General features: G+C 34.0%; 4 protein-coding genes across 15 annotated transcripts; 2 read left to right on the top strand and 2 right to left on the bottom strand.

Moving 5' to 3' along the window:
* The first annotated feature begins 32,576 nt into the window (after nt 1-32,576).
* On the top strand, nt 32,577-86,864 carry LOC124360530 (beta-1,4-glucuronyltransferase 1). Of its 5 annotated transcripts, XM_046814237.1 has the most exons (9): nt 32,577-32,649; nt 41,754-41,777; nt 66,957-67,076; nt 67,243-67,283; nt 68,659-68,798; nt 69,690-70,462; nt 76,471-76,713; nt 78,279-78,517; nt 80,152-86,864. In XM_046814237.1, the coding sequence occupies exons 3-8, from the start codon at nt 67,029-67,031 to the stop codon at nt 78,474-78,476; spliced, it is 1,443 nt and encodes a 480-aa protein (XP_046670193.1). In that variant the 5' UTR covers nt 32,577-32,649; nt 41,754-41,777; nt 66,957-67,028; the 3' UTR covers nt 78,477-78,517; nt 80,152-86,864. The 5 variants fall into 5 exon arrangements, 4 of the variants coding, with proteins under 4 accessions (XP_046670193.1, XP_046670195.1, XP_046670194.1 ...); XM_046814239.1 differs by lacking the exon at nt 41,754-41,777 and having other exon boundaries at nt 32,591-32,649; XM_046814238.1 differs by lacking the exons at nt 32,577-32,649; nt 41,754-41,777 and adding an exon at nt 63,554-63,704.
* A 13,500-nt stretch (nt 86,865-100,364) lies between these two features.
* Nucleotides 100,365-129,031, top strand: LOC124360529 (mucin-5AC-like). Of its 4 annotated transcripts, none has more exons than XM_046814233.1 (12): nt 100,365-101,103; nt 103,435-103,623; nt 106,166-106,286; nt 107,708-107,811; nt 109,505-109,656; nt 112,042-112,196; nt 117,910-118,174; nt 119,070-120,913; nt 120,947-121,670; nt 123,185-123,280; nt 123,677-123,780; nt 128,338-129,031. In XM_046814233.1, exons 1-10 carry the CDS (start codon nt 100,448-100,450, stop codon nt 123,268-123,270), a joined length of 4,296 nt encoding a protein of 1,431 aa, XP_046670189.1. In that variant the 5' UTR covers nt 100,365-100,447; the 3' UTR covers nt 123,271-123,280; nt 123,677-123,780; nt 128,338-129,031. The 4 variants fall into 4 exon arrangements, with proteins under 4 accessions (XP_046670189.1, XP_046670190.1, XP_046670188.1 ...); XM_046814234.1 differs by having other exon boundaries at nt 119,070-120,939; nt 120,973-121,670; XM_046814232.1 differs by having other exon boundaries at nt 112,042-112,184; nt 119,070-121,670.
* A 9,880-nt stretch (nt 129,032-138,911) lies between these two features.
* LOC124360527 (solute carrier family 2, facilitated glucose transporter member 1-like) lies at nt 138,912-169,625 on the bottom strand. 4 transcript variants are annotated; one of them, XM_046814228.1, is made up of 11 exons: nt 169,605-169,625; nt 166,847-166,945; nt 166,381-166,531; nt 163,364-163,595; nt 161,516-161,649; nt 160,065-160,278; nt 159,456-159,643; nt 151,443-151,655; nt 145,889-146,098; nt 141,183-141,383; nt 138,912-139,116 (listed from the first exon to the last, which is right to left on the bottom strand). In XM_046814228.1, exons 3-10 carry the CDS (start codon nt 166,426-166,428, stop codon nt 141,186-141,188), a joined length of 1,437 nt encoding a protein of 478 aa, XP_046670184.1. In that variant the 5' UTR covers nt 166,429-166,531; nt 166,847-166,945; nt 169,605-169,625; the 3' UTR covers nt 138,912-139,116; nt 141,183-141,185. The 4 variants fall into 4 exon arrangements, with proteins under 4 accessions (XP_046670184.1, XP_046670183.1, XP_046670185.1 ...); XM_046814227.1 differs by lacking the exons at nt 166,381-166,531; nt 169,605-169,625 and adding an exon at nt 167,365-167,508; XM_046814229.1 differs by lacking the exons at nt 141,183-141,383; nt 166,381-166,531; nt 169,605-169,625 and adding an exon at nt 167,365-167,508.
* Nucleotides 169,626-174,900: 5,275 nt separating this feature from the next.
* LOC124360526 (solute carrier family 2, facilitated glucose transporter member 1-like) lies at nt 174,901-256,818 on the bottom strand. 2 transcript variants are annotated; one of them, XM_046814225.1, is made up of 10 exons: nt 256,663-256,818; nt 240,327-240,595; nt 198,194-198,292; nt 192,792-193,023; nt 189,788-189,921; nt 188,712-188,925; nt 186,108-186,295; nt 183,332-183,544; nt 181,616-181,819; nt 174,901-175,398 (listed from the first exon to the last, which is right to left on the bottom strand). In XM_046814225.1, exons 2-10 carry the CDS (start codon nt 240,537-240,539, stop codon nt 175,255-175,257), a joined length of 1,641 nt encoding a protein of 546 aa, XP_046670181.1. In that variant the 5' UTR covers nt 240,540-240,595; nt 256,663-256,818; the 3' UTR covers nt 174,901-175,254. The 2 variants fall into 2 exon arrangements, with proteins under 2 accessions (XP_046670181.1, XP_046670182.1); XM_046814226.1 differs by lacking the exons at nt 240,327-240,595; nt 256,663-256,818 and adding exons at nt 223,431-223,525; nt 224,866-224,931.
* Between the last annotated feature and the right edge of the window lie 14,466 nt (nt 256,819-271,284).

The raw sequence follows: 271,284 nt of genomic DNA, 5'->3' as shown, positions 1-271,284 counted from the left end.
CTGTATATTCGTAGCATTATAGATCAGTAGGACTAAATTATTTTCATCATATGTATTATATCGATATTTCTACGCAACCATAAAAGTGGTGTTTAAAATTGTAAACCGAACATACAGTCATATATGATCTTAAATTGAATTTGTCAGTTACATTTCTATAATCCAATTAGAAAACATTAATTTTGTATTTATTAACGATGCCACGTGCTAACTTAGGTATTTAAGTCATGTAGTTGTGATTTACTTTGTCATATTTCTATAATTATGTTTTTGTTGAACATTTGCTCACAAGTTTCTTTTTTAATCCACTTAGTTTCCTTCTAGTTCTTATCATATCTACTGGAACAACTCTTTATTACAGCTTTTGTAGCGTACTAATAATTAATTTATTTACTACCAATTAAGGACTATATTATAACATGTTGCTTTTGCCTTATTAATTTTAATGGCTTTCCAATAAAATAAAATTACCGTCCATTTAAGCCTATATGCAGAATATGATGAAATTATGACACTTTATTGGTTGTGCAGCATCTCACATTTTGTCAAGTGTCTTTGGAGTTATGAAGAAAGTTCAATATTAATATAATTATTCGACAAACATTAATGTAGTATACGTTCTATATAATTTATATGTTTTGCAGATATGTTCGGATATAAAACAACTCATTAATTCGTAATAGATATTAGAAATCAGAACCGTTCCGAACTGAGGTCGCTAACAGCCGCATGTTCGGGGTTTATCGGAACTGCTCAGCTAAATGTTCGGAATTTGTCGGTACTCGACGGCTCTGTGTCCCAACTCCTTCACTCCGCCAGTTGCGATCACCCTGTTTTGTTGCTGCGTGAGGAGCTCGTGAACGAGCTCGGAGACTCGGAGGTGTGTGATCTGATCACCCCATCCAGGTGGCTCACGAGGAGCTGGCGTTTTACTTAACCTCTTCATACTTCATAACAAACTAATACTTTGGTCGAGTGTTAAAGTTCTATTATTTTCGATTTAATCTTACCATATTAAAATATAAATGCGCGCATCATATTATGTACTAAGTTATTTGAGAGCTTAACACTAATTTTTTCAAACACAGCCTAGAATGTTCAAGCAGTTGTTTACTAAAAACCCTTATAAGTGTAAGTACAAATCAGTAGCAAAATAGATAGATATTCAAGAAATATTGTAACCAATGAATTCTGTAATAGTGTATATGTTACCGTAGAGTGAATTAATAACATACTAGTACTGCTACAGAGCACTCAGAAAATGTCTTAACTTACTGAGAATTGTAGATTAATGTGTATTATTCCTATTATAAAATGTCAATGAATCTGATTAGATTTTGGAAAGGTTTTAATCAACCCATGATTAATCAGAGCCACAACAATTTCACAGGCTATGTGCAAAAAATAAATCTATGGATGGCGATACCTGGCCTAAGATTGAGGGTTATATTGTAGAATGACAATGTATTGAATATGTATAGAAAGTTTTATAAAAATCGGCTTGTACTTTTTTGAGGAATCCATAGATATGTTTGTATAGTAAAAAAGCTCTGAAAATAGGCGCAGCCTAAGAATGTAGGTAGTAATATAATATATTTGACTGTGTATTGAATGTGTATACAAAGATTTATAAAAAAAACCGGCTCGTACATTTTTGAGGTACGGCCATCTATAAGTTTTTCCAGTAGTTCACATGTAAAATTGTTATACCTGGAAAAAAGGCGTGGCCTAAAAATTAGGGTTGTATTGTAGTATAGTAGACCGTGTACTGAATGTGTAAAGTTTTATCAAAGTCGGCTTGTACGTTTTTGAGGTACAGTCATTTGTAGATTTGTTTTTTTTTTCTGAATTTGGCCTGTGAAATTGAGTAGACCTTTCATGAAAACCGGTATTTGTAATTTTAGCATGCCAGTGAAGTTGATTCTATAGATTTTATTTTGTATTTGTTCTTTTTGTCTTCAAATAATAAAATTAATTTAGTTTTTTTTTAATTGAACTGGTTCAGGAACTAGGTCATGAGTGATTCATGAATCAGGTTAGGATTTGTGTCAGAGCAATAGTTCTTTCGGTACTTTGGGATTATACTGACCACACCAGTATGAAGAACACAAAAATATAAATTTATAGAAACAAACATGATAGAACGAAAAAACTTGTAATTACAAACTTACAAGCATTTCCAGGTATTGTGATCGGTATTGTTGTCGCTGTTATCTTATCTTTCTCGAGAATCCCGATTACGGCAGGCCGCGCAGCATCACTGATGGCCGGAGACACTCGCATTTTGGGTGGCGGAGTGTGATGAAGAATAAAAACAAGTTGTTAGTGTTTTTTTCAATAAAGAGTTTAGTTTTTGTTGAATTTTTGTGTTTGGAGAAATGTAGGGGTAAAACACGGAAGTACAACAAAGCGACGCACCAGCTGAATGGGCGGCGAGACTCTGCAATCACGTTGGTACTTTGGGATTATACCGACCACACCAGTATGAAGAACACAAAAATATAAATTTATAGAAATAGACATGATAGAAAGAAAAAACAACTCTTTAATTGCAAAATTACAAACTTACAAGCATTTCCAGGTATTGTGATCGGTATTTTTGTCGCTGTTATCTTATCTTTCTCTAGAATCCCGATTACGGCAGGTCGCGCGGCATCACATGATTTGCACTGTACATAATTGCCTTTCCATTACAATTCAATTTATATTTCTGATCAGCCCCTCTAGAATTTGATATTTTACTGATAGGTACTATCTCGAGGGATGTTTTTCTTTCCTTGACATCCGGATGGCCGGAGGCACTCGCATTTTGGGTGGCGGAATGTAATCAAGAATAAAAACAAGTTTTGAGTGTTTTTTCAATAAAGAGTTTAGTTTTAGTTTGGTAATGTTTGTTTTTGTTGAATTTTTGTGTTTGGAGAAATGTAGAGGTAAAACACGGAAGTACAACAAAGCGACGAACCAGCTGAACGGGCGGCGAGACTCTGCAATCATGTTATCTACTAGACCGCTCGACTTTGACCTCTGTCTGAGGATGGGGAGGGGTTTGCGATAAGACAATTCCTGTTTTATATTGACGAAATATTGTTCTACGCTAATCTAGTAATCAGTAGAAGCAAAATGTCAAATAACGATTCATGTCTGGGTGTGGTCGGTATAATCCCAAAGTACCATCACGTTATCTACTAGACCGCTCGACTTTGACCTCTGTCTGATGAAGGGGAGGGGCTTGCGATAAGACAATTCCTGTTTTATATTAACGAAATATTGTTTTCTACGCTAATCTAGTAATCAGTAGAAGCAAAATGTCAAACAACGATTCATGTCTGGGTGTGGTCGGTATAATCCCAAAGTACCGTTCTTTCTATGTATGGAATTTATTGGCAGTTTCACACTGCTACAGAGATTTCTTTCTTACCTCCAACTTCAATGGAATCTTTGATACCTAATATGTCAAGTTTCCAAAGCTTACCTATGGAAGTTGACCTGTCAACTGAAAACATACTTGATGCAAGCATTTTAGAATTTTTGTACTCATAGTCAGATTTTTTCGTTTTAACATTTTGGGGGGGGGGGGGGGGGGGGGGGTGGGGGGGGGGGGGGGTGGGGGGGGGGGGGGGTGGGGGGGGGGGGGGGTGGGGGGGGGGGGGGGTGGGGGGGGGGGATAACAATAGTCTTGCTGCCATTTCACACATAATACTACAAAAATGTCTATCCACAAGTCTTTTCTATTATTTGTTAAACCTATGTAAATTTTGGGAATAGAATTTGGAATTTACAATTAAATGTTTAAAAAAAGATGAAGTTGGAATATATTAAGTAACTTTGAAAGCTGTATTATCGATGTGTGTTTGACATTTATTTTTTCGATGCAGGTAAGTAGGGATGAAGTCCACCCCTAAAAAAATTTAATTTAAACTGGCGATGCAAAATGGAAAGAGTAAAGTTCAGAAGCCGTGTGGTGCAGTTTGCGGCCTGCATCACAAGGTGGTCCTGGACCGGTTCTGCTTGTAGACTGCCGCTGCTAGCTGCTAGCTGCTAGATGCTGCTACTGATGCTAATGTGCATCGACTACTATCATTAGTGTGCCCCCGGCCGCGGCCCTTCACCTCTCGCCGAATTATTCAAATCGCGCCAGTTCTGGATCACGTTCCTGCTATTCGCTCCAATTGCATTCTTTATTAATTGAAAGATAATGACTTTAAGGTACTTATGCAGATCGCAATCATCTGTAAGCCTAAATAGCAGTTGATTGCCAGGAAATGCCTTTCCGAAACAGTAGATTGCCGCCTTGTTACGTAACAGCTAGCTGTCAGTCCTGGCCATCCGCACCGACATCCAGCTGCTAGCCGCTTACGTCACGTTGCACCGAGAGGCTGCTTCATAGTCGGATTAGTGTTCCCCACTGCAGACCACTCTTAATAAATAATATAAGAACAATATTTTAACGTGTTATAATTATTACTTTTAAGTGTATATGATATAACGATTACTGCTTCCTTACGGTGTAATCTTAATCGAAACAAAATACAAAGTGTGTATAATGTATGCTGGTAGTTTTTCTTGCTGTTTATTGGTGTCTTGTACTGTGATGTCTAACGAATAGATAAACAGTCTCTTACATTCATCTACATTACCATTCGTTCACTTATTTATTCGCGCATTGACTTCGGTGCACTTAGAAAACAATAAGAACTCTTTATTTCCCAAAAGACCTCTCGTATATATTTACAAAGATGCAGATTTCCGTTCATATTTTTTAAATCATTATAAGAAAAGATACTCGTAAAAGTAGCTAGATATACTGATAACCTTAAAGTTGATTGTGATCCCACCCAGTAACCAGTCTAAACTGGACAGCTAGCCGCTCTTACTAAGTGACCTAACATCTTTTATTGCTTCCGGTGAGCTTTCTGCTGGCAGTAAGAGCGATGAGATATTAATTCAGTTACACATAAAGTGTGTTTCAGATTTCTTACGTTAACTTCGTATCATTGTGTACACTATTATGTGTTTGAGTTCTACATATTAGTCGCATATTTAAAGCTTTATGTGCACCACGTACTAACAAATGATTTGGTGATCACACATGATAAACATTATCTTACAGGTACACGTGCCTTGATAGAGGTGGTCAGCCCTTTTCGTGAGACAGTTAAATGATGCCACATGATAAACATTTGGAAAGACGTAACTCACAGTAAAGTGTGAAAAATCAACAAATGAACAAGTTGCCTTTCTGGTTTTGCAGGACTTTACGTAGTATAAGTAGTAAAAATAATACAACAAGAAATCACGAGAAATAGGCTACATGGGCGTCACAGCTCATTGACGACGTATCTGTGATTAGTGAAGGATTGAAGCTATGCGAATGATAGGCTATCTTTATATTGCCAGGTAAATTATTAGTATTATAAGTAATTGTACTAAATGCCACGTAACAGCTTCTGGCGAGCAAAATGGTCTTCCAATCTTCGAGCGTCTTACTCTATTTGTTGGTGCCTTTTCACAGTAGTCAAAACAGTTGGGATAGTAGTCTGACGACGAGAACAGTCTGACGCCGCCGAGTGGGCTGTAGATAAACAACCTCCTTCTTGTTTATTATGCAAAAGTCAACATCTTCATATTCTTTTCAGCTCGCTTGCAGCGATTATATGAGCTTCTCTTGTCCCTGTGATCGATATGTCACAATCAATCAATGTGTACAATCTCATGCCGATGAGGTGGGAGGGTTCTTGGTGCTTTTCCACATTATGAGCACATGTCACTGTTGATGTATGTTAAAGTACACGTTCCTCGTATTACATAATTACCACGGCCCATATGAAGTTCTAACAGAGACGATTGGGAGGTTTTTAAGCTTTTAAGATTGAAATTGGACGTATTTATATTTATGTTTGTAAGTATTACCAAACGAAGTTTGTACACATAACGGGTCCATTCTTGGCTAGAGCAGTGATCATCTCTACACGTTGTTCCACTGCAGATATTTGCTGCTAGTGGGGAAGTAGATGCAAAGAGTTTTAAACACGAATTTTACCTCAACAGTCGCACACATAGGCTTTTGAAAAAAATTATCCGCGAGAATGTTTCCAAACCACTCTCTGTCAAACTGTTCTTGTCCGTCTGCCACAGCGAAACGGATTATAGGTCTATGAAAATATGAACTCGCGCGACTATATCATCAAGTAATAGCATTCAGGGTTGTTAAAATTAAAGTTCCTGTATACTCTTCTGTATATTATATTACACTCTCTCAATCATTACATTGTTGTTATATATTATATATACACGAACATTGACAGTCAGTTAACGTGACTATCTCAGCTGTGGTAGTTGTATGCCTATTTGATGTGTAATTTGTCAAGACATTCTAGGTTTAAAAACTAAAACAAGGCTTTTAAATTTGTTCAGCATAGGTTTATAACGGCATGCTTGGAAAAGGTTCATTATCTAAAGCTTAAAAGAAATACTAATTAATCGACGTGATGAAGCAAGAAAAGCTCGAGACAGTACAATATTCAGTACTAGTATTTCTGGTGTTTTTGAGATTGAGGACAGGAATCAGTTTAGACAGGGTTGATATCTGGTCGTTATAGTTGCAAAAAGGAGTAGCATGTGACCTGCATTCATTGAGCTAGTTATATAAGGATATTGACAATGTCTGCTGACTTCATAGATCTCTGGGCACCTTACGATATTGTTTGCATGATTGCGCTGACTTTTACGTTGCCACCATCTATCATATACGGATCCTAAACAAAACACAAAATTGATCGTTTAATAAATATGTTCCTTGATTTGGACGCATTCATGGTGTATTTCTAGAAAAACGTATCTTGCTTCAGTTATTGTAGTATTTCTTCTGCTTGTATGTATCACTGCCTAGAATCACACTGTGTTCCGATATGGTTGCCATTAATATAATTGTGGCAGAATAGTTCTTAATCAGTCTGACCTTGCTTCTTTCGGAAACAATTTTATGATTATAAACTCAAAATAAATTCCTCAACATTTTAAGTTTTCATTGATGGTGCTCTACTTAGATACAGTGAGCACTTACAAGTATTGTATATGAAACAAATGCATCGTACTTTGATACTTGGTCAATATAAAAATAAAACTCACATTAATTTTATAATGTGCCATTTTTAATAGGGTTTAATAGTAAACAAGATATTCCGTTATATTTATGAAGCAGTTCATAACAGAGCTTTCACAACAGTAAATCCATTTCCTGAGTAACCTGGTCGCGCTGTAGTGTAGACTGTATAGGATATAGAGGGCAGTATCACTCAACTGCGACTGCTCTTGGCAAGCTGCCATTGTCAGCCAGACATTGCTTGCGTGTATATTATATTGTACATAGTTCTAATCACTCTGTCGCCTGCAGCCAGCACAGTGTAGACTGTATAGGATATAGCGGGCAGTATCACTCAACTGCGACTGCTCTTGGCAAGCTGCCATTGTCAGCCAGACATTGCTTGCTTGTATATTATATTGTACATAGTTCTAATCACTCTGTCGCCTGCAACCAGCACAGTGTAGACTGTATAGGATATAGCGGGCAGTATCACTCAACTGCGACTGCTCTTGGCAAGCTGCCATTGTCAGCCAGACATTGCTTGCGTGTATATTATATTGTACATAGTTCTAATCACTCTGTCGCCTGCAGCCAGCACAGTGTAGACTGTATAGGTATAGCGGGCAGTATCACTCAACTGCGACTGCTCTTGGCAAGCTGCCATTGTCAGCCAGACATTGCTTGCGTGTATATTATATTGTATATAGTTTCTAATCACTCTGTCGCCTGCAGCCAGCACAGTGTAGACTGTATAGTATATAGCGGGCAGTATCACTCAACTGCGACTGCTCTTGGCAAGCTGCCATTGTCAGCCAGACATTGCTTGCGTGTATATTATATTGTACATAGTTCTAATCACTCTGTCGCCTGCAGCCAGCACAGTGTAGACTGTATAGGATATAGCGGGCAGTATCACTCAACTGCGACTGCTCTTGGCAAGCTGCCATTGTCAGCCAGACATTGCTTGCGTGTATATTATATTGTACATAGTTCTAATCACTCTGTCGCCTGCAGCCAGCACAGTGTAGAGTGTATAGGATATAGCGGGCAGTATCACTCAACTGCGACTGCTCTTGGCAAGCTGCCATTGTCAGCCAGACATTGCTTGCGTGTATATTATATTGTATATAGTTCTAATCACTCTGTCGCCTGCAGCCAGCACAGTGTAGAGTATAGTATATAGCGGGCAGTATCACTCAACTGCGACTGCTCTTGGCAAGCTGCCATTGTCAGCCAGACATTGCTTGCGTGTATATTATATTGTACATAGTTCTAATCACTCTGTCGCCTGCAGCCAGCACAGTGTAGAGTGTATAGCGGGCAGGATATCGCCCAACTACCGCTGCTCTTGGCAAGCTGCCATTGTCAGCCAGACATTGCTTGCGTGTATGAGTCTCGTATTGTTCTAATCACTCTGTCGCCTGCAGCCAGCACAGTGTAGAGTGTATAAGCGGGGGATATCGCCCAACTACCGCTGCTCTTGGCAAGCTGCCAGTCACAACCAGACATTGCTTGCATGAGTCTCGTATTGTTCTAATCACTCTGTCGCCTGCAGCCAGCACAGTGTAGAGTGTATAGCGGGGGATATCGCCCAACTACCGCTGCTCTTGGCAAGCTGCCAGTCACAGCCAGGCTTTGCATGAGTCTCGTATTGTTCTAATCACTCTGTCGCCTGCAGCCAGCACAGTGTAGAGTGTATAGCGGGGGATATCGCCCAACTACCGCTGCTCTTGGCAAGCTGCCAGTCACAACCAGGCTTTGCATGAGTCTCGTATTGTTCTAATCACTCTGTCGCCTGCAGCCAGCACAGTGTAGAGTGTATAGCGGGGGATATCGCCCAACTACCGCTGCTCTTGGCAAGCTGCCAGTCACAGCCAGGCTTTGCATGAGTCTCGTATTGTTCTAATCACTCTGTCGCCTGCAGCCAGCACAGTGTAGAGTGTATAGCGGGGGATATCGCCCAACTACCGCTGCTCTTGGCAAGCTGCCAGTCACAGCCAGGCTTTGCATGAGTCTCGTATTGTTTCTAATCACTCTGTCGCCTGCAGCCAGCACAGTGTAGAGTGTATAGCGGGGGATATCGCCCAACTACCGCTGCTCTTGGCAAGCTGCCAGTCACAGCCAGGCTTTGCATGAGTCTCGTATTGTTCTAATCACTATGTCGCCTGCAGCCAGCACTCGATCAGATACAGCTTTATTGGAGCTCACTTTAAACTATGCAGAGATGGATGTAAAAACTGCAATAAAAAGTTGTTGCCTGCCATAGTAGACAACAGTGTCAAATTAAACGAACAGTCATGTTTGAGTGAATAATTGTACTGTCATTCGTATACAAATCAGTGGAAGTGGCCTTTAGAATTGTCATTACGTTTTGTAACAGTGGTACATATTGCCTCGCTGTAAATTTACAGATAAATAATAAACCATTTGATAGTTTTACGTTATATGATTTGCAGATTATGTCTCAGTATAACAGTGGTAATCCCCAATCATACCAGTGTACGAGTGGAATATTGGATTATGTGAGTTTTGACGTAGCTCGTGGCTGTGTGTGTTTGGATGTAACGTAATGGTATAAACACCTGGGTGACGGTAACTAAGGTTGTTTGTAAGGCACATATGAATAGTTAGTTAAGTTATAATTTATTCAAAACCAAAGAATGAGTTATCTATAATTTTGATGTTAATTATTTTAAATATATTAACATAAACTTAAAAAAATACATTTATAAAGTATAAAAAGGAAAATATTTAAAGCCCTGTCAGTACTTTTCGGTAAAAAAATCGATGTACACAATAATACCTTTTTATATTGCTTTATGGTAAAAAGTTTAACTCTTGAAACGATGTTACAACCTACAGTTTTTGTGAATTATTTGTATCGAAAGTCTTTTTCTTATAACACTGGGATAGTGTTAAAATACCCACTACAAATAGGAACTCGTTTCTAGTTCAAATATTTTTCACACCAGGCTCTTAGATTTTAGTATCACCATGTTAAGGAACAGTGAAATGTTTATCTTTTACTATTAATTATTTATACTCTAAAGGTTAAATGTAGATTTGTTATAAGGAAAACAGGCTCTCCCCCGGAATCAGGTTTGAAGGATATTCTTCAAGCATCTCCAAAAGAAACCGAAGGATCATTTACAGTAGAAATCTTTTTGGGTTCTTTTGAATAAGCGGAGTTTTAATTTTATAACTTAAAACGCTTAGTATACTATATGTATGTAATAAAGCTGTTTAGTAAATATTCTCGCACACTTAAATGTTGTGTTACATAACCAAGATAGCGCACTGAATAATCGTGGTCAGACAGAACCGTTACTAGTGTTCCGGAACGTCCTTCGCGGCCTTGTCAGTCTTGAGGTCAAGGTCGAGGAACGGTCTGTAATGTTGTACGAACGTAAACAAATAACGTGAAGTGTTACCAAACATAGAAGTGTGAGGGAAAGGTAATGCGGGTTGAGGAGTAATTGGAGGAGACTGAGTAGAATGATCGGAGCGAAAGTGTTTTGTTGTTGCTTAACAAATGAGGCCATTACGAGCGCAGCGCGGGCCGCCCGTTGTTGTGACCGCCATCGTTATTGTTGCTGAGAGCTGCAGGATTTACCTAACCTACATGAGCTTGGATAATGAAATCTGATCATTTCAACTGACCTTATTGAGCTATCGTTCACAGCCAGGTGATCTTCGTTGTGTAATAACGAGGCTGAGTGGTTTGAAGGCCTTCCTACGAGGAAACGCTTGGTTGATGGAGCTCAACGAGTTTCTAGAAACTTGTAACATTACATGAGTTAGCCCACTCTACCACAATCTCTGCCTTCGCTGTGTATCGTCCACACTAAAGCGTCGGCATTGGTATCCATCACTGATTGCACTGTCACGTTTGGATTTTTGAGGCCATTTATATTATTATTATATTATTCACATAAATGTTGCCTCACAATCCGGTGGTTCGGAATGAATTTTCTTGAAATCCTCTTTACAAACCAGATAATGTAACGTGAATTTTTAGTTTTTATTCACAATAGTGGCATTTCTTATCTCATATGATAGAAAACTCATTTGGAAACAAGCTATTCTTTAAAATAAAGTGTGTTACAGACGTATTCAACAAATAGCAAATGGTTAAGTAGTACGAGGTAGAAGGTAATCTACCGTAATACTGTGTTAGTACGACCGACTGTAAAGGTTGAGTACCGTACTGTTAGTACGAGGTAGAAGGTAATCTACCGAAATACTGTGTTAGTACGACCGACTGTAAAGGTTGAATACCGTACTGTTAGTACGAGATGGAAGGTAATCTACCGTAATACTGTGTTATTACGACCGACTGTAAAGGTTTAGTACCGTACTGTTAGTACGAGGTAGAATGTAATCTACCGTAATGCTGTGTTAGTATGACCGACTGTAAAGTTTGAGTACCGTACTGTTAGTACGAGGTGGAAGGTAATCTACCGTAATACTGTGTCATTACGACCGACTGTAAAGGTTGAGTACCGTACTGTTAGTACGAGGTAGAAGGTAATCTACCGTAATACTGTGTTAGTACGACCGACTGTAAAGGTTGAGTACCGTACTGTTAGTACGAGGTAGAAGGTAATCTACCGAAATACTGTGTTAGTACGACCGACTGTAAAGGTTGAATACCGTACTGTTAGTACGAGGTGGAAGGTAATCTACCGTAATACTGTGTTATTACGACCGACTGTAAAGGTTGAGTACCGTACTGTTAGTACGAGGTAGAATGTAATCTACCGTAATGCTGTGTTAGTACGACCGACTGTAAAGTTTGAGTACCGTACTGTTAGTACGAGGTGGAAGGTAATCTAACGTGATACTGTGTTAGTACGACCGACTGTAAAGGTTGAGTACCGTACTGTTAGTACGAGGTGGAAGGTAATCTACCGTAATACTGTGTTAGTACTTCCGACTGTAAAGGTTGAGTACCGTACTGTTAGTACGAGGTGGAAGGTAATCTAACGTGGTACTGTGTTAGTACTTCCTACTGTAAAGGTTGAGTACCGTACTGTTAGTACGAGGTGGAAGGTAATCTACCGTAATACTGTGTTAGTACGAGGTGAAATGTAGAATGTTGTACTGAGAGTCCGAGGTTGAAGTGAAACTATTGTTATTTTAGTACTACTGTGTTAGTATGACAGTAAAAATAGAGTGTCCTAGAGTTAGTATAAAGTAGGAGGTAGAGTGCCAGACCTGGTATTTAGTCCGGTTTGAACCGAATCCAGCTAGGTATAAATAACACCACTCTGCGGCCAGCGATTCAGTTCAATAGTGTTCTTTTTGTGCTGTTAACAAATGTTTTTTTTCGTTTTTGACCTCAATACGCAACTAGCGAGATCATTCAACATGAAGTAGTTCTACAGTGCAAGTACTCCCAGGGATTGACTATCCAGTGTCTAGATATCCAGGAACGCCTAGTTACCTGATGTCTTCAAAAGAGGATCCTTATCGTGCCTCCTGGTTGTACGCTTTCAAACTTTGGAGGTTTTAGAGCTTCAAGTCCCCCCCCCTTGATGTAAAGTACATTGAGAGACCGAGAACCCCAGTGACCAGAAAATAAATCTAAAGCTTACAAAGGATGGGCTTCTCTGGGATAGTCCTGGAAATTGGAACTTCCGGAAACGTGATTACAGAGACTGAAAAGAACGAGGATGTCGGTGTGAAAGACAACCCCCCATGGGAGGTACACAGTGTGATAACAGTGTAGGTTGTATCCTGTTTGTTTCTGTGTAGAGGCAGATTGAGAATATTTACTTCACATCCAAATTGTCGTAAAATCGAGCCCAAACGCTCGGTGCCAGTCGGGGGCCACTGCGCCGGGGACCCAATAGTGTTTTTTTTATATACAGCTCTTATTACGTTTGGTGATTAGAAAAGATCCAAACCTAAGAGTCGGTTCTAGATGATACAGAATAGCCAGGAAGGTTGAGTGATTGACATTATCAGAAAGCAATTGGACTGAATCTCACAAGTATATTTTATTTAAACATCCTTAATCACTACGAGTAATCAATTGAAGAAATCGTCAATTGGGAGACCGTTACGGAAATGGAGACTTAACCACGTATTACTTTGCATTTGTAAATATTAGCGTAAACTAAACAAAATCTTCCATTTACTTTAAATACGCTGGAGATTCTCTTATTTGAAGTACGCTAGCTCGTTAAAAATTACATAAATTAAGTTTGTATTGTATGGTACGAAGTAAAATATCAATAAATATGCATTTACAGTAATGGACTGAGCGTTAGGGAAGTCTATCACTCGAGGGGCTGGAAAAAATTTCATTTTTCATACACAACTCAACCACATACAACTTTATTATGTTTTGATGACTGTGTAGAGTGGGGTAAAAAGAAAAGTGTGTAGACTTTCATTATTTAAACGGTTATATGAAAATTAACTTAAGTGACAAAAATATGAATGTATCATTGTGGAAAGATATATCGAAAAAGATTGTATCTGTAGAATTTAAATTTTATGCAACTTCATTTCTACAGAGACAAGAATGAGTTCTGGAGAAAAAAATTAGCAATAGACTTAAATGTTTTACGCGACGCGCTGGTTAGGAATAGAGAAGGCTATTTTGTTCGAACACTGCCTTTCAGATTTGAATTACATTGTGGATTCTATAAACTTGCCACATTTAATGATGAATACAGTAACATAGTTGATTGCTAGTGCTGTATGCCATGTATAATGTGAAGTTTATGAATTATTGATTAAACAACCTGTGTAACACCCATCGGAAATGTTTCAATATTTCGATAAAATATAAATAATCTGACACAGCGGTCCTGGAGACGTAGCGACATCTTCTGTAAACTGGTGAGGGCTGAGGGTTACAGTACTGTGAAGGCCGAGCAGCAGTTGTAGGCAGGCTGGCGAGCTGGTAGTGGCGGTCGTTATGTCCACGATTACAGGCTTGCACGAAATGACGGATTGCCATAACAGGAACCGTCCGTCAGTATGGATTACTGCAATGCAGCACTCTTCCTCGCCGCATTCCCCCCCCCTCGTCTTGTCATTTATTTATTTATTGAGGCTGTTAAATAAATGAACGAATAGAACTCTGCATTTTAGAGTTAAGGTTGGAACTCTGTATGTTAAAATTGAGAAATGTGTAATCAGCACAAGGCTGAACGTTAAGAACGTGAATATTTTACAGTGTGTATATGAATTATAGCTCAAGTTTAAGCGCATTACACGTTTATAGTGAATAATAACATAAGGAAATAACATTGTATCAATTAAATACATTTTAGGAAAATTACATGTTTTTATTATTAAAGTATTATTTAAGGTAGTTAAACACTGTTGCAGGCCATTGCTGCACTGGTGGCGGGGGCGTGAGCAGTGTAGCCTTAGGCCGGACTCGCCAGTCTTGTCGCAATATTAATCACTGATTTATCACTGATCATAAACTCAGTTGACAGTTGCAATCAGTGTGTTAGTATATTTTAGTCTCCTAATTAGTTCAACAACCGTAACGTTCCGCCCACGTCCTCAACGCGAGGATTCAACCGAGAAACACTTCTATAAATAAAAACCACAGCATTCATTTCATATAAATACTGTAATTAAAATAGTATTTACCCATTTTCTTTGGGCTCGATTAGCCCCCATAATACCACTTTAAGTGCTTTTACATTACCTCATGGAAAGTAAATGTGTTTTATATTTGTCATAATTAGGTAGTTTAAATGGGTGTTACCAACTATTAAATAAAACCTATTCTTATCTACAACCGAGTACACTTTCAAAGTATGTAGTTTTTTTTTATTTCGTATCACTGGTATCTTGTATTTTTCTTACTAGAATATAATTTGTCGTTGTTATTGATGTTATGGATTTCAAGCTAATCGTTACAACAATGAAAGAGCGTTTCGCTGAGTCAAACATTTTTATTTCCGGCCAGAGTTGTATACTGGGAAGAGTAGCAAGACAATAGTGATGTCCCCAGGGACTTCCTCGCGGCCCGAGTCCAGGCTCTTATTACAGAACGAGTGCCTCTTTTACTTACAAATACCGTTTTCTCCAATAATACAGCAACGCCTTTCTCTCCGTAGAAGGAACGTCTGTGTCTTGTCATTACTTCTACGGATTCGCCGTTAGCGGCATCACAGAATGCCATTTGCATTGACAACATTAAGGCGTATTAATTGGTATTAATTGCCTTACAAGACTCTCGCAGGGATAATGGAGGTACCGCCGCCGCGGAAATGTTTTAAAGGCATTTTTAAAATATTCTCAACGTACAACAATATTATAAACTGTGCGGGATTTCTTTCATATAGAATGTTTGCTCTGATGAGAGCATTACAAGACCACTCTGTGTATAGGTCAAGTTAAGTTTCCTCAATAAATCAGTGTCGGGCCACGCCCAGGATATCGGGCGGAGAGGATTGCCTCTACAGTCTGCAGGGACACCCGCCTACCGCTCCGCGCCGCCACTGGGCAGGACGCTCGCCCGTAGGCTAACTGGAACCGACACAATTGGGCACTTGGAATTCCTTCACCGTTGTTTGTTTTTTTTTTACTAATAAACAAAGATCACCCTGCTTCTCGGAATACTTTGATCGGCGCCCGAATGTGTAGACCGTATGTATCATTGAACTATATGAACCATTTTCTATCACTGAGATAAGTTTTATTTGCATTTATTTTACATGCTTGTTAGTGCGAGAACACTAATAAATGGACTCTTCCAAGGGAGGTAACGAGGCATTCAGAACAGAACATGTTACAAGATGACAATGACCTCAAGACATGTTTTAAAATACACACACATACATACAATGTTATCAAGAATAGTGTTGACTTGTGAGAGGTTGTGAAATATACGATCGTTTTAAAAACATATTTCATAGGTCAAAGTTTGCATGTTCAAATTTATCTGATCCAGCAATTTATAAAGTCTTGCGTGATGCAGGGATCGATAACTCTACTAGTATGCCTTTCCAGGTAACATACGCTATGGTTGTGACTGTGAACCAAGTTGAATTTTAATGCAAACGAATTTGAGAACATTATATTTTTATGAGCATTAATTCCTGTGCATTGTGGAATTATTTATATGCCTTTCTTCTTATCTTATAGTTAACTCTGTTGAGTAATTTTATGGTTATTCATGACATGAGTAATCAGTGTAGAGTGAGACACCCTTGACGTATCCAAACCCAAGTTCTTCTTTACTGTGATGGGCACATCTGGAGCATGGGAGGTAGCACCCGAGGAGATGCTCCAAGCGCGCTGTTTACAAACATGTAGCCAGATGGAATGTACCTATCGAGTCGGATTGTGGCTCAAATGTAAAACTTGTATCAGAAGCAAGGATTGATTGAAATTTAAGTAAACTTTATAGCCTTAAGAGTCCCAAATTAAATGTGGGGTAGCCGGTGTAGCATCTCTTGGGCATTGATGTCAAACTCTTTGTCATGACTACTAGAATGGATGCTTCATCAGCCTTACAGTTAAAGACACAAAGTCTTCCTCTTTTGAAGACTCGCAATGTCGATATTCAAAGGGCTAAGAAAACTCAAGTTTTACCTAGCAGATGAGAACAGTAAAAAATGGACCCGTAAATTAAGAATGTAAAGTACTTGAACGGTTGGCGGAAGCAGGAGAGTATACTCGTAAGAGTAAGGCAGCCACCCACCGTGCAGCCCGCGAGGGTTCCAGTCTACTTGTGGACTTTCTCCCGGACAGCGGCGTGGCACGTGCATGATACCTGTTATCAGTGGCTAGTGGTAGTGTAGCCTGTCGCTGCGACCTTCACGGTCCACCTGCATGCTGCGGTGAGTGACCGGTGTCCCAGGATGTTGTGTGGACTCTCGGGACCACCGTGTCACCAAACTCTGGAGCGTGACGTCACACAACACAATATTACATGCTAGTGGTAGTGTAGCCTATCGCCGCGACCTTCACGGTCCACCTGCATGCTGCGTTGAGTGACCGGTGTCCCAGGATGTTGTGTCAGCAACAACTACTCCTCTCGGGACCACCGTGTCACCAAACTCTGGAGCGTGACGTCACGCAACACATTACAACTAAGTGTCTGCTGAGTATGCGCTGTCACTAAGTTGTAGTCTGTAAGTGTTTAAAATGGTGGTTAATCCGTCCCATGTGGTTGTGCAGAATCTAGATTCATCCACTGCGTCGGTTGTAGTTGGCCACTAATAAAAACACTCCCCCAACAGTAAACGGAAGTGAAATAAGGTTCCTAGACCTTTCACGCCCTCTTCTGTAATCTTACCGTAGAACGATTACACTGTAAAAGTACAGCGTAGCAATCTATGGTGAATTCATTGCATCGTGCAAGAATATTTTTAATGATGAAATCTTATCGAACACACAAATCTCTCCTCTTTCTTACAGGTACGAAACGGAGAGAGTAGAACATTGATGTGTTTTGGTAAAACTATCTTATATCGGGTGATTCGTAATTGAACACATTATTACGTGTATCAAAATTTGTGTTACAATTTGTCATATCCAATAACTTAGCCATTCAGTAGTTACTTGCTTCACTTATTATTTATATCGTGACAAAAACACCGAACTGTATCAGTAACTTTGCGAATAGTCTAATTTTTAGTAGTGAAATTATGTCAAATGCATATAAAACTTAAACATTATTTTTATATTACAAGTGCGACCTTGATCTTGATGACTCAAACCAGGCTCAAGTTGGACTCGGAAAGATGACTTTGTTATTTTATTGTTTTCTCTGTTCGTCTGTAATGAGCCAGTCAATACTGAAATCGCCAATGATGCAAATTACACTATTGATTGTGAAGAGTGGTTCTAGTGAATAAAAGCGTAATCTAGGGTAACTATTGGTCCGGTATACACCTGGGATGTAGACATGTCTTTTTTAATTACTTAGGCTTTAATAAAAGCCAGCTCACAAGCAAACCCTCCGCAACAATGTGACTTTGTTTCCGATCTCGTTCCTCAGATAAATTCGCTTGAACAGTGGGACGCATCCTTTTGATGTAATTCCCTGTTGTACTTTGTAATTAGAACATAGTTGATTAAACGGGCGTTGTTCAATACATTAGCATTAAGACAATATTACGTCTTAACTATAGCGGGCTTAGAAGGTGTAGAAGGTAATTTAATGTATCAACTTTATTTCGAAGTTTTTAATATTTTAATGATAAAACTATAATGGTTAATAGTTTTTGTTTATTTTCTGTGGTTTTGTCTATTAACGTTGTATATGACAAGCCTTATTTCGTCCTGCGGGTTTTTGGGTCAGCGTGGTTTAGAAAGAATCTCGACGTGGATGTCTCCTTGATTTGATGTCTAGTTTAAAGAAGGACAGGGCGTATAGGACAGTGAGAATCAGAAATGGGAAAGGTATTTTCAGTATAAGTAACTATCGGTTGTTTATTGTTGTTTGTGATATGTTCAATGTGAAAACCTATTGATTAAAGTTTAATAAGTTTTATATCCTCTCGTTTATCCAATCTGATTTCATCTGTTCTAATGGTGACATATTTAAAAGGTTAACCTTCACCTTCGGACCTTAGTAGACGTGATGCTGGATGGCTTTCTTATACAATTAAAATTGTTACTTCTTGTGTTGTGTAATTTAAGGTCCGACCACCATGGCTATTAAGGTCCGACTTTTGAAACATGTCACCATAAAACCACATGAAATTGGATTGGTTTGACGGTAGGATATACAACCTATTTTATTTTAGTAAAATCCCTCTTGTATTTCTTTCTTTGTTCGTAATATTTCAATAATTAGAGTTAATCCCAACTGTGCTGTTACAGTTATTTCGTTTAAAGAAGTTTAGACTACACGAGTCAAGGTGACGTCAGGGTATGTTTATTACTAGTTTTTGAGGTGTGGGATATCGTGGATATTTGACCTGATTTAATTTTCTGAGATTGTCCTTGTTTATTAGCAGAAGGCCGGACAGACGTCATTCCAAGGCGCTGTGTCATCTGAGAATATTTCAGTTTTTGTGACGAGTTTTGACTGGCTCCCCCACTATACTAAAGATGGTCAGTTCTCAGTCGAAGGATCTGCGGTACTTGACGGCCACGCAGTGAAACATTAAACAAGTTAGATTTACCGGACAACTTTGTTCTCCGTAGGGGTTTATGACGATGAGAATGATTTGTGTATCTCCTATTAGCGTATTCTTGTTTTATCTTCGTTTTTTGTTATATTCCTCGCGTGGTCTCTCATGGACTGCTCAGTGTGGTCCAGTTTTTAATGGGGGTTAAATATAATGAACATTTGTTTAATACATGTCTGTGTTTTATTAAATTCCTGTATAAAACTGCTTCACTTCATTTTTGAATTTTGAAACGATATTTTCCTGCTTTTTATTTCATGTAAGTAGATCGTAAGTATTTCTGATTTAGGTCATGTTCCTCGAATATTTTAGATTTATTTTCATATATATTTCGAAATTATATTTGAAATGCTTGTTGCAATTTGGAACAGCTAATCAGTGATGATGGTCAACTGACGTCAACTGGAATCAATAGCAATTTAATTATCCGAACGTAACCTATAGTAACACGAGGACTGCGTAAGTGTGGACAGTCGTTGCTCAAGAGGTTACTTTTTACTTTACCGTTGCTACAATCTTGAGAGCATTACGATTTATTAAATAACAATCCTACGCAATACGTAAAAGATTGTGACCGTGGATGTATTAGGAGCAGTCGTGTCACATTAGGACTGTCTGTCTGCCCGGTCTAATACATTTCTGATGTACGGGACTGTCGAGCGGCAGCTGGACCTCTCCTCACCTCACCTCCTCCTCGGCTCCTCTAACTTTTTCTTTATGTCCGTTTAAAAACATAGTATTGCTCCTCGAGCCAGGTCCTAATTATGGCGTGTGTGTAACGTTTAAGGGGTGTGTTCTCGAGGCGGACTATTGTAGCTGGCGGCGGCACCGGACATAAAGTGTTTATGGAACTCTTTTCCAAGAATAACCTTCCGAGTAAACACTTCAGTAATACTCTAGCTGTCTTTACAGACAAGGTAGGAAGCAGATATCGAGCGTACACATGCCGCGCCGAGTCACTGTTCCTTCCTTTGTGTTCCTTTCAAAAAAAGGGTGTCGGAAGAATTTTAGGAATTACTTAAAAATTAATTTTCTGGTAAAATTTTACGCAACTACAAGAGTTCTTGATAGGAAAGCGGATCTATGTGGACACATCATTTCTCTTCGGTTTTTCAATAATTGCGAGTTTTAGGATTTAAAAATAAGTGTATATGATAATATCTCTTGCTATGCGCGTTGTAAAATGTTTTACAGTAAAAAGGCTGTATTTAGAGCAGCAATGGTCAGTCATAATAATAATAATAATAATTCTTTATTGCAGTAAAACAATTAACAAAATTGCATTTCAAGCGTCATTTCAACATTTTGATTTAAAAATCTATAAACTAAAACCTATCTTATCATAGGAACAGTTAATTCCACATACTCATGTGTGAACCTAACAATATATTGTATTTTGCATGTTTTGGATATCAGAAAAGGATAAATAGAATAATAATAATAAAATATTAATTTTCATCCCAGCGGCCCATCGTAAACTCATCAACGGAGTAAAATGCCTTTGACAACAAAAAGTGTCTTAATCGAGATTTGAATTGTTTGGGTATTAATTCGTTTGAGATCTCCAGGGAGCTTATTGATTAACTTGACACCCATTTGAGATGGCAAGTGTTCGAACATAGCCGTTCTATGCTGTTCTGTCCTGAAATTGTTCCTGCCTCTGGTCTCGTACTGATGGACGTCCCTGCCCTGAACCAGTTCACATTTGAATCGGCAGTACAGGGCAACGTCGAGAATATAGAGGCTGGGTAAGGTTAGAAATCCAAGCTCCCTGAAGGCAATTTTACACGACTCTCTGGGTTTTAATTTCGAAATTATTCGAACAGCTTTCTTTTGTGTTCTAAATACTCTGTCAAATTTGTATTTAGAACAGCTGCCCCATCTGTGGTAATCACAAGGAAGTACGCGATGGAAAGTCTGTGCGGTTAACTCTTTCTTGGCAGTATATAATAAGTGTGTGACAATACCCAGAGCAGTGACGGTCAGGATCATGTATGTAAATATATAAAATAAACGTTCTGAAATTATATGAACTACAAAACAAAAGGTTACAGTAAGAAACTAGAGCTACATAGAAAATGGTGAGACATATGATTGGAGAAATTGTCATTGTATATTGCATCCAAGTATTGAGTTAGTATCCAAATCTATGGAAAGTAGTCATTATATGATTTACACGTAGCTGCAATTTATTGTTGTTGTAACTTCCAATACGGATTTACAAGAGAAGGTTTAAATCAGCACACAAATGCTGACTGTGACCTTTTCAACAGAGGCAGGTCAGTGGAACCGCACACCTCCTATCAGACATTTGTACATTGTACATGGAGAGCCTTGTGAGTCATGCCTAGGTGACTCACTGTAGACCAGTTATTGACGCGGGCGGGGGTTACCCGTAGCCTACCACGTAATCATGAACTTGTAGTATATGCATCACGGCTTCTCATTTAGTAAAACCTAAATAAAACAATTACTGTTAACAAATGAATGATTTCAACTCATACCTTATGTATTAGAAAAAACTAACCAATGCTTATGGAAAAATATTAAAATATTAAAGGAGCTACAAGAAGCAATATTTGTTACTTGCTGATTTTATGCACTGCGTATGTCTATCGTGTAATGATGGAATATGCTGGATGACGAGCCTTAGTCAAACTTTCCTGCATATAACGACCTAATGCCAAAAACCACAAGATCATGAGCACATGAGTCATCTAATCACGGCTCGTGTCCACGTATTCATTTATTCACCGATGGTGTGCTACTAGTTGTCACGTTACCCGGCAATTACAACTGATTGTATGGCCACACCACGCTCACTGACCGATGGTACAATTGTCAGTCCAATGTCATGAGACAGTGGCAGTTCTGTCTGTCATCTAATCACGGCTCGTGTCCACGTATTCATTTATTCACCGATGGTGTGCTACTAGTTGTCACGTTACCCGGCAATTACAACTGATTGTATGGCCACACCACACTCACTGACCGATGGTACAATTGTCAGTCCAATGTCATGAGACAGTGACAGTTCTGTCTGTCATCTAATCACGGCTCGTGTCCACGTATTCATTTATTCACCGATGGTGTGCTACTAGTTGTCACGTTACCCGGCAATTACAACTGATTGTATGGCCACACCACACTCACTGACCGATGGTACAATTGTCAGTCCAATGTCATGAGACAGTGACAGTTCTGTCTGTCATCTAATCACGGCTCGTGTCCACGTATTCATTTATTCACCAATGGTGTGCTACTAGTAGACGTATATTATCAGCTGTTGTATTAATATTCAATGCACGATATAAATAGTGTAAGTGTTGCGTCCTCACGCTAGCGCTACACAAAGGACGCGCGGTGACGACACTGACAGCAGCTGTGAAACTGTAGTTTACGTGTACATGCTAAACGGTAACGCTGTCACGCAGCGGCCTCGTGCACAGCTTCGCTCGGCCCGTCCTTATGTAAACCTTAGCTTTCGTCCACTTTATAGGACAACCATCCTGACGTCATGGACAAGTCTTGACTTTCGTTTCTTTGTGGGCCAACCCCAGTCACAATCTGCGCACATAAGTACGTACACTCGCGCTTTAAACGATTGTGTCAGCTTGACAGCTGGGATCGGCAGTTAGCTGTGACAAATGAGGTAGGATGTTAAAGTCTCATCATGCTATAATTTCGATCAAGAGAGGTCTATGGTTCCACACCTCATGAGGTCTCGGTCTTGGGTGTATTGACAAGCTACCGAATCCACATTCCGATATTCCAGTAGTTAAATACCATATGTTAAAATGTCACCGACAGTGTGAGTGAAGAATGATGCTAATGTCTCATCAACCTGCAATGTCAATGAAGAGAGACAGGTCTATGGTTCTGTCCAGAGAAGACAGTAGGTAATGTAGAATCCCCGACTGCAATATATCCTAGCCTTACCTCAGATATCCAAATAGCTGAGTCGTGACACCACATTTCTAGTCTGCCAAAGTATTAATGCAATTTTTAAAAAATCAGTTTTTTGCGATACTAAAACAATAACCCTTTTTTCTATTTAATTAAGGTTAAGTAGTGTAATAACAAATTGCATCAACTCCATCATAGTCCCAGTGTCTAGTTCTAGACTGTAATTTCCGAATCTGATTGTTTTTTATGGCATTTAATAACACTTATTCGCCGTAACTAAGATTGTACAACACAATTGTGTGTCAGAACTCCTATTTTTAATTTGCGTTCAAAGTTACCAAAATATTTTTCCTTTTTATACTTAGATAACCCGTATTACAGATAACACGAGTACTTGGTAAGCCACTAATATTTTAGATGGGGACGCTGCTTTAGCACCCCCTGGGAATAAGCACCCCCTCGGGCTCTGACGTCATGGCAGGGGGGTGCTAATTCAGCGCACGGACACGGACCAGGCACGGAATTAGCACCCCCCGGCTACAAGGGGGTGCTAAATCAGCGCATGAAACATGGTCGAGGCCCTGAATTAACACCCCCCTGTTCCAAGGGGGTGCTTATTCAGCGCATGGACATGGCTCAGTCACTGAATTAGCACCCCCTAGCATTCAACCAGCAAAAAGGGTATTTATCTTTTTACATATTTCAATTCAATCATAAATATAATAGTTGTTATCTGGATTTTTGTGACGCTGCCTCTTATAAGCTACTATCTACGATTGTTTTGCAATTTCCGATGAACGATTAAATAATATAATAATCAAATATGGCTACTTTCTCTTAAAAATTACCATAGACTTAATATTACATAATAATGCTCCGACTAACAAGGCTAATAGACCTTAGAACTCCTCCCTCTCATACGCATTGTCATATTTGTGTAATAATTTTCACTCATGACTTTGCTTTCTTAATTTGTTCTATATATCACCTACTAAAATAATAAATTTAAATCATATCCTTCATTTGTTCTATTTCAGTTTATTCTTTCAGTTAATATGTTTGTAAAATTTAATTAACGCACTGCTAAATATATATTTAAAAAAACATAAATTCTCGTCGATTTCTGAGTCGATTTTTGGAATATTACGGAAGGTAAAATGTAATTATGGTTTTTATACACAATTAGTCTAGTATCTTTGCTGTGTCATTTTTATTGTACAGGTATTGAGTACTGGGCGTCCATACCAATGAAAGATCTAGTCTAACTCATAGTCTAGTTAAGGGTATTCACTGAGCATTAACAGTTCAAACTTAACCCAATCGTGAAAACTCAATGAAACATGTTTCTACATATAATTAAAACTATGTTATTTGTATATGAATCCATAATTAAAGTATTTATTTCATTTAATAGCTTCACGGAAATGGAAACTTCTTTTTTTAGTTTAATTAACTCAAATGTAAAAAACAATTACAACAAATAATTTTGTAAACAATTTAGGCTCGTATTTTAGACAAAATAGTTCACTGTCACACAGCATAGAATTTTTTCTCTGCGGCATTTTTGTTTCATATTTAATTTTAATTAAATTTCAAAATTAGGTTTATAGAATGAAACAGATGAAGTATGAAAATTACAGTTTTTGACTTGTCATTTATTACAGAAATAATTTTTCAGTACCTGCCCTTAAATAATTACTCGTAACCATCTGCAGTAAGAAACTAGATTATAATTTTTTATCTTATGCACTATTAGGCGTATAGTGAATCATCTGCACAATGGAACAGCTACATAGACTTAACACTACACAAATATCCGTAGAATGGTACTCACAAAAATATCTCAAGGTTACGCCATAAGTATTACTATTGCTTACGTGTAAAAATATCCTCTATAGAATCATGCCTAACTATTTTCCATGATTAAAGGAATATATTATAGAAACATCAAATATATTTCACATGAGGCTACAACTTGAAGATACATTATTAGTTTATGAACTTAACACTGTGATAAAAAAACTTATGGATGAGGCATTGGTAGCTAAGGATGAAGTATATTAATCCGTAAAGGTTTCTTCCTAACTAGTTAATGTAAAAAAATGTTTGGTCGACTTCTGTCCATCTTACTTCTAGCAGATATATCTCTCTGGTAAAGGATTATACCCTCGATTATATTACTTTTTCTAAACGGTATCGATAATAATTAGTGTAATATTACGAGAATGAATAATAGAATTCATATTGGGACTTTTCATTATTAAGTGATATCAACTATTACATGTAAAGTATTCCCACATATATGTTTTGTTGCTCCTTTATGAGTAACCCTATTTTCAAATGTGGATCATAAATCTTTTATTACCTACAGTACTTTAGGAAAGGAGGGATCGTTGATTTTTAATTACTTTAGAACATCAGTTCAAAAAATCATGGAATTGTCGCATTGACATTAAAATTGGAATATTTTCCAATGACCATAATTTATTTCATCAGTAGTATGCCATTTTTTTAAAGACATGAAGGAGATGTCTATGACGTACCAGTTATTCTAGAAAAAATTCCGTACGAAGGGGCGGGTATCAGCTAGTAAACATTTAAAAACTTGAAACTCGTTATTTTTGCCTTAACATCGTTGCTCGTTATATATTGGCCGTCTACCAAATATGAAATATACAGAGTGAAATCAACCTGCAAATATCGATTGTAGGACTGTATGTCCACACATATTAGAGTGGAAGCTGACGAAAACCCGTCCGTGCACTACCGACCCTACTTTTCAAACTGATGTGGCCGTATCGAGTGGTTGAGTAATAATATCGATGTTATTCTCAGTTGTTACTCCTATATTAATACATAACTTATTATGTATAGTGAATTTGTTTGATGAAATTTCCTAAAACATATAAGAAGAAATCAAACAACGTTTGAGTGTACAGGCCCAAGGTGTGGCATATTATACTCTCTAGGTAACGGATACTTTTACACGAGTAAAGAGAAAAGATAAACTAGAACACGGTAATGATGTATGGACAAAAACTGAAAATCATCGCCCTTTTGTATGCAGTTAAAGAATATTTAGAACTATTGTGTGTTACATTAGTCAGACGTGCACTTCTAACCCCATGTATCTGGAAGTGTCAAACTTAAGAATGAACATTCTTACAATATTGTAAAAAGAAGAGTGAAATCTCAGTGAAGTCTTTAATAAAGCGTCTATAAAAAGGTAAAATTTAAAATTACACTTCAGCTTAGCTGTACTTTTATTTTAAGGCTATTTATATCGGAAAGTGTAGAGAATTTTGTTACACTCTAATTTTCAATTCGTTGTAATTTTTATAACTGATTTGTAAACTAGGTAGTAAACAGATGTATAGAAGCATAAATATTACTTCATTAATAATAAAAAAAATACTACACAAATATACATAATATTTTATTTTGTATACAGTAAACTTTTATATTTTTTAATGTTTTATTTTCCGGGTAGAACAAAATCTTCAAACCTCGGTTAGAACATACTTAACAACTGCAACAAATAGCAAAATCTTTACTGGTACATTTAAGCATCTACGTTTAACACCGTAATCAATAGCATATCTACAAACTCCGTATAAAATTTACAAGCTCCAAAAGTAGGTCTGAGGTCTTCCATTTAAAAACAAAATATTAAAATAGACATATAATAACTACAAAGACATTTTTAATTTTTGGTCTAGGTAATCAACATGTATTAGAGTGTTTTTTTCTGACGTCTCAATCAAAAGAAACTTTGTTTAGAAATAATTAAGAATATTATGACCACAGTTCAGCAATGTAATGTTAAAATCACTTGATTAGAGCAGCTAAAATCAAAACAGCTGATTGTTGCAGCCCACATTCAGTCATATAATAAAGGCGGATATTGTTTGGTAATTGGTTTTAAAAAACAGTAATTGGTTTTAAAAAACAAAAACTATCTCCCTTATTTCACAACCAATTTTTAAAACTTGGTATCGTTAGATTTTTTATTAAATTGTGTAATAATTTAGATATTTTTTTTACCATATATCGCTTTTAAGATATTTACGCTTAAAGATCTTTTAGAAATCACTATTTTGAAAATAAAGCTTGTAAGAAATTTAAATTTTTGATTTTTCCTTAAGGTTATAAAGGTATATATACAAAAATTTTAACCTAAACAATCCATCAAATATAAATAGTAAAGTAAAAAAGACAAAAACAAAAACAAAATTGTGGCTATTAGAGTAATTATTGAGTTTTAGAAAGGTGAATATGATTGTTTTTGCATTTGGTCCATGAATAATGTCTGAAAATATTGGTAGAGATTGTGGAACACTCTCTATAATAATTTTATGTACAGAGTGTCCTGTAATTCTTAGGACAAGTCTATATACCGCAACTGCTCAGGTCATGGCAAACGCATTTCAGAATATGGAAATAGATCTTTGGTGCTTAGTTTCCTATCCGTTAGTCTGTATGTGTTTTTTTATATACAAATTCGCTTTAATATCTTAAAACGAATAAACAAATCCTACCTAATTTGGATCAAATATTTTGTGGTAATAAGGCCAGTTATAAACAATATTCATTAATACTTTCGAAATGGCGGCCATTAAATCTGATTAACTTTGAATGTCTTAAAATCCAGCAGGTATACAAGAATAAAATCTGATCGTGGATTGTATCACAAATCTAATTACTCAAATACTATTTCAAACTAATAATAAATAACTCATTAAGAGCATCTTTACTGTAAAAAAAACATGGTTCGTGAAAATAAATTAATATCAACTTTAGAGTATCTTATCCCTATTTCTTTTATTTTTGTGATATATTATGCAAAAACATTTGAAATTACATGTTTCAGGCCTATCTAAGGATAGAATACAATCATATATTTCATGTTTAATGAATTTATTTTAATATCTGTTGTTTTAGGACATATTTATTTACGAAAATTTAGTCAAGCGACAATCAGATGTATTTCCAATAAAACCGCTTATCTTTGATTTTTGTCATCTATAAAAGCATTATTGTCTGAATATTACTGTACGAATTTTCTTGTTTCTTTATTATTCTTAATATATAACAGATAACCTAGTCACTTTATTTAGTTTTTTCACATATATTGTGAATAAATTGAAGCTTTATGATAAATACAAACAGTTTATTATTGTTAATTAAGAGACATTTGTTATTGTCCTTCATTGTTCATAAAGGCGTTCATTGTTGATTACATTTTGCAATATCTCTAGTAGTTTTTAATTTATTAGAAAAAAAAGTTGCTTGGCAACAGATATTAATGTATTTCCTGTACTTTAAATGAAGGGACTAAGATGTGAGCACGATTGGCATAAGATATTCTGGAGCTGCCGTTTACTCGATTTTTGTATTGTGACCTACTCGTTGAGATTTTCCAAGATATTCCATTTTTAACAACAAAAAAAAACGCACACTAACCGACAGAGGGGAAATTAAACAATGTAGATCCATAATACTCAGTATATAAATGTATGTTTTGACAGCAATAACGCTTTTGAAAATACGGTAGTATATTTATTGCTACGTGTTTTAACATTGTTTTCAACTTTTTTTTTTAAAATTATAGTTGAACTAACTGATATGGATATAAACTGAATGATATTTTATTCTTATAGATATAAAATAATATTTAAATTGTTTGTCAAGTGTGTTTGAATTATACTATTCAGTTTAAATAGTATAATTCAGTTTATGATGCGTCCTTAAAAATAATTGGCTCTTAGCCGTCGCAAAATTACAATTTCACGGTTCTAATTTTCCCGCTTTTGATTGGTATTCGAAAAATTAAAATAAATAAATAATTGTTTTTAAAGTGGTTAATAGGTTGATATAATTCTCTGACCATGTATATTTATTACACATGCCGGATTTACGCAATATCAGTTCGTACCACGTTATACTCTGCGTTGTTCGTACCACGATTTCAAATTAATGTTACTTTAAAATAAACCTGTATTTGAATGCCTAGAACCTAGTATTTTACTTAAGTATATTTTGATGCATAGTATTTTTATAATTGGTAATGAACTGTTTGTTTTTTGAAATTTTAAGTAAACCACAGCAATGCAGTAAATATACTCATTGCAATATATATAATTATTTATATTATATATATATATATATAATATAAATAATTATATATATATATATATATATATTATTTTATTTTTATTGAAAAATAAATCGCAATATGGTTAAACGTTTATTACTATATTCCGTTGGAGTAATTATTCATCTCATCAATACGCTGATTTAGCAGCCCCCAGATTCAAGGGGGTGCTAAAATCAGCACATGAGCACGGTCAAGGCGCTGAATTAGGACCCCCCTATTCGAAGGGGGTGCTAAATCAAGCACATGAACACGGTCGAGGCGCTGAATTAGGACCCCCGTATTTCCAAGGGGGGTGTTTATTCAGGGCCTGGACACGGCCACTGTGCTGATTTAGCACCCCCTTTCGTGACGTCAAAATGACGTCAGTAGCGAGGGGGTGCTATGTCCAGGGGGTGCTAATTCAGGCGCACCATTTTAGATATTCCAGATATTCTCCAGACTGTCACCGCGGCTGCGACACAACATTTAACGTTGAAGGGTGCGTGACCTGTAATAATACTCACGCTTTGTCTACAGTGTTAATGTTTTATTCTTGTGTTTCATTACTAGATGGGCGAAGCGTTAAATAGTCGGTAAATTATATTTGTTGTTTACCGCTTTTGTTTTAGATCTATATAATTATATCTGTGACTCGCTTTCAACCCGCTGTAGATATGTGTTAAAATATAATAGTTTTTTTTTATATTAACAATCGTAAACAAAACATGTAATAACTAGAAACTAAGTAAAGAATTATACCAGAAGGTTTCGCGTCAGGCTATTTTATACATTCCAGTTGAAACTACACTAGGTACAGCAATAACCAATGTGTCACTTAAATATGGACAACCCTGTGGATGTCCAGGAGCGGCACATCACTATCTGTGAAAGTCGAGAGTGCAAGGAAAGATCGATACGTCTAGTCAACTGCGGGGGTGACTGTTTGACTGTTGAAGTTAGTGAGTCCCTAAGCACTATAGGCAGTCGCTAGGCTAGACAAAAGAGCGTGTCACCCCTGCCTGCTTTGACTATAAAGGCTGGTACAGAGCTGGCCTCCCCTCCATCCAAGGAAACATTACTGGTATTAGTGTTCAAACAATCCTTCCTCATGGGTATCGACAGGAGGTGATCCCCTTCTTCCAATCTTACCAACCCAGAATATCTTGTGACTCCGGAAACAGCGCAAAGGTCCTTTTAGAACTAAATTTCTAAGCTTCTTGTCCTAATAGAGAGAGAAGAAAGTAAAGAATTACAGATTTTAGCAACTTTTTAGATGGTGAGATGTCCTCAAATAACTCTTAGCTCAGGAGAGGAAATGATCTCTGATGGTGACTGAAGTAATCCTAACGGGTATTTTTACTCACACTACTTCATCTCGCTGCACCAGGTATAAAAGCTGTCTCTAACAGGGAAATTTGAAACACACTTCGGGTATTGAGTAAGTTGAACTTTTAGTTCCAAGTGTAGTATTTCATGACTCCTAGTTATCGATATGTCTCCAAAAATCCTTCGAAACCAGGATAAGAGATTCTCTCTAAAAGGTATGCAATTAATTTGTGAGACGGAGAGATCCCGGCTGGACGTAGATGTTATATTTCTCAGGCTTCCTTAAGATCAGGAATACTGGTCGTTGTGGAAATTTCCCATCTGCGCATATAGCCTACGAGTATACCGCCTCTCCACACCAGGCCTGGCGGCAGCACGTGACTGGAACCTTTACCCAGTAGGTTATATCTCACACACTTCGAGAATGTTGGATGTTAGAGTAGTTCAAGTTATAAAATATACTGTTTTGCTTAATTTAGATTTAGATTTTTTCTTACCTAATGATTTGAATTATTTTTTAATGCCAAGAGGAAAGTTTATTTTACAAGACGTTCTTTAATCCGTCGGCAAATCATTTGTTTTATTTGCAATCAAGTTTTGATAAGCTTGCCACGCTTCCGTATGTGATAACTCAGACAAGCGATTTGCTGAACTGTTATCAATGAAGCTTCGTAACTGGAAGTTTCTATCATTATTCTGAGTATTTAAACGTTACATTTCTAAATATTACTGAAGATTCGCACTTTATATTATTTTAATTGTACAAAATTGAAATGAATGTGTTCAATAAATAATGTTATCTTTACAATCACCGTGAAACTGTTATCGAATGGTTTGGGTGTATATACGATATGAGCATCACAAGAGGGGCCAAAGAGCGCGGCGCGGCCACACGGCCTGTACATAAAGGCGGGTATTAAATATTAACTCGGGCGGAGGAAATAGACCCGAAGCTGCCAGTGAATAGCTCGGCTAACTGGGTCAACAGACTGCCAGACTCGGGGTGGAATATCGCCAGGGATACTTGGTGAAAGTTCACATTGCCGGAAATTAATTAGGGGGCTGCCGGCCTGCCTCGCTTATAGCTTGGTGGCACTGTTGGTGATAATTTCAGATCTCGATATGGGTTTGTGTGCTGTTGCTCTCATAAGTATCGAAAATTTTATCCTGCCAGAAATTATAATACTAATTGAAAAATAGCAATAAGTATGCTTCTTCAGTGTCAGGTTATATTATTTTCTATCATATTACATTCACGCCGGTTGTATTTCATACACGCATAATGTATGAAAACTGGCCCCCCTTCTTGTATACCTTTTTTTGTACTAGTTTAAAGTTATAAACAGAATATAGATGTAATAAATGTACAAAATAGATGTATTTCTCTTTACCTTAATATGTTGATGTATACAGGCCCGTACTCAGACTGGTTTTCTCGGACAATTTTACCGGGGCATAGGCCGAGCCCCCATATGTCTAAGGGGTGATAGGAGATAGGGACGTGGTGGCGGAACATGACGGGGCCCGGTTGAATATATTTTCTGGGGCCCGCCAAAGCTGAGTACGGCCCTGGATGTAGGCATGTTTTCATGCCAGTCAGCTATGAAATCATAAGATCGTTTTGTTCAAGTTTTCAGATTTTGCAATTTTCAAATATAAAATGCTTTAGTTTAATTTAAACTATTTGATATCTCTATTTTCGAAATCACTGCATTAAATAATATAATAATGTTGTTCATTACTCATCCAAAATGAAGTTAAAAGATTCAGACCCTAAATAACGATCGTGTGGAATGACTTGTATACGCATGATTAGGTATTTCCCTGGTTGAACTCCCCGAACCCAGGGAAACAATTCTGGCTACTGCCTTGTGTGTATCAACGGGCCCTGCAGCGCGGCGCAGCAAAGGAATGGCGGATGGTCTGTGACCTTGGGCGGTCTCCAGGGATCTGACGTCACGGTTGTCCCCGCCACAGTGATAACAGTTTGTAGAGAGTGTCGTGCGAGAGATACAACCTACAGTTGCAACCTACAGAGCGCGCCAGTTGTGCGTCCGGACGCCATGTCCACTTCGGTAAGATTACGTCACGTCATGTTGCATTTACTTTCTGAATATTTACTATAATTTTTAATGTTATGATAGTTTAAATTTTGGGCTGAATTAGACGGGAAAGTCAAATCGGTCCGTCCTATGGATAAGCATTACAAGTATGATATTATCATTTTTGTTCCGTACATTACATTTTCTTGTTATTAACGTGTTTATGTTTAATTCGTTGTAATGCACAATGTTAATAAACACCGTCAGTCCCATGTTAAAATCATTTATGATAAAGTTAATAATAATAACACAATAAATACTGATTTAAAGAAAACCTCAATTAGGAGTGTTGTAAAACATTTTTGTATCTCAAGTGACTACTCTATAAATTAAATTTCCTCGTACATACTTTGTGATACATCTGTAAAATACTAATCTTGTCTTGAAATAGCAATAGTAATAATGATATAATTCTCTAAAAACCAACAATTTTCAAAATTCAAATTAAAAACTAAATTATTTTTAGAAAATTATTTAATAGATTGCAGTATACGTGTACTATATCTAACCCTCTAGCATTGCTAATCAAAGGAGGAAAACTTTATTTAAAAAACACGGTTTTTAATATATTAAACGTACTTTACATGCATATTATTATTATACATAAATACATCTACATTTATTCAGAAATAAATAATTCTGATAATGATGAAAAAGTTAAAAATAATTTATAGATATCAAAAAACATTCCTTCCTCCAATAATAAATACATAAAATCCTTTTTGTTTCCAAATTAAGGTAAGAATTTGAGTTTTAGATTGATATAAAAAATTATAAAGTATTTAGAAATATAATTGAAAATTTTATATTTGATAGAGTGGGAACTCGATCCCAAAACCATTGTGAGTGACCTTTGACTGCTTGTACTTTGTAAGATAAAGTTGACTATCGGGTTATCAGTTAACTGTAATAAAATGTCCAAGAGAATGAGAAGTTAATGTGGTGGATCATAAATCTGAATTAGAAGATATTGTTATGTTTTATATACTGTTTCTTCTTGAATATTTTTATTATGAAATGAACAGGAAATGTGAATTAGCTCAGTTCTCCATAACTGTTAGTGGAATAAAGTACTGGTGTGTAAGAGTGCTGAGTAAACCTTACTTTGTGAGTGTATATGCCTCTGAGTTTATGGAGTTCTGAATGGAAAACTTCTTTCTCTCTACTATTTTTTAAATTGAACTGAAAAGCTCGTCCTTTATCTATATATAGAGAGATATAGCCGTTCAACCATTTGTCTACCTGATTTTTGTTCTGAAAGTGTTGCAGTTCTCTTGGTAACGAATTTATTAGTTTCGGTATTCTAAATTCAGGTATTAATTTGCCATGGTTATTTTCATGGTGTTGTACCGAAATATTTCTGTATCTGTAATCTACATGTAATACAATTCTAAATTCATCTTTCAAAAAGTGTCTCATTAAATCAGTAAATTCGCATATAGATTTATATGGCATTATACCTAGCATTTCCATTTTCATATCATAAAACAAGGTTTTTTGTATCCTTATAATAATTTTTTTAAAGGGCTTATTATGTATTCAGGAGCTAAGTAGTACAAATCGATTCCAATTAGTACAAGTCGACTTATATTAATAAGTAACTTTGCACCATAGAAAAGTAAGTAAATAATTCTTTTTGTTGAAACTGGAAATCTGGACGTATTTTCTGATATATTAATATAATATATCTCAGTTTATTAGTGAGTGCGTCAATATGTATTCTAAACTTCATATTATAGTCCAAATTTAAACCAAAATGTTTCAGATTGTTATTAAAAAAAAATATTTTTTCGCATTGGCATTGTTTGTTACCTACTAAACATTCCATTTATGACAATATAAAACAGCTCACTACTAATATTAACATTGATTACAACTCTTGGGCTTCTAAATATTATAACTTTAGTTTTTCCAATAACTTTATACAACTATTTAAAAAACATTTAACAACTAAATTTAAATCTTCCTGTATACATGTATTGCACATCTACAAATCTGTATGAGTCATATAAAGAATATTATCATCTGCATATTGCAAGATAGGGTATTACATTTCATACTAGCTAGATCATTTCAATAGATGTTAAATAGTGTACATGATATTATGCTACCCTGTATAAGACCACTATTTTGATTACAACTACTATCACTAATATAATATCCTATGACTACTGATAGTAGTCTATCTTCAAAGTAATTGTAGAATAAATTTAACTTTTTAATTGTTATTCCAACATCCTTCAACTCCTGTATCATTGTTATATAATTAACAGGTCTGTTGCCATTTTCATAACAAACTTTATCGCATGCAGAGTTTTTTTTACGCTATATAATTTATTAGATTTTTCAATATAGACTATCTATTGTTGATTTCTTACTAATAAATCCGAATTGAGCTGGATTAATTGTGTTATGTTTAGCAAGATATTTTTGAAATTGCTCACAAATTTAGTGTTGTAATGTTTTCATTATTGCTGAAATAGAGCCCACTAGCCTATAACAAAAAACCTCCGTTTTATTTCCATTTTTATAAATGGGTCTTAGATAGGTAATTTTAATTTTTTTCTGGTATATTACCAGTCTACAATTCTATTAACTAAGTGAACCAGCATATTCTTTAGGTAAAATATTTTGTGGTTTAAATCCTTAGGCCTAATTCTGTTAGTACTTGTAGAAGAGTTACCATTCAATTTACTTACTGACCTATAAAAAAATGTCATTACATTTAATAAGTTTCATACTCATTTGTTTTCCTATTAACTAATTCCCGGTTTTATGTTTTTTTGTTAAATCGAAACGATTCCCCTACCATGTATTTACTAATATCTTCTGCTAATGTTTTGAAACTGTCTTTAAAACATACAATGGCTTATATTTCATTTCCTCTTTAATTTGAAAATTCGTTTTGATATTACCAATAATATTAAACTTATTTTCTTTTTAGAGAAATTGGTTGACTACATCTCAATTTTCTTTTGTCTTTCTATTATTATCAAAAAATGTTTTAAAGTTATATTTTTTATTTGTATCTCAAAACTTCAAAGTTAATCTGTTTCTTGCACTTTGAAATATTACTGTACTTTTAACCTTAAATTATATTTATCCCTTTTTAATTGCTTCCAAATGTGCGATTTATTTTCTGAAAGATTTGTTATTTCTCCATTGTACCAAAAGTTTGCTGATATCATCCCCTAAATGTTGATAGTTTTTCGATTGACTGTAAACATTTTTCGAAGGATTCAACAATAAATCTTTACTAAGCCTTGAAATTTTAGTAAAGTAGATTTCTGTTTAAAATTATTAGTAATATTGGGAATTAGTAACTATACAGCAGTGGGATCATACAGCAAAGCCCAATGCCAAAATACATGATCAGCATTGTTCTTATGGGACAATACTGAAGACGGCCGTTAGAAAATCAGGCTCTTATTCCAGTGAAAATTATTGCTAGACGTAATTAATAAAAAAAGTCATTCAATTTGACCACGTTTAGTTGTTAATTAAGCCTAATACTGCTTCCAACGACTTAAATTAAAAATGTGAAGGGTTTTATATGTGTAAATACTGAGCGCCGAAACGAATTACCAAACACAATCCCAATCGGTTCAACGATGGAAAGTTTAGATTCTGTGCCGCCTCACCGGAAACTGGTATAATATAACATGTATATGCCTACAATATAACTTGTTCGCAGTACATTGTATAGCATGTACACTGTACAGTACTGTAGTGACCGCTACCGCCACCGCCACCGCGGTCTGGGAACTGCAGTGTTATGTCGGGCTCACGACTGCCACATAGACGAGATGAAGTTGGCACTGATATCGGCTGGCTCTCTACACACTGCTGGAGCCTCGCCAGGCCGCCGTCACCTCACCGCTTCCTATTGATTATTTATCGCCTTCGTCGCCTCTTATAAGTAAAGTTTTAGTTATACCGAGTCGAAATATTATTGCACATCCTCTCAGGCCAGAGACGTATAATTACCAAAGTGCCCCGTGTAAGATTTGCAGAAAAGTATGTAAATAAACCGTTAGGTTACAGTAGAAACTAGTAATACTTGTTTATTTTGCTATAGAACTGCATTCTTATGCAGGGTGTCAATTAAGTCTGGAACCTCTTTTTTAATTTTTGAACCATAATAGAAAGAAATACCAAAGTTCACACGTGCTTACTGGTGATAGTAACGCACACATCTGCTCAATTACTGACCGGATAATCCCTTTGGGGGACGGTCCACAAGGAGTCAGACAAAATTCTTAAATAGCAGCATAGGTCAAGTTTGGTATCAAATTAAAGGTCTTACTTAGCAAAGTACAATGCCGCAAACCGGACTTCAAAAGGTGGATCCATTCAGTAGTTATAGCTATTTGAATTTTAAAACAATTGAACTATGTAAATTATTAAGTATTACAAGCAAACACCAATTTTTAAGTACCTGTGATCAAATTAAGTGTTCAAAATGTTCCCCTCCCATTATCTGACAATGTAGTAATCGAAGCCAGGAATCAATAATTATTACCAATAACACAACTACTGTTACAATGTGAAAGTGGCAGATTGAGTCATACACAGCATCCACAGAAACTTATCGTTTGGGCAGGTATTATAGGAAATCAAATTATGGGCCCATTATTTATCAATGGTAATTTAAATGGTGACTCGTATCTAGCAATGCTCCAAAATAAGATAATTCCTGCACTACAAGCTGCTCTTGGTCAACAATTTCAAAGAATTTATTTCCAACAAGATGGCGCGCCACCACACTTTGCTCTCCTTGTTAGAGAATACTTGGATACAATATTCCTTCACAGATGGATTGGGAGACGTGGTGCAGTAGAGTGGCCTGCTCTTTCCCCTGATTTATCTCCACTGGATTTTTTTTCTTTGGGGATACCTTAAAGATAAAGTTTATCGTACTAAGCCTCGAGATTTGGCGTAACTAAGAAATCTAATAGTCTAAGAAGCTCAAGATATTCCTTGTGACTACCTTCAAAATGCAGTGGATGGCTTTTACAACCGCCTAGGACATTGCCAGACGATGGTAGGGGAACATTTTGAACACTTACTTTGATCACAGGTACTTAAAAATTGTGGTTTACTTGTAATACTTAATAATTTACATAGTTCAATTGTTTTAAAATTCAAATAGCTATAACTACTGAATGAATCCACCTTTTGAAGTCCGGTTTGCGGCATTGTACTCTACTAAGTAAGACCTTTAATTTGATACCAAACTTGACCTATGCTGCTATTTAAGAATTTTTTCTGACTCCTTGTGGACCGTCCCCCAAAGGGATTATCTGGTCGGTAATTGGGCAGATATGTGCGTTACTATCACCAGTAAGTACGCGTGAACTTTGGTATTTTTTTATATTGTGGTTTAAAAATTAAAAAAGAGGTTCCAGACTTAATTGACACCCTGTATATTTAGCATGGATTAAACTGTAACCAGACGTTTATACGTGTTCAAACTTCATTTCAGCTCGCTATAATCGATTCCAGTGTGAAGCCTGAAGGTGATATTGTTCGGTATGCCTAACACTGTTTTACAGCAGTTAAAACCAAACACAAGACTGCCAGGAATGTAATTAGCAGCAGAAGGCTGTAATGACCTTGAGCTCACCCGTGGCTGTTGTCTCGGACAATAGTGCTGTACAGTCCGGTTCCGAGGCAGGAGAAAGACGAGCTACGGCCGATGAGTTGTGCAAGCGGGCACATGTTTTATGTAAGGCGAGTGTCAATGTCCAGCCAGCGACGCCGTGTGACCTCCACACCTCGCACTGTCTGGAATACCTCATCGGCTCCTGGAAGATAGGTGACGTCAACACCGAGAAATGTCCGGGTTGTGGGAACAGTGGGCGGTGGATCAGTGACGATCAGTGCAGATAGGATAGTCTGAGGTGGACCGGTCAACGTGTGTTGTGGAGTGTGTCAATGTTCAGCCAGCGACGCCGTGTCACCTCCACACCTCGCACTGTCTGGAATACCTCATCGGCTCCTGGAAGATAGGTGACGTCAACACCGAGAAATGTCCGGGTTGTGGGAACAGTGGGCGGTGGATCGGTGACGATCAGTGCAGATAGGATAGTCTGAGGTGGACCGGTCAACGTGTGTTGTGGAGTGTGTCAATGTTCAGCCAGCGACGCCGTGTCACCTCCACACCTCGCACTGTCTGGAATACCTCATCGGCTCTTGGAAGATAGGTGACGTCAACACCGAGAAATGTCCGGGTTGTGGGAACAGTGGGCGTTGGATCGGTGACGGTCAGTGCAGATAGGATAGTCTGAGGTGGACCGGTCAACGTGTGTTGTGGAGTGTGTCAAGGTTTGTAAAGTGGGCCGGTGGGTTGTGGCCGACCCAGCCCGGTCGTGGTACGCGACTTTTGTATCACCTTCGCCTTCCGGCTCCGAGCTCCGACAGGATTGGAAATTTCCATCGGCCGCCGCTTCAGTCGGGGCTTGCACTACTTGTGGGGTATCAGAGCCTCTCGTTCGTACCTACCAGAGCTGCCTTTGTCGGCGCAATTGTACTCTGAGGTATGAGTAGATACGATCTACTGCTTTACGAAAACAACAAGAGTTAAATCGAATTAATTCATTATTTCGCCATTATTTATCTTCCTCCAGTTAATATTGTTTTTTGGCTTTGATGCTAACCAGACGTCGTAATGTATAGTTTTTATGTGTAATACATGTGTAAATCCCTATAAATGGTACTATGGGTAAACGTTATTTTCAATACAATATTGTATTGCGAACATGCTACATGCTACTGCTAGGACTTGAAATAAACAAAAATTCTCGTTCTTCATATTTTGACTATAGTATTTGTACAAACAATGCAGGTTTCTCGAAAGGGAACTTTTTACATCCTAAATATGAAATTGGAAAACGTCTACTAGAATATAACACACACGTTCACACTACGTATCCGACGGCTCAAAATTACGGGGTATTGTAAAATTAATTAATATTTTCGTGTTATGGATTGATTTAAATCGTGTAAAATTTGCTAACAAATTATACACGATCAGGGAAAGAACGTCATAATGGAGTAAAATAAACTAGGCCTGACCTGTTGTAAACTATATTACAAAATAAATTATTCATAAGCGAATCATTATTCTTCTGAATTTTCTCGAAAGAACATAAAGTACTCATCCATGTGAGTAGTGTAGTCGCGGAGCCTATATACCCGTATCGTATAACTACGAAATTTCTACATAAACTGTGTATTAGTTTATTTTCATGTTATTACTCTACACTTTGCCGTTTTAATGTCTACTCATAACGTTTATTCAGATTTATCAGTTATAAACAAGTAAGATACGTTGTAAAGATAATTGGATTTAAAAATAAATTAGTAGTTAAAAATATCGATAGTGTTCTCCTCCCGACAGGGCTTCCTGCAGCGTAATATTTCATTTTTGTGCATTTAAACTTCAACCGCGTCTATGTTAACGGCTACTATACAGACAATAATTACTTACTTAGATGTGTGAGCCCGCCGCAGTTATAGAGTACAAGAACTCAATGTTGCTCGTCCTAACCTAACCTCAACTATACCCAGGTCAAATTGTCATTGCACACATAACAAAATGTGTTATCGCATAGCATATATCCTATCTAGTTTATTGAATTTATTTTGTTTATTTAATGATAATCAACTCTATGCCTCATTTGTTGCCCTAGGATTGCGTGAAGTTTATTTACGAGGATCTAGAATTTAATACTCCCCAAGGCTTATCGTGAAATTGTTAACAAAATATAATGCATTGGCAAAGTTGCCACGTAAAGCTATTGAGTTATTTTTTATATTCAAAATCTGTTATGTGCTTAGGTTTGGACAGAGGGACAGGCAATCCGTTTTAATAGTTTTAATCCGTTTTACAGAAATGTGTCTATTATATTCAAACACGTAGTGGGATTTCCGGGAGGGTTGTTAAAAATATGTTAGATATTTTCATTTAGTTGTTTTGCCAGAAGTTATTAGTTTGGCCAAGAGAGAATTTCCCAAAACAAATATTAAAGAGTTCAACAAGAAATTCCATCTAGCCCTTTGGCTGCTAAGAATTTTTTGACATGTTATCCCAAAAGTGCTCAGGTTTTTTTCAAATGTTATCCCAAAAGTGCTAAGCCTAAAATGGTGAATTTGTAGAGTTTTACTAAAAAAAATCATAAGTTCCTCAAATTTTAACCTATTTTATTGGTTTATGTTTTGTTTTGTAGTATAATATATGTAAGAAAATAAAAAATAATACATTTCGAAAAATACAAAACTATGTAAACAAATAAAAAAATAATGTTTTTTGTTTTTTTTTTAACTTTGACACAGAAAAACATAATTAAATTTAACTTTTATTTTTTTAAATACGTTTGTACCTAAAACCATATGTTGTTTTGAGTACATACTGAAATGTTCATGCAAAAATATAGATTTTTACTTATGTAATGGAAAAAACACAAAAAAACTTACCCTGTGCTATTTTTTCAGGGGTCTATATTTAGATCACAGCTGTTTTTGCCGTTAGTGTACTATAAAAAAACCAGCAAATACAAGTGTTGTTATTATTTTTAAGGAAAAGTAAACTTATTCAACTGTCATTTACCGCAATCCTCGTGTAAATAACGTAATATTTAGCGCTGGAAAAAAAAATTCGCAACAACGAAATATCGTTCCATAGTATTTTTCGGAACAAAGGCCAACTACGATATATCGTTGCATATCATTTTTCGGCACGATTACCAAAAACGACATATCGTTGCATAGCAGCCAAAGGGCTAGGACTTCGATTTTCTTCTCGCTCGTATTACATGTCTTCCGGTGCCGTGTGTAATAGAATCAAAGGAGAAATAGTTGATAAGTACTTAGTTAATACGTAAGTGAACTGATTTATACATCGCAGTCAGCTATTACCATTATTTTACATACTATGGAAAATATTAAGAACTGTTATTGAACGTGTTATGTAATACGTTTTTAATGTAAAATAAGCATTAAAATATATTAGATTTAATTAAAAAGGTGGTTTCTACAGTAGAGACAACACTAAACTATGTTTTATTTTGTTTCAGGTATATATGTTAAATTGCAGTTGCGTAAGTGCAGAATTCTTAAGTATATGTAAAATAAAATACTGTAAATCATTAAGAAGGCGCTTTCAAATTTCAGTCATTTATATTACTAAGAGTTAGAGTAGGGAATGTGTGTTATTGTTAATATTATGTTAACCGAATGCATGAGATAGTCTGCTACATAGCGTGCAGTTTACTACATACTGTACTGTACATTACAACAACTATAACTCTATTCTAGTCTGGGACTGACACACTACTCGCCACGCCCCACACCTGGCCATCATACCATGGTCTCTAGCCTGCAGACATAGCGTGCAGTTTACTACATACTGTACTGTACATTACAACAACTATAACTCTATTCTAGTCTGGGACTGACACACTACTCGCCACGCCCCACACCTGGCCATCATACCATGGTCTCTAGCCTGCAGACATAGCGTACAGTTTACTACATACTGTACTGTACATTACAACAACTATAACTCTATTCTAGTCTGGGACTGACACACTACTCGCCACGCCCCACACCTGGCCATCATACCATGGTCTCTAGCCTGCAGACATAGCGTGCAGTTTACTACATACTGTACTGTACATTACAACAACTATAACTCTATTCTAGTCTGGGACTGACACACTACTCGCCACGCCCCACATCTGGCCATCATACCATGGTCTCTAGCCTGCAGACATAGCGTACAGTTTACTACATACTGTACTGTACATTACAACAACTATAACTCTATTCTAGTCTGGGACTGACACACTACTCGCCACGCCCCACACCTGGCCATCATACCATGGTCTCTAGCCTGCAGACATAGCGTGCAGTTTACTACATACTGTACTGTACATTACAACAACTATAACTCTATTCTAGTCTGGGACTGACACACTACTCGCCACGCCCCACACCTGGCCATCATACCATGGTCTCTAGCCTGCAGACATAGCGTGCAGTTTACTACATACTGTACTGTACATTACAACAACTATAACTCTATTCTAGTCTGGGACTGACACACTACTCGCCACGCCCCACACCTGGCCATCATACCATGGTCTCTAGCCTGCAGACATAGCGTGCAGTTTACTACATACTGTACTGTACATTACAACAACTATAACTCTATTCTAGTCTGGGACTGACACACTACTCGCCACGCCCCACACCTGGCCATCATACCATGGTCTCTAGCCTGCAGACATAGCGTGCAGTTTACTACATACTGTACTGTACATTACAACAACTATAACTCTATTCTAGTCTGGGACTGACACACTACTCGCCACGCCCCACACCTGACCATCATACCATGGTCTCTAGCCTGCAGACATAGCGTGCAGTTTACTACATACTGTACTGTACATTACAACAACTATAACTCTATTCTAGTCTGGGACTGACACACTACTCGCCACGCCCCACACCTGGCCATCATACCATGGTCTCTAGCCTGCAGACATAGCGTGCAGTTTACTACATACTGTACTGTACATTACAACAACTATAACTCTATTCTAGTCTGGGACTGACACACTACTCGCCACGCCCCACACCTGGCCATCATACCATGGTCTCTAGCCTGCAGACATAGCGTGCAGTTTACTACATACTGTACTGTACATTACAACAACTATAACTCTATTCTAGTCTGGGACTGACACACTACTCGCCACGCCCCACACCTGGCCATCATACCATGGTCTCTAGCCTGCAGACATAGCGTGCAGTTTACTACATACTGTACTGTACATTACAACAACTATAACTCTATTCTAGTCTGGGACTGACACACTACTCGCCACGCCCCACACCTGGCCATCATACCATGGTCTCTAGCCTGCAGACATAGCGTGCAGTTTACTACATACTGTACTGTACATTACAACAACTATAACTCTATTCTAGTCTGGGACTGACACACTACTCGCCACGCCCCACATCTGACCATCATACCATGGTCTCTAGCCTGCAGACATAGCGTACAGTTTACTACATACTGTACTGTACATTACAACAACTATAACTCTATTCTAGTCTGGGACTGACACACTACTCGCCACGCCCCACACCTGGCCATCATACCATGGTCTCTAGCCTGCAGACATAGCGTGCAGTTTACTACATACTGTACTGTACATTACAACAACTATAACTCTATTCTAGTCTGGGACTGACACACTACTCGCCACGCCCCACACCTGGCCATCATACCATGGTCTCTAGCCTGCAGACATAGCGTACAGTTTACTACATACTGCACTGTACATTACGCTAACCACAAAGTTTGGTACAAAGTTACCAGGCTAAACTCCATATACGAATAATAGCCACGCCGAACACTTCATTGGATTGTTTATCTAAATGTGATAGATTTGTTGGATATTGTTTACGTGATTAGTTACTACTAAGAAAACAAGTAAATTCGTCGAATGATAATACTTGTTAGATAGCCAACAGCTTAATTAGACGTGACGTAGGAGTTGTCAATGTCGTGTGCATGTAAATATAGATGGTTTCTACCCGATCTCGTCGTCACTCAGTCGCACAAACATCTACTATACATTTCGACTATTCGGAGTAGTTGAACGATTGTTTAGCATACATCCACATGTAATCGTTATCAACAATATCTTGTTGTTCAATTACTAAAATCAAAAGTTATATAGCAATAGTCTAATCTCTCATAGCCATGCTGGTTTGAAGAAGTAGGATGGCAAACTGTTAGAAATTTAATGAAGGTGCACACAAAATGATTTTATTCACTACAATACTAAGAATACGGTTCATTCTAAATTATATTGAGTTTAGAGGCTCATATGTTTGGTTCTGCCTCGTAACTGTGGTCTTCTAGATGGAATATGCACCAAATGGAAATTTCACAGAGGCGGTGATATCATTTATAGGTTTGCGAAGATACACATGCAAACCTGCATGTTGAGGTACTTGATTGTAATCTGGAACTCTTCGACTGATATGAGAAGAATGTCGATGTTTTGCAAAAAAGTTTTTACATGTGTTTACATTCACAGATTTCTCGAGCGACTGCTTAATTATAGAAAATCGCTTGACGAGAGCGAGATACTCTCATTATCATAAGTGACTATCGGGGAAGAAGCCATCTAAAACTGTCCAGACTTTTCAAAATTTTGCTCGAGTTAGACCTCAAATCACTTTAGAACTTCTAGCGAAGTCCCTTTTACAGCATTTAATCATCTGCTTTAGGTACAATACATTCCATTGTAATTCGCAGTTAGATTGGCTTAAAAATGCTTAGATTACATGTTAAAATTTTGTCCTTTTTGAAGGTATATTCTACCTCATACAAACGACAATTCCTAAAATAAAAGCTTCAGGAACTGTCGTGTATTAGATATAGATTACCATAGATCTTACCCTTACAAATAACAGAGTGCTTGATCGAAGGTGGCTTAATTTGTGCTCTTAAACGTAATATTACAATAACAGAAAAATATCAGAAAAGCCAGTTGTGTCTAAGATACTAAAGTAAACATCACCAGAAATTTAAAAAAAAAAACGAAAACCAATTACAGGAACTAGCTTTGGGCTTTCAACCCTGCTAAGTAACGAGATATGACCTCGCTATTCGTCTACAGAAGAGAACCACAGAAAACACTCTTATCAGACGATTGTGCTGCTGACCACACCTAAAGGACATTTCCCAGGCTCTAGCTACGAGTAGGTTGAATGTGTGTTACCCTGATGTGGAATGTCTGAATTTGGAATGTTGAATCTGGATTCAACAGTTTGGACGCTAAGAAGAATTAGGTGGAATAAACAGAAGCAAGGCTATCCGAGAAACGACATACCGCAGTAGAAGGATGGTTGGAGGGAGGGCAACGCAGCCTAGCCTGAAGGACGTTTTGGTTTGGAAATATCCTTCGCTGCGCTGCTGTTGACTAATCCAACATTCATTATCCTGATTGCTTTTCACAGTTGATGATTCCTTTGAAACATCAATATTATATTTTATTATTCTATAACATGTTTTACGCCTACTAGGCAAATACTAACAGACCAAACTCTCTGTCAATAAATAATACTTTCACACCGATCATTACAGTATTTGGAACATCAACATTATATTGTATTCTTATACAACACATTTTTCTCCTACTACGCAAATTCCATCAAACCAAACTCTCTGTCAATAATACTTTCATACCGATCAATACAGTATTAGCATAATATATGTGGATGACAAGTTACAAGAATTCATCATTTTTCATAAAAAAATTAGGATGACTTCTTAAATAATATTAAAAATATATACAAACCTCTTCCTAGGGATACAATTTTGGTCACAAATAAAGTCACATATTTATACACAAAACCTAGAATACGATGAAGGAATTGAAGCTGTAATGCACTACCTTAAAGAAAGACAAATTTATACAAATCATAGCAGTTCAATTATTACAAAACTAATCCATTTTGTTCTTACAATGAATTGCTTCCGTTTTCAAGATAGCCTACATTTTTATGAACAACAAAAAGGCACAGCCAATGGGGATTCCTGTGGCTCTGGAAAATGCCAACCTTTGTATGGGAAAACTAGAATCTTTTTGGGATAAATAATTTAAAATATTTGTTATATTTAAATGAATTTAGCAAACTAAAATTTACATTTGTATCCTCTTCTATATCAGTAAAAGGAAGTATCTTGAGACATGGAAGTATTTATTGAAGACTAGTTGTTACCAGCGCCTTTGCATGCAATATTTAGCACTTACGAAATACTACTACTTACTTAATATGATAGAGTTATATACATTTTTTCAAACGTATGTAGGCATACATCATTATTTCAGTGTTAATGCTTAAGAGGATCAGAGTTTAGTCTGATTCTTATATCATGTTTTGCACGTGTAGCATAATTTCTGGTTGGAATTGATAATACTTCTGACGCCACAACTGAGTTTACCTTGTTGTCTCAATCAAGAAAATGCAAATTCGTGGATCTCGGATAAGTGTTTCGGTCTTAAAGCCTTTCTTTTTAGCCCTTGTCATATACGGAAGGTCTAAGATATTCCCGGTGCCGTTGTTGAGTTTGTCTTGTAGTCCCGATGAAGAAGATATATGTACATACGTGTTACTGACATACAAGTCTGCTTTGGTTAAAAGGTATATATTTCCGGTCCAGAATATTGGTACAGGAAGTACATTAGACCGGAAGTAGACGCTTTTCGCTGAATAAGAATTTTCAGACCTATGCATGTATATATTTTCTCGATTGGGCTGATACGTAAAGAAGTAGATTCATTTTTTAAAATTAAAGTTGGGTTCTTTCTCAGACCGAGTATGTATATGTTCTAATTGATAATTGATTCGATTCAGAAATGCTTCTTCACACGCATAAAAACTACTTTAGTCTTTCATTTCAGGGCCCCAAAATATTGTTCTCCCTACGTAAAGTCCAACTATTCAGAAATAGATCAGGAGATTGTAATATTTTCCAGTGATCATCACTTTTTTCAGGAGTTAATATGCTACCCTGCAGAGAAAAGAAATGTCTATGGACGTACCTGTAATTTAATAGGAAATCAGGTGTTAAGCCGCGGATAACTGCTATTTTCTTAATATTAATATATCGGCAGGAAAACACCTGAAAATTTAAATCTGTGTACGTGAGAAAATCTCATTAGACGTTTAGCATCAATTTACCATTTAAAAAGGAAGATTACACTATAGCATTTAGTATACTCTGAAAGCTATCCATTTAATTTAAAGTTTTAATTTCGGTTTGATAGTCATATAAATTAATTTTTTAATCACTTCCCTAGGTAATAAACACTATTAAGTAAATAATCTAAAATAGGATGTTTAAAACTCATACGTTTTTTTCTATTTAGGGAATGAGTAGATGTTTTGGCTAAAACAATAACTAAAACGTAGAACAAATAACTAATTTGTAGAAACCACTTACATACTATCTAAATATGTATCAAATTTTCAAAACTGTGGATTTGTAATGTGTTTAGTGTTTTAAAAATTACGTAAAACATTTAACACAACATTTACACAATTAAATAAATCGTTTAAACAAAAAGAAAAAACTACTTGCAAAGTAACGAAATTTCTACATTTTTTAAAGTGTTACGACCATATTAATATGTCATCATGTAGTTGTTATACCATCAGAGTTGTACAAATTAACCATCTAAACTACTACTACTAAAACCATCTAAACTAATGGTACATCTACAGTTTGATATTTTGTTATGAAACAACTTTAACGAAATATATATTTCTTCCAACTGCGGGAAAGGGACATTTGACATTAAAAATAAATTGCCTTCGTCATGCCCCAGATGAGTGCTCCATGCCACGTGGGTACCTTATACAGAGGAAACGTATGTGTAAAGTTAAAATTATGTCGTGTATGTCATTGTTATTCTTTTATTAAAAGATTGTCTTCGATTACGTGTGATTTGATATCATACAATAATTATAGAAATGTTATGTTGCGAGAATATTTAGCTCTCTTCTTCTAACGTTGAACTTTAAAACTTACAACTAAGTAGTAATACTGCGTGAAATGCACACAAAGCGAGTCAATTCAATAGTGAGTCGATTTAGAAAACCCTATATCTGGAACGAAACACAAAGTAATAATGCGACTAACACAAAGCGACTATTAGATCTAGTTTAGTACACTCTTTGAGTTTTTAATCATTTCCAACTGTTACAGCACCAGGTTAAAAAGATTTGTATACTTGCAAATTTACAAGTTGTCATAATTAGTTGTGGTTAGAAATTAAATTCTAGTTTATAACAGTTCCGAAATACTCATGATTTGAAAGTAGTGTGCCGCCAAAGAAGAGAAGGAAAATGAAGGGTCGGCTAACAGGGGCAGAGTGCGTGCCTCGTGCAAATATTTCAGTGATGGCAACTAGGGTCTCGGTAGGGTAAACTGAATGATAACGATAGCCGTTGTGGGGTGGTGGGGGAAGGGGTGGGTAGCGTGTAGTTGTCTCTGATTGGAACCCGGTGTTATCATTGCCAGCCATTGTACTATGTTAATTACTCTGTAACCACCCTGAGAGCGCCGTAACTCTGCACACCAGTCACTTTCATGCCGCCAACTTCCACCTCATTCTCCACACAGAGTATGTCTACAGTCTACCATGTAAATTACTCTGTAACCACTCTGATAGCGTCGTAACTCTGCACACCAGTCACTTTCATGCCGACAACTTCCACCTCGTTCCCCACACAGAGTATGTCTACAGTCTACTATGTTAATTACTCTGTAACCACTCTGAGACCGCCGTAACTCTGCACACCAGTCACTTTCATGCCGACAACTTCCACCTCATTCTCCACACATAGTATGTCTACAGTATACTATGTTAATTACTCTGTAACCACCCTGAGAGCGCCGTAACTCTGCACACCAGTCACTTTCATGCCAACAACTTCCACCTCATTCCCCACACAGAGTATGTCTACAGTCTACTATGTTAATTACTCTGTAACCACCCTGAGAGCGCCGTAACTCTGCACACCAGTCACTTTCATGCCAACAACTTCCACCTCATTCTCCACACAGAGTATGTCTACATCTACTATGTTAATTACTCTGTAACCACCCTGAGAGCGCCGTAACACTGCACACCAGTCACTTTCATGCCAACAACTTCCACCTCATTCCCCACACAGAGTATGTCTACAGTCTACTATGTTAATTACTCTGTAACCACTCTGAGAGCGCCGTAACTCTGCACACCAGTCACTTTCATGCCGACAACTTCCACCTCATTCTCCACACAGAGTATGTCTACAGTCTACTATGTTAATTACTCTGTAACCACCCTGAGAGCGCCGTAACTCTGCACACCAGTCACTTTCATGCCGACAACTTCCACCTCATTCTCCACACAGAGTATGTCTACAGTCTACTATGTTAATTACTCTGTAACCACCCTGAGGGCGCCGTAACTCTGCACACCAGTCACTTTCATGCCGACAACTTCCACCTCATTCTCCACACAGAGTATGTCTACAGTCTACTATGTTAATTACTCTGTAACCACCCTGAGAGCGCCGTAACTCTGCACACCAGTCACTTTCATGCCGACAACTTCCACCTCATTCTCCACACAGCCGTATGCCTGATGTGCACTGTTTTAATAATCTATTCCTAAGAGTGTTTTAATTCTGCACATCATGCTCCACACAACAGTATGCCTGCTGCCTAATACGTATGTTAATTACTCTCTAACCATCCTGAGAGTACTGTGACTCCACGCCGACAAACTCATTCTCCGCACAGCAGCGTGCCTGCTGGGGATTACCTGTTATCTCCTTAGGCAGTGATTATTTAAAAGTTATTTGTATTAATGTGACCTTGTGTATTGGATTCTTAACGAAAATTGTCGTCTAGTAATTTATGAAATCCAACAAATACGAATTTAGACTTGTGATTTTTGAGTATTTACCCTACATGAGGTTAGCGTACAATCTGCGATTGATATAAGTGTAGACAAACGATGTTGGCGCCAATACTTAATAGTATATTTTACTTTTTGTACACAGAGTAAGGTTCAGATTACCCAAATTACAGCTGAAAGATATGAAGGACAAGTGCAAGAATGCGAGGTTAGGCCTTGAGCTATGGTCACTACTTACTAGTAACTGTAAACACACGCACGCATACATTAGTACAGTCCAGTCAAGGTTGACGCCTGCCGCTCAACTGTGATTGGTAGAGGAACTTGGAAACATACACGCATTCGTTAACTATAGGAATTCATACCTGAATGTTGTGGGCGTAACTATTGTAAAGTAATCACTGAACTCATTCACCCTAACTTTGTTTTAACAGGCAACTCTTCATGATAAAGTTATCTAATTTTTATTGTAGCTAATTTAAAATATTCTGATGTAAACATCCCACCTGGGTCATGCGTTCTAAACGTTGTGTTCTTCGAGACATTTAAAAGTGATTTATAATTTAAATTCGATTCACATCAAATGTAAAGGAGACATAAACATTTTATTTGAAGCTTAGAATAGCAGATATTCAGTACAAACTGTTAATTTATTCCTAAACATTTAACTGAATATAGTACTGAATATTTGCTTGTCCAACAGTTTTTTTTAGTATAATGTAATACAAAATAAAATATTTTAACGTCTTATTAAATTTAACTTTACAAGTTATTATAACTTAAGTTACATATTACAGCCACCAAAAACATTGTTTCACATATTTTCATTTTATTGGACATTACAAATACAATCTTTCAATATATTGATATAGGAAAGTATATTGTAATGTTAAGTAATTTCCCCAGGCTGCGTTAGGGTTTATGTGTGACAACCAACTATATGGAAGTAAAATAATTATTAAAAAGGAACGGTTCAAAAGTACCTTGAAGACGTTAAAACTTCAATAGGTATTATAAGTGACATAAGTAATGGTTTGAGATTGAAGGATTACGAAGGTGTCAGTTTCATCATAGTCAATTAATTGACATAGTTCGTGAGTAGGAGAAGTGACGAGCGCTTTGTTAGCAACGATGGCGGTCTCGTTCAAACAGTTTCGGCAAACCGTGGCCCAACTTGCTACAAGATATGGCACGGTGTACTTGAGGTTGAGCTGTAATACTAATCGAGGCTGACTTAAGAGCGCATCGTTAGTTAACAGCGGTGGCGATCTCGGTGAAACAGTTTGGTGTATAGTGGCCCAACTTGCTACACGATGTGGTGCGGTGTACTTAAGGTCGACCTGTAATACTAATCGAGGCTGACTTAAGAGCGCATCGTTAGTTAACAGCGGTGGCGATCTCGGTGAAACAGTTTGGTGTATAGTGGCCCAACTTGCTACACGATGTGGTACGGTGTACTTAAGGTCGACCTGTAATACTAATCGAGGCTGACTTAAGAGCGCATCGTTAGTTAACAGCGGTGGCGATCTCGGTGAAACAGTTTGGTGTATAGTGGCCCAACTTGCTACACGATGTGGTGCGGTGTACTTAAGGTCGACCTGTAATACTAATCGAGGCTGACTTAAGGGGACATGGAACTCAATATTTTGTTTTTTTTTAGGTTTTTATTTTTTTGCAAATTATTATAGTTTGATTTGTTACAAAAAAAATGATACCACTCCCACATTTCTATGACAACTATAACCCTTATAGAAAAATTAAACAAAATATCTTGTCCCGTGCAATATTCAACCGATCCGTGATGACAAGAGGTGTAAGATATCTGACTTACTTAGGGGACGGTGACTCTAAGAGTCATGCAGCTGTCAATGAATCAAAGCCTTATGGAGATATAAATATAGAAAAGGCTGAGTGTATAGGACATGTTTCCAAAAGGATGGGGTCGCGACTTCGAAAGCTGTGTAAGACAACGGGAATATTGAGTGATGGTAAAGCACTTGGTGGAAAAGGTAGGCTTATTGGCCCTGAAATAGATACCATTCAGTCCTACTATGGTAATGCCATAAAAAAACAACAGGGATGACTTACTTGAAATGAAAAAGGCCATATGGGCAATTTTCTACCATAAAATGTCAACAGATGCTAACCCTAAGCATACTTTATGCCCCGAAGGAGAACTTTCATGGTGCGGTTTCAACCGAGCAAAAATAACTAAAGAGCCATATTCCCACAGCACTCTCTTCCTGAAGTAGTTTTAAATGCCATCAAACCTGTCTTCAATGACTTATCAAACAACACTCTTCTAAGTCGATGCACTTTAGGTCGTACCCAAAATCCAAACGAGTCATTGAATGGAGTTATATGGAAGCGCCTGCCAAAAACTGTATTTGTAGGTATGACAACCTTAAAAATAGGAGTATATGATGCAGTTATTAGTTTTAACAAAGGTGCTTTAGGGAAACTAGATGTTTTACAAGCTCTTAAACTAAAATACAGTGATAATTGCAATCTGCGCCTTCAGAAAATTGATAGAAAAAGAGTGTATGAAGCTGAAAAGAAAGTTCAGGATTCACAAAAGAGGAAAAGGAAACAAAAGAGGATGGCTAAAAGGAAGATTGAAAAGAAAGATAAGTTCAAGGACTATGAACCAGGAATGTTTTAATGCTGGTAAGTTACAAAAATTTTAAATCTAGTATAATCTCTTACTTTAAACTGCGTTAACCGAAAATTTCATTTTCGCACACTTATGCCCGGTTTTCTCAGAAACCGTTCAAGATAGAAGCTTCAAATTTTTGTCACATAATTATAATGCATATTTGTACAAATATACCTATTATTATCTTGGTATCTGTTTTTTATTGGAAATATATTAATTAAACATGTTAAAAAATAAATCTTTAAAATGGTACTTAAAAAAAAATTTTTTTTGAGAGGTTTAAAGAGAGATATTTATTTGAAAATAGGTCTGTTTGTAAACCAAAAGAGGTAGTACAAACTGTGAAAATTTCATAGGTCTATCTCCAATGGCCTCTGAAAAAAATGGGCATAAAAATAGCAAAATTAGCATTGTCGGTGTAGGGTGTACCATGTCCCCTTAAGAGCGCATCGTTAGTTAATAGCGGTGGCGATCTCGGTGAAACAGTTTGGTGTATAGTGGCCCAACTTGCTACACGATGTGGTGCGGTGTACTTAAGGTCGACCTGTAATACTAATCGAGGCTGACTTAAGAGCGCATCGTTAGTTAACAGCGGTGGCGATCTCGGTGAAACAGTTTGGTGTATAGTGGCCCAACTTGCTACACGATGTGGTACGGTGTACTTAAGGTCGACCTGTAATACTAATCGAGGCTGACTTAAGAGCGCATCGTTAGTTAACAGCGGTGGCGATCTCGGTGAAACAGTTTGGAGTATAGTGGCCCAATTTGCTACACGGTGTGGTGCGTTGTACGAGCGAGGTAGGCATGTGATACGAGGCTTGGCAAAGTGATGGCATTAACACTGCTATCTCTTGCGGTGAGACAGACGATTGATTCCAAGCAGAATAATTTGATATTAACGGAAAGGTAATTGGTGAGGCATTGGCAATTTTACTTGATTGATAATGTAAGTGAAGTCTGAATAGCCAGTGAATAGCTCCTGACCTCCACAATTGTCCATCGCCACTTCCGGCGTGCCTCCATTCAGCCAATCAGAACATCCTGCTTGCGGTTAACTCTTGTATCTCGCCGTGCTAAAGGTGGGGAGTAGAATTTCTCATTACAGTATTAACTTGCAACTCTGATTTAATATAATTGTGTGTAAGTCATCACAAAACTGTGCTATAATTTTCTGTTGTCTTCATTGTAAGTCAATTAATCGCTTCAAATTAAAGTCGGTGGTTATTTAGTGGCTTAACTGTACTAATAATAAACTTATAGCCACCGTTTGAGTTTTTATTCAATTTTGAATAACATGGTTGCGAGTGCTACCGTTATAAAATTACTTCAATCACAATCTTTGAACGAGTAAAAGTCTAGAGTAATAGCTGTTTGCTATTATATACAGTTCATTCAAAAAGCAAATATTTTAACTTTTAAAAATATGGTTACGCAAATAACACTTTACAACATGAATATATGCAAGATAATTGCTTACAAATCCAAACAGTGGTATGATTTTTGAAACTGCTCAGTGTTTTTATTAATGCAATGACATTCTGTTATGTCGATTTAAAATAATTCTCTGTGTCTATGTACATTTTTATCGCATGTAGCCTATATAGCTCACATACATATATCATATTTTGCAATTATATGAGTTAGTTCCTTCTTCCTAACGTGAGTAGAGATTGCACTGTACCCAAGCCCAGTTAGTAACCTCTACTCTGTCTTCCACTAGCCGCTACCACGCCTGGCCGCCGTGTGCCGATCTGATAAGAGAACCAGGCCATATCCTCTGCTCCGCCGCCCACACCCATGTTTCTGGGACTTGTCACTCGTTCTGGACAGACAAGGGCGAGTCAGTGAGACGTGGTACACCCTACTCGGCTAGCTCTTAAGAAACAATACTGATGTCAAACCCTCGTAGACCCTGTCGACTCTATGAACCACTTACTGAACCACTTAATTTACGACGGATGGGACACATTCCAGCCAAAACTACGATTTACAATCCTCCCTCACTGTCAGGGTACGCTGCGTAGGTGCTACCACATCGCCGAGTTGAAACAGTGCCACTCATTTTAATACCAAACGTGGATTATTAAAACTATCATAACTAATTCATGATCATCATACATTAAAATCATTTCTTAATTTTGTTTCAACTGAAGAGAATACCTTTTCTGAAACTGAAAACGTTTTGAAATTACACAGTCGTCATTCTGAGAACGTTTGCATACATTATTTAAAGGAAATTGGTTGCCTAAATATAATTATTTTATGTATAATACAATATAAATAAACCTTTTAACACTTTTTTGTAAACTTTTATTTTTGTTACTATGTACATTTCGAAAACACTTTTCAAGGCTACATCTCTAATTATTTTACTAACACTATTCAATTGTAGCATTGCAAAAACATTATACTGAGAAATTAGAAAGAAATCTTTATTTCATGACGTGAATGGCCCAGACATCGAACTGTCACAGATAAGCTAGGATATGTGTGTCACTGTGGACAGGACAAGGAGGGGCGTAGGCGTGTTAATGAGGATTTTGTACAGGCGGATTCTTCAAGGATTTACTGTCGAATCATAGACCTTCTGATAAGTTCAATAACTACTTAATAACGGACCTAATCTTGGTTCACACTGCATTTCACAGCTTAAAAGTAGTTAATTAAATTCAATGATTACATGGAATACATCTCATTGGTGAACAAATTAGATTAAATTAGAAATTACTAACTAACGAAATGATCTTATAAAATCAGTAATATGTAGTTAATGACAACAATATTATGAAAATAAAGTAAACTGAGATATACCTGAATTGGTATGAAGGGGTAGCATTGGGGCTTGCGTGTTCTGGCGCCATATAGGTGCCCAGTCACTCAAGAGCTGTAGTTCTGCACGCTACTGCCCCACGACGATGCGGACTTGCTCGCTTCTCTTGTAGGCCTTAATGAGCGGCAAGGTGGTTTTATATATACGTAGACACATGTCTGAAGTGGTATGAAGGGTAGCATTGGTGGTTGCGTGGTCTGACGTCATATAGGTGCCCAGTCACTCAAGAGCTGTAGTTCTGCACGCTACTGCCCCACGACGATGCGGACTTGCTCGCTTCTCTTGTAGGCCTTAATGAGCGGCAAGGCGGTTTTATATATACATAGACACATGTCTGAAGTGGTATGAAGGGGTAGCATTGGTGGTTGCATGTTCTGGCGCCATATAGGTGCCCAGTCACTCAAGAGCTGTAGTTCTGCACGCTACTACCCCACGACGATGCGGACTTGCTCGCTTCTCTTGTAGGCCTTAATGAGCGGCAAGGCGGTTTTATATATACATAGACACATGTCTGAAGTGGTATGAAGGGTAGCATTGGTGGTTGCATGTTCTGACGTCATATAGGTGCCCAGTCACTCAAGAGCTGTAGTTCTGCACGCTACTACCCCACGACGATGCGGACTTGCTCGCTTCTCTTGTAGGCCTTAATGAGCGGCAAGGCGGTTTTATATATACATAGACACATGTCTGAAGTGGTATGAAGGGTAGCATTGGTGGTTGCGTGTTCTGACGTCATATAGGTGCCCAGTCACTCAAGAGCTGTAGTTCTGCACGCTACTACCCCCACGACGATGCGGACTTGCTCGCTTCTCTTGTAGGCCTTAATGAGCGGCAAGGCGGTTTTATATATACATAGACACATGTCTGAAGTGGTATGAAGGGGTAGCATTGGTGGTTGCATGTTCTGGCGCCATATAGGTGCCCAGTCACTCAAGAGCTCAAGAGCTGTAGTTCTGCACGCTACTACCCCACGACGATGCGGACTTGCTCGCTTCTCTTGTAGGCCTTAATGAGCGGCAAGGCGGTTTTATATATACATAGACACATGTCTGAAGTGGTATGAAGGGTAGCATTGGTGGTTGCATGTTCTGACGTCATATAGGTGCCCAGTCACTCAAGAGCTGTAGTTCTGCACGCTACTACCCCACGACGATGCGGACTTGCTCGCTTCTCTTGTAGGCCTTAATGAGCGGCAAGGCGGTTTTATATATACATAGACACATGTCTGAAGTGGTATGAAGGGTAGCATTGGTGGTTGCGTGGTCTGACGTCATATAGGTGCCCAGTCACTCAAGAGCTGTAGTTCTGCACGCTACTGCCCCACGACAATGCGGACATTTTCACCTCTCTCTTTTGGGCATTGTTATATATAAAGCCGGTTTATGCAGTCTGTTTTGTAGGTAGTTTGTAAGTAAAATAATAATTCGCAATTTTATCAGGATGTCCTTTAGAAGTTGAAATGGCGTCCATTCGACAGCGCGTTGCCAATGGATGATAAATGCGTTCAAGTCAAAACGTACGTTTATAAATCTATTGACAGTGGATGAATAATGTATGAAACAAAATACGTTGGAACTTTTTGAAGCGAATGTACATGAGCAGGTTGAATAATATTGGCCTTGAATGTATATTGTTGCTCGGTCTCATTTGAATATGCTTATTCCTGCAAATTAATATAGTGTTCTTAAAAAAAATCTAGTATTTTGGTAATAAATTAATTCTATGGACAGATGTAATTTATTCATATAGGCTACTAATAACTGTGTACACAGCATGTGTAGCAAGATTAAATCCAAAATGACAAATACGCTACACAAAGCTGATTTAGGAGTAAGACAGAGTCATATAGATTTACAACTCCACGTTTGTCACGCAAAGATAACAGGGACTGCTGGCTCAGATATTGTGTTCTGTTGTTTGTACATTTGTCTACGAGGTTTTCTCTTTTTTAGTTATGTGAATTCAGCTCTACAAGATTGACAATCTCTATTGAATGACTAACTTTGGTTCAAACGGAGGCACGAGATTTAATATGAAATATTATTTGTCGTTTTATAGTTACATTGAATAGAGAACATATGTGTTTGAATGGTTAGTCATTCTAGTTGAAGACCCCAGACCCCATCATTGTACTTGACGGTTTAGTCATTCTAGTTTATGGACCAGTCCTTCTAGTGGTCCAGTCATGCTAGTTCTTGTGAGTAGTCTAGTCTGAAACATGCTTGTGCCTAGTGGGTTGTGCTTGCGTGGATTGCTTGTCACAACCCTGACAGAATGTGAGTGAGAGTAGCACAGTAATTTCACCAATTTTCTTTCGCATTGTCGTAAATGAGACAAAAAATAATAACACGCACAGCTGTTTGTTTACATTCTGAAAATTACATTATAATTATAGATATGTTATGCTTTCTCACCTTCTAGATGTGTTTACTGGAATTAAATATTACACAATTATTACTGTATTCCACAAACAATTTATGCAAGTTTTTTAATCTCAGGTAACTGAACATTTTAATATGCGTTTTGTGCAGTCTATGTGAGTTCAGAATTAATTGTGCATAGACTTAGAAATGTATACGTATTCTACAATAAAAATTATTCAACTGTTATATGATTCCTATATTGAAATCAATAACAATAACGAACCTCATAAACCAGACAATATCCGTGATTTTGATAATTATGTATAATTTATATGTACTGTATATATGAAAATCCCATACTTATTTAAGCAATGTGTGAATATTTCAGAATCTGCTCTAACCATTTTGTCCATATTCATCACCCGAAGGGATTTTGATGCCATAAAACAATCAGGGCGGCTGAAATGTTCTAGTACAGGATTGTCTCGTTTTAATTGCCAAGACAAGTACAGAGGTTAAGTAAGAGCAAACACTTGGTCGTATTAGAACATAGCAATTGTACTGAGTGTGCTACGATGTGTACCATGGTGACACGTGGATGTTTTCATTCTTAGATCGAAGGATTCTATACCACAATACAAATTTAAGGTCAATTTACATATTTCTTCTGCAGGTTTCCTCTTTGTAGTGGGTTTTATAAAATTTGATGTTACACCTTGGTGGTTCCCACCACTTTGGTACCAGTAATAGAAATACGCATGGCAACATTGCACCGTTATAAAATAAACCCTCTTATTAACAACGAATTTTAAAAGCAGATAGAAGAGAAGACATTGGGTAACAATGTTCATATTGCAATGTTTGTTTGTTTTGACTCAAGAAGTTTTTGGGATACTAATATAGGAGGATTGGCATGAGAGTCTCGATTATTTATCCCATATCCATCAGTAACGAAGTCTAGGGTCAGAGGACAAGGGGCTATGTCATATTAATAAGGCTGTATGTTCAATGGTCGGTTACAAATAATGAGCTCGTTCGCCATATATAATGTAGTGGCGCAACTTCTAGCTGTAAATTGTTTAAGTTCCACCGAAAACCTTAAAAGCAACAGAGTAAGTTAAAACCAGCGTGATTAGTAGGTCTTACAATAATAATATTTGTCATCAAAACTGTCATTACGTACTGAAAATATTATGTACTTTTTGGTTTGTACTTTATGTATTTCACAGTGAGCACAAAACAAACAAAATATTTAGAATCACATTATATTATTCAATTACCACAGATTAAACGTATACGATATATTTTTAGTGGTTGTAACGTTTGTTTAATGGCAATTGCGTAGCTTTCCAATAGTCGCCGCCATAGTGAAACCTGTATTGAATCTCACGCTAAATTGACGAGGCATTAAATATCTCAACCAGAGGTGATTGGACATAAAGCGTACAGTATTGGTGGTATGAAACTACAGATCTCGTACGTTGTAAAATCATAGTAGTGGAACATAGTAAAACAAATCGATTTAATTCGATTACTTACTATACAATTGAAAAAATACATTTCCACTTGGAAAATATTTTAGTTTGGGTAATTGGTCAAATACGTCGTACGGTTATGCCGAGTATAGGCCGGAGGAGGAGGGGGGCGACAAGTCTGCAGCAGTAGTCACCGAGCAAGTGAGGGCTTTCACCCGAGATGAAGCTTTATAGATTATTTATTCAGTAAATGAACGGAGCCAATGTTTTTGCTAATCGGGTCGGTTGGAAAGTCGCATTCCGTAATATGCCGACAGAAAGTGGTTTGACCGTGTTCTCTACATGCCTTCTCGGTGGTGCAGGGAGTGTCGGGTCAGAGCTTCCCCTACCCGGCCAGATAGCGAGGGTGCACCAGGATGAGGAAACTGTGAAAGACAATAATGGACAATAACATTACGTATTGATTTGTGGTAACCGGATATTCGGGAACCTACACCGTAGGCGACTTTTAGCACATCTTTGAAGCTGCGTTCATTCATAATATCGACCACTCGACGATTTGTTTTCTTCATGCAGTCTGGACAGTCTAAACATTTGCAGAAATTGTTCTGTACATAGCGCTGAATAAGCCATATTTTCTAAAGAATGTAAAAACTGTTTCAACACTAATTGAGGTAGATATAGTGGGGAGGGTTCATTCAATGTGATTGTTGAGTTTAGTCCAATTTCCTCAACTCACACCAATAGTGTTATCGTTTGAAAAATTAACTATAAACTCTTTATCTAACAATTTGTGAGGGCTGTTTTATCGATTTTGATTAATTTAAATTTGATCTATATGCAAGCAAATCGACGAAGAGAAAATATTGTGAGAAGTAGTGGCGCAGCTGTAGGTGTGACCGAGGTAGAGGTAGAGATAGCGGTCATCGACAGGTACCGACCGCAAATACAAGGTCGTCTCCTGGCCCGGCCCCCATCTTCTATCGCTGCCTACAACAGTACCCTTCCCTCAAGGGGAGTATACTGCAGAATATGTGGTGCTATAATCGTTTGCTAACATTGAATATATATGGTAAAGAATATGTATATTGTTTTTATGATTCCTCCTTGTCCTTAAAATATACTCTACATTTGCATTAGGTTAAATAGTAAATATGCGACAATTTTATTGCTCGATATTTATAAAAATTCATGTTTTAACCCCTGGATTGCAATAAACAAATGTGTTTTTAGATTGTTAATGTAAAGGTATGTAAAAACCTATTGAAATACTGATATTAGCGCTGCCTTGTACCAGTACATTGGTTTGGTGCCAACTTACAGGATGACTTATTAGTTTTGTTCGCACCAACTGACCAATTTTTCATTACATCGAACCAATCTCTAGATTGCAAGGCGCTTAATTTTATATAAAATTGATCAAAACTTACTTTCAAAAGTAGCAGGTCTCGAACATTTTGTTGAATAGTTTTGTTTTGTAAAATACTGCAACATTTTGTAACAACGTTTTTAAATGCCAGCTGTTCTTAGATAGGCTATGAAAATTAATTAGAGGATACACATGTATTGCTATGTACTTATTCCACGCATATAGCATTCCGAAGTGTGATTTATAGGTTTAATTACCGGTTGAAAACTGTGGCTTTTAAATTTCATTCGCATAAAAGGAGATTATGTACTTTTACAAGTGTAATTTTACAAGTTAAAATTATGTATTTCATATTTGTTTTTGAGATTAAACTAATAAAAAGATAAAGTTGCTTGAATAAAGTATAACTCTACAATTTGAAATTAAATATACAGTATTTTGTTGATGAAAATGAGAAAATAATTATTAAGTTTTCTGTTCATCGAGCGGTTAAAATGAAGTAACCAGAGTAGTGCAGCTATCCTAGCCAGAGTGTTCCCCCAGACTTACCTAGGTCTGGTTTTGGGAAGAAGGCTGACGTGGGATTGCGTGTTGGCAGAGTACATGTACCAATTTGGGGGAGGGGGTTTTTGCGTACTTTCGGGGCATCCGTCTAAGCGTACATATGTATTAATGTACGGTTTTAGTTTACCGTAACGAAAGAAAACACACACAAAAAAAAAAAAAACAATAAAACTGCAATTAACCATTACGATTTGTTTAGTCAAATATTCCCCATTGTTGTACACTCCGAACTCGGCGAGCCCTAAAATGAACACTCCCAACCCTAGCGCTCCTCTCCTGTTAGGTCTCTTGAAAGTCGGTTGATCTCCCAGTAGACAGTAAAGAGGTATAATGTCAAACGGTGACGTCTAGAAGAGATTTTGAATAGTGTCCTGTCACTGCCTTAGGGATGATGGATCCGTGATCGCTCGAAGTCTATCATTGTGGCGACAGTTGTTGGAGACTGGACAGGGCGTATCCTGATCCCTGAACACACTGTAAGAGCTAGGAGACCTTGGGCCTATTGTAGTCACTATCGTAAACAATCCAGATATATTGGCACGGTATAGATGTAAATCGTATTGATGTTGAATACAAGTGTTTTATCAAATTGTTAGGTAGTGAGGTGTCAAGTTAGTGTCCGCTTAAGGTTTCAAAAACAGCCTGCCGTGTGTCAGCTATTGAATAGTTGAATATTATTGAATACTTGTGTTTTTATCATTGAAATCTTTTTTCATGGCAGTTTGTACTTCTGGTCATAGTTCGGGTCATGTTAATTTTTTTAAATGAAGTTTCAAACCATTTATGTATAACTTTATTACTGTATCTTTCAACAATTCCCCAGTTAAACAGTATCAAATAAGTGCTTAAAAATACTTAGGGCAGAATTTACCTTTAAAATTTAACTTTTTTACTGCTTGTTTTAGTTTTTATTTATTTAGTTATGCTCAACATGGTAAATATAATAATTTGTATTGTTATAGATTAGGAAATGTTCGAGAATATACTGTAGTAGTAATTATCTTTTAATCAAGCGAGACGTTTTCTGACACTAAAAAGAACAGCTTTTTTCCTTCACGTATAAAAATAAATATTTAAATTAAGTTGTTGTTTTTTTTTTAACTTTTCCCCTCTCCGCTTCAGAAAGTGCAAAAAGACAGGTCTAAATAGTGGCATAGGCCATATTATACTGTTTTATTTCTTAGTGTTGCAAAAATAAAGAATTGCAAGACACAAAGTCAATTTTGACAAACTCATCTTGTTGGCAGACAAAAGTTTTTCAGCCGAACTGTGTCGTTTTTGCCAGTCACTAAGATAACTCTAGATTATTTACGGGTTGTTTTATTTAGATTATCATTCTGTAATTGGCTGTAATTAGTGCTTCCATTTATCTGTGTTGCCCGCTTCTACTAGATCCTCCGTTAGTATTATTATTTGTTTTTGCCGAAAACAAACGTTGTGACATTTCATAAATCATTCCTTAATAAATATGATACAAATCACTAAAAAATATAATAATATAAAAAACTGTTAGATAATTTCTTGTTTATGTTAAGATCTTAACGTAGTATTTGGTAGTCTGTCAGTCTATCTAATCTGTAGCAGCATATATAATAATAACAAAACATAATTTTACAACTTCTTGTAAGTAGTATAAACAACAATATAAAGTAATATAACATCTTTATTCTCCTACCCAATCTTCTAACCCATCCTATTGAGGTTATGTAAAGATAATTTTTAAAGTCTTAAACAATTTTTATTACTTTTTTAGTAACGGCATTGTGCTTTAAAGTAGACTCTGGCTGTTTCAAATAATACATTATCATTAATCAGCACTATTTCTGTAGACGTACTTATATTCTTTTATCTTATTGATTGTTGCAGCTTGGCATTCACAAACATTACAATTAATTAAAATATGGGATGTCCAACCGTTCTCGCGCCAAAATAAAACCTCTTTGTTAAATAAGAATTATATTTAGTCCAGCGCTAGTATTAAACGCACTAAATAATAAATTACGACGTTTTACATCGAAATTACGTACACCACGTGCTATAAAGCGAACGTTTCAACAGGGAAAGGCTCCCAGTGCGGTATTGCTCTGGTGAACGTATGTATGTCTTGTTGACGTTGTAGTGGCGTATTTTGTTGTGGTTAGGTTGGCAACAGTCAGCTGGTCCAGACGACCTTGAGCAGTGTTGCGGTAATTGGTCAAATGGCGCGGCGTGAGGGTGCAACGTAATCCAGTCTCTCATCTCTTTGCCACAATTCTGTTGTGGTTTAAGACGTAATTTTATTCGTACATCTTCGTTTAAACTTGTACTGATTACGATGTTACATCCTTTTGCTTTTGGCATTTAGTGCAAATTTTATCATTTGTAATAAATTTATGATTCTGGAAGTTTATGCAATAATTTATATTATATCAGATGTTGCAAAGAATATTTTTATATTCAATACACTCAGATTATTTCTGATGTCAGATTTATTTTTAAACGGATTTTTTAAACAAAAAAAGAATTTCGTTAAACAAAACATTAATAACTCTGGAATAAAAATAGTGTCACATGTCTTGAGTGGCATTATATCGGAAATTTAATTGCTTTATTTTTATTCGTGTGTGTTTGTAACCTCGTTTTTATATTTCTTTAGCAAGTAAAGAATTGAGTATGTGTCGATAGGAGAGAATATAAATTGCTAGATGTGATAGGAATGCTACGAAAGTTTAACAAGTTCAGACATGCTGCTAGTTTAAATGAACAATTTTCTTAATAGTTCTAAAGAGTAATAAATAGAGTAATGTTTTATTGAACTACATATATATATATATATATATATATATATATATATGTATATATATATATATATATATACATATATGCAATGCTAGTTTGTGACATTTCTTTTGTTTATTTTAAGGAGTGTTTGATAACTTTGAACGCATAAAATGGACGTTTTTAATACAATCATTAATTAGGTTAAAGTTAAATATTATTTACTTACAAAATACATAAAAAAAGGTTTAAAAAATTACATACTAGTTTCAAAAAATGAATAATTTACTATCACAAAATGGTGTTATTTTCTATCGATCTGTATATTGCCTGTATGATTAATAATACATCTTTTGATATTGGTTGCTTCATAATTTTGAATTTTACGGTCACAATCAGTTTTTTTAATTAAATTTCAATATTAATATAATTCATCACGTATTTAGGCACGAGTCACAATATCAATAATAATAGATTATTATTGGATTCGTTGAACGAACATTGATCATAGCCTAGTACAAGTTAATTGTTTAGGTACTTCATTTCTAATTGTTAATGTTTGGTGTAGACATCATTGTGTTAAATATTACATAAAAATCACGTATAAATAATGGATACTTGTTTTGCAAAATCGATTGGGGAAAGAACGTTACATTTCTTCATACCGTAAAACGTTGAGAACCAACCGTAAAGATTTACTTGAGCTCTCAGTGGAAACTTTGGCACTCAAGTTCCGTCAGGAAATCCCACGGCATCAAACGCACATTTGTGTGTAATACATCTTTTCAAATACAAACATGCCAATTCTCATCCATATTGCCAGGAGATTATTCAAAACAGACCCGTAATTTAGCAATCAACGAACTTTTGGTTACTAAACTACGCCTTTTAAACGCTACAATAGAGAACTTCTTAAAACAAATTCCAACTGAAGAAAATATTTATAATAAACATTAAGAGTAAAAGTCTTGCCATATTGGTCTACAAAAAATGCAGTAGATGTACTAGGAAGATTGCAAATAACATAAAGCTCCCTTCTCATTTGCTTTTGTATTACAGGATCTAGAGTGTAGAAAATCTAAAGACACTGTCATAAGAATAATGAAGAACATTATTGATAAATACATAGTTTAAACGTCAAGTACTATCAAATTGAAAATCAAAACGTATATCAGTATTAATTAACTACTGTAGAGCAATTTACGTTTTTATAGCTTGTAGCACAATTTCCTTAGATGTGCGATAGTAAAAATATTGGTCAGTTTTAGCTTAATATGGGGGTTTAATGGCGATGTAATAAAACAAGAATTGAAGATTAGGTGCCAGTCCTTGTATACGTTCCTGTTGTTATAGAGCATAGCTGAGACGCCTGGATTTTCGTCGCCGCAATACAGATACAGTGATGTAGACCGTTTTAGCAGGCGCTGGACACACATACAGTATATTCAATGATGAGTGAAGAGAAAGGTTTCAGTTCCTATTCTTATTACTTACTAACAGCAAATGAAAAGAAAAACTTTCTGTTCCTACTCTTACTGACCGATTGCTATTAGAACATTTTCACATATCTAGTGGTGAATGAAGAGAAATACATTTATGTTCCTACTCTTACTGACTGATTGCTATTAGAACATTTTCACATATCTAGTGGTGAATGAAGAGAAATACATTTATGTTCCTACTCTTACTGACTGATTGCTATTAGAACATTTTCACATATCTAGTGGTGAATGAAGAGAAATACAATTTATGTTCCTAGTCTTACTGACTGATTGCTATTAGAACATTTTCACATATCTAGTGGTGAATGAAGAGAAATACATTTATGTTCCTACTCTTACTTACTGATTGCTATTAGAACATTTTCACATATCTAGTGGTGAATGAAGAGAAATCAATTTATGTTCCTACTCTTACTGACTGATTGCTATTAGAACATTTTCACATATCTAGTGGTGAATGAAGAGAAATACAATTTATGTTCCTACTCTTACTGACTGATTGCTATTAGAACATTTTCACATATCTAGTGGTGAATGAAGAGAAATCAATTTATGTTCCTACTCTTACTGACTGATTGCTATTAGAACATTTTCACATATCTAGTGGTGAATGAAGAGAAATACATTTATGTTCCTACTCTTACTGACTGATTGCTATTAGAACATTTTCACATATCTAGTGGTGAATGCAGAGAAATACATTTATGTTCCTACTCTTACTGACTGATTGCTATTAGAACATTTTCACATATCTAGTGGTGAATGAAGAGAAATAAATTTATCTTCCTAGTCTAACTAACTGATTGCTGTTAGAATATCTTTGTAAATATATACATGGTGCTTTATAATATGTGTGTAGATGTTAGTTGCATATAATGAATGATGAATGAAAAGTTACTACTTCTACTTGCTGTTACTGTGATTTGTACATCATTATTATAAAGATATTGGACTGTAATTTACGGCAGACCTATCTTTACACGTGTTAGATGAATATCTAATTTCACTCAACTGGGTTTGCGGAATTTTTATTTAAATCACCTTTATTATAAAAAGTGGTGTGTGGCAAATATTCTGTGATGTTGTGGGTCCACAATCACTAGCACAGTAAAACCTGGCATACTTCAATCACCCAGACAGTGGCGGTAAAGCCTGGCATGTTAACTTGCCGCAACTGGATGTTGCGCACCAGCATTGTCCTCAACATTGTAATCCTGATGTCAGTTTATCAGCATTCATATGTGTACTGTAACAATGTTCCAGGAGGACTGTATGGTGAGGATGCTATGACGTTGTGGGTCCCCAATCACCAGCACAGTGGCGGTAAAGCCTGGCATGTTAACTCGCCGCAACTGGGTGTTGCGCACCAGCATTGTCCTCAACATTGTAATCATGATGTCCGTTTATCAGCATTCATATGATGTTCCAGGAGGACTGTATGGTGAGGATGCTATGACGTTGTGGGTCCCCAATCACCAGCACAGTGGCGGTAAAGCCTGGCATGTTAACTCGCCGCAACTGGGTGTTGCGCACCAGCATTGTCCTCAACATAATAGTCCTGCTATATGTCGGAACACATGTCGCTTCCAGGTATGTACATGCTTTAATAAATCACATATGAAGTCTCATAACATTCTGTCATGACAATTTTGTTTTAATTTGGAGGATCAGTTAATTATAACCATGATAAAAATAAATGTAGCTACTTTTAAATAATTAAACATTATTATATATGGTTTTTTTTGTTTATGATCATTAAACTATTTGTTTAACATTACTGCTATCATAGTTACTAATAATGTTTTTACTTTTTAAAATATTATGAGAAAGTGTTATTGTAAAAGTTTAATTCACTCTAAAATGGAGGCAGAAAAATGAATAGTTATAAATACATCTTGTACATTGCTGTGATTCGATATTTGCTCACAAATAACCAATTGGACATTTCGCCTGGTTCTGTCTTCTATGTTGTGCCCATTTTTGAATCATAGATGAATTTGGCAAACATTTGGTAACGTATTAAAGAAAATTATTCCACCAATAACTATACTGGTTGTTTTGTTATTTGGCTTTAACAATTTTCAACAGGCGCCATTTTGATAATATTAAATCAAATAACGCAATTATATTTGTTTTGTTTTCTTCTAATTTGTCATAACTTATGTGCAAAATTTGGTATCTGTATCATTTATTAGTTCTAGAGATAATAATCTTTTTATTACAAATACAAAAAGGTTGCTAGGGACTAAACAACACATTTCTCGACCCTATGTATATAGAACATTTTGGTTTATAATCATGAGTACTATCAGCCTCAGAAGCATATATGCATATATATATATATATATAATTTTGTGGTGTGTCATTTGTTTTAAGGTTTCAAGGTAATGGTAGTTTCAAATTTCAAAATTAATAATTCCAGAATATATATATATATATATATATATATATATATATATGTATATATATATATATATATATATATATATATATATATTATTTTGTGGTGTGTCATTTGTTTTAAGGTTTCAAGGTAATGGTAGTTTCAAATTTCACAATTAATAATTCCAGAATATATATATATATATATATATATCCAACATGTTTGTGTAATTTATTGTTTTTAAGAGAACTGAGTTTGAAAGTAAAAACTTCCCCATGTAATTCTGTTCTATGTTCTAATCAACCAGATAATAGAGTTTTTTTTAATGTGGATACTGAATAAAATATTACATTTTGTACCCGAATTTGTAAAAAAGAAACTCTTATATTTAGTTTTGGTTAGTCCAAAATTATTTGTTGTGTAAAAGTGTAAAGGCAAAAAGCATCATAAAAGATTTAAATATTTATTATAAAAATTGTAATGCTATTCGTTTTATAAGTGTGCAGAAAAATTGTGAATTAATGGAAATCACAACTTGTAAGAAAAATGTTTTAAGAACTAAATGTACATATTTGGTTTCAGAAATGGAGGGGTGGACATGTTGGAGGAAATGCAGGCTGGTGGACGCAGCTTGGCATCACTGGAGATAACCCAGGACTCTGCACTTCCTGCAGTGGTTGGCTCAGATAACCCAGAGACTCAGGCTGCCGCCCTCGTACAGGGTATATTACTTAGTTCTAGCAACCTTTGCATGATATTCTAAAACTTTATGTTATTTCACTGTTAAATGATTGTAATGTACATTTTCTTGCAAACGCAAAGAAAATATTATTTTGCTGATTGTGGAAAGATTGAACCAAATTACGAGTATTAATCAATGGCAGTGCCTATTTGAACAATACAAAACACATAATATATAATAAAAACGTAATGATAATTAATAAACATCAAACTGAAAGTAATAAATAGGTGTAAGCATAAATTAATATAATTGGATTGAAGATTAAATCACGATCAGGGTTCAGGTAATTTGTAATTTTGTTTAATAACTTATTACAAAATATACAATCAAGTTACTGCATATAAACACATACAATTATTACCTGAAATAAATTCATGGACACTGTAAAAAACATGTAATATTGGAACTAATTATATACTTTCAAAAATGAAATAAAAAGCCAATATTGGATAAGTCAAATGAGGATAATAAGAGTATAGTATTACAAGATTTGGGGTTTTTCTTGAAAAAATCAATATGCAAAAGTATATGCCAGAAAATTTTAATTTAATTTAAAACATTTTAATTTCTCATAAAAATGTTATTATATAGGCCAATAGTTATGTACAAAAATGTTTTAATATTTATATTCTTAATTACCTTTTGTTATTACATTATATTTACTATTGTATCAAAAACACTAAAATGTTCACATGTTTAAAGTCTTTGTGTCAGTCACCAGTAGAACAGGTTTGTTTTGTTAAAGAATAAAAATTCATATATAATTTTATAAAGTTCTTATCTTATACATAATAATAAATTATTTTGGTAAATATTTTGTGGAACTTAACAATTTCTTTCTTCTAAAATAAGCTACTTTTATGATGTATAGGCACAACATCAGCCCCAGGCATGCGGCACAGTACAACGGTGGCAACCTCCACGGAACATAAGGAGATGAGCAGCACTGAGGAGATGGAGTCCCTTAACACGCTAGAGGAGATCATCGGGTGTAAGGATCGGGAGGCGGTACCACGGACTGAGCAGCGTGGGGACTACTGGGTACTGTACAACTATGTACGGGCTGCGAGACACTTCCATTGCTGGGAGAGTATCACCTACACCACACATGCAGACTTCACCTTCCTCGACAACCTGGAGACTCTGCTGGATCGGTGGCAAGGTCCTATTTCGCTGGCCTTGCACGCACCTGGTACCGACTTCATGCCCACTCTCAACACCATCCGCTACTTGCGCGAGTGCACCTCGTCACCGATAGCCGACTACGTCACTTTCCATGTGTATTTTCCTAGTAAACATGTTCCAAAACAAGTTCCTCGTGTAGACAAAGTGTTTGATGAACATTTTAATTGTTCTAATCCCCCACCGTGGGTCACAATGCCAGCAAACACCATTTATAAAGCTCAGAAGAAGCTGCTCTATCCTGTGAATGTTGGTAGAAACATTGCGAGAGAGAGTGCGGTAACTCATTATATTCTTCCTAGTGACATTGAGTTGTATCCTAGTCCAGGAGTTATTCCTGATTTTCTAGATATGGTGAGGAGGCAAGATCCACCTCTACAACACAAACGCCCCAAAGTGTTTCCTCTTTCAATTTTTGAATTGGAATCAAATATGAATCTTCCTGTCAACAAGAGTGATCTGGTAAGTGATTATCCATTTTTTGTCTTATTCTGTCCCTAAAGACTTTTATGTAATTCCATGTAAAGTCAACGTATGTAAAAATAGTTTTGGTCCTTGACCCCTCAGTTTTTGATGATTTTTGTATATGTAAGTTGTACCTACCAAGACTAGTAAAAATGCAAAATATTACATTTTTCTGCCATTTTGAGTTACAGACTTTTGAAAACCCACAAAAGGCAGATTTTGGTAATGTCTCAGTATATTGTAATCACCATAGCTAAAAAACTAATAGAGCTAAAGAGCTCAAATTTGTAAAAAATTGAACTTCCATTTGAAATGCTTTTTAATTTGATATATCACTTGACTAGGTTTTTTTATATTTTAAATTCTTCCAAAAAAATACATCTCCTTTAATTTTGTTAGAAAATATATGTTATTTACATTATAACTGATTACATATATGCAAAATTTCAGAATGGGACGTAAATGGGTTCTTATTTTCTTTTTAATACATGTTTACTGGTGTACACTAGGTTGGTGTGAGGAGCCATTGCTATGTACATTAAGGTGTGTTATGCAACAGACAGTTAGGTGTGAAATTATCTCCCTTTGGTAGACAATGTTTTTATCCATTTGATTAAAACATCTAAATTACGTAGGAAAACATTTTTATGTATCTTGATAATACATTTTTAAATAAAGTGCTAACCTTTAATCCTTCAAAGCTTTTATTGTAATACAATTTTTCTCCTGTGGCGAACAATTAAATTAAATTTTTTGAACCCTTCTCATTAATTACAAGAGTGTTTCCTGGTACCCCTATTACATCTCTTGGTATAGTGGTGTAAAATTTACCAATTTTGGTGTAATAAAACAGTGCTGTATTGCAATATTTTGTGTAAAATGTTTATACATGTTATTTTCTGTCTCAATAGGCTATAATCAGCCTCTAAGAATTTTCATTTACTACTGTCACAAAACCAGAAGCGATATATTCTGAACCAGTTGGTGTTACTTGGTAAACTGACATTATACACTCAAGGGATTTATCCTGACTGAAATGAGATGTAAATTACTATCACTTGACTTCAATCCTAAAAATTCCTTTATGCAAACACAATTATAAACATTTTTGTATCCTTGTACTGAGAGGTGTTGCCATTAGAGAAGGAAATGATCTTTTTAACAGGAAAAGGCACAGCCTTCTTCAAGATTTGTAAAAGTTTTTTCTAGAAAGTATAAAGGCAACTGTGTTGTGTACCAGACAATCTGATATGGACCATATTGAAGATGTTTCAATTTTCCCTTCAATTTGTAATAAATAATGAAGGAGTGTAAGGTAGCTTGGCTGGTAGTCCAGAGAAAGGATTGTATCTCATATTGTATGGTTAAGGAATAATGTTTGACCAAATCACAATTAATTAATAGCCTACATGGCCTTCTGTTAAGTTTTTGATTTGATTTCACTATACTGATTAACTATAAATGTATGTAGTTGAAGCCTTTAATATGTTTCTAAAAATTACAATAACATTTCTGGTGCTTTTGTACTACTGTTTCCATCAAACTCCTATTTACAGTTTATTTTTGTTAGTACCTTCATCTATTATAACATTTTAAATTTGTTATACAGTTATAGTCTTGAAATTCACTAACACTTGGGTATTCTGTACACACATTGATGTAACAGTCCTGGGAAAGTGGATTCTACATTATCTTGACCAAACACGAGGAGTGATCGAAATTTAAAGATATTCATCATCTAAGACAAAATTTTGCATTTTTGCTCCAGTCATCATTAATTTTATGTTTTAGTGCAATGTGCAGAAACACAAATTTCATGTGTTCCACTTTATCCAGGAAGGATGTAGTCCTTGGGCCTAAGGTTACAAATCTTTGAAAAATTAATTTGACTTGTTTGGAATTTTTCTTCAAATAAAAGATATATTTCTTAGAAATTTACTAAAACTAATCACTTTGTACCTGTACCTTTATATCTTTATTTCTAATGGTGAAATGATCTGTTTTCCAGACATCATTCTAATAATGTCATTAGAATTGTAAATATCTTACACCAATTCAGCAACATTCTGGTTCAAAATTCTTAAAGGACAGACTTTCATTTTCTACTTTTCAGAATCCAACCTGTCTGTATTATTGAATACACTCTTTTCAAGAATTACAAAACGTAATATTGAAAAGATGTGGTCCAGCAATGCTACATTCATACATAAACTAGTTATATTGTCAAAATAAAAACTATTAATAAAACTTTTATCTAAAAATTAATTTAAAACTTATTTAGGATTTAACTAAAAATGTTTTCATATGTAAATTTAGAAGTATTAACCAAATTAGACATAAAACACTGACTGGCAAAGGGAGATAGTTTCACATCTAACTGATTGCAGAACACAGTACCTTACTTAATGTACATAGCTGCTCACACCAAACTGCTGTGTACTCCAGTAACAACAATTTTTGTTCTTTTTTTTTTCCTTCATGAGGGAAAAGGACAGTTTGTCCCCACACTTAGTCCTAAAAGGACCTTTGCGCCTCCCTTACTTTAATTTTGTGCCCTCAAAGTCCGAGGCTTTTGCAAAAACCAATCAGATTTGAGGGCTCCTGTTCTCTGATATCCTTAACAAAATATAAAAAAAATAACACATTTACGTCCATTCTAAAATTTGGCATATATGTAGTCAGGTATAGTGTGAATAACATATACTTTTATCGAAAAAATTGAAGGGAACGTATTTTCAAAAACCCCTATTGGGAGAATTCAAAACATTAAAAATATAAAAACATGGTCAAGTAATATATCAAATTAAAAAGCATTTCAAATAGAAAAGGATGCCACAAATTTGAGCTCTTTAGCTTTAGTAGCTATGGTGATTAGAAAATACTGAGATATGACCAAAAACTTCCTTTTTGTGGGTTTTTAAAAACCTACAACACAAAAACTTTAAGGTAGAAAAATGTAAAATTTTGCATTTTAACCCTTGAGTAGTATTCCCGCAACAGATTGGGGACCACCCTACGTGTGTAATCCAGATAACCGTGCGGGAAGCGCTATGACTCTACAGTTTTCACAACAATGTTTCATGATGAATAATCTCTTGCTTGAATACAAATGTGTTCTAGTGGAATAAATAAGAAACAGTTACAAGTAGTTATTTCGTTCCCTTTGCAGTTGTTCAGTTCTGTCAGATTGCAGTTGTTCTTTTATTTATTTCTTTCAGACCCAATTCAGGCTATATGACGGTATTCAATCAGTTGTTCCAAGTAATCAGCTGATTCTGTTTCTGTTTGAGTAGTCAATACAGGTTGTAACCTCACTTTTATGTTACCGGTTGCCCTGATTGTAAACGTTTTGTTATGTTTACCATGAGTAAATAATCATGGCTGTTTGTGTAATTAATTATGTAAAATGGAGAGAGAAAGACTTACAGACACATTTTTGGCTAAGATGCTCCCCTGAGACTTACTGCTTGGCATTTTCTCGCTACCATCCCTGCTACAGATAAGAAGGACAAGCCGAAGAGAGCATGCCACGTGTGCAGGTAGACAAGGGTCGGAGAGCAGCAGTGCCGGGACACCATGTGCAGGGATTGCGATGTTCCCCTTTGTGTGTCCGACTGTTTTCGCGCCTTTCATACCATCAAAGATTTCTGAGGAGACTTGTGTACTGTTACTAACTTGTACCTTAGTATGTTTATGAGAAAATGCTCAATATTTTATTTTATTCTCATATTTTGTAAATTTAATAATTTTTGTGCATAATTAGATTAATTACGGTATAAATACAAAAACAACTTCAAAAACGTGTATTTGAGTGTTTTTCATAACACTTCTACTGCGGTAAACCCAAAACATTAAAAAACAAAATTAAAAATTAAAAAAACTCACTTTTCAGTGCACTCTTACTGAGGAAAAACCCACAAGTCAATGTGTTAACTAGTCTTGGTATATACAACTTCCATACACAAATTTTCAAAATCTGATAGGTCAGGGTCCAGACTATTGGTTGATTAAACATGGAATGACCCTGTTATATTATACTTAGGTTTGTGGGTCAACTTGGGTTTTTGGGTTATATTATATTTGGAAGGGGTCCTTCCACTTGAATTTCCTGAATCCTGTTGTTCCCTTGTAATCGCATTTATTCTTAACAAAAATGCATTGATATAAATAAAATCTTTGTGTGAACTTATTTGGACTACTACATAAATGTTTTTCTTATAATTTTTGAGCAAGCATTATAATGAGCTCAAATTACTTGGAAACCCAAAAAATAAAATTACAAATTTATATTTTTTTTGTTTGGATGTAAACTAAAATTAACAAAAATACTTGTACTTTTTTATATATATAGATGTTCATCCTTTTGGGAGTTGAAGAAACTAAGAACTGGACTGGCATCTTAGAATCGACAAAAATTTATCATAACTCATTATCTATTTTAGAGTCTACAAACTAGTCATCTGCCAACAGCAAAGAACCAATCGATGGATTCCCGTGTACCAGGTTGAGGGTTTATTCACACCAAAGAATACTACCCTTTTCAATCCAGCTGTGGTATTAGTTTCAATTAGATTTAATAAACTAATAGTGTTTTGGAAATCAACACTATTGCAGTGTTTTCAAATAAAGTTTTAACACTTTCAGGAGTAATGATATACTGGAATATTACCAGCAGCACTACACTCTTGAGGAAGCTCACAATAGATAAAATTGCACTCAGGAGTGAACAATTTTTTATAACATTTAGACTAAAACAGTTTTATTGAGTAAAAAATCTAATTCTGCTAATATATAAATGTTATTATTGTGAGAAGGAAAATTAGCTATCCTTTTTGTTTTCCCATACTATAGTGTGGCTCTGTTACTATATACATCTAAAGAATGTTGAAATGTGTCTGTGCCAAAAACTTCTTGCGAATATTGTCAGGGATGTTAACGCTAAACAAGCATATATTTTATTGTTTGTCAGTTACAAGCAAGAACTGGGCTGGTTATTTTGCATGCCACCTAGTGCAAGTAGCCGACAATAGCGTATCTCAAATTTTAGCTCCTCATCACATTACTGAATCAGCTGTAATGGCGTACTTCCCTCTCTCCCTTTTGTATATAACAATCCCCCAATCTTCCTCCAATAACCATCCTCGAAAAACCTTGTTCTCCTTCAGTATGAATAAAACAACAGTTGGGTCAAATTACTTACAAAATATACTGGTACATTTGGACTTCTCTAGTCCAAATAAATTATGTATTGTTACGTCATTACTCCTTTCCTACTGAAACTCATAATCTTCAAAGTGTTAAATATAATTGAAACCTCCATTTTTATTACACATGGGCATGAATTAGTTCCTTATAGGTATATGGATTTTTAAATAGATACAAATTATGTCCCTGAAAAACATTTTACAAAACATATATTTAATTATTGGAATGAATCTTAATTTGTCATGCAGGATTCAAAATTTATGGTATAAAGCCTACGTATTATACATTTTCATTTACTTGGTGTTAAAGGGCTGAAATTAGCTATCCATTTCCAATTAATTAGCATATCCAATTTAGGAGCCCTTCTGGATAAAAACAGTTAATATTTAATATAGTTTAATTTTCGAAAGGAGATTCCTGCCGAACTGTAGACCTCCATTATGTCAAAATTAATAAGACTTCAAATTTTTGCAATGTTAATTTAATATTTAAAGGGAATTCCTCTATTGGTCTCATGAAATACTAGATTATATTCAGAACACATTGCAACTCCTGAACTACTAGCAAGGTAATACCCATTCAAGTAGGAGAATTGAAATACTAGTCAGTCTTTATTACAAAGAAATGTAAAACTATTTGATGCATTATAAACATTACTACAAGTCATATTTTTTTGTAATAATTGAAATATTAAATTAGTGCACAAATCATTACCTGAAAGAAATTTCTTGATTATATACAGTTATTTGTTTAAATGTTGTTAAGTAATGCATTTTGATTCTCTATTGCGCTTTGTCCAGGTCTCTATGTTAAGAAATGGCACAGCCATACCTTTCCACAAGAAAGTGTGTCCTGGCTGTCACAACGTGCCCAAGTCTAAGGAGTGGCAGAACGCCCCTCCCGGTGAAGGACTGAAAGTATTCCATATTGGAAAACGAACTGGATATTTTGTGCACTGGGAGCCGATATTCATAGGCACTCATGAGGATCCGTTGTACGATGAGAGGCTGAGTTGGGAGGGAAAGAGTGACAAGATGACTCAGGTAAGAATTTATTTCGTTGATGGATTATAAGGAGCTTACTTATATTTATTAAACTATAAATTTAGCATTATAAACTTATTACTAAAATGTTATATTAATATATTAGCCTAGCAAACATCCAACCTAATGTGGTGGTCAGCCAGGGTCTGTAATAAAAAAGCTTTTCAAGAAAATTAAGAGAGATGACTCACATCTATTTATAAGCATTTAATGTTTTGATATGTTTTTAGTATATTTTAGTTTAAATTGTTTTTATGTACATTAGTATTTGTTACAATAATAAAAATATATAACTATTGTTAAAGACGATAGAATTTTATTCTTTTTCTTGGTTCTAATATATATAAGGTGACAGAATTAAAGTCTAGATGCATCAAATTATTGGTATTATAATATTAATTTAATATGGTTTTAATGATCTAAATCAAATAATGTTACAACTGTACTTTTTATCTTAATTAAATATAGGTACAATGCAATACAAAGTAATAATTCTTGTGGCATAAAGAATTATGTTAAAATAGGGTTTCCAAAAGATGTTTTGTGTCAACACTTATTTTTAATTACTGCAAGAAAAATAGATTATAATATTTTCAGTGCTCACAGCTAATAGCCTACTAGAATGAGCAATGTTTTCTCATCTGTATATTGTTCCTCAAAATATAGATTTGGTTCCCTGCTAATGTTAATCAAGGTACAAGATAATCCTTTTTCTCCCAGTTCCTTTTACTGTAATTATATTGTACTATTACCAAATGCCAGTTAGTTGATAAATAGTTTTATTATTGTAAGTAGCAATCTAAACAAGATAGAGCCAGTAAGTTTGATAGAGTACCTAATTTATGGACATCCTGTATAAAATAGTGGTAAAACAATGGTAGTTTTATCTTACTTACATTACATTACTTTATCTTAAAATCAAACCCGTTTTCCCTTTTTTTGTGATAGAAGCTGCAGTATCTAAAGAAATCATGACTTTAACATTGCAAGTACTTTTCTAAAGCAAGGAGTACTGTAGTGTAATAGGCGTATTTACAAGTGTAGATAGTGTGTATAGTCTTCTTTTACTGTAAAAGTTTCTTGTATTTGCCCTGAGGCAGAAGCTTCTTGAATATACTGCTGTTATTTGGAATAAAAACTGGGAGTAGCAAAAATATTACAGAGATGTACAGAAATGATGCAGAGAACATTGTTCATTTAGGAGATCTGAAATTGTTTGAAGACTGGTGGAGTGGATTTACATCAGAAAGAATACTGAATATACCTTTTATTGATATATCAAGTATGTCCATTTCTTTCTCTCTATTTTGATTATAGTGAAGGAGATAATGCTTGCTACCATAAATTTTTAGTGTCTGTCTTACAAAAATTTGTTGAAAATGCTTAAACATAGAATATTATTGATATCTTAAAATACAGCTTTACATTTCCTCAGTAGTCCAAATAGACAAGATGAAATATTTCCTATAGCATACTCTAAGTTATTGATAAGTTAGAATTTCTCTAACATAAGTACGAGAACAAACTTGTTTGTTATAACTTCAAAGGAATTTTGTTTTTTACAGGGTTACATCCTATGTGTTTTGGACTACGAATTCCAAATTCTTGACAATGCTTTTTTGGTACATAAGCCAGGAATTAAGACACTAAAGAAAGATCCAGCAAGAGCACTTCTTGCTGGAAAAACTAACTCTCTGATTCGCAAGATCATCTTCCCGGAGCTGAGGGTGCTGTTTGGTGTAAGAAAGGGTTGTGCTGTCTGACATTCACACTTTCACTCTCACTTCCAAGGAATTACACCTAGGTAATTATTGGTTTTCTTCAGTTAATGGATTAAATTAGGCTACCATTTATTTTTAAACCAATCCAATACCTTGGATGTTCAAAATGTGTACTGTTTGCATTAACCCAAATAGATTTTGCATTGAATGAATCTGAGAATGATAAGTACTATTATATGACAGTAAATGGAGTGTTACCATAAAACGATTAATAGATACTTACAGCTAAATAAATAACTAAGTAAATTGACAGTTTATTTTCTTTTTAACTAATATGTAATGAAGTGTTTTGATTGAATTTGATAAATTAATTACAATAAAGTGAAAAAATGGAAAAGTTTAAAATCAGAGATTACAAATGTAAATATACGGAAACCAAATTTAATATTTAAATTATAGTTGATAAAATGATAAAATTGATGTTCTTCAGGTGTCGGACTGCCATCTTGAGCAGTAGAGTTACAATATTCATACATTTAGTGGTGGTTGATTGTGCCAGATATTTTGAAAAGTTTGAAAATTTGTGCAGTCAATAAATCATTGGAAGATAAATCTGATTATTAATGTGAATTAAAAATATTTCTTTACATTAAATTTTGTAATAAAAGTCATGATAAATTTTTTCTTGAATTTAGACATTATAAATATTCTGATATCATCAAGTTTTATAATTCTTTATCATGGAGTTGACATCTCTCTCTGTCCGTTGAATAGTTGCTTTTACTTGTTTTAATTAATTTATCATTTTGGAAAGCATCCCAAATCATTATTGATCAAAGAGAGCTTAAAGATATTCCTATTGTTGAGAATCTTTCATACTCTAATGATTGTCTGGAAGTAGTTGAAGAAATGTACGGTTTAAATCTCAAATATTATGACTGAAAATAGCGAGTTGTTGTTTTTGTTTATGAATGGTTACACAGGGTGTGATACAAAATCTAGTTTTTTCAATAGGAAAATCAACGGCATTCCTCAAACTAATAAAGCTTGAGATGTGCGCTGTTGCAGTTATAGTGTTTTGTTCAGGTTGTAAACAACAATCAGGTATTGAGGAAGCTGACAGAAAACCATGCTTATGTTCTATGATTGCAAATCACTGGGAATTATAAAACTCACCATGTCATCGAATTTTCTGCTGGGAAAGTAGTTTGTAGGGAAAGTTGTCACACCAGAACATCTGCTCCAACTGATCCTTCCAAAAAGTACCATAGCTTTCGAGCCTAGCTTAAAATAAGATTATTGAAAGACACAGAGGAAGAAAACAAAGCAGACGAAACTATGCCCACTAATAATAATTTCAATGGGCATGCTATCTGAAAATAATTCCTGGTACTCTATGACTTATCATGTAATGGGCTGTCCTGTTCATCAGCTTGTGAGAGGATTATAAAATAAATAGTAGCAAGAACAATAAACCTACTTAAAGAAGAGTAACAAATTTGAGGCTTTTATATGAATCCTAACATTCTTAGATTGGTCAAATAATAAATAATTAATGTACACTGTGTAGAATCTATAAAATAAATATTAAAAGTATCTAATTTTTACTTTATTTGAGTCACTAACTGTACTAATTGGTAATATTTAGTCAGCCATTTTAGTATTTCATTAAAGTAGTGCTGTTGTCATTAAATCTAATTAATTTTTTACCTAACAGGTGACAAGAAGTGAATACCGGTGTCAACAAAAGACACTTCATCTTGCTGCAAGATTGATTTAGTCAAAGAGTCTGGTTTTTCTCTGACCACAAGTCAGGAATGTGCTTTTCTTCACCAATTAGGACGGAGATAGTGTCTTAAGTAGCTGTAAACCATATCATTTGTAATTTTAATTATACTCACATTTATTATTTGTGTACAGTACATTACTTCTACAAGGTTGTGATTCACTCAATAATATATCAGATCAGTTTATTCCGCCAAGGTTACACTAATCTTTCTTGTAAAGTTAAATGCAAAAAAGGAGATGATATTCTATAATTTTATACAGTTTGTATAAAGTATTGTATTTTCATGTTTAATTTTACAGAGATAGAGTTAATATTGATTGATATAGAGATAAGTTTTGATACAATTTGTTCAGGATGTTTCTGGGAAAGCAAAATCAATTATTTATATTGATTTTATCTTTACAGTTGTATGTGATTAGTAACTAATATTGTATCCATTATTGGTTTACCTTTTAATAACCTTTTAAGTAAAATGCAAAACAAAAGAAAATATTGTGTTTCATCATATGACATTATTTATATTTTGTGAATAAATTTAGATTTAAAAAAAATTTAGCATATAAATCATACAAGCAGTCTAAAATTGAGGGTGGGAAACAAAAACTGACATATCATGTCCCAATATAATAAAGTAATAATAATTATGTCTAAGATCCATTGATGCTCTCTTAATTTGTTACAAGGGGTCAACCCTTTATTTAAGCTAATTACAACTATTCATTAATCTTCAATCATTATTTTTCCTGAGTGTGGTCCAATAGGATCTGACCTAACTCTCTGATTGGAAAAGTCAGATATTTTCTACCTACCGTTGCAAATGCAATTTAACACATTAGAATGTTATAAAAATCTATAAATATGTACACCAATAGGTCAGTAAATGTTCAAGACTGCAGTTTTAAAACTGTCTACAATATTATATGTGCTATATATGATCACATTAATGTTCAATGTTTATAAATATTTTGTGATAAACTGCAGTCATGATAGCAGCCAAGCAACTTTACTGAAAATAAACCTTTTTCATTAAGCTGTTATTTCTAGAAATACCATTCATAAGCAGATGTGGTTGATATTACTGGAAAGATATTGTAAAAACCTTTCACAATTTGTTGATTTAAAGAATTAATCACGCAAATATTTGCTACGATAATATATCTCAGAAAAATGTATAGGGACATTCTAAACATTCAGTAACATTTTCATTGCTAGATGTTTACGGATAATTTGACCAGATAATTGATTCGTAACAGATATCCATTTCTTTTCATATTCATGTAAAATAGCAGTAAAATAGCACTAGTTAATAAAATGTAGGCTACATTTGGGTTCAAGAATTTTGACACCAGCTGAGTTGTAGGCCTGATTCTATGCCATTCTTTCTGTCTGCTGTTCTATTTTGCATAATGTTGTTCTGGTCATATGATAAGTGCAACCGGTGTTTTGTAATTAATTGTGTTTATGTTGTGATAATAATGAATTAGTATTATTTTGTGTTGTAAAAGGCATTATTGGGTGTTGTGATAATTGAAATGTCTAATAACTGGAGATATTTCACCATGTGGCCAATCAAAATGGTTCAACTCGTTGAGGCCAGACATTTGAGCAATCTAAGGGAAGAGGTGTGACTACGATATTTTACACTAGCTAGATATCCATGCACCGTTCTCAGTCAGTTTAGACACAGCTGGACTAACCTGGTGGATCTGAGCTACATTATCAATCATTCATTATTTTTAAGCAAATGCTTCAACAATAGGTGGTTTAAACAAACATTAAATTATAGATCTCTACTATTTTACCCGCAAGGAAATCTTTTCTAAGAATCTTAAATAGTAACAATATTACACAGGGGAGGATCCACATTCAATCTATACATTATACATAATACAAAGTATTAGACCATTCCCGTCCAAAATATTGTCAAAAAATATTACTGATATTGAATAACAAAAGAATAAATAAAGAACAGCTATTCACACTTTAAATGTTACAACAAATTAAACATTTCAAAAATGTTAAATGAACCACTTAACTAATTGTTAAGAACTATGAGATTTATGATTTAATATTGATTGGTTGCTGATTCTATTACCATTCCATCTAATTAACAGTATATTTTAACATTTATAAGTAAGAAGATGAAGAAACCTATATTTAAAAAACACTGTCATAATAGAGTATGTATCTTAAGGTTAATAATAATTGAAATATTTACAATTTGAAAAATAATTCTATTTTCTGAGTCCAATTATGGATATTTTAATTTGAAAAATAATTACAATTAACTAAAAAATATATAATAACACAAGTTATTTCAAAATTTAGCTTATTCAGTTATGAATTTTGTTATCTAGCAACAAAATTAACAATACAAATCCTTAAATTTGTATTATTGCTATCATAAAACAGGTAATTATAGTAGTTATTTCTTAGAAAGCATAAACACAAAACTAAACAAGCTGTTTTAATCTTTCTCTTGATATTGCAGTAAAATCATTTGTAATTATAGTAGTTATACAAATTCGAGTTTCCATAATTTTGATATGTTTTATTAACTTTGAACTAAATTTATTTTAAAACTATTTTAAATAGTCATTATATTTATTGAGTATATACAAATTCTATTCATTAAGTATATACAATTTATTTGTTTGTGATACAGGTTATTCTTTTTTCACATATATTAATACTTTTTAGCATCATTTGACTCAAATACACATTTCAGATGTAATTGACTTATTTTCCTTTTGCTGCTCTAACTCAGTTACACAAATACATATAGAAATATGTTGTATTTGTATGGTATCTAAAATTCTGTTATAAATGAGAAATAACTGGAGCATTATTTATTCATGTGTATGTATCTAATATATATATATATATATATATATATATATATATATATATATATATATATATAAACTTTTCATTAGATAAGAATGAGTTTAAAATTAAATACTGAATGATATTGTTTTGAAATTGTAAGAAGATACTCTCCATCAGTGTCACTGAAAGTAGATCGTTATCACTAATCTATAAAGGAACCACGAATAAAGCTGATTGTAAAACATTTATTTGCCTTTTGCATGTTTCATATTGCTTTGTTTTCCTTCATGTGAATGTAAAATATAATTGTTGAAATCTGCCTCTTAATTATTCCTGAGTGTTTTGTTTATGACATTTGCGTCCGTAGTGAAAGGCTGTAGTGAGTAACATGTGCCTGCTTGCAAACCATTCCAGCCCATTTTAAACATCAATTTAAGAATCAATCAAAGTTGTGCCTTATTTTATGAATGATTTGCTAGTCTACAAGTACATCTCCTAATTATTCCTAGTGAGAGAAAGAAAAGTATTGTCTCAGAGAACTAGTGAGACCTTTTAACAGAATTATGTAGTTTAGAAATGAATATAGTCTCCTTTTGTGATAGGATGAATGAGTCTTTGGTCATACTGTGTTATGCATCACATTTGAGATAGTTTTATGATCGAAATAGCATATAAATATAGGATTACAAAATATTATTTACTAGAATTTTTGATGTAGTATTGTTTAAATTTTACAAGTTTCTGATTGTTTTAAATGTCATCTAATTCATTTACAATATATTAAACCGTTTAACAGTATGTTTCAGTAGTGATTGAATTCTGCTAGGAATTACTTTAGAATTGTTAACATCAGATATTTGAAAGGATAATAAGATTTTGGACATATGCCATAGTTATATGTTACAAAAAATTATAACAAAAAAGTGTTTTGTGTTGAAATCATAGGATTTCAGAGATTTGCCATTGTTATTTAACTTACGGTAATTGTAGTATAACAATGGCAAATGTCTGAAATCCTATGATGCTTTCAAATCATCAATTGTCAGTAACAAGCTTTAACCCTCTAAGTGCTAGCACATTTTTAGAGATATGGTTTTTTTAAAAATTACATTACATACAATAATGCTTTCAAATATCATGTATTATACTTACATTTTTCGGAAATACAGTAAAACATTTTTTTTTATTGAAGAGGTACAGTTTTTTTAATTTATTTTGTAACAATAATTTCAGAATATACAAATTGTTTCTAATTTGATTCTGAATAACTTAAATGTTGCAGCAAAGGTTTTTTAACAAATAAAATCTGACAATGACGCCCACCATAGTGTCTGATTCAGCTGACTTATATTTCTCATAAGTTACTTTGCATAATCTTCCAAATTAGTAGTCTACTTTCAGTTCAGTCAGTGCATAGAGGAATCTTACTTAACAAAGACCATAAATATTGAATAAACCATTTGTTTGTAACACAACAAAACCAAAAGATATCACAATGCGATGATAGCACTTTGAGGGTTAAACAAAGAATCAAATAGTTAATATCTAGTTTTCATGTTTCAAACAAAAACCATGTTGCAACAGCATTTTGTTACATTAATTCTTTGTTGACCACAATAATATCTGTCCCAGTAATCAACCATTATTGATTGATTTCTTTATTCAAAACTAATTTTGATTTATAATTATTTCAAATCTATAACATATGATGTAATATTACTCTTTATAACCACAACAATATATTTTTAAAACCTTGTTAATCTGTACTGATTAAAGTTAAAAGAAACTAGTGTTAGATTGTCCTTTTTTATATACTTATATTTGTAAATATAAGAAAAATTAGTCTTTAAGCTTACACATCCACAAAATTTTGAGGTGCTATGTGTAGGTGTTTTATATATTCAATTTTATAAGAAGGATTTTATTCAATAATTAAAAGTTCCATATGTAGTGAAATAATTAGATATTTAAACTTTATAGTATGATGTGAAACTATAGTAAGAACATTATTCTTTTGACATCCAGCATAGTAACTTTCAATGAGTAGAAAGAATGAGCAAACATATTTGCATTTTTAACTTAATTACAATGTCATTGCTTTTGCTTTGATGGATTATAAATATTTAGTGATAAAAGAATATTGCATGTAAGGTAGAGTGCTGACAAACAAGTGAAATTCTTAAAAGTAGGGATATATTTTTAAATATACATGTACATATTCTCTTATAAGTATTTACTTTAAGCTTGCATATGTGAAATTTCACTCGTAGTAGATTTTCTAAGATAAATTGTATAAATATTAGATCAATTGTACAATGTATATACTATTTTTAAAATGTAAAATATCATTATTTTAATTGACTTCTGATGGTGGTGGGACAGGGTTAAGTTTCAATTAGCAGATAAAAGATCTACAGACTTTAAAAACCAATTATAAATCGTGTTTCGACTGTGCAAATCTTTTTTGTTTCTTATATTGTTGTTATTGTAAAAAGTATAAAAAATATGTTCATAAAATTGCAATGTACTAAACTAAAATTATAATAAGATTCATAATTTTTGTGCTATGTGTCAAGACTATGAAGTACAATCTATTGATACACTAGAATCTTGTTCAACCAAATTTGTTGGGACTAAAGTAATTAATTTTGTGAAATGAAAATTCTGTTAATAAAGGTATTAAAAAAATATTTTAAAATGTAAATTAAATATTAACAACTTTTTTGTATTAAAATTGATTTGTTTAAACTGAAACTTTGGTTAGTGGAAACTAATGTATTAGTTCTGTATTAAATCAGATTCTGAGAGATCAGTCCATGTAGTTTGGAGTAATATATGAAAACTATAGTAATTGTAATAATTTATTATTTTAGAGGATGTGAAGCCAGGCTTGTCACATTAGTTAACTGTGAAATTTGCAATAATTAAAACTGAATTCTGTTAGATTTTTTTCAAAAATGCAGATTTTGTGTGATTTTTGCAATTTATAAAAACACTATATTACCCTACCATATGTTTAAATATTAAAGAACAACACGTTGGTAACACCATAACTGTGAATTAACTCTGAGTCAGCCAAGATGTTTTCTAGAAGGATTCGCCAAAGTCAATGTATTTAACTATCAGGTCTATTAAAATACACATAGGTAACATCTTAACTGTGAGTAACCTTAGAGTCAGTCTGATTGCTCTCTAGACACGTTTTCCAAAGTCGATATTTTAAACTACCAGACCTATGTTACATGTAGGTAACACCTAAACTGTGAGTAACCTTAGAGTCAGTGTGATTGCTCTCTAGACACGTTTTCCAAAGTCGATATTTTAAACTACCAGACCTATGTTACATGTAGGTAACACCTAATCTGAGGGGTGGAGTAAAGACTTGTTATTCAAGAGTACATGTTATACCAGGTTTTCAGGATTAGGAAACGCTTTTTCAATTAACCCTTTAAGAGATAGAATCATTGTCATATCTCTGTAATCCAGATTCCTTATTGGTATCTGCCACAGACCTAGCACTTGCATGGATAACTCGTTAAGTTTGGGTGTTAAAAGAAAAGTCTAGTCTTATTTCTCAAAACAATCTCTAAACCCCCAGGCAAAGGTTATTTTTGTCTGCTAACTGAAACTTGAGAAGTACTTATTAATTTAGAACCATATGTGCATATAAATTGTACAGATTGTAATTTTAAGCCAGACAGTTTCAAGTGCCACAGTGGGACATGTATGTTCCACAATATGTTTTCTTTGTCATATTTTCATGTAAATGTTAATAGTAAATACCTTTCATTAAATTATATAAATCTTTTTTATGATGCGTTTTATTTAATCCTGAGCTCATAAGGCTGAACATTAGAGTTACTATTTTAAAAGTGATTAGGACTGTCCCCATCAATGACCAGTCATCAATTTCAAAATCAAGTTACACCAGAGTGCATTAATTAATTCTCTGTTGACCAGTGCCAGAAATGTTAAGGTGTAGGAAGATAGTGGTTTGTAGACTTGCTATTCTGTTACACCATAATCAAAACAAAAACTCAAAACAGTAAAAACCTCATCTGTTGCACTGAGTTCTTCCGATCAGCGTCTCAAGCAAAAAAAAACATGACGTTGAATTAAAATACTAAGGGAGCACCACCCTCTCCAACAGTAATCCTCCGCAGTAAACTAAACTTATTGTTAGTTGATCAATCCTTTTACCCCAATATTTTGACATTTGCAGTTTGATATGCTGCACCTGGCAATCCATGGTTTGCCCAGATGTTGAGTGACACATAGTTTTATGCTGTACTCTGTGTATATTCAGCTAGAAAGTATAGATTAACCAGAAGTGTACCCTTCTGGGATAGAAATACAATATTTTCCATGAATAGAGAAATTGTGTCTGGAAAAATAAATAAAGTTGAAACTCATTATGAAAAAGTTATACATAGAAGCAAGTAGATACAAGAAAACTTTTAAAAGGTATCTAATTGAAGGGCCACAGAGAAGAATATTTGGTGTCCATTTTTCTGCTGCATTCAGGTTAACATGGGAATAGCTAGATTACCATACAGATAGTATATTTAACTACAATATCATTCAGGTAAGAAAGATCAGTCACTTAGTTATAACAGAGAAAAGATTGGGGTTAATGGGCAAGAACGTTCATCGACCTACAATATCATTCAGGTAAGAAAGATCATAGTCACTTAGTTATCACAGAGAAAAGATTGGGGTTAATGGGCAAGAACGTTCATCGACCATGCATGGACAAGGGAGATCAATGTCTAATTCACTCCCCTCCCCTCACATCTGATTTATGTTAACCATATAAGTAGTTTTCACCATTGGAGTGTGATAAAAATATGAGCGTTGTAAATGCAAAATCTTACATAAAAATGTCCATAAGCATATCCAGGGAGGGGGGGAGGGTTAGATGTTGTAATCCCTCCCCTTCCATTTATTGATTGTGTTAAAATGAAAGTATACTCAAAGTCGAACCAAGTATCATAGATCAGTTTTGTTTTCAACTCTTTTGATATTTTTACTAAAAAAGCTGATGTAATAAAACACAAGAATTGTGCTTTGTAATTTTTCGGAATAACACAGCAATATTTAGGGGATGACAAATATATAATACAGCCACTATCGCTTTCACACTACCCACACTTAGGGTGAGAGAGACAGGGAGTAATTGCCATGATAATAATAAAGAAATGATGAAGACAGCTAGAACATTTTTAATGGCTAAGCATTAAAATTTTACCCAGTAGAACATGTTTTGTTTACATGAATTCCAGGAATTAAATATAATAAATAATAATAAACAATATGATTTGGAAGGAAATGTTAAGCTCATATTAAAATAAACTCGGGAACTTCTGTAAACAATAAAATACCTTTCCAGCCATGTAACGTCCTGTAGATAAACCGCTAGCAAAGAAACCTGCGCAGAAGCAAATTTCTAAGCAGTACCGCGCAGAGGGGGCCCTCCTCCGGCGGAGGGTTGTGGTGGGGAGTGGGACCAGCACCTTCTTGATCTGTTAATTGTATTACTCCGTAGAATATTGGTTATAGTCTCAGCTCTCTAACCGAGAGATCACGGGTTCAAATCCCGGGGAGGTCCAATCATGTACTTTGTACGCACTTCGAAGCCAGCATAGCTGACGCTGAGGCTTAAATGAGATTTAAAAAAAGATCTGTTTATCAGCTGTATGGATCGTGTCTCGCTCGCACAGTTTTGTTTACACTGCAGCTACTTTGCGTGCTCTATAACTATATATTATTTTTTGTGAGGAGGCATACACAAGTGTCGCAGTCTAAGAGTAAACTATTAATTGAACACATTAATTTAGCCATAGACGTATCCAGGGAGCTTGCATTTTGTTGTGAGGTTAGCCGCGGCCCGCGTAGTGGCAGTGGCCAATAGAGATGTGTCGTTCGGTCTTGCTTGAACAGTTCAATTCGAACGAGTCAGTCAAGCGAACGAGTGATCCGGATCAGAGTGATTCAAAAGACCCGTTCACCTCGAACGTTTCGTTCTCTTTTTCCTGCCAACTTAAAAATATTAAAAATTATTAATATTTTTAAAACTTATTCTTAATTATTATTACTCTTATTTTTAATAATCGTTAAAACTTACAATATTATAACTCGGTTCATTTTACAATCCTTAACCATGAAAAATAGCTTAACATCATATGGAACTAACTAAAACTATAGAGTTTATGCGTTAAGTTACTCTAGGTCCCCAAAATTGTTCAGTCGTTCCTTGCGTTCACTGCTATAGGTAAACCGCTAACAAAAAAACCTTGGTTGATTTGAGTTCACGCAGGGTGGGGTAAATATCCCTCCGCCGCCCCTCCAAGCATCCCCACCACTGCTCGGCCCTCACTCTATTTCAATCTAATAAAATCAGCTGACTAATCCGGCTCAGTCGGTATCGTTCACTGCTGCGACCCGTTCAGTTGAACCGGTCAGTACAGAGTTACTAAGCCTTCCCGCTAGAGAGTGTTTTACCGGTCATCGTGTTGATTGAACAAAATGAACGACTGGATGTAATGACCAAGTGAATGAAAGGATCTGCTTGCAAATATGTGTTCGGATAGAGGAAGAAACAACATATTTTACAGTGAATGGATAGATATATAACAATAAATATATTGTTTCAGGAATCTAGTAAATGTAAATATATATTATTATTAGAACTGATTAACAAAAATTAACTGTATGTTACTATATGCATTACTAAATATTTTAAACGTTAATACTTAAGAACAATGGACTTGGTTGATTCATATGCCTTTAATTTATCACAAGATTATTTCACTACAAATGTTTCGATAAATTACTAAACATCAAACAGACACATTGCAATGTTTGAAAATAATTTATTTTTATAAATAACAACACATTTTAACCATTTAATCGATTAAGTTACCACCACTTTTCATAATACCCAGGCTGAGTCATTAAAATAATATTACGCACACTTTTACACAGAACGCCTCTTCTCAGATCGACCCTGAACATCGCACCTATATCGACCACATGATAACCTTTTAAATGCTAATAGGCAATCAATTTTTAACAGCACAAATGTTAATGTTTTTACATTACAACTACAGAATATTATTACAATTTCAATAGACAATCGAATAAATTTAAAACGAGGTCAATAAACGCTAAAACCATGGATTACTTCAGATTTAGTTCATGCTATAAGACAAAGAGATAAATTACGTAAATTATTGAAAAAGCAACCATTTAATGTGGAGCGTAAAACCCGCTATGTCAATTGCAGGAACATTGTAAGCAGAAATTTAAAGCGATTAAAAAATATTATTTTTGTGATAAATTCGACCAAGCTAATGAGGATTTAAATATGTTTTGGGGGTTTTAATTAAATTGAGTGATAGAGGGGTTGACAAAGTTTCTTCCTTAAATAAATATTTGCCAAATACCAAATTATTCAATGACAAAATTAAGCTTGAAGTAGCTAACGAATTTAATAAATTCTTTACTAATGTGGGTCAGAACTTGGCGAACTCTAATGGCTCAAATTTAACAATCTTTTTCGAAGACAGATCTTATAGGCTTCATTCGACCTTTAACTTACGCACTGTTACAAGAGGTTATATGTTACGTATCCAGTTTGATAGGAAATTTCGCTCTTGGGCACGATTCAATACCTGCAAGTATATTTTTAAAAAATCACATCATAATGTGAATGTATAAAAACACATTCATTTTTTGACAAATAAAATCCACAAGTACATTTTTGCCTTCAGACAATGACGAGAAGTACTCACAGATAAGGAAATTAAAGTGGTCTATTTTGCTTTCGTTCAATCCCAACTTTCATTTGGTATTATAGTCCATGGTGCTGCTTTCAAAACTATTCTTGAGCCAATAATTTTTTAACAAAAAAAAAAATACTAAAAATAATGTTCTTTAAGAGTACAACATATTCTTTAGAATTAATTTTCCTCGAGGAAGAACTAATGACTATGAGACATTTGTTAATCAAAACCATTCTTATTTACTTATACATTAATTTTCATACTCTTTTAGCGTTGACAACTTATACTCATAACACACGGTACTCGCAACAAGTCGTCATTACAGTTTCTATATTAAAAAAAAAACATTCAGCGTAACAAATTTGTATTATATTTCACAAGTTTTGTACCGTAACGTGTGTTTGAGTTACAACTTTGCTTCTGTGTTGCAATTACCTAATCTTAACTGGTTTAAAAACTCGTGAACAATGGGTTACTATCGTTAGATGGCGAAGAATTATATAGACTTATTGTCCCTTGTTATCGCTGAACTTCTAACCCTTCCTCGCTATTTATTGTTATTCGGTCTGTCTTTCACTATAATTACCATAACTAATACTTCATACGACAGTGCAGCAAAACTAGATTTATACTCGGTTACGTATCATTATCAATGTGACTCATCAATTGCCTGCGTGGTCACTGTTCTCATTGCCATCCAGCCGGATTAAAAATAAATTCTAAAACCATTAATAATATAAAAAATTACTAAACTACTATTTTTACTTATAAAATCATTTGTTTTATTATTAGTTTTGAGTTCCAATATTCACGACCAGAGCCTACGCACAGGTCCTAGGCCCATGTAGACTCATCCTGGTTATACTACTCTTCTTATTTCAAATTTTAATTGAATTAAATAAAATTAATGCAATGTTTATTATAATAAGAAATAATTAACTACGTATAAGTACCGTATTGTTACACTCTGAGACATGATTTCAGACATTGTAGGCTATATTTTTGCTTACGTTTGTTGCAAAACGTGTATATGTGTTTTATTGTACTATTTTTAAGAAAATAAACCATTTTCATTTCACCTGATTTGGAAAAAAGTATCAAATTTATTCAGTTGCCAGGCCAAATTGAACAAAACTTTCAAAGTGAACGGGTCTTTTGAAACACTCCGATCCGGATCACTCGTTCACCTGACTGACTCGTTCGAATTGAACGGTCCAAGTAAGTAACTGCAGTATAAACAATATGGCGCGAGCAAGACAAGATTTAAACAGCTGACAAGAAGATGCTCCGCCCACTCACCACTCCCCCCCCCACCGGAGGGGGACCCCTCCTGCGCTGTGCTGCTCAAATATTTGCTTCTGCGCAGGTTTCTTTATTAGCGGTTCACCTATAACCGATTAAGAATAAAACCGTAATTGTATAAATCAACGGGGAGAGTAGGGAGCTGGGTATTATGAAAAGTGGTGGGAAATTAATCGGTTGGATATAAAATATCTTGTTGTTTATAAAAATTAATTATTTTCAAAGGAGCAATGTGTCTGTTTAATTTTGTTTAAATTAAATCGTAATTTATTTTATACATTTGCAAGGGAATAACCTTACTTATGATAAATCAAAGGCATATCAATCAACCAAGTCCGTTGATTATAAATATTAACATTTAAAATATTTAGTAATGTATCTGGTAACTTACAATTACATTTTCTTAATCAGTTTTTATAGATATATGTATTTACATTTACCAGATTCCTGAAACAATACATTTATTGTTATATATCTATACACTCACTGTACGATATGCTGTTTCTTCCTCTATTCGAACACTTTTTATAAGCGGATCCTTTCGTTCACTCGGTCATTACATTCATTCGTTCATTTTGTTCAGTCAACACGATGACCGGTATAACACGCTCTAGCGGGAAAGCTCAGTAACTCTGTACTGACCGGTTCAACTGAACGAATCGCAGAAGTGAACAAGATCGACTGAGCCGGGTTATCTAGAAGATCCGATAGAGCGAATGCCGAGTAGTGGTGGGGATACTGGGAGAGGGCGGCATCACAGCTTCGGAGGGGTATTTACCCCACTCTGCGTGAACTCAAATCACCCAGGGTCTTTTTGTAAACGGTTTGCCTATAATTTTGTAGAGTTAAATAATTTAGGCCTAAAGTAAAGAATATAAATTTTATACATGCGGCAAGGTATTGCGAAACCTTAAGAAAACTAAGGCGGGCAATTAAAAACTAACGGAGAGGAATGCTCAGTACCGGAATTGTGTTGCACCTTGACAATGTTTGGCCCCATGCCGCTGGTAACACTCAAACATTGGTACGACAGTTTCGTTGGGAGCAGTTCGATCACCCGCCCTACAGCCCGGATTTGGCACCGTCTGACTACCACTTGTTCTTGCACATGAAACGCGAGCAAAGCGGTCAACGCTTTGAAACCAACGATGAAGTGGAAACTGCCGTGGAGTCGTGGCTACGTTCGTTGGCGGGAACCTTCTACGAAGAGGGTATAGACAAATTGATCACCCGCTACGACAAGTGTTTAAACATCGGTGGAAACTATTTAGAAAAAATAGTTTAAGCTTTCATGTGAAAATAAAATTGTGTTTTTAACGGTACTTACTTTCTGAACACGACTCGTATATGTATCCTGAAAGCCCATTGTAGAATGTATCAATTACAAGTAAAAGATGGAGGATGTCTCATGTAGTTCTTAAGATATAGAACTATTCTCCCGAGCCTCTGTTATTCTCATTGATATATCGTTTTCTTGAAATTCTTTCGTGTTATCAGGTGGTCTTCTAAAGGCTAAATTTTTACTTAGGCTATAGTCGTTTTTGTAGAGCATATAATAATAATGAGGTCCCAGGTGGCTTTCAAACTTATAATTTGTAATATTGTGTTTGTTTTAACATGTTCAGTGGAGTGCCCACATACCCACCTTGACTGGGAGTACGGGAAGTCTGTAGTGATTTGAAGTTGTTTAATCGACTTCAAACTTGAAAAATGTAATACTGAAAGTCTTAGTGTGTGTGACTACTTTTATCCTTCCTGTGGCCCTTCAATTTCTTTTAAGCCCATGAAAATACCTGCAACTTCGAAGGAAGAACAAGATAAAGTCGATACACTGTAGATAAAGGATTATGATCTGAAGTAAAAAAAACTCTCATGGAAGAGTTACTCATGACTAGTAGTTAATGTATAGTTTATTAACTAACAACAGTAATTTGAAATATGATCATTAATGAAAAGGCATAAATTAATATAGTGCTGTGTTGCAGATACGATGTAGCAGTTGTTATTGCAGACAAAACACTGTTGGTGATTGAGGAAATTTTTAAACAGAACATTAAACCCTTTCATTGCCAACGTCCAGTCTTCTGAAAATGTAGTTAAATAAAGAAGAAACTGGGCTTTTGTTTTGACATGCCCCTAGTGAATGACGGCATTTTCAGAAGAGGCTTCTGAGAAAATGTCTGGCAGCATAAGGGTTAATGATTATTTTATATATGCCTTAGATAAGAAACTGTTTCATATCATTCCCCATTCAATTATGTAAAATGTCAAAACAAATATAAATGTCTTTGTTCTTACACTTCTTATCTTACTTATTTGTCGTTTATTTTTACTTTTTTAATAACACTATTACTTTACTCATTCTTTCCTTAACAGAACAAGTAAATATATTAGAAATATATAATATTAACAAATCACCAAAAGTTCATAATACACAATAAATAAATGATTTAAGATGGATTACATCTTACCTCCCAAAGGGTTTTAACCAGAATTAAAAAAAATGTTCCTATTATCAGTGGTGTGACTAGGACTTTGATTTGAGAGGGTGATGAACGTGATTGAAGAGCACAACAAACTAGGGGTGTATAGAATAGATATAAACTTAAGATATATTAAATAGACCAATTCAACAAACAATTTGGATTTTTAGTATACATATTTTTTACACTTTTAGGGCTTTGGGGAAGAAGTTTATTCCCCTCATCCCCTCCTATAGTTATGCAACTGCCTAACGTCCTTAAGGTAAGTAAAAAGGGAAGGAAGAAACTCCCATATATGCACTATATCTGATCTCACTGCTCGAGGATGGAAGATACATGGCCTACAAATGGAGGTCATCCAGAAACATATAAAAATCTAAATGTTCCTCAGCATTCCTGGTGTAAGCACAATCTCTGCACTCCAGGGTCTTATGGCTCCAGGACAAACATAAATGATCTTGAAAATGGAGGTCTCATGGAACAACAATATACATAGTTAATTGTTCTACTTTCCCTTACTTAATTTGTGAAATTAAATTTTATAGGAAGTCCAATCTCTGTACTGCATCCTTTCACTTATTTAAGATTGATTATATATTGCCTCTAGTAGAAGAAAACGCCATCTATGCACTCCATCAGAGCTTATCTCATTACTTCAGAACAAACATGAACTAACCTCCAAAACGGATGTGATGTGCAACCTTATATACAACGAATTATTACATACCTTCCCTTGGATAGTTTGTTAAATTCAATAAACTGCTTTATCTTCAAAAAGGTGATCTCTTTGAACCAGAATTTAAATAGTGAAGAGTTTCCTAGCATGCTTAAGGTAAGTAGTGGTGTAAGTGGCAGACAGCAGAAGATAACACCAAATTTGTACTCCAGCAGTGGTGGATCCTGGGGAGGGGTTTACCTTTAAAATAAACAACAAATTATTCTTTAGCAACATTGAGTTAACCTGTGAAATTCTGTATAAGATCTCATTTCTGCACTACACTCTTTGTCACTACTGCAAGGCATATTCTACTCTCCCTTTAAAAGGAAGAGAACAATATGTCCTCCTTTTATTTTATGTCATCTGAGAAAATAAAATAAAAAGTGTAAGGTTTTCAAGCATGTCTAATCTAAGTTACGAAATTTGTAAGAATCTAACTCCCTGTTCTCTCGCCAAAGAACCCCTTTTGCCTTGAACCCCTCACATTGGAGGTAATGGGCATATCCTTGACGTTATCTTGTCTACATGGGCAATATGAACCATTATCACACTTGAGTTGACCTTTGTAGAAATATATATATATATATATATATATATATATATATATATATATATATATATATATATATATATATATATATATATATATATACAGGGTGATTCAAAACTAAACGGCAATCTCTCGGGAGCTTATTCTATAGCTAAAAACAAGTAAAAAAGTTCATATAACCATATGCCCGGAAACGCTTCGTTAGCGAGTTACGCCTAGCGAAAGATTTCACCCGGATTTCAGAACCCTTGGTGAAGTCAGGCCGTATAAAAATGGTAAACGTAGTTACAAAGATACAAATACGATTGTTTTTTATGTTTTTTTATATCTGACAAATTTATTAAAATTCGTCCCCAGAGCTGTAAATGCAATACTTTCAGAGATATCTTACGTAAAACACAAGAATTGGTGCAAAGAAATAACACATTTTTGTGTTTAAACGTAAGATTACTTCCATAAATGTTAAATAAAAGGTCATTTTTTTCTTAAAACAGATTTTGTAGAACATTTAATTCTGAAAAGATTCATGTGAATTACTTAGGAAAAAAATTAATAATAGGTATTGAAATTTAGCTTTATTTAAAAATAAAACAGACGCACAAAAATGCATATTCTTATCTGCATAAAAATATTAACTAATGTTTAGGTTGTGAGTAACAGCTGATTATTTATTCTATACTGAACATTAACATAAAATGTATTTACCTTTATAAAACTGTAATAGAATCACCTATAATAGTTGCTCAAAGTGTCCTCCGTTGTTAGCAATGCACGTTTTCGCACGACGAATCCACTCTTTTCTAGTGCGTTTCATAACGTTTGGAGCATTCTGATAGTTTCTGCCGCCTCTGTAATGCGATGACGTAACTCCTCTATGGTGTTAATCCGTTTTGAATAAACAATTGACTTCATCCAACCCCATAAGAAAAAGTCTGCTGGCGTGAGGTTAGGAGAACGTGGTGGGCCATTTTACTGGTCCATTTCGACCAATCATTGTCTACCGTATGTATCATTTAAATAGTTTTTCACATCATTAGAAAAATTTGGAGGTGCTCCGTCGTGCATAAACCATGCATTTATTCTGTTTTGAACAGGAATATGTTCCAAGAGGGTAGGCAGGTTTGTTCTTAAAAAATTTAAGTACGCTACTCCATTAAGTCGATTAGGGAGGAAAAATGGACCAATCAAATTATCACCAGAGAACACCAAGCCATACATTGACTGAAACTGTATGTTGAAAATGCCTCGTCGCAGTTTCATGTGGGTTGTCGTACGCCCAAGTATGGGTATTACGAAAATTTACAATTCCATTTCTAGTAAAACAGGATTCATCAGTAACGAGAATACGCCGAAGAAAATACTGATGTCGTAAACAATTTCTTCTTAACCAGCGGCAGAACATCTTCCGTTTATTAAGATCTTGCGGTAATAAGTCTTGAACACGTGTTATATGGAATGGGTTACAACTGTGCTTCATGAAGTGTCCGCCATATGCTTGACTGGCAAATATTTAACTGACGTGATAATCGTCTGGTGCTTGTGGTTGGTGATAATTCTACAGCATTTATTATTGCTTGTTCATTATTATAGTTCCTTGCGCTACGTTGACGACCAGTATCTATTCGCTTCGGTTTAAAGCTACCAGTTTCTCTAAGTCGTCTCTCCACAGCTTCAAATGTTTTGCGATCAGGTGTTCTTCCGATGTGGAAAAGTATCACGATATTCCTGAACTGCAGCTAAACCATTCTTGTTAACTTTGCCGTAAATCAGTATCATGTCCGTATACTATTCAAACGAATACATAACATTTACATTATCTGCCATTATTTACTAAGATAATTACATACACTTTTATAAAAATATTTAATAAAATATTTTAAAAAATAAATATTAATAAAATATTTTATACACTTGTATAAAATATTTCCAAATAATCACAGGATCTCACAAAATACAATCTTCACACGCCAACAATACAAAAACCTCCATAAAGGTTATTCAAATATTACTTCATGAACTTAATTGTTGATCAGATGATATTGCCAACCTTTGCAAAGAAAATATGACGATAAAAAAGTGTTAAATAAAATGATCAGCTGTTACTCACAACCTAAACATTAGTCAATATTTTATGCAGATAAGAATATGCATTTTTGTGCGTCTGTTTATTTTTAAATAAAGCTAAATTTCAATACCTATTATTAATTTTTTTTCCTAAGTAATTCACATGAATCTTTTCAGAATTAAATGTTCTACAAATCTGTTTAAGAAAAAAATGACCTTTATTTAACATTTATGGAAGTAATCTTACGTTAAACACAAAAATGTGTTATTTTCTTTGCACCAACTCTTGTGTTTTACGTAAGATATCTCTGAAAGTATTGCATTTACAGCTCTGGGACGAATTTTAATAAATTTGTCAGATATTAAAAACATAAAAAACAATCGTATTTGTATCTTTGTAACTACCTTTACCATTTTTATATACGGCCTGACTTCACCAAGGGTTCTGAAATCCGGGCGAAATCTTTCGCTAGGCGTAACTCGCTAACGAAGCGTTTCCGGGCATATGGTTATATGAACTTTTTTACTTGTTTTTAGCTATAGAATAAGCTCCCGAGAGATTGCCGTTTAGTTTTGAATCACCCTGTATATATATATATACATTTTATGATTATGCTGATTTGGGATTAAGGAATAAGAGAAAATGGATGAAAATGGCTCTGGCGAGACGTGGGTTGCGTACTAGGCGCTACTACACTCTAGAGATTAAACGTCAATTCTGTGAGTAGCTTCACCCTAACTTCCCGATGAAGCCACGGAAATTCAAGCAAGAACCTTCAGCAAGGAAAGTCATGGTCACAGATTTTGGGATCGGAAAGACATATTTTTGGTAGACTTTCTGCCGTAAGGAATGACAATAAATGCAGAGTGATACTGTGAGACGTTCTTGAAGATTATACCCAATATTAAACACCGCCGGCGAGGCCTTCTCTCTAGCGGCGTCATTCTGCTTCACGACAATGCTCGGCCTTATGTCGCGTTAAGAACACATATGCAGCTAGAACATTTTTGTTGGGAATTACTGGACCGCCCATTATTCAGCCCTGACTTAACACCAACAGACTTTTATCTTTTTCCAAAACTCAAGGAATTTCTTGGTAGGAAGTGTTTGGGAAATGATGACGTTTAAATAAACAGTTACTAACTTGTTTAACGGTCAAGTGGCAGAGTTCTTTGATAATATGATCCCAAAACTCGTGCCAAGATTTGAAAAATGTTCATTGTGACTATGCAAAAGAGTGCATAAATGTTCATAATTTAGTTTGTGATACAATTTAAATTTAAGCAATAAGTTTCTCTTGATCCGTTACAAAATAGTTCTTGCCAGTAATTATGGCAAACTTGTAAAAAAACAACCTAATTACAAAATAAAAATACAAAACTAAGAGTTTAGCTCAACAGATTAAAATGACTCGCCCTCCATGGCGCCTACAAATACAATAATACAATATAAAATACAGAAACTTGAACGCCATTACAGTACAATAGAGAAAGTGTAATTAATTGTGTATAGAAATTATCTTTCAAATATAAATGTACTCAAAATAAAATAGTTACAATTATCAAATGACTAGGCTTAGATATAATAATACAGAGAAAAGGTACCTTACAGCTTAAATGTGCCACAAGGAAGGATTTTACACAGAGAGCAACCACATGTTCAAATTCTTTAAAAATAAAGTTAAATTATTAAAACTTGTTATGTTATTTGGTAGTAAATTGAAAACTTAGGCCCCATGTATTGTTATGACTATTTAAATCTGTAATTATTCACTTTAGGTAATCTAAATACTCTATGAAAACAATCTCTAGTTTTATAAAATAGGTTATTTATACCAGTATGTCCACTCCTAATATAAAATAGATAGCTTCAAAACTTTATATACAAATAAATGTTGAATATATATATAATTCCAAAGTAACAAAATAACTCTCTATTATTCAGTCTATTTAGAAATAATCTAATTAAGTAATTTTGAGAAACTCTTAGTTTTTTAATATAAGTTTTATACACTTCACCCCAAAAGCTAACGCTATAATGTAATCTAGAATCAATTAGAGCAAAATAAGTGTTTTTAATAAATATTGATAATAAAAGTTCCTTAAAAGTATAAGGTTTTAATTGAAAATTTAAGTTTTTTTTGTGCAACATTGAAATATGAATACTCCAATTTAAATTTTAATCTAGAATGACTTCTATATATTTAAAATTGTCAAATTATTTATTTTATTATAGGAATGGCGCAGAGTATACTTTAAATGCAAACAGTGCCACTTAGTAGATTTTAGATTGTGAGAGAAGAAACTAAGGTACACTTATTACATATACGCAGTGAATAAATCTACCTCTTTGACAATTTGTGACGTCTCAATTTAAACTCTTTGATTGCCAAGTTAGTAAAGTTCGAAGAACTGGTGGAAGTTGAAGTGAAGCGAATGTGTTTTGTGTTTGTTGATAAAATATGTAGTTAACATGGACTAAATTTAAAAAAGAATGAATCATATTTACTTAGGATTATCAGTAGTTTTATTTTGTGTGTTTCTGGCATATTTTATTTTGTCAAAGCTACTTTTATTGACATTGTTTTGTGTTATTTTGGTGGGATTACATTTCAAGGATGACTTCAATCTTTTCCGTTATGTAGCAACTCATGTGGCCTCATTCTATTCGTGGATTTGTGAAACCTACACAAATATTTTAAATATGTATCACCAAAGTAACAATACAAATTTTCCGGTTAGAAAGTGTTTGGACAATAATGGAACAGTCAGGTCCAGTAAACTTGACAATCTTCATAGATTTAAAGGAAATGTTGCTCATAACCTCAACTCATCTCACCTCTGTGAAACTCAGTCTCCAGTGTTTAATAATCCTGCTTGGAATTCTAGACCCAGCACTCCACCAAAACCCAACTTTTTTCTTAATAGATTACAGTCAGCAAGACATGAAACGCCAACATTAAAAATAAGCAATATATATATTAGTGAGGATAAAGGGTATAATATCAGCTCTGTAAAACCTATATCTCCAATGAATGCTTCAAATAAGCACACAATTCCACGAGACTGTGAATCTCCTTTAAATACAGTAGTCAACAACTCTTATGTGGACACCTCTTCAGGACTCAACAGTCCAATCTTGGATGCAAAGTAAGTTCAAATCTAGGTTATAATAGCTTAAGTTTCAGTATAATAAGTGGGCAAGTGCTGTATCTCTAAAGGCAGCAAGAGCAGTGTTCAAGCACATGTTTTATTTGTGTCAGACACATTTATCCTTGAAAATAGTAAAAAGTAAGTAAATGTTTCGCTGTTTTTGTTGTTACATTTTATAAATACATATACTAGTTTGTTTTTTATTCACTATAACATTATTACTTTTAATGATGTAATATTTGAAATAAAACGTAATTGAAATTTGGTATAACTGGTTGTAGCAAGGATTCTTTACTCATGAATATTGATGGTTCGATATTATTGATTACTCAAGTGTTGGATGCTTATTATACCGCATCTGATTGTAGTGTTGGCCAATTACTTTACTGCAGCCGTTATAATAGCCTATAAACCAAGATGAACTAGACCTAGTATTGCAATGCCAATGTGTGGTTCTTGTAAAAGCTGAATTCTCTCTTAATGACATGCTACTGTAAGAGATATAGTAGTAGTTAAAGGGTTACATGCCTAGATGTCACTTCAATTGTCACTAGGCTAGTTTGAGGCTACTGGACTAATAACGAATCTCAGTATGAGAAAACGAATTAATGTATAATGTTAAATAATATATGATAACTCATGTGGCAAGTGTCTATAAGGAGTTGGCTTAATATGTAATAGCCTAGTTGTAGCTTATGTAGATACACTATTTACAACCGGGGGTAGTAGGCCTATTCTCACTTCATTACCTGGGCTGAGAAGGGTTAAACTAGATACTATATCAGTTGTTTAACCAGTTACAGCCTCTAAGTGGTGCCATGTTGACACATTAGTATGTAGCTATAATATTTAATCACTCTCTGAGTTTGATACTCTCAATTCATTATCTAGGCTGATGAGGATTAATTGTTCACAATCCATCATTGACAATATAAAGAAGTGATCATTGCTGTAGTCTAATAAGCACATTACCACAGTTGAATCATCGATATTTATAATTATTTAAACTACCGGAACTAAAATATTGAACCGAATTACACTATTTGTAGACCTATTTAAAATTTCAGTATAGTTCAGCTGGTTTTGTATCTAAAAAGTAATAATGTAATGATCAAGAAAACACTATCTAGGTATTTAAGTATATATTTATTACATGTGAATCACTCAAATACCACTTAAATGATTTTACTTTGAATAAATGGTAGGTTAGTATTATCCGGAGGCAACTCAGTTCCTGTCTATTAATTTGTATTAGGCTATATATCTGAAGTAAGTAAATACATGCATACGTACTATTCAAAGATCAGAAGGCAACTCGGTCCCTATCTACTATTCGTTATTAGGGTATGTAAGTAGGTAAATACATGCGTACGTATTATAAATAGAAAAAGTTAAAGTTAACATTTACAAGTGCCCACATGGTCTGAGCTTGAATTTAGGTACTATCTTGAGGGATATTTTTCTCTTTTCCCCCATAAGAGTGGAGTAAAAGCGCCACCGGAGCCCACACTGATGGCCTTGGGGCATTTTCTATTGGTACATTCATGACCTCAGATGATGTTGTGGAAAATACAGGAAATCTCGTGTGGTAATTAGATGACTCCATCACGCATATGAAAACAAACCTCATATTGAACTTTTGGTCCCCCCTTGCGCACAGTAGCTTGTAAAGCTGGTGATAAAAACAAACCTCATATTGAACCTTTGGTCCCCCCTTGCACGCAGTAGCTTGTTAAACCTGGTGATAAAATACGTTAGAATGTGGACTGAACATCAGACTACAAGACTACACTTTAATTCTCTGTATTCATAATTCTCGACTGCCTGTTATCAATCCAAAACTGATCCTCATAGCAACGGAACAGTATATTTTTCCACATACAGAGGATGGCAGTGCAATTATTGAGATTTGCGTACAAGCTCTGTACATATGTTATGAGTTGTATTTTAAATCTGAACATTTTTTACAGCAACTTATAGGATGACTTAAATAAAGATTTCAATTTTGTGTTCTTTCTGTTTTTTGTAAATTTTAAAATGTTATGTTTTTCTTTTACATACATATTTATTTGTAATAAACATGTGTTTTAATTGTTTTTACTGCCGAGGTTATAATAACTTAATTCTTATAAATATTATAAGAGTATAAATATATATTTAATTATAATTAGAATTTAAGTTAACATTAATTTTTTCAAAGCTAATTACATGCTAGGGGGAATATAGAAATTTATATTCAGTGCTCTAAGGGTTAATGTAAATTTCATGCTATAAGTAATGATATGAAATTGTTTTGTTATTGTTTAAATATTTTGTATTATCTTACAGGTTATATGCCAATGTCAACAGCCCCGGCTTCTGTAGCAGAGTTGCTGAGCGTTTATCAGAATCTATGACTCATCAGCCAAAGTATGATACAGTTGGAGCCTTCCCTGTTGTTAACTTTAAAAACCAATCGTCCAAGATAAAAATTAAAACTCCTGTTCGAGTACGTTTAGCTCCACCATCTAGTGACATGTAAGAATATTTTTATCTTCTTTTTCTTTTTTTTTTAAGAAGATTAAACAAGTTTTTCCATTTCTGAATATATGAAAAGTTTGTGTAAAGGAATTTGAAAATGTGAAAAATGGGGAGTGTGTATGTGAGAATTATGCATAAACAAATACCATCAGCTGGGACATACCTTTCACATTGAATTTTGATATTAAGATATAACTTTCTATGTAACAGTTGAAAATAGCCTAATTTAATCAAGCAAAATAGACCTGTCACCATAGGAAAAATAGTTGACTAGTTCTAGAGGTAATTGCGTGACATGTTGTTTGTCACAGCTTTTGTTTTATTCTTAATATCATAATCAGTCTATTTTGATTATCAATTAAAAAAGTGTACAAATCGCTATGTCTGGTAGTAGAACATTCCTTATTCTATTTTGGTCTTATTATGAAAATTCTGTTTGGTAGGGGTTTGTCATTTGTAACCACGCAATAATTACAAAATATTAAATTTTTGTTCTGAATAATTTTAATTGATTCAAAATTCTTCAGTAAATAAATGATTTAATAGTGGGACAGTAACTTTTTAGTTCTACATAATTTATTTAATTACTTAATAATGTTTGGAAAACAATTATAACCTACTTGTTACCTCTTTATTATTTTAATTTTCTATGTTTCTCTTATTAATATAGTTTTTTTTAAATTATTTCTAAGCTGCATTATATAATATCAATGAAAATGTTACAGTTAAATAATAACAGTTTATACAATTACCATTTTAGGGAGTGCAGCTGAAAGGCCAGGTCAAATTGCCTCACATGCTCATGCCGAGTCCAGATGAAAGAGGCTATCTGCTGATTTCCGTCTCTGTGTCATTCCTATGAATATGAATAAGGCTATATGTTGTCTTTCTTTTACCCTGAAGTGTTAATTTAAGTCTATTATACCCTGTTTGGTATAATCCTTCTTGTAAATTATATTCACAATATATGTATATATACAGGGTGTTTACAAAAGAATGTCACAAACTTCTGGGGTTCATAGTACCTACTCATTATTTAAAACAAAACATTTTATATAAACATAGATCGAGAAAAATCTTGCCTAGCCGCTAGCCAATATTTTGTATTAAACAAAAATTGTCTCTAAAACTAGTTAAGCTAGAGAAACCAAATGTGGCACATGGGTTTGAATAGATAAGAGAAAATAAAAAAAGGTTTATCTTTTGTTTAAAATGACAGATTTCTTAAAATAAATAGTGTTAGAATTGTAATAAAATTCAAATAGTTGGTGTCTAGTTAATTTTGTGTAATTTCACTTTAAAATTTTTCAACAGATGCCATTTTGTTAATCTAAAAGAAAATAACACTATTATTTTTTTAATTTTTCTCTTATCGATTCAAACTTTGGTTGCTTTAGCTTAATTAGTTGTGGTGGTCAGCAACTAAACAAGACATTTCTTGATCTATGTTTATATGAGTTTTTGTTTCAAATGATGACTAATATCAGCCACTGAATTGTATGACACCCTTTTGTGAACCCTGCATGTATATATATATATATATATATATATATATATATATATATATATATATATATGTATATATATTACAGATACATACATGCATATACCGGTTATTTGGATAAAAGTGCATATTTTTTCAGGGTTGATATAGGATGTGAATATAAACATTTTTGTCCAATACATATGGGGTCGCAAATGTTTTATTTCCAAGAAAATGAAGAACAATGCAGTTTGCTTCCTTGTAGGTGAAACTTTATTTCTTTTGTTACAATGTATCAAATAACTGCATAATGAGAAAAATAACTATTATTACAGCAAATGTTCAAACTTTCTCCTGTTTGTGTCGATGCAAAGCTGAGGTCTTTGTAACATCTAATTTCTGACATTTTGGAAGAGTCAGGATTTTTCCCACACTTCTGCTGATTAGTAATACTTTTTTAAATCAACATTTTTACATTGTTGTTTGTAAAATGTGGTTCTTTTATTTGTTAACAAGAAGAAAGACACATTTAGTTTCACTAGCTTTGCACTTTTTTGGTCGAATCTCAAAGGGAAAACCAAGTTCCTCCATACTAACAAGAATTTATTCATTCTTTCTATTGAAATAACCTCTAATAAGAATTTATATTTCTATTACTTTACAAACAGAATTAGTTATGGAATTGATATATGTTGCAGCTGTCGATATTATGGAACAGTTTGATCTGAAACCATGTTGCTCTTTATCAAGTAAATTATTACTTTCTAAATATTTAATGGTTAGATACATCTAATTGGTACCTTTTTTATGCAGAGGTTTTATTGAAAATTTTGATTTTATTTGAAATTTTTAATTTATTTGGGAATATGCCGGATATGAAAGTGAATTTACTAAGCACGCTAGTGGTTTTTGAAGTGAACTCCGGGAATACTTTGTAATGGTTATGGAAATGTTATCAAAGCCAGTTGAGAGTTTATTGGTAAATTTGGAAATTATTTTTATATCCGTTTTACTGATATTTGCAAACTAATATATACATTTGTTTCTACTTTTCAGACTTTTTTCTCCTACTAGTTCAAACTCAGTGACTAGGTCACCTACAATTGGTCCTGATGAGTCAATGAAATCTGTACTTCAAGTTCTCAAAGATATATCTCGTAAAAGAATACATTCTCATGTAAGTATTATTAATGGTGTTTCTGTTTATACAATAATCTAAAAGCTTTTATTGACAGTGTTGCAGTATCATTGTAACTAAGCAATTTTGTAAAAATCGTAAAAAGTAACTTGGATTATTACAGCCTCAAGAGCTTTTGCATAATTTTGTTTTAAAATTAATTGAAATATTAAAGATATGCTCACAAATATGTACCTTTTAGATTTACTTCAATAAATACATAAAATATGTTTTACAACTCCAAACATAAGAAACAAATAAATTTTAAAATAAAATAAAAATGTTAAAATATTTATACTTTTATGTAAGATTGAATCATTTCTTTCTTAACCCTAGAACTCTCAAGGAATTTAGTCTTGACTGGTACAGCTTGCACAGATTAAATAAAATTGAGTGAAAATCAGTTACTGTACTAAGGAAAACATAAGCGTTATATATAATTTTATTCTGAATAAAATACAGTATATTATAAAAGGAATAAAATGTGTTTACCTTTACATTCCAAAGTTGGAACTTTTATTTTATAAACATGGTTTTTGATTTTCTGCAGCCCTGATATTTAATGCGTTAGAAATTGTGACTCTGCCAGTTCAGAACAGAAAAAAATATGTTATAAATTACAAACGTACCTTTTCCAGGATTAAAGATACTTTGATTATCTTTAGCTAAAGACTAAGAATAATTTGAAGCAAATATAATGGCTAATAAAGTTATAAATTTAAAAGTAAAACATTGCTAAAAGGCTAATTTGAGCAGAAAAGTTTTGAGGCATTGAGTTTTATTCTTTTTAACAACCCAAAGGATTAAAATTCAACTGTTAAATAGTAAAAAATTATGACATTTCACCATCATTGCATGGCAAAGCTGACAGTCATTGTAACTGCTGCTGCTAATGCTTTGGGATAAATATTATCAAAGAGGGAAAATATACTTAATGTTGGCTTCAATGGCACCTTCATCATGCCAATGGTTTCTATTTAACAACTATTACAAATATCAGAGTGAGCACATGTTAATTAGACAGCAATCCATTGAGTGCTAAAATTTAATTGTCTCACTTTGTGGAAATGTGTTGTTCGTGATATAAAGGGTAATAGCTTACAACAGAGAAGAAAGTTTTAAATTAGCACGAGCACATTGTTGAAATGCTCTATCAAAGTTTATAGCCTAAAATTTCAAAGTTTTATAGGTAAAAATTTTCAAAACTATTTTTTAAAAACTGTTTTACGTTTTACTTTTTATTACTTAAAATGTTTTAAATTACACCTAACAAAAACTCAACTCATTCTCAGATCATCATCACACACATTTTTATGTTGCTATTTTTGATTATTTTGATGTTAAGAAACATAACTTTTCCAAATATGTCACACAGCCATAGTGAATAATATTTCTAATTTTATCTCGTTATTTGTCAATAGGTCGACGAGGACAGTGAAGATAATTCAAAACGTTTACGTGTAAGCGAGTCTCAGTTTGACAGTGAGAGTGTCATGCATACTTCATTGCTTCAACAGACAATACAGTAAGTTGGTGCTAAATATGTTGTTTAGTCTTTTAAGTTTCACAACAAATCATCTGTAATAAAATTTGTAATAATAGATCTGAACATGCTTCTGATAACCAAAATTTCCAGTAATAAAAAGTTATCTTAATTCAAATAACTTCTGGGAAATATATTTTGGTATACGCAAATTAAATTATTATTGTATTATTTTGTAATATTTACAGAACAAGATCAATATTTTACAGAACATTTACAATCAACTGAATACAAACTTATTTGTTAAAAAAAAAAAATCAGGGGCAAGAGTAAACATTACCAAACTTGTCACTGCAAGACTAGCACTGACCATTAAATGGGGAAACTGGTTTTGCTGCTGCCAGCAGGGTTGGCAAGTGCAGCACTGACATTCCAAGATAAGTTGTTGGCGGTATTGTGGAGGGCATGTAAGGGATAGAAGGATAATGACTTATCTCTGACGATACAGCTATGACTGGGTGCGTGGCTAGGATGGTATTGTGGAGGAGAGTTATTTTATTGCTCTTTTTTTGTGAAAATTGACCCGGCAGGGAAGCGGTTGAAGTGTTGTCTCCTTTGACAGCCCCCGAAATAGATATGTTGAGTGCTGTCAATATAATATTGGGTGTGCCGTTTGCCAAAATTATTTGTTCATTCTGTAGCTTTTCGATTCCAGGTATCTGGAACTGTTTTCACTACTTCTCATTTCCAATGATTCGGGTTTCTGATAATCGGGGATTTACTGTGTATCTGAATATTGTTAGTCTAATATAAAGTTACGTCAATGAAATAACCACTTTCAATTTTAGATATTTTTACATAATAGTATGATATTTAAGAACACAAAAGATTGACATTGTTATAATATGTGTTTTTGTAAAACAATTACATATTTCAAAATCAAATATAGTTAGTTGGGAGTTAACAAGTCATGGGGCAGGGCTCGTAATAAATATTGTAAAAAAAATTAAAAATTCACATTATTTATTGTAGTACTGCCTATTTCAAATGATAAACTTTGATCTGCTATTATCATGATTATAACAAAATGTGTGAGTCTGTTGGGTTGCTCAAACACTATATTAAGAAATAATATGATGAAACAAAAGGCTTGTTTTTAAAGGAACTGAAGTTCTAACCCTGTATTATTTATCGCATAACCAGACTAGGCGTATATGATGTATTAGTGTGTGAAAATGCATGTAACCTTGGAAGTCAAGATTCACACCCAGGTCGCTAGACTAAGGCATTAATCACTTAATTACCAAAGATGGCAAAAGAACATTAGAAATGATAACCAGCTGTAGATTAGGGTGTGGAAATATCTAAGCTTGTGCTCGGAATGTCACATGTAAAAAGAGAGCGTATAGGACTGGCTCAGATTCCTGCTTAGCTTTGGTTACATAGTTACCAGCCCTCACCAATCTGGAGATACAGATAGACACAAGTTGGGGCTTTCGGTGGCTTCTGATACAATCTGTCTTCTAATGATGATCTCTTCACATCAGGTATCAGTGCGTTACTTGGAAACTCTTAGAGGTTAATTTTGAGGCCACAGCCTAGACATTTGGTGCTTATTAATACTGTATATTAGAGACCACCATCCGAGATGTATCTGGAAAGTTACATATCTGAAACATGTATGTATAATTAACAAGACAAACAGCTTCTTTGATTGTTAATTTTTACTGTTTAGGGGTAAACGTGCCAGAGAAGAATCATCACCTACTGAAGATGATGTAAAGAAAAAGAGAAAACCATTGCAAAATAATGAAATTTTATCGTCATTGAGTTCCAGTATTTTAATTAAACCTCCACATCTGAAAACAAAAAAACGTAAAGCACAAGGTGAGTAGTTACTTAACAGTATCAGCTAATATTAATTGTAGTTGGGTTCGATTATAGTGAATATTTGAAATAGCCAAATAATTTTAAAATGACACAGCACCATTTGCTTACCAACCCATTAAAATTTATGTAACATTTCAAGAACTATATATATGGTTTACAATTGAACTATTTTATATACTAATTTAATAAATACCACTAAAACAAATAGTAAAGGACTAATAGTGTACATAGCTCCGAATGATCTCCAACAGTTGATACAACAGTGAACAAATGAAACTCCAGTTGTTTTATTAATTAAAAAGCTGAACCACTTATACTAACACATAATAAATACCACTAAAACAAATAGTAAAGGACTAATAGTGTACATAGCTCCGAATGATCTCCAACAGTTGATACAACAGTGAACAAATGAAACTCCAGTTGTTTTTATTAATTAAAAAGCTGATATACTAACACATAATAAATACCACTAAAACAAATATAAAGGACTAATAGTGTACATAGCTCCGAATGATCTCCAACAGTTGATACAACAGTGAACAAATGAAACTCCAGTTGTTTTATTAATTAAAAAGCTGAACCACTTATACTAACACATAATAAAAATCATATTGTGTACTTCTCATTTTCTTTCAACTCATCTTATTGTAAAGATAAATTGCTGTTACATCAGTGAAAGTGTTAACTACATGTATTATAGCTAGACAGTTATTGTACAATAGTATAATGCATTGACTGTGGCAGATACCTGACGGCGTAGAGGCTAAGACTTGCATACGATCTTACTCAGTATAGACCAGCAGTGGTTTTTAAATAATTAACTACATAATTGTTGTGCCAATAAGCAATATAAGATAATAACAAATCATAGTTAAGTTCGGTCATTTATAGCTTTTTTCCAATTTAAAAAGTTGGATAGGTGTATTATAAAGTGCACATTAATATTGTATTATAAATTCAAGAACAAATGTTGGTATATTTTTTGTTTTAGTGCATCCCTAATGAAAATAGTGCTTCAATTGTTTTAGATTAGAGCTTTAAACTTATTCTTATTTCTTAGTAACAGATTACAATAGGAATCAAATTCGGGGTTAAGATACCTTTTTGGTATTGGAATCAATCTTTTTATAGAATTGGCACATCTTTAGTAAAAAGGATTGATGTTCTCTTGAAGGTATTATCATTAACATTGAAATAACTAACTTATCGATTGTGAACCTTACATGAAATGCAATGTACTGATTTAACCTGTTGAGTCCCGGGTTATGGCAGCACAGGGGCATCTGCTGGCCCGGGTTTTTTTCTGGCACTTGGTTAATACTTTGCATTATAGTTATTTTTTGCATCTGCATAATCATATACTCATAAGTTTTATTTTTATGTTTATTTATTTCATATTATTGATATTTCTAAATTCAAATATACATATTTAAATTTATATATATATATATATATATATATATATATATATATATATATATATTTTGATTCCAAGTGTAAGTTTATTTTTTATAAATCAATAAGACTAGGATAAACAAACTAAATAAATAATATTAGAATTTTGAACTACCTCGTTTATTACCAAGTCAACACTATCCAAAGTAGGCTTATTTGGACGATTATTAGAATAAACAGTATCACCTGATGGTCCTGGTACTGGTTCATCGAGATAACCTAAATCGTGGTTGAAGTCTGCATCACGAACTAGTTCACTAAAAATAAAATCACCACTTCTTACACGACTGAAAATATCCACATCACTTTCGTCGTCACTATCAGATAGTTCACTAAACTCACTGCCCAATAATTCATTAATATCTTGATCAAACAACTCATGCTTACGCGAAGCCATAATTATTGTGTACAAACAACAGCAACCGGCTGAAACGCCTCGACGTTTAGAGTAAAAACAGGCTGCCAAGTATCGTAGCGCGAAACAAAATATACCTCACGAGAAAGCCAGTGTTCTCCCGAGTAACCCGGTATATTGAACGTCATTTAATTTAGCGAATTGAGTTGAAGAAAACGCAAAAATAAAACGCTCTGCGCGCGGCCGCAACAGTGCGGCAACGGGCCACGACTGCACACTTGCCTCAGTCGCAACTGTGCGGCTACGGGATCCAACAGGTTAAAAACCAGTTTATGTACAAATACAATGCAAATAAACTTTGAATAGATATACTTAGTGACCCAATTGCTAATAATACTTTTTATTTATTTAATGAAAAATCCCTAAAAAAAAACACTGTATTTGAAGGAAGCAGTTTTTTAATGAAAATAAAACCAAATTTGAATTAAATCTAATATTTTTACACTCTTATGTTTGGGGTTGAAACAAACATTTCTCACATACAATTAACAAAATGTTAAATTTTGCAGCTATAGATGACTCAGTGAGTTCTATACCTGTTCTTGGAAAGCTGTTAAAAGTTCAGACAGAGGTTACACCTCCATCTTCCACAGTAAGGCCGGCTTCTTATGGTCCTAGTACAAGTATCAACACCTCACCAAATACAAGCCAGGTAATTGTAAATGTAAGTTTTGCTTTCAAAACCTTAACCGATATTCTCTTGTAGAAATATGCTGCTGTCTTAATCCAGTGGTAGATATTCAATCCTCTGCATGCATGGTGTCAGCAATTAAAAAGTGTAAGAGTTTAGTTTCATATCCTTAAACTTATATATCAAACTAAAAACTCTATCCTTTAGTTTAAGTATATAAACTATTCCTCCATTAACCCTTTAAGGAGTGCGCGTAAACTCTACATAATGAGTAAGGTGATGTTTAGCCTCTTTTTTCGTATTATCGTAAATGCATTACTATTACTGATTGCCTTTAAGTATATTTGTCTGTAAAGTGTATCGACAACATACTTAGTAAGTCTAAACAAGATAAAATTGATGTCCAAACAATTTTTGAGGAACATGACATTAAACAATCTGAAATTCTCACTAACTACTCACTTAAAATCAATGAGCAAGAAAAATTAATTGCCAAACTTAAACATTCAGCAGAAAAAAGTCACACTAATGTTTATAAAAACCTCTGTAGATGTTGGAACCCAAACTATTCATATTAAACTCACCTCCAACAAATGTTACCCTCCTCCTAGATCTGGATCTCATTAAAGAGAAACAGGACCAGATGGTGCAAATCCATTACAGAATTAACTTAATAGAAATTTAAAAAACATAGCCATCACGATACCTCTAATGACAGAGGACCCAGGGTCCAAAACATCATTGACAGGAGACTCCAGCCTCTCGACAACTCCAAAGCCTACTGAATTAACTGGGGGAATCAGTCAAACCCCGACAAAAAAAAACTGTCTACAACAGCTCAGACTAGAATTTTCAACCTCTCGACAACTCCACAGGCAACAGAATCAACAGGGGGAATCAGCCAAACCCCAACAAAAAAAACTGTCTATAACAGCTTTGACAAGGAGCTCTAGCCTCTTGACAACTCCACAGGCAACAGAATTGATGGGGGAATCAGTCAAACCCCGACAAAAAAAACTGTCTATAATAGCAAGTGATGATGAATTTGATAAACATGACACTGGGAGAGACAGACAAACTCCGACCAACAAACTGGATGAAGTTGAGAACTGGGAAAGACAGACAATCTCTGAGTTTAAGTCTAAATCATCAACCTAAAAAATCCTATTACCATCAGACAATAAGGCTATAAAATCCCTGAAAGAGGCTCTGTGCTCAGCAAAACCCCACCAATGAATACTTTTAAAAGATTACAAAATGAAAGTCATGAGGAGTTTTTTATAAAGCACATAGACTTCTACAAGGACTTAATAACAAACTGGAGGGAATCTGCACCACACTTAAGCCTACCTTACTGCAGGGCGATCTGCCAATAGCTCTGAATTCAACGAAACAACCCCTTTAGTGGAAAAAAGTAGTTTTTTTAGACAAAACTCACCCCATATTGAAACGATTCCAAAACAAAATTTTAACAAAAGAAAAAACAATAGGCTTTCAAGTAGCAAAACTCTCACCATGCTACATCAGAACGTAGATCGAATTTCTAACAAAATTGACAAGATGAATGCCCCTTCTAGACACAACAAACCCTGACTTAGTCATCATAACAGAACATGGACTAAAAAGAGAGGTCCTGCACTAAACACAAGACTGATCGGCTACAAATTAGTAGCAGAATTCAGCAGGACAACTTTCTTAAAAGGAGGTGTTTGCCATCTATGCAAAAGAGTTGCTTCAGGAGAAAATTGAAGCAATAAATGTTCATGACCAGTGCATTGAGCTATTGTGTGAAGTGGCAGTCATTAAAAATCAAAATAGGAAAAAATTACCACCTTCATTATAGGTGTGTACAGAACAAACAGAAACTTGATTCAAGGCCTGGAAATCATAGCTCAGATCCTTCAAAAAATACAGTCCGAAAAGCATCGTGTCATCTTCAATGGGCGACATTAACATAGATTCACTAGATAAAAAGCATGACTACATCCTAATGCAAGACATCCTAAAAAGCCATGATATGGAGAGACTCGATTTACCACCCACAAGGATTACACCAACTTCAAGAACCTCCATTGACTGTGTTTGCACAAACCTCCCACAAGAGGAGCTTGATATTCATGTCATTAACACGGAATTTCCGATCACACAGGCCAACTATGCACACTAAAGCTGAACAGCACAAAACTCCAGGCACCTTTTACCATGGAGCGTAGGCACATAAACAACAGAAATCTTTATAAGCTCAAAACATGTCTCGGCCAACAAGACTGGAACAGAAGTCTACAGTTCTCTGGAGGTTAACGATGCCTATCAACAGATTTCTTCAGATACTGGACTGATGTAATGAACGAGGCTTGTCCGATGGTTAAATCAAGAACAATGCCAAAGCGAAGTAAATTAATGTTAAATGACCCTACAACAATTCACCTAAAAGGAATGCTGTGGTTAAGGCCCAAGACCAATACAATGCAACAGGTAGTGAAGAGCATAAGAGAAATGCAAATCAGCGATAAAAAAGGAATATGACTTTAGATTAAGACTACTTAGACAACAGGCCACAAAAAACGCTGTGGCTGAAAGCTGATAATAAGACAAAAGCTTTTATGGAGGGTAATCAACTCGGAAAGAAAACCTAAAGAAAAAAATAAACCTCCCGACTGAACTTGACATACAAGGTACACTCTCATCTGAACCCAATAAAGATGGCAGACTATATGAACAACTTTTTTGTCAACATAGCTGATTGACACAATCCATAATAATGGACAAACTACTGGCCAAGCAATGTTACTACCAGTTGAAAATCCAGATATTCCCTGTATTAGACCTCTACCAAACAACCAGACAGGAGGTGTCTCGAGTTATGGATAGTCTGAAACCAAAAACTTCATCAGGCTATGATGGAATCTCAGCAAAGCTTTTAAAAACTTGTAAAGAAGAGCTAATTGACCCCATAGTAGACATAGTAAACAAATCTTTTTTGTCTGGAAACTTTCCATCATCTGCTCTAAAAATGGCCAAAGTCTACCCATTGTTCAAACAGGGATCCCCAACCCAAGCCTCAAATTATCGACCGATTTCTCTAGTTCCAACATTCTCTAAAATTAATTGAAAAACTGACACTAACCAGACTCATAGACCATGTAACGACAAATGAACTCCTTACAACCCAGCAACATGGATTTCTGAAAGGCAAGTCAATAACCACCGCCCTAATCTGTCTGGTAGAAATTCCTTATTGATGAACTTGAAGATGGCAACACCACCACTGCTATTCTACTAGATTATAGCAAGGCTTTCGATTGCCTCAGCCACGAACACCTCATGGCTAAGCTTAGTGCGATAGGTGTAACAGGACTGCCTATAACTGGGTTTCACAGTTACCTGACAGGGCGGTGCCAAATGGTTGAACTTATGCATAATAGCAAGGGGATTATGCAACAAATCAAATCTGAACCAAAAAGCATCACACGGGGGAGTTCCTCAAGGGTCTGTACTGGGTCCAGTACTTTTCATTTTATTTACCAATGACTTTCCAAGATATCTAAAAGACTATTGCAGATCACTAATGTATGCAGATGACACTGTATTGCTTTTGGGCAACAATAATCCAAAACATCTTGAAGTGACCTCTTATATTGCTCTTAACATGGCAATTCAGTATTGCCATAGGAATCGACCTCGTTGTAAATGAGACAAAAACTAAGCAACTTATTTTAGGCAAGCACAGAGAGGCTGTAGGCAAGTTACCTGACCTTGAAGAAGTTACTGTTGCCAAATACTTGGGAGTAAACAATTGATGAAAGCCTCTCCTGGACCCCCCAAATCGATCTCCTGTGCAACAAGCTAAGTGTAAGCCTGTTTGTAATTCGCAGGATTAAGAACATCTGTGACGTGGATACAGCCAAGATCGCCTATTACAGCCTGTTCGAGACCCATTTACGCTATGGTATTGAAGTATGGGGAGCAACTACAAGGGGTAATCTAGAACGAGTGCTCTTGCTCCAAAAACGTGCTATAAGAATACTTGGAGATCTCCAGTCAAGAGAAACTTGCAGAAGCAAATACAAAGACCTAAAAAATCCTGACTGTAGTAAATCTGTATATCTTGGAAGTTGTAACATACTCACATCTAAAATCATTAAGCCCCATAAGAACCGCAGCTCAGATTCATGAGTACAGCACAAGACAGTCAGCCAATTACAGCCTTCCTACACACCATCGCACAATGACTGAGAAGAAACCCAGCTATGCAGGTGCCAGAATGTGGAAATGTCCTTCCTCCAGAGCTGAAGACTGCAAGCATTCAACAGTTTCGTCACTTGCTGAAGAACTGGCTTCTTGACCACCCATTTTACTCCATGACTGAGTTTTACGGATGGCGACAATCACAGGAATTTTGATCCTCTAGAAGAAACATTTTTCACCATTCTATTTACTATTGTTATTGATAGTATATGTTGTTTTTTATTAATTTATGACGCAAATTCTGTACTTAAAGTTCATGAATAAAGCATGCTGACTTCTGACTTCTGACTTCTGACTTCTACTTAACTTCCATGTTTGTGCTCGCATTCACTTGTAATTTGATTTTACCACCAGTATCTCAGTAGCCACCTGGTAGAAGCCACTGACTCAAGGTCGTGTCGCGCGCACATCGCTTTGCTGTCAGATTATGCTACCACATTATTCTAGCCATTCCTTATATACTGCATACTGTGGCCGTATTTATCTTGTGAGAGTGACATATTTGTTGAGCAACCACCCAGTTTGTTACCGTTGTCCAAATGGCAGACAATATTGATTGAGTCTGCCATAGTGAGGAAATAAGACATTTGATTTTGGAAAAGTACTGACATATTGACTTGTAGAATATGTAGTCTTTTTTTATTAAGCATCCAAATGTAAATAAACATTTTAAAGAGATTTTAAAGATTTTAATTTTTTACTCCTTTTGGTAATTTTTTGGATTTCATCCATTACTCATTTTAGCCTATCAAAAGAAGACGACATATGACGTCCATACTCCTTAAAGGGTTAAAAATATAGGTAAAACAATAATTCTCAATACTATTATAATAATTTGAAATAAACAATAAAAGTCAAACTTAAAAACCTTAAAGCTCATTAAAAATGAAGATTAATTTAATTAGTAATTAGGTGGTTAGTAGAGTTTTTATATTCAACCTTGATTTATAAACTAGATACATCTTTTTCTGATGGTCTATGTTTTTACACAAAAAATCAGATATGTGTCTAAAAATACTAACTTGCTAAAGGACTGTTAATGTATATATTTTGATTTTGAATAAACTAATATCGCTAACATAGTTAAAGTTTTACAGTGTTTAAATAATTTATTGCCCATTAAAGTAAATTGCTAGCCTTGAAGTAATTTTTAAGGCACAGTGGAAAGTATGATAATATTCAATGTTGTCATCATATAAAATTATTATATTCAGAATCACTATGCAACATGTTATAAACTTCACAAGGTCAAATGTGGACCGTATAATTAGCATGTGTCTTGGCAGTCAGATAATCAGCTTCAGTGTCTTAATTATATTGATTAATCTGTCTAATTTGTACTTTGGCAAGTTTTAAAACTACTTTTTAGTATAAATGTAAAATAACTTATGATGTATAACTTAAAGCTTGAAAGAGCTGAACCAAACAAGTATTTGTTAGTTACTGCTAATCATAAGTGCATGATTACATAATTTCTGAAACTAAAATGTGATGGCAGGAGTGTAAACCAAAGAGTGAGACTACAGCAAGCAGTGTGGTGAAGGAACATGAGGAGAAAGAGGAGGAGATCGTGGCAGATGCGGCAGATCCTGATGACGGGGTAGAGTCTCGTCTGCTAGGACGCATGTCTGGTCAAGTGTACCATTCTACAGTGCAATCACCTACAGTCAAGAGCAATGTCTTCATGTCCACCAATGACCTGAGCCTCTCTCCGCCAAAAGAGAACCGTTTAGCAGCAATGATTGCAGTATTAGGTGGACCAAGTATGTATTTCACTAAGCAATTCACTAAAATGTGAGCTAGTGCTCCTTAATCTAATCTTTTTGTCCCAATATTTCTGTTAACTTTGAAAATCATAATTTATTTAGTACAAATATTTTTTATGGTTGGTGTCGTTTTGTATCTTTTCTCTATGTCAGACCACGTTGGACAATCAGGAACGTGATTTGAGGTTTGAAAAGTACCGAATGGAAATGCGGTCTTTCATAGTGGCGTTGGTATCATCCCGCACTTTTGGCAAAAAAACTCCCTCATAGAGCGCTCATAGAGGTTAACTTTATTAACTTTGTTACTACTAGTAACATGTGTACCAACTAATGGAAAACTACTAATAATAATAACAATAAATAGGGACAGAGTGGCCTCCAGATAATACAAAATTATCTTTATCTCTTTTTTTTTGTATTGTTAATACTAATATTACTAAAAGTTTTCATGATTTTTCAAGACAACACATTTCAATAAACATTCAGACCAATTAGTACACATTTTATACACTGAGTAATGTATTTATGTAGTACTATTTTACTACAAAAAGCAAAATTAAGTAAGAAAAGAGGGAAATAAACTTGCATTCATTCAAATCATAATCCCTATTTCCCTTGTGTTATGAAATACAGGATGTATTTCCTCTCAACTGTCCCGAAACTAAAACCTATAAATACCACTGAGTTCAAGTATCATCAATTTTGAACTCTATACCGAACTTATCATTAAACTTAATAAGACTAGCAATAAATTTGTTATTAACTTTAGTTTAAAACTACTTGAAAAAGACATTAGGCTTGGGATTATTAGCACAAACAAATTATTTATATCAAGAATATTGTTAAGAAGTTGTTCTCTTGTTGATGAGTAATACTCTTATCTCTTTTATAGGTGAAAATATCCAGCTTGACTCTGCACCGATTGAAGATAGTAAACAACCAGAAAGGAAAATAAAAGGGAAAGCTCTTTTTACCTCACCTGAAACTCCAGAAATTTCAAAGCAGAACAAGAAAGTAACATTCTCAGACTCCTTAACAACAACTAAGATTTATGATCTTGACCAAACTCAGACTGAACATTCTTCAAATCGTACTTCAGTTGTAACCCATACATCTCCTTTATCTTCTTTGACAGTTGGTGTTACTAGCAGTCCTACACCAACAGATACTTCCGGAATAGCTTCTTCTGCATTATCAGAAGCCAAGGAACCCGTAATACAGCCAAAAAGCACAATAGATTTATTTACTTCTAGTACTTCACCCAAAACCTCCACAATGACTAGCAAACCTATATTATCTTCGCATACTACCAACTTAACATCACCTCTGAATACATCATTTAAGACTGTAGAATCTCAGAGTGTCAAAGATACTAAGGTCCAAAATATTAGTGTTAACAATTTAAAACCAGTTTTTAGTTTTGGATCAACTAATGCATCAGTTGAAAACAATAAACCTGACAAATCAACACCATCTTCTATTAGTGATTTAGGTGCAAAAACACCCTTTTCCTTCGGTAGCAGTTTAAATGGAACTCAAGTATCTTCTCCAAATTCAGTGTTTACTCCATTAGTTGCAAACACATCTCAGAATTTGAGCACAAAGTCAGAAACATCAGTTGCTGCAAATAAAGAAGGACAAAATAAACTTGCATTCAGTTTTGGAAATACAAACAGTGTAAGTTCTCCATTTGGAAAAAATGAAGGTGAAGGAAATCAAGTTTTAAATGGTTTGACAAGTACCAACACAAGTACAAGTAATGCTTCTCCATTTTCTCAAAATAACACAAATAAACAAATATTTCCATCAGTAAGCACAAATTCTAACAACAAATCAGAAGTTCCAACATTCAGTTTTGGTTCATCTTCTCCTTTTTCTACAAATCTAACAAGTCATACTCCTACAACAAAAACAGAACCACAAAATGTACATCCGGCGGTATCAAATACTGTTACCTCTTCAATACAACCTTCACTAAGCCTATCTGCTCAGCCTAATATCCCATTCAGCACTGCTTTGAGTAATTTATCACAATCGTCAAAACAGAGTCCATTTGGTTCAAATTCTCAACCATCATCACAAAATAATTTATCAATCTTTGGCAGTGGTACTTCACAGAATGGTGGTGAATTTAAAATTACATCATCAGTCGCATCAACCCAAGTACAAGCCCAGAGTTCCCTTTTTGGAAATGCCATAACACAGGCTGCTGGATTTGGAGTTACTGTAACATCAACAAGTAGTGGGGGTATAATATTACCAACAACAATACAGCAAAATGTAACTAACCAAAACAGTAGTTTGTTTGGAAATTTGACCTCAAATACAACCCCTAAGCCTAGCGCCTTTAATGCTGGAGCCACCATCACATCACAACAACCCAGTCAAATATTTGGTTTACCTGTAGCAACAGCATCTTCTCAAGCAAGTAGTAGCCCATTTGGTGTTTCTGTAAACAGTTCTGGTCCTCAACCTAAGATATTTGGAAATCCATCAACAACACAAACAACTGTGTTTGGAACTGCTACAACTAACACAGTATCTGTAAACAAAACTTCTTTCCTCAACACTCCATCAACTGCAGGACAATCTTCTGTATTCAGCATTTCTGATGGAAATCAGTTGTCTAAACCAGTGTTTGCAAGCTCTTCCACTGCATCTCCATCATTTGGTGGGTTAAACAATTCAAACCCTACTTTTGGAAATACAAACAATGCTAATACTCCAACATTTGGAAACCAAAACAATATGAATACACCAGCTTTTGGGAACCAAAACAATATGAATACACCAGCTTTTGGGAACCAAAACAATACTACTACTCCAACTTTTGGAAACCAAAATAATACTGCTACTCCAGCTTTTGGGAACCAAAATAATACTGCTACCCCAGCTTTTGGAAACCAAAATAATACTGCTACTCCAGCTTTTGGGAACCAAAATAATACTGCTACTCCAGCTTTTGGGAACCAAAACAATACAACTACTGCAGCATTTGGGAACCAAAATAATACTGTTACTCCAGCTTTTGGGAACCAAAACAATACTACAGTTTCTGGTTTTGGAAGTCAAACCAATACTTTGAACACTTCTCAGAGTGGTTTCGGAACAGGTGGAACTTTATCAACACCAGGAGCTTTCAGCTTGGGTAATACTAGTTCTTCAAATACCACTGAAGTGAAGGCATCAACGTTTAGTCAGTCTCCCTTTGTCTTTGGGAGTTCAGCAGTGGCAAAGGAGCCGACTAAGCCATTTGCTGCAGCAGCACCATTTTCATTCAGTTCAAACACTCAGCCAAACGCAACAATGGCAAGTTCGACTCAGTCTGCACAGCCAACATTTGGAGCTCTTGGTACTGGGTTTGGGTCAAGCCAACAAACCCCAGCATTTGGTTCCAGTATGGCACAGGCTCCAACTCCAACTTTTGCATTCTCACAAGCACCTGCTGCACCTGCACCAGCATTTCAGTTTAGTGCTACTGCACCTCAACCAGGTAACTTTTCAAGTATTTTGTTTCATTATCTAGATTATGACTTATAGTATTTGACTTACTGTTTATAACTTCTTGGTATTTTTTCTGCATTCCTGATATGATTTAAATTAACATCTTGATATGTTATATGGATGTGACAACATACAACTGCGTCATGGGGTTTGTGTCCATATATTTCATGTCATCAACACATGTGGTTCTATCTTGCAGCCAATGTATTTGATTTAATACAGTAATGCTATTTTGACTAGATAAGCATTGCAAAATATTGTAGGACAAAGGAAGAAGGATAATATGCTGTTATTGGTTTTTATTCTAGTTTTGTTCTGCTGAATATTTACAATATTTAACAGGGTTCTGATAGCAATTACAGTTATGGTGGCTTAAGTAAACAAAGTGGGACTATTTTACTGGAATGTGTTTGTTGGTTTTTTTCAGTAATGCAATTAATTGTTCTTTAGAAAATCGTTTTAGATCGTGGTATGTTATATCAGAGATTGAACAATGTTTCTTTGTTATCTGACAATAATAGATAATTTTAGGCATACAAATATATTTTTTATACTATAATAAAAATACTAATATAGACGTATTATGGGTTTTGTTGTGAGTGTTTTAATCAAAATTCATTTATTATTTTTATTTACTCAAATTCTGTGTTTTTGTACTAGCTTTGTCTAATATTGATATAAAAATTTTTTGAAAGCTGGAATAGCAGCAATTTTCAACAAATATGAACATTAGTAAACACACAAGTGAGGTTTGATATTATTTGATTGGATAGCATGGAAAATATTGAAAGTAAATGAATTGTGAAGAGAATTTGAGTTAAATATTTTCAAGTAATAAGAGTATTCTAAACTCTAGTCATATAGTACAAATTACTCAACCATCAATCCTAATCCTACTCTTTAGCTTATTCATGTAGTTGACAATATAAATTGAAAATGATAAATCCAAAAGCCACAGTCCAAAAGGCATCAATTCAAATACCATTGCCATTCTTATTATTTTTTTTTTTTAATAAGGAATGATTGACTGAATTTTATTATGGTTTGTCTTCAGTTTTCAGAGGCAAGACGTTCTCGCTTTAGCCACAACAGGGCAGCGATTAAGTTTTATACAATTTCCATTTTGATACTTTCAATATTTTTTCCCCTTCTCTCGATTTTTACTATTAGATGTAAAATAAAAATAGACAATATCAGACATAAAAATCATTCCCAGTACATATTGAAGTTTTTGTAATAAAAATTGTTGTAGTGAAAACATTTATTTACTTTTGTACAACAATCATAATCATAATTTTCTGAAAAAAAGATAAATATATTGTATTTTAAAATAGCATCATATTAGTAGAAAATCCTTGAGACTAAAAATTATCCAGTTAGTTACAGTCTATAAATGTTATTATTATGATATTATGTTTTATCATTAGAAACTACCATAACATTTTGCTATGTGTCATATTTCACTCTTAATGATATTATTCATCAATTAATATAATTTTTCAGCTGGTGGAATGTTCAGCATTGGCTCTGGAAGTTCTTCTTCTCGCAGTAAAACAACAGCTTTAAGAAGGCGCCAAAAACAGACGTAATCACAAATAGGTAAAATATGCTTTTATTGCTTATTCATCCATTAAAAAAAAGTATTCTATATAGGGTGAGTCAGCTAAGATATATATATATATATATATATATATATATATATAAAATAGATATATATAATCAGAGAAAAAAAATGCGATCCACCCAAATCACATGCAGGGAATCTATTTAAAATATTTTCTTAAATTTAAAGGAATGAGCTGTGCCAAAACTAAAGGCCCCAATATATATAAGGCTCATTCCTTTAAATTTAAGAATATATATATATATATATATATATATATATATATATATGTATGTATCATATATATTTAATCAACCAAATGAGAGTGTAATTGACCATTTAATACATGTGTTGTATGATCCCTATGATAGAAAATGTAATTTTTGTTTCAGGTTGAATTTTTGTAAAATAGTATCTTCATTATGTAATCAGCTTCTTAATTATTAGATGTGAAGTCTACATTCGTCAGGTTCCTTACTTCTGTCTTCTTTTTATGGTAAGTTTTTTTAAATTATATTTTTAACAGTTGGATGATTACCAGAAAAAGTCAAGAGTTTTGTAAAAACTACCACTACCAGATATAGTTGTAATAAATGAACTTGATTTTAATTTTGTTCATTTTTCTTAAATCTTCTTAAATAAATGAATATTAATCTAGTAAATTTAAAAACAAGTGAAATATGTTTGATTATTTCAGGGAAACCGAAACATGAGGTTTTTAAAAATAAATCCCACATACATTTTATCTAGTGGCCTAAGATAAGCTTTGAAACGAGAGTAGTTCATTACCATAATTGTTAACCCTTCAACGCACTATTTAATTTGAACTGAACACCCCCTAAGTGGTCCACTTAATTTCTTGTTTTTCACAGTTTTGTGACAACATTACCTATACATACATTAAATGATTTTCTGTTAAGCCTATACTTGTAAAAGTGATTGTATTGCTAAAATATAAGTATACCCATACAAACATGTACAAAATACCATTAAAATTTTTTTTAAGACATGTTTACTGGAAGTTATTTGCTGTACTTATATTAGAAATTTGCAACTGTGTGATATGTCTTGAAGCAGTCCTCTAGGCATAGGCCAGCCTCACATTGGGGACACCAGTAGATTGTGTCCCTTCTTCTGCCATGTTTGTAGCAAACCACACAACTCCTTTGAGGCTTTGCTTTTTTCCCAGTTGGTGGAATCTTTTCAATAAAATGTCTTTCAGTTAGGCGCATTGGTGGAGGCTCAGTGGATGGTCTGCCTTGAACTGTTCTTGGTACCTCTTGTTGAAATCTTTCCAAAATTTCTTTTACTAGGCCTAATCTAAATGTTAAGTGATCAATATTGTTGTGTTTTGACTTCCAAATGATGTATGAGTTCAGAATTGTAATGTTTAGCATACGCTTGAAGACTTTCATGTACCATTTAGTACCTGTAGATTTTTCATTTTCCTTTCCAGTAAATAGTTCTCTAGCATTTGATCTCTAAGGTCCACACCCCCCATATTCTTATTATATTCTACTACAATACCAAACATAACCAAACAAATAAACAGCTAAACACAAACAATAACATCGTCATGCCAGCAGACAAAGTCGTTTCACAGTCAATTGCGTAGTTAGAAACAGCTGACAGCAAGCGCCACCTTGATCGATGTTTTTCGTCTACTATAAACTAAATGTTGAACGGCTTTCGATACATAGGTATTGATACACCGATAGTTCATTTCATCTTCTTTCCAACGATGTATAACTCGAATGTATTACACCGAAAATAACCAAAATATATTCGTTATAAGATCGGACTGCGCGATGCGTACAGCGTACGTCGCGGGCCGAGTTCAGCGGTAAACATTAGATGTACGGTGTACGTCGCGGTACGTCGAAGGGTTAAACCTATTTTCCGGTAGTGTTGAGGAACCACGTGGTGATCCCAACACCAAACCTAATTATATTCCCCCCAAAGGCCCGGATCGGTCATTATGCTGGGACACTCCTCTAGCCAGCTTTGATTTAGAATTCCTGATTAATATTACCCCATAATTAAAACCCTCTAAAAATTAAAACATATATTGACCTTCGATACCTGAACCATGCTGCCCGTGTTTCCCGATCCCCACAACCCCACGATCCCCCGTCTAACCTGCCTAGCCCGCCATAATTTATTGGAACCTAAATTGTAACCAAAATATATATCGAGACTTAATTTAATCTACATCTAACTCACGGATACCGGTCCAGTCTCAAAAGTCCATCAGCGTACCCGTCCGCTCACTCCTTCGGTACTCAACCAAACCCGTTCACCGATAAACGGCCTGATTGTGCCCGTTCCAATCCTCGGTCAAAGGTCACCCGATTAGCTCCTATACACTGACCGACCCCCGATCACAGTGGCGGTTACATGCCACAGCTTATATATAATGGAATGAGCTCTTAAGCTGACTGATATCATATGTGACCAACATCAGTTGCTATATAGGATTTTTCAGTCTTCAGGGTAATAAACAATAGACAATTTATTGATTATTAATCATCAATAAGCCAAAAATACAATTTATTTCTAAAAACCTGATATGGTACAATTTGAACAGCAGAAAGTAACAAATTAAACATTTCAATGCCTAAAGTTGTTTGGTAATTATTCATGGTTTTACTTAATCTAGTTCTATCTACAATTAACTTATCTTTATTCCTTGTATCAACAGCGTGTTTGTAACATTCTCAGTGCCAAGCTGTGTAATGTGATGCTGGATAATGTCACTCTCGGGTTATACTAGGACTGACAACTTTGTAACATCCTCAGTTCCAAGAAATCAGAGGTGCTTTATTGATAATCTTTAAGATTACAAGTAGCGTCAATGAAAATAAGATGTACATAGTTATTAGTTAAGTCTTATTATAAAAAGTATTAGTGGTCTTGATTGAGTTGCCTCCAAGAGTAGAATTCCTCTATTGTATAGATGGTTCTCTGCAGTAGCCAGTTCTTCATTACTGTCTTCATTTTCTTGAGATTATCTTGATTATTCTTGATTTCTTCTGGCAGAGCATTAAAGAGTTTCTTCCCAGCGTAGGTAGGCTTTTTTTCCTCAAATAAGGCTGTTCTGTGAAGAGGCAGTGGGAAGTCTTGTATTCTCATGGAGGTCACCATTTTGAGGAAGGTCTCTTGTTAGGCAATACAATATTGTTTCTATTATGTAAAGGGATGTTACCGTAAGTATTTTCAATTCTTTAAACATAGCTCTACGACTTTCTCTAGGTCCTAGGATGCTCATTAAACGTATTGATTTTTTTTTATTTTAAGGACTTATGAAAGGTTGAGTTTTGTTGTGCTTACCCATGCTGCTATTCCATACCTAAGATGACTTTCAAATAGCGCATAGTATGCTATTTTAGTGTTTTAGTACGCAAGCTGTGTAATGTGATTCTGGATAATATCACTATCAGGTTATACTAGGACTAACTGCTTGCTTGTGGGTAATCATCAATTATATTCAACAGAACAGTTCATTCATTAAATTATATTAACCCGTTGGAGAACGTGCTGGAGCGTCCCTTGTTGCAACCGAGTGGGACTGAATAATCTTGCCTGAGCCGCATTCATGCTCTTTCTAGACGATCACGTATTTGTTTGTTTTTCCGCTAGATCGCAGTTTTGTGCCCTCATGCGTCACAAAACGGTATTAGAAATTATTCCGTTTCAGTTTGTTATGTTTGCACACTGGAACCACAACTAATAACTTGTTTTGTCATTGTTTACATTTTGCCATACACTCAATTTTTGTCACTTCAATGTTCTGCTTACATTCTATGGATTTTGTTCTAAATGTTTAGTGTTTAACTGTTTATATTTGTCGAATGAGTTTTTAGTCCTTCCACTGCCTCATGGAAAAAGACAATTTGCGTACTTCAGAAGTAGACAGATACTTGGACAATAATATTGAGATATCAAAGATACTCAAAGAGTGACACAATAGTGAATTATAAAAAGTAAATATATGGTCATTGTATGTGATGCAAATAGTTTATTTTAATTTAATTTCAATAATAACAATTGAATGTAACAGTGTCATCTCATCCCCTAGACAACTAATTCAGGAGCTTGTCATAAAATCATAAAAAAGTGAAAAAATGTAACTGAATTTTGATTGTTTTGTTAATATGCTTTTTAATTAAGTAATCCAATAAAAACTGGGGTTCCATGATAAAAAATATTGCGCTGTTTTGAATAAAAAAATTATTGAAACAGATAAACAAAAAAGTAATAAAATATTGACAGTTGCTTTTGATTTTTTTTCTTTCTTACTAAAAATACTTGTAAATATATACAAAAAAAAAAATAATAAATAAATAAAAAATTATTTGGAGAAAGCAACAAACACTATTGTAGAGCAACCAAATAGACTAAAATGTCCTGAAAAATTGACTGATTTATCTGTATCTAAACTTATTCTATTTCAGTATATGCAAGCATTTTTGCCAAAATCAATTTGAATATTCAGTCCTAGACAGACTAGGTCAATTGCTTCCTCAATGTGTTAAAGAGATTATGAATATATAGCATTCTAAAACATATGTTTCACTTGTGTACAGCTTTTTCTTTCATAACCTATAAATATAAGTTATGTTCAGTAGAACAATGTTCAGTCATGAACAGAGATTTGATGACATTAGTGGCTAAAACAGCTTTATTCAAGTAGTCCCATGTCTGGTGTGATGCATACCACAGATGTGACTAGAGAATATTTTAATAATGCCAATTGTTGGTATTAAAACATTAAAACTGTTAGTTGGTTTTAAATTTGAGATATTTAATAAACTAGTTATTTAAAAAATCATAATAGTGATTGTATAATTCTGTGTTTTAAAGGTTTATCCAAGAGAGTTCAAAATTTTAAAACTACAGTTCTAAAAGATAATATAAACAAACATTAGGATTGTAAGAATGTAGAGAAAATGTCCTTGTTTGGTGTTATAATTCTTATACTTAAGATAACATTTGGTCTATATATTAGTTGGTATAGTTAAAATAGATAATTTCTTATTATGCTCTTTTTCAGATTTTCAAGAATTAACAGCATTTTTCCGGAAAATTGCAGAAATATCTGTACATATCAGTTGACATTAAAAACAATACTTTTAAACAACAAGAACTTTTAAAATTTGATCTGAAGAGGTATTTATGCTTTTGTAAAATATTATTTATCTTATGCTTGACGAGTGTTGTAGACATTTTAGGTTATGTTTATGTAGCGAAATAATGAGTATTTTTGCTCAACGATTCCGAGCACATTGTATTCATATAGTTATATACACTAATGTTTATTTTCAGAAAACCAATTGAAAAGTTTTTGAAAGTACTATTCAAATTAAAATACATTTTATAAATGTGGATTAATGGGAATATTTCCCCTGTTACCAAACCTGTTTTGTATTTTATAAAAATTAAAATAAGAAATTGTATAGAAGGTGAAATTAAGATTCTTAAATTGAGTGTGAATACAACTAAACTACCTCGTGTATGAGTATTGTATTTTCTATGTATTTCAGCAAAAGTCTATGTAGTTTTTACGTATACTTCAATACACCATTTTTGTTGTACCTTCTCTAGTTGTTCAATAATTTTTTTTTCTTACATAAGATTTTTTTCACAATATTTAATTTATATTCAATCTTTTTCATTCTGGTCAGTTTGTTTACATGAAAATGTTAATATGAAACAACAGTATTTAATAAACATTGTTTGGAAATTTATTTTGTATTACATTGTTATTATGTATTAAGAATTTATACAATCACAAATTTCATATAAAGTTGACTTTAGAAATTAGCAATCAAAACAAAATATTGAATATTATAAATTTAAAAAATTTTACAACAAAATTAAAATAATAGTTCAGAATTTAAGACTTAAAAGTTTAAATTGGAATGTTTGGCTAATTTTTGTTGTTGCAAAAGTTATTTTGTGCTATTGTACTTTTATCGTGGGGAAGTGCGTTACTTGAGTCATACCGTAACAATTTAGAGATAGAGCTTGGGTAATACAACTAATTGTTCCTTGTAAATCATCAATTATGAGACACACCAAAATAACAATCTGTACAAATATAACTGAATATAATTCCATAATGTTAGTCTGTTAAATTTCTCATGAAAAAGCAGGGTGGCCACCTGATCGGAAATCTGGGAATAAACCAAACATTTAATGGACTGTGAATAAGCCAGGAATCTTCTTGTAGAACCGGGAAAATCTTAAAAGCAATTTTTCCATTTCTAAAAACTTATAAAAACAAGAAATAGTTTTACACCTCCTTAAATTAGGACCTGTTTAATCTCAAAAACTGTGAATGAAGATCGACATATGTTCGCAAGTTTCATCTAACGCTGTTAGTCTCCACTAGTGTGGAGTTTATCTTGGTTAGTTCTACCCCTGTCGCGGCAAGCCCCCGAACACCTAAATCCATTTGAAAATTAAAGTCGGCCGACCGACCGCAGCGGGCCTCGGCCACTATTCAAACAGTATATGTGGTAAAGTAGCAAAGCGGTAGTGGCCACGATACAAACGTTTTTGTGTTCAAGTTTTATTCAGTCACTGAAATGGGTCTTTGAACAAAATTGTCCAACTCTTATTCTTAAATGAAAATAGCATTTTGAAAAGACGTTAATTAGATAGATTGCACAGGCCTAAAATGTACAGTATTCTCCCTATAAATAGGCATGTTCAGTAAATATTAACATTTGTTTGATGGTTTGATCAGGAGATGCAACCCGGTTTTTTAGTACATGAAAATGTCAGTTTAATTTTTCTCAGATCTGAAAAACACCTTCTGGAAAAGAAAATAGTGGGTTTGCGAGGAAGTAAAACCGAGAATGGAGCATTTGGGTCCAACATAATGCACAGCAATAACAGAATGAGGTGAGGGCTGAATGGCAGAAGACTTTAATGTCTGGAATTTGTGGTGGATCAGTGGCACTGTGAGGTACCACCCTGCCGTTCGTGTCACGTACAGTGCAAACATTAAACTTTTAAGTCGCTGCTCTAACGCTCACTGCTCGTATTGCGACCAAGGCCTCGGTTGGTCAATAAACGATTGCTCCTCACGCACATGTTCTGATTGGTCGTCAGATTACATAGGTTAAAAGAAAAGTGGTGTTGTTTTGATATGACTTTCCTATCAAAACTTTGTCAAAACTTTACACTCGCAAAAAGTTGTGCAAGTTTTGTGTCTGACAGTAATAATTGCTAGTCTTAACAGGCGCAAGGGCTCTCGTGACCACTGCTACAGCCAGTTGATAGTAGAAAACTATAACAAAATGTTTGTCACTTGCATTTGTAGGAATTTACTAATTCTGTCAATGTATTCCCAATCCAACACTGTTAAAATTAACAATCATTAAATAAGATTGATTTCCCCACAAACTTTACCACATACTGGTGATTCTTATACAAGTGTACTAGATCGCAAAAACTCCAATTTCAGGAGATGGAATGAATACGCTCCCCCATTATATTTAATCCGTAGAATATTGCCTTTGACAGGCTGTCTTGACTTATAGTTGAAAAATTCATGCAAAAATGTATCGTTATGCATAGTGGAAATGTGCTATGTATTGTACTTTATCTACAGCACCATTGATTTTAGTAGCAAATCTGAAATCTTCGTGTCACTAAAGTAAATAAGCTATCATTAATATGTTAAATGTTTTCATATTATTGCGCTGGTTGTTTATTTTGTACATACTGATGAACATAATTTTAATTTGTAATGCTGTGATAGCTGATGTACTTTGTTAGTTTACAATATTACTGCAGTAAATCTTCTGTAAACAAAAAATGATTGTTTTGTTTTCATTTGTTGTTGTTAGTTTCTTGGATATTAGCTTTGATGATTAAGTGTTTAAGTTTATTTCCTTTTTTATCTTCATTCTTATTTATGGTTGGAAAAAAAAACAAACAAAACATAGGAGACAAAATAAAACAAGTATTTGTAAACTGTGTTCTATGAATGTTTTCAGTAATCAAACAAAAACGCTTGATTTGGTATAATAAAATTGTAAAATTTATTAATCTAGTATACATATTTCTATCAATTTATGTAATATATAACTCTCAGATGTGTGTTATGTGTACAGATGATCAATCATGCATCTGTTAGTTTTACGACTTATTGTCCTTTCCTTCTTAATTTATGTATGAAACTGATATTTCTAAAATGAAAATCTCACTGAGATAAGTGTGTATTTCTTTTCCATTATATTGAAAAAAGATTTATTAAAAAATTAATTGGATGTTCACAACCAGTCAACATTTTAATGTTTTACAAAGGGATTTTGAAAATCGGAATGAGGTAAATGTTATTTTCTGAAACTTTCTTTTATAATGGCTGTGAGGATTAGTATATAATTTGTGTTTTAGGTGTCCTAAACTTTCAGCCAAAATAGATTCAAATATGAAGTTTTGAGTGAGGTTAAAGAAAGTAGAATTATTGTTAAAATTATTCAATACAATCTAAGCATTGATTATTCAAAACAGCTGACCCAATGCAGTTGAGGTTATTCAGTCCTCTGTAGGTATTCTGGTATTCTGGCAGCAATTAAATCTGGGAAAAATATCTGAGTTTGGTTTTACCCTTTTAACTTTTTTCTATTATTGAGACAACTATGAAATTAAAATATGTATTAAAAGAAATATCTATACTATACAAGTAGTTTTAAATTTAAAAATTAAAGCTAAAAATTAAAAAAAATATTCAGTCAACATTTTTTGGTAGTTATGTATTATAATGACCACTTTTTGTATGTTTTTGGTAAAAGAAATCTTATGTAATCGTAAAGAAACATGTTGGACAAGAATAAATATTCTACCGTTATTGTAATGGTGTGATTGTTTATCTTAAATCAAAGGGGACAAGTGAGTCGAGCAATCCGTTGGCGGGTCAGTTGGCTTTGCTATTGGTAGAGAGGGTGGCTTTCAGGTAGTATAGGCTAGAGTATGTGGGTGATAGTCAGTCAGTTAGTTAGATTGGGTAAGTTCTTGTTCATTTTTCTCAGCCACTACATTTGCCCTCGGTAAGATGGGTTTAAAATACTGGCATGACAAATTAAGATATGGGTAGAGTAGGACAGATACGGAGGTTGGGTAAGTTTGTTATTTTAACTGGAAACATATAGAAGTAAATTCAATTGTTATAATGTATAAAGTAGCCATATTTAATGAACTAATACAAAAATAAAAATATTAATGACAGCTTTATGGGTTTTTACAAACAAAATTATGCATTTCCACGGTAATATGTTTTTAGACTACATTTAACTAAAAATTATCACTATCTGTAGTTAAAAAATCTTTAACTGTGTACAGGTGAATAGGTTTAACTAATTTTATTACAGTGATTCGTTAGCCTTGGAGAAATTTTAAAGTTGAAGTACAACAGTCTTCTACGCTTTTATCATGTCACTATTATTTAAATTACGTTAAAAATCATTATTCAACACCTTACCAACTTCCGAATCACATAAGTTTCAACATTTTATTATTACACACACATTAAACAAACTTTTAGAGAACAAAAACTAATGCTCCAAATAAATGATAAGTCAAACCAATAATAGAAAGGAGAATAATCAGGCAAGCACCCTTAACAAATGGTTTGGCTAGCTGTTTTGTCTAAATTCTTGGAAAGTTCATTGAATGATATCTGGTGGAAATTCAGCAAACTAATTAAATAATACAAGGTCAAATGTAAACCACGTAACTAACATTTGTCTTGTAAGTCGGATGTGGACTGGCATCGCGAGACCCATGTTTATGTCTGCCTCAATGCATTAATAATTGTTTATTTAACATTTTAATAAGAAAATATGTATCAGCTTGTTGTTATTCTAAAAGAAACTAATAATAGTTTTATGTTCCTGTTAAACTAGTTCATATTTTATACAGTGCTGGTACACCCTGAGCACTTGGAATACTTAACTAATAAACAATGGACTTATCCTAAAACGCTCATGATCAAACAACTTCCCTCTACTGAATCCATTACCATAATGAGCTGTGGTATTTTAAGCAGGGAGATGGGCACCAGTGTACCCTGTACGTGGGCACCTGAGCAGTGAATCTCTTAAACTTGTCTCTATTTAATACATTTTTTAAATATCACAAATTAGCTGTTGTATTCTTAACAACTTTCCACTTGCACAATCTCTGGAAACTGTGTAGTTAATTTGTATGTGATGTATATAAGCTGTCAGTTAAAGGCAAAATACATAATACAAAAGAATTAAATTAGAGTAACCTGTTAATGTTTTTGTAATAAAAATACTGTTTCTAATGTATTTTTCCAGTTAAGTTTTCCTGTAGATGATTAAACTGGGTTTATTCATATTTTTATGTCATTTGTTTTTGATTAAATTAATTTGTGTCAAAGTGTTACTTTTTATATAGTTTTCAATTAAGTTAACAAATTGGACTATGAATGTTATAAAATAATAGTTGTGGATTGTGTGTTTTATGTATAATTAAGTATGTCATATAATGAAATTACTTATCCCTTTTGCTGAACTACATGTGTACTTAATATGTGATATGGATATATTTTTATATATGCAATTGTTAGATACTCATCATGGTCAACACATAAACATAATAAAACCTTGTTTCATGTATAATTATGTGTATAAATATGTGTAATTTTACCGTTAATAGCTTTTATATCATATTTAGTTTACTTGAATGAAATAAAAATACTTAGAAATATGTTTTTTTAATTGATGTTTCATTTTCCCAAATATCCTGTAGATAGTAAATACCTGAAATGGTTCAGAAAGATTATACTCTTATTTTATTTACAAAGTTCTGCATGTATATTTGTGCAGAGGGTTACAACATCTGTAGTGATCTTTGGAGCTTCGTTCTTCAGGTTAGGGCAAACAAAAAATGTAATTTAAATATGGGTCAGAAATGCTTAGAATTCTGTCTGCTTTTATATACGATTTTGCGTATTTTTTGTCAGAAACTTACAAATATTAAAAAATGTTAATTTTGCACAATCATTATTTTTGTAGTCTTTAATCAAGAGATAATTTAATATTAGATTATCATGTACAGTTTCAAGATGGCGGACATTAAAAACTAATAAAACTGTGAAAATTTATAACAAATAGTATAAGTTATAACAACATTTTGAAATTATATCATAAAAATCGGTCAGTAAATAATGAAAACACCTTGTGTAAGTAATTTTACATGCTTTCATGTTGATATAAACCACATTATTGTGAACATAAGTTGAGTCATTAAATTTCTTTTTGAACTTTACAGTATTGTTTAGAGAGAAGATAACTGGTTGAGTGGTTACTCAGTATAATTACAGATTTATCTCCATTTGTTTATTATATCTGTATTTTTCACTAAAATATCCTAACCTATAAATGGCTTTAGTTTGTTTAGTCATTTTGAATTGGTGATTAATTATATTATTTAATACATAAAATTTTTTTAATAATGGTAACAACTTCATTATTAAACTTCAGCTTTAAGAGCCGGCTGTAATGGGCAGTGGTTGTCATCTTAATTTTACCTCTATAAGAACAATGTTTAAATCTCATTCACTTTTACAACCTTATTTTTAATCATACAATTATGGTTGCTTTTAATATGCATCTAAAGCTTTTTTTTTTTTTTTTTTTTTTTTTTTTTTTTTTTTTTTTTTTTTTTTTTTTTTTTTTTTTGAGATTCACCCTTTAAATATTTAAAAAAGCATATACTTAAGAAGGGAATGAAGTGTTTGGGTGTGTTTTAAAGAGACCTTCAAAATTAGATATCTTCCATAACGTTACAATAAAAAATAAGAACGTTAAATTGCCATGAGGTATAACATTGTTGTTATAGGGGAAAACTAAAAGCCGTTCATTACAGCCGGCTCTTAAAACAAGCTGGTCTTCAAATACACTAATCTATATTTTAATCAACACCATATATCTGATATGCCACCAAGGAGGTCTTTGGTTTGGTCATTTTATTTTTTAAATAGACAAATCTAAATTTACTTAAATTTGGATAGACTATTAGTTAAATATACATTTTCTTACATATTTTTAGCTGTTTTAGTGGATAAGGTGCCAAACTTTACCTTATTTTAGGTTGTTTATGATTCTTGAAGCTTTTTGATACAAAAAAACTAAAAGCTTGACTAAAACTATGTTGTTCAACCATCAGGGAAAGAACATGGTAGGAATATGATGACATTGTTTTTGGCTTTCATGTCTGGAATAATGGTTTTCTGCTACAAAATGATAAAATATATTATTTGACAAACAAACTCTGTTCTCATCAGGTATATTATTGCCACGTTTTTCATGTAACCTTAGTGAGTCTTCCAAAGGCCTCTTATACTTTATTTTATTTTGAAGGATCTGAATTCGACATGGTGTAATCTTAAAAATGTTGCATAATATTTTCTGGCAAATGCTGATAGATCCTTCTTCTCTTGGAAGGTAATTGTGAAAGCTACAGTGTCTTTTAGATATGTCTTCACTCACTTGTCTGCGACAAATTTCAACCAATGTTTTCACCAGGAATGACTTATGTGTGTTGTAGTGCCACTTATAAAATTACTGGAACTGCCGAAGAGATTCTCCATTGTTGATGTCATCACATTTGAATTGTCAGGAACATACTTTGCCTTGAAATAATACAACTTTTGTTAGCAGACCTAAGTTTGTAAGGAAATGTTATATGTTAGTAGTTTACTATTAATTTAGTTTGTTATGTGGTTGAAGTTAAAGAGCTTGAAGGAAATATAAAATTGCATTGCTTATTTTGGTTATGCAAATTAAATTACACATGAAATGACACGAAAGGTGACAACTTAGTAAAAATGATTATGTAATATCGATGTAAAGACTACTATATCGCTATGCTAATCTTATTGCAAGTAATCACAACAGGTGGCGGTTATAACGCTATTCTACTGACCTCTGCTGGTGGTAATTTTCCGGTACTGGCTTTTTCTCCTTTGAGATACATGAATTTCCACTATCCTTGGATGTTTTCCTGTCCTTATCACTCCAAGTAGTAATATTTACTTTTGTTTTCTTCCACTATTTATCCTTTTTTGGTCTCCGGAAGAGAGCTTCACGCTCGAACCTTTTGAGATCTTGGTGCTTACAACGTTATTCCTGCAGAGTAGTCCGACCATTTGCTTACCTGGTTTTCAGTGTTACCAACTGACATTAAAATCAAAATACAATACACTATGGTTAGAATTGTTATTTACAACGTTATTAGATTAAAACCTTTACTTCAGTAAGTATGGTCCTTACAACGTTATTTGGCGGACCCATTTAATTATAAATGGACAAACGATAATTACATTTTTTTCAATTAAATACAGTTTATCATTCATATTAATACCAGAGTTTAAAATTTATTTGAATTGGATATCAACCTCAAATCAGAAAAATGGTTAGGTTAGATAGAGGTGAGGTCCAAGTCAAGATCAATCAGCAGTGGAGATGAAACATTAAAAAAGAAATGAAGATGAACTTCTATAATTACTCACCTAGAAAACAGAAAGAATCAATTACACAACTAAAAGTACATATAAAGAAAAATAAGTAGAAACCAGAAGATGCAACAAAATAAAACATTAAGACAAATTGAGTACTATGAACAGACAACTCAAAAGATAAAGCAAATAAAAAATTATGGCTTGAAAGACAGGAGAAATTGCAAGCAAACAAATGAAAGAACTTAAAGGGAAAATAAATTATAATCAAGATCATCAGGCAATTGAAATAAGAACTAATAGATAAGTAAGATATGAAAATTTAACAAGGGATAAGATTAAGAATTTCAAAATATACAAAAGAAAAATTAAGGGATAGAAAGTAAATTCAATGAGGAGATGGAAAACAAGTTTATGTAAGTCTGAATAGAAGAGGAAATAATGATAATACATAATACATGATGATAACAATAATACATCATTATACAAATAAATACATTCTAACAATTAAATTGCTTGATTAAATAAAGTTCACTCTCAATATTTATGTGGTTTAATAAATGGCATTACAGTTTAAAAAATATTGCAACACTCAGTGCTTATATATTAAAGTAAAATAAATAATGCTCTAATATTGTTTCAAAGAATATAATTTTTTACCAAATCATCATAATTATTCTTATTTAGAGATATATTCTCTATTTTATCACGGTTTACAACTAGAGAATTAGATCATCTAGAGAATTCATTTGCATCATCTAGCAGCTTCCTTCATATTTATCAATAACTGGTTTATTTTTTTATTGCTACTTACTAGGGTGGTGTCGTCAGCATATAGTACAGAATAACATGGTATATTGTGTGCAAAGTCATTCACAGCCACTACAAACAGAAAAGGCCCTAACACTGAACCTTGCGGTACCCCTATTGCAACATTTTTAAGATCCAATTTGTGAAGAGCTTCAATTCCTTACCTTTTACACGGTAACCTTCTAGTTTTTTTAAGAGTAATTTATGTGGAATACAATCAAAAGCTTTAGATAAATCTATCAAGGTAGCTGAACAAATAATTTTATTTTCAGAGCCATTTAAAACATTAGAAATCACTGACTCCATAACTTGTACAATAAATTGTATTACGGCTAGGTATAAAACCAAACTGTTTTTTACAAATGTACCCCTTTTTTGACATATAAAAATATAATTGATTCTTAATGCAATATTCAAATACCTTGCTAAAAATTGGAACCAATGATATACGACGATAACTAGCAGGATTAGACTTGTCACCCTTCTTGTACGTAGGGGTGACTTTAACAACTTTAAACACACATGGAAAAATACCTTGCTGAAGCATAATATTGTATAAGTATACTAAGGGTTCCAATATAAATAATATGACTTCCTTTAAGATCTTATTGGAAAATCCATATATGTCTTCACAAGAAGAAGAACTCAACTCTTTTACACATATTAAGATAAGACATCGTATTCTGTAATGTTGCGCCATCTAAAATTACAAGATATGTTATTATGACTAGATATAAGGTACTGATTTAAAAAAATTTAAAGCTCTGGTCTCATCATTTATGACATTATTATTCAACAGATAAGCAGCATCAGTAAAATACTCATTAAGTTGTTTTGATTCAATATTATTTGTTTCACTTTCTTTACCATTTTGAAAAGTTTCAGCTTTATTAATGTTCCATGCTGCTTTACACTTGTTAGTAGACTTTTCAATGTAGTTATTATTTGCTGCTATTTTTGCCTGCTTCAGTTTGGGAACTCCTAACTTAGATAAACATTTTAGCTTTCACTGCTGTGCAAACATCCCATTTTCACCACATCTCATACAGCTGCAAGTCCCTTCTGCATTTGTCAATGCAACAACAAACGTCAGTCAGCTACAAAAAAAGAATATTTTATACAGTTATTCCAACCAGAAACATTAAATATAGATGGATAAAATTACAAAGAGTTCACAGCCTGTTCAGTGCTGATGTCTACCTGACAGCAGTTTCATCATGAGATTCTCTAGTTATGATGTGAATGTGGTGCGGCTATTACCAATGCTTCAATCTCGTCATAGCCTAGTGATAGGTTTACAAAACAATGAAATACTAAACTATTTTGCATAATATAGTTTATTTTATTGTGTAATTTTTAAAATGAAATTTAATAGATTGTCTTAGTTTCAATTAAATGGTCTTCAGTGTGGCCTGGTGAGAAGAACTATATCGTTTACAATAAATCCTTCAGCCATATTCAAAGTAGCTGAAAAAATGGCCCAACAATATTTTGGACCAATGTTTTAATTTTAATTAGAATAACCTGAAACAAAACCAATCAATTAACTTTAAACTAATGTAGTTTATACCTATTATATATATATATATATATATATATATATATATATATATATATATATATATATATATATATATATATATATATATATATATATAATAAGACACTAGAACAAGAAAAAAACAGACACACATACAGATATATCTCAAAACAACTGTTTTAGAGGTTTGGTAACCCTGGCAGGATAATTTTATCAATAAAAACTTCACAGTTGTCACAAAAATCATATGTAAGAAACATCGGTTCTAGGAACTGGTACAATATTAAAGAAATCGTAACTTCACAATTAGATACATAATGTATCTTAATTATTGTTTCACCAGTTTTTTATGCATGAAACTTGATAATATTTTTGAAATTTAATTTTATAAGTAAATATTAATTATTGAAAAACTCAAATGTATTACTATTACAAAACAGGACTTATTAATTGTCATTATCTTAAAATAAAATGACCAATATTTTTTATTCTTTAACTTTTACTTATAAATATTGTCCAATTAACAAGATTTTAAATTTTCAACTTTATAACATTTACATACATACTCAAAGTGCTCTATTATCTGATAAAGTTATTCTTAAAACATTAATACTATACACAATAGCAGCTATTTAAAGTTCAATATTGATTTTATTTCAACAACCGCCCTTATGAAGTGTTGTGGTTTTCTGCATTATGGTATAATAATAAAAACCATTAAAATGTTCCATATTGGACCTAGGCTGATATTTAAGATTTCCAAATTAATTTTGGATATCAAAATTAAATATTCTGTGTAAATAGAATTCTGATTCTCAAGTGTAACTTCAGAAAATTTCATACATTGTTAAAAGAGGTTCCATTTTAAATTTACTTGTTTTCAACGTTGATTTCAGAAACATTTAAATTAATCAAAGTATTCATAAAAATATTTAAAATGTAATTATTGAAAATTAGTATTACGTTTTACAATGAAAAACCAATTAAAACACATATACTTCAATTCAAAAATGACAGATTTGTACAGTTAGCAAGGATCCGCTTAATGAAAATTTGATCATACAGTTTTGCCTTAAACACATTCAAGAGTTAGCATCAACTCAACCTAGCATTGTAAAACAAGACAAACCGAGCACCAGCCGCATAGCAAAGAGACAGTAAAAACAAGTTATCAATTAATTGTATTGTTGCTCCTATCAGAACTGATCATAGACCAGCAATTGCTAACTTTGATCAATTTTAAAATCCAATTAATTTTTCTAAAATAAATAAATTAAAATGAGCCTAATGCTTTTATCATTATAGTAAATGATTAAAAAATATAAACCAATTTGTTTTAAACCGTAATAACATTGTGTAATGTTTTAAAGATTTTTATTTGCTCATTATCTAAATCAACAATGGATTTATAAACAAGTAATCCATTAGATTCAGTTGAAGTTATTGAAGAGACTGATTGTATTACGGAAATAATGAGACAATATGCTTTGGAACAGCATTTTTTGCTATGGCAATCCAATTAAAAGAATGATATCGTGCCTATAGAATCAACCTAATATGCAAAATACGTAATAAATTATTTCCATCTATGAATAATATTTTTACAATCATCATGTTGATATTTGGTTGGATCCAGTGATTGGAAATGCATATGTCAATCGATTTTATTAGCAAAATACTAGAAACTAGATAAATCAGGCATTTTGTCATTCCCAATGTCTTCAAATTTATTGAAGTGAACGTTGAGACCAATCTTAATATTCATTTTCAGATAAGTATGAGTTATTTTAGTATAGAAGTTACTGCCACAGCCCAATGAATATATCAGTGAATGTTTGAGACTTTAAAGATTTGCGCATTAATGGTTTTTTTTTATAGAACCGTTATAGCTTTACAATGTATTAAACAAACTCAATGTATCACTAGAACTAATTCCCAAACCCTTATGTGGTGCGTTGACAAATTATGCTTTGAGAACGGCTCAAAAGAGTTTTACTTAGTTGATTTTAAAAGAAATTATTTTAAGGATGAAAATATATGATGAGCTCACTCATTATTCAGAAGGCGCAGCTGGGTTGTCTGTTTCTGGTGGTTGATCAGGAGAGGGCGTATCGGGAGTTTGTTTGCTGAAGAGGGCAACAATTTCTGCAATAGGTCTCTGTTTGGTCTCAGGAACAACGATGCATATAAAAAGGACCGTGAGGAATTGGAAGATAACAAATATGACCATACAAAATTCTGCTACTATTATCTATGAAATCAGAAGGAAATATAATCATTCATTATGCAATGTTGTGTGTTTATATACAGTATTTATTTTATTTTGTTGAATTTGACATGCTGCAGTACATATCTAAATAAATTTAACTATACTAGCATCACAACAAAATGTAAATGACCATAACAATAATTATATAAGTTATCTATCACATATGCGTTTAAATAAGCAAACTAACATATGATCGGAAGACCAAACACCTGTCAAACGGCCAAATACAAAATAATTTAATCGGAAAAAGTAAGCGCTCTGTGGTGTAATGGTAGCACATTCACCCGGCAAGTGAGAGATCCGGGTTCGAATCCTGGCGGAGCAAGTACTTTTTGTGATTCAATGTTTATTGAAATTAAATAATGCTATTGCCATTTATACAATTTAACATATAAATATAACCCCACATAACATATTAATATAAGGTATATAAATATATACCTTATTATATATATATATATATATATATATATATATATATATATATATATATAATAAGGTATATATAAGGCATATATATTGCCAGTACAGAAATATGCTCTATAAGAGATTAAAAAAATAAAGCATTACTACTCAGTTAAGCAGTTTGAAGAGAATAATTTAGACAATTTAGTATGAATTGTTAAGTAGGCCTAGTCTAGACTAGTATAACATTTTATTTTGTTTAATTTTAGTAAAAATTTACTCTGTCTATTACACTGCAATCTGAGTTTAACAACATTAAAGATTCTGATTTGTATAATATTCTTTATTTACCAAAATGAAAGTTATAAATCAATTTGCATAGTTTATAGTATGTAATACATAGACAAGAGTCAATAGAATCATTGTCAGGATATTTTTATATGTATTATTGTATTAAGTATCTTTATACAAACAAAGCAATCAAGATATTACTGGAAAGAAAAAAAATTGCTGTGTCATGTTAGAAATTATACTAAAGATAAAAAAATAGCACAGGTTCAAATCCTGTAATCATAGGAAATGTTATCAGTAGTTCCACCCAAAATATACCAAAATTTTCATTGTTCTGTTTGATAAGATAATTGTTTGCCTGAGGACAAGTAGAATAAGATTAAAATTGAGAGGTATGTTGGCCTTCCATTCTCAATTTATAGTCTATAATACTTACCTATTCTAATCTATTATCTAATCACTATTCTGTGGTAAGTAGCCGTGGCATATTGTGCCTTGATGATCATTGTAGTCTGAAAATCATTATTTGAAGGGAGATGAAGCCTATATAATACATTATGGAGAGTTTTGTCAAAAGACAATGTTGTTAAAGCAATTGAAGAGCTAGTGGTGAAGGGAAGGATGGCTTGCACACTGCTCTCCCATATTTACTGTTTTACATGTCGCCAACACACAACATTATACGCACAAATTGATGACCTACGCAAGGTATTAACCAATTCAGAGTATTAAATTAAACACAAAAATACACATATAACATACATACATACACACACACACACACACATATATATATATACATATACACACATACATACATATGTACACATGTGTGTGTGTGTATGTGCACATATGTATACATACAGGGTTAATTTAAGTTAGTGTCAAACAATTTTTTGGGTGATACTACTCAGTATTATAGACCAAAATATGAAAATAAAAAATCCCTATCCCCATCTATCTTTTAACTACGACCAATTTCGCTATTTTGTTAAAAAATCATGTTTTGTTTCAATAAAACTCAATTTCCTCCATTATTTTTAATGTTTTTTTTTAAATTCTGAATCCATTTTTTAACTTGCCCATTTTGTGGGCTTTAAAATGACATAATGCAACGTTACTTTTATTTTTCATCTTCTACTGGTTATTAAAGAATCAGTATTGGAAAACAAGGTCTACTTAAAATATCACGGTGCCAAATAACCAGTCAAAATTGTGTTTATTCAATTTCAATAATAAATCAAACATCATAAAAACACATAAAGAACAGGTACAAAAAAAAATAATCATAAAAGTAAGTAATCTACAAATTGTTTTCAAATTGCCTGCCTCCGTTTCTAATGCAGGCTCTCGCACGCTTCCTCATGGCCTAACCGTCACGTTCAAAGATAACTTGTTACGCACTATTTGGGCAGCATAACTCAACCCGGTTTCTTAAGTCTTCCTCAGAGTTTACAGTGGTCGAGTAAACTTATTGTTTTCATAGTCCCCCAAACAAAGAAGTCCATAGGAGATAGGTCAGGAGATCTGGCCGGCCAAGCTACAGTTTCCAGCGCGACCTATCCATGTCGGGTAATTGTCCGTTAACCACTGACGCACACTTCATTGCTGAAATGAGGAGGAGAGCACCGTCCTGTTGGAAAACTATGTTGTCCCCTCTGATTGTGGTCCATATCAAGTCCATCCAAGTGTGGGCAAGGTATGCTGTAAAAAGTCCAAGTAAACACCACTATTTAAGGTTCTTTGAAAAATGTGGGGACCCACAAGTTGGTTTCCGATGACTCCTGCCCCATATGTTGAGATGAACACGTCTTTGAAAGGAACTTTCTCTTGAAGCCCTGGGATTTTGTTCGGCCCAATGGTGCATGTTATGCGTGTTAAAAACACCAGCCCCAGTGAAGGTAGACTCATCGGTGTACAAAATGTTTCTCAAAAAATGATATGTTCAATATCACTATTGAGCAGCCAGCGACAGAACTCTACTCTTGGACCAAAGTCATTTGGTTCTAATGCTTGAACCTTTGTAAAAGTGATAGGGGTGGAAGTTATTTTCGTGTAAGATTCCTAACACTTTACTCTGAGAAACACCAACTTCTCTGGCAAGTTGTCGGCTGCTGACCTCAGGATTTTCTTGAACTAAATCTAGAACTCGTTCATCTAAGCCAACATCTCGAAGAACAGGACCTACGTCATTACGCTGCCTGTGAACTGTTCCTCTCTCCAACAAACGCTGATGTAGCCTCGTAAAAACTTTATCACTAGGAACTCTACAATCTGGGTACCGAGCATGGTATTCTCTCTGAGCAGCCAAAGCATTCCCGCCACAAAAACCATATACAAAATGCATCTCTGCATACTCTCTCGATGTGAAATCCATGATAGCTACGACTCAAATAACTATTTTTAAGTGGATAGATGTAAAGTCAGCTGAAAGACAAAATAAAACCTGAAAAAAATGGGGTATTCCTTCATACTTGTGATTGTAGAGATAAGATAGTCAGGAGTAAAAACTGATAAGATATGACAATGCATTATGTCATTTTAAAGCCCACAAAATGGGCAAGTTTTTTGTGGTATTGGCCTCTCTTCAGAATTAACTTCATTTAATTCCTCGGGTCTAATATCTTTTTAATGTTTTTGCCGAAAACTTAAGAATTTGATTTATTAGCAATTTGTTTGTATCAAACTTGTTTTCAAGACAGTTTTTCTCTATTATTCCCATGTAAAATTTTTGTGTAGATTTCAAAAAATGGATTCAGAATTTAAAAAAAAAAACATTAAAAATAATGGAGGAAATTGAGTTTTATTGAAACAAAACATGATTTTTTAGCAAAATAGCGAAATTGGTCGTAGTTAAAAGATAGATGGGATAGGGATTTTTTATTTTTCATATTTTGGTCTATAATATTGAGTAGTATCACCCAAAAAATTTTTCGACACTAACTTAAATTCAACCCTGTATATATTGTTTGTTTTATTTGTTAGGCATTACTGTTTATTAAATTTAAAAATACAGTAATTCCATTATTATGTTGCCCATCATTATTATTTTTCTTTGAACCTCTCCATATCTCTACTCCTTTCTGCTTGTTTGCCATCCCTCGGTTGTGGTGGTCATGTATGGGGACATATTTTTATGACAATGTTTAGTTTTCATTTTAAACTAAATATTGTTATTGCCAAATTTACATTTGGCAAGTTTGTGTAAACCACTCACAACTGGTATCCTATTTATTGTGTAAAATACAAAAAGTCCAAAAATAACTGTTAATTTTTAAGTTGTTCCAAATTTTACAATTTAAATTATTCTTTTGATATAATCAGGACTGGATATAAAACTGCAATTTGACTTGACTTAAACTAATGTTTCACCAACAGGCACCCTGAGATTGTGAATAGTTACTATTAACATAACAATAAGATTTATAGCTCTTAAGTAGTGAGTTTCATATTTACCACTAGAACTGTTAATAAATGAACTCCATACTTAATTTATCTCCTCTTTCTAATATTTATATACCTAATATATATTTACAATCTGTAGATTGGCAAATGTATGGGCTATTTCATTTTTAAAGATCTTCAGCAGTAAAATTATAAGTGAAGTTATTTTTCGTATCTCATTATATAATTTGTAGAAATTATTATATATTATTGTGTATTGTTATGATCATGTATTTTTGAAGTTTTAAACAAGTATATATTCTACAGTTTGCAAATCTAATGGCTAAAAATAAATATATGTCAAAAAAAGCTAGTACAAATAATTATCATAATCTCAATGTACTTACCTTTAAAAACGGGAAGCCCATACCGACAAAGAAGTTTGCTGTCCAGTTAGTTGTGACTGCAATACTGCAGGCCATGGGGCGAGCTGATTGGTTGAATAGTTCATTGACAAGGAACCAAGGAATCGAGCCAGGACCAACAGCAAACATTATGACGAAGAAAAGTACAAAAGCGATGCAGAGATATGACACCCACACATAATTATATTGTTTCTGAAAATACAATATTTAAGATTTTGATTTGTATATAAAAAAACAATTGTTAATTAAATATTCTAACAAAGCATTATGTCATTTGAGTAAATGAGTGTAATCAATGCACTTATAGCTAGCACCAAGAACTTTTACATGGTTCAAATTTTACAGCAAACAATTGCTGACATATATATTATATGTACAATATTTTCATGAATTAACCCTTAATAGACATGTGACATACTAAGTTGCGCAATAGATACTATTTCAAATGCAGCAGACACGCTGCTTTAACCCCACCGCCTACCTTATCTACCCCCTACTATCCCTCAACACACTCTTGGAGGGTGAGCCAGTTTGCTCGGCCTTGTTCTTATGATTGTACTAGCTGTTAGTTTTTACTGTTCTTATGTTTTGTCTTTTGTATGCAGTGTATCCTACTCCAGTATTATTTCACAAATATTTTTAATACTTTTTTTGACTCCAAGTGATATTTTGTGTTATTCAAAGCAGTGAAATATGTTTGTCCTTTTAGTAGCTTATTAACAATGGACAACATAGAATGTAACGTGATGGACAACGTAGAATGTACATGTGATAGTGTGGAAAAAAAGGTTTAGGAAGAGAAAAGTTTTTATAAACTGAATAGAGCTTTTGTGCTTATTATGAAAAGGCTTCAAGAACTTAAATGAAGAAGAAGAACAGCAAAATGATGATAAAGTAAACCGGAATGTTCTAATAGGCAAAGACAAAATACTGTAAATGTTCATATCGATAATTAATTTATATGGAATAATTCAAAGACAAAATATTATTCAGGGAGAAAGAATGGATTAAGGCTTCTGACATCAAAAGGTTGGGCGTTGGCAACAAAAACACCATACAAGATTTATATACGAGGAAGCTATTTTGTCTTGACACACTAATCAACAAGATTAAGGTTGTTGAATGCACTAATGTTGGGGTTTAGAAAAATGAAAGAAGCTATTCTTGAGAAAAAGACCACCAACATATTGAAAATCCATGCTTGTATGGGCTTGTTGTTTCTTGTAGTTTTGTTTTGCTAAAGTCCAATCATACATGTTTGGAGGATTTATGGGAAAATGATGGACTTTAAAATAAAATAAAAATAATATTAAAAAATAAAGAATATTAAAGAATATTTTCTGTTCCACAATGTCAATCAAACATTTCAATTTTTATTACAAGTTGTACGGTTTGACGATATAAGAACCAGACACAAAGCTATTGATAAATTAGCTCCAATTTGGTCAGTATTAGAAGAATTTGTGGTAGGAAATCGGAAATATTTTATTGTCATTAAGCTTAAGCACAGCGATAGACAAAGTCAGCTTATTCATTTATGTATATACAGATAAATTAATACATAAAACACATACTATATCAGGAATAAATAAAACAAATACAAACAAAACACAAACAATTACGGTTTATAATGTAACAAATCAATGGGACACACAACGAAAATTAATTTTAAAAGCATAAACATGTAATATTGCTGCTTAAGAAATCTGAGACTGAGTAATAAACATTACTTTTGAACCAGTTCTCTAATACTCTCTTAAAATTGTTTAAAGGTACAATCCATGCATTTTGTGGTAATTTGTTAAACAGTTTAATTTTTATGAAAATATCGCTACCTCTAGTTTTTTCTAATCTTACTTGAGGAAGATCTAAAAAATACTTCCTCCTCGTATCATACCCATGTACTTGTTCCCTAATTGTAAAGCTGCGGAGGACTTCCTTTACACTTACTAAACAACAGTATATATAAAGATTTGGCAGTGTCATAATTTTATACTCTCTAAATAGAGGAAAACAAGTTTCTCTGTCTGATACACTTTTTATTGACCTAACCGCTTTTTTTTGCCATATGAATGCTCTTTGTGCACTAGTACTGTTTCCCCATAAAGTTACACCATATCTTAATTGTGATTGTAATCAATATGATAGGCCCAATCCAACTTACTGTCTAAACAAATACCTAATAACTTAGTAGCAGTCGAAGTACTCTCTTCAAATAATAGATTGTTTAAAGAAAAAAACTATTTTCTCCGTCTTATTACTATTTACAAGTGAGTTTGCTTCAAACCATTCTAATGCCATTTTTAATGTTTGATTTTCTTTGTCCATTAATTCATCTAAATATTTTGTGCTGTTAATCAGAGTAGTATCGTCAGCATATAACACTGACTTACATGTCACATTGAATGAGAAATCATTGACTGCCATTACAAATAAAAAAGGACCTAAGATCGAGCCTTGAGGCACACCTCTGGTAATATTCTTAAAGCTAGATTTATCATTTCATTGTACAACCATCTGTTTTCTGTCATTCAGATATGACCTTAGTAAATTAAGTTCATTATTTCTAATTCCATAACTGTGAAACTTATCCACTAAAATTTTTGTGATCTATACAATCAAAGGCTTTAGTTAAGTCAATTAACATAGCAGATGTTGTAGTACGCTCTTCAAAAATCATTAGAATATTATCAATTACAGTCTCTACTGCTTTGATTGTACTTCCCCCTGGAATAAACCCAAATTGTTCTTGACAGTATACATTATTTTGGACAAAGTAAATGTCATTGTTGATAAAATGTTGAAGGGATTTCGTGGAAGGAATGGGTTTAGCAGTACATACCTAAGAAACCTGCCCGTTATGGTATTAAATTATTTGCCTCGTATGACGCACGAACATTATACACCACCAATTTGGAAGTATACACAGAAAAATAGCCAGAATGTCCTTAAAGGGTAAACAACACCGCAAGAGATGTAACTCTTAGAATGATATAATCAATATCAGGAACAGGGCGGTACTTGCAATCGATAATTGGTTAGTTCGATTCCAGTAGCAAAAGAACTTTGGGCTACTCATTGAAGTACTGTTCTCATAACTTGGTACTCATAACGTTTAAAAAGGTTTTATTAATGCAAAAGGAAGAGAATTTTGTTCCAGTTTATTTGCCTAACAAAATGGTTGCATTGTGTTGTCATTTGGCCCAAAACATGGATGCCATTATTGCTATCCACATACAACAGTATTGATGAAATTGACTCTAATAATGGTAAAAAACAGAAATCATAACTCCTCATTTCTAACAACAAATTTAAGGGTAGAGTTGACATTGTGGACCAGATGAAATCTGCTTACAACGTTTCAAGACGAAACAATATATGGCCTCTGAACAATTTTCTTTACTAATGAGCATAAGTGGAATTAACAACTATATCGTTTTACGAAGTAATACGAGTATACTAGAAGAAATAGAAAACAGGAGAACTTTCCTTAAAAGTTTGCAATGGACACATGATAAGACGATCAAATAGTCCAATACTGGCCTTGTTATTAAGGGAAAGCATGAGAAAATTTACAGGTGAGTCAGCACAAGCACCTTGTAGTAGAGGATGGAGAACAGCCATCAGCTGGAAGATGTTACATGTTCGGCCAAGCTAAGAACAGGAGAAGTACAAGATGTCCTCAATATAATCTTTTTATTTGCAGAAAGCGCAAAGTTCCAATGTCAAGAAGGTGCTGAAGGAAGAGGTAGATATTATTATTCATCTGAAGATGACTTAAGATAATTTAGCAAATAAAATCCAATAAAACTTTGTTTACAGTAATTTTTAATATCTCACCTTTTAAAGTTTGAGTTTCTCTCTTGTAATAAAAATATATCGATAGGTCTACATTTTTGTTCTTTTTAATTAAAGTCAATTTTTTTATAGTTTTAAGATGAGTATAACATGTTTTTGTTGCCTACTTGGAATACCAATAAAATGTGTTGTTTTTATTTGTACATTTTTAGTTTTTTGTAATAAAAAAAAGTTTTTAATAATATTATGACTTATTTTTTCATAACTTGTAAGAAAATGAAAAAGGTAAGAAGTAAAAAAAAATTGGTATTGTACGTCTTTTAAATAATTTCAAAATTGTATCACGCCACATAACTATATTAAGATACTATATTTTAGAAAAAAAAATACAATCTTAAAGTTGTCATAACAAAAATATTAGAATATGCAGTACTTTGTATGTCACACACCATGTTGTGAAACTTTTTTCAACGTACCCTATTAAGGGTTAATCTTTGATATTTTATCTATGTACAGTATTGTCACCATATCCACCTAGACTGATATCTAACATTAGAGAAAATGAAAACAATACTCAAAAAGAATAAATTAAGGTTATATTATGTAGTGAATATACAACCAAAACTTAATCTACACCATATTTAAATGTCTTAGAAAATCTAGTTTTTGCCTTCCCATTTCTACTTTACTACATAGTGTGTAATTCGATCAGAGCTGTTTTAGTTCAGTAACCATGGTTTTTAGTGAAATCAGGTTGGAGTCCAGGGGATGGGCTGACCTTAGTTTGGGTGATCCCAATGGACTGGGAAGGTACAATACTCCAAGGGATTACAATACTCAAGACCAATTTGGATCTGAATCCAACCAATGGTTTGGCTCGGATAAATGCTTGTCAAGCGTCCTGCATGAGGTATCCCTTCTTCTACAGACCCTCAAGATATAGGCTGGTGCTATAATTGTGCACTCTGCGATGGCAGTTGTCTTCAGCATTTCGCAGAAGTGGTGCCAGTTTGGGCATGGCCAGTCTCGACTAGTCTGTCTAGAATCTTACCATACACACATTTGGAGGACTGGGAATCTCCAATTTCATGGTGTGAAGTGACTCATGCTTAAGGTAGAGGTAGTTTGTTGGAAACGGAGCCCTTGGGAATTGGGCACCTCCCAAGTGTAAGTAGCCTTACCTGGTCATTCAGGGCTCTGACCGGGCAAACCTGTTATAACCTTGGTACTTGTAGGACCTTTATGGACTTTGACAACAAAAACACAAAATAACACCCAACAGATCTTGATCTGGAACATTTACAACAGGCATTTGCATCTAGCAGTTTAGCTTTGGATGCCTCTGCCTGTTCATCACGCTCAACTGTCATTGACAAAGACTGAGCAATTGGTGGTATTGATGTAGAGGTTGAGTCCATGAACACAGAATCTGAGACATGTGAACTGGACTACAACATCAAGCTCCCTTCCAAATTGCACAAACAGTAGTTGAAAAAGCAAAAGAAGACTGATGGCACCTGAGTTCCGGATAACGAATGGAGGAGGCAGGAAGGGAAGAAATCAGCCAACAAAAGAAAAAGATTAAAGAAGCAGAGGGAGTCAGTACCGGGTAAAATTGTAGGAAAAGCCTCCATCGAAGAGATACCTGGCTGCGTCTCTAGACCTGACTGGGTCAGCTAGTAATTCATATAATTAATCATACTTATTTTGCACAGTTACATTAATATACTATACTTACAACACAAAATAGGCCAACAGTTAGAAGACTTGTATCAATAACCATTCCTCCAAAACCAATGAGGAGTAAAGTTTTACGCCCAGCTTTTTCAACAAGGACCAAAGATACAACTGTCATCATTACATTCACAACTCCCATTAGTAAAGTTGCCAGTTGAGCATCGGAATCGCTTAGATTGGCAGACTTGAAAATGTCTGTAGAGTAGAATATAACCTGTAGTTAAAATTTTTGTTAGTTTCATGATACAAAAAACAAATATTCTTCTCTGTAATAAGATCTAAAATTAAATAATGGAATACGACTATAGTTAGAAAATAGTAGTATTTTGTGCAACATGAAGACATATAATAATTTAATATATGTAAAATTATGATTCATACAGCCAAAACTTAGAAGTAATGTGTTTTCAGTATCATAAAATTGAAAGTAATATATGTTCTTAAGGTAAGCACTAATAAATTTAGTAGAATAAAATGCTTAAGTTGGGAATTAAAAGTATTAATAGTTTGATAGAGTACCACATTTTCAAAGAACAAGATCTTGTATTAAAACAGTATTAATTGTCTGGTTCTTTGGCAATGTGAGGTCCAAATTAAAGCCAACTCATATTGTCTAACTAGGAATAGCCATGTAACTACGTATAATAACGGTGTTAAATAAAAATACATTTACAGATATTGCTCTGATTTTGAATTTTTGTATCTTAAAAACAAGTAAAATCATGAGAAAACAAAACTTTCCCAAAAAACTGAAACTCAGTCCAATCAAGGAGAAGATAACAAATTTTAAGTAAAAAGACTGTTTATGTTTGAAACAGCAGAAGGTAAGTTTGCAGGCATTATTTTGTCGTTTAGACACATTTGCAAAAATGATTTCTTATTCACTTTAGAGACCTACAATTATAGGCCAATGGTTTCGTATTAATTATCAATGTCCTCAGAGATCAGAGAAATTCTGGATTATTATCTGTTTAGCTCCAGTAGTATCCACAAGGAGCTGACATTCTCAATTAGACATTTGCCCCAACCTTAAGAAGGGCTGGGACTGGGTCACTATCAATATTCCTTCTAGACCATTTAGTATTCCTTCACCTCTAATATGAAGAAGATCAAAAAACAACCAACTGACCTCTTGGAGACTAATCATCTGACTTGCAGACTAATCTGACTTAAGCCGAGACTTTAATATTGGCTACATATATGTGATAAGGCTTGTTTTAATGTTTAGATATATTTTTTGGCCAAGGTTAAGTCATAGTCATATTTCTTTATTAACATATTCTTCAAGAACAGTAATAGAGTCACAATGTTAACAAATTACATAATTGATATTAATAAATAATCAATACAAGGTGTCAGAGCCTCCAATCTTCCTTGTTTACTTCTGTGAATTCTTCGATGGTGTATATTGGGTGGTCCACCAGGAAGTTGTGAAGACATCTTTTCAAGGCAGCTCCCTTGAGGTTTTTCACAGCTTGTGGCAGGAGGTTCCTCAGCTTCCTACCAATGTAGGATGGTTTTTCCTCGAAAAGTGATGTCCGATGTAGAGGTAGTGTGTAATTTCCTGCATGGCGTGTGTTATGTGTATGAAGGGTTTTTCCTGTTTGTACATGCAGTTGGTCAACGTGCAAAATTACTTCTTGTATGTAGAGTGCAGTAATTGTCATAATTCCCAAGGTTTTAAATGCTTGTCGGCAGCTTTATTGGTGTTCGAGTTCCGCTAGGGTTCGGATAGCTTTTTTCTGCAGGAGTAGTACTCTGTTCAGGTTTCCTGCAGAGGATCCACCCCAAACAGCAAGTCCATACCTCACATGAGTTTCCACCAAAGCATAGTAAGCTGTTTTTGCTGCCTCCAAGTTGCCGATACATTTTATTCGGCGTACTACATATATACCAGTGCTGATTTTTTTGCAAACCTGGTTTACATGCTCAGTCCACGTAAGTTTGTGGTCAATAGTTACGCCAAGGAATTTGATATGGTCTTTTCTTGATACATCAAGTGGGTTAGGGATATGGTCCTTCCTCTTGCTGAAGTTGATGTGAACTGTCTTCGATGGATTCATGGCTAGATCATTCCTTCTGCAGTAATTGAGGGCTTTACTGAGAGAGCTTGTGGCACTTTCGTACACTCCTTCAGCAGAGTCATTCTTAATCAACAATGTTGTATCGTCTGCATACATCACACAAGTGGTATTGTGATCACGTATATAAGCTGGGAAGTCATTCACAAATAAGACGAAGAGAACTGGGCCCAAAACAGATCCTTGCGGTACTCCACGGGTAACAGTTAGTGGATTGGATTGATGTGAAGTAGTTACACCATAAATGGTAGTTTGCAGCTCGACTATTTGAGATCGGCCTGTGAGGTAACTTACAAACCATTTGTTAGCTGTGTCTCTGATTCCTAATGATGTTAATTTCTTTCAGATGATGTCGTGGCCCAGGCAATCAAACGCCTTGCTGTAGTCAAGAAAGAGTGCAGATACGTATTGTTCTTTGTCTATTTGGTCAATAACATGTTCAACAAGGCTGATGATGGCAGAGCTGGTTGATTTTCCTTTCAAAAATCCATGTTGCTTTTCGGTTATCAGATTTTCTTGTTTTAGGTGAGCCATGAGTCTGTGTAGAGCTATTTTTTCTATGATTTTTGAGAATGTTGAGATTAGAGAGATGGGACGGTAATTTTGGACTTCCAGTGTTGAACCTTTTTTATGTTTGGGGTATACTTTAGAGAGCTTAAGGGCTGTAGGGAACTCACCAAGGCTGAAGGACTTATTAATTATGCTGACTAAAGGCGGCATTAGCTCTTCAGAGCAGTGTTTCACAATTTTAGAAGAATATTCATCCACTCGACTTGAAGATTTTGATTTTAGGGCATTTATGATGTTCCGTACTTCATTGATGCATGTTGGGGTTAGATATAGAGATTTATCAACATAGTTAAGTGGAGTTTCGTAATTTTCATTATCATCTGCGTCCCCTGGGGAGCAGTTATTCTGTTTCAGTGTCAATTCTGCTACTTCTGTGAAGAAGGTGTTAAAGTGGTCTGCAGTTTGTGTGGGGTTGTCCACATGTTTCCCATTCACTGAGGGACATATGTTTGGCTGTAGTTGATGTTTTCCTCTTCTTTCATTGTTTATGACATTCCAAAGAGGTTTACTTTTGTTGTCAGCTGAGTTGATGAAGTCAGCATTAGCATTTTTTCTTATTTCTCTAAGTTTTCTATCATAATTTTTCTTTTTTACCACCATATCTTCTTTGTCTTGGGTTATTTCCTGTGGTCTCAAATTTGTGCAAGGCTTTTAGAAAGTCATTTTTAAGGTCTTTGGCCTCGTTGTCATAATACACATGTTTCCTTTTGTGTTTTTGACTACATTTTTTAGTAGGACAGGCAATGTCTAGCGTTGCTTGGAGAGTTCTATGAAAGATGTTGTATGCTTGCTCTGCATCTGGGGCCATATAGACAGCATTCCAGTTTTTATTCATTAGGAGAGATTTTATCTGGTCTGTATTAGAATAACAAAAGTTTCTCTTGAGAATGATCTGTGGAGGGATGTTTACTCTCCAGTCATATATTTTTATAATTTGAGCAGTATGGTCAGAAAGTCCAGTTTCAAGTATGGCTGTGCCAATGTTGTCCTCGATTATGTTTGTGCATATGAAGTCAATTGAGGTGGCAGTGCTATGTGTGATACGTGTTGCAGGAAGTGGCAGTCTTCGGATGTTATGGGTGTGTAGTTCATCTTCTAGGATAGTGTTGTCTAGGGTTGTTTTCATCCTGTCGATGTTTATGTCTCCAGCAAGCATGATTGATTTACTGTGTGCTTGAGTATATTCTAAGATGTTGGATAAGGCATTTACACCGGCTCGTACATTCTCTTTGGGAGATCGATATACCCCAAGAATGTGTATGTATTTACCCATGGATTCAATTACTGCCATGGCTGCTTCACAGTTAAATTCTTGGCAGAGGTGGGATATGTCAGTTGCTGTTGTGCAGTTTTTTAGGGTTTCTTTGGCATATATGGCAACACCACCAAGCTTATGATTTTCTCTGCAGTATTCTGCTATGAGAAAGTACCCTTCAATTTTTGTATTCTCTATTTCTATTTTTTTCAGGCCATGTTCAGTAAGCACTAGTATATTGGGGTCAATGTCATTAAGAAGGTGGTTAAGTCTGTCTAATTTTTTGTCTAGTCCACGGATGTTTTGGTGTAGTATTTTTAGGTTACTTAGGTTTGTTTTAGATTTGAGTTTATAATATACCTGATTTTGAATTTGATCTTTTTCTGTTGGGTTTGGTCTAAAAAATGGTGGTTGTTTTTTTGGCTTGTATTTTCAGTTACTGTCGTCAGATGGGGTGATAGAGACTTTTCGTTAGTAGTGGTAAGTTCTTGTGTTGCCTTATAGTGCTCAATATACTTGTCGAAAAAGTCCTGGTATGTTTCATTGGGTGCTTTAAGTTTAGCTGTACAAGGTGGTGACTTATTAGATTTCTGAGCTGGTTTTTTGTAATCTTTAGACTCCGGCATTGTACAAATATTTTCTCTGTGAAACATGGCTTCCACTTCGATCACTTCAAAGTCTCCTTTGTCCCTTGGTATGCATGTGGGAATTGGTCGCTGTTTATGCAATTAGGTGGTGATGGCCAAGCTGAGTATCCAGAGGATACCTGTATAATAATCAAAGAAACTTTCCAAAGTACTCGAGGTGCTGTCTTGGAATGCTATCATTATACAAAGGGAGTGTATATCTTTCCAGCATAAGAATAGTGGTCGATCTCTGGTTCCAGTAGTAACTTGTAAAATTACTATGAAGATAGAGGGAGATAATGTCTCTGATCACATATCCCAAAAAATAGAATATTTCCTTTGACAAAACTCCCAGGGAGGCTTGGTCAAAAGGAAGCAAACCTCTTCCACCAGCTGAGCTTCACTGGGTTACTGATGGCTCTAAGATAAAAAGTTTCACAGTTGAGGCCATGTATTACTTAAGCAGGTGGTTCCTATGTCCTTTGTTTCTGCAATGTTACAATCAGGTCATTCCCATCTGGAGTATACTTGTGAGAATTTTTCTAAGGTATTTGGAGAAGGAAACCTATAGTTTCACTGATAACCAGGCAGCTTTGAAGGTGGTAGAATCCTTTGTGTGTTCAGCTCAAATCTTGTCTAGACTTTTATCAGGTTGTTCCTTCTTTCAGCAGGATCAAAAACATTGCTTTTTTCTGGATTCCAGTATATGAGACTATCGTAAGAAATTAGAAGGTTTGACACTTTGACAAATTTGGGCTCAGTATCAAACATGATAAGATTTTAAGCTGGGAACAAACCTTCAATTTGAATTTTCCAGATCTAGTAATAAAATTTACTGTCATTTGGTAGCAGCCAAATTTTAAATCAACTGTGGAAAAGGTCTTGTGGTAGTAGCTGTTTTACAGGCCTCCAAATTCAGATTCTGATGAACTTGATAGAAGTGTTTGTGAGTATTTTGATATATTATATTACTAAAGTTGAAGATCTATGAATTCAATAGTGATTTCAATATAAATATTTCAAGTAACTCATTTCCTATCAGTAAATCTATTTATAATATAGCTTCCTTTGGGATAAGATACACACCCAGTGCTTATATGAAGGACTTTGTTTATAAACTACAAAAGGTAAGCCATAGACAACTTCTTCACATACTGTATATCGATGAGCGCCTTAGTATGTGTATGTATGTATGGTTAGTATGTGGTGCTGTCTCTGGCCACCATGCACAGGAGGATATAATAACATTATTATCATGTGTATGAATTTAAACTTTCTGAGGACAGTCTATCATGTTTTATTTATTCTGTACCTCTCCATGGATTACTGGAGGATCAGTGCGGTACAGAATCAACGGTACTTATAAAAGTGCTCCAATCAAAGACAGGATTTTAATCTGCCTTCACTTCAACCTAACTAAGACACTAAGTCCAATTTCCTTACTTTGTGGACTATCAACTGAAAACGACACCCACTACTTTGAACACTATTAATGGCATTGAAGCTACTGAGCACGGGGCTAAGAGTATTCAGTAATATGTTTTGTTAAGAGAAACCCCTTCGATGGCTTATAGATAAACTAATACTGTAAATATGGCTTAGATAAGGCTGATTCAAAAGCTTTTCTGCTCCAGGAACAAACTAAAAATATTTTGGAGTATATTTAACAACGAAAGAGCATAATAAAGTTAACAGTGAGATGTTTAAAGGACAATGTAGGAAATAGTATATTTGTCCTGCATAATATGTCCGGCTAATACATTTTCGTCCATTTCGTTCTTCCTAATCAAATCTAAATGGGAATACCTCTTTGTGGAAATTTCAAATCATATCTAATGCTCTTTAACAGTTCAAGTATGTTACATATTGGTAATATGTTGTATATTTTATATAGTACATATCTATATTGATATGAATGTGGCAGATAGTACCAGTATTGTGATGGCACAAAGCTCCATGTAAGATAGATTTAAGAAGATGGTTGGAAGAATACATTGTGTTGTGAACATGTGCCATATTATTTAAATCCTATTAAATTCCTAATTAATAAGTAATAATTAAAATATCACCTAAGTGATATTAAACATGGTGTCAGGTGTGAATAGTGTAAAAGTAGTGTCGTGAAGTAATAGTCGCGATAACCTTGTTTTTAAGTAATGTTAATAGATTGAAATTATAACCTAAAAATGGATTTTAAACAACCTCGAGGGTTAGTGATTGATGAAAACGTAGCAAACAATTGGGCTCTGTTTAAACAAAAGTTTGGAAATTTCCTCCTTGCATCAGGCAATGATGGAAAAGAAGACAAGGTTAAAGTAGCAATGCTTTTACATTGCATAGGGGATGAAGGTATGGAAATTTATAATACATTTAAACAAGACGAAGCAGATACTTTAAAAAAAGTGATCGAACTCTATGATGCATACTTCATTCCTAAGAAGAATGTTGTTCCTGATAGGCCAGTGCAAAACCAAACAACTAGATGTGGTCGGGCTATCAGAAAGCCTGCTCATTTGAATGACTTTGTTTAGAGATAACTTTTGTTTGAAAGTTTTTGGTAACATCAATTTTCATAATTATATCTTTAATCTGTTTGTGTTGTTTTATCATTTTTATTAAAAAAAAGGAGGATGTTACATATTGGTAATATGTTGTATATTTTATATAGTAAATATCTATATTGATATGAATGTGGCAGTGTACCAGTATTGTGATGGCACACAGCTCCATGTAAGATAGATTTAAGAAGATGGTTGGAAGAATACATTGTGTTGTGAACATGTGCCGTATTATTTAAATCCTAATTAATAAGTAATAATTAAAATATCACCTAAGTGATATTAAACAAAGTAAGTTAAAAATAGTCTGTGAAAGAGGCAACAATCTGTGTGTTTTTGACAAGCACTAAATGAGTTTCTTACATTATTGTCTATATTTAACACCATTTGTACTTGAAGAGGAATTGTCATCTTAGAGCACAGAATTCTTAATTATCTTGACACTATTGTCAAGATAATTAAGAATTACTGAGACATGAGTCTCAGTTGCATAGAGAACTCACCATTAGGCGGAGAACCTACATAATGTTTTCCAGATGGAACAAGATTACCATCACCAAAGTTGTCAAGTTTTAGGATCATGTGGGATCCATCCATCAAGTCCATAAATGGGAATGGCTGGATTAAAAGTAGTCAGTATTTTTGGTATGAGTATGTTTCTTATCACGCCTGTTATATTATCTCTTTCCAATTTATTTCTGCTTATGTTCTGCCAATGTAAAACATCTTTCTGCCTCCTATGTTCAAATATGATTGTGAGACCCAATCCCTTAAGTCTAAATTATTATCTGTGCCTGGTAGGATCTTATTAGCATTTTCTGGCTTGCATGAATTATTTTTAATGTTGCTTGATTAAATATTTTATATTTCACTGTATGAAAAATAATGAGCAAGCAAAATGGAAACCAAAACTAAGTCACTTACTGCATTGATACCAGAGAATTGCTGTCCTAACATGATGACCACTGCAATCATGAGAGGAATACGCAGTGAGCGGTTAACAAGCATTTCTTTCATAGTAACTTTTGGCATATGTTTAATTTGCTCTTTCTCAACTCTCATTTCCTCCATCTCATCTTGAACTTCAGTTGTGCCTCTAAACCATGTTAGTGCTGCAACATTCATTGCATTACAGTACATTGATGCAAACCATTGCTGTTTTTAGGTGTTGTATACTTTTTATTGGCAATAGTGCTACAATAAATCCCAATACTTTTTTGAAATATGTATTGTTTTTTAACTGTTTTCTCTGTATCATAAGTAGGTTTAGGTTAGTCCAATGTAGAACAAGATGTTATTATAAGAAAGGTGTACTGTTTAATAATAAAACATTTCATAAGTCTACTTTCTATTTTTTTTTCTTCACTTCAATAACATAATATGAAATGCATTTAAATCTCTACTATCAATCCTTTGTTGTTACAACTATAATACTATTCATAGTTTTGGTTGTATAAGAGGTTTATACAACATTGTAAGTGTTTTGGAATTGTATGGAAATATTGTGCAAATAAGAATCCATATGTCAGTTACCTTTCTGAGCCTTTTCATCTTTTGATTTTTGAGTCAGTAAATATTTGGGTGACTCTGGACAGAAAGGTAAACCCAGAACCATAAAAACTGCAGGAAGTACACAGACAATCAGAAGAATAGGCCATAAATCTGCAGTGCCCATCACAGAACTTAAACCCATGATCTGAGAGATGAGAATAGATATGGTGAGCACTAACTGATAAGTACTTCCAACCTGCAACAATGTTTTTATAAAAGTCATAACTAAGCATTAATTACAATGTGGATTAATATTTCCCATATCTTTAATTTCAGGTGCACCAACCTATGATTAATATTTAAGATTTTCTTCTGTCTCCATGTGAACTGTCCCACTGAGGAAGTAGGTGGTCACTGGATATTTGTTAAAATTAGATTTTTATGATCATGAAATCTGTACCACGTTTTATAGCTCTATCTTAAATCTTTTCAAAAATATTACTTGATTGATAAATGTACTCCTCAATCAAGAAGTAATATTCTTTTATCGATTTAGAATTTAGAGAACAGAGATTACTAGACACTACATTTTTGGCCTAGAACTTGATTTACATTAAAATTGGACTAAATGCAATGATACTATTTTAAGAAAATACTCAGCACGCTTTCAAATACTTATTTTGAGACATACTAGAGATTTTAAAACATGTTCAATCAAATGCTATGCTTATTTTTATAAAATTCTTCAGTATGGCATTGACTTCTGGGGGTTTTAAACAGACATAGATATAATTTTTAAATTCAGAAAAACTTTTCAAAATAATGACATTTTCATCTTAGAAGGCTTATTATTGTAAGCCTATCTGTATTTAATTAATATAAAAAATGTTGACTGTACCAAGCTTATTAATTTTCAAAACCCTGTTAACAGTGCATTCTGGTTATTATGTGAAATATTTGACAATAAAAATGTATTTAACTGTTCCAAGACTTTTTGGACGCCTTGTATTTTAAACACGTTGTTTTTATATAGTTTTGTAATCAAAATTCGAAAACCCTCAGTACAAAACGCTATTACCTGTTGATGATACAGGCATATTTCAAAGTGGTATGATAAGGAAAAGCACCAGTGCACTGGAAAAATGTGTTGCCTGTAGATGCTATGGATATAATTATGTCACTTTTTACCAATCTTTCATTGCAATTCACCAAGATTAGATGGATTAAACTACCTCAATTATTGAATTTTCAACTCCTGAACTTTGATCATTACACAACAAGGTTGTTTGTTGAGGCTTGCTTGGTCAAGTATCATAACACAATAAAAGCTTTGAAGTACTACTGAATAACTGTATGTTACAAATATTTCATACACTTATATTAGGCAAACACTTTTATTTCTACTTTAAATTCACAACTCAATTTAATATGTATTAGATATTAGCAATATTCAGTATTTAATATGAATAAAACATGAAAATAAATATACTCACTGCTCCTCTAAGATTAACTGGTGAAATTTCGGTCAAATACATTGGAGCTAATCCTGCATTTAGACCTGAATTTATGCCAATAATAAATCGACCAATCACTATTAATTCATATGAAAGAGCACTTTTTGAAAATCCTGAAACAACAATTAGATCAAAGTTGATTATCTATAATAATTGAAGTCTGATCTTTCTTTAACAATTATTTAGTGTAATTTATTTGCATGATAATGTTAAATATTTCTATACACTACTGTAATGTCGCCGCCAAACTGTAATGTTTCTATGCACTGCACCATTAATGTTATTAACTTGTAAAGGAGTGAAATAAGACTCGAATAGACCTTGCAATTTACACCGGCGGAGCGGACACAGAAATACGTGGTGTTACATGGTTGCTGGAAGAGCATGGAGTGAAAGAGAAAGGCTCTAGTTTGTTGGAGAAGGATGATGCTTTGATGTGATTGGTTCGTAGGATCACGTGACTTGCTCCGCCAATATAACGTTTATTAAATAAACCCATGATTTGTAATACCAACATAATTGATGAACAAGAATATAAATGTTAATAAGAAAAATAGTAATACATATACAATAAATTACAACTACAAGATCAAAGTTGTATTTTATTCTCTTCCAATGATTTTCATTTTAAAAGACTTGTTAGCTACTTGTATATTAACTGAATTAAAATTAACTTTTATAAGGTATCGGTGATGAGTTAGATGGTTAGGGGACCGGGTCAATATAAAAACTTTCAGTTACTGTCAAAGTGGACTGAATGTGTCTCACATATTAACTGGTAACCAATTAGAGATAATATGGCAAAACTAGCTATTCCTAGGCATTCCCAGGACTTCCTACTGGACTTTGGTCAGTCAAAACAAAACCTAGTAAATGCTGTGCTACTCATGGTTGTTGATGTTTGTTGATTTTTGCAATAACTTGTTTTATAATATGGTATCATAAATTCTCACAATAACTAGTGAGTGAATGTTTTATCTGGCTTACAATTACCTTAAATATAACTTAAACTGTGAGGGTTTTATAAAATAATTCAAACTTTAATTGGCCACCAAATGTGATAGAGACCTCTAGTTTATATCATTCTTCTTTTTTCTTAAAATACCTTTAAAATGAAGTGTCACTTGCTAGAGGTTCCTATTTAAAAATGTCAACTTAACCCCAAAATACCCCATTTGGGGGGGAGGAGTAAAAAATTTTCATACACCAAAAAACTCCTCGGTTGGTCCTATAAACATCCCCTAAAGTAAATCACTCCATCTTTATTCATAAGAAATTTAATAGTGGGGGGGGGGGGGCACTTTTAAGACACCCAGTATATAATTAATTAGTATTTCAATTGGAACAATAAGTGCAGTTAAACTAATCAAAAAATTATGTAAACAGATTTTGTAGAATTTGCGGATGGATCTCTCTCTACATACATGACTTCCATTCCTTTCTGACTGGAAGGCTTATTTTTTTTTATATGGTTTCTGCTATTAGTAACTCTGGTTTATTTGCTTGTCCTTGAATTCACCTGCTTGGCTTTAGCATTCCAATACAAATGTGATCAATATCACCTTCAGGCTGGGAGTACTTACTTAGAACTACAGTATTTGTTGGAGAAAGTTTTATTAATCGAGTTAGATATATAATTAATTTAGTTATTCATTATTCATATCTATACAATGTAATGTTCCAAATTCTCTATACTTAAATAATTTGTATTATTACAAAGACTTGACGGCAAAATTACTAAATGTTTGATGGTAAGTACCATCATATATAGTCTTACAAATTATTATGAGTGATCTTACTTTTAAAGAAAAAGAAATTATATAACACCTTGAAGTAAAGCGCCAATAAAGACGAATAAGTTGTTCCAAAAAAGACCTCCTTTAGGGCCTAGGGTTTTGGCAGTGAGACCCACCAGTGCTCCTCCGAGCATACCTCCTACACAGTAGATGGCTACAGCAGTAGCCCACACTGTTGTCACAGATTCTTGTGAGATGTCTTCTGGTTTTGTCGACTCACCCTTTCGACTTGCCAGTACATCTCTGATGAAAGCTTCTATCACCTAGGAAAATTACCATATTTTTGTATATTGTGTTGTAAAAGAGCTGAGGACCAATTTGAATTGTTTACGTAGAAAGCATGCTCTTCCTCTACAAGAAAACAATTTATAGCTGCAATAATTAGCCTTCTAGTTTTGATATGTGTCAATTGGAGGGTACCAAAAGTATTAATAATACAAAAAAGTTTTTTTTAAATTTAAATCACCAGCCAACTACATGTAAACTGACTACTAGGCTGGAAGTAGCAACTTTGACTCTTTTCATCTCATTGTTTGACAGTGATATAACTATTAATTGCGTGACTGACAGTTTTAAATGTGTGAAGCATAAATACACATGCACGCACATATATGATTTGCAAAAATGTATTGTTTCATGTTTTAACTTTGTTGATACCTTCCAAAATACCCAAATCAAAACTAGTTTACCTGAAGATCAATTTCTTTCTTTGGCAAAATTTCTCTATAAATTTTCATTAACAACTAGGTTATGTGCATATAAAATACAAATTGGCTGTAGGCTACTAAACTATAAAGTTTTCAGTTTCAATGAAATTATAAAAAATAATATTGATACTGATATAAAGTGAGTGTTTGAATGTACTTATATCAATCTGAATGTAAATCTGCCAATCACAATAAAATTATAATCCACTCAATACAAAAGCAAAATGGGGTTACTGGAAAGCCTTCTAGTCATTGCTGACTTCTATTTGAAGGTTAATAAAACATTACAAAGCTTCAATGAAATTTAATGTGTTTTACTACACAGTTATTTCCAATTACTGGGGCACAAAACATAAATTTTGGTATAATGAATGGAACGCTTAAAAAAAATAAAAACAAAAGGAAGACCTTGTTATGGGAAATGGTAGAAAAGTAAAAGTGATTTCTAATCATCGATCAGATAATAATTTTTATTGTTAAAAGTCAGAATGTAAACATCACAAGGTGACAGTATTGATCTTCTTTTTTCAAATCCACATTGTTGTTTGCTTAGCATAATATCTATTTGGAATTAGTAAAAGTAGTCAAATCAGTAACATGCTATACTTTCATTAATCATACAGTCCTCAATCCTGTAAAATAGAATGAATGATTGGTAACTACCATTGTTTTGTCAAAGTTCAAGTTAATGTGAGACTTCTAAAGAGATTCAGTGCATGGTAGCAGAACTAAAGAGTGAAATATATCATCAGGGTTAAAGTTGGGTGTGGTGGAGGTAATGTGGAAGTTAAAATGTTATGGCATGTACGTTATTATATTGATAAACAAAAAGAAAATTAGATGCCCCCAATTCACTCAGAGTATACACCACTAAACCATAATCTAAATTATATACTTTCTGAAAAATACAATAAGATTAAAGTAAAGTAGTCTTATTTTACCAGGTGAAGTTAGGGCTCTAACACTTAACCTGGGGACCAATGGATTAAAGGTGACTTCCGAACCACCATAAGATTAAGTAAAAATATGCAACGATTCACTAAAAAAATAAATAATGAGAGAGATTTTAATGACTTTTAGAAAAGTTTTTTTAAAGAAAGATAGCGTCAACATCATCAACCTATTGCACGCATGGCCACATGTATGTTGAAAATGAACACATGTGGTAGTCAAATTAGAAGAAATCAGTATAAAATAACGAGTTCAGGGATCTATTTGAGTAATCGGTCAATGCCAAGACGGTTTCATAACTGCAGTTGTGTTCCAAGTGTGAAAACTCATCCATTTGAACAAACAATTCTAATTGTGATGATATCAGAGATACTTATAATAATATCACAGTAATATTATCAATTCTGCAAGTTGTGAATGTTTTAAGCAGGCTTCTAATCTGATGTTTATAACTAACACAATGTGTTAGAGTAAAACAATTATCTATCTTTGTATAATCACAATTATAACCACAGCTCAGGACACACCTCTTTACAAAAGTGACAGGGATGTTACATAAGTAAATGGCAAAAACTTACTAGACAAAAAAGTTACTTACCTATAGGGTAAGTTGGGATCAGTTTGAACTAAAGGGGACATATCCACTAGGTCATATCAGTTTTTACTCAATTACTCTAGATGCTTTATGACTGGATGGATTTTAACCAAAACTGGTATGGCTTTTATGGAATAAATGATAAATGTGAGTTCTCTAATATAATTATGATTTCAGTTAGATGGAACAAGGTCAACCGAAAATTGGGTTGATTAGAGTGGTAAATATTATGGGTTTGAAGCACTATTCCTAAAAATCCTTTTCTCTTCCATTATTATTATCTCTTTATCCATTGTCTCCTTTTATATTGCTGGCAACATAAACCAAATCAATGTTATGATACCACAACTACCACTGTAGTTAGGTCCTGGAATTTTGACTCAATGAGTGCCCGATAATAAGCATTATGTTCTCATCACATTAAGCATATGTTTATAAATAATCTCAATAAGATGCTGATGAAATTGAATACTCTTTCCACACTTTCTGAGTTTGAATATTTGCATTCACCTCATTCAAATATGCTTTAACGTATGAAAACCCAGACAATTCTAAATAGTAAAATCTCTTAGTGAGGACACTCAAATTCTATTGGAATTTCAGGAACACAAAGGGGAGTGTATATAAGAAGTGTAAATGTGGGAAGAACATAGCAGGTACATTCGTTTTAACTTCGAGAGGGCACCACCAGATAGTAATTTTTTATCTATAACTGGGCTGATTAATTAGAGAACATTGGAAATAGCCACAACCAAAACACTGCAAAGCCAAGTTCTATAAAATATAGTTACTAACCATCACCAAATGGGAGGTGCAGATAGGCACATGTACATATTTATACATGACATCAGAAGCTGGCCCGTGCTCAGTCTCAAATCCTTGAAGGATCAACAAAATTGGTTATACTCTTGAACTAAGAAGTTTGATGTTCAAGCTCATATGATGTCTGAAATAGTTAATGGTTCGAATGATTAGTTCTTGATCTCATTTGAGAACACCAAAAAGGTTTGCTGATCATTGTCAATAAAGTTATTGTAGAGAACCTTAAATCATAACCCTCCCTTATTCCATGGTATTAAAATATAACATAGTAAACTTAAAATATCATTAAATTTAAATTTATAAACTTTACGAAATAGTGCTAAGTTATTCAGCATAAAATCAATACTCTACAATAATTAAAGTAAATAGTTTTGAGTTTCCAGTATAAATACTTGACCAAACTTTTGAACCCAAATCACAATTTCTTCTGTTACCGTACTTTTTGTGGTGCATTGACAACCCCTGTGTTGTAGCCGTGCTGAAAGGAAGAACCAACTGCTGCAACTGCAATAGCAAACAACAGCCGTCCATTCAATCCCTGCAACATGTCATTAATTAAACATTACTCACTTATACAGCTATATAAACTCAGAAGAGAAGGCAGAAAAGAGGAATTCATACAGCATTATTCCAACATGTGGAAATCTGCATTGAAAACAAAATATATACTATTGTAAAAGTTATAAATGATTGAGATTGTATTACAAATATCAAGACACTCTGTATGAGAAATGAATACTGCTATTTTTATTATTCCGATGATTCCTTGACTTATTATTAACTAATTAACTGAGTCTCCTAGTATAAACCTCCCATATTGGTATAATAAGGTAACAGTGTACCATACCAAATAATGTATTATGAAAGCTTTATAGTTATTATACATTAATGAAATAAATATGATAATTTATATAAGGGGTTTCTAAAGACGATAGTTCTACTACATTTAATTCTTACCGATTTTGTAGGTTGAGGAGAATCCTCCATGATTTATAACATGGTAGATCAAGTATAAAAAACTAAAAGAAGTATAATAGAAGAGTTTAGAGAGGCTAACAATAATATTTGTAAACTAATTAAACACTTCAATAACAAACTATCAGCTGTAAGAAAGCCAATAATGTTTATTTTACACATATACATGTCTTTTGAAAAATTTGATTTTAAAATATCCATTCCAGCCAAGGCACAAGGAGTAGTGGGATTAAAAAAAATTTATATGATAATTACATTAACTATTTCCTTTTATAGGTCCTTTGCTATGTTTTTATAAATGTCACATCATAATTCAATCTCATCACACATTATATATTTCAATATTGCCATTGACACAGTCATTCACTTAGTTATTTTGCAAATGAACTTTGCAAGTGCAATTTTGAAAGTTTTCTAAGTATTATTCTGCTGATAACTTTATTCAAAGTGTTTTGTAAGTCAAAGTTCTGAGCTGTTTCATCTAAATTATTAAAATATAGTGAGATTTAATGTACTTAGAAGCATTTGGAGTCACACACATACACATACACAATCATTGTGTAACTTTAAAGTTTTCTTTTGTATAGTAGATATGCCAATTAATCCAACATTTTGTAAAGCTCAAACACAAAATAAATGAATATATGAAGAATTACAAATAAATCCCAAATGTTACATAAATGCAAATGGCCACTAAATTAAATTTTTTTGTAAAATAGTATTGGATTATATAAAGTCTTGCTCAGGAAATAAGTATGTAAGTCCCACCATAATCCATTCCATTGGAATCAATTAAGGATTATTGAACTAGTAATTATTATGTTTACTCAATAAGTTCATATGCTATTTTAGATTTTTTGTTGTAACTGTTGTCATGAAATTGTATATGAAATCAAAATATTTATATTGACAAAAGTAGCGTTGACTCAAACAATCTAAAACTAAATTCCGTTTTACTTTGCTACTATTTACAACTGAGATGTAATTAATTATATTGTTTTAAAACTTTCAATGGCTGCTATCTTGAAATCTTGAAAAATATGTAGGAAAAAAAATTTTCTAATCACCTAACATTTCCAGGACACTTGGAATTATTTTTAAAAATAACCATGTGTAATCATACATACCAGGTGAGTGGTCGTTTGATTTTGTCTCTTCCTTTTATTCCTACTTCCAGTTGGAATATATTATCTACTCATGTGTAATGTACTTACCATCATGTGCCATCTATTATTTTTTGTGACTCCTCCAAAGCTAAAGTGATACCAGGGATTTGCAAAGTTGGTAAATTTTCTGCCTTAAGAACACCAATCTACAGCCTGATGTTTGTTTGCTTCTGCACTTGACCACTCGGGCTTGAGCTTCTAGTGATGAAGAACCTTCCAGGAATGTCTCAAATCGCATTCTTCAGCATTTTCATCCTCTAACGATATCTCATGATGTTATAAAATAGAGATAGACAACAACTGACAAAAGTAGCATTCAGGTAATTTACCTATGTGAATCCTTCACATGTCCCGTGGTTTTCCACTAAAAAACTCTCTTATTTCAACAACACAGAAAACACACACATGCTAAGGATGTTGGAAACCGGAAAGGGTTTTCTCTTCTCTGGCTTGCTCTTCTCTGGCTGTTCTTCTCTTGCTCTGGCTGGCTGCTTCGCTTGCTCACAAAGGCTACCACTGAAGTGGTCTCGTATCTTAGCCCATCCAAATGGTGTGCGTCCAGTTTAGATTTTGCTATGGAAATCTCAATGCCTATGGAGCTAACTTTTCTTCCATAACAGAATATCTGGGAAGGTTTGGTAAGCTCAGAAACCTTAGACATAGTTTGAGGAGTAGCCACTACCTACCCCCCTCTGTGTGGATGTGACAAGTTGGGATCTCAATACAACTCTTTACAATGTGACCTTTTTGCTATAATTTTTAGTTTCACTTTATTAAAACATATTAAAATAAGAACCTTCCATAAAAACAGTTTAGAGTTATACAGCTTTGATCAAATCCCTCTTTCTACATTGAGATGCATTAGTATTAAATAAATATTATTTGTAAAAATGTTGGTATCTACTTGACTCTGATAATTTAAATCAGTTTAATAATAAAAAAAACATTAATTACACATAATTTGAAACATAAAAACACAATTTTTATACAATCTTAAGGTATAAGGTTATACACACACAAAAATTAAAACCAGTTAATATGTGGCAATGAACTTACCCAAATCAGGGTTGAAACAGAACAAGTTATATCTCAAACCATCTCAGGCTTTCAAGCTTGTTCAGGGTCCAGGATGACTGGAGCAAACACCAACCATGTCACTGTACAGAACCAGAAGTGCACTTAACAACACAAAAAACCTAAAAAGTCCTAAAAACGTTGTATTCTATATCCTTAACGTCAATGACCAAAACAGAACCAAAACAGAAAAGAGGGGAAAATCTCTACAATGCTATGTCAACAACCTGGTGCTTATGGTCAAAGGGAAAAACAAAGCTATGATGGGACACCTCACTCAAGAAGCTATAAATTTCATAAGCAACTAGTGTCATGGGGAAGGTCAACGAATTAACCCATCTAAAACAAATATGATAACTTTTACCAGAAAAGAAAGTTCCAGCTAGCACAACATAGTGCTTTTGAACTAATGCACTAATTCCAGCTCTATATGTTCTAAAATATTACAGTAACAATATTTTTCAGTTTAAAAGGAAACAAACGCATAGTGTCACTGTTAATGTGAAGTAGATCCGTTTTACAATTCTTTGTTAATAGCCCCTTGTTCTTGCGTCATATTTGGTAGATCAGTGTGAATTCTGTGTTAATGTGTATGGTTCCATATTGTTGTATCATAATAAAAAAGATCAGAAATTAACTGTCATTTATGAAGATCAGGTGTGTTGGTCAAATATGAATAATATCTAGCACCAAATTGTTTGTCTCACATGACAATTTTCACTATTTTTATAGTGTAATACACTTTATATTAGTTGTGTTAAACTCACCTGTAGTTTTCAACCATAGAAAATAAATAACTTATAATGCCTTTAAATCAGCATTCAAATCATCAATTTATTAGTTGAATACACTACTTCAAACATCTTGTGACATTTTCTATATACACACTCCGGCACGTGTACACCAAACTGAGATTCCACATTTTAATTTGAAATTAAATAAGAAATGTTATATTTAACTTATTATTCCTTCATCAATTAAATTTAAAGATCACATGTGGCGTAACAGAGAGAATTTCAACACATGCTTCCCTTACGGTCTCAGTATCCAGAAGAAGGAATCAGGATCTTTTCTAACATGTTAGCTTATACAATAGGGTCCACAAACCAGAAATGAAGGGAACCCGGCAGCTCTTTAGCCTCCAATCCAAACCAATATGTTCAATTTGATGTATTAACTACTGCTCACTGGTTATATTCAAATTTCCACTTACCGTTCTCAGCGCGAACCATTTGAATTTAAATTTAACCAATATTGATCTGTTACAAATGTACTTTTAGATGTACTTTTTTTATCAAGTATTAGATATAAAAGACTATGTTACTATCTAACAAAGGAAATGGCCATAAATATAAACTAGGTCAGAATTTGATTCTGAAGGCTCCTTTTGAAGCAGTTGACAAAAACTATGCTAGATGAAATTTCGCTGGACTGTTCTTTTGAATCAATGCACCAATTTCAGTTCTAAATGTTCTAAAATATTAAACACTTTTACTATAAATTTAAAGACTAATATATAACCCATATTAGTTCTCTTTTGACAGAAGTACGTTTCTTTGATCTTTGATATTATATTTTCTTGATCAGGAAACAAAACAAAATCAACTATGGATTGAACAAAACATACTAAGAACAAAGTAAATTGCAATGGACATAATTATAAACTTTTTGATGTATTTTCTTGATTGCGGCAACAAGGCAAGCTCATTGGCAATTAAAAAAAGTACTGAAATTTTAAAGAAATGGAAAGGCAGTCGTGGGACTGACCAACAGAAGTGACTACTTCTTATAACAGGCTGTGAATATGTATCTAGAAAAATTATGTTTGCCAATTATTAAATGGCTATTTTTTATATTGTAAAATAATATGAGAGACTCAATTCTTTAACATAAACATTTTTATATTTTCTAATAATTTTAAACATATTTTTATAATATTTTCTACAATTCATATAATTACAGTGATCACTGACTTCTATTTATTTTTTAATTTATTTATTTCCAACGGACACACTTCTCCATTTTTATATTCAAGATTCATATAATAAACTTCTAAAGATTAAAGAAAGAAATATTTATACATTTTCATTATTATCGTTTATATTAGTTTCTACAATTTGGTCAGTATCATTTTCACTACAAACTAGTATTTCCGAAATAATTACTTCATTGTCATTGTCGTTAAAGTCTAAAAATGAAATTATGGGTTTATAATAATATTGTTAATAATAGTTATAGTAGATTCTTCAGCAAATTTTGTATTAAAATGTGTTTTTTCCTAATTTATTTTTTTAAGTGAATGTAAGGTAAGGTCCAATGTAATTCAGTAAAGGTTATAATCATAATCAACAGAAAGACTCATTTTCTCCCAGGATTAAATTAGACTAGGGCTTTGTTAACTAGAAAACATCAAAACCAATTTACTTTTAATCCTTTTTTATATCTAACCCTCCCTGAAATCAAGATTGCTGCGATAGTCCCACCCCTAGAGGCTACAGAGCAAACAAGCGTGACATTATGTTCCGTGACGCAAAACAAAAGTTTTCCCCCAATGCAAAACATACATCCTTAGCCCGCCAAAAGAAGTAGTCACTTCAAAAATTGGTTTACACAAAATGCAGAGGACTTTATTATTCCATCTCACAGAACTGCTCTGTTTGAAAAAACCTTTATATGCTCTTCAATCAATGATTGTCCTATGAAACTGCAGACATATAATGTTAATGAGCTGAAGACCTGTGAAAATGGCTTGCAGAGGGATCAATTTTCACGATAAATGAGTTTCTGGCTCAATACAACAACAAAAATTTAAATGACTATCAAACATTGTTTGTGCTCAATTACTATATGTTCCTTGTATGTTAATTATTATATTGTTTATTAACACGAACTCTATATGCTATTTCCAAAAATAAAGCATTCTGATTGTAACATATTTACTAGACGAAAAAGGTTAAAATAAAAATGCACAGCAAAATAAAAAAACACAATTTGTACACTTTATTTGTAAAATATCAAAATAAATTAAGAGAAAATGCTGCACTAAAACTAGTTTAATTTCAAACTAACTACACTTTTGCATGTCTTACATTTGCATGACAACTTACAATGATGAATAACTAAATATAATTACTATCAAGTTAACAGTTTGCTCACTTTACAGTAACAACCACAAAAATAAAATCTTAACTACAACACTGCATCAACAGTACAGGTTTTATAAGAAATATATACACCATAAAGAATTATAATATCATTTAACACCTATCTAATATCTATTTAACATCTACTTAATTTTTAGTGGGCACAAGTAATTTCAGTAATCTGACACCTCATTCAATTCTATATTTATTTTAGTTGGAACTAAAACTTTTATTTACTAAGAGCTTCTTTCCTAGTAAATTGAATTATAAACCATTGATATGACAGGTAAAATATTTTTCTGTGACATCTGTTATTTCCTTAATATTATATAAATTTAACAGTTTTAACAAATATATAAAATATTTGTTTTTCTAACATTTTATTTAGTAATTCTACAAAAATAGACATCTAAAAATACTTGTTCTACATGTATTTGTATACATGGAAAGCAGTCATGTATTTTAATATACAAATAAGCCTCATCGTACTCTGTCCTGCACTAATATATGATGATCCAAAGTTATCAGAAAAATAAATTAATATAATGACTTATTTTATTACTTTCAATTAACTACGTTTAAATGGCAGTTTTTGACTTTTCTACAGATTCAAGGCGGCGGGAGTAAGCGCAAAACCACAGAATTTATTGTATTTGAATCAGCAGGTACACTAACAGCAGCCTAAACTAGTGACTTACTGAGGTTTATTGCATAACTTGTTATGACAAATGTTTTATAGATCACCGTTATTTGCTGGCTGAGATATACTTCTTTAAAATGGGGTCAATTCAAACAAATTTAAAGTTTGCAAATTTTAAAATTTAAGTCTTAAAGTTGATCTTCATTATAGCAATATTATATGTGAAATTCAGTTCCTTATAATTGTGAAGCCTTACAAACAGATTGTTATGATTGAAACTGAGTTGCACTATAGATCGTAGATATAGTTAAGGAAACTTCAAACAAGAAAATGTTAAAGCTACCTAGAGTTCCAAGCTAGTTAGGTTTTGTCCAATAAATTAATTCCAATTTACTCTTTGTGTTGGACTTAGGTACCTATGAGTTGCATTATTATTACATTTGGCTCTTTAATTAATTAACAATATTCAAATATGTTAGTCAACTAAAAAATACAATATTTTTACAAATGTATGCCCTTCCCTAATTACAAAGTGACAAATTTAATAAGGACTTTTAAACCTAAACATAAGTCAGTTGTTGTACATCTAGAACTTTCTATCATCATTTTTATTTATTAAGACATAAATATTATGTTTGAGCAGAGTATCCACCATGTTCTTTAAAAAGCATTTACTAAAACAAAATAATTAGAGTAGCAAACACAACATATGGATTATTTTTATGCTTAATATTTAAGACCATCAATTTAGTTTATTCAGGATATATTTTAAAACTTATAACAATAATCGTAGTAAAACTTATCCACCATAAACAAATGCATTGTAAAGTATATAAATATTTCTTGATGAACTATCATGATAAATTGAATTAGTTTGTGGAAAATTTGCCGTGGTACATAATCATACTATGCAATATTACAAAAAGCGAATAGAGAGCATCCATCTACAACCCTAGCTGTTACAGCCACAGAGTGATTACCTCTCTTACATAGACATGATATCCATCCACTCTTATCATAATAAAGAGTTTCGTTCTCAGTAAGGTTTTCAGTCATTTTCACTAATTATTACTGTTACATACAACGTACTAATTAACAATATTATAATAAATACAACTCATTTCAGTGATGTAAATATTTATGGATTGTCTTGACATTAAAGTGAACCTGAAAAGCGTATTGTAACAAAGTATCAGAACTAATCATGTTTAAAAACTCATTATCTGTATATTATATTATTGACATTTTGCTGGAAAACTCCTTCTAAATACCACTTTACAAATTTTCAATGATTTCTAGTTAGTACCATTATTTATTTAAATTATAGAAATAGTTAATACTTAATATTACAATTTTTATAAATCTTTCTTAACACTTTAATTTTTACATGTATAAAATGACTAATGTGTTTTGAAAACATTATTCGTGGTGCTCAGGAAAAAAAAATATGTTTGGATTATTTTTTATTTTTATACGAGTTAGTTTAAAATTATACATTAAATTTAATTCAAAAAATGTACTGATATTCATGAATATAATAATATAATATAAAGTGTAAACAAATAATATAGAAATAAAAACACATGTGAAGTTTAATATTTTTTTACAAATAGTGGACAGTGTTAAATATGATATTATGCATTTCATATTAATCTGCCATTTCTGATTTCTAATTAAATATCAAAAATAAATTAGATAGTGTTGTTTTGTTTTGGGAATGTTAATACAAACTTGGATTTTCTGATTTGTTTTAAAACAATAGTTATTGATGAGATCTATGCTATAAATAAATATTATTTACAACAAGACAAAAAGCATTTTGAATTCTTCTTTGGTAACAGATAACATTTTACTGATAAGAAATTTGCCTAAACATTGCTGAAATTTCTTCAATGGTTCTGTTTTTGGTCTCCGGTACTTTTTTCCAGATGAAAAATGAGAAAATCCCCTGAAGAACAACAAAAATAAGGAAAACATATCCTTCCATAATGACCTGCAACAAACATCATATGCATTATTACTGATAGGAATTTCTATGATTTTTAAAATAATTAATAACAATGATAAATGTTTAGTAAAACTGAACGATATTCAAATTTTTGTTGACAGACTATAAAACCTGAATTATAAGCTGCTCATTATATAAAACTAGTTAATTTTGACTTAGGTGTAAATTTTAGTGTCCTACTTAATTAAATGCAATAAAATTTGTCTTGACACACAGTGTCTAAATGATATTTCCATATTTACCATAGCGAAACAAAATCATCAAATATTCAGGGTTTTTCACCTTTTCAGTTATCAGAAATAACAGGATGGCCTCCTCTAGAAGTGGTTATAATTTTTTAAAGTGATAAAAGACAGTCTGTATCTTGAGTTTCATGGAAGGTTTTCTTAATTTAATACAAATCCAAATAAAGAGCAATAACATGTACATGATATTACATATTTTGTAATAAAAAAATTAAACAGAATTCTAGTTGCATCTGAAGTAAGCAAAAAATAAATTTTAATAAAATATTGTGATAAATTTGTAGAAAACAATTTTTAAAATTTGTAGGGTACCATGCTTATAAAATGAAGTTATTGTGAGAAAAATATAATTCTTAGATAGTCATTTTGTGTCATATTTCATCTAGTTTAAGAAAAGCAAACTTTTTTATATACTTACATGGAACCATACTAAAATTATAAAACAAAAAGCCAATATGCACATAATGATGAAAAATGAGTGTATATAGGCCTACATAAGAGTTTGATAATAATAGTTAGGTACCACATATGATTGAAAATAAATTTATATTATGTTGCATAGTGTCTTACTCATAATGAAATACATAAAAAGTAGCAACAATCTGAACAAGCCCACTTTTGTATTCACAATATACAACTTCCCCTGTCGACACTACTACGATACCTTGCCAGAGTATATCATAAGAATGTATTGTACAAGACAATGTTTAGATTATGTTCAACAGGAACATAATATAATATATATGATATAAGTTTGGAACATGATATAAGTTTGACATAATGTTCCTAATCTGATATTAAAGGCTAATCTATGTTTATGAATTCTGTTTCTCTGTTCAACTCAGGGCTGTATTTCTAAATAGGCTAAGTAGGCTGCAGCCTAGAGCGGCAAAATTAAGGGGCGGCAGATTTGAAAAAAAATTAAAATATTAAAATGAAATATTTGTGAAATACAATATTATTTTCCTTATACGAGTTTAAGTTTGTGTTATATAAATAGAGCTTTTAGGAAACACATACACTTTAATTTCCTATTTCGTTGTATGTATTACTACAAAATATGTACGAACGCCTTGTTCCTTCGCGCAACGAGCGGCGATCTACCGATTTACATTGGCAACACCCCCTGGCAGCCGGCAGCCCTGGATGGCTGGCGCGACAGCTCTCCGCTCCCCTGCCCCTCCCCACCTCTCCAACACTGGCGCTCAGCTGATAGTCACCTGACGCTGTCACGGACCGACAGACGCACCCTCTGACTCACGACTCACACATCCACAGATTACACTACACTACAGTCTACAGTGACTACACTGCGCTGTCAGTTGATGTTAGTGTTGTGCACACGGCGGCACGGTTACGCCGGTTACGGTGTTATATAAGTCGTTGACTTGTTGTATTCAGCTAGTTCAATGTTAAAGTCAACAATCAATTGTAAGTATGATTGAATCTGAATGAGACTTAGATGTAAGAGTGGAGTGAATGGAAAATTTTAGCTAACAAGTAACCATTGCAATAACATGTGGGTCGTTGTCAAATCAACTGTCCTTTCGAGGTCCCAATATATACAATTTTTAATAACTTTAATTTTAAGGGGGCGATTCACCATTGCGGTTTTAGCAACCTTTGGCCGGTCGGCTCCCATAAGCGCAATGTTAATTTCACGTTTGCAGGCTTGTCGAATTCAAATGATCATATTCCAACAGTGCTCACAAAATGTGCTCATAAAAAGTAATATTTTTTTACGGAAATCTATTGACAACTAATCAATCTAGGGTTCTCGATTTTTTAATTTCCTCTCAAAAAATCTGTTTAGCCTTCAACGGGCGGTTAAAAATCACTAATTTTTGGACTTTTTGCCAAGTCCCCTACACTATATTATTTAATATTTTCAACATTTAAAAAACGGCAATCCTAGATCACCATTTGAGGAATACACCAATACTCTAAAATTTAGGATAACTTAATTCTGTGAGCAGTGATCATTTGAATTCCACGCCCTGTTTTCATGGTCAGCTGCGTGTTAGAGCACCCCCTTAATAAAATATACTCAATTGTCGTATGTGTTATCAATGAACCAATTAAAATTTAGGATAATTACTTTACTTGCTTATTACCGCTGCTCTTGTACTTATTACTCCTTATAAACCTCATGAGTGTTACTCTCTACATCATGGAATGTTAGGTAGGTACCCTAAATCATGAGTGTTACTTGGTAGTTTTAAGGGAAAATTGTTTAAACTACAGATATTTTGGCATATTTAACATATGTTTTAGATAAGTAAGAACAGAAGTACTCTAAAACTCATTATTAAGACAAAATAAAATTTTTTGGCGAGTGAAACTCAAAGAAATTGAAAAAATCTCATAAAAATTCATGTAAGTAATACAATGTATTTGCTTGCGTTCTCACAGAAAAAAGTCCAACATTTTTCCAGATCCCCTTTTGGCTGGTATATGTGTGCCCTCCAGACCTTCTTCCTTCTTCCCATATAAAAAGAGCTTTCAAATCTCGTTTTCTCCAGGACCCCTAGGATGGCAGTTACGCAGATTACGCTCCCAAATAACTGACTATTCGGTTCTAACGTAGAGTTTTATATTTTAGGCTACTACTAGCTTCTCTACAACTACAATGAGTGATGGACGGAAGAGGCTTAGCGGTGCGGAGTACAAGAAACGGGCGAAGAAGAAACTCGAAGAACAAGAACGTGTATTGAAACAAACCAAAAGGCTAGATTTGTTCTTTAAGACGCCAGGAGAACAAGAGATTGCACCAGTACTTGAAGGACCTGCACTTGACGATTCCGTTGACGAGACGGCCGGCCAGCTGGATGACAATGTTTCAGCTGGGCCAAGCTGCTCAAATCCACCAGCCAATCTAGCAAGTTTAAACGAAGACATCATCATACCTCACGAGATCGCCACTGAAAGCCTTTCGTTGGAGCTGCTGTCACCCTGCTGTTCCAGCGAAGATCCAGCTTTCTGGGTTTTGAATGATGCAACTCGAGATTCAATCGCAAAAAATGGGTTCAAACAAAATATCGACCTGGATTTCTCAAACAGCGTCAGAGAATACAAGGATCAAAAACGATATTTATCCAAATCTCTGTTTCAACGAACATTGAAAAATGGAGAGGTTCAGGACAGAAAGTGGATGGTATTCTCAAAAAGCAAGGGTTCTGTTTATTGTGGCCCTTGTTTGGCATTCAATTTCAAAGAGAAATCCCAGTTTGATTGTAAAGACGGATTCAACGACTGGAAAAATGGTGAAAGTCGGGCCAGTCATCACGAAAACTCACCAATTCACAAGTCGGCAATCATTACTCTAAAATCACGAGAAATTGCTCTGAAACGTGTTGGCAGTATGTTAACTGAGCAGCTAGACAAAGAAACCAATTATTGGAAAAAGGTTTTGGCCAGGGTTATAGCGGCCGTTAAGGCCTTGACATCAAGAGGCCTTGCATTAAGAGGCGATGATGAAATCTTTGGATCAAACAGAAATGGAAATTTTCTTATGGCTTTAGAGCTTATCTCCGAATTCGACCCTTTTTTAGCTACTCACATTGAAAAATATGGTAATTGTGGAAGTGGTCATACAAACTATCTCTCTTCCCAAACGTGTGAAGAAGTCATTGAATTAATGGCTCAAAATGTAAGAAAAGAAATTTGTGAAGAATTGAAACAGTCAAAATATTTTTCTCTCATAGTTGATTCAACCCCAGACATGTCTCATGTAGACCAGTTGGTTCTTGCAGTCAGGTATGTTTTAAATGACGGTGTACCCTGTGAACGATTTCTTACCTTCATCCCGTCAGTTGGACATACCGCAGAGGGTATGTTTAAAAGTGTGATGAGAGAACTAGGAAATCTGGAAATAAACATTGATGACTGCCGAGGCCAATCGTACGATAATGCCTCAAATATGTCGGGGACTTACAATGGTCTTCAGGCAAAGATAAAGAGCAAAAGTCCTTTAGCTCTATTCATCCCGTGTGCGGCTCATTCTTTAAATCTGGTCGGATCATCTGCTGCTGAATCTTGTGAAGAAGCGTGCAGATTCTTCATGTTGCTTCAAGAACTTTATGTGTTTTTTTACATCTTCTACAAAACGATGGGAGTGCCTGATAGGTGTAATGGAAGATTCTTATCAGAATAATAAGACTATAAAAAGGGTGTGTCCTACACGATGGTCGGCTAGGGATGATGCATGTCAGAGCTTGCGAGAGTCTTGGGACGAAGTGTACAAGGCTTTGACAACAATTTCAAAAGACCCAACAGAAAAGGCTACAACCAGATGTGAGGCTCAAGGAATCGCTCGGAATCTAGAACGTTTTGAGACTGCATTTATGGTATGCTTCTGGAGCACTGCCCTCCATAGAATTCACAAAGTCAGTAAAACTATACAAAGTGGAACCGTTGACGTTTTGTTAGTCAGGGATTTGTATGGTTCTCTAGAGGAATATTTTGTGTCAGAAAGAAACAACTTTTCTTATTTCGAGGAATTGGGTATGAAGATAACCAAAACTGAAACATACGATTCATACGAAAAAGACACAAGCAGACAAACCAAGCGAAAAGTCTGGCCAGACGAAACCCGGAGTGAAGAAGTCAACCTGACTGGCAGAGATGACTTGAGAATTAACACATTTCTTCCAATTCTAGACTCCTTTATTTGTGAATTTAAGAGAAGAAAAGTGGCCTATAGTGACTTTGTAGATAAATTCTACTTCCTGACTCAATTGTGTGACAGCAAAACAGACATCAACATCACAGAAGAGGAACTAAGAAACAAGGCAACGAAACTTCATCAAATTTATCAAAATGACTTAGATTCCGATTTTATTGAAGAGTGCATTCACTTCCAAAAACACTGTGCGGTGGGAATGGACAATCCCTCAGATAAAACGTTGGAAGGAATTTCTACCTTTTTGAGAAAGAACTCGTTGCATGATGTTTACCCTAACTTGGACATAGCAGTACGAATTAGTTTGTGCATACCTGCAACTAATTGCGCGGGAGAACGTAGCTTTTCCTGCCTTCGAAGAGTTAAAAACTACTTACGGACAAGCATTTCTGAAAACAGGCTCAATTCACTTTCCCTCCTATGTATAGAAGCAAATTTAACAAAGAAGCTCTCTTATGAAGATTTAATTAAAGAGTTCTCAATTAAAAAGGCTCGTAAGAAAGCTCTGTAAAATGTAAATAGCCTACTGTATATACAATAAATTAGTTCTGTTAATCACACAATGAACTTGTATTAGAATGTACAAACGTTATTTTTAAATATTTCAACTCATGCTTATAATAAACCAGTTATTCAAATAATTTTGTCAACTTTAATTTCACCTTGCAAAACCATTTGATTGATTTAAATTAAACAATTTTCCAAGATTTGAAAATATTTAACAACATTCCAAGTAAGTGTAAGTCTGCAAAAAATACACATTTTCTAAAATGTGTGTTATTTGGGCTGCAGTTCCATATAGTTCCACCGGCACAATCGAATACGAACATATCGATTGTTGATCAAGCTAAAACATCGTGCCGCGGCGTTAGGTTAGGTTATTTCACGTTATTTTGTGTTTCTCGGTCGGTAAATAACGTGAAATAACCTAACCTAACCACCGCGTCGCGATATTTCCCCGTTATTTGACTAAACATTAAAAAAATTTATAATACATTAAAACTGTTACGAAATGCTTTAAAAACGCCATCCAAATTACTATTTTGTTCCTGAAAAATGCAAATTTTCCCGGGGGGGGGGGCCGGACCGCCGGACCCACTTTTGGCGGGGGGGGGGGGTGTGCTCCCCTTTTTGGGGCGGCAAATTATCTTAAGCCTATAGGCGGCAAACTGGTAAATCCGGCCCTGGTTCAACTCATAAATTTGTTTGGAATCCTGTCAAAACTTCATAGCACTTCTTAAAATTATAATAAAACCATTAATAACCTTCATCTTACCTTCAAAGGTAGAAAGCCAAGACCAACAAAGAAGTTTGCTGTCCAGTTAGTAGTGACTGCAATACTACAGGCGGTGGGACGAGCTGATTGGTTAAACAATTCATTGACAAGGAACCAAGGAATTGAGCCAGGACCAACAGCAAACATGATGACAAAGAGAAGTACGAAAGCAATGCAGAAGTATGACACCCACGCATGGTTTTTCTGCAATACACATATTATGTATGTTACAAAATACTTTGAAGATGTACATTTAATTTTTTTTACTATAATTATAATCTTTAACTTTGCTAAGCTACATAATTGTAACCCTTCAGCTAATAACCGACAGCAGAAATGTTCGTCTATAACCAATATAAACTAAACAATACAGCACAATTATTAGTAAAATGTCTGTTGTAGTTGCACAATATTCATATAAGTTTTATACAAGTAATATACACCAGTGTACTACCCCGTTTATAAATAATAGTTAATTTTCTATAGTTCATGTGCATAATATTGTTTGTTACCAAATAACAAAGAACTAAAGTCAACTGACTAGTTGTAAGTGACTCATTTTTGTACGTATCAAAATACTTTTTAATCAACTCATTTTTCATTACAGTCATTCCATGTAAAAATACCAATAAATTTGATTTTAATACCATCAATCCTTGAATTCTTTTCAGCATCCAGATCTACTATCTTGAATTGTTTAATCTGAGAGTGGCAGATTCCCAGTCTTGCTATGGGAGTTCTCATGAGCACATAAAGTTTTTGAACCCATCTATCTCCTCGAATGAACAGCTAAACAGCCATTTTAGCCCTTTCACAATCAATACATTGTAGATGGGGACCAAAGCTCCGACTACCCCACTCTTCATCAGTCATCCCACTCAACAATTTCCAATCAAAATGTCACTGCGCACCTTTATCATCTAGTTTGCCAGAAAGTTAACATCGCAAATTTTCTAACTAAAACTAAACTAAAATTTCCATGTTTTCTATAAACCAAAATATTACCAGAAATAAGAGATTTTTCTTTAAACACGAAATATAGCTATTTTGGAATGGTCTTTTTCACACATTTCTTTAAATTGGGTTATATACATTTTTTTGCCATCAAAAATTGTTGAAAAAATTTTGGTCATTAAAGGGTTAATTTATTCCTATTTTGTACTAGAATTACATAATATCTACTTTTCTCTACTGTACTTTTTCATGAGGATCATTAAAAGGAAATGTCATAAGCATGAATAAACCTTTAAAATTCCAAAATTGCTCCAAAGTGAGGAAGTTTGGAGACAAGATAAAACAGTGATAGTAAAAGATTTCAGTTTTAAGCACTGCAAAATTATAATACTGAGTTTGGTTTTCTGGATGCAGTCTTTAAGCACTTATACTATATGAGGTACCAAAGCAGAGATCAGATCACAATATATAGACTGACAAATTATTCCTAATTTGTTTGATCATTTTCTCAGATTTTATTTGATGTTTTTATACATTTTAAATATAAATTAAGCAAATATAAAAATGATGTACAGTTAGAGGTTTAGAATAAATTGCAGAAATGTATCATAAATAATTATACACATTGATGTTACAACAGCGATTCAGTACTGTAATGTGTTTTGTAATATATTTGTACATACATACTTATAACTTCTTTTTAAATAATGAAGATATTGACGTCAACAATAAGATTAACACATGAAGTGTAAAAATACTTACAACAGAAACAAGACCAAGTGTTAGAAGAATTGTGTCAATGAACATTCCTCCAAAACCAACAAGCAGTAAAGTTTTCCGCCCAGCTTTCTCCACAACTACCAGAGACACTAGTGTCATTAACACATTCACAGCTCCCATGAGCAGGGTTGCCAACTGAGCATCTCGCTCGTTGAGACTGGCCATCCTGAATATCTCGGTAGAGAAGAACATTGCCTGCAATCAACATTTATTATAATATTGTTAAATAAATTAGCTGCATTTCAATTTTACCTATATTATAGTTATTTTTACAAAACTACCAGCATTGATAAAAGATGTTAACCCTCGAGCTGGCAGTTGAAATGTCCTCAAGTGGCAGGCCATTTTGAGGTGTTTTGCAGTAGTATCGGTTTTTAATTTTTTTAAAATATAATTTGATTATAAACCTATATGTGTTATATATCATTGTTTTCACAAGAAAATTTACTTTTTATTTATGAAAATAAAAACCCCAATATATAAGAAATTTATCACTTTTTTACTAAGTTTGTTTTCAAAAAATAAAAAAGGTATGTAAAAGTGGTGGGGGTGCACCTATAAAAGACATATTGTGTGAAAAAAAAATATTTCCAAAATACCCAAAATGTTGAAAATTTTTTATAGTTTTAGAAAATGTATAGTTTACTACATTTTTTTTTATTAAAACAATTATGAAATACTCTAAACTGAAGAAAGTACAATATGGCTAAATTCTTTGCTATGGATACGACTGTGTTATAAAATTCATCAAAACCTTAATTATTACTCGAAAAATTCATAAAATACATTAAAATTAAGCCTATAAAAATAAATAAAGAAGCTTTATATCATGATCATCGCATATGAAAATGATCCTAAAGCTAACTAAAACTATCACAACACTGCACATAGCCTAGAATACAAAAGCTCACTAATATATCTTTTTACATATATTTCTTCATAACATCACAAAATAAACTGATAAAACACAATCTAAGAGAATTTATACGCATAAATAAACACACTTATTACATAAAAACACTTATTTCATTTAATAAACTTACGTTTTAGATGGACAAGAGTAACGCGACCGGGTAACAATACAACAACAATGGCCGACTGTTTACAAACAACTCTCGTTTTCAATATGTCATGCTTAAATCATGGCATACAAAACAAAACAAAATACATCGATCAAATCAGCAACTATTTCTGATTCCAGTGGTATATGAATCATTGCAGTTTAGTTCGTGTATTGATTATAACAGATGTCAAACGGGCACGTGTCAAATCGACTGATTTTCAGGCGACTGCCACTACAGAAACATTAATATCGACTGATAATCAGGCGACTGCCAGTTGTAGGGTTAATAGTTTTTAAACATGACATTAAATTAAGCGATTAACTTTGTCATGTATATATATATATATTTGTACTTTACAAAATACATAAGGTTATGTTTATTTTTAAAATTGTGAAATATATAATAACATTTCAAATAAATTTAACAGAATCAAAGTGTAATACATTAAAACAAAACAACTAGAAGCTAATTTAATTAATTATAACCAAAAAGAGAATAATAATTCATCATATAATATAATATATATATATAATAATTTTGTTTTATATAATACAGTAATCTAAAACAAAATTAAAAACTTATAAAAACAGAAAACAGTAAACAGTACACTATATTGTAAAAAATACTAATTTAAAAAAGCAATTTTCCAAGTATCACAGGTAAAGAAGAATAACACATTGACAGTCGGGTTAACACAATTTACTACTATTACAGCTGTCCTAAAGTTGGTACATAATTTGTGTTGCAGTAAAGGTGTAAACTCAATAAAAATATTTTATTTCAACAAGTTCCTAACACAAATCTGTCATTACAAGTCAGCTGAGCTTCTACTGAAATTGTTTTCATAGACTTCACACATTTGATATAAAGTGGTTGCACAAAACAATTGTATGGCACATCATACTCAATTGAGGGTCTCATTTTAAACTTTCAGTGTAGGAGGATGGGATGTGATATGAACTTTAAACTAACTAGACTGGGTACTGACTGAATGGAGGTACATCCAGATACCACCATGGCTATGCTAGACCTGTCTCTATTGATTGGCTGGCTATGGTGAAAACATAATCTATTTTTTGGATAAATCATAAATAATAATCCATTTTTCAGTTTTATGTGGCTTATTGCTTTTTTATTTGTTACTTAGTTCATCTATTAAAATTATACTCGTTAATGCGAAAGAGTGTGAAGATATTTGAATGTTTGATACTCAGTCACACTAAATTAAATGGACAGATACAGATCAAATTGGTATCTGTATTGCTTAGACACAAGAATCAAACACAGACATATTTTATTCTGAAATGTGTGCTCTTAATACTCTTAAATGTAATTTAAAGAAAATTTCATTACTGTAACGATAGGAAATACTTTAACAGAACTTTGTACCTTGATTCACCAGGCACTAACATGACTCATCGAACCATTCGCTCTGTGACTACAATTTTGAGAAATATGCGAGCGCAGTGAGTCCACAATAATAAGAAATGGAATCATAAAGCAATACATCAGACACAAAATGCAATTAAAGTAAAAAAAATGTATATTTATAAACAAAGCCAAACTTCATATCCAAGTTAATGTTTACATCAGAGGGAAATAGTTCTATCCTTGTCCATTAATCAAAATTATGTGTGAATATACTGGTATAGTTCAGCATTAGTTAAGCTCCATAAATTATTGTAATAACTTACCGCATTGATTCCGGACAGTTGTTGAGCTATCATAATGACCATTGCAATCATTAGAGGGATGCGTAGTGAGGGATTGATAAACATTTCCTTTAAGGTCACTTTTGGCACGAGTTTTATTTGTTCGTTTTCTGCTTTCATTTCTTCCATTTCATCTTGCACTTCAATGGTACCTCTGAACCATGATAAAGCTAAAAATCACAAAAAGAATGTATTTGATTATGATTATTATAATATTGTAATGCAAATAACTCCTTACGTAAGTTCATCCATTACTGAAATTACTGTAGATCGGAAAGTTTTTCAATCATGTGTTTCCTCTAGAAAGTCCTTTACAGGCTTTATTTATAATAGAAATACTAATTTTTATTAATTTATAGTTTAATTAATGTTTTAATTGAAAAATATAATGGAATAAAGTGTACAGCAGTTTGGAGTGCAAACACAAGGATGGTGATGAGTTTTTAAGTCACATTGTGAGCAGTGATGAAATATGAATACCGTATTACATCCCAGGGACTAAACAACAACCCAATGAGCAGCATCATTCAATCTCCTATGTAAAACCACAAAAGTTCAAGCAAGAACTTCAACATGGAAAATTATGGCAACTGTTTTTGGAGCAGAAAGGCATTCTTCTGACAGACTTTCTACCAGGAGAAATGATAACGAATACTGAGAACTATATTAACATTAGTGAGGTTAACAAAAAGTAGAGGAAAACTTTAATAAAGTATAGGCATGCCATTCAAAATCACTGGAGAGGGCTGCTCTTTAGCATTTTTACTCTCCGTTAAAATAATGCTTTGTCTCACATTGCAGCAAGAAAAGGTAACAGAAAGCCGTCAGAAAGTGATTATTCAATATTATCCATTAACAATGAATTACCAATGGATTACTTGAACCATATTCAAATAGTTCTCTAAGGGAAGGGAAACCTTGTTTGAGTTGCCTCGTTTGAAACCTTGTAGTATCAGTCCACAGCTGACGTGTTGAAAGAAACTGTTTAAACTGGTGTAATGGTTAATCAGCAGAGTTCTTCAATGAGAGAAACTCAAAGCTGATTGGTTGTATGGCTTAAAAAATGTTTAACCCTTCAACATGGTTTCATGTGAACAATGAGTTTGAGCTACGTTTGAGTGAAGACAGTGTTCAATACAATAGCTGATAGATTGCAGTCAGAACTATTTCAATCAGTTATTTGTCATCATAACTCAATCAGTCATATCATGAATACAGTTTTGTTTGTTTTATTCAGCTGGCTTTTTAACCAATCACATAATTTATATCAGCTGATAGTTTCAACATTACAGAACACAATGTTCACTGCTGTAAACCATTCTAAGGAATGGTTTATGTTCACATTATTTTTCACTATACAGTATAGTATTAAATAAATATGTATTGACTGCCTTAGTTAGTACAGTTTTATAGTAAGATTCTAAATATTTTGTTAAATGTACAATAAGTACAAAGTAGCATGCCACAAGTGTTGTAGTTGGGTGGGCTATGTAAGCCTAGCCTAAGCTGTACTGGCCATAAGATGGCAAATGTTATTTGTTAATTCAGTTGGTGTGGTTCTGTCCGTTATAACTACTATACTCTTACCTATACAAATCAGTCTTTTACAGTACATGGATTCATTCTCTATTTTGATATGACGTCCAATAATGTGACTGTAAAATGTATTAGATATGGTTGCTAAACATTCTAATTGTTTACTATTTGAGCCAGTTTATACTTGTGGGCTTCTCAATATCACAATTAAAGTGAATAGTTAAAAGGATTCTATTTTGATAACTTTATAAGCCTGCTGCATGTGATCATAAAAGGATGGTATTAGCATGAGATTTGTGTCATCTGCAACAACTGCATTTGTAGAGTTACCCTATAATTTAATTGTTTTCAGTTGTTTGTAGAGAAATTGTAACATATTGTAAGAAGTTAATATATAACCATTATAGCAACACAATTTATGGTATTTAAAAATATAAAAAGAAACACTGGGGAGTTAAGGGTGGAAAAACCAACTGAAACCAGAAATGCATGAACGAAAACTAAATGCTAATTGAACCTCAAGCTAAAACAAGATTCTGAATCACCAGAACTGACCTAAATTTGTTAGATCCAGAAGGTGTGGCTTTCTTATATGAAATAACATTTTTATTTAATTACTTCTGAAGCATTAAATTGTTAGTTTCTTCCATATTACTTTTCTTAGTTCAGAGATTGTTTTTGACGATGGAAGGATTGTGAATGAAACAGGATTTTTCCAGACATTTGCCATTGTTCAGTGAAACAAAAAATTAGTAACACTATGTTTTACTGATCTGCAGATCTGATCTCTTCTTCAGGTAAATACTACCCTAACACATAATTACAAACTAGGTTAAAATAAACAAATCATACCAGAGCATTGTGACACGCCTATGTCAGGAATCACAACCACCATGTTGTGTGTCAACTACACTAAATCTAAAATATGCACTGAGGAAGAGATCAGATTGCAGATCTTGAAACATAGTGTTACTGATTTTTTATTTCACGGAACGATGGCAAATGTCTAGAAAAAATCATATTACTTTATTAGTTAGTTTGAAACATTACCTCTACGTGCCTCCAGTTCTTGCGATTTTCCAGACAAAAGGTACTTGGGTGACTCTGGGCAAACAGGTAGAGCAAAGACCATGAAGATTGCAGGAACAGCAGTTGCAGCCAGCAACATGGGCCAGAGGTCAACAGTGCCCAAGACAGAACCGAGACCCAGAATTTGAGAGATGAGGATGGATATGGTTAAGACCAACTGGTAAGTGGTACCAACCTAGAACAATTTGTTTGCTAATTTAAAGTGAGGATACAAAAGTTATAGTTCAAAAAAGATGAGTAGTTCATCACATGTGGCTGGGCACTTTAGAAAGAGTTAAATGGCTGCTCTTGAAGTTTCATGTACCGTAATACTTTGTGTGAGTCCATATGTTTGCTTTATTTGTTACACAATATGGTTGGGATGGATATCGAATATAAGATGAATATATCATGTGTTTGTTTTGTGACTTATATTTTTGTCAGTTATGATCTATAACGGTTGAAAGTTGATCAAGGTTAGATGTTTATTATTCAAAACTGATTTAAAATATAAGGAATGTATCTCACAAAACAAACATGGATGATCTTTGCCTTAGATTTGACCTCTCCCACTCACATTGGATAAGAAATTAAGTCACTACAAGGGTTCAGACCAAGCGTTATAAGGTGTATTTTTGCTTAGTGTGGCCACCGATTTAAGCAACCTCTTGCAGCAGTCGTTGGAACTGCTAGTATAAGTGTCCCTGATGTCGAAACGATACAGAGTTAGTTTTGAATGTCTTTGATTTATTTTGGATCTCTTCTGACAGAAGTTGACTCTAGGTTTCAGGAGTCAAGTTTGTGAAAGTTTCAGATGCAGCTCTAAGCATAAGGTGAAATGGAGCTAAACTCAACATTTGCATTGATTGCCACCAAAGCTATGTCACAGGTATTACTAGGCTATAACTTCTAGCAACAGATCTAATGGTTATTACATATTTAAAAACTTAAATGTCCATATTATACAACTTTTTACTGTTATGCAATGCACTATTAGAGTTACAATCAGTTTACAGAATTACAATAAAGGTAATCATAAAAATGAAAAGTTATTTTACCGCTCCTCTAAGATGGACTGGTGAAATCTCTGCCAAGTACATCGGAGCCAATCCAGCATTCAGACCTGAGTTTATACCGATGAAAAACCGTCCAGCAATAATCATCTCGTATGAGTTGGCGCTTTTTGAAAATCCTGCAAAATTATTAAAAAATCTCAAGATTAACTATATTGAGATTGTGCTACACTGTTTTAACTTCTAAATAAATAATATGTTCATTATTATTATTAAAAAATTAAAAGTTAGATTCATATAAACTCTAACTTATTTTCTGAATTATTTTTAACAAGTTCTTCTGATTCTGACTCCAATTAAGTTTGCTAAATACTCAGATCACTTCAGTGTCAGCAAATGCAGGGTTTAAAATATTACACATCAATAAAAATGTGAAAAATTGTGAAAATTGAAAATTTTTATGTGGAAAAGTCAATGACATTACCCATTTTGGTACAAGATGAATGCTCCAAGAACTGAGCATATTATAAAATGTGCAGATTTTTCATTCTCTTAGAAGAAGAACCATATCTTCAACAATGTCCCGGAAATTTTGTTACAAGGATGATTGCAATTGGCAGATTTTATTAAATCTACACAAAACTATTTATCCTACACATTTATATTTATGATCAGAATGTTTGTGCTAAAATTATTTATTAGAGAACATAGGCTTAGGTATAAAAAATTAATAAAACATTAAAACATTAAACCTTAAAATATTTATTGTTTATTAATTGGAGGAAAAGAAAAAACAAATTAACTAAACAAAATAAAAAATTAAATTTAGATTTATGTTATGTTATTTAAAGTAGTAAATATATAGTCTATGTCATATTTTACAGAAAATATTTTGTAGTTTTTAAATAATTTAAGTGAACATGAAGATTTAATTTCATAATATAGTTAAATATGTGCTTAAAATTCAAAATATATAACAGTTATTCAATGTTATGAAGAATACAAACACATACATTAATTTTAGCAAAAGTGAACATCTTTTTCTAATTTGTGTTACAAAAATATTTGCAAACAGTTTTATTATGCAAGTATAAAATTTATTGTAATATTTTTATGAATAACACATTTCTCATATAATTTACAAAAAATTGGTATGCGAAAAAAATAAATTTTCTGTTGGATAATTATAACCTTTTAAAAATAATATTTATATTCTTTTAATATATTACATGTATGGGAAGTACTGTAAAAATGAAAATTTCAAAAAATAGAACTGATATTTCAACTTTTAGTCTTATAACATAAAAATATGTTAAATTTCATTTAGTAAAATATTCTGAGACTAATCTCACAGTACAGATTTTTTATAAAAAATAAAAATACCATTTCTTATTATTGACAAGTAATAATTAAACAATAAGAAAAGAAACAATCTAATAGTAGTATTGGCCAGTCTCTGAAACAGAGCTTAACACAATAACAAATCAAATAATTGCAAACATTTTGGTTGCTGTACAATCTGATTGAGAAAATAAACCTACTAACGAGGTAAAATCTCAGTACCTTAAATGTTATAGAATCCCTTCTTTTGATTGTTATCAAAATTAAAGTGCTTTCTTCATTCTAATATATTAAACTTATTGACATTGGGATTGATACAGTATCTTTGTTTCCAGAATAATACAGTGATTTTTATGAGCTGTAATATTAGGAATGTTATACATTATGTTATTAATTATGTTACGAATTTTAGAAATTTTTATAAATTTACTGGGTATAGGGAAGAAGCCAAAGAAGTGGTTTGTGCTTGCTTCACAGAAATATTTTGAGCGAAGGCTTGAGTAACACATCTTGATAAAATGCATCATAAATAACAACTTTGTCGGTTAAGGAACACATGAATGAGTGCTAATATACGTACAACTCATGTTAGTTCAAAATTTATTAAAATTACAAAAACGCACAATATAGATATGACTATACAGATCAGAGTTACATATACTTGTACATCAATGTTATATAAAAATTCAACTTTAAGTACTTTCTTCCTTTGTACAATGGTTTTCTAATTTCTGTTTTATACTACAACATTTTAAAAATCTATAGAAAAAGAAATGTTTGAAAATAAAAGTACATCCAAAATGTTCATTGTTGAGAAACACAATCTGGTTTGTTTACAATTAGCATCCCATGTTGATGGATATAAACTCCAGTTACTTATACACTACATCTCTCTTTTTTCAATTTTTTTTCAGACATATCTGTCGACATATGTGTGCTTGATGGGAGAAAAAACATATTAAAATCATTAAAATTGGTTCAAATGTTTAAAATTTGATAGTAGATATTGATTGTATCTACATAATGGATTTACAAGCAAAATCATATGGAAACCTGATGATAAATTTCATTCTCTCCTTAAGAAATCATAATTTATTTCCGCAGGATGAAAATATTGTTGAACTTTTAGTGAAGTTGATCTATTTTGCTTAGTTATTTACGTACAAAAATACTGACTGTTTTCGTTATTTACGTATAAATCAGTCCACTCTTTTTACAAACCTGATCCATTAGAATGAGCAACATGGAACCTTGCTGTGGTAATATAAACACTGAACCTGTCAACCTTGATAGCCTTGAGTGCTTGAATTGTGAATTTCTTACAGATCTCATTTTATTTTAGAATAACAGTTTTTGGTAACCATCCAAGAACACAGAGGCTCTATTAAACTGAAAATAATTTAATTCTGTAGTGGATCAAGGGCTAAGGGGCTAAAAGCTAAAATTTGAGGCTAGATATGGCACAAAACGCCGACTAATTACTTGAAAAGTAACAGCTTCAACACATTGACTGTGGTGGACGCACCTCGCGATTACCCAATTGTCCTACAGTCTGTACATGACTGTGTCGTAGTTAAGGTGTTAACTACCTAGTTTGTTAAATACCTACATATTATTATAATGATGATACAAACTATTCTTTTTTTTTATTGTAATTATTATTAATAAAAACATAGGACTAAAAATATTGATAGAACATTTTTATTACCTTGAAGTAAAGCAGCCACAAAGACAAAGACATTGTTCCAGAGTAAACCACCCTTACGCCCAAAGGTATTGGCGACGTAGCCCACAAGAGTCCCACCAATCATGCCTCCCACACAGAAGATGGACACTGCAATAGCCCAGATCATTGTCACAGACTCCTGCGAGATCTCTGCTACTGTTGTAGTTCCGCCTGTCCGATTTGCCATTACATTTCTGATGAAATCTTCAATCAACTGAATACACAAAATGACATTGTTAAATTATATACTCGATTGAAACAATACTTAACTCATAATATATATATATATATATATATATATATACTTTTCTTTATACAGTGAATCAACAAGTTACAAAACCAAACTTAATCACATAGACGAAAATAAAGAAAGACAATATTTCTTCCTGTATCATTAGAGAAAAAATATATATTTTATGTTGGGCTAGTAATTTAAGAGACATTTTAATAGATCCAATGCTAAATAATGTATATAAAGCTGTTGATATGATACATGCAATGTTGAAAATTATTTTTATTGGAGATTTTAAATGCTAATATCTGTTTTGAATGTAAAACTATCAGAAATTAGGTAGACATCAATTTTTAGAAGTAGTGCAGTGATGTCACTTCTGGCACTCAAATCCAAATTTGTTTGTCCTTGTGCAAATTTTCCAATACACCCTTATCAATTTACTAACACTATTTGTGTTTTAAGTATAGTTTTTACCAAGAACAAACAGCAAATTTCTAGCCTTTTACTATAATCAGTTGCGTAGGAGGGGGTCCAGGTTCCTCCCCAAACCATATAGAAATTGTAAAACGTCTTTACATGTAAATGGTTTAAAAATCTTTTGAATAAATAACTTGACATTGCTTGAGTATTTAATACTCATTTATTTTCTGCTATCCCTATTATTCCTGCAAAGTCCAGAGTAAAATAAGATTATCCAAATTTGTTAGAGGATGTTTCATATCTGCTGGTCAGTAAGATCTGCATGGAAAGTCAGAAGTACTCAGCTAGTTACCAGCACTCACAATATTAAATTCTCAAAAACATGAGGAAATTTCGCTCTAAGAAAATCTAAAGTGTAACTCTACTTTCAAAACTTTGAACACAGACTTAAAACATTTAAAGAGATTTAAAAATATATAAAAAACAAAATTTATCTTTAATTGCTTACAGTATATAAAAAGGGGTTTACCGTACTTTTAGTCTATATTTTGCTACAGCTGAGATAGGCATTTTGTACAAATGTATATAGTTGCCATCCTGAAAATGTGTAACGGATAGAGATGGGTATGTATAAACCCACGAATAAATATGCATGGGGGAGGTCTGTCCAGGAGTGATACCCAATTTGCATTGTATAAAAACACATCTAGTTTTTCTTTAAATCGACAGAATTTCCCTTAAGATATAAATCAATTATCAGGCACATTAGTTTTGGTATTGGTCGAAATGTGAGTATATCAAAAGGTTTAAAAATAAGAAATGATTATATTTCTCTTATCTTGACACACTTAAAACCAATCATCAGATTCTTAAATAAATGTTAAATCAGTGTTAGCTAATCATATACTAATCAACTATTCAGCTGAAAATAACACTTTCAGTTTCTTTATCTAGTCATTTGACAGTGATTCAACAATTCTTGTGTAAGATTGTTGCATTTAATTGTGTCAAGTAAAGAAAAATTTCATCTGAGAAAAATATTATCATTATGTTATTACAGGCCATTAATATCAAAATACAGGGTGATTCAAAACTAAACGGCAATCTCTCGGGAGCTTATTCTATAGCTAAAAACAAGTAAAAAAGTTCATATAACCATATGCCCGGAAAACGCTTCGTTAGCGTGTTACGCCTAGCGAAAGATTTCGCCCGGATTTCAGAACCCTTGGTGAAGTCAGGCCGTATAAAAATGGTAAAGGTAGTTACAAAGATACAAATACGATTGTTTTTTTATGTTTTTATATCTGACAAATTTATTAAAATTCGTCCCAGAGCTGTAAATGCAATACTTTCAGAGATATCTTACGTAAAACACAAGAATTGGTGCAAAGAAATAACACATTTTTGTGTTTAACGTAAGATTACTTCCATAAATGTTAAATAAAGGTCATTTTTTTCTTAAACAGATTTGTAGAACATTTAATTCTGAAAAGATTCATGTGAATTACTTAGGAAAAAAATTAATAATAGGTATTGAAAAATTTAGCTTTAATTTTAAAATAAAAACAGACGCACAAAAATGCATATTCTTATCTGCATAAAATATTAACTAATGTTTAGGTTGTGAGTAACAGCTGATCATTTATTCAACACTTTTTATCGTCATATTTTTCTTTGCAAAGGTTGGCAATATCAGCTGATCAACAATTAAGTTCATGAAATAATATTTGAATACCTTTATGGAGGTTTTTGTATTGTGGCGTGCAGTGAAGATTGTATTTTGTGAGATCCTGTGATTATTTGGAAATATTTTATACAAGTGTATAAAATATTTTATTAAATATTTATTTTTAAAAATATTTTATTAAATATTTTTATAAAAGTGTATGTAATTATCTTAGTAAATTTAATGGCAGATAATGTAAATGGTATTATGTATTCGTTTGAAGAGTATACGGACATGATACTGATTTACGGCAAAGTTAACAAGAATGGTTTAGCTGCAGTTCAGGAATATCGTGATACTTTTCCACATCGAAGAACACCTGATCACAAAACATTTGAAGCTGTGGAGAGACGACTTAGAGAAACTGGTAGCTTTAAACCGAAGCGAATAGATACTGGTCGTCAACGTAGCGCAAGGAACTATAATAATGAACAAGCAATAATAAATGCTGTAGAATTATCACCAACCACAAGCACCAGACGATTATCACGTCAGTTAAATATTTGCCAGTCAAGCGTATTTATGGCGGACACTTCATGAAGCACAGTTGTACCCATTCCATATAACACGTGTTCAAGACTTATTACCGCAAGATCTTAATAAACGGAAGATGTTCTGCCGCTGGTTAAGAAGAAATTGTTTACGACATCAGTATTTTCTTCGGCGTATTCTCGTTACTGATGAAATCCTGTTTTACTAGAAATGGAATTGTAAAATTTTCGTAATACCCATACTTGGGCGTACGACAACCCACATGAAACTGCGACGAGGCATTTTCAACATACATTTTCAGTCAATGTTATGGCTTGGTGTTCTGGGTGATAATTTGATTGGTCCATTTTTCCTCCCTAATCGACTTAATTGGAGTAGCGTACTTAATTTTTTTAAGAACAAACCTGCCTACCCTCTTGGAAGATATTCCTGTTCAAAACAGAATAAATGCATGGTTTATGCACGACGGAGCACCTCCACAATTTTTCTAATGATGTGAAAAACTATTTAAATGATACATACGGTAGACAATGGATTGGTCGAAATGGACCAGTAAAATGGCCACCACGTTCTCCTGACCTCACCCCCAGCAGACTTTTTCTTATGGGGTTTGGATGAAGTCAATTGTTTATTCAAAACGGATTAACACCATAGAGGAGTTACGTAATCGCATTACAGAGGCGGCAGAAACTATCAAGAATGCTCCAAACGTTATGAAAACGCGCTAGAAAAGAGTGGATTCGTCGTGCGAAAAAACGTGCATTGCTAACAATGGAGGACACTTGAGCAACTATTATAAGGTGATTATTACAGTTTTATAAAGGTAAATACATTTTATGTTAATGTTCAGCCTAGAATAAATGATCAGCTGTTACTCACAACCTAAACATTAGTTAATATTTTATGCAGATAAGAATATGCATTTTTGTGCGTCTGTTTTATTTTTAAATAAAGCTAAATTTTCAATACCTATTATTAATTTTTTTTCCTAAGTAATTCACATGAATCTTTTCAGAATTAAATGTTCTACAAATCTGTTTAAGAAAAAAATGACCTTTATTTAACATTTATGGAAGTAATCTTACGTTAAACACAAAAATGTGTTATTTCTTTGCACCAATTCTTGTGTTTTACGTAAGATATCTCTGAAAGTATTGCATTTACAGCTCTGGGACGAATTTTAATAAATTTTGTCAGATATAAAAACATAAAAAAACAATCGTATTTGTATCTTTGTAACTACCTTTACCATTTTTATACGGCCTGACTTCACCAAGGGTTCTGAAATCCGGGCGAAATCTTTCGCTAGGCGTAACTCGCTAACGAAGCGTTTCCGGGCATATGGTTATATGAACTTTTTTACTTGTTTTTAGCTATAGAATAAGCTCTCGAGAGATTGCCGTTTAGTTTTGAATCACTCTGTATAATTAATTATTAAAAGAGGCTTTGTTTTTACTTAAGTGTTGTGTACAATTTGTAAAAGAATTTCAAAGTCCAGGAAACAATTTGTAAAATATTCATCTTATTGACAAAGATTAATTATTTCCAATAAAACATAAAAGAAAAATAAAAAAATTGGCAATTTTAAAGAATTTTATTTAAAACATAAATAAATAAAAGTGCCTTTATTTCTTAAGCGTTTCTTAGTACATAACTGTTTTTAAGAAAACTTGTGGTAAGTGGCATATGCCTAATAACTACTTAACAACTACATAACAATAACATACATTAAAACTCACATACTATAACAAAGATTACAAAACCAGTTAAGACGCTATAACTTAAATATTTTAAGGCAAGTCAAATACAGAAATGGAAATTACGTAAATAAAATATATAAAAGTTCTAAAACCTAAAAACTAATAAAAAAAATCACCACTTAATATGCAAATCTTGTATTAACATCTTAGTTGCTGCTGTTGTATATTTTATCATTTTCTTTTTAAACACGCTAACAGTATAAGATTTTATGGTGTCAGGGAGGTCATTATACAAAATTGGGCCCAAAGTAGGTGACACTTCTCTTCCCAACCTCAAGTCGCACTTGAGGAAAGTGAAGATCTCTTCCCAATACATTGTGTCCGAGATACTGAGGCTCTCCAAGACATAGAACTTTGACAGACATGCAGTTTGTCAGGACCCTGCATACGTCTTCCACTAGGGCCAACCCGACTTACTCTCTAAAGGGGGATACATTTTCCTGCTGATTCAGGCAAAAAATGAACTTAACGGCCGAGTTTTGCACTTTTTGAATTCTACAAGCATCCCCCCTTGAGATACTATTTCTGTATGCAGGGTAGCAGTAGTAAAACACTGACAATATAAGTAACTGCATGATCTGCAGCTTTGCGGACTCTGGCAGCATATTTATAAATCCATACAGACCTCCCAGTCTACCCAAGGCACACTGTGTAGCATATGTTACGGGGTCACTAAAAGTGAGGCCTATGTATAACAAATTAGCTATAAAACAAGTTGAAATTTGTTTTGATTCTGTTCATTTTATTATACCTTTTGCGGAGCATTGACAACTCCTGTGTTGTAGCCATGCTGGAAGGAGGAGCCCACAGCCGCTGCTGCAATGGCAAACACCAGTCGTCCATTCAATCCCTGCAACATAGTAAACACAGTTTATCTATACTGTTTTAAACACAGTTGTTGTTTCTTTGTCTACTGGTTTTTTTTAGACAATCTTGCCTGATTTAATTATTATAACCCAATATAAATTTCAAGATTGTTAATTATTTGTATAAACTAAACACAATTAGTGTTGCCTTTACAGGCTATTAAAAAGACAGAATAAACGCAAAGTATATACACAGTTAAAATGAATATTTCTGTACCTTTACTGTACCTGTCAATGTTATATTAGTTTACAAAGTACCTCGGCTGTGCTAACATTAACAAGGGACTATTATATACATCACCATCCTCTTTACCTACCTCTTTACCTATCTTTACCAACCTCTCGACACAATAGGACCAAATTACACTTTTACTGAGCATTTTTCAAGTAAGTATAATAAACAGATTATAAATCTATATATGAGTAATGAACTAAGATTAGAGAATGGAATAAATAGAGTTCTGGAAGTACATTATTTTTACAATATACATTTTCATATTTTGACCATGTGACTCATTAACTGATTTTTACTCAAATGTACTAGTTTTGATTTAAGTATAAAATACAATTAATCAAATGTTTATAACATTATGTAATCAATATCAACGTCATCTTAGATCCCTGCATGCAACAATTTTGAATATGGTTTTAAACTGAAATTTGGCCATTTCAGATTGAATTGTAATTCAATGTAATCATATCATCATGATGTTTCAATAAGGACAAGTAATGTAACAGATTTTGTTGTTGGAATCGAGGACACAAACGTCAATCAGTTTCAAATCAAGTCAAAACCTACCCATGTTTTCTACGGAGGTACTATCATTTTATAATACTACTTACTCACAGGAAAATTAAGCTAAAATTGTAAAACAAGCTGTAGTGGTTACGGTACTTCACAAAACTGAAACTTATAAAGTAGGTTTATTAGTTAATCCTGGTCTGACACTAGGGTTGACACTAATTACCAGTAGGAAACATCAAATACATAAAGTATTTTAAGGAGAATATGGGTAGAGTAAGTGTATTGGGATGTTGTGATGATACCAATTAATCACAGTACTTTCATTGAATTGGATAATTTTCATTGATTAATTATCAATTAGTAATTGGATAATTTCATCCAAAATGAATAATCTTAGGAACCATGACAATGATGGGAATACTATAGTTTTATTTGGGAGTTTGAACCAAAGTATTTCCACAGACTAGCAACACTGTATGCCTCAGTTTTGAAATGAATTAAAAACAACTTTACTCTTGTTTTGTACATTGAGTGGTTTCATTATATTGGATGTGCTGATATGCAGTGGTTGAACTTTGCCAACCACCAATTTAGAAGTTAGTTAGCAAATTGTTTAAGTTAATTAAAAATAAGTAATTAAAATTGTTTAAATACATTGAAGTTTAATGTATTTCCTGTTCATCAATTACAGTTGGATTGGAAAATTAAAGGATCAATAGATTATCATAATAAATGTATCGAAGATATTGAAAAAATTCACTGGATTTGATGCTTTGCCAATCATTCTAATGGTAAAGATAATTTTAAAAATAAAACTTTTTAAATTGACTTATACCAGTGATTAAAAAATTAGTATTTATGCTGATTTTTACCTGATGTTAGCATCTTATTTATAATTATTGTATTACTGAAAAATCAACCTCTTTAGCCGTTATCTACAAATATTTTCTAAAAAGCAAGAAAACAATATTGTTAAAATTTAGAGCTGAGCTGCTTGTAAATTAATTAACCGAAGATAACAAAGCTTGTGAGAGTGCCTGCGTTGAAGATAAACACCAGTTTAGCCTAATAACAGATAAAGCTTAAAAATTATCGTAATCCTAACTGAAGTAATACCCTTTCATGACTACATTATCTACAATTTTCTATTTAAACTTCATTTATCAACAACAACAAAAATAATTAAATTTCTCAAAATGATGGTGTGTTCCAAAAATAATATTAGAGACAAAAAAACAATTTTGCAAATGTTTGTTCAACAATTACCTAATAATAAATCAATACAATATTATATTAATAATAGGTACAACTATCAATAATATAAAATTAGCGAAAGCGAAACTATAAATATATGCCAGCTTTCATTCAAATAAGAATTGTAAAAAGTTCTGTTTTTATTTAAGAGCTCTGTTTTTAGAATAGTTTTACTTATTTCTAGACCATAATTTTCACTTTCAGGTAAAGTGCTGTTATTCATTCAGCCAATTTGTGCTGATGGATATTTTTAGACTTTTATTACAATTATATACTAGCAAACCATTACCACCAGAAACGGCATAAGTATAGTATGTTAGAATATGGAAGATTAGGAGCTCAATATAACCTGGTAAACGCTGTTCCAAAGAAGAGTTTAGCTACCAGAGAGTAAATTCAATTTCAAACTGATAAACACTAGATATTGTATATTATAACAGGAGATAAGAAAAAGACCAAAGTACTAGCCGAGCTTATAAAGAGTTTTCGACTAAAAGTCCATGATGCCTTTTTGAATGCCATACATCAACCAAGCCGCTTTAATGAGTTTTGCCTGAGTAAAGATTTAAATAATAGCGTGATCTCTCAGTCACACACCAGGTTATCAAAAGTTGTCAGTTTGTAATAAGACATCCTCTCACTAAAATTCACTGAGTACTTCCACTCAGTCAAGTCAACAAAGCAATCCCCATAGACTATCACAAACTAACTTGAGGTGAAAAGGAACTAAAACTGAGGATTGGTGTTAACTCTGCATAGATACAAAGCTCAATGATACTCATTTATTACTGGTAAAGATTACATACATTGTCACATTGAAAACACAACATTTCAATTTTAAGAGTAATGCAATCCTCCGGTTCGCCCAGATCTTTAAAAGATGCAATACATTAAATAAATAAAAAATCAATTAAAACAAATCAATTAATTACTTAAAAACTAATTACAACACAGATAAAAGAATTTCCCAAGATCAACAATGATTGTTTAATTCATGATTAATCCCAAAAAACTCATCCACTTCATAAAATGGGTGTTCCAAAAGGAAAAAGCCAATTTGTCTTTTTAAAATACCACTTGGCAGTGATCTTAATCTATTTGGCAATGCATTCCATAATTTGGGTCCAAGAGATAATGTTGCTAATGAATATTGTTTGAAAGTCAGTTTTTTTGTTACAATATTGTTTGCGCCCCTTGTATTATATTGGTGGATGTTTTTATGTTAAGTTGTTTGTCGTAGCCATATAAAGCAACAGTTTATACACAACTAAACAAGGGACTGTCATAATATGAAGTTCTTGAAATTTTTGTTTACATGAATCCTTATAGCCAATACCAGAAATATAATGTACTGTTTTTTTTTTTGTATTAATACAATTTTATTAATGTACTTTTTAAATGTATTTCCCCATATTTGAATACCATAAACCAACTGAGAGTAAAAAAAATGCATAATATAACATTTTAAGAGCTTTTTCATTGCAAAATTCAGACGGTTTTCTCATCATAAATATTGCTTTAGATAACTTTAAACAGAGAGTAGTTATATGGTCATTCCAATTTAAATTTTTGTTCATAATCAATCCGAGAAATTTTGTAGAATCTTACATTGGTATTACTAAATTGTCAACTGCTATTTGAATTTCAAAGAAAGATTTTTTTTTTTAAGTAAAATTTACAGCTGTTGATTTATTTGCATTTACTGTTAAAAAGTTTTCATTAAAGTATTGCACTATATTATTAATTTGTATATTTGTTATGATTTCTAAATCCTCCAAAGATTTGTTTTTATATAGTATAGATGTGTCATTTGCACATAAAATTGTCTTGTTAGGATTACTTATATTACCAATGTCATTAATATATATATATATATATATATATATATATATATATATATATATATATATATATATTAAACATAGTAATGGACCAAGAACGAAACCCTGAGGCCAACCCCACTTAATGTCTGCTCTTTTAGGTGTGACTTTAGCCTGATAATTTTTTTATACTGACAAACTGTTTCCGACAGACTAAGTAAGATTTCAGTAAATCATGAAGTGTCCCTCTTATTCCATAGTTTTCTAATTTATCAAGCAAAATATTTATATTTACACAGTCAAAAGCTTTTTGTAAATTCAGAAACACACTGCAAATATGATCACCATTTATTATTCCTTTCATTAAGAAATTTGATTGTGGCTGACAAAGTGGATTTTCCCCTTGTGAATCCATGTTGATTTACAAAAAGTATGCTCTTAGCTTTCTAAAAAATCAATTGACCTATTACAAATAGATTTCTCAAAAACTTTAGAAATAACAGGAAGAAGTGCAACTGGTCTACAAGCTACTCTGAATTTGTTTACCAACCAATACTCATGTACCAATTTCAAGTTATAGAACAATGTTTATACAAACCTTACCCTGATGAAATAGATCTTTATTTTTTAAATAGTTACATTCCAATTTAGAAAATATAAAATTTTAAAATATTTAAAATATAAAATTCAGGCTATATTTGCTGATTAATCGGTGGTGTTATTTAAAAATGTTTGATATTAAATTCCGGCATAGTGACCATCACCACCCACATGCTCATTTGTACTAATTAATTATTTATTTTTCAAATGTATTCAAATAATTGGTTTAACATGGAAAACTGTAATAATTCAATTATTTCAGATACCTTATAGCATATACTTTAAAATGTGTTATTTAAAAATGTTTGATATTAAATTCCGGCATAGCGACCATCACCAGCCACATGCTCATTTGTACTAATTAATTATTTATTTTTCAAATGTATTCAAATAATTGGTTTAACATGGAAAACTGTAATAATTCAATTATTTCAGATACCTTATAGCATATACTTTAAATTCTGTTTTGCATTTCATTTCTAAGAATTGCAATGTACGTAAACTGGTTGTTTAAAGAAATAATATTGCACGTTGAATAATGATTAAATACAGTATTAAACTTTGCAAATACAGTAATTAAAATTTTAATAAACTTTGCATTTTCAATTAAAGTCAAGCTTGTAAGATGTGCAAATTTTCTTCTTAGATAACACGAATATGTTACATATTCTATCCACAGAATGTGATACCTGAGGGATCATGGAACTTCACCAATCCAAATAAAATGCCTAATATTTTCTTGATATGTGTAAGATTATTAAAAACAAAGCCCAATTTTACTGCTGATATTATGGTATACTACTAGGTATATAGCTCTAGACCCAAAACATGCTCCAAGACCATTTCAGTGTTGTATTTCAATTAATTAAAAAAAATCTGTTAGTGGTCAGTATCTTTTTTATATTTATATTAAGATTTATATTTAGTCTTGTGGATATTGATTAGAAAATTAAAATAATCTTATGATAACTCCTTGAGTACCAGAATATCCTCCTGCTAGAGAGTTTCCTGATGCTCCTAGAAGGCTGACAAAAGCTTTTGCATTACAAGGGTTGGAGAGCTGTTAAACAGTGGCAGTCAGAATGTACAACATGAAGTTTATATAAGCAATGATCGTTAGTTTTTGAATCTGGTTCAGAACCCAAACATAATGACAGATGACTACCAGTTAGTTTCAATAATCAATACAGAGTACCTAGTGTGAGGTGTGAGGAAAACTTACCCTTCTATTGATAAAAGGCATATTTAAGAAGATGCTCTAGTCGTTGGTAACTTAACACTTATATAGTTATCAGTGTCGTGTTGATGTTATATATCAAGAATGAAGAGGAGCAGAGTGGGAGGCAGCTGGTTAAATCTCTTTACAACAGACTATTGTATTGTATAGTTTATTGCTGTCATAAATGTATTAATGACACAGGCATTGGCATAATAAGCACATCTCTCAAGATAGTTTGTCAGAACATTCATAAAACATCAAAATTGGTCAAAATCACTGTTTTTATTTTAGAAATATTGCAATATTACACAGATTATGTATACTGACAGGTCATTTAAGTTAGTCCTTATCACTACTAGTAGTCACTGTTGTTTTAGTAGAATGATTTGACATTTTAAAAATCTATCAATTCCAACATGTACATTACACCAAGATAAAAGATTAAAAAATTTGTGTGTGTGTGTGTGTGTGTGTTTGTGAGAGCTACATTTTAGAACTATTTATATAGTTTATTAGGTACTTAGTAGAAAGTTTAAGAGGCACCCTTTATAAAATTTGAACTTTACTTTTATAGTTGAGTCTTTTTTATATATATATTATATATATATATATATATATATTATATATATATATATATATATATATATATATATATACATACACACACACACACATATATACACATTAATTAGGTACAGTAACTTGAAAAATAGAACTCAGGTGTTTAGTTTTATCTCTAGCAGTTTGTTTAGTTTTATATGGGAAATATATCACTACGTCCACTGTTGATCAGATTACTACAGTGGCACGTCGTCGGCAAGGAAACTGCTCTTGGTGTCAGCGTCACGGACCGTTTACACACAAACAATACTGGCCAGGTCACGTGACTAGCCATTGTCATCTATACAGTAGTAGACTACATTGTGAACTCGACTTGTTGGCGATTGCCGCAAGGAAACTGCTAGTGGTGTCAGCGTCACGGACCGTTTACACACAAACAATACTGGCCAGGTCACGTGACTAGCCATTGTCATCTATACAGTAGTAGACTACATTGTGAACTCGACTTGTTGGCGGTTGTCTGCATGAAACTGCTCGTGGTGTCAGCGTTTACACCAGGTCACGTGACTAGGTCTACGTGAAGTTCGTCAGCGTCACAGACCGTTTACACACAAACAATACTGGCCAGGTCACGTGACTAGCCATTGTTATCTATATAGTAGTAGACTACATTGAGAAGTTGACTTGTTGGCGGTTGCTGCATGGAAACTGCTCGTGGTGTCAGCGACACGGACCGTTTACACACAAACAATACTGGCCAGGTCACGTGACTAGCCACGGTTATCTATATAGTAGTAGACTACATTGTGAAGTTCACTTGTTGGCGGTTGCTGCATGGAAACTGCTCGTGGTGTCAGCGTCACAGGACCGTTTACACACAAACAATACTGGCCAGGTCACGTGACTAGCCACTGTTATCTATGTAGTAGTAGACTACATTGTGAAGTTCGACTTGTTGGCGGTTGCTGCATGGAAACTGCTCGTGGTGTCAGCGTCACGGACCGTTTACACACAAACAATACTGGCCAGGTCACGTGACTAGCCATTGTCATCTATACAGTAGTAGACTACATTGTGAACTCGACTTGTTGGCGATTGCCGCAAGGAAACTGCTAGTGGTGTCAGCGTCACGGACCGTTTACACACAAACAATACTGGCCAGGTCACGTGACTAGCCATTGTCATCTATACAGTAGTAGACTACATTGTGAACTCGACTTGTTGGCGGTTGTTGCAAGGAAACTGCTCTTGGTGTCAGCGTCACAGGACCGTTTACACACAAACAATACTGGCCAGGTCACGTGACTAGCCACTGTTATCTATGTACAGTAGTAGACTACATTGTGAAGTTGACTTGTTGGCGATTGCCGCATGGAAAACTGCTCGTGGTGTCAGCGTCACGGACCGTTTACACACAAACAATACTGGCCAGGTCACGTGACTAGCCATTGTCATCTATACAGTAGTAGACTACATTGTGAACTCGACTTGTTGGCGATTGCCGCAAGGAAACTGCTATTGGTGTCAGCGTCACGGACCGTTTACACACAAACAATACTGGCCAGGTCACGTGACTAGCCATTGTCATCTATACAGTAGTAGACTACATTGTGAACTCGACTTGTTGGCGGTTGTTGCAAGGAAACTGCTCTTGGTGTCAGCGTCACGGACCGTTTACACACAAACAATACTGGCCAGGTCACGTGACTAGCCATTGTCATCTATACAGTAGTAGACTACATTGTGAACTCGACTTGTTGGCGATTGCCGCAAGGAAACTGCTAGTGGTGTCAGCGTCACTGACCGTTTACACACAAACAATACTGGCCAGGTCACGTGACTAGCCATTGTCATCTATACAGTAGTAGACTACATTGTGAACTCGACTTGTTGGCGATTGCCGCAAGGAAACTGCTATTGGTGTCAGCGTCACGGACCGTTTACACACAAACAATACTGGCCAGGTCACGTGACTAGCCATTGTCATCTATACAGTAGTAGACTACATTGTGAACTCGACTTGTTGGCGGTTGTTGCAAGGAAACTGCTCTTGGTGTCAGCGTCACGGACCGTTTACACACAAACAATACTGGCCAGGTCACGTGACTAGCCATTGTCATCTATACAGTAGTAGACTACATTGTGAACTCGACTTGTTGGCGATTGCCGCAAGGAAACTGCTAGTGGTGTCAGCGTCACTGACCGTTTACACACAAAACAATACTGGCCAGGTCACGTGACTAGCCATTGTCATCTATACAGTAGTAGACTACATTGTGAACTCGACTTGTTGGCGGTTGTCGCAAGGAAACTGCTCTTGGTGTCAGCGTCACAGACCGTTTACACACAAACAATACAGGCCAGGTCACGTGACTATCCATTCTCATCTATACAGTAGTAGACTACATTGTGAACTCGACTTGTTGGCGGTTGCTGCAAGACGCCTATCCGGTGGCACTCACCCGCGCTCTTGTGTCATAGCGATTGTTCCCGCGCAACTATTGTTGTACAGATTAAGATTCGTTTTCTCGGATCTGGATTATCTTCGTGATGCTGTGTACCAGTAACTACTGAATTAATAAATTTTACACAATGTGCACGGGTGAGGCAGAGAAGTATCAGCAACAGTAACTACCAGCTGCTGGGCGTGTCCACAGTAGAGCCTGGCGCAACACCACGTCACGAAATGTTGGAGACTTCTGTAAGCATCGCATGTTGAACTGACACTAGTATTTTTAAAGTGTGCATTGTTACACACGATAAAAATCGTTTAATACAATGCAATTTAAAAAATCAATTGTTATAAATTTGTAAAATAAGTTTTAAACGTGTAAATAAATAGCACAGTTCCTCTACAACTAATTTCATTTTGGTGAATGATAAAATGTGATTCTAGTGTGCAATAGTATATATTTTCATAACAACAAGGCAGCTTACAAGAAGTTATTGAAGACATTGTTTTGCACATTCTATTAATGAATTATTTATTTTCCATTCACGATGTTCTGTCAGTACGTACAGTACAGTTGTAACGTCGGTTTAAACTACCAATCCTACTACTGCCGATCCGGATAATCCGAGCACTCTTAAATAGATATTGCGGTTGTATTTATAATTGACAAGGTTGATTGTAATACTGATAAAACCATCTGGCAACAGGACAAAGACTTATTATCACTGCCTTGTTTTACTCATCTCATCTTCCCAAACGCAGAGTGAGAATTTGTGAATAAGTATGGACGTATTAGAATGGACATTTACTCAGACCGACCTTGCCTTGTCTCTGGATATAATTTGTACAAGGTTAATGAAAGTATCTGCAGACGGTACCAACTCGAATCGAATTTTAGATGTCTACAGAAGGAAGTTTTATAACTCACTCTAAAATGTATAATACAAAATCAATACATGACATATTTTTATATTAAAATGTACATGAATTAAAGAAATAAAAAGTATTTTTAAAAATAATTCCGAGCTCAGCCGGTCTTACCCGAACACACGGCAACGTCACATCCAGTTCGAGTGGTCTTAGATCTACTCCGATTCCGAAACTTAACTTGAAGTTGCCGTTGTACACACCCCTTTAATTCAGCAGAGGCGCTTTAGTTACGTTTGTAAAGCTTCGGGAGAGTCTGTTGTGCGAAGTTTACGCCATGTACACCCAGTGTTGTTTCCTTAATCTAGCTATCAATAATATTAACAGTGTAGAAACTCGGTACCTATTTAGTTTTGTACTTCGTGAACGGATTCAAAAAGTTAGTTCGTGTGTATAACTTGTATGCCTATAAGAGTTAGTATACAACATTATTTTAAACAGTTATTCTGATATTTCATTTGGTATTTATTAGTAATAAAAATAAACATATAAAGACAATACTCTGTTTATATAAATTTCTATAATACCTTAAATTTCTTAAAAGCAGCACTAAGATTCCAATTAATTTTTGCCATTTTAGTATTAATGCATAGATTTATTAAAAACCAAATGAAATGGTGCCACCTGTTTTTATTAATGTCCTTCAAAATATTCGTAAAGTTAAAAACTAATCTGTACTTTTATTGAGAGTTACATTTTTAGAGTAATTTTAAGTGCCTTGTATTTAAAAAAAAAATATATGTCATATTGTTTCAAGAGTACTCAGATAGTAATGTAAACCTAATGAAAAGACATTTGATTAATTTTTGAGTTGTAGGAAAACCTTCAAAATACAGAAAACCACAAACAAATACACGTAAAGTTAATCAACAACTCGTAAATTAAAATTTGAGAACGTTCTTTCTTCATGATCAAGTTCCATAAGTGATAAATTACCAAGAATAGAAGAAAACATTTAAGATTATTACTCAATATCTTAATGAAGTCAAGAAATAACAAAGATCAGATTAGTGTTTACCAGCGGAATCGAGATAAACAATGGAACCAGATGAGAAAGGGCTGATGGGATAAATTACATCTTGATACAAACCAGTTCGTGGAGCAGGGTTGTTGACGAAACTGGTCTCATATTAACGGTGAGGCAATGCGGCTGGCTGGTGAGTCGACATTACTGACAGTACCGCTGCTGCCAAGCAAGGACGCCACGAAACATACTTGGAAGCCACCCATCCCCTAATTTGGGAACAAACCTCAGAATACCCATATTGTATGTACTTGTACTTCAATAAGATTGAGCACCCATGTTTTAGTTTTGTGTAATTCTTTTAAACATGTAAAATTAATCTTCTCAAATTAGGTTAACAGTGTTAATTGAGGTGTGGTGTAAGACTGAGTACACAAGAACAGTGATGTCAGTAATGAGAGACAGGCTTGAACGTGCCAGACACGACACACGTGTGTACACTGTACGGTAGTACAGTAGTACAGTAGTACAAGCCAGAGATAGAGTGAGCAGAACAACACCTGGGACTGGGTGCTATCGACGACATCAACCAAAACCTTCACTACAAGTTTCTACAATTATTGTAACATGGAGTTTTACAAAAGACTTCTTTAAACACTTCTTAGTCAAAATGTTTTATCCCTGAAAACCCTTCTTGTAATATTATGTATATGTTACGTAACATTACATATACGTAGTACATAACATTACATATACGTAGTACATAACATTACATATACGTAGTACATAACATTACATATACGTAGTACATAACATTTTTTCGCGCTCAGAAAAACCTTGAGCGGATGCAGATTCTTGCGCTTGACTGCGAGGCCAGAGCCGATTGCTACACAAGAAGAAAGTATGATGGAGTCTATGCCCGAAAATACAGTACTAAACGATCTCGAGATGTTTCATAGATATTCTTCGCAGCTAAATTATACTTTCCCAAAAACTGAAATAATTTTCTAAGCCTTAAATATTTATATAAAATATTGAATTGCGCATTTAGATTTTGACATAGGCGTATCTAGGATGACCTAATGGGGGGAGGGGAGATTACCACTACCGAACAATCTGGGAATTGTCTATGTCTATTGTAGTTAAGCTGCGGGCCTAGGACACGCCCTCGGAATATTTTTTAATGCTATAATATTCAAAATTGAAATTTAAGCAGCGTTCTGAGAGTATATTATTCTTATTCATGCCTCTCAAAACGGTATAACTTAAGTCAAAATTATTGGTGGCCACCTGAAAAAGTAAAAAAAAAACATTATTTCAAAAGAAATTTCACATTTACTATATTTCACCTTTAAATTATAGATTATAAAATGGGCTTCCTAATTATATGTCTTTTACTTGAGAGTTGGAATGTATTCAAATAATATGTATTATACATTTAAATATTTTTTATTTAAAACCATGCTATCCATGTTAAAAAGGTATTGGCATTTAAACCGATATATATTTTTAATTATATACAGGGATATACTCTATATAAAACTACACAATTAATAATGAATGACACATGAAATACGTTATCGTGTTTCAATAACTGAGCGGTTGACTTTTCCACGCAGAGACGCGTCAGACCCACCGCGCGGCGATAAACTAACAAAGACATAGAAAATATGAACTTCTAGTTTACTATTTACAAAGTACGATATTTTGTTACTTGGTTATCTAATTTGGGGTTGTCATACACAAAGTACGGCTCAAGAACATGTAAGTAACTATCGTAAGGTAAATAACTATCGTTAACAATGAAAAAGCAGGTTGCACGAATATCGACGAAATATGAATCCTTTTCCTTTGGAGATTTTAATGTTATGTTGTTCGTCATAACATAGGCTCTAATACCATAGTATATATTCTTCTTGGTTACAGTTTAAGACAAACTACTACACACGTCATCCTGAGATCTTACAGAGGAAGGACGGTATTGATAACATATTTGATAACTAAAATCTAAACTCCATTTAGGCCTATACAATTCAATTCTCTACTCTGTGTCTTTAAATAAAAATCACTCAAGTTTACTATTATTTAGGACTAAATTCAAACGTTATCGGTAGGTCGAATGAGTATTTAAAGTTTGCATGAAGTTCTTGAGATTATTTGAATATAAGCTTAACATTTACTTGCTAATAAAGCGTTTTAGGTTATTATCATCCATTTGTATTATATGCCTGCAATTTATATACACAAACACCGTAACAATCTCTTGTGTAATTTTTGTTTTAATGAAGGAATACATACCTCAAGTCAAACATTATATAAGAGATCACGATATTTCCTTACTTTCGTTATTTACGTACTGTTTTTGCGAACATTGCGTTGAAATAAATATGTTACAAAACCAATTAAACGCAACATTGCACAACTTAAGAAATATCAGCAGTCATTTCATTTCTATAAGTAGGTCAACAATAAAACGCGTTTTGATAAGCACATAATTTTTTATATGTTTTCTCTTAAATCTTCGGTAGAACTGACTACTGTAGTTAGAAAACTTTGGTAGAAACCTACCGAGAAGTGTAACAGTAACAGCGAATAAAATAAAATAATTTTAAATAGTACGATGGCAAATTAAACTTCGACTACAAATGTAATTTCTGTTTCACATAACTTTAAAAACACCTTGAATATTTTGATCAATGGGGGAGAGGCTACTACCCCCAAACCCCCTCCCCCTCCCCCTCCTGGATACACCTATGGTCTTTGGTCATAATTTTAACAATAAAGACAAATGAAGGTAATATATTGAAATATTAAAAATAACTAAAGTAGATCAACTCACAAAAATATAAAAATTTCAAATTGATTATTAGTGTACATCATAAGACATATTTTTTTTGAGAATAGCAAATAAGATAAAAATAAAGCTAAGATGGACAATGTGTCTAATGAAGGGAACCATAGACAAAAAGATACAATTTCACAGGTTTGTTTGCAGTAGTCGGAACTTGTAGACTAGTTCAATTTTGAATCCAAGAAGTCACAGATATAAAGCTAAATAGTTCATCTGTCCATGTCACAAGTAGTAAAATATTGTGAAATATCTATCGTATATTTGGCGTCAACCAAGAACCTATGCGTAGCGCAATGTATTGAATGTCCCATTCCACTAATCATACCCATTATACGGCTTACTCGACCTTGGTTTGTTAATGGTGCTTAGACTTCTACTCATTTGTAGAGAATATTTGTTCAAACATACAATCCTGTGTTTAATGAAATAATTGCCTTGAAACATTTCACAAGTTCACTTCTTCGTACTATCAGAGAGTACTAATCTTAACTGTTGGCTGTGAGGATACCTGTACATGAAAAGGTTCTGATGTATCTGACGTAAGCTGTGGCAATGAGAGTCGTCTTACATGAATGGCACTAACACCAGAACCGGTTCAATAATACTTATTATGGTCTAGTACAACTACTACAGCACTGGCAATTACTTTTTTGTCCCTTTACAGAAGAATGATATTGAGAACGAGTGAGCTCCATTAGCAGGATTAAAATAAAAAAGAACACTGTTTAATTTCGCTAATTTACTGTTATAGTTTAATAGCCCCTGCTTTGACTATAACGTTATAAACATGTCAGGAGAAATTCTGATCCTATTCCAACTCACTTGTTTGCCTACTTTTGGCCTTGCTGCAACGTAAGTTACTTCTTTCGTGAAGTAAATGCTGGTAGAAATTTTTGTATTTAAATCTTGAAAACATTTGAGAGAAGGAGAATAAGTGTCAAGTAATCTTTGGATTTCTAGGAAGTTTTGATTTGGGGATGTAGCACAATATTGTACGGTTTCTCGTTTAAACTTGGTTCCCATAAATTGTATAACTCTAAGATCTCAATATTAGATCAACTTATTTAATTATTGACGTCACCTTGAGGTTTCAATGCTACGCGTCAAGGTTAGTTTTATAATCTTTAAATATCTTTTTAACGGATCTTCATGTTATCGCACTTGAGCTAACTCAGTTAGCCTGTTTTACTTATAAGATGCTGGTACCAGAGTATCTAGGCTATTCCATGAACGGTAAAGGTGAGCATTGACCTCTAGACCGATGTATACGAGTACGGAGTACCGTGTGCCGTAACGGATTGATTGGTCCCGCACTGATTAAATTTGTTTGTTTCGATCACCGCTGAGTTAGCCTACGTAGGTGAGGTAATTATTCCTTTCGGAGGCGAGAGTGATCATGCCTCGACGGTCGACGCCAGCGCCAGGGCGTGACGCCACACACGACCTTGGCCCGGTTGTCTACTTCCAGTTCCAGATCCGATGCTGGAAAAGTGGCTTGTGGGAATTCTAATTGCCATGCCTCACTGAATCGTGAAACTCAAATGAACAGTGCCTTCCATACCAGTATTGATTTTCCCGTATTAAATCGACTGATATTGCCATACGAGTATATATAACCTATTGATTATGTAATGAACTCGTGTGTGTACACTCCTCCAGTACGTTTTCTGATGACATAAACCAAGAGGACGGCAGCAAAAAACAAACACTGGAATGTTGTACTGGCAATCTATGCAAGGTGTACAAGGTCTCTCTATTCTTTTTACGATAATTCCTCGCCATAGTAGGGATAACTACGATATAAATGAACCTAAAAATGAGTCTGGTTTGTAATTATGCCCAATCGATTAAAAGAAGTGCAGACAATAAACTTAGAAAGACAATGACGAATAAGGAGGAACCCCAATCCTCTGAGGAAAAATAATATAACCTAATGACAAGTGTATCGTTCTATTAATAACTTTAACATTAGTTCACATATCATGAGGTTTCAGTGTTAAAAGTTCAACTACTACTCTGATTTGGGAATTATGCATTGGTTACTTCCAACTTTGACTTTACATAGAAACATACGTCAACCATAAGATCGGGACAGAGCTTTAGAAATAGTGTTACGTTTGGTTCAGAAGACAGGCGCCGCGTCAGCCCTCGTAACTTTCACAGCCGTAATTTACATCCATTGATTATTTTTTCGGCTCCTTGTTATCTTAAACGCGTTGATTAGCATGTTGTACAACTCTGTATGAAACACCATTAATCTATACAGTCATAGAATGACATTAAATGTATTTAAATGCGACTCCTATACCAACATTAATGCCGACGAAAGGTTGCAGTGGGTGGGCGGAGGACAAATCCTCGCCTACTATACTGTATATTAAATCGTGTAGCATGCCTTATTGACATTGTTCATCCCAATAATATTTCTTTGTGACACGACAACAGCCATCAGGTGCAACTAATTGGCTGTGGATGAACATAAAGCAGTATCACGCAGTGTGGGCGCATAGTAACAATGACAATTATAGTATATCACATGAACGTCTTTGTGCATGGTATTGCCAGTAACGTCCATTGTGATCTCAGCCAATCTCCTCTATCTAGGCATCTCTGAGTAGATCATTTCTCTCTTACTCAGGACTCTTGAGAGACGTAACGTCTGACATCAAACTGCACACATTGCACACGGGTACTGCACTGAACATGCTGCAAGCTGGTCTATACTTGGCTCTCTCTGCTTAACACCACTTATCGGATTCCTCCCAGAATACTCAGAGCCGAGACAAGAGTCGTCTCAGGTTACATGTCTGTGTTCGCAATTATCATCTCAGCTCCACCAGGCTGTCAAACTGTCTCGACACAACGAGGGGACATCTACCACGTGTCGCGTAACAGGCGTCTCTGAGGTTGCATGCAAAATGTCTAATCTGTAACTCATTTAACTCTCGGGATGTCCTGTGGACTGATAGACAGACCGACAATCATGCAGAAAAGAAATTGAATCGAATGTTGCGCCAACCCCAATTCTTGTAGTTGGACATGCACCATTATTGAACACATTCTTGTCTATGCAGAAATGAAATTTCATGCAAAATTTAATGTCTACGGATGAAAACTTTCTCGAGATATCTTGCCACATTAAGTTAAGTTACATAGTAATGTTTCCACATAGTAAAAGTTCCAGTGAGCTAGGGAAAGCACTAAAACACAAGGGGGCGCTGAAACCAAATCTTTCACAACCTTTTTAAACATTGCTTTTCTACTCTATTATTTTTTCGATTTACTCCATGAATAAAATATCACATGATCAAATCGTATATGACTGTAAGCAGTTTTTTACACACTTATTTATTCTGCTAATTGCTTTTTGCCATTATGGAGATCTTGTAAAAATATTTACTAAAAAGCAGCTAAATACCATGGATAGACATACACCACCATAGAACTCAGTGTTCTTCACATAAATGAAGCTTGGACCACAATTTCAAATCTATAGATCAATTCGTTTTTGAAATATCGTGCGGATACATAGAATACAGTATAAAGAGACAGGCGTAGAGACAGAAATGAAATTGTTTCTAACCCACGAGTGACGATCAGCCAATAACTTTAAACACGTTTAGTAACCAGTGTTTAGTATTATAAATATTCTCGCTTTATAAAGTTGTATCGAAATCATTAGATTGTATGTTAAATTAGATATAAGAACTTGTATAGGTATAACAAAACAAAGAACTCAACCAGGGGGTTTTGGATTACAGTAAATTTCAGACTCAAAATATATTTCTATTATTTTAAATCATAACTAGTTACATATGATGCAATTACAATATGTTTACAGATTACTAAGATATGGATGAAAAGTACCATAGCAAAGAAGTCGAAGATTAATAAGCAAAAAGCATTTTTCAATAAAAGATTAATTAGAGCTAAAAATAAAGGAAATAGTTAAACAAATTTAAAATTATTTATGTAAATAATTATTGTAAAATTTAGACATAACACTGCAGGAGGTTGAATTAGGGCCAAAAAATCTACCAGGAGTGCAAGAAGTTGCCCAAAATCTTACTTACAGGTAACAGGGGAAAATAAAGCACCTCAAGCCATATTTTTTATAGAAAATTGTTTTAATTATTTTGGTGTAATCAATCATCTCCAGAAATTAGGTGCAATGTCCCGGAAACACACCATAGTCTATATACTATTTAAATGAGTGTTTCACTACTTATTATATAAATGTCATGAAATGCATTGTATTCTTATTTTGCCTGGCTAATGAAGACAGCCGTCATTAATCCAATCCATCCATTCTAACCATCAAGTAATTGTCTAAATCTGGTAGGCATTTGGTAAGAGTCGCGTTATAATCCGTTTGACTGAAGAGCCACAAGGCTACGACAGAGAAAGCGACACCAGTGACTGAACTGTAGGCGAGGTGTGGTGAGGAATGAAGATCAGATAACATACCGGACTCGGGGGCCGGTGTGTGTTCACTCACTGTCTACTACGCTAGCCGTCGCCGAGGCCGTGGAGGTGGAATGTGTAGGTGAAGCCCATCACGCAAAAAATACCGTCCCTTTTTTGTGCCCCACTTCATTCATGGCACTTCCCTACCTCACTGTTCCATCTCCATCACGTTGCCTCAACTGAATTTCGAAGTCCCCAAGAGAATAATCACTGGCGAAAGCAACGGGTTCACTCTTAATACGCTTAGCTCTGTACATAACGCCAAGGACAGACAATTTACGTAACTGGTGTGAAGGGCGTGGTGTCATAGCGACTCATTTCCGGTGTGGGTCACTCTAGCCGATCCGCTCCCACGTGACCTCTCTACTGGGGTGCAAACCGCAATAAATACAGGACACCTTTCAGTATAACCCCTTTTAAAGGTAAAACACCCCAGTGATTAGTAACACTGACATTTTGCTCCTCTAATACCCCATTTTTCATTAACGTTAACATCTTTGTTATTGATTTAGTGCTTACTGAGGGTAAGAGTTGATTTTGACTTTGGGTTTGGTGAAGAATACTCGTTAATGACTGACTCACACACCGCGCTAGTGGAGGTCTATCCAAACTCGCTAATTGTGCCGTGTCGCGGCCAAAGCGGACATGGACGACCGGACGCGTCAATTGACTACAATCACTGTCACTGTCACGTCTGACTCTGAGACACTACCCTTAGCTGTTCAACAGCTGGACTCTCACCACGGTGTTAGGTGTTATTTCCTCGTTAGAATTTAGCAAACGCTACTGGTCTACGAGCAGAATGAGATGAGGCATTAGCACTTCGTGCATGTTATTATTCGTGTGTATTTCCTCTAAAAGATGAATGAAATAAATGGATATTTTAAGGATAACTTCATAAATAACCTAAATGGATACATAACAAAAGTTTACTTAGTAAAAGAGTTTAGATTTAAAGAATGATGAATAAGAATGAAATTAAAAAATGGAAATGGGTTTACGTTATGTTTTGTTCAATTCAATAAACAACCATTGATTCTTCTTGGATTCTACATAGCTGGCTGGCTAGGTCACATTATTATCATGAAGAAAAGTACTGTCTCATTTTTACTTGTTTGATCATTAAGTTCGATCAAGATTTATCAAACAATTATCCTGTTTGGAACGGCATTGCACCAATAGACGGATGCTATGGACAGGAGGACGATTGAGAGTATCAGAGCAAAGTTATCAGTTACAGAGGGACGTGGAATGTTAACATGAGGTAAGCGCGAAAGTAAACATAGTGATGACGTTGAGAGGCGACGCGGCAAGGCGCGATGTTATCTGTGAAGTGTTAAGTGGTCTGTGAGTGCTTATCACTGTTATCAGCGGAAATAGCGTGGGCCAATACGGAACCTGGGACCACTCGCATCTCGCGAGCACTGACTTCAATCTGGGTTATTTGAAGTAACGGTCAACCCCGGCTTCCGGTGGTTTATTGAATAGAAAGTCCAGCTTTACAATAATACGTGGTGTACGCTTATCAATAAATATGATAGCTAAACTTCCTCAAGAAATGCCGATGATATGATCGGAATGTGGTTGAGCTAAACCCATTCCAGAGAGGTGAAGAGGAATATTACATTTCCATCATGCTCAGTGAGGTGGGGAAAAGGACCCTTCCCCCATTGTGCTTTAATCTAACAATTTATAGATGAAATTAAAAGCGATGTTGTAAGACCCAGGGCGAGCTCACGAGCATGATTAAGTTACAAGCTGACACGTACTTCAATGTATGTAATACAATTTGACCGATAAAGAACTGGTCCGGAAACCGTACTATATAGTATACAATTTTTGCAATACTGTAACGTAAGAATATTTTATTAAAATGTTTGTAATAGTTCGCTTCTTTTCTGTGTGAGTACAACAGAATGAACCCCACATTCTTTGTTTAGAATTTTGCAAATATTCTATAGTTGTTTAAATTATCATGAACAATTTTAATACAATCTGAATGGGATTATGAATCTCTTTGAATGTTAGAGAAATTATTTTACTTATTTTAGTAAATTAAAATTTTTTTAGAAATGTTTCTCATTAATTTAATTATTATTAATAAAGTAGCCAGCCAACAGTAATTCCCCAATAGTGGACATAACCGAAGAAAAAATAACACAGCGCGAATCGACTGCCAGGCCTAGGAATATCATTTGAACCAAGCTCAACATTCGTTAGCAAATGTTGCTAATACATTTAAAATCATAAGGTATTCCGGCTTCGCTGCTGAGAGCAAACGTCAGTTACAAGACGTTACAATGAACATTTGATTATAATAACAAATTCTGTTGACTAATCTTAACGTTTATCTTTGGACACGACGTTTGACTTCAAATTGTGAACGTTTAACGTACCCGTACTTTCTTTGATTTTGTTATGTCAACGACTTTCTAAGAATCAACGATAATAATAATGCTGACATGTCATCTAGGGAAGGAATGGCAATATAATTTAGTGAACACATGAAGGACTACACAAATCTTACCGCAAAGTCCTTAGGATAGCTATGTCGTTACTACAGATGATCAACACCTTATACAATTTTTATTATTTGTTATATAGAGCAGTGAAGTACCGAGTGTTCTGTGATCATAATACTATACACTAACATACAGTTTATTATAATAAATAGCATCATAGAGTAGTAAAGTTACGTATATCTATCTGCAGTAACACAGATATATCAGTTTGATACTTTGTAGTAGCATGGATACATTTGGATATCGTTGGCATGTTACGAAATCTGTTTTAAAATCAGGTTCTGTGGACTTCTAGCACGAATGTGGGCTGAAACCTGCTCTGTAACCACATCTCCTTTATGTAACCACTGTATTTCTCAGGAAAAAAACTGTATTTGTATGTAATAAAAGATTCGTGGTGGTGTTACTTTTGTAACAGTTCTCTTGAAGAATTACGATATGATAATGTTATTAGCAACTGTCCATCGCCAACGTGACAGGTTTTTAACAATTATGTCAAACAGTTGCGGTCTCTCTATTACATGAGTTTATGGATTCTCATTGAGCTGTTACTACATTTATTTAGCTTATTTGGATTAAAACTAGGCTCTGAAACTCAGGAACTACGATAATTCTAATACATCATAAATATATAATTAACAAAAGCAAGAATAACGTTTAATAGTAGGTAAAATGGAAGTAAAATCTGTAAATTAGAAGTTCCTGTTTTGCACCGACTTAAAAAAATGGAAGAGGTTACACAGATCGACATTTTTCTGCCCCTTTTTTTGTCGTTTCATCAGATTAAACTGTTTTTACTTGCCTTATTTGCAAAAGGGCACTAAAGTGCAAAGAGCACAAAATTACTGCATTCGCTTTCTGTTTGATTTACGTCGAAGGGATCATGTTACACCATATTTTATTCAATCATCAATTCTAAAATTAGCTGATTCAAGATCGATTCGAATTTTGTCATTGTTGTACTCTATTATTAATACGGATTCACCAAAATATTTATCTGAAAACTTTCAGTTTTTGGCGGCGAGTGGCGCAAGAGAAACTCGGTCTGGTGCACTAAGTCTCAGAATTCCAATACACAAAACCAAAACCTATAACCAATCCTTCACCGTTACCGCCTGTAGATTATGGAACTCCTTACCAGATCCTGTCAAACAAATTGAGAGCCGAAAACGGTTTGTGGCGGAGCTGATACGAAAATACCTGGACCGGATGATTGGGGCGGGCGGCGGGGCTGCTCTTTGAATCGTGACTGTGTGAATGGAAGAGTGAATGGAATACTGTAAGTGTAAGTGTTATAGTTAATTAGCCTTAATTTGCTTTGTTAAGACATATTTTTAAGAGGTTAAATGTAAGAAAGGACCATATGGTCCTAATTTCGCCTCAATAAAGAAGTGTTTCTTTCTTTTCTTTCTTTCTATTTTATTATTACAGCTTTACAAGTGATTTTACAGGGATTTTTCGAAGTGGGTTTATTTTTATTATTAGTATGTGTATTATATTAAAACATGCCAGAAGGAAAATACAGAAATGTCTAATAAATCTGCCTAGTAATCTTAAAATTGAATGTACTATGTTACTAATGAAATATGCTTGAATATACGGATTGATATCTTTCTTGATTGGTACAGAAGGCAGCTTATGATAACGACGTATTTTGTGAGGTGGCAATATCAATTACCACGAGTAGAAGCCACAGGAATGTCAGGTATGCGGTGTCATAGAACAGTTTCGTACATCAGACTGAAGGCATGAGGTTCACCTGTGTAACAATACGTTGTGTAACACATGACTCTTGCCAACTACCGTAACTGTTCGCACATACAGTCGTACAGCTTAGTTGTGGAAATGCATTGACATTTACAGTTACAACGACAGAAACGTTTTTCATGACGCTGCATATATATCTCCATCTCCTTCGTAATCCGATGACTTTGAAGATCCTCGCTCAATGTCATAAACTCTCTTCAGATGATACGCACACGTCATCCCCAGCAACGTCGCCTGAGATGAAATTTCTTACGCACTGACCATCAAACAGAAGACACACTTTCCTGACACTGCGCGTCGCACAGCTGACATTGATTCACATTCAAAATGTTTTTGTTTACAACATCGTACATAATGATAGCTATAATAACTATTAGTATAATAGCTTATACTATAATAATCGATCGTCTATAATAATTGATACTATATCAGTATAGGTTAAAATGAAAGTATTATTTAACTAGTTATTTTATTATTGTGTTCATTCACTTTGACATCAGTTAGTGGCGAGTCAGAAATTTAAGGATTCTTTATCAAAATAAGTTTTTTTAATCATTTCCCAAAAGCATTATCGCTCTCTCGTTACAGCTGTTCCGGCAGTGAATTTAAAAGTTTAATACTATTTTTATGAATTGGTTTTGGAAAACGGAAACTGTTCTTATGTGCAGAAATTCTGATTCAATTCGCTTCAGAAATGGTTACTGCAAATTAATATTCTTACTAACAAACAAAACTGTGCAAATTTTGCATATGCAGATTGTTTTTTTAATAGAATTTTACATCAAACCGTCTGCTTTTATTGAATATATTCCTCAAGGCCTTAGTATGTAATTTAAAACATATTTAGTTTTTGTGCTATCGTGGCCCCAAATAACATATATATCATAGTAGGTTGCGAGCAGCGCTTTCCTGTCAACCTGAGAAGACAGTCACCTCAAAGCGAAATTTCAGATCTGACATTATTAAACGTGTTCGATTTGAGCGCCAAACTTAAGATGCTCATCAAAGAATAATTACGTGAAGTTTACTCTCGGCAAACGGTGCCGCTTATTCAAATATTAAAACATTATATTGTCTTTTGAAGACAGAGCAATTGGAAAATTCTTTAAATAATACTAAATATTAATGAAAACACTACTTTTCCAAATTGTTGTGATGCTATTATTCCAATCGTTCATAAATAGCAGAAATAGCATGGGTTCAAGGACCGAACCCTGGGAACTCCTGTCACAACTTCAGAATCCAAAGAACTCGCCAATCTCTAGACAACCTATAGTCATGAAAGGGACCTTGGCCACACTGGGCTCTCTACCTTTGAGGTAAGAAGAAACGTATGACTACATAACACCTCTCAGACCAATGTGAAGTATCAAAAGATAGTCCTGCAGAACATTGAAGAGAGTCAAGAGTGTAGGCAATGGTTGGCATGAGCTGACTGGTGGCTTCCACTTTACTTTGATAAACCCAAACTGAGACTGAAAAATTATTGGGTACAGATACCGAGAACTGAATAAAATTTATCCTACTCGACTTTACTTTCTCTTTTTTATAGAAGTCGCACAGCTGAATGAGTCAAAGACGAAGGGATTGACCAAAATGGAAAGACTAAGAGTTAGATAAGCTAGAGAGCTTGAAACCAGATGACGTATCTCTTTCAAGAGTGTTGAAAACATTTCTTCCGGACCACCGGAAGTTTTCGTTCTTAAAGACAAATCTGTTTTTGACTTCCGCCTCAGAGGTTTGCAATAGAAACATTGAGGTAGTACATGGCACCAGATTCATTCGTAGCCTCTTGGTGCTACAGTTAAACTGTATGCCTTGATTATCGAACAGCAGAGACATTTCTTTATTATCCGCTTTCTTTATTCTTTCTACAGCAACCGCCATTACCTAATTGTTACGTAAAACGTTCAAATACTATACTAGAGTAAAAAGTATACAGGAATGACATTAATACAAATAGTTAAAGAAATATTAGTCTTATGATAAAAATTTGGCGGCATATAATTGTTTGTGAGTGAAATTGTTTTAATAATTTGTTACGTTCCTATAATAATGACGAAACATGAATAAATGTATTATTCAAAAATATCGTTTGTTACGCCAAAATAATTTTATAGCAGAGTAAATTCCTGTTAAGATAGTTTTTTTGAAATTACTATTTGGGCAAATGTAATATAGTTTGAAAATAGTGCTCGTATAAAATATGTTCTTAAATTTACTTAGAACTGTGATTTGACTGTTTACTATTACAATAATTTAGTAATGCTTTATTGTTTTATTAACATAATTTACCAATATGTTACAGATTCTCAGTAGAGTGAACTTTATTAACACTTACAACGTTTACTTTTTCAAAATGTAACGTTTAACACTACAGTCCTACAAATCTATATTTTAAATAACATATCACTGGTAGGCTTACTTATTGTGCGTTTTCAACTCCAGTAATTCAATTTATCTGGCTTTGCTGATTTTATGATGTTGGTCTAAAATTAACCACGATTTATCACCACTTGTATATCTCCACGCTGATATGATGAGTTATCTCTTGGTACCCCCTCGCTACAAGACATGCTTTTTACCGGTTACGCAAGACTAGAATGATTTTGCATGTCCTATTAATACCAACATAACATTGAAAAGCTAATTTAATCCAGCGGGCAGAACGGTTGGTAATGCTATTTTACACGTAACTTGTGACGGAGAAAATTTTTGTCGTGATGTTATATCCTGATGGCCAGTTGTAGCTGCAAGAATTAAGTGAAAATTTGTATATGACTTACGATATAGTCCGCCCTTCAAGTATCGGCGCTGATTTTCGAGGTTTGCCATGACGTCGATGTCGTTCTATAACGATTTTTCAAAGCTTTTTTATTGTTTGTACGTGATTGTAGTGATACCCCTATCCTGGTTAAGATTGAAATACAAACATTATTCACTGTTATAATGAAAGTCACATGTATTTCTTACCTGATTCGGAGTTCGTGACGCACACTCCATGGCGTTAGTCGTGACAGATCTAGAACGTTCACGTCACTCACAAGTTATAGTAACAACAACACTGGCTGCACACACAAACACAAACTTTATTGGTTAGTTGTTATTAATAATACAAATAATTATACCGTTAAGTTAGAGCAACCTATTCATAATAATCTCTCTCTCTTCAATTTTGAAATTCATACTTAAGTGACGTAATACTGAAACACGTTGTTATAACGTAAATATTTCAAAAATGTACCTTAACGAAAGTTATTTTATTGATATTATTAAATAAAAAAGAACAATACTTAATAATATTTAGAAACGCGATACCGATTTTTACGTCATGTTTTTAAGTTATATTAATAAATCAATAATTACCAAGTCCATAATATCAATAAATTATAATACTTTACAACGAAGTTGTCTAGTACAAGTTCTATTATTAATTATTTTGGGCGCCTAGTGGAATTTTAATTTGAATTGTAAGGCACAAATTAGAATTTCTATTAAATAGATGCATGCTTTCTCTCATGGATTTTATTAAAAATATGTAAATAACTTATTGTTTATAGAACAGAAACCCTCTGTAATTGATATGAAGCCAAAGTAATAATAACGACTTTCAAGGAATTACTACTCAACCTAGATACGAGTAACAAACAATCATACCCCAGAATCGACTACATAGGGTGGCTTGGTAGGGGAGGGTTGGCTGGACTAGCCTGTTAACACTGACAAAACTAGACTATCGTTTCAATAATATTGTAAAAGGTTACCTAATAATATTGTAAAAGGTCACCTAACCGATCCATGAATATTTTAATTGACCAATTAAAAAACAAATTATGATTCCTTCGCAATATACAGATTATCAAATAGCTAGTAAGTTAAATTTAAACCATTAACGGTTTTAATACGGTGGAGAGATTAGTGTTTTAGTAATTTATTACACGGATACTACACAGAAAACTAACATTCACGTGCATTTAAAACACCACAGTACGATTTATTATAGTTGCTATATTAAATTAATTTTGTAAAAGTATATTATCATGCCCATACATTGATTTTACAAAACGAAATGCTATAGTGACAAGGTATTAATTGTTACGCTAAAACGCTACATTACGATTGCTACATACAACACTGTAAACTAAAAATTGATTACAATGCCATTCTTAAAAATTTTAATTGACAATATCTTTTCATATTTTCAAGGAATGTGCTCATATTGAATATAACCACGTTTTTACGTTACCAATACTAGAATATACATATTAACACACACCGGTATTGTCATTTCTGGATTAAACGAAAGTATTGATTATTTTGAATTGTAAAACATTTATAAAGGTAAAAATCAATTAAAATAATCCTAATTTGTGATAGCATGCATGACTACTGCTGTAGCGACACTAACCGAATCTTGACACTTTACCGCCAGACAACAGTGGAAACTGTGAAACCGACCTGACTATTCACTGGAAGAGGGATGGAGGGGCGACAGTGCTGCCACCATTATCGAGAAAAAATACCCTTTTTGCAACCAAAATTACCCTTGACATTTGCACCAATACACCACGCGTTATTTCATATTTCCCTTTCACCTCCATAACATTTACACTAATTCGTTAGGTCTTAATGTAATTATTTTGTAATAATAACTGTATTTAAAAACAAATATTTTCAATATTGCCGTTGTACGGTACTGAAAATGTGTTTATTTGAGAAATTAAATGATCATTTGAAAATGTTTTAGCATGTATACGTTAGTTGTGTAAGCAGCTATTATAATTGATTAAAACCAACTTTTAAACATTATAAATTATATAAAGTTAAATTGTATTACAGTATGTAATCTATATATAAAATTCTAATAAAACATTATGTCTTAAATTAGAGAAAAGAAAGTCTTTACTTCAATAACATCGTTTTAAATTAAATTTTAAATTAACATTTTTAAATACAATATAGACGGAGTACCCACAAAGAATTTTGTTTAAAATATTGCAGTCTTCAATTGACATTGGTTTATTATGCATTCGGAGAATAAGTTAATGAAATTGCAGTTCAACTGTGAAAAATCTATTCATAAAACAGTGTATTTACATTGGTACACGTACATATATTTAACAAGTAAATAAGTAAGTCACATTCAAGCTGGATGAAGCTTGGAAGAGAATACCAATTTGGGCGGTAATAGTTGGGGAGGGAAGCAAAAGCAGGGAGTTGGGGGAGGGGGTGAGTAAGAAGGGTAGAAGCCAGGGAAATGTATTACGCGACTGCCCACCTGTTCGCCCCTCTCTCCCTTTAGTGCATTCAACTCTTGCATTTCACGTAAAACATTCAAAGTATTTTAACGAATATAATCTGAATATGTAAAACCTTTATAATGATAATTTAGAAACGAATTATTTTATATTTCTTATTCCATTATAAGATTACATAATATGTGATCATTTCTGTTAATTTTAACCTATTAAGTTCCGTGAGCAAAAAATAAATGATCATTTAAGTGGATATCAATTAATAAAAGGTCAAAACATTTTGAAAGTTTAATTCTACCAATTGTCTGTATTTTTCCAAATTGTAGCGAAATTAATATATTGTAAAATATATCCTAATTAAACACACGTCTACATGTATACGCGTCTCTTCTAAACCACTTACTGTAGATAAATAATTAAGTAAGAATACAATTAGTTGAAAGTTTATGCACTCATAACGGAAATGTATAATTGCATCACATATAGGCAAATTTATAACAATTGTGCAGGGTAATATGGTATCATAAATGTGATGTTAGCATGATATTATCATATTGTAATTCAAGACTCATCGTTCTAGGAAATTTAATAATAAAGGAATTGTATACACTGTGTACATCTATCTGCGTGTATAGACTATAATATATAGCTAACATACAATTTTGTAACTACGATAAATGTGTATAAAAATACATTTTAATACTATTATTATTTAAATTGTACTCATATTAAACAATTAAGCCGGTTAAAAAATGATTCCCAGAGAATTATGCAATCAGACACGTGAGTTGAGAGGTGCGCAGATATGGTTTACCCTTGAAGAAGGTCGCTGGAGAAGAGGATCAATAGAGAGGCGTTGCGCGGACTGGGCCAGTATTGGCTGTCCCGGGTGGGTGTGTCATGACGTCACGGCCCGGCTCCCTTGTATTACGTCACAGCCGCCGCGCCGTGCCGCGCCCCTCGACATTCATTCAAGCATTTGCTGATAACCTATTCCTGATTACCTTTATTTATATCCTGCTGTTAATAGAAAGAGTAAGTGATTTTAAGCAATTTTGTTTCATATGCAGAAAGATGAACTAATAATGTTTTATCACAAGCTCAATAGTTCAATATAAGCTCGTCGTTCATCGCCGTACTTTGTTTATTTACCGTGGGTTAAATACAGCAATATTGGAGAAGTCTATTTGATCAATAGAGTTCATTCGTTATTGTGTATAAAGAAATGTAAAACAAAAACAAAATCTAAATTCTATTACCGTTTTTTAAATTGATACTAAATAACCATTTTGTAATTTAATCTTATATTACACGTTTTAACGGTATGGTAAGAAATATATTTTTCCATTAGGCTAATAATACAATAAGCAATTATTATTACGGCTAATATAGATAGATTACAATCAATTTTGCTTTTTAAAAGGACAATCCTGATTTTAATCTCGAGGAATAAAATTAGGTATAACATTGGCACAAACTATGTTCCTATTAAAAGAATGGTTTCATATGTGAGCTATTTCATTAAATAAGTTATAAATTCAGTCTAGAAAATAGCCACATCTGCAGTAACATCGAGGGTTGAGCTTGTCTTGGTGCAGGGTGATTAATTAAGCTCTTTATTTTGACATAATACTCTTTTTATTTTCAAAACGTTTCTACATGAAGGATGTCTTGTCAGTATTTCAAGTATTTTAATCAATTTAAACTACAATATGGTTAAAAATTGCATTTCAACAAACATCCAAATTTAATCTTTTGCAACTATTAAACAACATATGCTAGTGGAAAGGGTTTTGACTTTTCTACTATTCCTACATTTAGGTGCATATTGTAGTGTACACATTGTATTATTGGATTTGAAACTTTTATATACTACTTTACGCAATTATCGCTTCACGATAGCTTGTCAGAAACGCGGGCGAGGTTGCGTCAGCCTCATGTCGCATCCCAGATGTCGCCATTTGACAAAGTGAGCCACTCACTGCTATCGCAACGTGTTGGCAGTCAGGAATGTCAAACTGCTCCGAGAGTACCTACTTCCGTCGGCGGTTTTAAAGTGTCAGACTAGAAATCTTATTAGTGTTTCATGTAGCCGAGGTGTAGGGGAGGACGATACAGATTGCAATCGATCCATAATGTGGAGTAGATTTATTGCCATGTTAAAAGATTTGGCCTTTGAGCCTGAGAATAGGTAAATTCTTTGGATCTTTGAAACGAGTCAATGATTGGACTGGTAGTCGTCTGATCCAGTCGTCCCAATGGCCAAGACACGCTTCACAGATCGTCGAGGTTAGAGTTAGTAGGTTAATTCTGATTATCATCACTTTCTCTAAGATAACAGAGAACACCGTCAGCAAAATGGGTTACTTCTGGTGAACCCAAATTATAGTCATCACAAATAAACCCACAGTAAGAGATTGTTTATATCTTAAAAACCAAGTTGAGTGTTACATGTCTTAAATATTTGATAATCGTTTAGGGTATCTCATTTTTATAACTGAATATAATTTAAATGTGTTATTTTATTATAGTTTTTAAATATACCTAAGCCTCATTAAAAAATACAGTACTTGTGATATACGATCCCTGTACAACAACGAACTATTTATAGTTAAAGTGAATCATTTCACTCTCATAATTAATAAGTGAATGCCAGTAAAATGTATAAAATTGCCAACGTTTTTATCAGTATGTTATATAATGGGTGATGTTTCTAAAACGTGTAATTACAATTTTTATTGTTTACTTCAAAATATAATTATGACCCACCCTGATGTGTTATGTAACCTTTCAAAGCTTTAATCTGTCGTCTTTACAATTCCACAAACAATATTTCAACACATCTCACCTCCAAAAAAAAAATATATTTCACTAATAAATCAATGAATTTTCTCTATGCATTGATCAGAAACGGCATATTTCTAAAAACCGCAGGGTTACGAATTTATTACAGTTCCATCAACTTCTAAGTCATATAGTGTTTAACTGTTCAGGTGACTGTTGTACGATCGAAAGGCGATGTTATGTAACGCAGAAATGTCATCTAGGATTCTAGGCCCCATCACAGATTGCATATTCCCTATAATACACCCTCGCAGGAATCCGTTATCAATCTTTTTACTCCTGAATTAAATCGATTGATTAAACGCTAAATGATTAACTCGGACTGGACATCCGATTGTATTGTAATATATAACACGTGGTTGAGTTTTACACATAAAAAGTCACGATCGAAGATTGACTATCGAAGATGAGATATGAAACGATTGTTATGGAAGAAGATGTTCAATTTTACAATCAGTTTACTGACACTGGGCTTATACGTTCTTGAAAGACTTGTTTTGACATTCCTCTCGAATGTGATGTACTGTGTGTGAGTATATTTTGGAACTAAAACATCACTTGCGCCTGCGCATGCACTGATAAAGTTACTGTACTGGCAGTGTGATGCAATTCTATAACTTGTACCTCTTGTCTTCGTATTAAAATAGTTCTTGGCTCCGGTAGCTTTCTTGATAATCTCTTCGTCAGGAGATTTTTATTGCTTAGAAGCCCGATTCTGTCCACTATCTGAATTTAAACATTAGAACAAGGGCCATATTCTATTTTCATGATTTCTTGGCTCTCGGAGTCAGTGGAAAAACGCTTCTTCTACGTTGTTTGCCCTGAGAAAGTCATAATTTCAAGTATTGTTTGATTCGATACCCAATCAAAAATGATCACGTGATTCATATAACGTTATAAATAATACTCGTATATTAGAATGCCACGAAAAATCCTCAACACGATCCGAGATGATATATTTTCCAAAACACTTACGATGTTGCTGGCCGCGAATGTGACTGATAAAAATTTAAGTTACTATCACTTTACGGTTGCGCGGTATTTCCAAATCAGTTTATGAATGTTGTAAGAGACTGATACTGGGACAATGACCTTCGTAATAACTATTTAAGTTATTTATTTGTTTGTTTTGTAGATTTACTTTTCCCAGCGTTTTAAACATCCAAACACTTATTTATACTTACGAATATTATTTTTCAGTTTGAACTACCCTACATCATTTAACAGTATCATGGACTGTTCATGATTTGATGTTGTGTGATACTAACTAATTAAAACGAATACTGATCATGTACGATATCAGTGGTATAGCTTTATATTGTCAGTCAGACTGTTATTCTCAATACTAACATTCAAACTGAGAGTGGCTACGCTATTGATTACTATTCTACGGTGGAGGCTGATGGATTACCTGTAATCCAATAACGAGGCGATGAATGACCCGTTCGACCTTGAGTAATGGAGTACGAGAGAAATGAGGTTACATTCTGTTTTCATCATGATACTGTATAATTTACTTCTATTATGTAATTAAATCTAACGACGCAATAAAAGATCGACATGTACCATTGAAACTAGTAAGTAAAGGCCTGAGTGAATAAACTCCTGGAATTTCTGAAGATTGCCTCTATTAAAGTCAAACAAACTGTAATAGGCTGTAACTCGATCCTGCAATTATTGTTGTCGTTTGACCACCGCAGTAATTAATGGCTCCCTAATAGAAGGCGGTCTTACATCTGCTAGATGTGCTGCTCCACGCATCTCCTGGCCCTTCTTATTGTTTCAGTCACTTCATTTACTGGAACATTGAATATTAATTAAGATTTATAGTCCTAGTTATTTTTAAAATAGTAGCCATTGGTAATGTAAAAAAACGCAGCAAAAGTTTTTACTAGGCATTTCCAAAACAAAATATAATTTCCAATGTATAAATATTGCACAAAAGCTGTTTACTAAACATAGTAGCTAGAATGGCTATCTTTGCTACTTCTTTTGCAAATACATATGAGTTAAACTTGTCATTTGTTCTTATTTAATTAACAACCATTCTTGCACATTTGATAAGAAATTTTTGGAGTGACTCGTTTGTACAATGTACAAACAACCAATTTTTTTGTTCCCTTAGAACAAGAAGCTTATGAATTGCACTTAGTCCTATAATAACCTTAGCGCTGCTTCCGGAGTGACAGGATATTCAGGATGGGTAAGATTAGGGGGTAGCGGCCGCCTCCTGTCGAGATCCATAAGGAAGAATTAGGGCACTAATTTCAGTTATGTCCCCTCGGAAGAAGAGGAGGCCAACTCTGAACCAGCCTCTCCAGTTAAAGCAATCAAGGGGTTGCACACCTTTGTTGACGCTAGCTAGCCAGAAGCTCTGATTCTTTAGGGAACAAACTCCAAAGTCCTACAGTTATCTCCCGCAGTAGACTAGGCCTAGCGAATTACCCTTGCACCCCAGAATCTCGATATTTGCAGTTAGTGATGTGCCGCTTCTGGACATCCATAAGGTTGCCCAGATTTATGTGACACATCGGTTTCTGGTGTGCCCAGTGGTAGGTTCAACTGGAAGGTATAAACCAGCCAAAAGTGATACCTGCTGAGTTCACAAACAACCATAGAAAAACAATAACTTGATCGTGTGTTATGTAAGATAAATATAAGCCATGTCGCTTTTCAGAGGTCGGAGTTGTAGGCTGGATGACAGAAAATGTTTTGGTTGAGTAAATTAGAGGTGGAGATTTCATACATATACAATAAAAAACTAAGATTATTTAAAATTTTTGAGAGACTCGGGTTACAAAAATGATATTGTTGAGAACATTGGCGCCAGCAACATCAACAGTTACAAAAACTATACCCTTCGTTTCGACAATATTGCGAAAAACGAAAGCAATGGTCGGTATTTCGAGTCAATTTTCAACTGCATTAGCCGTAAATGACAGGACTCATACATTCGTTGTGAGACCAGCGGGCAGCGGTGTACGGCGGTGGCGGTGATGATTACAGTATATCAACAGGAAATACTTCTGCAATATTAACATCCCAGATACAACTAATGCAAAGGAAAGATTTACAACCAATGACGTAAAGTGGTCGGGATTTAGCCACGCCAGCCGAGTTTTTGAGAAACACGTCCATTTATTTATGATGAAATGGATAGAGTTCCTAATAACGCCGTTATCTCTGGTGATGTTGGTTACAGCACATTTTCCTCAATGACTACATATGAAAACCCAATGATAATTCAAGAAAAAACTTACAATAAATTACATGCTAGAGAAAGGATTATAATAGGTAGGTGTTTCGGCCAACGAATATAACTGTTTTCAATTCTACAAAATCAAATTCCTGTGGTATATGTAAAGTACTTTCCATAGTAATAGATTGCGCTATTGTTCACAGCGTTTGCAAATATTTACACACGTTTTTACTTAGGGTGATAGTGGACTGGAGGATAGTGATGATAACAATGAGGACTTCCATTTCTGAAGCTTCCAGGCAACATAGCTGCTAGAAAGAAATATACACGAACTCATTAACAAATATATGTAAACTTTATTAACTCTTTGGAAAACATATAAATAATGCTGCTACACTTTTACTTCAATTTAATTATACTTTTATATACATTCTACCTGTACGTGAAAACATAACTAATAACTGTCATTGTTTACTAAATTTGTACACGTTAGAGTTTTACTACCACCTTCCTCTATCGTATTGAACTTAAACTCTGTATCTCTACCTAAGTTTTTCCCCAAAACTACATTTCTCTTTTCTGTCTGTATATACACTAATTTCAGTGTTCTAAAAACACTAAATCCTATAGTTCAGCACTTGCCATGACTTTTGTTTCCTTGGTTTCAAATCACTTTAGTAGAATGTTATGTATTCCACTACTTGTCGATGGTGAGATTTTCTTGACATCTAATTTGCCCTTACTTGCAGAATCTGTTGATCATACTGTTAATATTGAGATCCTGTTCTTTGCCTGTTGTTGAAATGACCACGGAGTGACAGTCTGAATGTCACGGCACTAATATTCTTTGTGAAGTTGGATTTTTATCTGCTCCTACAAGAAAAGTTTTGTTTTTGTGTATGAGAAGCCTTTTTAGTACTATTGCAGTTATTGATGACATTACAATTACTTTATTTTTAATATTTGAGTATTCCTCATTTAATCATGTACCATTTAAAGTTGTACCATCTTACCTATTAATATAGGTATAAGATAACCTTCATCTCGCAGTCAATATTTTACTGGTATGTGCGTGTGTGTGTGTGTGTGTGTGTGTGTGTGTGTTTTTTTTTAACTTTAGAATAAAACGTTTTTTTTCTCTTTCCCTTTGTTTAAGAAACCATCACAATTACAAACAAGTTCAAATTAACAATTAATACTTAATTACAGATTTTAGTATTAATTTATGTATTTTAACGTTCGAATTCATAAGGTTCATTAAAAAGGTTTAATATCAAATGGTTTAGTTTCATGTTATTGCGTTATACGTAGAGCTTTCATTTCCAACATGTGTATATACGAGTACAATATCCGTTTATAACAGTGATAATAAATTAGTATGATTCCTTCAATTTAGACATAGCGAGAAATCTCCAACATAAAAAGTCGAACATAATACAATAAACTAAAAACATGTTTGTATGCCTTATGCTCATTGTATCCATCAATTTATGTTATTATTGTGTTTACTAGAATACATATCTCAATGATCCGCAGTTGTTCCACGTACACAGTCGCTAGATAAGGATGAATACCTGCATCACATTTGGCCGGGTCCAGGTCGCGAACCGGGCAATCGAAACAATGTGAATATTCATGGTTGCATATTCATTGTTGAATAATGATCACGGCCGTGTACGACAGACAGTAACAGATGTGGGGACAGATGGTGAGCAACGTCACGGCCGTTTCCCGCCTTGCCGCGTCAGAGGAACAAAGTGGATCCAGATTCCGGACGATCCTAATCACATAAATGGATTATAGTAAACAAGCAGCGGTAGTATCTACTACAGCTCGGCGGCCACTGCTATGTGTACTACTCGCTGTGAACTCTGCACACACGTTACTGTTTCCATTTGTGCAGTCATTAGGTCACTCTCGTAAGGTCCAGTACGACATCTTTGAAGGATCCAGTTTATTAAAAGTCTTGACAAGCTCAACGTCACAAAGATTACCAGTGGCAGACGTTATATTACACAAAGAACCAACATTACTGGATGGAGAGCAACTTGAAGATGTTTAACAGAATCACTCTGTGACATATCGAATGGCAGGTTTTCATGAGCCGATACTAATCACACAAATTCTTATTTAAGCAATTAATTAGGGTACCAAGAAGGAGAATTTTGCGAGCATTGTCTCTGAAATAGCTTCTACACCGATTGGAAATTAAAATATTTGGAAGAACATAATCACACAAATTTGATGTTCAGTTGCCAGTTTTACATTGCAGGTAGTTAATAAAAAAAAATAAAAAAAATCAATGACTTGGCTGTGCGCCACCGTTAGTCGTCAATAGTTTGGCTAAACAAAACCCCTAATATTTCTTGGATGAATGAAACGATTGTTATTTCGTGTGAAACAATCGAGAATCGATTGTTGTTTTGCATACTCAATACTAAATTTGAGTACTGTAGGCATTGTGTCACTTAAACTCATTTAACCAATGTAAGATACTCATCATTTTGGAGAAATAAGTTGAGCCACTCTGTTTGCAAGGCGTTTATGCTTGGTACAACAAGGCTACACAGATGTAACTCTCGTGAGCTCTGTTCTGACACTCGGTAATAGTGCTGTGTGATCCCCCTTTAAGTTTAGTGTGGCGCAGACGAGTAAAATCCAACCGTTATATTATTGACTTTAGTCATTAAACATGGTTTATTTGTAAAGTAGCTTTGCCTCTGTAAATGTGCATTAGATAGAGAAATGTTCTTCAGACTAACGTCTTAATTTAGAGAACATTGCGCGTACAATTCGCCTATGTGATTCTTACTTGATTAGGGACGCCTGCAGGGGACCGCTGGGCCATTGACATGTCACGGTATGACATTTTCTTAACTTCTAAACATAGCATGTTTATGTATAGCTAGTCAAAGTAATTCAATGGCTCTCTCAAATTTACAGTACCCCAAATTTCACATGAGACATGCGTGTGAAAAATTTTAAATTATTTCAAAAACTGAAATGGAATATGTCCCGGCTGACTCTTATGTATTCCAGAAACAAATGCAAAATTCCTCAAAACGATATCCTGGGAAAATTTTTAAATGGATACGGTTGAACATACAAAATACTTTCCAACCATAATCTAATCAGCGGTTAGACAACATCAATAACTGAGGTTAGTGAATTTTAAGTGAGGGATAGCGCTTTGGTAAACCACAGAAAAAACACACATATACATAAAAAAAACCTGTAGCCATTTATCAAACCATGTAAACTATTCACAATCACTATATCATTCCTCCCATTTACTGCAAATTAAAAAGTTGAATGTTAAATGTCGAAGAAAAAGGGGCCAACAATAATATTTGTATAGTACGTATATAACGTCAAGATCATAATTTTATTGATGTTTTCCTAAAAAAGCAAATATATAAAGCATTTTCGTTTTAAATTGTTTGCAATTAAAAATTTATTTATGTTCTAGTTTTTCAGAAATCCACTATATTTTCTTGATTAAATTTAATGAACCTTCATCAAACTATTTAAAACGTTTTTCATCGTATCCATAAGAAATTATTCATTCTTAACACAGCACATGAAGGGGTGTATAGGAGCTATTTATTCACAAAATGCTCCATAATATTATAAATACGGTAATGTAGTCACTACAATATTAATCGTGTCATATCAATTGAGTGAGTAATTCACTGTTTCTGGCGTTTATGTCAGTTTCTCAAAGCTCGTCAAATTAGTGTCTAGCCAAGTAGGCTATGTTGTAAGAGACACTAAAGACCGAGTTCAGAAGTGCAATGCCAAGGCCGATTACATCATCAACTTTTCTCGTTCTTCACGATCGGTTCACTCAGATCGTCTGAAAGCGCAGAACTCTTCGAAAGTTTCAACTCATTATTAGAACCATGACTGAATGTATGTGAGAAAACCATACAGATTTTACAGGTAAAAATAAAATAACCTTCAAAGCTCCATAAGCTGTGGAAGGTAATTTATACTACCCACTTCTCCCACTTGTCGATTTTGCGTAAAACCCAGAGCCCGTCGTACAATCCCTCTCCTATTTATAGGATGGCTTCCTTCATTTCCGTTTACATTGCTGGATATTAAAAAATAAATGTTATCACGTAAATCCTACCCCCTGAAAAAGTAAAGGTCGTACTACGCCCATGAAGGTGTTCTGCAGATAAACGTTATTGTTTATGTGAAGGAATTCTGCAGATATACGCTGAGGATGATACATAGATACACGTCTATGAAGGAGTACTGCGCAGGACGACTTACAGATACACCTCTATGACGAAATGTCGCCATCAAGGCGTGATATGTAAGGGAGTGATCTATGCATTGCATCAGAGTTCCAGAATCGAGTTTTCTCAATAGGAAAATACGATTGCATTATTTATTTTGTGCAAAGGCTATATTAAATACCACTAAACTCCAGTTACGAAATAATGAAAGGTGTGAAACAATGACTTTCAATTACCCTTGTGTGAATGAATCCTCACAAATCTTGCCGTTATAAACAATTTTAAAAAAGAGTTAAGATAGTTTACGAGTTGCTTCAAAACTAGGAAGTTCTAAAATAATCAGCAACTGAGATATGAAACTAAATATGAATGAAAACTGAAATATTTTCAAATATTTTTCAGTTGTGAATTTCGACATGCTGTACACTGGGATTCTAAATAGTGCTAGCGGTTCAATGTAAGGCTTAAAGATAAAGATATAACAAATATGGACATGATGTACACTCTCCGTGTACTTGATACACTGGGACTCTAAATAGTGCTAGCGGTTCAAGGTAAGGCTTAAAGATAAAGATATAACAAATATGGACATGCTGTACACTCTCCATGTACTTGGTACACTGGGATTCTAAATAGTGCTAGCGGTTCAATGTAAGGCTTAAAGATAAAGATATAACAAATATGGACATGATGTACACTCTCCGTGTACTTGATACACTGGGACTCTAAATAGTGCTAGCGGTTCAAGGTAAGGCTTAAAGATAAAGATATAACAAATATGGACATGCTGTACACTCTCCGTGTACTTGATACACTGGGACTCTAAATAGTGCTAGCGGTTCAAGGTAAGGCTTAAAGATAAAGATATAACAAATATGGACATGCTGTACACTCTCCGTGTACTTGATACACTGGGACTCTAAATAGTGCTAGCGGTTCAAGGTAAGGCTTAAAGATAAAGATATAACAAATATGGACATGCTGTACACTCTCCGTGTACTTGATACACTGGGACTCTAAATAGTGCTAGCGGTTCAAGGTAAGGCTTAAAGATAAAGATATAACAAATATGGACATGCTGTACACTCTCCGTGTACTTGATACACTGGGACTCTAAATAGTGCTAGCGGTTCAAGGTAAGGCTTAAAGATAAAGATATAACAAATATGGACATGCTGTACACTCTCCGTGTACTTGATACACTGGGACTCTAAATAGTGCTAGCGGTTCAAGGTAAGGCTTAAAGATAAAGATATAACAAATATGGACATGCTGTACACTCTCCATGTACTTGATACACTGGGACTCTAAATAGTGCTAGCGGTTCAAGGTTTAAGGATAAATATAACAAACATGGACTTTGATGTACTTTCTCCCTGTACTTAATCCAATGTGATCTCCAGACAGTAGAAGCAGTGAAAGAATCGGTCAGTGATGAATCTCAAATTACACAGTGCAACATTAGGGCATTAGTTTTGTGAAAGTTGATTTTGAGTCAGTTACCACTCTTAATTCTTTAACTTCTGGACTTAATAATTAATTAAATTCCTCCTATTGCATTAACCCCTACTATTGGATTAATTTGTCTAGGAAGTATTATGCCACTGTGTTTAGACACGTTTAATGTCAGTTTGTTACGGATAATTTAGGCGTTCACTGCATCAAGGTCTGTCTGTCTATCTGTCAATGTTCCTCGTCGGATAGGTCATCCCTGACAAATTTTAAGTCATCCTTGCACTAGATAATGTAAGAAAATTACAGTACAATATCTTTAGAACGTCATCTTTAAAAATATCTAAAATTATAAACTTTGGAGAAAGGCTCTGGTAAGCCTATAGAATCCCGGAAGAAAAGCAAAATTTATGAACGGTGTACACTTTAAATCAAATATTTTTGAAAGAACAATATCAAGGTCGACCTTTTTAAATGCTTTGGCTAGATCTGTTTTATCGTATTTACTTGACAAAGCAACTAAGGTCCGAAAAGCACATAGAACAAAATTGGTAAAGCTAAGCAAAAATAACATGCAATCTTCCTGAAATGGCCGAAATACAATCACGAGATTTCAAATCTTAATTTTCCTCCTTTGTATTGAGCTTCTGAGATAGCGGAGCTAGAGATCCCGGGAAAATCTCATAACTAAATCGAATAACATGATTATTTATGAGTGACTGCGATAAAAACTTTGAATTAGCTCGCAGTATTAAACAGCAACACTTACTCCACATGTATTAAAACGACAAAATAGTGTTTACTCTCATGACATCTAAGTTTATATTTTTTTGTCTACTGATATTTTTGTCAAGTAAAATAGAAAAGTTTCAAGCTTCTTGAAACACATTTTTGAGACAGGAAGTGGCAGGGTGTGGTCAAGGAATATCGACAGCTTGACCTGATGGAGTGAACGTTAATGTACGGTACATGTGTTAATGTGTGTGAACATGGTAACTACACTTATCCTGTATACACGGGCCTCGCCCTTCCATCACATCATCGTCCAGTCGCAAGGCGGTGGTTGACAAATTTACATTACTTAGTCCCAAATTGCCTTGTACATTGTTCAAACTAAAATAGCTATACTGCATATCTATGCGTGTTCTGCCTGGTTTCCATTTACATTTTTAGTCAACACATAAGGTATCTTGTATTGATTGCGATATCACGATGTTTTAACTAATAAATTACTTTAATACTACTTTTAACTGAGAACATATCCTAATGAAACTCAGTATGTGTCTGCAATCATAGTCAAGGAGAGGATAGTTACAGATGGAAGCTATGCGCATAACACTGAAATACTTTTGTGCGCCGTTGAACGTATACAAGAGAAGGCAACAATTGCAGATCCGATTTGGTAAATTAAGAGCCACTTTTGGGAGCAAAACAATTAAGCCACGCAGTGAGATGCCTTATATCCGTAGGTGAGTCATACATACTGTGTGAGAAATCCCCAGTTCACGTGTCATCAGCACAAACCATACCGTTAATCCGTAACAGGGCAGGAAGTGGAGACTTCCAACATATTCCTCATAGGAAACCCTGGTCTGAATGCCGCGGCGTTCCCAAGATAATCTGAGGTTAATTATCGTCATTGTAAAACATCTCCACTTCCTTAGTGTATTAGTTTCTGAGGTTTCTTTTGTTTGTTTTAACTTTACAAGTTACGTTCGGAACACTGCGTTTTAGTCATTGTGAAAAAAAGTATTAATTGATTTCTATGGGGCAGTGCTGTTTTTTACATTTTTTTAAATCAGTCACAGAACAAAAACTTGTATTGGTCAATACTTGAAGAAGTACCATAATTGTCTATTAATGACATTTTGTTCAGTACTTTCTGAAAATTCGTAAAAATACCAAAAGGCTAATATGTGATATGGCTGTGAAGTTGTAAAGAAGGATCTCTTTGGTGAACTATGTGATATATTTTCAAGGACGAAAAATTCTAGCGTAGGGATTTGGATACGTTTGTAGCCAAACTGTATTTCCTTATTCGCACACGGCAATTGTGATCATCACAAATTACAATCTAAAATACTTCCTGAAATAGAAGACTATGGAAATTTGTAAGCTAATGAACAATATTAACACTGTAGGCTTTACCACGAAGTAATCTTTGATGTAGAAGATCAAAAACAAGTAAACCGAGCAAGCCGAGACAAGCGAAAAGCAGTGTCCCTTAGTTTAAGGTGGTGCATTCAATTTTTTAGTTTGGATAATTTTAAAAAATTTCAAAGTCCTTCAAAATAACATTCCTGAAGACAGAAAATTAGTTATCAAATTGTGAGACAACTTCGCAATACTTACAGGCATTTCAATAAAAATGTTAAATTTGTAGTACACTGCAAGTAAAGAGAGGAAAGTTTAATGATTTAGGGCTTGGCCAAATAATATTGTAATGAAATATAATTTTAGAAAATCAAATGTTCTTCAATAAAAATCTGCTTGAGGAACATTTTTCCTTAAATCAAGGTTACTTCTTCCAGTTATCTTTCATCAAAATCTTCAACATATCTTTTTTTGGGTCTGATTATAAGGTGCAATTGATTTTGCTTCAAATGCTTACCACTCCTCGTGCTTATGATAATTTTTTTTCAATTTTAATTGTATTCAGAAAACGTATCTTAAATTATATGGCTATTTTATTTAAAAATCCCAAACAATTATTTCAACTAATATCTGATTGCACCACTTCACACTACAACACATCCTTCAGAGATTTTACTATAACAATTAATTATACTTACGTTGGTATATTTTATTCAATTTAAAAGACGACTATTGCTTAGTTGCAATAAAAGCAAAGTAAGTGCCAAGCATATCTAACCTTCTGCCTGGTGGGCCTGTAGATGGTCTCGCGAGGAAAGATGGGCACATCCTGGTCGGTGTTGGAGACGACAGAAACATGGCGCGTACGTTCTCTATCAGGCACTTGTAACAAGGCAATACTTTGGGCAGCCAACGATGGCCGTAAGGGATGGTCCTCCTCGATGTAGCCCACGCCGTCGAGGTCGGGACTCTCCTCGCGGTCCGTGGCCATTACCCTGTAGGTCGACAGCTCGGCCAGTCTGGGCTCTTGTCTCCCTCAGATGTACCCTGAAACACGAGTATGGCCGGTTTTACAAACAATAAGTTTTGTAGCATGATCTCCAGAACTATTCCTAAAATCTCATCTCTTGCAATTTTCAGTTTAGTCGATTTAATAGCTTGTACGTTTTAGAAGGCGTAAAGAAGGGCAGAACGTTAACCTAGGAGTTTGAGACTTTCGAGAACGTCCTTAGAAAGAGGATGCTAGTAGGGACTAAAGTGAATGGGACATCTTAAAATGACTGTTGTGCCTTAAAATCGCGACAAAATAAAGAGAAACGTAATTTGAAACTAAAACCATTTGGGATCTTTAAATTATCATTAGCAATTATTATCCGCGTCTGTTTCAATTATCTACACTAGCTTCGTTACTTATTCAGAATACCTACTTAGTTATTTAACTTAGAAATTCTTCAAAGTTATTTTTCGTTCTTAAGTTAACCGCCAAATTGTTTTTTTGGAATATTGAGTATAAGTAGCCTTTAATATTGCAATTAAATAAACACACAAATCTCCAATAATTTTAAATGGTGACTGTTTTTAGTTCATTAAATTTAAAGCTATTAAACAACAGTGCATTTTACTTCAATAGTTTTTTTTTTTCAATAAGGAGAGTTCCTTTAATTTCATGTCTGCTATCATGTCTTTATCTTATAGTTTTAGTTAAAATTACTTCTTATATTCTTTTAAAAATGATATTTGGTACTGTGGAGTCTAGTATCTTAAATTAATATATTCCCTTAAGAGAACGATAAGAACGATTCCAAACAAGCGGTTTATTTAGAACCGTCACTTTCCTATGGAATATCGTCTCTTACCATCGAACGCCATATCTTCCAGAGTCCTGCTGTCTGTAAATCTTCCTTCGCATAAAATGTGACGCGCTCTTCGACAGAGAATACTAAGGTCGATCAAAGTTGTAAAATTTCTTATGTAAACTCTTCAGTTTCGATAACTTGAACAGAATCAGGCTCAGGTAGAAACAGGTGGTGGAGAGATCGTTCCGAATTCTGTTAGGGAACCTCTAAATAACAAATGTCCATCCTCTATAATAGGCCAGACCTACAAAAAAGAGCCCTGAGAAACGACCTGACAAGCCGCCCACTCCTCCCTTGGCCTTCGGTGTCGTCCTACACTCCGTTTTATTACTAGGTAAAAAAAAGATAAACCCCTTAAGACCACCATCCTCCAATTAGGAAAGATAGATAGACACAGGCTTGGGTAAGATTCGTATGCAGAGAACGTATGCCTTTTAATCGATTCGGGAGATGGGAATATCCTCCATTACGAGTACATGCACGTGAAGCCGCGGGTAACTTCTAGTAGCCTCAATATTATTTTAGTGATTTTGCCCAATGCCCAAACCAATTATGCTGTGGGACATATAGTTTGGTGTCATTTTTTACTTAAAACATATACTTTGTAATACGTAATCAATATTTAGAACTGTTATTTTGTCATGAACGATTTAAATGAAACATAAGTAATTTTACATTACTAATCCTAAAAACAGATTTTTTTTTCAATGGATTACTTATAGACGCATTAATAATAAATAAACTTACCAGTCTATTCATCTATTAAATTCATCTGATCGCTTGGCAAGTAAAACAGAAGTGAAAATATGTACATTAAGTAGTAGGTGACATTATACAAATATAAAATAATCTTATTCCTGGTGGAAGGTTAATCCAAACTCTCTTTTCACAGGTATGGCTCATCAGTAACATTGTATTGCCATGGGAAAGGTGTACAGTTATACAGCGTTTCTGTATATATTCTGTACAGTGTAATGTTTATAAAAAGTTTTCAATAGTTAAACTTTTAAAATTTATATAAATATAAGGTATAAAATACTACCTTTTACATTACCTAGCATATTACACAAATGAATATATGCTGAAAAAATACATACGAGCATACAAAAACTGTCTTACTAAGATGAATGTAACTACATATCGGAAGAAACATTGATGAACAATATAAAACACGTCTCTTTATAGACTTATATCGGTATGTGACTCCTATTAGTGAGACACAATCGATAAAACTGTGGCCCATGGATTCCAGTATTGAGTAAAGTACACATAAACAACAGTGGCAGGCGAGCCCAGCGAGTCGGGGTAGTTCACAACGCGAAAGCAGGTATCGGGGCTTCACTAGACATTCAGTTAGGCCTATTGCCAAAACAGGTTTTTTTATAAACAAATCAAGTAGGCGTTATATAAAGACCGGGAAAGCTTATGCAACGCAATGTCCACAAGAACGCCTGACCCAATGCACATTTATATTCAGCTAAATTATTGTTAATTGTTAAACCCACTGGTTTTATTTCTTCGTTTACTTAATTTTAAGGCATAAATACTGGGTGTGATGTGCACACACACTCTAGAACGGTATTACATTCACTCGTTGAGGTGTGATTAATCGTCTTCGACAATATGCCTATTCGATCCAAACAGTACTTGTAGAGCACCAGCACACGCCGCCCCTCCTATGCTGACAGAAGAATAGACACTTCCCGATGAATTAAGCTCCAACAGCAATACCTGTTTAGGGTGTGTATAACGAGTGATACATGTATCCTATCTTGTATTACGATACAACGATAAGTTTACTACGGTTGTATTGGTACCATTCGAGTGGGGTGGGGGGGTGTGAGTTTTAAAATCACCCCTCATCTTACCGTTACCCTCATCTTTGAATGTTTGTAATCCTTGCTTGCAATCCTTTTAGATTGTTGGTTGACTAACATATCAATGGAAAGAGAAATATCGATCACCCAACCGGATATTTTTATTTCATCACTCCAAATCTTACTATTACAGCATAAATAAAACTCCGCCACGAACTTTTGTCGTATGAATTTTCACATTTTATCTAGTTATGAACAACTACGAATAAGTTTCTAAGTGCTTGTATTCAATATAAATTCAGCCGAAATGAAATTAATCATTGCTAAAATGATCTGCCATGTACACTATTGGTACACTATTACTCAAAATCTCCATTTTTCAACATTTTAAGTTTTGGAAATACAATTTCACAACTTTCCAAACCATAATAAACGAGCTCAGATTTTACGGCTTTCTCAGGATATCTTGCCTAGTAAAGCTGCAATTATTATTACTATGTCTCATCTTAAAATAGCATATGTTTGTTTACAAATGTATTTTATTCTGCAACCGTCTCGTCCTGTCATGGTTACCCATAAGACCAATGTAAAAATATTATGCTCAGCAAAATCCCATGGTGACCTACCACATACACAGTATTCAACTCGATATTGACTATTTAGAAATGCAGCCTCATGAATTCATTTTAAGCCGGGCGGACAGACAGACATGAAGAAAATTTTGTCAGTCCATAAATGCGAAATCCATGAAACTAACGTTGAGATGTTAAAAATATATAACTGTCAATTTGACGCATACAGGAATAACATTAATAGCCTGAATTGTAAATAATTACTTCATCTCACATTTTGATGAGCTTTGAATTACAATTTTTGTGTGTGGTGTGTGTGTGTGTGCGCGTGTGTGTGCGTGTGTGTGTGTGTGTGTGTGTGTGTGTGTGCGCGCGCGCGCGTACTCATAACTTTACAACACTGAAAATGGAAAAACAAATATAGCCTGCTCAGAAGTTCTCTAAGTGGACAGGGATGTCCATTATTAAAGTACCGAAATAACCTTACTGTAAAAGTTAGTGTTTCACTATTCATTAAGATTAATATACTCGTATTATTATCATTCACAAAGGTATATTTTTGAATGTAGATCAATCCATAAATGTAACACCATTAATTCATTATAAATTAACTATGATTCAAATATTATTCAATAAAACGTGTAAATTTGTTAGTGTGGCAAAACTTATTTCGGATTCGATAACGATCGAGTTGAGTTAAGTACACAAACGCCTTTTAGAAGAGAAAGTTTCTATTCTGGGAAATACCAATGTGGGCCCTCGATGTGAAACGGCTCATACGAATGCGTCAATTCTCCCTCCAACTCTAACGATGTGAGCCAGACATATCCGCGGCCAATTCGGTTAATAAATTACAAGATCTCGTGAACTTTTTGCTTACCGCCATAACCTTACAAACCACAAGGCCTTCAATGTCTTGGAGCGGATCCAGAAGTTGGGACATGTTTTCTTCTACTCAGGTTGACTTCTGTGCGTCAGATCTTTAGAAATTGTGCTTTTCAAGCTGTTTCAACCTACTCTCTTCATTCACACTTAGCATTGATTGTTGCCAAAAACAGACATTATGACAATTTGATAAAGTCATTATGGCAGTTTGATTCCATCATTTCACTATTTGCTGTTCTGTTAGTCGTAGACCTTTTAGCATAATGTATATTTAATTTTATCATTGGTTTCGTTAGTTTTTTTTCATGTTTAGTACATTTTAGTTTTGTATCATATTTTTATTAGCATCTTCTCGTCAATCATATCTTCGAAATTATTGATTTCTCGAACTGATCTTGTTATTTTTACACACTGAATCTTGTATTAAATGTATTATTGCAAGTTATGATCTGGAATCTGTTTCTTGTTTAATTAGTATCTATTCATGGTATGTTTAGAATTATATATCAAGCCTTGTTATTTATATTTATCAGTATTTTTTCTTGTTGCGTAATATTAAGCAGCATCTTGTTATTTGTTTTATTTTATTTGTTCATCTCTTTGAAAATGCCCATTGAAATTACTAAATTTACGAGTGTAAACCAGAATAGATACAGAAACGAGCTGATAATTAAGTTTGTTAGTGGATAATGACTGCCTTAGGAACAAATGTGTATTTTAACAATATGTTATTTTAAACTAAACAAAAATGTACTCATAACATTAACATTGGAACTTTGAAAGCCCTATATTCGGATATATTACAAATTCACAAAAGGCACATCTAGAGTAAAGAGGATTTCAATTGATTCCAAATATTTATATGAAATAATAGTTTTGATACCTAAAAACGCAGAACAAAAATCAAGGAATGCTTTTAATAATATAGATACACTTTGTGGTCATATATCAAATTAATGCCCAACAATGTATTCTTTTATCCTGGTTGCGTTCATGTGCATTGGTTTCAAATTGTTGACCTAGGAGGGGCGATATGTGGAGTATTAAAGAATTTCAAGTAATCATAGGAATAATAAAAACAGATGTCTGTTTTTAAGGGACTCGTAAAAAAATAGCGAATGTTGAAGTACTCGAGTAAACAACATTAACGATTCTATCAAAATTACACACCTATAAATAGCAGAGTTTTGGAGATAATCCTCTAACCACTGAATATTCATATTAAACTTACAATTAAGCCACACTTAATATTAGGCTTCATCCAAATGTTATGTTTGCTCTCTGTCACCAAACATCTATTTATTTTCTTTGAAGACTCTGATCCGGACTTTCCCTCTGAAAATGTTTGGATTGAGCTTCGTATATCTAAAGACAAAAGTATATTATATCTTCCAATATTCCTTAAGGTCATCCTGGATTCTTCTAAACGCTATTGGGAGAAATAGACTTCATGAAGTATAACATGATGATGGACGAATGTAATGATCCGAAATCAGGTTCGGTGTGTGTTTATCCATAAGAGTAGTTTTTAATTATTTCAAGTCGGAATGTATTTGAAGAATCACGTATTATGAAATCTGTCACAGCTACATCGAAGTTAGATTATATTAGCTTTCATCCTTATAAGCCTTCATCCAGATCAAGTCGACTTCTCGCACTGGTTAGCGGGGACAGGGATCGTCCTCTTCTTGAGATCAGTACTCATAGTGTAGTTTAGTTGAAGAATCTGGTTTGGAATACTATCACCCGGTATTTATTTAGGTTTATAACTGCAGTTTACATTTTATAACTGGATTAATATGCTTCTTTTCCTTCCACTCGATTCTGTACTTAAGAACTCACCTATTATAAAATCTGTTAGGAGGAAACTCATGAAAAGGAAAAATGTTTCAAGTACACTAAATGATTTTAAACACACATTGCTTGTCTAAGTGGAAGAAATTCGGAAGAAATCTGAAATAGAAAATTACGTGATCTGAAGTTAGATGATTGTAGTTTTCTTTAGGTTTGAGAAGACCTTGCTTTTAGTTTGCTTGCAATTTATAGTTACTTCTGCAACATTGTAGGCATTTTAGAATTAGCTTTGGAATTGCAATGCAAAACAGACCAATCTGGTAACTAACTTTAGGAAGGTTCACCCTCGGTTTAAGGTGTGAATATTGATGATGGTGTTGTAACTGATGCGACTATGTTGTTTTCAAGTTTGGGACACATTCCGTTGCTATGCACCATTCTCTTAATAAAGAGGTTACGAGTGGAACCTTGACAAAACGCTGACAACTTTTCCGTATCGATAGTCGCTCTCTAGTCTGCCATGAAGAATGTAAAACTTGCTCATCCTAGGGGAATTACAGTATTGCTACGTTCGTTATCAAAGATATATCCGATCTCATTGCTTATACCATCGTTCATTTGAAATACCACAGCAATCAAGCAGATTCCGAAAAAGAATCCACGTTTCTAGAATAGAAGTTGTACCAAACATATTTGAAAACGTCGTATGCACATTGCTTTATAAGATGTGCTTCCTCTCTCCGGCAGCTCGGTTTCATGAGAGGTAGTTCGATTGTTACAAAATTGTATGTCAGTTTTAGTATTGGCTGGCCCTGTCCTTCAGTAATGATGTCACGTTAGATGACTTCTAAAAGATGTTTTACAATCTTCAACATCATCTCTTTTTAAGGAAGCTTACGGTACGGTATACGGTGTAGTGTATTCTAAGAGTATTGTTGCCAGTTCGGGAATGCCTCAAGATTCTAATTTAGGTGCTAAAATTTTCCTTACTAAATCACACAACACGGTCCTTACCTCTGTGACGTCAAGTGTTATACTGCCGTTAAGAATATTCTACCTCATATTATAAGTGAACATTAAATCCTGTAATCAGCCATTAATTTATATTCAAGAATGGCCTGAAACGTATTCATATGCCCTTGGTTATTAGCAAAACCGTTGTATTTACTCTTCAAGAGAATAGTCAGTTATTTTTGTAAGAGGTTATTGGACTGAAAGAAAGCATATGGTGCATAGACTTGGTGCTCTCATAGAGTTTTAATAAATATGTTATTGATACATAAGCAATGTTGTTTCCAAAGGTAGGAAGTCTTGGGCCTTGTGATTTGGATCGTCCAGAATTTTAACAAAAAGACTTTTGTATGATGATTTACAGATCCTTGGCCCGAAGCTATCTGGAGTATGCCACTACTGCCTGGAACACAGACACCGGTTATAGATATTACAATAGAAGCTGCGGCTGTGCAAGTAGAGGCTTTTCGTGGATGGTTTGGAAGATTCTTGAGATGGTTAGTAGTGACTTACACCTCTTTCAGCTCGTAGTACTGTAGTAGATTTATTGTTTTTATAGAGTTCTGCATTGTCATTGCAGAAGGAAAACTATAGAATTAAGAATTCCGGAGCAACTCTTGAATGAGAGATCCATTTGTTTTGACCATCCAATCTAATGATGCAGTGGAAACGCAAAAATTTAAAAATATATTTTGAACAACTTTGGCAGATTGTTACAGAGTGTGAAAATTATGTATGAGCTATAACTGTGTAACATAATCTCGATTGTTTTTACGAAGACCCAATATATCTCTATTGCATACATACATGAACCTCAAGGCGCTTTTGGACAATTGGTTTTCGATGGGTCTACTGGCCAAGAGCTAATGGCCATTGTGAGGATCGTTGCAGTGTAGGGAAGAGTAAATTTGCGAACATCATACAAATTATAACATATGAAAATAAAAATAAAAGTTGTTCATTTTACTTGTATTTTTAGAATGGTACTACAAATAATGCCTGGGAACAGTTGGTAATTATAAATCATTGTAAGTATCTAAATTGAAAGTATAGATAACTTTTACATGTCGTTGTGATATAAAAGTATCAAACTGCGAATACATTATTAGTTTTGAAGGTTAACTTTGTCCAAACTGATAATATGAGGATGATATAATTTCTGTAAATATAGATGACGGATTCTTCTGGAATTTCAATCTTTGTATATTTTGATCTGCTTAAGTATAAATTTCACAAGACAGTATTACAAAATACTGTAGAGGTATTACTTAATCTTACTTCATATCTGAATAAAATTATGTCTCTCCATTTGTGGCCATAATAGGTTCTGAATTTTTATTCTAGTTCTTGCCATGACCGCTTCAGCATATAAGCATCTGTAGCCTACAGTATATATGTTCTTTTTAATCCATCCTTATAAGCGGTGTAGGCGGATGGACTATCTGAGCTCCTGGCTCTAGTGATCACCTTGTTCGGATGTACAGAGGTCACATCTGCACATGTGATGTGTACCGCATGCAGTGTGTGGCTCTGTTACCTCAGACTCACGCGCCATTACCCACACACGGTGTGGCGGCGCCGCGCGGCAACCTGCCAGTGACAAAACAGCTCCCGGTTTGTCACCATGGCCATTTAAATTTGGCCGTGACTTAGCCGTCACATGACAACAACGTCATTACTAACCTTTGCTTCTCCGCCTCATATTTTCACGATTACGACTACTTTCGTAAACAACAAAGAGTTATATATTGTTCTCACACATTCTTAGCACTCTGTCTTGTCCTGCTTATCCTTCAGAAGCCACACACTGATTCTTCTCATGCTTTTCGACCCATGTACATAAATGAGAAATCCCGGTATTCATTCAAACCATCCATCTTAAATAATGGAATTTTAAACAAAGAACTATTTATATTTATAGAAAATACAAAGTACGTTTCTATCGACACGAGTCTGAAGAAGATTACAAATTTCAAGTATCCTTCATCAAGCATCCTGAGGAAAATGGACAAAGCAAAGAGACAGATGAGGAAATTTTCCCACTATCCACTTGTGGTAGATAAATTAAAAAAATTCATCTATGGCTCAATCCCTTCTCGAAATATCCTTCTCGAAAGTTCGGCTTAGATGAAAATTAATATATCAACCTTATTTCTTAAAGACAGAAAGAAAGAAACTCAAATTAATTATTAATTATTACTCAGCCAAATCCCATGGAGAGAGATGCCTATCCCCAATTTGAAGTCAATAGCTCACATTGTTCTAGAGATATCTCGCGAAAGATACATGCAAACAGACAGAAGAGTAAGTTTATCAGCCACCTGAGTGATATTAAAGGGTGTAAAATATCAAGGATTATAGCTAATCTCTTCCAGAGATATCCTGCAGGAAGGTTAGTTCGCTAACGCTCAACCGGTCATATGGACCGAATCAAACTGCATCTTTTCTATGTGTAGAAATGAAGATCATTACACAAATCTTATGGAGGGTCGTCATGAACTATCATCGAACTCGATGTTGTCTATACAAAAAAGAACCTTCATGCAAAATTTCAAGTTCCTTGAAATTGTTTTCGGTTTTAAGCCTTGATTAGTTTTAGAGATATTGCGCAGAAAGACATATGGACAACAGAAAAGACATTTTCCAGCCCCCTGAGTGATAGTGCAATTGGATTAGGAGCCTAGAAAGTATCACAACTTCCAAGCCTGATTGTAGTACCTCGATTTTGGGGTCGGTAAATATTTAGTATGTTCAATGCATAGCTTTTTAACATAAAATCCCTTAGTACAGATAAAGTAGAAACATGTTTTGGTCCATTTAACGTAAAATTACAGGCATCTAAAGTACGAAATCTAGACATTTTGTAATCAGGCCCAAATAAAAAAGGGTGAAGATAAACATGGGACATTTTCTCAGCACGCACATGAGTTCAGAAAGGGACTTGTTTTTATTTGTAAAAAATATAATTTCAATAAGAAAAAATGTTTAAAAATATGCCTTTATCTTCAATTATATTTATTAACAGTGTTTATCATTAACAAATAAAATAACATTTGCACTTTTAAGTCTATTATTATTTTATACTTTTTCGCATCGTATTTCTTAAGTAACTAAATAAAACCCGAAATAAGGACTAGACTAGAGTGTGTAGAAATTTAAAATCAGCATATTGCCGTACCCTCATCACAATATTAATTGCGTCTTTAATGAGAAAACACGTCAGGTCTCCCGTATCAATGTTACGGTTTAGTGCTGCAGTTCAAGACTGAAATATAATTGGCACCCTCGTTTGTGAACGTAAATACTGACCGATTATAACCTTCTTAATTTCTCCTAGTAAAAGGAACACAACAATGCAATTAAGCAGGCAGCCAACTACGAGTGACGCGCCGCCCTTTTTCACCTTGAATACCCACCCACTACTCTACCTGACAGCCCCTTCTCTGTCTGAGTGTGTTCTCCCAAAACAGCTTCAATTCCACATTCCGACAGACATCTGGTGTATCTTCTACTTTTTAAAACCAAATCTACTCGTAGATGGGCATTCCGAGTTTTAAACTATCAAGTTTGTAAAAATTTCTACATGCATGTAAAGGCTTTCTCATTCCTATGGATGGGGAATCTGATTTTCGTATTTGCCGAAAAATAAAATTGGTGTAAATTTCCTGTTAATAAACGCCAATCTTCAAATTAATTTTAAAAATACAGAAAAAGCAATCAACTCATTACATTCTATGGGATATTTATAAAGATAATCTGAAATATTCTTAAAAAAGTCTTTTACAAATTATTTACAGCTTTTATACCGATAAAGGTGACTTACTACCTGGTAACCTGTACATTCATGTTGGTTTATTCATGAGTGTAGCACATACGAACAAATTGTCACTGTTTTACATAATAACTGGGAGATCCAGTTACTGTCTTCAAATACCGGAAAGAGTCTTCTTGAAACCTTACATATGTATTAAGTTACATGCACATCTCCATTGTTACTTGGTGAGCGGGAACTCTAATGGAGACTAAACTCACGATTTTTAGTAGCAACTTTAGTTTAAAAGTGTATTCAGAACAGCCTCAGTTCAGCCTGAATGTTAATGTGTCGTCATGTTAACGTCTTCACTGTGACACAAGTCAAGGTAACCACATTAATACAACCGGGGAGTAGTAGTAAGTAGTGAGGTGTGTCCACCGCAATAATACTGGCAATCGAATCGAATTAAATTTCTGCCGTCTGTCCTTTTTCACTGATAAAATTATGAAATTTGGAGAGTAGGCCTTTTTATAAAACCCAGAGCAAAATTCAATTTAAACTATTTCAGACCAATATGGAGGAACTTCACAGTCGAAGACCGTAGCTTTCTTAGTGATAGCACTTATAGTGTAATACGATCGAGTCCTATGATATTTTTGAAAAGGTATTAGTCATACATCATGTGCACATTTTTCAGTGTTACTGGTTAGAAGGATCAGAGGTCCAGCAAAATTACTAGTAATTCTTATTTCAGAAATTTGCGGCACTAAAATTTTCGACGCCAAATTTTAGTTTGCCTTTTTGTCCCGATAAACGCACATTCATATCTCCGCTATGTATCTCTCACTACTTGAGATCGGCTTTTGCCTGTCATTCGTTAGAAAAAAAGAATACGGTCAACATGTGTCTGCTATGCTGACCTTTTAAACCGAGTAGGTATATATTTTATTACTTACCGTTTCCAAATTTAGTTTTAGCTTAGTGTTGTTAAAAGATGTTTGAATTTATTGTATTGATATTTTTGATACAGAAGTCCCTTCTCTTTAACTAGAACGGGAGGGAGTAAAGCTGTTCTTGGGAGCATGTAAGCGAGACAACAACCTGATCACAGTTCATTTTTTCATCATACCCATATACCTTCACCCCTGAAGGATGTCTGAGAAGTCCTGTCAAGCACAATGCCATCAAACGGAATCTACATCTTCCTCTGCTCCCGGAAGATTGATTGACCACTGTCACTGTTTCTAAACTTATTTAATAATAATTTGAGATATAATTATAAAATCATATAATCTAATTAAAAAAGATATTAAATTGAATATAAACATAATTTCAAGATATTTTCTAATTTATTTTGGAACTGATGTAAAGTAAAACAAAAACTCATTTAAAATTCAGTATGAAATTGTTTATCGGTTATTTATTTAGCAACTGATGCTCAATTCTTTTCAAATAACTGTATAACCTGTAATACAAGTGAATATTTTGTGGTAGTTTTTAAACTTATTTAGGAACTCATTTAAACTCCTTTCAAAAGAAGTTGTAATACTATTTTGCTATATTAAATGATTTTAAATTCACTAATGCACAATCACTTTAAAATTATGTTACGAACCTATTTTTAAATTAATTCAAAATTAATCATAACAGGATTAATTCATTTTAACAGGAAAATAAAAGAAACTACATTGGTGGGGAAATGATTTTAAAACTCTTTCGAATGTCTTAAAAACTATTTTAAAATTAAAAGTCACAATCATTTCAAAATGTCAAAAACATATTTTGAATTTACTTTAAAATGAGTTATAAAATCTTTATGACTAGACAGTTAAAATAAACCACACTGATGGAATAATAATTTTAAAACTTTTGTAAACTCTGGCTACAGTATAATAAGAGGACACCACCACAATATAATCATATAATCATATTTATGATTATCTAAACTGCAGCAACAAAAATGTTGACACGAATTACGTTATATAAAAACTATCTATGTTGTGTATCTATAAACGTTAACAAACAAAACAGTTTAACATTTAGTTGCTTTTTACTGTTTTTAAGGATATACTGTGATTCTATTGTGGTGGTGGCGTCTTATTATACTGCAGCCTAAACTGTTTCTAGAAGTGTATAAATAAAAAATCCTTGTAGATTGCAGAAATTTCAAAATGATTCTAGTTATGTTGACTTGAATGTGCAGTCTCTCTGAATATCGGTGAACAATATTAAACTAATGATATTATTATTTATAAAGGATTGATTGCCTTACCAATACAAAATTGTTCCAAATTTACAAGTATATGTGCATAGAACATACTCTGGACTGAGATGCGCGCTACAGTTAAAAAATGTCTACCTCTGCGCTCGCATTATACTTCCGAGTATAAAGGGTAGAGGGAAAAGTCGTATCTTCCATCTGTGTCTGGCTTTTCAATGGTTCAGGAATTATATCAATATTTATATATTTAATCAGTATCGTATCCCTCACCAGTGCAAAATGGACGCGATGTCCCCACGGTGATTTTCTGTCACTTAGTGCCTGGTGTATTGTTTTGTGATTCCACTTGCTATAATCACAGACTTATGCGGCCGTTTGTTTCCTAGAATTTTAATAACGGAGCGAGTGTCTTTTTTAATCATGTTAATGCCCAGTTCCTCCGTTTTTTGTTCCTTCGTCTAATGTACATATACCGTTCCACAACGTCTAAGGAAACCAAATTCGAGTACTGTACATGTACACATTAACAATTTTGATTATTAAGTAATATCCACAATAAACTAATTAGTTTAAATTCGTTACTGCTCCCATGTTAAATAAAAGTTATATAATAGACTACTATTCGTCATCGCTATATGCATCAAATAACGATAGCTAATATTCATTTATACAAATACAAAGTAATGTGAAATTGTGTGTCTGTAATTATCAGCTGTCAATAATATTATCTTGTCAATATTTACAGTAAATATATTTTCTTATAGTCTAATTATATATATATATATATATATATATATATATATATATATATATATATATATATATATATATGTTGGCATTAAGTATGTATTGAGTACCTTGAAATCTAGTCGACAGAAGAACAGCTAAATTAAGGTTATAATATTTTATAGAGTATATGCATGGAGTATGGCTGAAAGATTACGTTTTTTTTTTTAATAAAAAATATAGTTTCCTTAAATTATTTTTTTTAATTATATTTTTAAACCATGAACTATTAACGAACCATGTCATTCAAATCAATATTCATACACATATGGTAAAAAATTACATCTCTAACAGTTTTCTTTGGATATGGCTGCAAAATTGCCCATTAAATGCCTATATATCTTAATAGTAGGCTAATCAAACAAATTTAAAACAGGTTTGTCTATAAAGACAGCATTTACAATCAGGGATATTGTCAAATTTAAGCTGAAATAAAAACAACACAACCAATACCCAAATGCATCTTACACCCTTGCTTAGTCTATATTTTGCAATGTTGGTTTGGTTGAGGAGAAGATGTGCCAGGTTGCATAATTCTATACATAGTCGCCATCTTGTTGCACAGACAAACATACCAACACTCTACCATGTTAAAACACATTATAAACGTCAGTTAAATATGACAAAAATATGGTCGAAAATCATATTTCAGATTTACAAAATGCCCTATTAGAGAGCGAATAAAACCAAATAGTTTCCACTTTTATTGGGGCCTAAACTTACGTTTGGTAACTTTTATCGGACTGTCAAACCGTCAGAAGGTTTACAAGCAAATAGGTAAATTAGTCAAATACCACCACGACATTAACACAACATAATACACGGTGCATTGCGTTGTTAGTTTTCTCTGTTGTTGATATTGTGTTTTTTGAGGTAATTAGATTATAAAAATAATTGTTGCTGTTGTTAGTTAATTAGTATTCGTTCCGTTAGTGTTAAGATGGTAATTCTATTCAGAATACCCAGACAATTAGAGAAAACGTAGAAGTTATGAACAAAACTTATCAAAACAATAAATGTTGTATATCGCGTTCACTATAAGAAGAGCTTCCATTTTAATGAGACGTATTTCATGCAATATTCATTAATCCGTAGAAAAATTGTAGAGTTTTTTTAGCTACCAAACCATTGGCCAAATGCTAATATGGGCTTGTCGCATTTTAATTTTTTAAATATGCAGTATAATTAATATAAAATATATCAGACTAGTAAAATACTACACTTTTTACGACATAGCAGATAGCTCAGTGACCTTTTACCTATTGGCCTATAACAGTCTGCCAAACTTTTCCTGGACAATAATGGATATACGAAATAAAAATAAAACATGACTAGTCAGCAATAACATCTGGTCTATGTGTTTGGTAGACTGACAGTGAAAAATAATTTTAATCTTTAATGTAACTTTCATAATTCAAATAAAAATGTTTAATACTTAGTCGTATGGTCATATTTTTATTGATATATATATATATATATATATATATATATATATAATTATATATAATGAAAAATAAACATAATCGTAACAAAAATGAAGGTAGGCAAGGTAAGGTGGCTGGATTAAAGGAGGAGGGCACTAATAAAAAATTCTAAGGCCGAAAAACAATTAAGATAAAAATGAAAGAAAACAAATAAAAGATGTCAAATTTTTATAAGCGTAATTTTAAAAGCTACTGATAAAATACATAGTAAAATATTTTTCGTTTCCGAAAGTAGTATTTTCCACTATCTAATGAATGGATAAATTTCTATTAGAGCTATATTGTGATTATTATTTTTTGTTCAATTAGTCCTATCTTACCATTTGTACCATTAGTTTTCTTTTTAGAAAATTACAACTTATTTAAACATTATTTTTTTAATGAAAATGATCTGGATAAAAAATTACAAGCTAATAATATACTATAAACTAAACTTTTGGATAACAATACAACATACAAGTAACTTAAGTAATATGTAAGGTTCACTTTTATTACTAATAATATACTATTATTATTATTAATAATATACTATAAACTAAACTTTTGGATAACAATACAACATACAAGTAACTTAAGTAATATGTAAGGTTCACTTTTATTACACAGTACAATTTTTTGCAAAACTGTATTTACACAAAAAACTTGCGCATCATTTTAGTGACAAAAATATGTTACCATTTTTTCTATAAGTGACCAATGAATTATAATTAAGCAAAGTAAGGTAAATAAATAAAAGTTTTCCATGAATACCCTTAACCTATAAATACTGGGAAAAAGCAGATGGAGATGTTGACCACAGTACTCGTGGCAAATCGTATTTCATTCACCGACGCCGGGGCAAAAATGAAAACCACCTTTAGTGGTAGTTTTCTCGGTTACAACATCGAAACTCGCACATTACCAAGTCAGATAAGAAAGAGTTCTGGTCACTTACTTGGTGAATAATAGCGTGGTTATCCAATGGTCTGGACGTGAACACTGCACTTACTGGCGTCGCGGCGCGGCACGTCGCGGTGAGAGCTAAGGTCAGACGTGGTTAAAAATACGACAGCTTTCAGGGCATCCTCTGCCCACAGCTTCCCATCTTGTCTTGACTTTCATTGAATGGTATCGTCTATTTACCATAGCATGATACTGGTACATCAAACTTATTCAATGTACTTATTGACAATATAACACGTTCTGTAATAATTGCGTTTATAACATCGGTGTAGGAGTTGTAGTAATGTTTGTTTTTAAACTAATAACTCAGCCTGTACCTTTAGTCACCTATTTTGTATTCGATATAGTATGTATATATTTAGTTACATTAGTCAGATTGAACATGACCGTTGAAAGATCGGTCTGTGGCGTAGATAAAAATTACGTTTGGGGGCTCAATCGAAGGGCCTGGGAATATAAAGTAACCCCCCCCCCCCCCCAAACAAATAAGGTCCGGAGGCGCCTCCCCCAGTGAAATATTTTAAACAGTACAAAATAGCTATTTAAAAACTGAGAAAGTATTATTAACAGCTATCATTACAATAATTAAATTTTTATTGATCTGACAGCTTGTATGCGATTTTTTAAATACATGTTGCCCTTTGTTCAGTGTTGTGGTTCAGTAATCCCAACTTATTAGTTCAATGTAATTAAATATATTTTAAGAGAACATTAACATTCTACACCTTATCAGTAACTTTTTCACAAATCGGTCATCCATTTTCCTGTGAGTCTAATTCAAACTAACAAGATAAAGATTATACATTTTTATTATTTATTGAAAAAGCACAGAAATGATGGACTCCTGGTGATAAATAATGTTTAATTACAATAGACCTATAAAAATCTAAACATTTCCCTGTTTTCTCGTATATTTTCATGTTATCTATATTCGTAAAAGTCAAGTACTACTTTATTTACTTCGTTCGTTTTACCTCTTAGGTACCGGTACTCAATAGAAACGAGTTTTAAATGTTGGTAGTCTAATCGCGGGGAGTTCTATAGACACACTCAAAACTAGTTTTAGTAGCCAAACGCAAACACTGATAATACTCATATATCAACTTAGGACTAACTCTTCGTTTACGTTTTATATTTATATTGAGTGTCGAGGCTTTATATTTTTGAGTAGTTTAACCATAGGTAATATTATCTTGACGAGAAACAAAACATTTCGCAAACTAATTTGAAATATTTTTAAACTAATCTTTAAAATATCGTGATGCTATTAATCTAAAATTGTATCACATTGAGAAGCTTCAAAATCTATTAGACTCGTCTAAAATTGAAATTTAATTCTATATTTTTAAAATCCACTGTAGAAGAATCAAGAGGATTGAAAACTAAAACAAGGTTGGTTACAATGACAAGTGTAATGGTTCGAGAACTAACATAATGAACTAATCGAGATTACGGATTACGGGCCCCTGACGCAGTGAGCAGAGATAGAATGCGAAAACAGCGACTTGATAATATCCATACTCGAACACACGAGTTTATGGGCCTCTGACGCAGTGAGCAGAGATAGAATGCGAAAACAGCGACTTGATAATATCCATACTCGAACTAATCGAGATTACGGATTACGGGCCCCTGACGCAGTGAGCAGAGATAGAATGCGAAAACAGCGACTTGAATATATCCATACTCGAACTCACGAGTTTATGGGCCCCTGACGCAGTGAGCAGAGATAGAATGCGAAAACAGCGACTTGAATAATATCCATACTCGAACTCACGAGTTTATGGGCCCCTGACGCAGTGAGCAGAGATAGAATGCGAAAACAGCGACTTGATAATATCCATACTCGAACTCACGAGTTTATGGGCCCCTGACGCAGTGAGCAGAGATAGAATGCGAAAACAGCGACTTGATAATATCCATACTCGAACTCACGAGTTTATGGGCCCCTGATGCAGTGAGCAGAGATAGAATGCGAAAACAGCGACTTGAATATATCCATACTCGAACTCACGAGTTTACGGGCCCCTGACGCAGTGAGCAGAGATAGAATGCGAAAACAGCGACTTGATAATATCCATACTCGAACTCACGAGTTTATGGGCCTCTGATGCAGTGAGCAGAGATAGAATGCGAAAACAGCGACTTGATAATATCCATACTCGAACTCACGAGTTTATGGGCCTCTGATGCAGTGAGCAGAGATAGAATGCGAAAACAGCGACTTGATAATATCCATACTCGAACTCACGAGTTTATGGGCCTCTGATGCAGTGAGCAGAGATAGAATGCGAAAACAGCGACTTGATAATATCCATACTCGAACTCACGAGTTTATGGGCCTCTGATGCAGTGAGCAGAGATAGAATGCGAAAACAGCGACTTGATAATATCCATACTCGAACTCACGAGTTTATGGGCCTCTGATGCAGTGAGCAGAGATAGAATGCGAAAACAGCGACTTGATAATATCCATACTCGAACTCACGAGTTTATGGGCCTCTGATGCAGTGAGCAGAGATAGAATGCGAAAAACAGCGACTTGATAATATCCATACTCGAACTCACGAGTTTATGGGCCTCTGATGCAGTGAGCAGAGATAGAATGCGAAAACAGCGACTTGATAATATCCATACTCGAACTCACGAGTTTATGGGCCTCTGATGCAGTGAGCAGAGATAGAATGCGAAAACAGCGACTTGATAATATCCATACTCGAACTCACGAGTTTACGGGCCCCTGACGCAGTGAGCAGAGATAGGATGCGAAAACAGCGACTTGATAATATCCATACTCGAACTCACGAGTTTACGGGCCCCTGACGCAGTGAGCAGAGATAGGATGCGAAAACAGCGACTTGATAATATCCATACTCGAACTCACGAGTTTACGGGCCCCTGACGCAGTGAGCAGAGATAGAATGCGAAAACAGCGACTTGATAATATCCATACTCGAACTCACGAGTTTACGGGCCCCTGACGCAGTGAGCAGAGATAGAATGCGAAAACAGCGACTTGATAATATCCATACTCGAACACACGAGTTTACGGGCCCCTGACGCAGTGAGCAGAGATAGAATGCGAAAACAGCGACTTGATAATATCCATACTCGAACTCACGAGTTTACGGGCCCCTGACGCAGTGAGCAGAGATAGAATGCGAAAACAGCGACTTGATAATATCCATACTCGAACACACGAGTTTATGGGCCTCTGATGCAGTGGAGAAAGTAGAAGCACTAAAACGGTGACTTATACTAACGAATATAAAACATTTTAACGATATTTTGGAATAGGTCGAAACTAACAATGATTCCTGCCAATCCCACAGTTAGAACTGCAATTGGGCGTGCTAGTTTTATTTTTACATTGTTAATGTTAAATTTTTACTTGAAGCGTTGCTAGTTGATATAACATTTGGAATGGGAAAGCTACAAATTTTTACTGTCTATTAAATACATTTTTTCCTCTGAAATCACAATAGGAATGCATTCTAATTTAACAGATAAACAACAAACTATTGTTTTCAGTGAAGTAAAATTATTGATCTCTTCAAGAATAATATCTATTATACACATTCTAAAGGAAACTTTTTCTTTCCTTTGTGGGGTGATAACATTTATTTTTCCGTATCATTTAATCGTTACGGACTTTATGACGTATCATTGTTGTTATACTAAACGCTAGTGAATCCAATAAGTGTAAAATGGTTTGTATTTGTATTGTTTTTACGAAATAATACAGTCTCTGATCAAGAGTGAAAAAACAGTGTTGCGTTATGCAATATACATCATTTTAATAATGTTCAATATCATAAATTATTCCTATTTTTATAATCTCATAATTTCTCTTATAATAATGATTACTTATTATTATTGGCAATACTGCATTGTTAATTTCTTGTTCAGCCATGTCAGATATTCCACAAATATCAAGCCTACATATCAGAACAAACTATGTAATTTTGTTGGATAATCACACAACACATTTATAAAAATAGCTATTTACTTCAGTTTTTAAATCAAAATAAACTTAAAAAAAGTTCCTGTTTTTTCAAAAAGTTATTCCAGAGCTCCGCGCCATTAAATAAGTGCAAGAGCAGAGACGCAACACAGAACATCAGTTACGGTATATAGCCGGCTCAATTAAAAACTGCTGAATGAAAGGACATGGATGTTTATTCCCCAAGTCATAAATCATTAAAATTAAAAACAAGTCACTTTTCTAAAGGTAATAATACTTTTTCATACTTTAAAATTTTAACAATAATTTTATATTTTAATCTTCAGTCGTATTTATTTGGCGCTGGTTACAAAATTATCCAAATATCCTAATTTAAACACCTGTTAAGCAAATCCTCATGGAGTTATACAAATAGTTTTTTCAATTTGTTTTGTCTGCAGGAAAGTTATTTTAAAGGGCTAAGAATTAAAAATATTTCCTAAACCAAAAAACGATTGCGCTACCTTGAGGTCTGTCACAAAGAAGCCCAAGGCGCTAAGATTCGGAGATTTAGAAAGCCAAGATATTAATTCATGAGCATTCTATTATTGATAGTTCTCCGTTAACCACAAACGATTAGTTTTTCGTCATTTGATAAGTAAAGGCACACCACACCACAGAAGTATAATTCCCGCTCTCAGTCAAGCAGTTGAAAACCTGTAAGCTAGTGAAAATGTAATTACATTACACCAGTCAACCTTCAAATACATGAGGCTCGACGATGTGGTCTCTAATCATAACTGCCTACACATTTCTAAAGACTTTAGAATTTGTAACGTCCAAAATGCATATGCACACGTAGACCTCCATTTTTGTTGTTGTACTGATCAAGATTCTTATGATTGTAGTCGTCTTGGAAACATCTATTAACTTGTATGTTGCGATCAGGAAACCAAGTGCGGTATTATACGAGTATCGGGCGGGTAGCGCTTTCCCATTGACAACCCGCAGACTGAATGCATTTCAGGATATTATCAATTTGGAGACATGACTCTAACTGTGTCCATAGTCTCTGGTAAAACTCATATTGATTTTTATTCACAAAATGATGTAGTAAGTTGTATATGTATTAAATCTGATGCCAAAAGATAGAAAATATATTAATAACACTAATATAGTTTATTGGCATCCTTTACTTATATATTATAAGGGGAAAATAAACATTTTTATATCGTCTGGGAGTGTCAATGAACTGTGAATAAAATCTACCAAGATTATCTACGATTCTTTCAACCGAACTACTGGTAAACTTGGAGGATACTCCAATTCCTGCAAAAACCACGCTTTGATGAGGTCTTCAGAGAAGGAGATAACACTTGTCAAGAAATCTTTGGACATGATAAGATCGGATGTTTTGTAGAATTATTCTAGGCCTACTAGCCCAAATAGTACCAGGCTTTCCTGTTACCAGGTAAAACTAAAAATCCCAAATGTTATAAAATGGATAATTTGAAGAGGTTTCAACTGTTAACCCATTTGTGAGACACGCCATAGAAATCTACACATTGTTACCCTGAAAAAATACATGATTTATTCAATCAATGAATCTGCTAGCAGATTTTAATGATATACCAGTAGCTCAAAAAAATTGTTCCCTATATATTTGGGTAAAAAAAAACAGTCTTCCATGAATATTTACTTCGGAGTGTATCAATGATGCTGCTATAAATTAATGTACAATCGATTATCTAACTTGGATAGCAAAAAATCTGCATCAAACCGCAGTTACATGTTAGAAGTATTATATTGTAAAAATACAAGTATCCTGTGGCTAGAAATATAAGAACCAACTCAACCACAACCACAGGTGTGTGGCGTGGCACGACTCAGAACATAAGCTGCAATTTGAGAGGGTCAACACCAGGGACATGACAGACAGGTGATGTGTATACGTAAGCTCACATTCACCCTAGTCTCGAACTAAAATACTCATAGATAGTCCGTTTCTACAAACAGCAGCACCCTCTCTCTCTAGCTCAAGAGCTCGTCAAGCAAGTACAGCCTTACATTATGTGTTCAGATTAAATGTCACTGAGGGATTTAATCAAGAGATTTTCAGTTGTTAATACTATAAGTAATAGACTTTCCGAATATATCAATGAACCGTTAATACAGGATAATTCCAATCCGAATATGAACATCTGAAAAGGAATTCTTTCCGTTACAGCAAATGGTCAAAACTGGAATAAAAACGTCAGAATAAAACGGGTTTAAGGTGCAACTGCAAAATTAGAGACGCTCGTGGGACTGGAACAGACTTCAATTTTAGAAGTTACGTTTAAGTTGGAATATTAAGGCCTATTACTAAACATTTTTCACTTTCGGAATTTTTTGTCAAATAATAAATAACAACACTAAGAACCAAAATAGCACTAAAATACACTTAATTTCGCACAAGCAGTTTTAGACACGTAATGCATATTGGTGTTGTGGTTCGCTCCCACGGTTTGCATTGTACCAGCATAATTACTGCGAGAACTGGCCTATCAAGCTCCACTCTTGCAACGGTTTCATGGGTTTTATTAATGTTGCACTAAAAAGCACAAAACATTACAATGGAAGACAATTACTGGAAATTTTAGTTCTAATTTAAAACTCAAAATCTGTAGGTTTTATGAGGAAAATGTTCCTTTCATTTTACGGGGAAATGGAGAAATCAGATCCTATGTGTACCAACCCCTCTCTAATGGTTTGCTGATCGACTGAGTGTCGGGAAGTTCTTAGAATGGTGAGTCAATAGTATGCTATTGGGAACTCCTGTACAAATGATCTGGTTACTTTCCACCATAGCAGTTGAGGTTGCTGGAATATTAGCCAAACCCATGCGTTCCAATGGGAACACTAAAATCGACTGACAATACATTAGGGTCCAACGGAATTTGCGTTAAATATTGATTGGGGTTTGACTAACCTAATTTTCCACACTGCCAGAAATATAAATTTAAAGTAAAGGGATATGAATAGGACATGAAAGAAATTTAAGGAATAGTAGTGGTGTCTTATAAATCGTGACATGATACTCATGTGCAGTTCTAGTTGACTTGGTCCACCTGCTAACGCTTAGATGGCGGCATCAGAAACCTAGCTATGGTTCTCTTATGTAGGCAAAATGTGAGACCTAGCTCAGCTAAGGTTTCTGTATTGTGATACGATTGTAATTTTATTCAAAACTGTACTACTGAACATCTCTGCAGTTGTGATAACACAAATCACGCTTAGATGGCTGGATCTGAAGTCCATAGCTTTAGCTCTCTCAAGCAGTGAAATTGTAAGACCCAAACTAGCCAAGGTCTCTGAGGAATATCAAATCGTACGTTTGTAATTGTCCTAAAAAATATACTTTTGAGACTTTCTCAGGTCTGGCTATACTGCAAATCGTACGTTTGTAATTGTCCTAAAAAATATACTTTTGAGACTTTCTCAGGTCTGGCTATACTGTTTCGCAAACTGAAGAGCTCTGATGAATACTGCATCTGATAGTCTTAGTTGTGGTTTTCTAAGTACAGTAGTCTAAATAGAAGACCCAAACTAGCCAAGGTCTCTGAGGAATATCAAATCGTACGTTTGTAATTGTCCTAAAAAATATACTTTTGAGACTTTCTCAGGTCTGGCTATACTGTTTCGCCAAATAACTGAAGAGCTCTGATGAATACTGCATCTGATAGTCTTAGTTGTGGTTTTCTAAGTACAGTAGTCTAAATAGAAGACCCAAACTAGCCAAGGCTTCAGTGTTCCGAGATAACCAGATTCCGCTCCAGGCTTGTTACGTGGTACGACCCTATTGTCAAGCACTCACTATTAATGCATACCACTCGTTGTTAAGTACCTACTCCACTCAATATTGGCGTGGCGCGGCGCGGCATCTCTCAAATATCGAACAACAAACACGTGTGTTTAATCAATCCACCACCGGACAACGCCACATAACTACTTTGTACGATCTATAATCCAACATGTTTGGAAGAACAGACTGCTTTATCATTATATTTGTGATAACTATTAAGCTCACATCTACTGTAATGAACAAAATATGTGTGTGTGTTTAATAGGTTAATATTTAATTCACTTGAAAGGAATAAGTTATCACCGAAGCGTACATTTATTAGGGTAGGTATACATTACAATATATAGTTTATATATATATATATATATATATATAATATATATATGTGTGTGTGTGTGTGTGTGTGTGTGAGTGTATAGATATTGTATTGTACCTACCCTAATCAATGTACGCTTTGGTGATAACTTATTCCTTTCAAGTGAAATAAATATTAACCTATTAAAAAGGTATTTAGTAACCAGTATTAATAGGTATTAAAAGAATACATCATTAAAGTATGGGAAGTTGCAGAATGTTATTAATAAGTGTTTTAATTACAGATGGGTACCGACATCATCAATTATATGGGAATCTTGCATTAAAAAATATACTAAATTAGCAATAAAGCATTATTTGACGATAAAGTTGTCATTATGAGACAACACTGGCCCATTGCGTTTATGAAAACTGTTTTGAGGACATTATCTCGTTATTTGCTTTCACCATGCCCGCAATCATCAGGACTATTGTACTCTCTATTCACGCTAACGATGAACTGTTAAGCCTAGTTTGAGATTGTTACAATGTCACATATAATTTACTATAAATATAGACGAATATTAAGTTTTAAGAATTTTCACAAAACACACATAATACCTTCGATAATTTATTGACTTTATTTAATAAAATATTCTTTGCTACACGTGATAAAAAATAATAAAAAGTTAGTGGCTATACTGTACTCTTAATTATACATTAGCACTCAGAAGAAGTGGAAGTGGTTTAGAGGTAAGGATGGTGGAATGGAATTAATATTATTGAAGTTTGGGGTTAGTTGTAACACTAACACTAGGTATACGCTCTGGAATCGTGCAATAGGCTGAACGAAGATTAAAAATATGTTTCATCGGTGTTTTCACCTTGACCGAGTAACTTATAGGCTACTTCACGATCAATTTACCAATACGTACTGACGACAAGCCAGTACTTTAATTCTCAACTCTGTGTTGAGACATACGTTAGAGATTGTGATTTATTTATCTTTTCTAATGCCAATAGAACATATTCTGGATACAGAAAAGACAGATTTTGTGACTCACATATGCTGGTCAACCTAACTGACGTCAAAGAAATTACGAGATATAGGGGTAACTTTATCCACATAAGTAGGGTCTACTACCAATACATCATGACGACCCTAATCCCCCACGCATACCCATTCCGGATATCCTATCATTACAGAAGCTGTGCAAAAGCGTTATTGGTTTACATAAAGTAGGTACGGGTTTCTTCAGCTTCATACCATTGTGAATAATATCAACCATCTAGTAGAGATTCGTAATATTTGACTGAAATATTTCCATTTAATTCAACTAAATCCATACAAGAATATCTAGCCAAAACAGCGTTATGAAAGTCTTCTACGTAGGCCTCTGCTCCGAATATTATTACTCAATCATAGGTAAACAATAAGTATATAATATCTATTCAAATTTAAACTATATGTCGAATAAAAAATACGTAGATCAGTCTTTGTATTCCGATACAGTACCGGTGATTTTGGTTTCTTTTATCATATTTGAATAAGATTTGGTTTTAATTTAAATATATTGTACTCTAAAGCTGTCTTCTTCAATAGATTGTATAACTAACCTACAAATAATGCATTTACAAGACAAACTACAATGAACAACTGACCAAAAATCTGACAGAAAAAGGACTTTATACTAGGTACAGACTGAAGGACGGGCAAACATTTTTTTACTGCATATCGATACGTGCATTAAATTACATACCACCATTCATATATTCAGACAGACATGAATTGTTTTGTGCCATATCGAGTGCCAAATTCAAGTAATATCGATCCAACAATTAAGGAGCACCACTTATTTGATACCAGCACTTGACCTATTGCTTACATCCAAGGGCTTCGTTCCCTATGGTTACATTATATTGAAATTAAGCCACATTCTTGGGATCGATCTATAAAATCACTATGTTAAAATTTCATTAAGATGGCTTGAATATACGAGCCCATATTAGTTGCTTGATTCATCGCTTCTATACTGTCTACTCCTTCATTGGCTGTATTTGATGGAAATCTGGCCCCAGAGTTAAGAGTCAATCAGTAAAATCACTGTTCCCTGACAAAGCCCACATTGTTCGGATCAAACTTCACCTTGGGATGCTGCCCCTTCGCTACAAACGTTTTACTATCAGTTCTTGTTATCACACAAGTCATTGAATATTCATGCAAAATTTGAGTAATATCCTATAAAAAGAGGTCCAGACCCGTAAACTGATTCACTGCTTCCATCCAAGGGCTTCTCCCTTTCTGGTCATATTAGATTGAAACCCTCACCATATTCTTGGGCTGAACCTATTACATTACTATGATAAATTTCGTTAATTATCGGTTGAATATATGACCGTTCTCTTGAGTCGAATAACGAACTTTAGATGAGGATAGGACACTTTGTACCAAATTTATAGAAAATCGGACCAAATATGTCACTAGTGTTTACAAACTTTACAGAAGTTTTATGCTGCTAGACTAGTGTGAAGGTTTCACTACTATCAGCCAATTAGTTAACTGTTCCAGTTAAGGCCTATCCACAAGTAGGTGTATTGTACCTTTACACCGGAATTTTGTGGATGGCGGTTTCTTAGAATACCTGACGCAAGCGGGTGTCTATGCCCAGGATAACGCTGACGACATAGTTCTGATAATTGCAGAATTCTTTCTGAGGAAACATTTATTGTTATGTTGCATCTTTCCCCAAACAAAAAACCATTAATTTTCCTTAGTTTAATTCATAAGCTTGGCTATTTTATTAATCCCGAATAATGTGCAATTAAGTGATGTTTCCGTTAATTCTTATTAAGAGCAAAGGTGCAGTTTGGGCGTAAATTGTATGTCAATTATGAAAAAATGTTGATGACAATTATGAGTTTTTGTCACTTAGCAATTGACATACATAAACAAAAAAACAATGAGTCTGTTCGGTAAATTACGCCGTTCAAACTATTCCGTTCAAAAGGCACAGACCGTCACTAGGCACACCCCATTCTATATTTAAAATGTTCTTGGAGCGGTCACCAGCTGTAGACGGCGACACTGAGGGCTATTTTGGGCATCTTGTTTTGAATAAGGGGCTTGCGAGTCTCCTATTGGCCAGATCTAGTTTCGGCCCACATCGCCGCCTACGTCACATCATGCAGTCTGAACCCTCATGATCGCGATAAATTTTGGGATTGGCATGTTTGTTTATTCGCCAAGCACAACATGCTATCATACACAATCACAAATCACGATGGTCGATCAATTACTTTTGGTCTTGTTTAGTGTATGCAGCAATAATTAATTCTACTTTAAAAATCATTTAGATTCAGGTAATACAAGAATTAACAAACCCAAAATGGAATTATCAGAATTGTAAAGAATTACTGTACCCTAAATTATGAGATTACTGTACGGCACTATACAAAAGGTCACTTCCAACGCTGCCATCGGTGATCTATTAAATGTTTCATTTCAGAACAGACCATCATGTAAAACGTAGTTGATTCCACAATTCCCCACTTTGAATAAGTTGGAAGTATAAAGTGTCGTTTATATACATATACAGTTTTAAACCATAAACAGCGGCTTTTGATGATGTGGCTATCAATCGTTTGTTCAAGATCTACACTCTTCCACTAGGAAAGTTAGTAGTGAACATGGCGTAAGTAAACGTTCTGTGGTTAATATTTTTTAAATGTAACAATCACCACCTTCACAAAGCTTTTATCTTGTGTACAAATTATCTGATAACGATTTTGATAAACACGTCGAAAATTGCTATACAATGATTCAAAAACTGAATGCAGACCCAAATTTTGTGAACAAAATAGGTTTTACTGTAGATACAATTTTAAGTCTACCACTTCAAAGGATTTAGAAATATAATTAGCATATGTTAGACCTAAAACAGTGACTGGCGATGAGATAGCTAGTTATCAAACACTCACTGAAGATCGGTACTCTCACACTGAGAACATTATACTGAACATGACATAAGAAAAAGTTCTGTTGTTCATATTTCAAAATATAACAATTACCACTCTCGTTAAGATTTTCTTTTGTGATAAACTATCCGAGAATAATTCTGATCAACGTATCAAACACTGCGTAACAAAAACTGAATGCAGATCCGAATTTTCAAACAAGTCTTTTAGATCGAAATAACAATAGGTATCTGGACTGAAACCAACTCTAGTTGGATGTTAAAGCCCACACCCAGCATCCCCAAAAGGCAAATGTGTGGTCAACATTGTAGAACAAATATTACTGGTTGATATTTTAATGGGGGAATTTACTATGATATGATAGTACAATTTTTCCAGCCATCATGAAATTAGAAGTATTACACTTAAAATTTATTTATGACAAGATCGAGCACCTCCTCATATGAAAGACGTACAATTTTGTACTAAAACATTTAGAGAACAATGGATAGGTCATAGAGGTCCAGCTGAATGATCCCGTAGGTCATGCGATCTGTCAACATACTACTTTTGGGGGATATTAAAGAAACAAACCAACTTCACACTTTAAAACACACAATACCTACTACATGAAGCTGCAGGAATATCTGCAGAGATGTCACACTTCAAAGGAAAAACAATTTGAGCATCTACTGCAAAACAGATAAGTTGTAATTGTAACCTGTGATAGGTGCATTTTGGTCAGCCTACATTAAACATTTTCTTTGCCTTCCTTTTACACAGTTTGTATGAAATCATTCACCACAAGAAAATCTTTTTCCTTAATACCCAGTGTGAATTGTTAGGATTACTAAATTGTAACTGGAGAATAGAATGACAATAAAGCTATTTTCAACAGCTCAAAATTGTAAATTTTTAAAGGCTGGATTAGCGTAATTGTTTCCCTAATAGAGACTTTAATGTGATGTCTTGACTGCCATTTATATCACAACTCTTGTGGCTACATTTTTGTTAGGCGAGTTAATTATTAACTCATGTTATTTAAGAATATAAGATTGTGAGAGCATATTAAAATACCTGTTTACAGTAGATTTTTCTTGAATAACATCACAATAAACTTTTACGGCTATTGCTTAAGAACAGGAAAAGTTGTCGCATCCTTTTATGCTTATTGATAACTTTGCAATAATCTTTTAGCAGCCTATTCCTAGCCTTTATCACGGTATATTACTACAATATTTTCCAAATTTTGAGGAGGGAAGAGGGAGAAAAACACATGTACACACCTAGATTATTACTTGGCCCACAGAAAAAGTACAAAATAGCCGGCCATAATAGTTTCCATTCACTGTGTTCTTACTCTTATATTCAACATATTAAGACCCAGTTACCACATTCATGCAACTATTTGAATGTTTCACACAACAAAATCTTATACCAGGTATGTTGCTTCCCTTTTACATAATGACTGCGGTAGACACCTTAGATGCAGAGCCAGATTCAGAGTCGCTGGTCTAACTCGGTATAGAGCCTCAGTGAAAAGTGTTAACTACTTGTATTACAACTAGACAGTTATTGTATAGTAGTTTAACACAGGGGTCTAGGAGATGGGCCAATTCAGTTCGGATGATCCCCCAAATGAAGGGAAAGTACTGTCTCTAGTGTCCCTCTAGACCAATGGGAGGTCCGAATCCAAAGAATGGCTGTGCTTGAATAACACTTGTCAAGCGTCCTGCATGAGGTGGCCCTACTCTTAAGAGAATCCCAGAATATAGGCTAGTGCCCTGATTGTGCACTCTGCGATGGTGGTTGTCCTCGGCACCTCGCAGTATTGGTGCCTGTTTGGGCATGGCCAGTCTCAACTTGTCTGGAAACGTACCACACTCATGTTTGCATGGACTGGGGGCCTCCAATACCAAAATGTTAATGCATGTCTCAGTGATGTATGGCGCAGGGGCAGTGCCGCAAATGGAGCCCTTGGGAGTTGGGCACATCCCAAGCGTATTAGCCTTATCTTGTCATGCAGTGCTCAACCTTTTATGGACTCTGAATTCAAAACCCAACAGATCTTGAACTAGAAAGGTTACAGCAGGCAGTTGCATCCAGAAATTTAGCTTTGGACGTCTCTGCTTATCCAACGTGTTCAACTACCATCGATGAAGAGTCAGCAGTTGGTGTAGAAGTTAAGGAGGTTCTGCTAGGGATGTGAGCTGTGGCAACTCATCATGGGGATCAAGGTCCTACAGGTCAATCTGCAGCACAGTAAAGCGGCTTTAGCTGTGTTTGGCAGACACTTTATGACGAAATAATTTTATGTGGCCCTTATACAGGAACCATGAATTTAAAAGGACAAAATACCAAGGGTTAAAATTGTTAGCACTCATGTTAATAATTCCAAAGCTTGTATTGCTGTAAACAACAAGGTGAACAGTATTCCTGTTCTGGAATTTTGCTCCAGGGATCTCTCCACCATCAGGCTGAATGGGACTGGGGACTGGCACTGGATGAACCCTGGTGATTTTATCATCATATCTTCTGTAGATGATGTGTCAAACCCACCTTCCAGAGATGGCTGCTTT

The sequence above is a fragment of the Homalodisca vitripennis genome, chromosome 4, assembly GCF_021130785.1.
Source record: "Homalodisca vitripennis isolate AUS2020 chromosome 4, UT_GWSS_2.1, whole genome shotgun sequence".
NCBI lineage: Eukaryota > Metazoa > Arthropoda > Insecta > Hemiptera > Cicadellidae > Homalodisca > Homalodisca vitripennis.
The sequence above is the reverse complement of the archived record's forward strand: the minus strand, read 5'-3'. Positions and strand labels throughout refer to the sequence as shown.

Excerpts from the sequence above, each read along its gene's own strand:
- LOC124360527 (XM_046814227.1), bottom strand. The coding sequence starts at position 167,394 with ATGGAGGATTCTCCTCAACCTACAAAATCG. Across the intron at positions 151,656-159,455 it reads AATTCTCTGGTATCAATGCA|GTTATATTCTACTCTACAGA; the intron begins GTAAGTGACTTA and ends TTTTAACTACAG. Across the intron at positions 141,384-145,888 it reads TGGGCTTCCCGTTTTTAAAG|ATAATAGTAGCAGAATTTTG; the intron begins GTAAGTACATTG and ends CTGATTTCATAG.
- LOC124360526 (XM_046814225.1), bottom strand. The coding sequence starts at position 240,539 with ATGGCCACGGACCGCGAGGAGAGTCCCGACCTCGACGGCGTGGGCTAC. Across the intron at positions 193,024-198,193 it reads TTGTCAATGCTCCGCAAAAG|TTGATTGAAGATTTCATCAG; the intron begins GTATAATAAAAT and ends TTGTGTATTCAG. Across the intron at positions 181,820-183,331 it reads CACTTGGTCTTGTTTCTGTT|AAAAACCATGCGTGGGTGTC; the intron begins GTAAGTATTTTT and ends TGTGTATTGCAG.
- LOC124360530 (XM_046814237.1), top strand. The coding sequence starts at position 67,029 with ATGTTAACTCGCCGCAACTGGGTGTTGCGCACCAGCATTGTCCTCAAC. Across the intron at positions 68,799-69,689 it reads GGCTGCCGCCCTCGTACAGG|GCACAACATCAGCCCCAGGC; the intron begins GTATATTACTTA and ends TATGATGTATAG. Across the intron at positions 76,714-78,278 it reads AGAGTGACAAGATGACTCAG|GGTTACATCCTATGTGTTTT; the intron begins GTAAGAATTTAT and ends TGTTTTTTACAG.
- LOC124360529 (XM_046814231.1), top strand. The coding sequence starts at position 100,448 with ATGAATCATATTTACTTAGGATTATCAGTAGTTTTATTTTGTGTGTTT. Across the intron at positions 107,812-109,504 it reads TTGCTTCAACAGACAATACA|GGGTAAACGTGCCAGAGAAG; the intron begins GTAAGTTGGTGC and ends TTTACTGTTTAG. Across the intron at positions 112,197-117,909 it reads CAAGCCAGGTAATTGTAAAT|GAGTGTAAACCAAAGAGTGA; the intron begins GTAAGTTTTGCT and ends ATGTGATGGCAG.